General features: G+C 54.6%; 5 protein-coding genes across 7 annotated transcripts; 2 read left to right on the top strand and 3 right to left on the bottom strand.

Moving 5' to 3' along the window:
* Window positions 1–10,394: 10,394 nt before the first annotated feature.
* On the top strand, window positions 10,395–31,692 carry BIK (BCL2 interacting killer). The gene is made up of 6 exons (XM_058567986.1): window positions 10,395–10,499; window positions 13,633–13,802; window positions 27,790–27,915; window positions 29,439–29,546; window positions 30,363–30,480; window positions 31,162–31,692. Exons 1-6 carry the CDS (start codon window positions 10,395–10,397, stop codon window positions 31,255–31,257), a joined length of 723 nt encoding a protein of 240 aa, XP_058423969.1. The 3' UTR covers window positions 31,258–31,692.
* A 1,892-nt stretch (window positions 31,693–33,584) lies between these two features.
* MCAT (malonyl-CoA-acyl carrier protein transacylase) lies at window positions 33,585–42,916 on the bottom strand. The gene is made up of 4 exons (XM_058568205.1): window positions 42,497–42,916; window positions 41,291–41,378; window positions 38,020–38,237; window positions 33,585–34,892 (listed from the first exon to the last, which is right to left on the bottom strand). Exons 1-4 carry the CDS (start codon window positions 42,914–42,916, stop codon window positions 34,464–34,466), a joined length of 1,155 nt encoding a protein of 384 aa, XP_058424188.1. The 3' UTR covers window positions 33,585–34,463.
* Window positions 42,917–48,935: 6,019 nt separating this feature from the next.
* On the top strand, window positions 48,936–59,620 carry TSPO (translocator protein). The gene is given in 6 exon segments (XM_058568206.1): window positions 48,936–49,014; window positions 56,699–56,830; window positions 56,833–56,868; window positions 56,871–56,907; window positions 58,543–58,681; window positions 59,189–59,620. Coding segments are annotated over 5 exon segments (504 nt in total). The 5' UTR covers window positions 48,936–49,014; window positions 56,699–56,727; the 3' UTR covers window positions 59,378–59,620.
* A 3,948-nt stretch (window positions 59,621–63,568) lies between these two features.
* On the bottom strand, window positions 63,569–82,792 carry TTLL12 (tubulin tyrosine ligase like 12). Of its 2 annotated transcripts, none has more exons than XM_058568191.1 (14): window positions 82,563–82,792; window positions 78,610–78,785; window positions 76,212–76,410; window positions 75,169–75,328; window positions 74,948–75,081; window positions 72,205–72,281; window positions 70,483–70,599; window positions 70,203–70,397; window positions 69,695–69,806; window positions 68,708–68,859; window positions 68,220–68,301; window positions 66,331–66,399; window positions 65,602–65,740; window positions 63,569–65,047 (listed from the first exon to the last, which is right to left on the bottom strand). In XM_058568191.1, exons 1-14 carry the CDS (start codon window positions 82,773–82,775, stop codon window positions 64,896–64,898), a joined length of 1,977 nt encoding a protein of 658 aa, XP_058424174.1. In that variant the 5' UTR covers window positions 82,776–82,792; the 3' UTR covers window positions 63,569–64,895. The 2 variants fall into 2 exon arrangements, with proteins under 2 accessions (XP_058424174.1, XP_058424175.1); XM_058568192.1 differs by lacking the exon at window positions 82,563–82,792 and adding an exon at window positions 80,584–81,329.
* A 10,316-nt stretch (window positions 82,793–93,108) lies between these two features.
* Window positions 93,109–233,942, bottom strand: SCUBE1 (signal peptide, CUB domain and EGF like domain containing 1). 2 transcript variants are annotated; one of them, XM_058568188.1, is made up of 23 exons: window positions 233,855–233,942; window positions 230,060–230,191; window positions 212,611–212,739; window positions 186,180–186,314; window positions 158,849–158,974; window positions 154,425–154,541; window positions 151,789–151,878; window positions 133,999–134,115; window positions 127,236–127,358; window positions 124,573–124,689; window positions 122,918–123,040; window positions 114,009–114,128; window positions 113,566–113,670; window positions 112,414–112,530; window positions 111,451–111,588; window positions 110,001–110,204; window positions 107,803–107,964; window positions 106,217–106,384; window positions 104,074–104,235; window positions 102,104–102,301; window positions 100,325–100,477; window positions 99,884–99,963; window positions 93,109–97,646 (listed from the first exon to the last, which is right to left on the bottom strand). In XM_058568188.1, exons 1-23 carry the CDS (start codon window positions 233,940–233,942, stop codon window positions 97,494–97,496), a joined length of 3,057 nt encoding a protein of 1,018 aa, XP_058424171.1. In that variant the 3' UTR covers window positions 93,109–97,493. The 2 variants fall into 2 exon arrangements, with proteins under 2 accessions (XP_058424171.1, XP_058424172.1); XM_058568189.1 differs by lacking the exon at window positions 151,789–151,878.
* Window positions 233,943–273,536: the final 39,594 nt, after the last annotated feature.

Raw genomic sequence — 273,536 nt, 5'->3', positions numbered from 1 at the left:
TTCGTCTTTTTGTGACTGGTTTATTTCACTTAGCACAATGTCCTCAGGTTCATCCATGTTGTAGCATGTGTCAGAACAGTCTTCCTTGTTAAGGCTGACTAATATTCCATTTATGGAGGTGTCATTTTGTTTATCCCTTCATCAGACAATGGACATTTGGGCTGTTCCCACCTTTTGGCTATTGTGAATAATGCTCCTATGAACATGGGTGTTCAAATATCTGTTCAAGACCTTGCTTTCAACTCTTTCAGATATATATCCAGAAGTGGGACTGCTGAATTGTATGATAATTCTGTGTTTAATTTCTTGTGGAAATGCCATACTGTTTTCCATACTGGCTGCACCATTTTACATTCCCACCCACAGGGCACAAGGGTTCCGATCTCTCCACATCCTCACCAATACTTATTTTCTGTTTTGGGGTTGTTGTTTTTTTTTTTTGATAGCAGCCATCCTAATGGGTATGATATCCCCACTTTTTAAATGTGGAAACTGGGCAGTAAATAACTTGCCCAAGGCCGCCGAGCCCATTAATATCATCAGTTCAGCTGTGATGTGGCGCTGAATGGCCCACCTGCCTCAGGCTACCGCCCAGGAGGCCTGCCTGCCATCATGAAGGTGCCAGCAAACCACACTCCAGGATTTGACAGAGCCCCAGCCTGTGCTCCCTGAGGCCGTCACGACCCCGCATGGCGCCCCATGCTACTAGGGAACCCATCACTCAGCCCAGCCCCGGCCCAGGCTCTTGCCAACCAGCAGGCCCTGCCCTGCAGCGTCCACCGACCCTGTGCTCCACCCAGACACTGTCCCATCCTCAAGAGCCTCTGGTAGCCTCAGGGCCACCCCCAGCCCTGACATACCAGGGTCTCTGCACCCCACACCGACCCCTTGCTGCATGGAGGCCAGAAGGCTGGGTCTGATGGTGAGAAAACCAGCGTCTACTCAGGATTGGGAAGGGGCCGGACACTGGGACCCAGCTCTGGCTTTGTGACACCCGTTTCTGGCCCAGGGGTGGGGGGGCTGAGGCCTAGAAGACAGGCTGCCTGGCCTAGGGCCAAAGGAATGGAGGCCCTGTGGGTTCAGAAATGGGTAAGAATGGAGGGTGGGGAGGGAACTGAAAGCTAGACCCCGCGGGGAGAGCCCCCTCAGCGGTAGCATCTTTCCTAACCTTGTGTTTACCCAAGAGAGGGAGACAACCCTTTGGTGGCTTGTGGGCTCTCTTTAGAGGGTCATGACCAGCATTTAAAAGCGAAAAATTCGTTCACAAATAATCACAGGGTGCTATCCTTGCTTGGCTCCAGTGGGAACAACCCACAGTCCTCAGGGGAAAGAGACAATAAGGAGTAATTGAACAGATACATAGGTACCAAGTCGTGTGTGACAATACACGCAGGCCCCGTGGGACCAGCTGTGTCTGACCTCCCTGACCCCGTTACTGGCTTCCTTCATTTCACTCCTTTCTCGGAAAGTTTCTTTGTCACGTCCTCTTTCCTTCCTCCCTTTTCTTCAGAATCATTGTGTGTCCTCTCTGGCCGAGCCCCTTGCAGACGTGTCCTTTCCCCGCTGTCCCCTCCGCCACGCCGCTCCCCAGACCTTCTCCACCTCCTCCCTGAGCCCTCCCCACCTTCAGCGCGGTGAGCAGAAAAAGGCACTGGGTTAGGAGTCCCACGGGCCTCCAAATCAGGTTCAAACCCCAGTCCTGCCGCTTGCTTGCTGCCTGTGTGACCCTGGGCAGAAGACACGACCCCTGAGTGCCCTGTTTTCCCATCTCATGAGCTGGCACACAGGAGGGAACCTGGCCCAGGTGTAGCCGAGGGGCCTAGAGGGCCGTGTGGTCCTGGCCAGGAACCTGGGCTGCTGGGAGCCGGCCGGCCTCCTCCTCCTGTCCCCAAGTCAGGGCTGGCACAGGGTGGCTGAATGAGGAATAAACGTGAAAGCATGGTTTGGGGGTCATGTTGCCACTTCAGCCGCGTCCCAGCTACGTGCCCGGGAGGCTCATGGACCCAGCAGAGGGTGGAGATACATAATCCACCAGGGATGTGAGGCTGAGAGGGCATTTCAGACGTGAAAACGCCTGTGACCACACAGAGCTGTGCCCGTGTACAACTTCTGTGTGACTGGAAAGCATCTTCGAGGCCCAGAGCTGGTGGGAGGCACCTGCTGTTCCTCAAAGAACAGCCAGCTGGGTGGGCAGTTTCCGTGGGGGCCCTGCTTTCAATGCCCCCTCCCCCTCACTTCTCATCCATTTCTGCGCCCACGGGGACACCACCCCTTTGCCCTCATGCTGGGCTCGCTCCCCACTGTCCCCCAGCCCTGGGGGTCCCAGGTGTTCAGACCTCCACCAGGTAGAGCTGAGTAGGTGTTCAGTCAGTGGGGTGGAAAGACAATAACAAAAGGATCCATTTATACCCTGCAGCCGCCCACAAGCTGTGGCTTTGAATACTTAACCTCTCTGTGGCCCGCTCCTCCTCTTTAACATGGAGTTAATAATAGCAGCAGCTTCAGGGGGTGTGAGCACCACACGCAGCCATGCAGGGGAACAGAGTCCAGCAAGGAGGCGGGCACAGAGGGCGGTTTCTATTATTATTGTTGTTTGTTATTATTCTTGTTAATGAAAGAGAAGCACGCAGATGAGGACCACACGCCAAGAGAGTGTGTGTGTGTGTGTGTGTGTGTGTGTGTGTGTGTGTGTGTGAGAGAGGTTTGGTGGGGGTGGGAGGAGGGGTGGCAAGATCAGGCTCTAGAGTCCAGAGCTGTATCAGACAGATCTCAGATTCATGGGAAATCTGCCCTCCCCTCCCTCCCCCGGCGAAAGGCCCCCAGCACAGACACAGAAGCCAGCGAGGGAGACGGGGCTGATCTTCCTGAGAGTAGGGGTCCTGCACGCCCCCCCAGTGCCCAGTGGGGCTCAGGAATGGAGCCCTATGAACCAACTGCATACACTCTTGTCTCAGCCTCCTCAATACTGCCCAGGCTAGGACCACTGCAGGCCGGAGGGTGCTGGCGGGGAGCTGGGCCCAGGCAGGTGCTGCTGAATGAGCTGCACTGGGTTTCGTGTCTTCCCCCAGAACCTCCAATGCCCCCGCAAAGGGGACCGGGATATCAGAGAAGGCCTCAGGCATCTATGCCGTTTGCTGGATACATTTTTCCCATTTCCAACCACCCCTCTGGACACCTCGGCCCCCAGAGCGGGGGCTGTAGACACCAGTGTTGTTTTCAGAGTCACACTCTCCAGGGAGATGCCTCGGGGAGGTTCAGGAATGAACAGATGAGTGACCTTGACATTGAGAGTCCGACACAGCTGAGTTCAAATTGGGATTTCACAATGTGACTTTGAGCCTGTTGCTGAACCTCTCTGAAGTCAGCTTCCTCCTCTGTGAAATGGGCTCATAACATGTGCTTCCCCCTATTACAGAGAAGGAGAAATAAAACAGAAACCGCAAGTGCTTCGCAGGCTGTGGGCACCAGCACAGGCAGGCCACTGAGCATCCGCTTCCAACCTCCACCCGGTTCCACACCCAGGCCTCCTCTCTGGAATTCTCCTTCCCCGGCAGCTGGCGCGGCTCACTGAGCGCTCAGCCCCATCTTTGGTGGGGACAGGCGTGGCCAGCTGCTCCCTTCTTTCCGAGGCCAAGAGCCAGACAGCTTTTTCTGCCAAACACCCCCACCTCGACTTTCCATCGCCCACCCCTTTGCCTGCACTATTCCTTCCACCAGCATGTCCCGAAGTGAAATATCTGGTCCAAGAACATGCACATTTGGGATGTTTTGAGATATTCACCAGGCTGCCCTCCTACAAGGCTGCATCTGTATAGATTCCCAGCACAGGTCAGAAGACGGGGTTCCCCAGGACTTCCCCAGCCCCGTGTGTCATCAAAGGCTTCATTGTTTGCCAGCATCACTGTTGCTTTTATTTGCACTTCTGTCATTATTTATGAGGACCTAGTAACATATAAACTTTGTTGGAAAAAAGGACACGACTGCACAACTTTAAATAAAAAGAAATTATTTCCTATGAGACAATAAAATCCAAAAATGCTATGGTGTCCTGGGGTCCTCCTCATTCCCTGAGGCAGGGGAAGGGGAGTTTGAGACAGTTGTGATTTGGGGTCATGGATCAGGGAAACCCAAGGGCTGAGAAACCCGGTCCTGCCTCGGGTGCCCCACTTCGCCTGCCTGGCCTCAGTTTCCTCCCCTGCAAAGTGGGAACCACAATACTTGTCTCATAAGGGATGGTGAAGGTGAAATTCACTCATCTGTGCAACATATCTATTGAGGGTCCACCGTGTGGGGCGCAGGGGAGTGAAAGGTTATGCGGGCCTTACCCTCCTGGGGCTTATTGACTAGGGGAAGCCAGGCCAGGAGAGGTCCTTCCCAGGGTGCCCCCTCCCCAAGAGCAGAGGTGTGGACAGCAGCGGCTGCGGACACCACGACCTGCCCATTCTTGCTGAGTGTGGGCTGCATAAGCTCTTAGTACTGCTGTTATTATTTTTAAAAAATCTGCTATCACACTGATAAACTCAGCCTTCAGAAGGGATGTTATTTCTGGGTGAAAGGAGATTCTGCAGGACTGGGGCTCCTTCCTGCCCGCACCCACGTGGGCCTGGTCCCTCCCGCCCAGACCTGACTTGAGCGATAACCTGGGGCCTTGAACCTTCTCCTGGCAGGGGACAGCAGTGGCCATTGCTGCAGGATGTCCGCGGCCTGCTGCCCAAGGCCTCCACAATGCTCCAGGAGGAGATATCACCTCCTCTCTGACCCCAGATTCCTGGAATTGTCTGATCGAGTGGTGGCCTGTTCTCCGTCCCCCTGACAGGTTACATGAGATTAGGTTATTTCAGTCACACAGGCCGTTTGGGTTTTTGGCCCGAACGTGTGTCTATTAAATTGTTGTGGCACTGAGCTGAGTGGCCTGGCTGGTTAAGCCTCTGTAATCTGCTCTGAAATGCACTGGTGCTGTTTTCAATTCTGATATTGTCCTTGTCACCAGCAAAGCTGGCTTCTCCGGTTCCACTATGGGCTAGGCCTGCCAAGTACCCCTGGCAGCCATAAATCTGGGTCTTAATTAAAAGCCTCGCTCTTGGCTGTTTCGAGTCTGACCCACGTGCTTTGTTTTGTTTAATTGTATTTATAGTATGGAGTTTTAATTTACATACCAAAAAGTGCACAAGCATTCAGCTCAGTGCATGTTTACATATGTACATACCCCTGTGACCACCATCCATAGCACCCCAGAAGGTTCCCTGATGCCCCCTTCCCAGCCAGTTCCCACCCCCACCTCGAGAGGCAGCCACTAGTCTCACACCCATCACCATAGATTATTTTGCCTGTTCTTGAACTTCATATAAAGGGACTCACACAGCATGTTCTTTCTTGTGTCTGGCTTCTTTCACTCACCATAAAGTCTACAAAACGTTACTGTTTTATGACAACAAGCATAATACATGTTCATGCAAAAATTGAAAATAATGTACAAGAGAAAGAAAAGACCACTTAATAATATCCACATCTGTTACCCACTCTTGACCTTCTGGTGCGTCCCTTACAGACCTTTCAAGGCAAATGAAAGATATTTTTCAACTTAAATCAACGCATATTATGCTTCTTATTCTACAACCGTTTTTCTCATTTAACGTGCCCGGGTACAGGTGTCTTTCTGCGTCAGCACGTGTAGGTCTAGCTCAGACGTCCAACGGCTGCGTGGTACGGCATTGTTTGTCCCCTGCTGAAGTCAGGTTGTTTCCATGTTCAATCTTCTCTTGTTTCTTTCACTCCCTACACAATGTGCTTCATAAGAGCAGATGCCGCGTCTGTCCGCCCACTGCTGTCTCCCCAGCACTTAGCAGGTGCTTGGCGGAATGCGTGGACATGTTGCAATGGACACTCTTGTCCACACATCTAGTTTAATCATATTTGCGAGAAAATTCCCCAAACTGGGATTGTTGGTCCCAAAGGAATGCACATTCTCGTTTTTTTTGTTATAAATTGCCGAATCACCTTCCAGAAAGACATTCATTCATGTGTTCATGCTACCAATTTTTATTGAACACCTACTTCGTGCCAGGCACTGTCCCAGGTGCTGGGGATACAGCAGCGAATGGATGGTCCATGTCCTCTGGCGCCCAGCGTACACGCCCATGCAGGTCCACGACCAAGGCCACTTCCCCACTGCCCACCCTTCCTCAGTTACCGGGAGCTTTTGAAACGTTCCCCACTGGGTGAAAAGGGACGTCTCATCGATGTTTTCAATTACTTTTCTGTCATTACCCCTGAAAGGGAAGATCACTTTATCCATTTTCCAGCCCTTGGTATTTTATTTGCTTTCTTCAACATATATGTGTTTAATGCCTTCTACACTTCAAGCATTATTCTAGGCTCTGGAGACACCAGAGGGAAAAATGGTGGACAAAGATCCCCGCCCTTGTGGACCTTATGTGCCAGCTGGGGGAGACAGACAATGAACAAAGTTAGGAAGCAAACTATGACACATGAGAGGCAGCAAATGCAGGACAGGGTAATAAAGAACTGCAGGGAGCCAAGAAGTGCAGTGTTCAATGGGATTATCAGCAAGGCCTCACTGGGAAGGTGACGGTGGAGCCAAGACTTAAGGAGATAGGAGGGCAAACTTGCAGATACCTGATGGAAGAGCCATCCAGGTAAAGGAAACAGCAGGTGCAAAGGCCCTGCGGCAGCCACCAACCTGTGCTTGAGGAATAGCAAGGTGGCCAGTGTGGCTGGCATGGAATGAGCAACGAGGAGAGTAGTAGAAAATGCTGCCAAAAAGGTAAAATTGGGCTGGATTAGGTAGCGCCTTGAGGACTTTGGCTTTATTCTGTGTAAGATAGAGAGCCCTGGAGGAACAGGATCTGAGCGTCATTTTAACCCCATCACTCAGGCTGCCGTGTTGAGTATAGACTGTTGAAGGGCAGGAATGGAAGCAGGAAGACCCGGGAGGAGACTTGCAATGATCCACGTGAGAGATGACCTAGAAGTGGTCAGATTCTGGACATATTTTAAAGACAAGGCCAACAGGATTTGCTGGCATATCAGACATGGGGTATATTAGTTTCCCATCAGCGCATAGCAAATTATGCCCCCACCTCCGACTTCCCCTCCATCTCCACCGCCCTCTGCTGAAGACCCGCCAGACTCCAGGCTCTGGCCATTGGCCTTGATCTCAGTCAGCCCCGCTGCTCCCTGGGAGTTCTCAGAGAGGCCCAATGCTCTCAGCTGTCACACAGCCTGGACTCCAGGCCCTGTGCCCTGGGACCCCTGTGGCCACGTGGGTCACACAGCCCTGCCATGACCTGTGTGGAGTCGGCCTCCACCTGCCGGCAGCAATTCCAGGCAGGGCTGGCCTGATCCGGGTCTCTGAACCCAGTGCCCAGCGGAAACTCCACAGCGCACGAAGGTTCAGTCCCCCCATCCCAGACCACCATGTCACCAGACTCCAAGGGGGACCAACCCCACAGTTTTCTTGTGAATACCCCGCCTCCCCTGCAGCTCCACAGACAAGGGTGTGAATATGCACACCCGCCCCCCAGGTTGTACGGGGACCAGCGGCCCCTGCCTCCCGCTGCTCCTCACTTACAGAAGAAAAGGAAGCTGTAAGTGTCACGGAAGCTATTTCAAAGGTCATTCAGAGGGGAGAACTGTCTGGGTGTTGGAGAAACAAGGAGGGACAGAGCGAGGAAATCGACTAAAACAGAGGAGCCCACCCTCACGCGCTGACTTGCTCAGCAGGTGGGGACGGAGCACTGACTATTGAGCAGTGAACAAGCCCAGTCTGGCTTCGCCTCAGTAGGGGGCGGGAGTCAGACAATAGAAAATAAACAGGTGAATAAACATGCAAGAGCAGAGCGGCCCTGGAGGGAGATACAGCTGAGAGGGGAGAAGGGAAGCAGAAGCCCCACCCGCTGCTGAGAGACCTCGGGCAGTAATGACAGACAGTAGTGACCACTGGCTCGCGCTGTCTGCCGGCCTCACAACATCCCTATGACTTGGCGTCACCATCCCCATTTCCCAGAAAGCGAGGGAAACTGAGGCTCGGATGCGTTAGGCGGTGCTGGGGCTCACACAGCTGGGAAGGGAAGCCCCCACTCCTCAGCCCCCAACATCCATGCCTCTCTACCCTGCAGCTCAGCTGGCCTCTCTGAGCCTCAGTCTGCCCGCCTGTGAAATGGGAATGTGATAAGGTTCCCGGAGGCTTCGCAATAGTTCTGTCCACAGACGGCCTTGCTACCCGCGGAGTCAGTACAGTACGGGCCAGATGCGCACATAGTGAAGGAGGGGCTGCAGGCCAGCTGCAGGGACAGGGCAGCCTGGGTGCGTCCACCAGTGGGATGAAGCTTGGATGCTTCAGGAGCCTGGGCACTCTCAGAGATTCTGGGTGTCATTTCCCCTCCAATATCCTCCACGTGGCTGCCAGATTCCAATTCCCGAAGATCGAGTCCCTCTCCTGCTCACAGCCCTTCCATGGCTCCCCGGCACCCACAGGAAAATAGGGCCAAACCCGCCTTTCTGTTCAGGTAGAAAGCCAGCCCTTTCTCCAAGCCCTCGAATACCCCCTCCTCCAGGAAGCCTTTCCTGATATGTTTGCTGCCTCTCTAGGAGCCTGGCTCTTACCTGTCCCTCTCTTTCCCTCTCCTGAGGCCCAGATCTTTCTGTCTGAGACCCATTATGTACTCCGTCCTGATTTTGTCTCCCACGTGGGGCTAGGCATTTGCCATTGTCTCTGGCTCAGCTCTGGTCTGGGACAATGTAAAGGCATCATGGGTGGACGGCCCGAGAACCAGGGCGCACCGGATGGAACCGGAGCTCCGGGATCAAGTCAGAGGGGTCTTGGACATTCTCCTTGCCCTTTTTGATTCAGAGAGACCTGACTTTGTGGACATTATATTGCTTGCTTTGCTAGAGCGCATATTAGAGCAAAGAAGACTTAACACCTAAGTGCGTGTGCTCCGCTGCTGGCGGCCCAGGTTCGGATCCCGGGCGCGCACCGACACACCGCTTCTCCGGCCATGCTGAGGCCGCGTCCCACATACAGCAACTAGAAGGCTGTGCAACTATGACATACAACTATCTACTGGGGCTTTGGGGGGAAAATAAATAAATAAATAAAATCTTAAAAAAAAAAAAGAAGACAACACCTAGCTGACCACAGAGGAAGATTTCACACTGCTGCTTGGACCCCTCCCCTACTCCTTCCTCCCCCTCCCTCCCCGAAAGCTTCTGTACTCAATAAATTCCAGAGCACACCAAGGCTGGGGAGGCAGACTCCCGGAGTCGACCTTGAGTGATGCAACTGCTCCTCGGTCCTCCAGCTCTCCCTCCCCCTGCCGAGGCCGCTGACTGCATTGCACCACACTACCTGAGTCCGGACTCTCATTTCAAACTCTTTTTGAATCTCCACTGGTAAGTTCCTCCTAGCTTGGTAGGTAGATCCCCTCGTGGCCCACGAGGCACCGATTGAGTCCCTGCCTCTGCCCCTGGTTCCCGAGGTGGCCCGGGGTTTCCAGAGGAGGGAACCTATTAGGACAAGACCAAACATAGTTTTCTTCCTCTTCTTTAAAAAAAAAAGTGATGTTTTTCTGATTACCAAGTTAATACATTTATATAGAAAATCTGGAAAATACAGAAAAACACAAGGCAGAAAACTAAACCACCTTATGCCCAGAGATGACCACTATCCCCATTTTTCAGTGCTATATTTCCTTCCAGAGTGTTCCATATGGATTTTTTAAAAATATGAAATTGTACTGGACACTGATTTGTAAAGTGTATTTCGTTTAATAGAGGACGCATCTCCAAGATACGGTTTCTTTTGTGAAAATGTTAAACTCTTTACCAATTCTTAACCAACTCCTTCAATAAGAGCCTCTGGGTTTATTGACCACCTACTGTGCGCCAGGCAACACGCTGAGGATTTCACGTGCTTTCATCCTTATAACAGCCCTGGGAGGTGGGGAATTTCACAGAGGATGGGACAGAGCCTCAGAGAGGCCCAAGCACTTGCCCAAGGCCACACAAGTCATGGTGGCAGAGTCAGGATTCAAACTCAGGGCTGAGTGAGCCCCAGAGTCCCAGTCCTGACCCACCAGGCTGCAGGTTCCCTCCCCAGAAAAGGCTTATACCCCAACCACAACTTTGTTTCACTTTAGGGGGTTCACAGACTTCCTGAAGCCTAGCTACAGAAGCCCAAGTCAGATGGGACAGGGAGACCTGGGTTCAAGCCCCAGCTCTCCAATCTCTTTGGCTGTGTGGCCTCGGACCCCCTAGGACCCCTCTCTGAGGCTCAGTTTCCTCATCTGTGTGATGGGGACATCTACCCTGCAGGGGGCCATAAGGGGTACACGAAATCACCCAGGCAACTCACCCAGCCCAGGGGGCTCTTGATGGCCTTTGCCCTGCAAAGGTACCCCCAGGAGGCGTCCACCATGCGACTACAGGTGAAATGCCCCTGTGAGGAGCTGGCCTCCAGCTCCCGGCCAGGAGCTCAGGTGCAATTCAGGAGAGCAGCAAAGCCCTTTGATGGGTCCCTCCTGATATTACAAAGCCTCTCTCAAAGCCGGAGGATTTTCCAGATAAAGTGTCCCAAGGCTGGGGACAAAAGTCTGGGATGGCAAGTGGAAAGATAGGGCTATTTAAAGCCTGCACTGGCACCCGGCTCCCCCAGGTGGGTCCTGGATGCTGAGGCTAGCACCTGGCCAGCCCTCCTGCCCTGCTGCCCCCACCTCTCCCCCCTCTCCTCCCCGCCCTTGGGTGTGGGAGTATTCTCGCATCTGGAAGACCCGTGTCCTCACTTCTCTCAAGTCTTTGCACGAAGGTCACATCCTCACTGAGGCTTCCCTTGACCACCCTGGCTGAAAGACCCAGCCCTCCCCACTCTCCCTCAAACTGGCTTTACTCTCCCTCCTTGAGCACCTGCTGTATACCAAGCTGCCCGGGGCTCTATTTTCCTGTCAGCTGGTTTCTCCTCCACTGTCTCCCCTACCTGGATGTGGGCCCCCTACTAGAATGTGTCACATGTAGATCCCCATCATCTACTACCCTGCCTGGCATAGGTGTCAATCAATATTCGTTAAATGAATGATCAAAAAAAGTCATATCAAGGACAAAATTCAACCCTAAGTTGGCGCAGGAGGGTCTGTGGGGCAGTGGATCCCTAAACCACAGAGAGGAGTGGTCGTGGCCTCAGCTGGAGGGGCTTGGCTGGGGCCGGGAGGATCCAGAGGCCCCGGAGGCAGCTCTTGGGGATGGAGGCCCCCGGGGAAGGAAAGGGCTGCCCCACTGGGTCATGGCATTCTCTTAGAGACCCCGATCCACAGCCCAGTGGCCCTAGGACAGGCCAGCAAATCCCGATGAAGAAGGGAAACTGAGGCCCAGGAGGCTTGGGGACCAGCTGTGGAGGAATGGAGAGGGCATTGCAGGAGGAGTGGGGCCACCTGGGCTTGAATCTGCCTCTGCTGTCCACGGGCTGGGTGGTCTCCGGCAAGTGGCCTCCTTTTTCTGAGCCTCAGTTTCCTGATCTGTAAAGTGGGGCTATAGTTTGTCTCTTGCCTGTGCGCAGACCCTTTGTGGGTGTTCGGTGTCTGTAACACAGGGATGGCCGTTCCTGCCCTACAGGGCAGTTGTAGGATTACAGGAGATAATAGAAAGTGCCTAGCCTGGTTTTGGGGGACCTGAACAGATGGCGGCAGCTGCCATTAGTATTGTTATTGCTATTATCATTTGTCACCTGACCCAAGGCCTTTTTTAGACTAATAGGAAGCCAAGGGCTTCTACAGGCCCAATTCTTATTCCAAAGGTTTTTGCATCCTCAGGTCCATTTGATTAGCATATTATCTTGGGACCTTGCAAGGCAAACATTCTCCACTCCTCTCCCTTTGGCACTTCCATCCTCCCTCTCCCCCATCTGTCCCCAAACCGTCCTCCTTCCTCCATCTAGTCTGTGTTTGTTGAACACCTACTGTGTGTCTGGCACTGTGCCCTCAGCCCCAAGACCCTTCTGGAAGCATTCTCACACACGTTGGATCTTTTTGATCCATGAGACCCGGTGTCCCCCCCCCCCAGTCTGTTTTTGCATCTGCAGAGTGTATTTGGAGAGAGGCCCCTACTTTGCAGGGCTCCTCACTCCAGCCTGTAAGGCACCCTGCAGCTATCAGCAATGGTCAGGGCCATTCACGCTATGTGGGGCTTGGAGCTGATGTGATTTGGGGGGCCCTCAAAGAAAGGATTACAGAATCACAAGAGGCCAGAAGAGCCCAGAGAGAGGGAGGGAGGGGCCTTGAAGCTTAAGCTCTGCCAGAGCTGACTAAACATTCCATGATTAGCTCCTCTGATCCTCCCACAGCCCTGGGGGGGTGTCTGCACTGTTCTCCCATTTCACAGATGGGAACACTGAAGGAAAAGTGGGTCTCACTGTTGTCACTCCAGAGGTGGGAAGAAGGGGTGATGAGGCCCCAACAGGTAGCAAATGGCAGAACTAGGAGGAGGGGAGCCCCCCTGGACTCTGCTGCTCCTCTGCCTGCAGGGCCGGCAGGACTGAAGTAAACAAGCCTGTTGTGTTCCTGGGACAATGGTTACTTTGTAATCCCACCTCCCGGCTCTGCCCTCCTCCAGCCTCAACACACCAGGAGCTCTGGAGACCCTACCCCTCTGTAACCCACTGCAAGGGGGGAAACTTCTGATTTCTTCTGCTTCCCGCGGGGGCCTTGGGGGCCTGGCTCTGCCCCTGTTTCCCCCCAGGCCCAGGAGCCCCAAGAGCCCCAGGGCAGGGAGAGCTGTGCCCACTTCTGGAGGCAGGGGAATGGGGGTGCAGTGGGTGGTGCTGCTGGAAGGATCCGGTGGGGGGGAGGAGTGGGGCAGGAAGACCCCAGACTTAGGATGCTGTTGATTCTGTTTCTACCAAAGTGTTAGCTCTACTTTTCACATTTGTGAAATGGGCTTAAAAATATCTAACTCCCGCTGTTGCCAGGGCCTGGGGGGAGGGGGAAATGGGGAGTTATTGCTTAATAAGTATAGAGTTTGTTTTACAAGATGGAAAGTTATGGAGATGGGTGGTGGTGATGGTTGCACATTCTGAATGTATTTAATACCACTGAACAGTACACTTACAAATGTTAAGATGGTAAATTTTATGTTACGTGTATTTTACCCCAGTTTAAAAAAATGAAAAAAACCAAAACAAAGCATAAGCCCAAAGCTGCCAGCACAAAGAGCAGGAATATTTGAGCGTGAATTCACGCTACTTAGCAAGTCATTTGGTCCTCTAGAACCTCGGTTTCCTCATCGGTAAAATGGGCATAAAAAAAGCACCGAGCCCTTAGGACTGCTCTGAGGACGAAGTGAGGCAATCCAGGTAAATATTCTGGATTATAGACCCAAATTCAGCCAGCGGCTTCATCCACAGACATTCCTGGGAGCCTCCTGTGTGCACGCCCGTGCTGGGAAACAGCGCACGCGACTGAACAAGCCTGCAGAGAGCAGGAGGCAGAGACAGTAAACAAGTCAACAGATCACATTAGTAGCGTTTCTGTGGCCGTTCGGACCTGGGTCCCGGACTCGGCGCGATGGGCGGGAGAGGCGGCCCCCGGGGGCGGGGCGGGCCGGGGCGGGGCCGGCGGTTTATAGGGTCGCGCGCGGCGCCCGCCGCAGACAATACGCCTGCCGGCTGGAGCGCCCCGCACGCTGCCGCGATCGCCCCCGCCGCCACCGACGCGAGGTGAGTCCGAGCCCTCCCGCCGCTGCCGTGACCCCAGCCCCGCTGCCCAGCGCCCCTCCGCCCAGCCCGAGCCCGGCAGGTGAGTGCGCAGCAGGCTGCCCTGGGTGCCGAGCGGCTGGAAGGTTGGGGACCCATGCCCGGGTTTGTCCGTCCTGGGCAGCTGTCGGGTGTGTCATTTGCGGGCGACATCTCGGGACTCCGGCTCTGAAACGGCCCCTCTCTGGCGGGGTCTCCAGGTCCCCACCCGCGATGGCGCCAGCCGCGGCCCCTGCGGGCCTCAGTCTCCGCGTCTGTGCAGTGGGGCGGCCCCTCTGCGCCCCATCCGAGGGCCCGGCCGCCCCATCGCCCCGCACCGCCCCCCTGCGCGGCCTCCGGGGGCCGGGCTCCCGCGTCCTTGGGGCCCGTGCGCGCCGGGCCGGAGCGCGGGACCGCCGCCCGGGGCCGCGACGGCGCACCCCCGTGTCCACTGGAAAGGGAAGATGGCGTCGGGCCCTGGGCCCCGCGGGGGCCGGAGGCGCCGCGAGTGGCCGCGCACCTGCGAGGGCCGGAGAAAGGCTTTATTATGGGACGCGGGGGAAGTGGGAACAGAAACTGGCGCGCCGAGCGGGGCGCGGCCGCCGCCCGCCACCTGCCCCCGCCTGGCCAGGTGCGCCCGGGGGCGGCGCTGGGCCGGGCCCCCCCGGCCGGGGCGCGGAAGCCGGGCCGGCCGCGCGCTCGGCGCTGGAATGGCCGCGGGGCGCGTGCCAGCCGGTGACCGGGAGGCTCCCGCCGCCCCCCCCGCGGCCACAACAAGCCCAGGGGGCTCGCGCCTCCTTACGCTCTGTCCTCGTGAGTGCGAACCGCTTCGTAAACCGCTAATTGTTACTCTAATTTTCGTTAGAATGAGCCACCCCGGGGGGCGGGACGTTGTTGTTGCTGCTGCTGCTGTTGTAACATTTTTGGAGCACCTGCTGTGTGGGTCCCTTGATCCAGGGTTTCTCCGTAAGCTTCGCTCCGGCTCCCCAGGAAGGGAGGGTTATCAGTTTGTCCTTTCCACCTTAGAAGGGGGACAGACGATTGAGCTCTGTGCTGGCCGCCTCATTTTACAGGTGGAGAAACTGAGGCCTAAGTTCCAGGAGGCAACGTAAGCGCTGTCGAGCTAAAAGCCCAGAGCCAGAGCTCTCCACGCAGCCCCTTTCCAGCTGTGTTGTTTTAGACGGGCTACTCCGCCTCCCGCCTCAGTTTGCTCATTCTGGAAAATGGGTCTGTGAGGTTTCCCCCCAGGTGTGGACACCACCACCCAAGTGTTGGTGGCTGTTACTGCCTTCCCTGGACTTAAGACTTATCCTTATTTCTACTTATTTTGGGCATGTCTCTGGAAGAAGTTATTAGGAGCAGGACATTTTGGGTGTGTTTTGGTACTGTTTTGCACTTGTTCCTTAAAGGGGCTGTCTGAGGAGTCACTGGGCCTGGATGCTGGTGTTAGCACCTGGCTGTTCTTCCCACTGTGTCATCCCTTCTCCACTCCGCCCCTCCTTCTCACTCTGGGATTTGGGGATTTCCCACCATCTTCTGAACCTCAAGGTCACAGGGCTGTCACCGGTTGATTTAGCTGTGGCTTCTCCAGTTTTACCACCTTAGGTTGTACAAGTTTATTTTTGCTTGTTTTTGGTTTAAAATATCTAACAGGTCTGGGGAGACCGGCTTCCAGGGTGTGGGGCTCTCAGCCGTGCCTCAGGATGTCCTCAGGGCCAGGAGCATAGTTAATCAACCTAAGATGGCTGCCAGGTGATGTTTTTTTGGTGGTACTATCTCAGCAGGGATATTTCTCCAGGCACTGGGGATACTGTGAGGCCTAAAACAAACGGAGCCATACCCTTACACAGTCCCTGTGGGTGTCACCCTCATCATCCTTCTTTGCTGTCTCAGCTCTATTGACGCCTCCTCTGAGAAGTCTTCCCTGACCACTCCATCTAAAGCTGCAGCCCTCCCTCTCCCACCAGTTCCTCTGTCCTAGGACCTTATTTTACTGTTTTCGGGACACTGAAGACAGTGTGAAAGTATCCATTTGTGTTCACTTGGTGGGACTTACACTAGCCTGCAGCTGCAGGTGAACAGGAGGACCAAATGTTACATTCATTGGAGTATCCCCAGTGCCTGTCACAGCCTGGCTATGCTGGGAAGAAGCTGGATAGAGGATTGAAAGCATGTTAATTACTGTAAGTTTCAGGTGGTCGGTAGGTATAGAAGCCCTTGGACTCACTGAGCTGCAGAGAAACCCCAGAGCAATGTCGGCCCATTTTTTTCTCTCCTGAACGTCTCTCGAATAAATGGAAGGGGGGTAACTGGGGAAGGGCTCTGTCCACCAGAGAGTCTTGATGCCGACCTCGGAGGTGTTTTCCCCTCTCCCTGGAAAGCATCCTGTTTTTAGTGAACCTATTAAGTTCGTAGACAATTAATGGTTTCTTGCTTCCTCTGCTGGGGACGTAGTGGATCCCACGAGAGTCCGGCTGTTTTTCTCTCTGCCCAGAACAATTCTGAGAGGTTTCAAGGAAGTTCCTGGCACGCTCGGGTTTTGTTGTTGGCGGCCACCAGGAAGCCTGCAGTGGGTCTGGGGTGGACATGAGCGGCAGCTCTCTCGTCTCTTTGTCCTCCACTGGTTGGTTGGGGCCGGGCCCTGGGAGAAGTACAGAATGTAAGCAAATGAGTCCTGGGCCGGAGTTCCTCGTTGGCCTCGAGGCAGGCAGGAGAGAGGCCAGGCTGGGTGGTCAGGGCACAGGCGGTGGCTCAAGGAGGGCAGCTGGTTTTCCTAGTGTCAATATTAGGATGTGACAACACAAACCACTCGCTGGGCCTCTGCGGGCACTGCGTGGTAAACCTGTTTTTCTGGAGGTGGGAGAAGACATCAGTCCTCCACACTCGGAGGAAGTGCTAGCTTTAGAGTAAAGAGAGAAGCCCATCTGGCTATTTGCGGAGAGTCACTGTGATAAAGATATTTGAGATGGAGAGTTCTTGATTTTCTTTTTTTTCCTGAGAGATGACAGTTGTGTGTCTGGGTTGGAGCTCAGAAGAGGCTCTATCAAGGCGAGGTCAGAGAGACCTGCCGGATTTCCCATGCGCGATGACGCATCAGGAAAATCCCAGCTCTGACGTGAGGTGGTCAGTGTGGGTGTGCACCGCTCCTGAGCGCCAGCCTCACTGAATGATGGCTTCCCGTTAGTAAGCACTTACTGTATACCATGCATGCAGCATCTGCTCTTTCTCACGACTGCCCTTCCTACTGGGCTCTCAAAAGGTGAGGGTGTGTCCAGTCCAGGGTCCCCCAGCCAGGAATTGCCAGTCCCTGTGAGCCCAGCCCCCTCCTTCTGTTTACAGTGTAATGTCTGGTTCCCCCTGGGCTGTCCCCATTCACTGGGTTGCAGCTCTGAGCTGGGGCAGACAGACAGGTAAACATTTAATGAGACCATAATGGGCTCAGTGCCCAGTCCAGGTCTGTTTACCCAAGGTACGGGGACAATGCAGATGAGGAGCCATTGATTCTGTCCCGGTGAGGTGGGAAGGAGGTGGGTTCTGGGCCAGCCTGAAGGGAGAAGCAGGTCCCCGCCCCAGCCTGGGGGAGACAGAGGGCAGGTGTAAAGAAAGTCGGGGTGAGAGGGGGCTCAGTGGGGGACTGAGGACTTCGTCCCGTGGAGGAAATGGGACACACCAGAGGGGGTGTCAAGATCCAGTGAGTGATTGAGACCCCTCAGACAGCACAGAAGGGAGACCCAAAACTGTCTGGAAGGAAGGAGACCTGAGGGCTGCGTCTGTCTCTCTGGGCCCAGCAGGTCACAGTCCTTTACTTATTTTAAATACTTTTTAAGAACTTCTTTCTTTCTTTTTTATTTGGTGAGGAAGATTGGCCCTGAGCTAACGTCTGTGCCCATCTTCCTCTGCTTTGGTTGTGGGACGCCACCACAGCACGGCTTGAGGAGCTGTGTGTAGGTCTGCGTCCAGGATCCAAACCCACGAACCCGGGCAGCCAAAGCAGATCGGCAAACTTAACCACTGCGCCACCAGGCTGGCCCGTGAACTTATTTTAAATACATACTTTTTAGGGCTGACCCCCTTGGCTTAGTGGTTAAGTGCACGCGCTTCGCTACCGGCGGCCTGAGTTCGGATCCCGGCCGCGCACCGCTGCACCGCTTCTCCGGCCATGCTGAGGCCGCGTCCCACATACAGTAACTAGAAGGATGTGCAACTACGACATACAACTATCTACTGGGGCTTTGGGGAAAAAAAGGAGGAGGATTGGCAGAAGATGTTAGCTCAGAGCTGGTCTTCCTCAGCAAAAAGAGGAGGATTAGCACGGATGTTAGCTCAGGGCTGATCTTCCTCACACACAAAAAAATAAATAAATGAATAAGTAAATAGATACATACATACTTTTTAAACTTAAAAACTGTCGACCGAGATGGTGTCTTGGCACCCTGTCCTTTCTAAAGATAATGGGAAAGCACAGGGGCCCTCTGGGTCCTCTTTTGGGTGTCGGCGAGGACTTTGGTGACGGATCCCTTATGATTCTCAGGATGTACCCTTCTGGGTTTTCCTTGTCTTGTGTCCCTACCTGTTTTCTGTTCGTGTCCTTGAACTGTGTAGTAGAACAGAGTGCCATAGACTGGGCGGCTCAAAGCCTCAGAAATTTATTGCTCACAGTTCTGCGTGCCGGAAGTCCAATTTCAGGGTGCCACAGGCTTCCTGCATCCTCATATGGAGGACGGGGCGTGGAGGACTGGGCAGGGAGGACGGGGCATGGAGGACGATGGAGTGTGGAGGACGGGGCACACTCCTGGGCCTCTGTTAGAAAAGCACTAATCCTGTTAGCGGAGCCTGAGGATCTAACTGCCTCCCACAGGCCCCACCGCCTGACACCCTCACCTCAGACGATAGGTTTTCAACATATGAATTTAGGGGGACACAGACATTCAGACCGCAGCAAACTGGTTTAAAGCCAATTTCAAAGTCAGTCGTCAAGAGAATTCTTCATCTATTACACTCCCTTTACAGTCTGGAGTATTTTTGTAGATACTTGAGCAAGAAAGGACATAAAAGAAAATCTTCCCAATGCTGGTTTTACAAATGGGGAATTAGGGGTCCAGAGGGGCTGAGGAATTGGTCAAAAGTCACACTGCCAAGCTGGACCGGAACCCAGGCGTGCCACTGGCGGAATGCCTGGCACAGCGCTTCCATTCATACGTAATGTCTATAGCCATTGAGACGGAAATATTTGCATAAATGACGTCACAGGGGCTCCTCATCTGGCTCCTGTCTGCCACTCCACTGCTGACCATGACTTCTTTCCGTGTCCCTACACAGAGACCCACCCTCTTCCATTTTTGTGGGGGCCAGCCTGCGGGAGTGTGGATTTGGGCAGGGAGAGGGTGCACTGGTTTTGCATTGTTCTTTCTGACCACGTTTCCGGGCGTCCTGAGGCAGGCCAGGGGGAGGCCTCCGGACCTGGAGCTGAATCAGGCCTGAGCAGTTCCTGCCAAACTGTGACCTAAACGGTGGTGGCCAAGAAAGTGTGTCCCTGGAGTGGGAGGCCCAAATGACTGTAGCTCCTCCCCTCTGGTGTGTGACAAGCCCCTCACTGTTCTAAACCTCAGGTTTCTCATCTGTAAATAGGGGAGAGTGTTCCTCCCTCCCGTAGGGTACTCCAGTGACATGCCTGATGCATACACGCACATCCGTATTTTACATGCGTTTGCATGCCAGCCTCTCCACTCCTGTGCTCAGAGGGCGTGATGTGTACACGGATCATGACGGATCATCGAGCCCTTAACGTGTCCTACACGCAGGGCCCCAGCATGGTCCATCCACTGTTGAATTCAGTGAAACTATTTGGCATTTCCAGTCTCAGAACAAGACTTTTTTGTAATTGTCAAGGCTGCCTTCCTGATTTTTTTCCACGTCTGTCAACCTGTATCACTAGGTGGGTGTGTTTTTAGAGTCTGGAGGTGGCTAGCGTGATGGTATGGTGAAGAGGCTCTGAATTTCCATTCTCAACCCTCCCAGGTCCCCCATCTGTGAAGTGGGGCAAACAGCCCCCTCCTTCTGAGGGAGGGAGGGACTCAGTGGATGCAAATAGAAAGGATGTGGGGTCACCAAGAGCATTAAGCAGTGGGTGGAGAGGGCGGCCCTTGCCTGAGGCCACAGCCGCTGGAAGCCCAGCCAAGACTGGACTTCTTGCCCCGGCCCACCCCATGCCAGTGGCTGGCCCTGCTGGCACCTGGGTTGGCAGTGGGTCAGGCCGGCACCTGCGCCGGGGTTCCAGGTGGAGGGCCACAGTGCAGGTGCAGTCACAGGGTGAGTGGCCCTGACTCCAGGGGTCCATTCCAAGCTGCCGCTTCCAGAATTACTGAACAACTCCCGCCCTCTCCCACGGGTGAATTTCAAACTTTCTTTTTGCTCGAAATACCTTTCTCCTCACTTTTCTCTCCCTCTCCCTCCTTCTCTCCTTCCCTGTCTATTTCCCCCCTCCCCCCGGTTATTTCTCCATCACTTAAGGGTAGTGAACCATGCCCACCCCCAGCAAGGTGTTTCCAGCAAGCTGTTCTGGGCATCTGCAGGTCCATAGTGGCAGAGGCTGGAGTCTGGACTTCCCCACCTGGTGGGGAGGGAGTGGGAGGAGGTGGTGGTGGGGGCTTGGGGCTGGGAGGGGCTGGGGCTTGATTCCTGAAATAGACCTTTAAGATGAACATCTCCTTTTCCGACACATTCAAGCTAGTAACCTGAAACAATTATTTTTTGTATCAGTGATGCCAGCACATGCGTGGTAATAAAAGTTCAAGAGCACAAAAGCGTGTATAGTAAAACTTTAAGTGTCCCTCCCACCTCCGTCCCGGAGACACCCCCTTCCCCTCTTGCTCCTTCAGGAGACCATCTCTGCAGATAGAAGTGTTTGTCTGTGTATGCCCTTTATTTTCCCACGTGTGGCAGCACAGTTACAGACTGTTCCTCCCTCTGTGTTCATGTAGCCATGTGCCTTCAAGATCTGGAAACAGCTACAGATCGGCTGCTTATCTTTTTCAGGGCTGCCAGGTACACGCAGGGGTGTATGTAGGATACGTTCTAGAAGTCAAAGGTTATGTGCGTTGGTGATTGGTAGATACTGATCGTCAAACTGATGCCCAGAAAAGCAGGGACTAGGTGGTTCGCGGCGAGGGTGAGTGGACGCGGCTACTGCCCGGCATCCAGCTGTCTCCCACTCCTCTGGTCTGTTGATTGGTGAACCAGCTGTGGAGCCCCTGCTAGGTGGCAGCAAAAGGGCAACAGTTGTATCTTTTAATCTTAGCAGCCCTGGAGGTTGGGCTGTTTCCATGTAGGAGAGCCCTCTCTGAGCTAGGCTAAGAGGTTAGGTGCCTGGTCCTGGTCACACAGCAGTGGCAGAGCTGGGACCGGAACCTAGGTCTGTCCTGCAGGGTTAGAGCTTGTGTGTGCGCCCGATGCTTTGAGCACTGGGTGCTCTATAAACCAGGGCATCACCCCTCTTATGGGCGGGGGCAGGGCTGGTGACCAGGAGGGATATGGGTGGGAAGCCCCAGAAAAGACTGGGGACCAGGGTTTCTCAGCTGGGTCTGCCCTGCAGCCACTGGCCTGGCCCCCAGGACTCCAGTGACCAGCTGGCTTTGATGGGGTCCCAAAGGTGTCATAACCTATTCCTGCTTTGCTGCAAGGCATGCAGGGGCATGTGGCAAGGCTGGGAGCAGGGAGGGGAGCAGGCAGGGGTGGGCCTGCGGAGACTGGGGGTCCAGCCTCCAAGAAGGGGGCTAGCTGTTCCCATGCATTGTGTGTGGGAGAGGCACATCCTACGAACCTGGCCCGTTGGAAGGAGCATCGTCTTTCTCAACGGAGCAGGCAGCCTGTCTGGTCCCTCCATCCTCTGCACCTTGGTTTGCCCATCTGTGAAATAAAAACTGTCTGAGTCCTGCCTTGGTCTGAGGGTCCCCCACCAGGAGGTTGACCCCCCTCCCCATGTTCCTACAGCCTTGGCCGTGCTGTCTTGCACCTATGATGTGCTGCCCTGGACAGATCTCTCTTCCTTCAGGCTGTCGATGCAGCCGTGAGAGGGAGGTGATGTTTCGCCATTTCCGAGATGAGGAAGCGGAGCGAGGCTCAGCCAGGAGCTGAGTGGTGACACGGCTGAGGGCAGAGCTGTTCCCCAAAAGCAGGCTGGCGAGGCCAGAGCCCGCCCTCCCTCTCTTCCAAGCCCTGCAGGTGTCCTCAGGGCAGCGGGGGCGGCGCTGTCTTCTGCACAGAGGTGAGATTTGCATCAGGGCCTCCGTGGGTGACACAGGGCTCCTGCCTAGTTTTTCCACCGAGTGTGTGGGAGGGTAAGTGTGTGGGCTGCAGGCCGGGTGGGGACACGTTGCTAGGTGTGCCTTCCTTTCGCCAGAGAAGGGTTTTAAGCTACTGGTTTGCAAATCTGCTGGAAAAAATAGATGTTAAAACCAGTGTGGGCTCCTGGATCTGTAGCTGCAGCGACCTTAGAACTTGGCTTCTGCTCTGCGCTGTGTGCCGGGATCCAGAGATGGCGCCTTCTGTTCTGTCGCCCGCTTACATTAACACAGATCCTGTCACTTTGTCCTCACAACAGCCCTGTGAACTAGGTGTTGGCAGTATCCTCGTTTAGAGGTGAGGAAACTTGAGGAGCCGAGGGGTTAACTTACTGGAGGACACCCCGCAGCCTGGCTCCAGAGCCCCTGCTCTAAGCCACAGACGGAGAAACAGCATCTGCCGGTGTGGTTGGAGAGAGAAGGAAGCAGAGACTGGCTGCAGGGGCCCCCAGCCTGACCCTGAGGATCTGGGGAGGTGACACTCGAGTTCTTCAGGGACAAAGGAGACAGGATGGCCAGCTAGCAGGCACTGCCCATGCAAAGGCTTGGAGGCTTGACATTTCGGGGCACCGTCACAGAAGTGCATGTTCTTTAGTGTGGCAGGAACAGATCCAAGATTAGGGTGGCAAGGCTGAGGCCGGTGAGGCGGCCAGAGGGAGAAGAGGACCCTGATAGCCATGTAGCACGACTCCCGAGGGACAGGGTCAGATCTGAGGCTGCTGCCTGGAGATCAGATTGGAGAGAGCCCGGCTGAGGACTGGAGACAGCAGGGCAGCTGGAGCGGGGCCAGGCAGGAGGTGACCAGCACGGGGCCTGCACGGGGTGGTGGTGCTGCTGGGAGGGACCGGCGCCGGGAGGCTGCTGCAGGGACACCGCCCCCAGCTCCCTGGCCACGCTGAGTTCTCCCACGCAGATCTAGAGCCAAGGCCAGCCAGGCCTGGCTGGTGAGCGTTGAATGAGAACCCACATTCAGGGCTTGAATCAGTGTCTGACCATATTAGATGCTCAACCAGCAGGCAGGATTATAACAGGCAGTTAATGCTGGTTCTTGCCCGGAAACGGAACCCGTGAGTGTGGGAGCGTTATCCCCATGTAACATAAGGCAATAGTGCCTCGACCAAGAGCGCGCTGCAGGTGAGTGGTTGGATTGGGGTGTTAACCCAAGATTCCCCCACTCATCTGGCATGTCGGTGCTATAAACCCGGCTCAGATGAGCAACCACGAACCTGGAGTCGGAGGAGAGTCTGGTGTCTGTCCTGGGCTGGGCGGCTCAGACAGGGAGGTCCAGTGGGGGCTGGGGACCCACAGGAAGTCGCAGACGTGGGCCTTGCCCCCAAATGCTTGAATCTTTTGGGGGAGGCACCACGCTACTGCCCACCTACCCCTGAAGCTGGTCAGACTCACGCCTCAACGCCAGACCTGTCCTTGGTCAGGCACCTGCCCCTGTAGGACTCAGGGGCCCCTCGTCCCATTTGGTGCCCAAGGATTCTGGGAATGTCTACTGGGGGCCGAGGGATGTTGGGGCAGTGGTGATGCTTAAAGGCTGCCTGCCCGTGAAAGTTCTCTTGTGGCCCCCTGCCTGCAGAGGGGAGCAGGGGTTTCCACGGGAGCACACAGCAGCCTCTGGGAAGAGAACGGCCCTCTGCGGAGGGAGTTGGGGGGTGAAGGGGAAGGGGGAACAGTGAGGCAGATGCAAATGATGGCTGGGGCTGCTTTCCCTGGGAAATGGCCATTTGCATAGACGCCGAGCCCCTGGGCCCTGGAGCCTGGGGCAGCCCGAGCTCCTGGGCACAGTTCCTTAACCGCCACCCCGACACGAGCTCAGGTGTGCATGCGCACACACTTGCACTGCTTACAACCTATGCAGTGTTGAAGCATCGCACCCATGCAAGTTGTCTTCATGTATCTGGGTCTTTTATGTCCTTTAATAGAATTTTAAATTTTTCTCCATAAAGATTTTAAGCGTCCTTTATTAGATTCATTCCTAACCAAAAACCTTATATTTCTGTGAAGACGTATTTGTTTTCTACTATATTTTATGGTTGCCTTGTAGGAACGCTGTTGATTTTTGTATATTGACCGCGTATCTGGCAGCCTTGAAATGCCTGGTAGTTCTTTTTTTTCTGTTTTTGTTTATTTTTTTTTTTTTCCCCCAGAGCCCCAGTAGATAGTCATATGTAGATAGCTATGTATGTCACAGCTGCACATCCTTCTAGTTGCTGTATGTGGGACGCGGCCTCAGCATGGCCGGAGAAGCGGTGCATCGGTGGGCGCCCGGGATCCAAACCCGGGCTGCCAGCAGCGGAGCGCGCGCACTTCACCACCAAGCCACGGGGCCGGCCCATGCCTGGTAGTTCTAAGAGGCGATTCTCTTGGCTTTCTATGTCGATGTTGACATCTGCTGAAATCTTCCCTCTCCTGTCTTTTATTGAAATGATCAGGTTTTTCCCTGCTGGCTTGAGTGTTATCCATCTCTTATTCATTCAGAAGCTTCCTCTGACTTGCTAAGACTTGTTTACATATTTCTCCATTTGAGTTTAACTCGAGTCAGTTGACATTGTCTTCCCTTTTGTGCTAGTCCGGGCACCCCCATCTCCCCCTGATGTTCTCCTTTCTCTGTTAAAACAAGCAAAATTGAGAAATTCAGACTCTGCTGCTGGAACGTGGTGTCAGTGCCGAAAGGGGTTGCACGGCTCCGGGTCAGGGCCCCGGGAACGGGGTTTGCCTCTTTCAACAAACCCCGGTAAAAAGGCCAATGGGTGAAAGTCAACTCTGGCTGCAAAAGTGGCTTCAAACCACACTAGTTTCGTCATTTACTTTTTTCTAAAGTCTTGTTGAACAGCTTTGCGTCGCAGATGGATCTAGATTCATTGCATAGCTTTTAACTGCTCCCATCCCCTGGAACACATGCGTGACGGTGTGTGCACCCGGACGGTTCCTTTGCTGGGTATTTAGGTTGCTAACAGCATTTTAGGGCTCTGAGCAATGCCACTGTGACCCCCTGTGTACGTGTACCGGCCTTGTGGTTTGGGCGAGTCGCTGGGTCTCTGTCCTTTGTGCTTTTAACACTTTGCCTGCAGGTGCCCTCAGCAGGAGGCAGCACCCCCCTTGGGGGCCAGTGGCCACCCTCCCCTCCCCCTCCACCCGCCAGGTCTGACCTGACAGCTCCTGTCAGCCCGCGGGGGAGGTGCTGTCCTGACGGGTGCAGGTGGCATGTGTCAGCCGCGGGCCCTCGGTGGCTGTTGTGGCTGTGTTTACACGGCCGTTCCTCTGGCCCTGGCTCTGCTGGAGCTGCTGTCCACGCCGGGCTTCCCTCTGGAACAGACGTAAAACGCCCTGTTTCTCTCTTAGGAAACCGAAACAGCCATCTCTCTCTGAGACAAATTCTGGGCATTTATTCTCTAGAACAATGCTGTCCTTATGTGGTTTCCTTTCTCAGAGGCCAGCGTGCCCCAGACCCTCACACACCTGTCTGCGCCCTCGATGATGTCACGGCGCGTCCATCTCTCTGCATTGTTGAGGATAACTGGTCCAGACTTGCCCCAAGGCACCTGGAGGATGCAGAATTTACCTCTGTGTCCCCATGAGCCCCTGCCCTGTCCTCGCGTTGCCCACTGTCACCCTTTAATGCTGAAAGCAAGTGGTGAGCGCGCTCTTGTCTAGCCCGTGTGCGTCCTGCCTGCAGTGGGTCCTCTTCATGGATGAACGTCGGTCCACCCTGGCCTGGGGAGAGGGGAGACTAGGGGCTCTGTCACTTCTTGGTTCAGTGCAGGCAAATGTGGGGAATTAGAATTTTTTTTTTTTTTGGTGAGGAAGGTTAGCCCTGGGCTAACGTCTGTGCCCATCTTCCTCTACTTTATATGTGGGATGCCGCCACAACATGGCTTGATAAGTGGTGTGTAAGGTCCACGCCCAGGATCCAAACCTGTGAACCCTGGGCTGCTGAAGTGGAGCGCTATGCCACTGGGCCGGCCCCGGAATTAGAAATTTTTAAAAACCCAGGACATCATGGTAAGAAAATAATGGGTTGAAGTGCAAAGGTCATAAGGGTCGGTGTCCGCTCCTCAGAGTTCCAGGCTCTGCTCAGAGTACTTGAAGGAAATTCCTTTACTTCATCCTCAACAGCCAAGTGGGGGCTACTGACACCTGACAGATGAGGAGATTGCGGCATCACACAGCTGCTAAGCTGCAGAGCTGGGGTTCGAACTCAGGCCCTTTGGTTCCAGAGCCACGTTCTTCATCATTGTATTCTGGACCTCAGGCTGTTTGGTACAGTGTGGGGCGAATTATGGTGAACAAGGTCATAGAATCCCACCCAGCTATCACAAGTGATGATGTAAACATTTATTGATGTGAAAATTCGCAATTGTAATCATTAGGAAGACCTGGATGGTGATTTTTTTTTTTTTTTTTGTGAAGAGATCAGCCCTGAGCTAACATCCGCCAATCCTCCTCTTTTTTTGCTGAGGAAGACGGCCCTGGGCTAACATCTGTGCCTATCTTCCTCCACTTTATATGGGACGCCGCCACAGCATGGCCTACCAAGCAGTGCGTCGGTGCGCGCCCGGGATCCGAACCAGCGAACCCCGGGCCGCCGCAGCGGAGCGCGCGCACTTAACCGCTTGCGCCACGGGGTCGGCCCCTGGATGGTGATTTTAATAAATTGAGTCTTATTTTTCTTACACAGTTAGGCAGGTAGTGGCTTGTATTTTCTTCAGTTGTTTGACAATGCCATCAGAGAGCCAAGCTCGCCACTTCTCTGCTCTATAGTCTTAGCATGTTGGTTATCCTTGTGCTAAACACCTCGGTGTCATAAAATGGCTGCTGCAGCTCCAGCCTTCACTCCTGTGTTGAAAGCAGTAAGAAGGGAGAAGAGCTGCCCAGGCTGTATCTGCTCCCTTTCAACCCCCACATCAGACTTCTGAGACTTCATTGACCAGGGCTGGGTTACATGCCCACCACTAGCTGCAAGGCATGCTGGGAAAGTAGGGAACAGGAGGGTCATGATTGGCATAGATGAACAAGGATTCAGGGCCACCCCAAAGAAAATTAGTTCTATTAGCAAGGAGCCCCAGGGGGAGTGGAGAGGTAAATAACAGCCTTGCCAAGACCGTCAAGTGAAGAAAAGAAATTATAAAACACTTGTGTAAGGAGTGATCTGATTTTTAAAAACGCGTGTGTGATGTGCACATGTGTTTAGGAAAAAGGACTGGAAGATTAGCAGTGGTTCCTCTGGGAATTGGGATTGTGGATGACTTTTCCTCATTTGGCTTATTTGCTTTTTCTGCTCAAGGGCGAAAGCAGACATCGAAAAGAGGTGTCTTCTGCTAGGCAATACTAAGGAATTTGCTCTCCTGGTGGAGCCCAGCCTTAGTCTATTTTGACACCAGACACCTGGGCTTTTAGTTTGGCTACTGGCCTCTTAAGGGTCAGTATTAGAGCCTTTCTTATATTTATGCCCTAGGCAAGGGCCCTTCTGAATCATCTCTAAATCCCGGACATAGAGATGTATGACAGAGAACAGAGAGGCACGGTGACTTGCCCAGAGGCGCACAGCCAGCATGGGGCAGGATTCATGCCTGGGGGACCTGGGATGGGGAGGCTGATGATGGCGTTGGCAGAGAAAGAGTGGGCCGGGGTAGAGGTGAGGTGACGAGCAGGTAAAATTGCATAGTTCTGGGGATCTAGTCGGTCTGTGTCTCTTTCCCCCAGAGAAGAAATGTCTCAAGCAGGACCCTTCTCCAGGGACCTCTTTCTGGACACCTTCCTGCATGAGCATGGCCCGGAGGCGCCGGAGGTTCCCGGCATGACCGATCTCACGGAGTCTTCCCCTCACAGGTAGGTCCCAACAGCCCTCGAGGGCCCTGCCACCCCCATTCCTGGTCCGTGGCCTTTGCGAGGTTGTTAGGAGAGCAGGCCTTCTGGGTCCCCAGGCAGGGCTCTGGAGCAGAAGTTCCCCAGGTGTGGTCTTGGGGGCAGGTGCCCTGGGCAGGGCAGCTCTGCTGTGACACCAGCTCACAGAGGGACCCCTCGGAGCATCCAGCATATTCACAGTCCAAGACGGACCCTGGGCACTGGCCGTCAAAATGGCTCAAGCTTGTGGCCTTAGGACAGGGTGCCTCCTGGCCCTTGTGACCACGGTCACCTCGTCAAGGCTTCTGTAGATGGAGCCAATTTTAGAAAACCAGAAGTAGCCTGAGGAGGCCACTAGAGATGCAGCTCCTGGCCCTGGCTGTCAGGGCACTGAGGAGGGGTCTCCCCGGGATCAGCTCCAGGGTTCTGGATGCTTCCCTCCTGCTTTAGGCCTCAGGATTGTTTTAGTCATTAGGTCTCGGACTTGGGGTTTGGGGTTGGTTGAGATTTTAGGGCTGAAGGGACCCCAAGATCTGCCTCCTCCCCCATGCCTGCTCCATTTGTAGCTGACAACAGGGGATGTTCATCGTGGGGCAGTGTTTTCCTGAGGTCCCACAGGTTATCAGGATAGAGATGGGACCCCAGCCCACCACCCTGATTGCCAGCCAGCCTGTCCCAGCCCCGCAGTGCCCCTGGAGTAGAGAGAGCACAGGCCCTGGGGAGACTGGGCAGGTGGCCGAGGCCAGGCTGGGAGGGGCTCAGAGTCCTTGGCCCCTGGGAGGCCTGTCTGCCTGGGAATTTCCAGCCGAGCTGCCAAGTCACCGAGATGGAATGTGTGGGCAAACCCCTGCCAGCAGGCAGGGCTGAAGCTGGCCCAGATGCCCGGAGGGGAGGGAGAGTGTTAGACTGAGGCTGGGGGACAGTGTGTGAGCCTCCATGTCCACCCAGGATTCCATTCAGTGCAAGTGGGGGGCCCAGACCCAGGCTGGTTAGCCCCTCCTTTCTGAAAGGGGTGATGACAACAGAGGTGGTTTCAGGATCGGGGACCACCCTTGCCAGCAAGCCCACCAAGCCGCCCAGGTGGTGTGTGGCCTCTCCGAGGATTCTCCAGGACTATCAGTTACCCTTGGAGGGGGTGGGGCTGCAGAGGGAGGCTTGGAGGACGTGCTGTGCACACAGGCGCTAAATGTCTGCCTGCCCTCCACCCCGGTGGGGGCTCAGACCAAACACAGAAGCCCCCTGCTTCCCTCAAGAGGGACTGGCACAGGCTCCAGCTGGGCAGCCTCCTCCCTGGCATCTGGGGCCCGCCCTTCAGGGAGTCCGCCTGCGGACAGGACCTCGCTGGCTTTTTCTGAAGCAGGGTGGGAGCCAGTGGAGGGGCGTGCAGAGGCTCCCTGCCCCTCGCCTCACTCCTCACTGGCTGTCGCCCCCATGAACCTGTGGTCCGATGGGCTGGGTGCATCTGGGTGTGTAGGGTCACACCCTCGTTCCCTGTGCCCTTTCCGCAGTGACAACCCCGACTACGTGGCCATGCGGCTGGCCTTCATCGGGGACGAGATGGAAGTGAGATGGACGCTGCCCCACATCGCCGAGCTGCCCGGGGTGGCCGTGTACAGGTGACCAGCCCTCGCCCAGCCCAGGGCTTCCACAGCACAGGCTGGCCCCAGGAGGCCCTGGGAGGAAACAGCTTCCCTCCGAGGCAGCCCTGAAACCCTTAGCTCCCCCCCAGGAGTCCCCAGCTCCTGGAGCTGGCCTGCTGCCACCCCGTTCTTTCTGGCCTGGGTGACAGACACGGAGAACCCAAGCCCTTTTCTCTCCTTCGCTCAGCAAGCCAAGACAGTACCCTTCCAGAAGGGTCTTGACCCTAAATGACGGGAGTTGCTGAGTGAGCCCAGAGGGAGCTGTGTGTCCTCGGCAGAGCCCCCTGCACAGAGGCCTCTCTCCCGATGACACGCAGCTTCCACGATCTGCCAGCATCCTTGCAGGTTCTCAGAACCTCGCAGAATTGCTCAAGGTGGGGACATAGAAACCTCACTCTTCAAGGCCAGGACGAAGGTTGACAGGGTCTCTTGGTCCCCAGGGAGGCAGCCTTCCTTTGGGGAGCCTGGCCGCTGCTCTGGGGTGAGGACCTGCCTCTTTGGGCCTATGGGCAGTGGGGCGTTTTCCACACGGCCAGCTCTAGGACACAAGGCCACACCCCCAGTGGGCTGGCAGGCAGGTGGGGAAGGAAACAGGAAATCAGATGAATTTGGGACCAGAAATGGCCGTGGAGAGAGGCGCTTATGAGTGGAGCCACCCAGGGAGGGGGGATAGGGTGACGGTGGGTGGGAGGGGCCAGGCCCTCTTCCGGCACAGCTGTCACCTAAATAAAGGCCATCTCTGCCCCTGTTCCTGCAGTAATGGCCCTGTTCCCCCTCCCATTTGTCTTACAGCCTGGCTTTCACCTACAACCAGACAGGCCTGAGGGGCGTTCTTAGAAGTTTTATGGATGGTCTCACTAACCTCAGGGAGAACATAAGGTTCTGGAGCTTACTGACCCGCAGGGACAGGGTAAGCCTGAGATTTCATGACGTTGACTTCCCTTCCTGCTTGTGGTGACAGTCTGGAGCTGTGGAGCAACTGCTTCATAGGGCACAGCCTCTCTGGTTGCCGCAGTCCCCACCACTCCCTGTTGTCTTCTTTTGCCTGTTTCACCCATTCCTACTTCTGCCTGGTCCCCAGGCCTTTGGGTTTGAGACTCCTGGCTTACTGAGATTGGATGCACAAATCCTCGAGTGCGTTTGCTTCCACACCTGTGCCACGCTTCTGCCTCTACCAGGAATGCCCTCACCTGGCGGACACGGATGGTTATCTGCCCAGGGCAGACGGCTCTTCTCCTGAGGAGCTTTGCTGAGCACTCCCGATCTTCTCCATCAGCACAGCTGATGGTCCCTCACACCTCTCCGTCCTGTCATAGCAGCTCCCAGCGGATGGGCCGGCCTCCCCTCCTCTGCGTGTCCCCAAGGCCACTTTGCTCTCCTGCCCCTCCTGCGCTCACCTTTCCGGGCACCTTGTCACAGACGCCTCCAGTTCTGCATCCCCTTCCTCACCAGACTCCTCTTCGCTGCTCCCCTCGCCCACTTGTGGCTCCTCTCTGTGTCCATGGAGCAGTGGGCCCAGGAGGTGAGCTGTGGGATCAGCGAGCCTCTTCCAGGCTGGCGGTCCTCACTCCTCCCCGCCTTCCTCCCACAGGTGTCCCCCGGCCGGCGACGCGGGCTGGCGCTGCCCATGCTGCTGCTGCTGCTGCTGCTGCTGCTGCTGGGCTGGGGGCGCCACCTCCTCCAGTGACGCCGCTGCCGGCCAGCGTGGGGCGGGGCCGGTCCCCTCCCCTCGACCACCACCCTGGAGGTGGCCTTGTTGGTTTTGTTGTCTTTTTAACTGTTTTCTGATGATCCTTTTTTTATATTTAAACTCTGAGTGCTGGGACACTTACCGAGGTTTCATACTAGTTTTTTCTCGTTTTTTGTAAGAGAAATGAATTCACTGTACCTCTGGGGTGGTTACTGGTTAACTGCCCGGCCGAGGCCTGGCTGGGCCTGCTCTCCTGGCCCCAGCCCACCCTGCAGCGGCCTGTCCGAGGAGCTTCCTCTCTTGGTGGGTCGTGTGCAGGGCCAGGGGTAGTGCTGGCCACACCCCGATGTCGGTGACGCCCATGGCAAAGAGGAAATCTGCTGGAATAGATTTCTGAGGGGTGGGGAGAGCTCAATAAAATGTTGGTTTCCAGCCCGTCTCTGGTCCTCTCTGGGGGTTTGCATCGTGGGCTCCATCTTGCCCCCTGGAGGGGGATCATGGCAGAGGGGGAGGGAAGGGGCGGGGCCTGCTCCTAGCCACCGTGTGGCTGCATGTATCACACAGCCTCCAGGCCCCTCCCTGCACCTGCAAATGCTGTCATGCGGTTTGGCCCAACACAAGCCAGTTCACTCCCTCTCTGTCATGCCTTGGTGCCTAAAACTTAACATTAGGGATTATTTCCTTTGGGTTGTTAGTGCCTGTTATAATTGGGCTACCTGCCCTCCCCATGTTTGCTTTCCCAGCACTGCCTGCTGGAGCAGTGCGGCCTGTGGGGCTACTCACTTAGGTGTGGTGGGGACAAGGAGCTAGGAAGGGACAGCAGGGGCAGGAGGGCCAGGCCTCCCACTGTGCCTGCCCCAGATCTAGGCCCAGTGCTATTTCTAGACCCTGCCAAGCCCTCCTCCCAGAACTTGTGCTCCGTGGCTCCCCTACCCCAGGCCCCTACCTCAAATACCAACCCTGGGCTGCAGTGAGCCAGCTTCCCCGAGCCCTGCATCCTGCCCACTCCCAGTCACAGCCTCCAACCCTCATGACTGAAGGGACCCCACACGCACACACTAGGCCTCCTTATGTCTCAGCTCCCCAGGTTTGGCCCTTCACAGCTGTGGGGCCTGACATCATCTGCAGGAGCAGGGCAGGGCCCATCCACCCCCGCCTCCGCTGCTGCGGTGGAGGCGGAACCCTGTTGCCCGCACCTTTGGGTTCCCTCCTACTGGGCAGCCCCTGCATTGGAGGCAGAGGTGTTGCCAGCTTTCCGAGGTCTTCCTTCAGGTGGCACTACCTGCCCTCTGCTTGCTGCTCCTTCCCCCTCCTCCCTCGGCTTGGAGCGTGATGGACGGCTTGGAGTGTGATGGACGAGAGCGCCACCCCAGACCTCGAGGACAAGGGCTACGCCCAGAGGAGCAGTGAGGCCTGCCACCCGGGCCACCCTCCACTGCTGCTCCAGCGCCCTTAGTGGGCCCATGCTCCTCAGAGGCATGTAACTTTCATACCACCCTGCCTGCAGCGCAGCCAGAGAAGTAAAGCCTGGACCGAGGAGAGCCTGGTCCCCTAAGCCTGCCCGCTGCTCAAAGCAGTCAGTGAAGGGGGATCAAAACAGACTCAGCAGTTATTTAAAAATAATAACAGAGTTCTTTGTGAATGTCTGAAAACTCATAAAACCAAACCTTAAGAGAGAGTTCTTCATTGTGCTCCAAAGAACATTGAGACTCAAGCCATGGGGAAAATCGGGCTCTCACCCTGGGCTGTGGAAACATGTGGGCGTGCTGGGGGTCACAATGCCTAGCAGTGCTACTGGCGTGTAGTGGCCAGGAGCCAGACAGCTGCCCACAGGCGCAGGATAGTCCCACACAACAACGCCCAGCTCTGCCCAAGGCCGGAGGGCCCCTGCTGAGCCACACCGTAGAATTAAAAATGAGAAACCCTACCCAGGACTGGATAGGTGTCTACACAGCAACATTCAAGGACAAACTCAGAGCTTGCCTTCCCAATAAGGTTTTCCCACTATCACTGAATAACGGAAAAACCACCCAAGAGGCTTAGAATTCCTCATATTTAATATTAACGCAAGGAGCTGCATTTGCAGAGCCCGCGTGGGCCCCTGGTGAGGGGCAGGCCTGGGCCAGACCAGGTCACAGGCACTCAGCAGTTGCTGTCTCAAGAGGTGACTTGGGGATGCGCGAGGAAGCAGGGCCCTCAGCCGCCCTCCTCACAGCCCTCCCACTTTTTTTTTTTTTAAGGTTTTATTTATCTATCTATTTATTTTTTTGTGAGGAAGATCAGCCCTGAGCTAACATCCATGCTAATCCTCCTCTCTCTGGTGAGGAAGACCGGCTCTGAGCTAACGTCTATTGCCACTCCTCCTCCTTTTATTTTTTTTCCCCAAAGCCCCAGTAGATAGCTGTATGTCATAGTTGCACATCCTTCTAGTTGCTGTATGTGAGATGCGGCCTCAGCATGGCCGAAGAAGTGGTGCGTCGGTGCGCGCCCAGGATCCAAACCCGGGCTGCCAGTAGCGGAGTGCTTGCACTTAACCGCTAAGCCATGGGGCCGGCCCCACAGCCCTCCCATCTTGCTAAAGGACACTCTTCCCCACCAGGGCAGAGGTCACTCAGTCCCTGGCACACAGCACGCACTCAACACTGTCTGTTGGCTAAGTACACAAGTGTGGGGCTGGGTCTCCCAACAGCTGAGTGATGGGGGACCGAGTGGCTGCCAAGGCCACTTGGGTCCCAAGCCCTAAGATCGCGATTCCCGTGGCCCCAGGCCGCCGGGGCAGCAGCGGAGGCCAGTACGCCCACAGCACCCCAACAAAAGGGCGTGATGGCCAACAGGCCCAGCACCCCACGTCCTCGGAACACACAAGCCAACTGGGTTGTTTCAGCCCACTTTACAGAAGAGACACCTGGGCCCGGGAGGTGACGTGCTGCGCCCACGAGGCACAGCAAGAACTCAGTCTCTTCACGTAACCGGCACTGCTGCATCTTTCTCCCCTGAATTAAAACCTGTTTCACGGGGGGAGAAATGGCTTGTGTCATGTGAAGAAATACTCATTTTTAGTGCTTTTTATGTGGCATTCAAAGCACTTTGCAGACAGTCCCTCCCAATCACTCGGAGGAGGAAGCCCAACAGGGAGGCAGGGCAGGCCCGCGCACAGCCTCCTCTCAGAGCCGCCCCACCCCGTGGTCACCGGGAGACTCCCCCTACGGGTCCTCCTCCAAGTCCTCGTCAGCCCCTAGCACCTCCACGTGGCTGTAGGACCTCCAGGCCTGCAGGTTACAGTTCTTCAGGATGGTTCCCAGCTGCCTCCCGGGTCCCACTTCAAAAGTCCTGGGGAACTCGGTGCCTTTCCCCCGCTCGTACATGGCGTGCATCGTCTGCTCCCACTTCACCGGGGAGACCACCTGCTGGATGAGCAGCTTCCGGATGTGTTTCGGATGCATGTATCTGTTCCCGTCGACGTTTGAGTGCACGGCAACCAGCGGCTTCTTGACATCGATTGCCTTTAGAACTTGCGCCAGGGGCTCCAAGGCTGGCTCCATGAGGCGGGTATGGAACCCTCCACTAACCGGCAACATCTTGGTGCGTCTGAAGTGATACTTAGAGGAATTCTTCTGGAGAAACTGCAGTGCCTGGAAGAAAAAGCAAGGAGGTTTAAGCCAAGCAAATCTTAGAGGAAGAAACACTGAGAGGCCGTCGCCATCGGCATCATCACAGTCCTGTGTACAGAAGGTGCTTCTCTCTCCACATCCGCACACGTCTCTCAGCCTGCACACGACCCAGAGTGCCAGCCTCAATCCAGCTCTCTGTCCCCGTTACTGTCAGTCATACATTCAGTGTCCAGAAGTCCTCCTCCGGGGATCCTACCGTTGGCAAGCCCCAGCGGGGCGGGGCAGGTGACCAGTGTGGCTGAAAGCCGAGGCGGGGAAACATGTCCTGTCCCGGCACCAGTCATTCTCTAGCTCAGTGGCCCCAGGCAAATCAGTCAACCTCTGAATTTTTTTTATCCATAAAATGAGCACAATTTCATCTACTTCGCAAGGGCACTGGGACGTGATCAGGTAGGAGGCATGAAAGTGTCTGATAAACGAAAAGCACTAATAAGTGTTCATTTTTTGATTATAATTCTGCTACCCTTCATAATTTTTAATAAGCCTGTTTTCTTATTACTCCATAATTTTCAAGATAAAAATTCAGAAGGAGACTCCAAGCCTCATTTCATAATGTGAGGTCTTTCCCATCAGAACCCCTCATCTGGGGTTTCTCTAGAGAAGAAAAGAGCTCTCTCTCCCTGAAACCACAAGCCTTCCCCTGAGGGGCGCCTCAGCTCAGAAGGGGCCTTTGGGGCTAATGGGCCCAAATTTGGAACTGTTTGCAAACATAATTTGCAAATATCTTTAAAATGGTATATTCTTAAGAGAACCTGTGCCCTCAGGGCACAGCCCAGGGCCTGCCACCCTGATGGCCCTCCATTGGGATCTGAAGGGCTTCCTGTGCACTAAACCATTTTCCATGTCCCCCCAGCCTGACACCATCCACGGCCTGTGGAGAGGCCAGGCCAGCTGCTCCCTGAAGACGTAAGGTAAGCCTTAAAATGGTCACAGCAGCTGCACGGCCTCGGGCAATTTTACTTTACCTCTCTGTGCCTCAGTTTCCTCGTCTATAGAATGGGGAAGAACAATAGTTATCTCACGGGGGCATGGAACGAACTCCACTTAGACACGAGCGCTATAAAAGGGTTAGCAATTGTTATCATCTTGTAAACCAAGCCCGTCCATGTCTACTGGAAAAAAATATAACAGGGTAGCTCTTTGTGCCCCCAGAGGGTAGGAGGGATTAGTACTTTTGGTTGGATGGCGCTCGTCCATCCTGCCCGCCCAGGCACCGCCAGTGCAGCCTGAGGCCCATCCCGTCCCACCCTCCTCTGCCGGGGGTCTGTCTGCTCCACACAGAGGCCGCTCCAGCAGCCTGAGCCTCAGGGCGAAAGGGAAGTGGAGCGGAGCCCAGCACAGCGCACCGTGCCACGCGAGCCACGCCCGTGGGAACCGCTGAGAGGTCTGGGCTGTCTGTCAGTGCAGCAGAGTCCAGCCTGTGCCGACTGACCTGGAGCTTCACGTCCATTACCACCCTCAGTCCATGCCCATTGCACTGAGGGATACACCCCAGGAGCCTCTCTGAACACAGGCCTCTTAGACCCCACAGCCCAAGCCCTCCCACCACGCCTGGGCCACTCTGATCACGGGCAGCTGTGTGGATGGCTCCTCAGCAGCACTTGGGTGTCATTTCAGCTGTCTCCAAGTGCCTTCCCTCTGAGGTCTCTGGGCTCACCCAACTCAAGACCACAGGAGTCAAGGGCCCAGCCTCGGGGTCCAGAGGCTCCTCTGGGGCTGCCCTTCAGCCCGGGCACTGGTCTAGCAGAGGCCCAGTTTTCTTCACATCAGTTGTTGGATTTGGGCTCCCCCGCTCAGGAGGACCCGTCCTCCGCTCAGCTCTGTGCGGTGGCACTTCCACCAGCACCAAAAGGCCCAACCTGGGAATCCCAGGAGTTGTCATCCGGACCGGATGCCCACCTGTCTGGGAGCCTGTGAGGGAGATTCCTGCCCTGGCTGGGAGGCCCTGCCTGACTCACTTCTGGGCTACTTTCCAAGGCTGTTAATGGGAATGAGCAGCCAGCTCCATGATTTCACTTGGGGCCACTGTACCTGATCCTCCCATCATCTCAGAACTGTCACAAGAGGGACCACTCACTGATTCAGAGGAGACACACAAGGCCACCCAGCACACCGGCAAGGCCTTGCAGGGGAAGATGAACTGAGCAGTCCAGGGGAGGCAACACAGATGCCAGAGTGAGAGAGACGAGTTCCCACTGTGCCTCTGCCATCTCTAAGCGGCCCTCTCCCTCTGCCTCAGCTGCCTCCTGTGTAAGATGTGACTGAGACTCCCTTCCGCAGAGCGCAGGACCGGCTCTGGGGACCAGAGCAGATGGGTAAGCACCGGCCCCGTGCCCGCAGCCCCCACGCGGGTTCCCGTCTGCACTTCCCCGGCACCCCCCGAGCCAGGCCCTCAGTACAGAACTGCCCTTTCCATCAGGCGCCGCTGCTTCTCTGCTTGGGATGCCCTCCTCTTGGCAAACTCATCCTGCAGGCACCGCCTCCCGGTGCCACCTCCTCAGGCCCCTGGTCGTCAGCCTGACCCTGAAACCAGAGTCATCCGTTCACAGCTGGCCTTCCTCGGATGGCAGGAACTTTGGTTTATCAGTCTGTGTGTCCTTAGTGCTTGTTACATAGGAGCTGCCTGAGAAATCGTGTCTGGGCAAGAGTGAAGGGAAGGAAGAACAGAGGAAAGGAAATCAACTCGGTGCCCAAACAGACACCAAAGAAAGAGCAGGGCAGAGCAACCCTGTAGGAAACAGCTTCTCCTCTTTCTAAGGGAGCATCCGAGTCAGCGGCTGTGAGAAGCCCAGAATACACTACAAGAAGGCCCAGGAGACCATGCGGTCCAGCCCCTTCCACATTCCTCGTGGGCTGGGCGATTCGCCCAAGGTCCTCGTCTGTACGAGGTGGAGTGGGGACCGTATCCCAGCCTCCTGCCTCCCTCTGCAGTGCTCGCTCATCACACATTCCCCAGCCCTCAAATACTTCCCAAAGACCTCGGCTCAGCAGAGAGCCCAGTACACTACTGGGGGCTCAAAGGCACGCAACAATTCCAACCTTCTCTACTGGACGGGGGTCTGTGAAGGCTGCTCCCGCCAGCACCAACCTCCAGGTGTCCGGAAATCACCCTGCAGCCAGGAAAGAGGTAGTTGGACACCTCGCACACGGGGTTCTCTATGCCCAAAGTCTTGCAGTGCTCCCGGGCTTCCAAACAGGCGAAGGTGAACTTGGTCTGAGGCTGACCGAGGACAGACAACATCCCACTGGGGATGGCTTCCGAGGCTTCCTGCATGGCCTCAGCGCGGATTTTCACTGCATACAGACCTGTCCAGAGAGAAGCGCATTTGGGAAAATCAGGGCACGTAATGGAGGGAAGCCCAGACCTGACAAAGCATGAGTGCCACACTGCATGCTGGAGACACTGACACTGGGATTATCACAGTCCATGGGCCACAGCTGCACATATCTGTGTCGACTACATAGACAAAGGTGGTACCACTGTCATCAAAAGCAGGGTGCTGTCCTTGGCACAATACAAACTAACCACAGAGCTTCCTGCCTTACAGCCGGCCCAGTGTAGGACTCTGGTTCTCAACCAGGGGTCATTTTGCCCCCAGGGCAGTGTCTGGACACATTTTTTGATTGTTGCAATGGGGAAGGGGGTCTGCGCTACTGGCATCTGGTGGGTAGAAGCCAGGGATGCTGCTCAACATCCTACAGTGCACAGCCCCCCAAAAACAATGAATTATCTGGTCCAAAATGTCCACAGTGCCGCTTCTGAGAAATCCTGGTGTAGGGTGAAAAGGAACAGACTTTGAGCTGCACTGCTTTGGGCAAGTCATGACCTCCTTCCAGGTCAAAGTTTTAGATAGTAAAATGAGGATAATTTCTAATCTGCCCGGATTGTTGCAAAAAGTGGGTTTTATTATTAGTTTATTATTTAAGAGAAATCGTGTTGGAGAGGAAAAACAATTAAGAGCCATCAGATACCTGGAATGATGTACAAATTCACAAACTGGTACCTGAATTTCAGTAACACATAATTATCATAAATCAAGCACCACTGCCCTCAATTAGAGCTGGAGAACCTGATACTGCCAAGGCAGACCAACTCCTGTGGGCTCCTGTGTCCGTGTGGCTCAGGTGCAAGGTGAGAGGACAGGGCTGTGCCCAGGCAGGCAGCTCCAATGATCGTGACGTAAGAATGGCCTGTAACTACTGGACACCCATCATCCTGGTCCTGGGTCTGCTCCCTGGGGGGAGGGAGATGACCAGACCAAGGAGAGGTTAAGGGACCAGTCCAGGGTTTGATGGGACAACAGAGAGGGTCTGAGGAGCAAATCCTGCACCCTGTCTCTCTAACACATCTCCATTCACTCGGCACTCACATACATTTGTACTGGACGCTTAGCCTCCTTACACAAGTGGAACTGTGGAGCAAATACACTAAGAGCCTGTGGTAGGAAGTAAGAGAACACATAGGAACGTGGAGAAAGCAAGTGGAAATCCTCCCATGCAGGCATTAAATAACTATGCAAAATGCCAAGTGAGAAAAGTGAACATAGAACCAGCCCTGGTGGTCTAGTGGTTAAGATTTGCCGCTCACCCCTGTGGTCTGGGTTCGTTTCCTGGTCGTGGAACCATACCACCAGTCTGTCAGTTGTCATATTGTGGTGGTGGCTCACATAGAGAACTAAAAAAACCTAACAACTAGAATACACAACCATGCACTGAAGCTTAGAAAAAAACAAAACTGAAGAAAGAATGTATATATGCTATAATTCTATGAATTATGTACACATAAAACTATGTATAAAATAGTTTTATTAGGATGTGGAAATATGAAACTTTTTTTCATTTCCTTAATTGTGCTATTATGTTTTAAAAAACATTGAGGTGAAATATAAATATAAAAATACATAAAATATAACCAGTTTCAAGTGTATAATTCAGTGGTTATCTGTTGTACTCATAAGTTGTGCAACCACTAGCTCTGTCTAGTTTCCAAACTTTCCATCACCCCATACAACACCCTGTACCCTCTAAGTAATCACTCCTCATTTCTCCCTCCCTCCACCCCTGGTAACCTTTAATCTGTTGTCTCCATGGATTTGTGTATTCCGGACATTTCATATAAAAGAGATTACACACCACGTGACCTTTTGTGTCTGGCTCCTTTCCTTAGCATGTTTTTGAGGTTCATCCACATTGTAGCATGTATCAGTACTTTGCTTCTTTTTATGGCTGAATAATATTCCACTGTATGGATATACCACCATTTGTTTATCCATTCATCTCATGATGGATATGTGGATTGTTGCCACCTTTGGGTATTATGAATAATGCTGTTATAAACATTTATGTACAAGTTTTCTGTGTGGACATATGTTTTCATTTCTTAGGTATATACCTACAGGTAGAACTATTGGGTCATATGGTAATTTATGTTTAAATTTTTGAGGAACCACCAAACTGTTTTTCACAATGGCTACACCATTTTACAGTCTCACCAGCAATGTGTGAGGTTCCTATTTATCCACATCCTCACCAACACTTATTATTTTCTGTTTTTTGCTCTGTTTTTTTAAATTAAAGCCATCCTAGTGAGTATGAAGTGGTATCTCACTGTGTTTTTTTTTTTTTTAAACATTTTATTTATTTATTTTTTCCCCCCAAAGCCCCAGTAGATAATTGTATGTCACAGCTGCACATCGTTCTAGTTGCTGTATGTGGGATGCGGCCTCAGCATGGCTGGAGAAGCAGTGCGTCGGTGCACGCCCGGGACCGAACCTGGGCCACCAGCAGCGGAGCGCGCGCACTTAACCACTAAGCCACGCGGCCAGCTCACTCACTGTGGTTTTGATTTGCATTTCCCTAATGGTCAGTGATGTGGCATAACTTTTCATGTATTTATTGTCCATTTGTATATGTTCTTTACAGAAATGTCTATTCAGGTCCTTTGCCCATATTAAACTATAAGCAAAAATGTTTTAACTGTTTTAACTATACACAAAAACCTTAAGAAGTGAAACTGATATGGCTCAAGATCAAATTCATTTACTCTTTTTCATTTAATGATTATCTGCTGAGCTTCTACCATGTGACAGGCACTGGAAGGCTGTGAACAGACTAAGAACGCATGGGACAGTGGGAGAGACAGCCAAGCAAGCAGATTTCATGAGATTACAAAAAGAAAGGAAATCCCAGATGACCCTTCAGGCTTAAAAGGGAATCAAGGTGAAGTCTGGCCCTTGGGTTCCAGTGTCATCCCCATTCATGTGCTCCCTTCTCCAGAACCATTTTTGGCAATGTCCCTTGTCCCCAGTGAGCCCAGCAAGACAACACCCCTGCACAAAACCAAACCCCTTTCTGTGTACCTTCAGAAAATTCCATGGCTCCAGCAAACACCAGGGCTGCAAATTCTCCCACACTGAATCCAGCAGCAGCAACACAGTTCTCAATCACCTGCAGTGACAGATGCAGAACGTGAGGCCAAGATCTCAGGAGAGCTCAGTCAGGGGCTCTGCACTTGAGAGCTCGCAAGGGGTTCAGCGGCTCAGTGAGCCAGGCTCCACCGGCCCAGGACTCCAGCTGGAAGACCACACAGGAAAGAGGCCTTGGCATCACTGATCCAGCCCCTTTACCGATGAGGGACCTCCCCGGCAAGGCCAGTTAAAGCCCGCTGGCTGACTCGTGGTGGAGCTGGGACTCCAACCCAGGGCTCTGGATTCTATGGTCTCTGCCCTGGGGCCACCTCTCAGGCCCCATGGTGCCAGAGGAAGCTAAGCATAGAAGTTAAGAGTGTGACTTTCAGAGTCACAGAGAGTGGGACTGATTCCTAACTTGAGAGAGTTCCCTAACCAATCTGAGCCTCAGCTGTCCCACCTGTGAAATGGGGGAAAGAGCAGGACCTACCTCACCGGGCTGCTGAAAGAATTACATGAAGATAATGTCTCTAACGTGCTTAGCACAGACCTGGCCCAGGGTAAGCACTCAATGTTATTCATGACTCAACAGGCCCACAGAACCAACCCTTTAACATCACTGAGTCTCCTTTCCCCATCCACAAAATAACAGGACCGACCTCACAAGGTTGTTATAGGGTGAAATGGCATAATGGATTTAAAGTACTAGCTTAACGTTTACTCTTTTGATATTATTATATATTAATAGCAATCAATTCACACCTTCAAGTGAAGTGACCATCTCAGATATCATCTTCTCAGTGATCATTTAAGGATGACGTTTAATCCCTCTAAAATCATTTCGTAATTAGATGATTAAGGATCATTTAAAATCGCAGCCCAGCCCCGGACTCCCCAGCCTCTTTCTCTGCTCTATTTTCCTATCACTTTTCACCTTTAACATGCTTTGTAATTCACATCGTATATTTGTTTATTATCTGTCTCCTTCTCCTAAGACGCAAGCTCCCCGAGGAAGGGGATCCTCGTGTTGCGCACGCCCGTATCCCCAGGGCCTGGCAGAGTGGGAACTCGGGGAGAGTCTGCCGGGAGCCGTGGGAGCACGCCGGCCTGGCGGCGAGAGCGCGGGCAGGGCCCGTCTGCCCGGGCGCCGGGCCTCACCGCGGGCTGCAGGTGGTGCAGCTTCTCGACGGCGGCCAGCGAGGCCACGAAGACGGCGGGCTGGCAGTGCGCGGTGCGGTCCAGGGCCTCCTGCGGCCCGCGCAGGCTCAGCTCCAGCAGGTCGTAGCCCAGCACGCGGCGCGCGGCGGCGTAGAGCTCGCGCACGCGCGGGTAGCGCAGCAGCCCGCGGCCCATGCCCACCGTCTGGCTGCCCTGGCCCGGGAAGAGCAGCACGGAGCACCCGCCCGGCAGCCGCCGCGCCGCCGCCTCCGGGGGCCCCCCCTCCGCCGCGCTCGCCCCCCGCAGCAGCTCCGCCACGTCCACCGCGCCCGGCGGGGGCGGCGGCAAGCGGGAGGCGCCGCGGCGGCAGCCCGCGCCCCAGCACCGGGCCCACGCGGCCCGCGCCACCCGGACGTCCATGGCGAGGACACGCGCGTTACCCTGGCGACCGAAGCCAGAGTGCGGCGGCGCGGCGCGGTCCCTGACGCATTTCCTGCCGGGCGAGCCGGGGCACCCGGGGGCGGAAAGAAAGGTTCCGCAGTTAGCGGTTCCGCCCCGGCTCCGAGGCCCTTCACCGCGGCGTGCAGGAGGTCGAGAGGGACCCGTGCGCTTACTTACCCCCCCGGAAAGAATAAGACACGACACCGCCACGATGAGCCCTTAAAATACTCACTGAATAAACAACGCCACGCAGTGTAGGATTCGCTCTTTCCGCCTGGCGTGTGCGTCCAGGTTCTTGCTCGTGTTTGATGCTCCAGCGACCCCGCACTGAGCGGGATGCCGTTCCCTTACCAGGCTGCCTGCAAACCGGGCGCGGCGCCGCGCAGTGACCGCGCAGTAAACGCTCGTTCCCCTGAACAGAGCCCGGGCTGTTGCTCAGACATGAGCTCACTGGAGTCCTCACGGCAGCGCTGTGATGCAAGGTGCTGTATCCTCAATGTGCAGGTGAGCAGACAGGCTCGCAGACTGAGTGACAGGTGGTTAGCGACAGAAGGGGGGTTGGAAACGGGGGCGATGCGGCTTCGGAGCGATGGTGTGAGGCTGGTCAGAGAGAGAGACACACACACACACCCCCCTCATAATGAGAACGATCCAGGCAGAATCACATCAGCAAACCTCCCTCAGTGAGTTTGTCTTAAGACAAGAACCAAATGAACAGAGACCTAACTCTCAGGGCACCCACGCAGCCTGGCTTTTGACAAGGAAAAGTGGAAATAAGCTGCTGAGGAGGAGGAGATGAGTTCAGTAAATGATGGCAAATCTATTCAATGCCGAGGTCACAAAAGATATGGAGGAGATTTTCAGGTTAAGACATGAAGAGAGTACACGCTGCCTCCAGAAGCCCATAAATCCACAGGAAAGGAGTCTTTTCAAGAGAAATCCACAAAGACAGGGAGTACAGGAAAGGGGGGCCTAGCAATAGACTCTCTGGAAGCTGGGAAGCAGGAAGACCCGTATTACCTGACTTAGCTCCAGATAGCCACATTCCTCCTGACACTGGGGAAAGCTGAGAACCAACCCTTATTCAGACAATAGAATCCTCAAAAGCTTGGGAAATGGTGGCACTGGCTGCTGCTAGATCTAAGGGTGAAAGAAGGCTGGAATAAAGAGGACTGTTTGAAGGTGTCTTTGAAGAACAGTTAGATCTTTAGGTCCCCTCCCTTTCTCTAGCCCCTGGGTGATGCCCTTCCCTCATTCGGACAAATATCTGGGGTTCAGCTCTGGAGAGCGCTGGGCGTGCCAGGGACAGCGGTGAATGTCGGTACTCGGCTGAAACAGGTGGAGACTGAGTGCTGAATGCAGAGAGCTCCCCCAGTGCTCCCCCCAGCTGAGCTCCCAGAAACCGGGAGCCAGACTGCTACCCTCCAGGAAGGAACTGGAGGACCCTGGGGAGTCTGAACCAGTCCAAGAAGAAAATCCTAAAGATACTGACAGTCCAAGAAGTTCTCAGCATTATTCACAATGGTCAACACTTGGAAGCAACCTAGGTGCCCATCAAGGGACAAATGGATAAAGATGTGGTATATATACACAATGGACTACTACTCAGCCATAAGAAATGAGGAAATCCAGCCATTTGTGACAACACGGATGGACACTGAGGGTATTATGCAAAGTGAAATGTCAGAGGGAGAAGGTCAAATATTGTATGATCTCACTCATTAAGTGGTAGATAATAACAACAACAAACACATAGAGACAGAGATTGGATTGATGGTTACCAGAGGGGAGGAGCGGAGGGAGGAGGGCAAAAGGGATGATTAGGCATATGTGTGTGGTGATGGATTGTAATTAGTATTTGGGTGGTGAACATGAGAACATGATGTAATCTATGCAGAAATAGAAGTATAATGATGTACACCTGAAATTTATACAATGTTATAAACCAATGTTACTGCAATAAAAAAAATTATCATTGAAATTGAGAGGTAGGAGAAGACAGTGCATTCTTGAAAGATGAACAGGAAGTTACAAAACTAGAACATTCAGAAAACAAAAAATAATCCCTTGGAAATTAAAAATAGGATCGCAGAATCGAAAAGCTCAGTAGAAGGCCAGGAAGAGAAAGTGGAGGAAACTGCACAAAAGGTAAAGCAAGAAAGCAGAATGTGAGAAAGTAGGGGGGAAAAGGAAGTTAGAAGAGCAGCCCAGGAAGGATTCTGAGTAACGGGTTCCAGAAAGAGAAGTGAGAAAACAGAGGTAAGGAAATTATCCAAAAAATAGTTCAATTTCTGAAAAATAAAGTCTATGAGTTTCCAGTATGAAAGGGCCCCCTGAGCGCTGGCACAATGGATAAAATTAGACCCTTGTAGAGGAATATTAGTGTGAAATTTCAGAACTCTGGGGACAAAAATCTTAAAATCTTCCAGGTAGAACAAAATAGGTTACGTACAAAGGCTCAAAACACAGCCTGGGTCCATCCCGCTCATCAGCACTGTGTGGCTGGGCGACTGCGTGTTTTCATGATGCTCAAGGCAAGGATCTCCAACTCTGAATTCTTAGCCAAGCATCAGTCAACCTTGGATAGAATGCAAGATTTCAAAAATGATACCTCCAATGCAGTCTTTCTCAGGAACTCCTGGAGGATGGGCTCATCACAAACACGGGGGAACCAAGAAAGGCGAAGGTGTGCCATCCAGGACATGAGGAGCGGGTCAGCAGAGGGGTCAAGGGCACCCCCGGGGGGCGATAAAGAGAGACCCCAGGATGACATGTGCACCAGGCCTGAAAGCAGCCAGTCCGGCTGGGAGCAGTGTGACTCCAGGGATGTACGGAGGGCTGTCGTCACCAAGATGCCAGCTGCCACTGTACTGCCTGTTTAAGAACAGAATCCCCAGTGAGTGGGGCCCAGAATCTTGGCCGCATTTGGCTGCTCTTGCTTACAGGCTCCTGCCACCCTGTTCTGTCCTCCATGCCCTGCTGCCTGGCTTAGCTGAGGACACTTGGTCTACCTCACAGAAGTGTCCACCCCTCTTCTGGAGATCTGAACACAGGTGCGGTGAGCTCAGAAGCAAGAAGACAGAACAGCCCACGCCTCTGATCACTGCCTGCTGAATGCCCACGCCACAGCCCTGCCAGCTGTGCCGACGGGGGAGCCTCACCCCCACCTTGCCTTCCCACTGCCCCAGAAGGGGCTCTCGTCAGTGCTCGGGGAGGCGGAGACCAGTCTGTGCCCCACAGGCTCGGCTCAGTTTACCCTCCTGGGGTCCTCCTCTGGTCTGGCCATCATGCCCACTCTCTCCAGCCAGGCGTGTGCTGCCCCTCAGCTGTTCAAAGCTAATCAATATAGTGCTCAGGGAAACATACCTAGGTGGTATTAATAAAACCCCAAAGGAAAGACAGGTCATGTTCAACCCAAAAGTCAAGAGGAGGTGACCCTGGGGTGGTGGGGAGGGATCACCGAAGTGGGTACCAGGAGGCCCCTAGGGCCCTGGGCATCTTCTCTTCATTAACCTGGGGGGCAGACACACGGGCGTGTTTTTATTGTTATTTTAAAGGGCACACAGGTGTTTGATACACATTTCCATTTGTATGGAACATTTCGCAATTAAGAAAAACAACGTAGACAAATGTTTGTTAATGTAGAAAGAGGTTTCCGATTTGTCGTAAGACCATTTACAAATTGCAGAACCATTTACAGCGTGAAGTCATTCTTGTAAAGGAACGTGTGCATATGCTTAGAAAAAGGCATGGAAAAGCTCACAAAAGTGTTGACAGTGCTTTGCTCTGGGGGATGGGAGAGTGGGTGACTTTGTTTTTTCTTTTTTGTCTGTATTTTCCAATCCCTTTACAATAAATATGAATTACTCATGTAATAAAGTAAACACATAAATAAAATATAAGGAAATACTGTACTCAAATCACATGGGAATTGGGAGCCGAACGACGCAATGGTTAGGAGCGCAGGCGCCGGACTGCCTCCGTGTGAATCCTGACTCCGTCCCTGACGAGCTGTGTGACTTGGGGATGTCCCTTCACCTCTCTGAGCAGGTGAGGTGGGCTCAATCCTCTGGGGATGGGGGTTGTTTTCCATGCCTCCTCCCCGGATGGCCTGAGGCCAGAGGCTGGGTTTGCTTGTGCTGTATCCTTTGGGGTTCAGCCCGGAGCTGGGCACCCTGAGGTGCTCAGTATATCTGTCCCTTGAGGTTGGCACATGCCAAACGCCTGAGAGAGACTCCTGTGCTCAGTGCTGTGGAGTTCACAGGTCACTGCCTGCTTAGACGGGGGTGGCACAGAGTTGGGGTCCTGGAAGAGGTTCCTGGGGTGAGGCTGGAGAGCAGTCAGACTTGGATATGTGGAGAGAACCAGGTTGGGGGTGAAGGGTGCTCCGGCAGGGGGACAGTGTGTGCAAAGGCACAGGGGTGGGAAAGGGTGGGATAGTCGGCCTGATCCCAGCTAGGTAAAAGGCTTGGACTGGATCCTAAGGCAGTGGGAACCAAGAGGGAGCATGGAAGGGACGAGGGGAGCTGGGGGCCAGCTAGGGGCTGTGGCTGCTGCCCAGAAGAGGGACAATGATTGCTGCCCGGGCTCAGGTGGGGTCGGGGGAGTTGCAGAGGAGGGAGGCAGAAATAATGGGAGGCTTCCAGGCACGACAGGATGGGGCGTCCACATCTGCGTCCAGACCTGCAGTGTGGACCCCTCGGGCAGTGACTGGCCCCTCTGAGCTGCAGGGTCTCATCTGCGGAAAGGGTGTGAACTTCATGAGGGCAGGGCCTTGTGTGTTTGTTCTCAGCCCCTCCTTTTGGCCCAGGCATGCAGCAAATATTTGGGGACAGACATCTCTGCCTCCCTGAGGGCCTAGAGCCCTGCATGCAGCGGGTGAGGCCAGAGGGAAGCCGAATTGCCTCCTCCCCACGGGTCTTCCCGGCGAGGCGAGTCTGCCACTCGGCCAAGCCATGGGCACCTCCTTACAGGAAGACTGTGACAACTGGCAGCTCCCCGGGGGGGCGTGGCCAGAGCAACTCCACTAGAACAGCAGCCACAGGGCCTGGGGCCACGTTACTCTGAGGGATCCAGGAAAATGTCTGAATTACTTTTAAAATCAGAAGAAAAAGATGAATAGAATCCAGCCTGGATTATACTTGTCTTTATACCACTGCAGTCAAAGGAGGAAGGGGCCCACGAAGCAAAAATGCCAGGGACTAGGAAAGTCAGACTGCGGCCCCGGAGGCTCCAGGGCACTGCGCCCGGGGAGAAGTAGCCGCAGTTCATCCTGGCCCCTGGAGGACCCCTGTGGGCTGAGGGGCCCTGCAAGGCCAAGGCAACCCAAGGTGGCCGGGATGGGCCCTGGGCTGCAGAAATAAAGCTGCACGTGCAGATGAGGAGGTGAGGTGCCCACAGCCTGGAGCTGGACATGTGGGTCCCATCGGGGTGACCCTGGCACACTGGAGGCTACCTCTGGGCTGTGATGATTGCAGCCTCTACTCACCGAGTGGCAAGGGTCTGCTGGCGCCCTGCCTGCATTATCCTGTGGCGTCCTCATTAGTCCCATGGCGCTGTGCCCATTTTACAGATGAGATGGAGAAGGAGAGAACCAGCCACAAAGTGGCTGAGCCAGGACTAAGAGTGCAGCGCCGCCTCCGGTCCTGGGCAGCAGCTGAAGGAACTAGGGCGCTCCTCCGGAGATGGGGGGCCAGGGCCACTGTTAGGAAGATGCTCAGGGCTTTGCCATCAGATGTAATTCCTCTCCCTGAGATGGGTCTCTGGTGCCCATTTTACAGACGGGAAAAGTGAGGCTCAGAAGAGAAGCGACGTGCCTGCGGACAGTGCGCCCCGCGCGCGGCGGTCACCGTGGAAGGAGCGCGGCCCGGGAGGCAGAGGCGGGACTAGCTGGCGGGGCGGCCGCGAGGAGCTACCTCCGGTCCCGCGGCCCCGGGCTCCCAGCCAAGCGGGGCGGGGCCGGCGGCCGGGGCGGGGCCGGGGGTGGGGCCTGGGAGGGGCGGGGCAGGGCGGGCTTGGGACAGCGGCCACCACCTCCGGCCGCGCAGTGCCCTTCCCGGAGCGGGTCCTGGTCACTGGTGAGTAGGCACGGGGTGCCGAGGGGGCAGCGGGCAAGGGGGCCCCGCGCAGTTGCCACCCCCGACAGCGCCCGCCCGCTGGCGCGGGGGTCGAGGGGAAACTGAGGCAGGAAGTGGCATGCCAGAGTCGCGAGGCGGGGACCCCAGGGGGCGACTGGGGGCAGCCCCTGGGGCTCGGCTACCGGGTCAGCCGGCGGGGCGGCGGGCGGCCCGGGCCCTGGCGTCCGCGGTCGAGGTCCTGCGCCGCCCGATTCCGGCGGAGAGAGGGAGACGCGAGGGGAAATTGGCCACCCCGCCCACCCAGCCCCACCCCTGCCCCGCCCTGCCCCGCCCTGCCCGTCCCGCCCGGTCGCTCCTGTCCCGCGGGATGCGGAGCCGCAGGGAGGGGCCAGACACCCCCCTCTCCCGCCCATTCCGCAGATGAGCAAGCCGAGCCCTGGGGAGGGCGGGTGAGACCTCGGGCTCCTGATCCACTTGAGACCCCCCCATTTCTACGGGAGGAAACCCAGGCCTAATTGGGGAAGTTATTTGCCCAAAGCGGGTTAAGGCCCTGCCAGTTCTCAGAACCAGGTTCCTAGATGCCCAGTCCAGTGCTCAGGGGCGCTGTAGCCTGGACGGGAGCGTGGTGTGAACAGAGCATCCTCTGGGACCTGCCTGTCCCTTGCCCCTCCTGCAGCAGAGCTCGGAGCACAGGTGGGAGGGGCGGTGGGGCTTCTACCTGTGAACACACTGCTGAGTGCTGGGGTCAGCCTCGCAGGTGCCCATGGCCTGGCCTGGGTGCCTCTCCGGCTTGCCTGCTAGGGCACAGTGGTACCTGGTACCAGCCAGGTGCTCTTGGACTGACAGCCAGAGGGGCAGAACTTGAGCCTCCCCTAGGGACAAGTGACTGAGTCTCTTGGGTCACGGGCAAGGAGAGGATGGCAGAGGAGACTGTGTCCAAGAAGCACCCGCCCAGGGCGCCTGGCACACAACAGGCCCTTGACCAAAATGCTGAGCCCCCAGGATGTGGGCCGAGGGCCCCGGGTGCCTCTGTGTGCTGGAGCGGGGCCCCCCTACAGGGCAGCAGGAAGCAGGTGTCCACTCCTGGGGAGCAACAGTGCTGGTCCGCTGGCCATGGAAGGAGCTGAGGAGCAAGGGAGGGGAGGCGGGTGCCTCTTTCTCAGTCTCCAGATGGCTGCTCAGCACTCCAGACGGAGGCCCAGAGGGAATCCTGGGCCCCCAAGAGAGCCCTTTGAACTGGGGGAAACTGAGGCTAACCCAGGGAGCTTTGTCTAGGATCACAGAGCCACAGCGGTAGAGAGGGGGTTTGAACAAGTGTGGTCTGTTTCAAAAGCGTTGCTTCCTCCACCGTGGCCCAGAGGCCGCTTCCTCTGCCCGGTGTGTGTGTGCATGTGTGTGAGTGTGTGTGTGCGTGTGTACACATTTGTGCCCAGCCATGACTGAACGACATCCGGCTGATCTGCCAGGACTGTTGACCGTGGGTCGCTCAGGGGTGGGTGAGGAGCTTGGGCTCACATGGAGGGAGCCTACTTTTTACCATATCCACTTCTGCTTTTTCATTATTTTACTTTTGAATCTGTCTTTCATTTGTATTTTCTTTTACTTATTTTTGATTGTGCAAGCGGTGCCTGAATATGCTCTCTGTGTTTAAAAAAGTAGTCGTTCTCCATAAAGGAAATTGCCCCTTGTCACCCCCAGCCCCGCCCCATCCCTGGTTACCAGCTGGATGTGGATCCTTCCAGACCTGTTGTCTGTTCCATTGGATGCTTTCATAATGAAAAAAATTTGCAAAGGGTTTAATGAGGAAGATTAGCTGTGAGTCATTAAAAAAAAAAAGGAGCCTTAAAACAAGTTCCTGGGACAGTGGTGGCTTGAGGGAGAGCCTTCTGGCCAGGAGGGCTGGGACAGCCGGAGAGGGAGGGGGTCAGAGAAACGGCAAAGCTCCTTGTTCTGTTTCTGGGCAGCAGTTTCTGTCACCTTCTACAGGGAGGCCTCAGAGAACAGGATCCCCCAGAGACCCACTGGCTCAGCCCCACTACACAGATGGGACGCAAGGCAGGGGAGGTGAGACCCTAGGGCCAGGAGTGAGGCATCTCAAGGATGGGAGATCCTGGGTCCCATCCCGGGGGCGAGGAGGGTTCAGATCCTCTAACTGCCGCCAGTGGGCTGAGCTGGGACCTGATGCCCGGTGGGGGCTGGGACATTGGCCCTGGGGCTGGAGAGAGTGAGGATCTTGGCCCTGACGGAATCTTCTGGCACTGGAACTCTGAGGTGGGGTGGGAGCGACCTGTGGGCCAGAGCCCGCCCTGGCCCTGCAGGCCTCTAGGGCAGGTCTTAAGTGCCATGCTGGGATGAGGAAGGAGGCTGAGAGGGGAGGCCATCTTGAGTGGCTGTGTGCCCCAGAGCTAAGGTCTGCAGGCTCCCAGCTCGGGGGTGGGGATGTCATGGGTCTGAGAGTCACACAGACCTGGGAAGTTCTGTGACTCTTTGTGCCTCAGTTTCCTCATCTGGACAGTGGGAATAGTAATGAGTCCAGTGTGGAGGCTGAGAGAGCCGTGTGGCTCAGGGCCCCGAGAAGGGCAGCATCTGGTCTCCCCACTGCAGCCGCTGTGGAGGAGAAGTGAAGTAATGACCATCAGGATGAGCCCACCCTGGTCCCCAGCACATGCTCCACCAGGCACCACCCTGCTGCTCATTCCGCAGGAGACTAGAACCTTTTCCTGACCCCAGGTCCTGAGCCTCTGCTTTGCCCCCTTCTTGGCCTCTGTTTCGGAGGCACTGCCCCGTGGGAGGCCCAGGCCGTGCAGGCAGGGCCTTCTGGGAAGCCTTTTCATCTGCTAGTGTCCAGTGGCCGACTGGCTGACGTTTCCTCAGCCTTGTGTCTGCACCATGAGCCCGTTCTTCCCTCGGAGAAAAGGGGGTGAGTGGCCCCCAGCACTGATACTCATGGCCCCTCACTCGTCTGGTCCTCACTGAGTCTCCCCACGACCCCTAGAAGTAGGCAGGGCAGGTTACACCCACCTGACGTAAGGGAAACTGAGGCCCAGGGAGGCACTTTGGCCTGGGGTCCCCAAGCAAATTGGAGGCCAGCCCAGGTTTGGGTTCTTAGTCCCTTTCTGAGGGAGAGAGATAGAAAGGGCAGGTGGGTGGCCTTGCCCCTCTGCCTGGGTCCCGAGCCCCTTGCTGGCCCTGGGTGCTCCCTGGCCCTCCTCGGCCCTCCCTGGTGCCCCATCTTGGAGCGGATCTCTCTCAGGCCTGCCTGGGCCAGCCGCCTAGCCCAGCCCAGCCCAGCGTGACTCAGCTTGGTGGGTCCCCCAGTCAGATGACTCAGGAGCGGGGCAGTCCCCCAGAGGCCCCCTGCCGGGCGCTCTCCACGTGGGCATCTGGCTTCCGTGTCTTCTGACCTTCCGGCTGCGCGGACCCCCACTCCCTAGCCCCAGTGGAGCATAAACACAGTCAGGCCCATGGGGACAGCCCGGGGTGGGGGCAGGAGCACGGGGCTCAGACCCTACTCTGTCACTGACGCTTTGGGGGAGCCACCACCTCCTTGGGGCCGTCCGTTTGTTCTGCACAGTGAGGGGACTTGGATGGTGGACTCCAGGGCCCAGTCGGCTGGCACAGTGGGCCGAGTGCTGTGTGGGGACTTCCCAGCCACCGGCTGGTGCTGTGGCAGCATGACAGGAGCCCCCTGCCCACAGACCTTGGGGAGAAGCATGGAGACGCTTCAGTGTGGGCAAACCTCGAAAACATGTTGCTCAGAGGGAGAAGCCAGACCAGAAAGCCACATATTATATGATTCCATTTACTTGAAATGTCCAGAAAAGGTAAATCCATAGAGACAGACAGCAGACTGGCGGTACCAGGGGCTGGGGAGGGAGGCGTGAGCGGTGACCGCTGATGGGTACAGGGGTGCTTTTGGGGATGGAAACGTTTTGGCACTTGATATGGATGGTGGTTGCCCTGGGAGTGGAACTGAACACCCCTGAACTGTAAACCTTAAATGGTTAATTTTACATTGTGCGAATTTCACTTCAATTTGAAAAAATAGAAAAAAAACTGGACCGGAGCCACTGAGGGTCTGGGGTGGGAGTGATGGGGTGGAGGTGGAGGCCCCGAGGGGCCTTGGCGGCAGGCGGAGCGGGTGTGGGGCCGGCGGCAGGAACTGATGTGGTAACAAATATTGCACCTAAGTAGGGACTGTGCAAGTCACTGTCCAAATCAGGGTACTTCTTCTTTAATGTTCTATTTTGAACTCATTTGGACTTACAGAAAAGTTACGACAGTAGTAGAATTTCCACATTCCCCTCACCCAGCCTCCCTAATAACCCTGTGCCAGTGACCACAGACCTGGCTTGAGTCCCACCAGTCTTCCTGGTGATGTGTTCAGTCTGCCTCCAACCCCATCTGGGTCCCTCACTGCGTTTGGTTGTTACTTCTCCTAGTCTCCTGCAGTCGGTGACGTTTCCCTCCGTCTTTCCTGCCCTTGACACTTGTGAAGAGTGTTAGGGTACCGTCAGTTATTTTGTGGAACGTTCCTCCATCGGGGACTGTCTGAGGTTTTCTCATAACTAGACTGGGGTTTCACCTTTAGGGCCGCAGCAGCCTGTCCCTCTCTGGGAATCGTGTCCGGGCTTCATGATGCCCATGTGTCTTACGCTGGTGGCATTAACCTTGATGTCCTGTAAAAGGGACACCTCTGAGAGTGAGGGGGGCTGTTCATTTGGGACAAAGTGGGCATAAACTGGGACTGTCCTGGGAAAAGGCACATATGGTCACCCTAGGGAGACCTAAGGTCTACTCAGTTCAGTGCCTGACCCCTGTTCCCCGGGCCTCAGTTTCCCTATCTGTATGTGAGGGTCAGTACGGTGTGAAGGCCCTCACCTGCCCAGCCCAGTGCACTGAGCATAGCTCACTATGGTTATCTAAATACTGTCCTCTTGCTGTGGATTCAACACATTTATTTAGCAGGCTGAGCAGGGGTTATGTTCCCGTTGTGTAGCTGAGAAAGTGGGCTGAGGTGGCTGGGGCTCATTTGAGGTGACACAGCGATGAGCCGGCTGGGTGGCCGGGTCCCGAGGCTCCGGGTCCAGAGCTCCACACCCCCCTGACAGCAGCGCGGGCCCAGTGCAGTCCCGGCCCCGGGGGAGGTGGCCCTTCATACTGGGGGGAATCAGACCCTCACCTCCACCCCAGGAACAGTGCTGTGCACCCTGAGGTCACAGGGCCGGGCAGGAGGGAGGAGGAGGGACAGACACAGGAGCATTTACTGCCCGGGCCCCTGTGTCACAGGCCCAGCCCTCGGCAGGGTTCATCATCGCAGTTCATCTGTGCAGAGACCGCGGGGGCTGGGGTAACCGTCCCCCCTTCAACAGGCGAGGAAAGGGAGCGAGGAATCAACAGTCACTAGGTGGCAGAGCTGGAATCTACCGGATGCCGACACTCGCTGATCGTTCCGTTTACAATTATGCTCATTATGGACAGTTTGGAAAACAAGAACGATGTAACGAACAGAGCATCATAAATCCCACTGCTGCGGGCGGGCCGTGGAATCCCGAGCTACCTGCTTGCGGGGGTGCCCTGGGCACTCGCCTCCCCGGCTCTGTGCCTCCGCTCCTCATCAGCGGGTGGGATGAGACTGTGGAGCTCCCTCGCAGGGCAGGATGCAGGACCACATTCAGGTTCGGGCTCTGCCTGGGCCGGGCATACAGCTGTTCCCCAGGAAATGTTAGCTTTACGATTATGACGGCTGCTAACATCGTCATGGATTTGTTAGACTTTTTAAAATGCATATCTGTGTTATCTATTTTTTCTTAAAGTCAATTTTATATTCTGCTTTCTTCACTTAATGTTATGTTGAGAACAATTTTCACATTACTAGAGTCCTCAAAGCTGGATTTGGGGGTGACTAGCCATTAATAGTCCCCGGCTGTTGGGCACTGAGGTTGCTTCTGCATTTCATGGGGCTTCATGGAGCCCCAGGCCCGCAGCTGCCCTTTACCCCCAGGGATGGCCTTCACCCTTTGCTCTGAAGCCCTGGTGGCTCCTGCTGCCCCCAGATGGAGCACAGGCTCTTTCTTGCGTCTGCTCCTCGGTCCAACTCCCCTCCAGCCTACAGCCACACTCACCGGCCTGTTACCCCGACTGCTTTCCCCATGTCCCTGTGTCCTTCCAGCACTGGCTTCTCCCTGATCCCGGTCAGGGGGGCCCTTTCTGAGGTGCGTGCCCCTCTCAGGGCCTCTCCCGCTCTGCCCACCCTGGGTCCCCTGCCCCCACCCAGCAGGCTGTTGCTGCAGGTTTGCTGAACCGAATGGGGTTGTGTGGTTTCTTATCTCACGCAAACGGACACCCCCAGATTCTCCAGCTAGGATCAGAGTGTGTCAGTGGGAGCTCAGCCCCTCATTTTATGATGGGGAAACTGAGGCCCAGTCGGGGGTACTGACAGGCTTGGGGGTCCTCCTTGCTGTCTGTCTGGACTCTGAGCTGCAATGAGCAACTCAGCTTTCTGGGAGCCTCGTATGCTGCTCAGCGCCTAGTGGGTCCTCGGTGCAGACCTTGGGGCTGTGTGGCTGACGAGCCTGATGGGGAACCTGGTGACTGGGTCCCCAGCCCTGGGGTGGCAGCATCCCGGCCTGAGACTGGGGCCTTCCTTGCCTGGAGCCCTGCCAGCCTCTCAGCGCTGCTGAGGGCCCTCACTAGCCTTGAACTCTTGCTAACTCCTGTCCCTTCCCACCCACCACCTCAGTAGCCCTGAATGTTAGGGTAGGAGCAGCTTTTTGACCTGGGCAGAGTCTGGCCCCAGAGTACTGTGTGACCCCAGGCAGGCTGCTTTCCCTATCTGGCCACAGAGATTTTTAGGGTGGGCCTGCCGGGTGGTGGTGAAACACCTGTGTACAGAGACACTCCCCCACTGGGCTGGGCCCAGGCGGGCAATGTTGATATCCCATTCTACAGAGGGGGAAACTAAGGCAGGCCCAGAGAGTTGAAGTGGTTTGCCTGAGGTCACAGTGAGTTAGTGGGGAGCCGGGATTTGAGCCGAGCTCTGTCTGATACCAGTTGTTGAATGAATGAATGATGAATGAGTGAATGAGAAGTACTAGAACATAAAGCGCAGGGTGTGGATGGGCGCAGGCCTTGCAGAGCCCCCGGCTGGCCCTCGGCCTGGGAGGAAGGGCTGGGAAGGCTTCTTGGTGGAGGGGACCCAAATTGGCCTTGAAGGAGGTGGCAGAGAAGAGGGGTCACTTGCCAGGAGACCCAAGGTCGAGGGTGAGGGTGAGAGGGCACAGGACCCCGGCAACTGGGGCTGGAGCTGAGGGGAGCTGACTGTGGGGACGGGGGCACCTGAGAGGCTCCTGCCAGTCAGGGCAGCCTCCTGTGGGGGCCAGAATTTGGATGGAATTGTGTCCACTGGACCCTCCAGCTGGGATGGCAGGGGCCGCCGGTGTGGACCAGCCCCTCCCTGCCTCGCACGTCTTTTCTGCACCTCCCAACGTTCTGTCAATCGATGGATCAATGAGTGACGAGGGGCTGGTAACAGACCCACCTCAGGACTTGCGGTGACACTGAAGGAGAGGATAAGCCTGACCCTGGGCCTGCACACAGTAGGTCCTCAAGAAATGCTTGAAGGGGCCTCGCTCCAGCTCTGGAGCACCCCCACCTCTCACTCCAGCCCTGTCTTCTCTTTCAGAACCTTCCAGAACAGCAACTGCAGCAGCGATGGCCCTGCCCTGGGTGCGCGCCATGGCCTTCACGCTGGCGCCCAGCCTGGGGGGCTTCCTGAGCTCCCGCTCTGCCCTGGGAGAGGGCCTCCGCTGGTATGCCGCCTGCAGAAGCCCTGGTGGCACCCGCCCCACTGGACGCTGGCCCCATCTGGGGCACGCTCTACTCGGCCATGGGGTACGTGGGCTCAGGCAGCTGCGCCTGTCCCCCCGCCAGCGCAGGCGGGGCCGGGCCACGCTCCCCTTTACAGGGAGGCCAGGCCTCCAGAGTTTTAACTCCTTGGGCAGCGGGCACCGTTTCCCCCGTTTGGCAAGTGAGGTGGGGAAAGCTGGAGACCTGCTGCCTGCACAGCTGGACTCCTCCCTCGGGGCCTCCTGGGAGGGGCGGCCGGATGGCTTAAACCCCGCGCTGGCATCCTGGCTGTTTTCACAACTCCGGGGTGAGGCCGGCTCTGTGCAAAGTTCAGACGTGGGCAGCGTGGATGCTTCCGAGCTCAGTAGCAGTGACGACAACAATAATAATAGTAGCTGCCATTTGTTGAAGACCTGCCCCGTGCCAGGCTTTGTCTCAGTTAATTTTCACGATCCCCTGTTTGACAAGGGCCCTCCCATGGACGCAGGGCTGGCCAGTAGGGACTCTGCCAGAGTCCCTGCGCCAGAGCCTGGGAATTACCATGAAGGAAAGGCAGTATTGCATGGGGGAGGGCGCCCCCGGTGGCTCCAGTCGGAACAGCACCCACCCTCCTGGAATGTTCCCTGCATGCTGGTTCTGCGCCAGCCCAGTGCAGGGTGGGACTGCAGGCGCCAGGCACCCAGCGGGCAGGTAACAGAGGCCAGGCCGGGTGCCCCAGCGTCCTGATGGGAATAAGACAGTCCTCCAAACCTGAGTGTCCCCCGGGTCAGGCCCCCAGCAATTCCTATGTCCTGCTTTCTCCTCCCCCATCTGAGATCCTGATAAAGCACAAATGTGGCCGTGGCCTTTCTTTTTGTGGAAGCCTGAGGAAGCTCCCTGCGGCCCTGAGAACGTCAACCCCTCACAGAGTAAGGAGCCTGGGCTCTGGCCCTGGCCACCTGGCTTCAAATCCTGACTTCACCTACTGACTGCTGGCGAGGAGATCTTAGACAGTCACTTTACCTCTCTGTGCCTCCGTTTCTCACCTGTAAAATGGGGTGATCATGCTGCCCACCTCACAGCATTACTGTGAGGATGAAACCAGTTAATGCTTGGAAAGAGCTAGAGCAGGGCCTGGTGTGCGTCAGTGCTGGAGGGCATTAGCTATTATCATTGGTGGTGTTATTATGGCCCTGAGAGCCCCCGTGACCAGGCCCTCACCTGCCTCTCCAGCCTCACCTCCCTGCAGTCACACAGGCTGACTCAGGGTCCCACACCTGCCTCTAAGCTTTCGCATATCCTTGTTTCCACTCCCTAGCAAAATCCTACTCATCCTCTAAGGCCCAGCCCAAATGTCCCGTCCTCTGTGCAGTGCCCCAGGTAGGTTAGGAGCCTCCTCTTTCCTTGCTTCCCCTCTTTATGACACTGATGATGATAATAATGGCAAATATTTATTGTGTCCCATGTGCCAGGCACCACCTTAAGCACTATCCATGTGATAGCTCGAATCCCCACAGCGACCTTGTGAGAAACGAAGGCCCAGAGAAGTCAAGCAACTTCCCCGAGGTCACACAGCAGTCCGTGGCAGGGCGTGCCTGAGCCATCACTGTGTTGTCCCAGAAGTGAGCGTGGCTCCCTGCCCTGCAGGGAAGCTCTTGGCCTCTTCCCCATCGATGCCCTGACTGGTGGCCTCTGTTTCAGGTATGGCTCCTACATGGTCTGGAAGGAGCTGGGGGGCTTCTCGGAGGAGGCCGTGGTTCCCCTGGGCCTCTACGCTGGGCAGCTGGCCCTGAACTGGGCATGGCCGCACATCTTCTTTGGCGCCCGACAAATGGGTTGGGTAAGTGTGGCCTTGGCCTGTCTCCCTGGTCCCTGGAGACAGCCCATGGAGGGGTGGCCCTCCCATGGGGCATCACATCCTACATGGGGTCAGTGTCTAAGGGTGGGGGTGAGGGATGCACATGGCTCATGTCAGTGTGTCTTCAGGAGCTCTTAGGGGACGAGTGCCCCCGGGTCCCCCCTCAGTGGCTTTTCCTCCAGTGAAGGAAGCATTGCGAGCTCTGACTGAAGCCGGGTGGGGTTGCCAGCTGGGGTTTGGGGGCCCCTGTATAGGCAGACCCACATTACACCTGGTGTGCGCACCCACATGGCATGGGTCAGGCAGGGGTGATGTTCCCTTTTTACAGATGAGAAAATCAAAGGAGAGAACAGGGGAGGGGCACGGCTGAGTCACTTAGGGCGGATGGAGTCTTCCCTCGAGTGTGGCTGGTGCATGGGTGGCTGGGACACACCCCGTGGGTGCACTGAGCCTCAGGCCTCCCTCCCCGCTCCCCCCGTGTCTCCGCAGGCCCTGGTGGACCTCCTGCTGACAGGTGGGATGGCGGCAGCCACGGCCATGGCCTGGCAGCAGGTGAGCCTGCCGGCCGCCCGCCTGCTGTACCCGTACCTGGTCTGGCTGGCCTTCGCAGCTGTGCTCAACTACCGCGTATGGCGGGACAACCAGGGCCCGCGCAGTGGCCGACGGCTCGCAGAGTGAGGGTGTCCACCCTCCGAGGCCTGCGGCCGCTGCCAGTCAGGCATTGTTGGCGGTGGTGGCCCTCATGCTTTCACGACCACCAGGCCTGCTGCTCTGTCGGGTCTCAGCCCAGGGGGCCACCAGGGGCTTCAGAGGGGGTCCGGGCTGAGCCCAACCAGGAACAGTGTCCTGTGCTTTCTGTACTGCTCCGAGCGCGCTCTCCGAATGTGTGATTTTATAAGCTAAATAAAGTTTCTAACCTGCTGGCAGAGGCCTTTTTACATGGGTGGGACTTCTGGCTGTGGGGAGAGTGAAGGTCTCATCCTACTGCTGGATCTGTCTGGGCTGCGTCATCCAGATGAGACTGCACCCGCCAGGGCTTCTCCACATTTCTTGGGACTTTCCCAAGACCACTCAAGAGGTGAGGTGGCGGGCCCAGGGTGGAGCAGTGGGAAACGCACAGAGCGAGGAGCAGCCAGGCTTGAGCTGGAGCCCACACCGCTGTGCTGCTGCCTGGCCGGCACAGACCAGGCCCAGGCCCTGGGCTTCAGCTGAGGGAGGAGGGCCTGCCCACTTCCCACGCCTCCGGGAAGCTCAGCCCAGCCTCCTGAAGGGCACGGGCCCACAGTCTGACTGGGCCAATGCCTGGCTCTGCCTGGGCCCCAAGCAGAGCCCTCAGCTGGCCTCAGCCGGGGGGCTGGGCCCAGAGCTGGGGACACCACCTGACCTGCCTCTTGCGTGCCAGGACTCACAGCAGCCTCACCCCGCCAGGGGCAGCCCCACAAACACCCCGTCAGTGGGAGGGGATGTCAGCAGCAGTGAGGGCTGTGCCCCCATCCAGGAGACAGCAGCTTCTCGCTGGCCTGGGCCTGCCCAGGTTTGGAGGTGTCACCCCCAGCTTCTAGTTGGGTGACACACAACCTCTCCAAACCGTGGTTGGGAGGAAGTGAGGCTGGCAGAGGCCTTGCACACAGGATCCTGCTGGAGTGATGACCTCCTCTCTGGCCATTAGTCCCATGTCCTGTGCCACACTCTGCAGTGCAGCCTCCTCAGACCAGGGCTTGTCCAACCTGCTGGGTTTTTTGTTGCTTGTTTCTTTTGTTTTTGGTTGTTGAGTAAGTTAATTGGAATTGGCAAAATTTTCACATTGAGAGATCTCACAGTCCTTTTGGCAGGCCGTGAATTTGCTGCCTTTCCCCACTCCTGAACACAAACACACCTTCGTTTTCCTGCCATACAGGACGGCTGAAAACTGACACACCAGGCTTGTGGCAAGGAAAGAGGTTTATTATTGAAAGGCAGCCAAACGAGGAGATGGGAGTTAAAACTCACATCTACCTCCCCAAAGGGAAAAAGGTATGGGTTTTTATCTGGGGTTTTAGGTAGGGGAGGGAGAGCACGTGGCCGTGCTGGTTGGCACCTTTCCACCAGCCTGCATTTGGCCTTGAAGACTGAATTTCTTTTCCCTTGACTATCTGGACTTTTCTGGTTAGTTTTCATCTTCAGCCTGCGTTTGGCCTCGTGAGGCTGAATCTTGACGTCTGGACCTTGACTTCCTGGGAAAAACGGCTCACTCGTATACCAAGGAGGGACAGACAGACCTGCTTAGTTTTGAACAACAGTTGATTATGCTGAGTATGCACAGCTGCAGTTAGCAAAGCTTATCTCCGAGTTTTTGCTCTGGGGAAGATTTTTTAACTCCTTAGTTCTCTGTTTCATCACCTCTCAGTTTGCCTCCTTTGTCCTCCTCTCCTCACATTGAGACGTGACCCAACATTACGAAGAGCTCAGGGAGAAGATGAGCAGAGATGGCTGACTGCGATCTTCTGAAAGAGGGGGTGGCTCCTAGGGGCTGTAACCTCCCCTGCCTGCACTCAATTTGGTGGAATTTGTTATGCTCTGCAGGAATCCAGCAGCTTTGCAGCCGTGAGCACCTCGCTGAGCCCTCGGCCAGCACCCGTAGTTGTTCTGAGGCTCATCAGAGTGGAGGAGTCAGACGGGGGACTCTGCGCATCCTATTAATTTATTTCTAAAGTTCTCCAAGACGGTGGGGGTGCCCCTCAACGTGACACAGGCAGACACCGTACATAGCACTTAGGTGTACTCAAGACTTCTGGAATCTTTTCAGAGGTGCCTATGCAGACTATGGTTTGTCCATCCCATACACTGTGGGTTTGTCCACGTCCAGGCACCTTCCACGTACACTCTCAACACGCATGGCCACAAAAACACCTGGACAAACGGGCAAGAGGATGCACTTTGCCATTTTTTTTTGCTGGCTTTCTCATGATGCCTTCCTTGTTCTTCATTACTAGACAGCCTTCTCTCCTTTTCTAAGCTGTCGCCATCCACGAGGGACTTTAGGGTTCTGACAGTTTCCGTGTTGGTTCAATAGGAAATCCATACCTCACAGATTTATCGAGTCCTCCTGTCTGCACTGTCTCCTGGGGTTACTTCACGCTGTTGAGGTCGTCTTAAATCCGTGCATTTGCCTCTTTCTCCAGCCATCTGGCCATAAAGGATGCAAGACAAGGCCGTTCACACAGCCCCGGAGGGCTGGGCCGGTGGCTCATCAGCGTGGAAGCAACAGTGACTCTAGGAGTTTGCGGCGCACTTTTATGTCGTGGGCAGGGACTCTGGACTCGCGAGGGGACACCCTGCCCCTCCTGGACTGAGATTGTACCACATGGTGCCTCGCCACGGAAGAGCGTCCGTGTGGGCGTCTTGTGTGGTCGCGGATCATCCCTGAGGGCGTTTTCTCAATCTCACCGGCAGCATCTTGAACTTTACTCTTGGATTTCGTCTGTGTCGCCCTGCAGAACTTGGGTACAATTAATACCGCTACTGGGACCCTCCAGTCAACTCCAATGTCTGACACTTACAAATTCTGGCTTTTGATGCATTCTTAACACAGAGAAAGTGACTGGGTGAAGATGAGCCCCAGGAAGAAGTATTTGGAGGGATAAGAACCGTCTCCATTGCGATGAGCAGTCTGGTCCTCTGGGACGGGGGAGGAGGCCCTGCTGGGTGGCCGTCCTTGGGGGGTTGTCTGATTTTCGCTGACCAGAGGTGCAAGGACATCTAGAATTGGGGAAAAGCCGTTTATAATTAAGGAAAGCCTGGATCATGTGGTCCTCTGATCCTGGTGGCTGTGCTGTGCCCACTCAGAGGATCCTGGTCATTCAGGTTTTAAGGGGACTGGGCATGAGCAGGAGCACTGTCCCTGTTGGTGTCTGGATGGACAACTGGTGTGAGTGCCATCTTGAAGGGCACAGGAAGGCCCCTTGAAGGGCAGCTCCTGGGAGAAGCTGCCTGTGGTCTGGACGTTCTGCCCCGACTTGGGCCTGGAGGTGCCTCTGCCTTCCTGTTTTAACCTCTAAGACCACCAGGGGGCGTCACTGTGCTGGCCAACAGCACCCACATACTTCTCACGCATCAGCTGGCTGAACCCTCCAGCTGCCCCGTGAGCGGTAAGGGTCGCCTATCGTCCCCATCCCAGGATAAGGAAGCACGCCTGGAGAGAATCCATTCCCCGAGGCCCCCAGATGTCAGGGCCGCAGCCAGGACTCAGGGCTCAGATGAGGACTGAAGCTCCTGGGTGTTGGTTTTGACGACAGGATGGCCTCAGCTCCACGTCTGTCCCCACTGCGTCCTGCTCTGAAGTGGGACCAATGCTGAGAAATCAAACTCTGGTTTGGGAACTGCTGTGGTCTGTGTGGCCCCCCAAGTTCATATGCTGACATCCTCACCCCCAGTGTGATGGTCTCAGGAGGTGGGGCCTGTGGGAGGTGATTAGATCACGAGGGTGGAGCCCTCGTGAATGGGATTGGTCCCTTATAAAAGAGACTCCAGAGAGCTCCCTCACCCTTTCCACCCTGTGAGGACACAGCGAGAAGACGGCCACCTATGAACCAGGAAAAGGACCCTCGTCAGACACCAAATCTGCCGGCCCCTTGACCTTGGGACACCCCAGCCTCCAGACCGTGAGAAAGAAATTTCTGTTGTGTAAGCCACCCAGTTTATGGTGTTTTGTTACAGCAGACCAAATGGACTAGGATGGAGACCCGGAGGCCTAAACACCATCTTACTCTCCCGTTTCTCAAAGCACACATTGTGGTCTTTTGTTTTTCTTTGACAACCAGCAAGGAAAACAGCTGGCACGCCATGCCAGGCCTGCGGCTCCAGGGCCCCCAGAGGGAGAGGAAGGCCAAGTACAGAAGGCAGACTTTATTGTGGCACAAATCGAGAGGAGGGGACACTGCCAGCAGCTCTCGGGGGGAGAAAACCAGAGACGAGGTGTCTGCCCTGCACACCTCTGCTTGGCTGAGGTTCTGGTTAACAGAGCAGACGGACAGACACACCCAAACAGACACAGAGACGGGAGGCATGGTCACGTCCAGTTTTGTTACCAGGATCACTCGTAGCTTAAAAATGAAACAAGCACCACCCCGCCAACACACACACACACACAGGAAGCTCTGCAGGCAGCGCCCCTACCGGGAATCAGACTCCCTGCCTTCCCGTTAGCCGGCCCAGGCACATCACAGCTACACCAAACGTGCCGGCATCCGACTCCAAACTTCAGAAAAAATTAAGAACGAGAATTTTATATTTTCTTCCCACAAATGAAAAAGTAACAAAATCAACATTTTGACTCTAGACTCTGGTGGAAGATGGTGTCTGGCTCTCACATACAGCTCTCCCTGGAATCATCGTCTCTTGCAGCCATCCACTGCCGGGTGCTCTGAGGCCCACACTTGTCCCTCACCCACCTTGTGAGAGCGTCCCAGCCAACCTCTGACGAGGGCGGGGACCACCGCAGTGCCCGTGAGCGGGGAGGCCGCTGGGACCACAGGGACCAAGAGGACAGCGCAGCCTCGCCAAAGGGAAAGGAACAGAAGGCGGCGGCCTTCCCACCCTGGAACTCCACGGGAGGCCTGCTGGTGGACGTTCTGGCAGAGCTGGGGGTGGGGCGGGAAGGCTGGGTCTGAGAAGCAGGTTCCCCAGGGTGTTCTGGGGACACCTGTCACACAGGGGGTTGCCCGGGGTGGAGTGTGGGACCCCGACACCCACTCCGGGGGAGCCACAGTGCACAAGCAGACACTCTGGAGAAGCAGCTGGCCTGGCCCTGTCAACGTTTGGGCTCCCACCGGCGTTCCTGGGGAACCTTGTTTCTGAGGCTACCTCGTCATGCTCCCCAGAACCCCTCTTTCACGGACACTCTGGGAAACACAGCAGCCCAGGAACCACACTCTCTGGAATGAAGCCCTTGGCTCAGCTGAGACCAGTCACCGCATAGACAGTGGTGAGGGGAGTGTGGACAGGGCCTGGCACTCAGCCCCGGGGACACTGCGACTGGCCCTGCTCCTGACCTAGAAGGGAGGAGGACCCTGAGCCCCCAGTGTGTGAAGCTGGGAGACGGCTCAGGAGGGCGACGCTGCACCTAGCGGGAGGGGGAGGAGGAGGACTGTGCAGAAGCAGCTCAGAGAGCTAAGGCTGGGATCCGCCCCTGAGCACAAGCAGAAGGGCCTGCGAGCGCCTAGACGAGGCGGGTGACGTGGCAGTTGCTGGGCTCGTCCAGGTACAAGGTGCTGAAAACGTCGTTGAAGAAGGTCGGGTGGTACCTGCAGGCTCGCTCACAGTCTGGGTTGAAGTTCACCTCCAGGATCTGTGGCTGCATCACTCGCTTGCCTGATGGCACAAAAGCACAGGGCATCTCACTCCTGGGAGGGTGGGTTGCTGGACCCCGTGAGGGCCAGGGAGGGCCTACAGCTCGCGTTTCCTGGCTTCTCAGGGGGCCGGGCCTGAAGCCTGCTCCTCGAGGGGAAAGGCTGGAGCTGCCTCCACCCTCAGGAGTAACGTGAGCCACCACATCCAGCTCAGATGTCCAGTTTAGTCGAAAAGAGAAGGCAGAGATATAGGCTCGGCACTCTGGAAGCGAGGGTGGCCTGCCAGGGCTGCCCACTCCCTCCGCCTTTTACACCGGGCTCCTTTCCTTGTGAGTTCTCTCCCAACGCCACTGAGCCCACCCACCCTTCCTGCCTGCACTCTGCCCTGCAGGCCGTTGCCCCTTAACGGTAGGCCTCCCCAGACCCAGATCTCCCTAGGCAGTGCTGACCGGGGCAAGGAGGCAGTGATGCCTCCCTCTGTCCCCTGTGGGGGGCTGGTGTGGGGAGGGCTGGCTGGCTGGCTTTCGGTAAGTGGGGGGGGCAGTTTGGATTATGGGGTGGGGGGGGCCCCCTCACCATCTGGACGGTTGTCCCACTTCAGCATGAGGTCGATGGCATACACGGCCCTAGACGAGGGATAGTCACAGAGGCCCAGGGGCGGTGGCTTGGCACATGCCACTTGGAACAGCTCCGTGAAGGCCTGGAAGATTTCAGCCTGGGGACGGGGGAGGCAGGGTCAGGAGGGTCTGCCCGGCTCTGATGCTGGGACCAGCCCCCCAGAGCAGCTTCTCAATACAGGATGCACTGCCCCTTCCTGAACCCCAGCCCCCCTCCTCCGACATCCTTCGTGTCTCCTGACCTGGCTACAACCACCTCTGCCCGATGCCTGCCCCCTCTCACTTCTGTGTCCTCCTACTGCACACTGGCCTGTGTCTCCCGCCTGGAAGCCCCCATGGGCCCCTGTGCACCAAGGTGTGCAGAGCAGCCCTGGAGATGCTCTCTCCAGGACGTGGAGGCCAGCCTGCGTCTCCAGCCGTGTCCCTGCCGTCCCCTCAGGTTTGCAATTCCTGAGCTGTCCCACGGGCGCTCTGAATGCCCTTCCAGGTCACCTCCTGAGGGGCCCTCCCACAACACCCCACACGGGAGTGGGAGCCAGAGTGGGAGAAGGGGGTCTCAGTCCACACCGTCCCCTTCGCCAGCCTCAGCGGGAGGAGCAAGACCACTCAGAGGAGACCAATACCCCTATCCCCCTGACGCCAGCCCACGGGGGAAGGCCCGGCCCTGCCAGCTCTGCTCAGGACTCACCTGGACGCTCTTCCAGGGGAATTCTGGGTACTGCTTCTCAAACTCAGGGATGAACTCGTCATAGTGCACCTGTGACAGACACCGGGCCCGTCACACTCTGCCTGGGGCCTCCGCTGGGCAGGGAGGGGGACGCCTGCCCCGCTTGATGCGGAGCCTCTGACACTTGCTGGGGCCACAGGTTGGCGCCCACAGCCTATCCAGCCCCTCCTCGGGGCACAAACGGGGGGCAGGAGACTGAGTCTGAGCTCTGGGTCTCAGTGCGTGACTCTGGACAAGCAGATTCACTTCTCAGAGCCTTGGTGTCTCCATCTGTAAAATGGGACAAGGTCCTCTGCCCAGCAAACCTACTTTGCAGGCTGCTGTGACCCTCAAGCGAGACCCCGAACGCTGAGGGCTCGGTGGGCTGTGAGGCCCAGCTGACGTGTCACCACGCCTGTCTCAGAACGTGCACTGGAGATGGGGCTCAGAGCCGCGTCTGCGGGCCCCAGGCCCCAGCTCACAGCTCAGCACCAGCTCAAAGTGTCTGAGGACAGCAGGAACCTCTCAGGCCAAGACTTTACCCGAATCACACCTGAGCACGCGGGCGTCAGCTCAGGTTTCTCCCAGAAAGGACCGGATGGGCCCCCTATGGAAGCCCGACGTTCACGCCCTGCTGGATGTGTCCCCCGACACAGGGGCTTTGGAGGAAATGTGGCTCCCACACTTGTTTTATAGGGTGAAGGCACTTGGTTCCCCCAGAGAAACCTTCCAACAACGTCCTCAGCTTGGGGTTCTAGGGACCGGCCTTCAACACAGCCCAGGATAGGAATAGTGACAAGAAGCGACCGCCCCTGCCGGGGTGTGCAGAGGAGCACGGGCACTCTGGTGCAGCTCTGCTCCTAGGCACCCGCCCGAGAGGACGTCTCAGACACGGCCCGGCGAGGCGTCCCCGAGAGCGTCCGGTGCAGCATGCTTATTAACAATGAAAACCCAGAAATGACCTAAGTGTCCATTCACGAGTGAGCGACAAGAATGACCCGCAGCTAAACTTGGCAACAATGACGAATCTAAAAACGTGATGCACAGCAAATAAAGCCACAGAAGGATCTGTTCAATAGGAGACTGTTATACAAAACCTTAATTATGCAAAACATTCATCTGAATCATTTAGGGACGTACTCACGCTGAAAAGAATCAAGACATGCCCGGGAAAGACAATCACAACGTTCAGGGAGCGGCAACCTCTTGAGAAGGAGGGAAGAGAAGGCCGCCTGCAGGCCAGAGTCCAGCAGGGTGGGAGAAGGGGTGCGCCCTACTTCCTGGCTGCCTGAAACAGCCAGTAACCAACCAGCAGGGCAGGGGACTTTTGGGACAACGCATCAGGCGGCTGTTTCTCCGTTCCTCCTTCCTCCACCCAGAGCCGGCCTCTCCCTCTGCCCAGGCTGTGCCAACCTGTCCCAGGGGCACCGGGCCAGCTGGGGTTTGACACCTTCACCTGGAAAGCAGTTCTGTCTTGATGCCCCTTTGCTCGAGGCCCCCAGATGGCGTGGGGAAGACAGAGGATCCAGGATCCAGGCAGGGTCACAAGACAGCAGCAGCAGCCCGCCCTGGGGCCACATGACATGCACCTCTGTACCTCCCCTCCCCGACCTGTGCTCATGCTCAGCCGGAGCTGACCGGAAGGCAGTCTGCGCTTCCTGACTGAGGGACTCTGCTCTGCTCTGACTTGCCGCGGGCCCTGGGAAAGCCTCGGGTCCCCCCTGGTTATCTCAGAAAGTGTGCTCCTCACAGCTGCAGGGGGGCTGTTGGAGATAACATGGGCACCAGCAGGCAGCTCCTCTGACTGTCTACACAGCCTGCCCAGGAGACAAGCTGGTGGGTGTGGGGTCTAGGCCCCGCCAGGCCCCTACCTGCTTCAGCACCACACCCGGATCATAGTTCATGACAGTGAAATGTTTCTCGTAGTCATCCAGGTCGTTGAGCGCGAAGGGCCTGCAAGACAAGCAGACAGACACCCGAGTGGGTCCTGGGCACAGCCACGTCTGAGCAGGAGTGGTGCTGGGAGCCCCTGGCCGGGCGCCGACTCCCCCACTGGTGCGAGTGGGGTGGTCCCATGGCCCTCCAGGGTTTGGGTCGGGGTGAGTGATGCTCACTGTGAGGACTCTCCGTAGGTCCACACATGTCATCTCAATGCGCAGGTGTTGCTGCCTATTCTACAAGGACCACTCACGCCCCTTATGGTGGGAGACGGGGGCAGGGCAAGAATCACCACCATCTACCGAACCGGCTCGGTGGGGCACTGCTGGGTGCAGGAAGGAGCTCCAGGGCAGGCTTTCCCATCCCGAGTAGAAGAGGGGTCCCCTTGCTCCCCTCAAGCCCAGCCAGACCCCCTGGTTACCGGTTGGAGAAGCGCAGCCAGAACACGTCATAGACGAACAACCGCAAGGGCTTCACCGACCGCAGAAGCACGATGTAGCGGACGTCAAACTTGACCCTCCCCACGTCTTCTCGCAGGAACAAGACAGGACTTTCAATGTACTTGGACACAACCTGAGGACACAGACGCAGGCTCAGGGCGGCTCTCGCCTCCCCGGGCCAGGACAGAGCCCCCAGAGGCACCCGACCTCGCTGTCCTCACCGGCTGCGGGCTCACACCTGTGGGCCGTCCAGATGCCGTCACCGCATCCAGGGGAACCAGGCCGCTCCTGCAGCCCACTCTCCCACCCCAGTCCCAAGAAGGGCCTCTTCCCACCTTGGTGTCCATAGAGGAACCCTCACCCTGAGCTTTGCTCTTCCCCTGCCTTCTCAAACCCTTGTCTAGGTTGTGACAGGGTCTTTATCTTCAGAACTTCACTTTAATTGAAGGAAAGGAGCCCACCAGTTCCTAGGTCTTGGAAACTGAATACAAATTCTCAGCCACAAATCCACGAACTGCCCGTCCCACTGCTGGAAATCTCCCCAGTGGTCATCCCTGGGCACGTTTCCCTCAGGCCTCTGCCGAGGTGCACGATCTCATGTCCTGCAACTCCCCCAATGCTGCCTCTGACGGGCCCCGTGTCACTACGGCACCTCCGTCCAGGCCCCGAGGCCTCTCTGTCCTGGCCTGCCGGACACCCACGTGAGGTGCAATGTGTGTGGGGCCTCTGGGGTCAGACAGACCTAGAATGGCTCTGATCAAGGGCTCCCCCCCTCACCAGGACTGTCACACAGCCCTCCCTGCCGGCAAGGGCAGAGGAAGGAGTGGGGGTGGGGGCTTCAGACTCCTGTGAGCTGAGCGACCCCGAGTCACTGCCGTCCCTTGACCCACCCGCACAGGTCCTTGACACCAGAGGCCCCTCACTCCGCCTCTTGGTGGCTGGCCCATGCACTGAGCTGTGGGGCCTACCTTGGGGGAGCTCTCTCGGTGCCGGATGACACTGTGGAGGCTCTTGGTGATGTGGGTGTCCAGGCTGCGGGCGAGGTTCCAGGGCTTGCAGATCCAGTGGTTGTCCTCGCCCCTGGGAACAGAGGGGACAGCTAGGCTGTGCCCAGGCCACCCTCTCAGGCAATGTCTCCCCAGGACAGTGGCAGCAGAGGGGCACCCATCCTCCCCTAGGGAGCTGAGGGAGGTAACAGAGATGTCAGAGGCGGGGCCGGAGGGAATAGGAGGAGTTTGCTGGAGCCAGGGAGCCGTGCCCCAGGTGGAGGGACCGGCCGAGCCGCGGCGGGACAACCACCATGGCTGGCTGTAGGCTCAGTACCCGTGGCTCCCAGCACTGCGGCCTGCACACAGCAGGTGCTCAGCTAAGGAGCAGGCTGGATGTATGAGGATGGGTGGGGGTCACAGAAGCGTGATGGATGTAGGAGCCTCGGCCTGCATGGCTCCACAGGGGGCCAGGGTGGGGGCTGCTCACCGCCTCTCCCGCTGCTGGAAGTAGCTGACAAACTGGGGCAGCTCGGTGCGCAGGTTAAAGGTGCGGGGCAGCCAGGCTGGGCCCTCGGGGCCCCCCGCCCGGCGCGCGACGGAGGCCAGACAGTCCTTCACCGTCAGCAGGTTCTCGCAGGGGAACTGGTTCAGTAGCACGCCGGGCCTCTCCTGGCTGAGCCTCCTGCGGGGCCAAGCAGGCAGGCGGGTCAGAGGCGGCGAGGGGCTCCGGGGGGGCCGGGTCGAGCCCAGGGCTGGGAGGGCCTCACCTGTAGTCTTTGAAGTGCGAGAAGCTGTAGAGGATGTCGGCGTCCGCCTCGCTCGGGGTGAAGGCGAAGCGCGGGTGGGTCAGGTGGCTGAGCACCTGCTGGATGTCCGTACAGACCCTGCGGGGGAGGCTGGCTGGAGTCAGACACCAGGAGCAGACCCCAGGCCTCTGCTGTCTGCGCGTGAGGGGGCACTTGGCCCTATGACCCCAGGAGCTCCCCTACAAGGTGGGACCACTGGGCCCACCTCAAACTCGTCGTTAGGATGAAATGGGATAACCTCGAGTGTTTAACCAGTGCAGCCTCTTTCCTCGCACACGGAAACAGAGGACAGGTTGACACTACCATCTCCCACGGACACACTAAGAACTCCGCCCTCAGAGAAGGGAGCTGGAGCCCCAAGGACCTGCAGGTGAGCGTGTGCCCAAGACAAGCGCCCCGGACGAAGCCTCGCTCCACCTGCTGCTCACTGGTGCCTGCCCTGCCTGGCCCGTGCTGGCCCTGGGCAGAGGTGAGGACAGGGCCTGGGAGCCCGTCTGCTGGGGTGGCAGAGACGGCCATGCTATTTTTTTTTTTTTTATGAGGGAGATCAGCCCTGAGCTAACATCCATGCCAATCCTCCTCTTTTTGCCGAGGAAGATTGGCCCTGGGCTAACATCGTGCCCATCTTCCTCCACTTTATGTGGGACGCCGCCACAGCATGGCCTGACAAGCGGTGCCTCGGTGCACCCCCAGGGATCCCAACCCGGGCCGCCAGCAGCGGAGTGTGTGCACTCAATTGCTATGCCACGGGGCCAGCCCTGAGATGGCCACCCTTTTAAAGCGATGGGGCTGAGTGTGAGGGCAGGAGGGTGGCCCAGCCCAGGACAGCGTTCCAGGGGAGGGAGAATGGTGAGGGCCAGATTGCTCTGGGGGGGCGAGCATGAGGTGTTTAGTATGTTGCTGGAGCATGCAACAGGATCTTGAGCAGTAGGCAAAGACAAGTGGGCCTCGGTGAGGCCTCTGACCCCGAGGAGGTGGAGGGACGCAGGGCATGGGTCTCAGGAAGAGCCCCTGGGCTGGGGCAGTAGCCTCAGGGAAGACGTGGAGGGCCAGGCAGAGGGCCAGCGGGGAGGAAACCCCCAGGACCTGGCGGAAGGGGCAGAGTTGAGCATGTTGCCCATCTCTGGCTGGACAAGGTTTAGGCAGCTAGAGGGAAGGGCTCCCACTGGAGGCCGAGGCCAGTCTGCCCCTGGTGGGGCTGGGACCCGCCCGTGAGCCTGCTCTACATCCGGTGGGCGGAGCACTGCACCTCCACTTCCTCACCTGTAAAATGGAACGTCTGCTTCCACGTGGGGTCCAGCCTGGGCTTGCCTGCCCGGCCTTATGCAACTCGGCAGCCCACGCCTGCAGACCCCTGGGAACGGCCCCTCCTGGCAGCCCAGGTGCCCATCCTAGGTGGCCAGCACGGTCACTGGCAGCACAGGCTCCCTGCTTTCGGGAGGGGCCACTGTGTGCAGGCCTGGCTGTGTTTTCTCTCCAGGACCAGATGAACAGACACCCCCACCTGTCACAAGATTCTCTCTGTGATTGTGAGATTCTCCCCGGGCATTTCTGTCGCTCCAGACCGCCGGAAGACAGCGGACTTACTGAGCACCTCCCCAAGCCAGGCGCTGCTGGAGGAGCCGTGGGAACTGGGGGAGTGTGAGGAAAGTCTCATCACGGGCTGGGAAGGGGGCTACGCACTTGAAGATGTGGTCCTGGGAATGCGTCACCGGACTGATGGCAAGTGGCAGCTTCTCCTTGTTTTCCTCCAAAATGGCCTGGAAGGAGAACACTGGAGGTAGAAACAGACCTTCAAGAAAGGGAGCAAGTGAACACACACCACCCATCCTGGCACATCAGGGTTTTATGATCTCAGGAGCGTCCCCAGGGCTCAGGGAGAGGCTTTCGCAGGTTCCGCAGGACCCAGAGCCCTCTGACCACCCCCACCCCGGGATTCTGGGGCTCAAGGCCCCTCAGGTGCTGAACAGCCCACTTTGTGTCAAAAGAACGTAAACATTGTTCTAAATCTTCTCAACGCTACCTCCAAATACAGGCGGCTGAGAAGGTGCCCAGTCTGTCCTGGGAGGGGGCTGCTTGGTTCTAGTGGAGCCCCAGGGTCTGTTCTGAGTTCAAGCAATGTGGGGGTTTAAACCACGTCCAGACTGACACTCCCTTCAAAAGGCAGAGTTAATTTATCTCCCCTCAGTGTGGGCCGGACCGAATGAGTTGTTTCTAACAAACGGAAGAAGTGGAACGACAGTGTGCTCCTTCCCGAAAGGCCCAGCGGCTCCCTCCTTGCTCTCTCTTGGCCACTCGCTCTAAGAGAAGTCAGCCACCACGTTCTGCGGACACCCCGCAGCCCGTGGGGAGGCTGTGTGGGGAGGAACCGAGGCCTCCCGCCAACAGCCAGCACCACCTTGCCAGGCGTGGGAGTGTGCCACGTGGAAGCAGGTCCTCAGCCACCTTGCAACTCCCATGACGCGGCCCTGGTGGACAGCCTGAGTGACCCTCATGGGGGGGCTCCTAGCCAGAAGTACCTCTCGACTGAGCCCCTCTCGACTGCTGTTCCACAGAAAGTGTGTGAGATAATACACGTTTGCTGTCCTAAGCTATGATGTTTTGGAATAATTTGTTACCTGGTGATAGCTGACTAATACAGGCAACCTCAGGGCCCAGGGCCCAGGCCTGACGCTGATGGGTCAAATGGGGAAAAACCACCCGGCCGTTTCAGATGAGCAGTGTTTGGTCTCTTAGCTCCTCTTCCTGGCCAGTAGATGGCGTCCCAAGAAAAAAGACTAATTTTAATTCCTGTTCCTTTAACCACCTTCAGATCAGGAAGTCTTTGTCCCTAAGCCATTTTTTTTTTTTTTTTTTTTTTATAATTTTATTTATTTATTTATTTTTCCACCAAAGCCCCAGTAGATAGTTGTATGTCATAGCTGCACGTCCTTCTAGTTGCTGCATGTGGGACGCGGCCTCAGCATGGCCGGAGAAGCGGCGCGTCGGTGCGCGCCCAGGACCCAAACCCGGGCCACCAGCAGCAGAGCGTGCACACTTAACCGCTAAGCCACGGGGCCGGCCCATCCCCTAAGCCATTCTTAAGCCTCGCCCTCTTGTATTTGCTCACTCGTTCAAACATCTACTAGGCGCAGGCGCTCCCTGAGGCTCTGGAACACACCTCTGAATCAAGAAGGGTGACCACCAAGTCTTCGGCGTGGTTGGTTCAATCACTACCGGCTTAGATAGAATTCACGGGGAAAAGTGCCAACAGGACCATGGCTACAGCCCAGCCTCTCCCCATCAGCAGCACTCACAGAACAGCTAACACTACACGGTGCTTCCCGCTCTAACTCCAGTTAACTTGTCTGCTCCTTTCCACAGCCCTCGGAGGCATTCAGTGAGCGTCTGATGTGCCAGTGGGGGCAGGGCAGCTTCAACACGGCGGGGCAAGGTGTGCGGCCTCTGCCCACAAGCTATCAGGTCCCCCTGGCTTTGAACTCCAGCTTTCCCACCAGCTGTGTGATCTTTGGCAAATTACTTAACCTCTCTGCATCTCAGTGTCCTCATTCTCACTAAAATGAAGAAAAAATAGGACCGTTAAGTTCTACTGTTACAAGGATTGCAGTAGAGTGTGTCCATAAAGTGCTAAGTACAGGCTCTCTCGTTGCCTGGTTTCCAACTGGTACCAGCCAACATGAAGCAGTGGCAGATCAGAAGGCAGGGAGGGAGGAGAGAGTGGTAGTGTTAACCCCTGCCCAGCCCTGTGTACAGGATCCATTTCCCCCGACCCGAGGCCTCACTAACCCTGACTCTCTAACCCCCACCCCATGTCCTGGGCTCTGCGTTAACTCTCACCACCAGCCGGGCACCTGTGGGTGGGCCAGCCGGGGTCTGTGAGGCTGATGGAGAGGCTGCCCACCAACTGAAAGCACCTTTGTTGTCTGTAACAATGTAACACTAATGACAACCACTTGTTGAGGGCCTACTATGTGCCGGAAAACATACCACACAGTGTTGGAACACAGTGTCTTAATGTCCCTGGTGAGGGAGGTGTCAGGAGATAAGGAAACAGTACTGAGCCGGGATTCACAGCCAAGCTGCACGGTCTACACTGTCCCCCCAAGTCCTGGCAAGGAGTCCCTGAAAATGAGGAAGAGCAGCACTGGCCACCAGCACTGCCGGCTCCACCTGAACCTCTGGAAGTATGGTTCCCAGCATCAGGCACCCTGAGGCCTGGGCTCGGGCTGGCGCCCAAGCTGTGTGGCCACAGGCAACTCACATTCACTCCCTGAGCTCTGAGCCCCTTGTCTCTCACATGCTCTCAAACTCTTCTCTCCCTCCCACAGTAACTGGCTGGTGTTCAATAACATTTGGCGACTGGGTGGAGAACGTTCCAGAAGCCACTAGGCAAACAGACCCAGGGGCCGGAGGTAGAGGGTCACACCTGGTAGTGCTCATCGGGTGGCTCAGGCGTGGAGGAGCTGAGGTCCAGCATGTCGGCGGGGGCCCAGGGCAGCAGCATGCACTTCCGGATCAGAGGATCTGCCTCTCCATAGGCAAAGTCCCGGGTCACCTCCTCTGCACCAAGACACGCGTGCCCATCAGGGGGCGGCAGGAAACCGGGGCCCAGGCCCATCCTCCGGGGCGGGTGGGTGTCTGACTTACCACCCGTGTCCAGGTCCCTCAGGGGCCACAGCAGCGTGTAGGCCACCTGCTGGGGCATGTAGAAGAAGGGTGCGGTGGCAAAGCTGGGCACGTCCGCGTGCTGGATGCGCGAGCCGAACTCGTCCATGACGTACCACACTGGCACCTTCTCCTCGGCCGTCTGGGCAGAGCGCACAGCCACCCTTGACCATCGGTCCTCCTCCCTGTCCCTTCCGTCCATGCATTGTCCACGCACCCAAACACCAAGCAGCCACCCATCTACGGCCAACTCTTCAAGCCTGGGGCATCTCTCATGTGCACCCTCAGTCCCTTTAACCCGGGGCCCCAGGGACAGCGGCCCTGCCCTGGCAGATCAGGACACAGGCTGGCGGACTGCAGTGTGACCGCTTGTGTGGGACAGGAGCATGGAAACAAGGCACGTGGCCCAGAGGCTACACAGATGTGTTCGGTTTTGTGTGTATAGCAGGGGGAGAAGGGGGAGACTTCGAGTTCAGGGAGGGCTCCCTGGGGGAGGCAACATCTAAGCTGAGATCATGAGAAACTTTTGTCTTTTCCCAAACTAAAAGTGGTAAGGGGCTTGAGCATAAGGGCGAGTCTGGGGAGGCGGGAGGTGACAAAAGCCCGGGACACGTGCTAAAGGGATATGACTCTCCAGAAGCAGCGAGGAACCACTGAGGGCTTTCAAGAGGGTGACAGAACCAGAAGGCACCAGGAAAGAGGCAGCCGAGTCACTGAGCCCAAGTCTAGGGGTCTGAGAGAGGGCTGTATCCTGTGAGCTCAAAGGCCACGCAGATACACGGGTCCCCGGCACTGGCTGGCTCAAGGCAAAGAGTAACAGGCCCACAATGATGCCACACAGAACACGGGGGGTTTCCATGGGCCCCGGGAGAAGACGAATTTGCTTACTTGTGGGGTAAAGCCCCCCAAGCTGGGTTGAGGCCTCTCCTGGACCACCCCCCTTGCTAGCCCTGACAGCATGGGCCAGTGAAGGCCTATGTCTGTGTCTGTCCTCCGCCTCCCCTGGGGCCCGGCTGCCCACTCACCCCGTGGGCCAGCTGGTAGGTCTGGTTGAACTTCCACATCTCCTCCAGCACCAGGTCCACGGCCTCAGGGCTGGGCAGCTCGCCATGGAACTCGACGCCCATCAGGTTGGCCATGCGGTGCAGCAGGCCGGGCACCTGCCGCAGCTGTTGGCGGGCGTGCTCCACGCGGCAGGTCCAGGCGTGGTCGATGAGGAAGATGCTGTAGGCAGAGACCATGGGAGGTGTGAGGCTGCCGTGCGGGCACGGCAAGAAGGGAAGAGTAGGGAGAGGGCAGCAGGGAGAATCCAGCTGAGAATTCCAATGGGCCTGGGTGGGGATCCTGGGTCTGCCGACCACTCACCGTGTGGCCCTGGGCAAGTTCCTCTCCCTCTTCTAGTTTCTAAAATGGCAACGGGGTCTCTACCTCCTATCCCCGGGCTGACACGAGCAGCCAGTGAGACAAAACACACAAATACTTGTGTACTCAGCGATTATTACAGCAATCACTGTGACAGTGAGTGCCCTCAACTGGACTTTTAACCCCTGGAGGACAGGCCCAGCTTCCTCACCTGGCTGCACGGCAGTGGCTCAGCAAAAGCAAAGGCCACGCGCACGGGGAGGCCAGCAGCAGGCAGACGCGCAAAGGAGCTGCCATGTGGAATGCATGCATGCACGCACGCCGGGACCTCTGGGCACTTGCTGGCAAGCATCAACACCTTTCGGCGAGAGAGGCTTCCAGTCGTCACACGGACGGACACCTGCAGCCCAGAGGCTCCGATTTCTCAGAGGAGCCCAGGGGGCCAGCTGCCCGGCTCGCGCACAACCGCGTGGGGGCTGCAGTGGAGGACGAGGAGGTCCAGCGCAGCCCAAGGCTCGGCCTGCCCCCTCCCACAGGTCAGGGCTGCCCAGACACTGTCCAGAGCCCGGGTGGACTAGGAGGCCCCAAAAGCACAGGTGTGAGTGCCTGATGGGCAGAGCGGCCCCGGCCTCTGTTCCCCAACAAAATGAAAGAACAGCAAACGCTCCAGTCCTCACGCCAGGTGGCAAGTTCAGCAGCATTTACTTTACTGTGTTTATGTTACTTCTTGTTTGTACATCCTAAAACTGACGAAGATTTATTCCTGCCTCATGCTTAAGTTTATGACCGCGTGCTGCAGTGCACAGAGCCAGGCCTTCAAGGTGGAACACCTAGGAATGACCCTGGGCAAGTGCACATGAAGGGTGCTGTACTCGGTGGGTGTGGGAGGGGGGTGGAGGCTGGGGCCTGCCATCAGGGGGACTCACAGAGGCCTGGAGGAGAAAGGCCGGGGAGCAGGGGGTGCTGTGGAGCTGAAACTAACCCCGGGCTCCAGGCCCAAGACTCCCTCCCAGGCCCCTCCCAACACCGACTGGGGCGGTGTGTGTGGTGAAGGTGCAGAGGCCTGAGCTCCTGGATGTGGCTGTGGTGGCTACGGTGCCTGCGCCCCAGAGACGGCACAGGCAGGAACACCGCAGGTGTGCACAAAGGTGGGCTACCCTGAACTTCACGAGAAGGGGAGCCTGAAGTTCCTGAGGCAGAGAGCATGGGGTGGAGGCACTTGACTGCTGTAATTACCTGTGTGGCCACTCCCGCCCCCTCCCAGGCTGGGGAAGGAGGCTGGGAAAGCTCTGCAGAAGAGGACACCAGACCCTTCCCTGAAGAGCTATGGACACAGGGCCCAGTGACCTTCAAAGGCTGGCAATTTTCTTCCTCAAGGTTCCAGTAAAGTCAGGCAGAGGGGCCTGCAGGCCTGTCCTGGCCAAGGACAGCCCCTTTTGGCCTGGGGTCCAGTCTTAGCTCTGGCCCGTCTACCCTGTGGCTATGGGCCTCGGCGTCCTTACCTGAGGACTCAACCAGGCCACATTCCTCCCATTCCCGGGCATAAAACCCTGGAGAACTTGTTACATGCGCTTTCCCAGGCTCCACCCCGAGAGTCACTCAGATTCAGGAGGACCAGGGAGAGGCCCAGGAGGCCTTGTGAAAGCCCGGGCTCGCGAGTAAGACTGCCCTGGGTTCAGTACTCACACCCCTAACCAGCGGTGTGACCTCAGGCAAGTCCTTCCCCTCTGTTTCCTCATCAGCAAAATCGGAACTCAGCACACCCCCGTTGTGGTTAAGTGAGACATGGGGAGGCTGCTTGCAGGACAGCATGAAACACGACTAACACGGGAGGTCGTCACCGGTGGGGCTGACTCGACCCTGAAGCCCAGGTGGAAACACGGGTGGTCAGCAGTGCATGTCACCAGGCTGGCTAAGTGACCAGAGCTTGGCACACAGGAAGCATGAGTGTTTGCAATTATTGCTCTTCCCCAGCGGGCACAGTCCTGGTGAAATCCCTCTAGAGGCAGCCCGGCCCTGAGAGCGGCGGTGTGGGTGGCGGACACAGGCCTGCACCCCTACCTGTTGGGGTCGGCTGCCCGGAGCCCGTTCTCGTGGGTGACGATGACCTTGTAGCAGAGCTCGCCGCCAGGGTTGGGCTTCTTCCTCCGCACTTCCCGCGCTGCCTCGTCCCCACTCCCGTCATCCTCCACTTCTTCCACTTGCATGATCCCAAACATCTCCCCGGCGTCGAAAACCTGGGGGTCACAGCAGGGGGAGTTGGCAGGACACCCCCCAACCCGCTCCCCACAGCCTGGACTCCTGCTCCGGGAGAAGCTGCAGAGGGCGCCACACCCTGGCCTCAAGGACAAACTAAACCCCTTAGAAGCAGGACCTAGTTATTGCCCAACTACCCATTTTACAGGTGGGGAAACTGAGGCTCCTGAAGAAATCAGTCAGAACTGGGACCTAACCTACCCCAGTACAGGCACCATCGTCCAGGGCCCCTCGCCCACAGGACCCATGCTCAGAAGTGGGATTGCGTGTGTGTTCCAACTACATCTAGTCTGGTCCTTCCCTCTACAGGGAAGATGAGCCTCCAAAGGCAGAGGGGTAGGTCTGGCCACTCTGCAAGCGAATGGAAGAGTCGGGATCTTGGTGGCCAGAGACCTCATCCCAAGGCCACTCTCACTGGAAGAACCAATCCAAGCCCAGGGCAGCCGAGGCACCCCAGAGGGGACAGGCGCCCAAGAGGCCCGGCAGCCGCCACGCCAGCCCAGCCGAGAAGCGGCCCCGGCCTGCACGAAGCACGGCCCGGGGGCTCATCTCCTGAGGTCCCGGGCCAGCAGACAAGGGCCTCGATCCTTGAGTTTCCCTGGCAAAGGCCAAGCGCCAGCCACGTACAGCTGGTGAAGCAGTCGGCCTCCTCTATGTGCTCTGGAGCCAGGCTGGGCCCCACTCAGCCACACTCACGGACGGTGTGTCTGCCTAAGGTCGGCAACGGGCCTTAGGGAAGATTCTGGAGCTAGGCCACGTGACCTTAGTCACTGAACCACTCTGTGCCTCAGTTTCCCCATCCATACAATGGGAATATTACAACGTACCCCTAGAAGGCTGTTAGGAGGGTTAAATGATTCACACACATATAGAGCCTAGAAGACCCTAAACTCAGCATACACTCCGTCAGTGCCACCAGCACTACACTTCTGAGATTAGTCTCTCACCTGGGAAGCGGTGTCACCCACCTTCCAGGAGCTACAGGTGTTAAATCAATAAAACAGTGCACACGCCAGGGACTCAGCAAAGGCAAGCTCCCCCCTAAAACCTACTTGTCACAGCTCAGTTAAAAAACAGAAGAAAAATTCATCCCAGCAGTTGGAAACCAGCTGTCTATGCAGGCACAAGCAGCTGTGTGTGCCAGGCAGGCAGGCAGGCACCTTGGGGTGAGAGGATGGACCACTCATGATCTTGCCCAGGGAGTGGAGAGCCGTGTGGCAGAGACAGGTAGGGTTGGGCCACCGAGAGGACCAGGTAAATGGTGCCGGGGCCTGGAGGGCCCGGAGAAGACTTTATGGAGGAGCCATAATCAGAGATGAGTGATGAAGGGGAGATTGAAACACGTGGCTGTGGGGTGCTGTGAAAGGGCACCAGGCAGGGGGGCTGCGGAGCAGGTAGAGCAGACCAGGTTCTCCGAAGACAAGAGGAGCTCGGGCTCTCTGGGATGGAGCCTCAAGCTGGGTTCCCCTGTAACCCCCAAAGAACCCGAGGAGGCTACTACCTTCCTCACAGTTGAGATCAAGAGAGAGCAGCTCAGAGGGCTGGAATTCACCTTAGACTTCAACCCAGGACCCCAAATCCCCAGCCCTCCATCCCCAAACCTGACGGAGGGAGAGGGCACAGAGGGGGGAGTGTAGGGCCTGGCTTCTCCCCAGCTGTGAAATGGGAGTGACCACAATCCCATCATGGTGGGACTGGAGAAGCCCCTAACGAGGTAACAAAGGGGAGTGGTTTTGCAACTGGGAAGTCTGTGCAGACAGGAAAAGAGTTGACACTTACTTTAAAACACTCCCCATCCTTTCCAAGGGAACTGATTTCGAGGCAAGGTACCAGGGGGCACTGGCCTTGCGGGGTGGTGGGGTTGAAGGGGCCCATTCCTCTGCTGCCAGGTGCCTGCTCGGCGGGCGTGCACCTTCCCTCACACCTGGCCCACAGCAGCAGCGGCAGGTTTCACTCAGAACAATGGCTGCAGGTTTGGGTCTGGCAAAGTGATGACTCACAGCTCTGCCGGTAACCAGTAACGGCAAGGGAGGGTCATGGAAAAACACTGGCTGCCCCTCGCAGAGCCACAGCGGCCACGGCAGAAGAGATGCTACACTCTGGTGACTGCCTGCCGCATGCTGGGCACTGGCTGAAGCTTACCTCATGCCACCCCACCCAATCCCCACAGGGGCCCTGTTTCACCTCCTGCTTTCCAGGTGGGCACTCGGGCTCAGACAGGAGAGTGACTTGGGTTTACTGCCCATGGAAGCTGGCAGGGCTGGAGCCATCATGCTCGTTTCACCCAGCACACAAGGACAAACTGCTGGGGTCCCCTCCCACCCCAGCACAGGCCTGGGACCAGGGCACGTGGTCAGGAAATGCTGGCGGAACTGAGGGCAGGTCACACCAAGAAAGGAAATTCACTGTGTTACAAAAGGGAGGTGTGCATCGAGTGCCTCTGACACTGTATCTTTTTTATAGCAACTGTGTGTGTTTTGGGCAGGAAGGTACCTGGTCCAAATCGATTTTACAGATAGAGAAACTGGCAGTTACAGATAGAGAAACCGGCAGAGACGGTGGGATTTGTCCAGCAGCCAGGGTCAGGGCACACCCTCTCCTTGCCTCTGGACTTCCTCCTCATCACCTGCACCCCGCCGTCTGTCTCCGCCCCAGGAGGCGGCCCCCCAGAAATGAGCCTGGTTCCAGCTAAGAAGACCCCACTATCTGGTCCATGAATGTGCTCCAGCTTCATCACCTGGGCAAACTACCAAAAACCAGTGCCCACCCCTCAGCCAGGACCCGCAGGAGACCCTCTGGAGGCCCAGGCGGGTGAGCAGAATGGAGGTGTCCCCACAAAAAGACGGAGAACCTAGAAGCACTGAAGTCCTTTTCATTTTTCTTTAGATTCCCTCTCTATGTCTCACAGCCTGTTGTCTTTAATCTGCAAAATGGGGGTGATCTGGGGTTCAAATCAAACGAAGAAACATGACAGAATTCTATAACCCCATCAGTGAAAGCACACAAATTCATGGGGCATCTCTTCCCCCTGAGGGAGGCAGGGGCGGAAAGAGAGCTTCTAGTTCTGAAGGCTGACAGACCTTGGGAGAGACCCTTCCTCTTCCTGACCTCAGTTTTCTCGACTGTCTAATGGGACTGCTGTGAGGCTCAGGTGTGTGGAGAACGCAGCACAGGGCCTGCCTGGCACACAACAGGAGCCAAAGTTCATTTTGGTTCCAGTTCCCACCGCAGCCCTGGCCCAGCCCCAGTGCTGGTAGGATCAGGGCCACTACCGGGCTCCGGCGGCCACTCTTAGGTCCCAAACCTAGACGGCACCTTAACTGCCAAGGAGACAAAGTCTAAGTCGGTGATCACGGCATTCGTGGCCCTTCGTCATTAAAACTCTACCCGCTTCTCCAGCCTCGTCCATCCACGCCATCCCTCAACTCCCAGAGGGACACATACTCCTGCCCTGGAACGCGCTTTCTTTACTTCTCCACGTCGCGAACCCCCCAGACACCCTCCCGACCTTATCCGCACGTGACCCCAGGAGGCCTCCCTGCCGCCCCACCTCAGCGGCTCTCGACTAAGGGCCCGTCCAGAGACCACACCCTTCCCGGCAGGAGGGTCCAGAGCCGTCCGCCCCCGGCGCCCAGGGCCCGCGGGAACCGGGGACGGGGGCGCGCGCCCAAGGACCCGCACGCCAGCTGCCCCCGCGCCTCTCAGGGCGCCCCGGCCCCGCCGCCCGGCGCCCGCCCTCCCCGGCGCCCCGCCCGCACCTCGTGCTCCAGCTTGTGCAGGAGGCGGCCCCAGTACCGCTCGGGGACCCCTGACGCGCGCAGCGCCGGGCCGTGCAGCGCCGCGAACTCGGCCCAGGCCCGCGCGCCCTCCTCCGGGTGCGGGCCCTGCGCCGAGCTCGGTGCCGCCTCCGGCGTCAGGCCCGGGCTGCCGCGCTCCGCAGGCCGGCGCTCCGACCCCGCGTCGGCCTCCATGGCGCCTCCACCCGCCCAGCGCCGCGTCCCGCGCCGCCGCCGCCCGCGGGCCCGGCCCTCCCGACCCCGCCCGCCCGCCAGCGCCGCCGCCCGCCCCGCCCTCCGCCGGAGCTCCCGCGCCCCCGCCCGCACGCCGGGCCGCCTCGCCGCAGGCCGCCGCGGCGCGAGGCTCCCAGCGGGCCCCGGGGAGCCCGGAATCCGGGCCGCCCGAGCGGGTGCGTGCGCGAGTGCGCTTGCGTGAGCGCGCGGGCCTGCGCGCGCGTTTGGCGCTGTTTGGCGCTGTTGTGGGTTGGCGCTGCCGGCGTGTGCGCACGCGCGCCCCGTGCGTGGCGGGGCGGGGGCGGTCCTCTCTCACCCCGAGGCTGCCGCGGGGGATGCCGGGAGCGAGGTCTTAACAGCGTTCACGTGGTCGGAGTCGGGAGATTCCAGAGCCTGTCCGGGAGGGGAAACTGAGGCCCAGACACACGGGTGTGGCGGAGCTGTTGTCCTGGCACCTACCGCACTTCGACGACTTGCAGACCCCCGGGGGTGGGAGGGGATCTCTGATTTTTTTGAGTGCTTCACCAAATTGCATGTTGCGGAGTAGTGGCCTTTCTCCGTTTCCTTACTTTGGATTCAGTTTATTCAGTTAAAACTGGGAGGTTTTTCTTACAAGTCGAGGTATTGCAAAGATATTTCAAAGTGCAGTTACAGAATTTCAAAAATCATTCTTTGAACGTTCTGATGTTTCAAGTTTTCCTATTGCTTCCATACGGATGAGATTCATTGTCTTCCCGTTTGCAACTTTGCAATAATCGTAATTCGCCAAAAAGCTCAAAGGCTGAAGTTTTTTTGGTGCTTCAGCTGCTGAATATTTGTGTCTAAAAGCAGCTGTGTCACAAACGTTTTGTAGTTCAGTTACTCTGATTATGAAAAAATATTTGTAAATTTTCGACAACTATGATTTCTAATTCAATTGGTATAATTTTACAGCTTGTTTGGATAAAATTATTAACCACATCCAATTCCAAGTCCATCTCTGCTCCATGGGCTTCTTAATTTAGTGAGAATGTTAATCCCTCTGTGCTGTACCCATCGAACTTTATATCGCATTATCATCGCAAAAACATGCCTTCAGTGTTCAGCTTTTTAACTGAATTTAGCTGAGTAGCATTCACAATAATGTTAGTTTTTCACTCTGGACAGAATGAACTTCCAAAAGCTGAATGAACTTCCAAAAGCTTAATTTTGATTCCATGAATTGGATGAAAAAAAATGGAAATGTCCGATGAGTTTGACACAAATTGGCATCAACTGTGGAATAATTCCTCAGTCAGTGGAGCCAACGCATTAACAGTGATGGCTTTGCTTTTCAGATGAGCACAAGAAAACTTGGAATTAGAAAAATGAGTGAAACTAATGTAGAAAAAGTCATTTGATCTAAATGAAGTCATGATTTACAGAGCGATCTGTCAGCCCACTTCTGCAATGCACATGTGAATTCATCTCCGGACACAGTTTCTTAAAATAATCACTAACTTCTGAAGTGGATGTGATGCTTCTGCATCAGAATTGTGTCCCTGGCTTGGTTTGTGGTTATCAATATCTCTTTGGCCCCCAGGGTGGAAGGTAAAAGTCGACATTTTGTGGAAGTTTCAGTTTCATAATCAGCTTTGAGAAATGGAAATTCAGAACTTAATTTTAAATTAAATGTGGACTTTTTTTTTAAGTTTATTGCTCCTGAGAAGGTTTATTGCACAATAAGAAAAACTACTTCTAAACAAAATATAAATACAAAGCTGTGGTTTTATACTGTACAAGAGGGGACAAAACCACTGCTGCAAGTGTCCAGGCTTCTGTATATGCTCTACAGCAGGACCACTCAGCCTCCATTTCCCACACGCGTCTCACACGCGCCTACCCCGTAACTTCCTCCAGGCTCCATGCGATTTGTAGGCCACAGAACAGTGCATCTCAGGTGGCAGGTAGGTGGGGCAGCAGCACCTCACTGTGAATATTCGGTACATAATGATATTAAGTTGTGATTAGGTAAGAATTATTATCTACTTCACAGACTTGATCACCACTAATAATAACTGTTATATTATTTATCATGCCTTATAGTCTTATGCCTATATAGATAGTAGATAGCATATGATAATAATTATTATGTTATGAGCCACCATATGTTGTACTGGCTGAATAGTGTCATCTTTGACACCTCCATCTCCCTCCCCCTATGTATCAGTCTGGAGTTTGTCCACTCCAGGGGACAGTAAATCCAACCCAAACTGGTTTAAGGCTGTTATGGCTCACAGTGCTATGGACTGAATGTTTTTTGTGTGTCGTTCCCCGCCCCCCGCGCCCCCCCCCCCCCCCGCCATTCGTATGTTGAAACCCTAACCCCCAGTGTAACTGTATTTGGAGACAGGGCCTGTGAGGAGGTGATAAAAGTTAGATGAGGTCATAAGGGTGGGGTCCTAATCCGTTAGGGATGATGCCCTGACACGAAGAAGAATAGATACCAGTGTACTCTCTTTCCAGGGAATTAGGACACAGTGAGAAGGTGGCTGTCTGCAAGTCAGGAAGAGAACCCTCCAGGAACTAAATGGGTTGGCACCTTGATTTTGGACATCCCAGCCTCCAGAAAGTAAATTTCTGTTGTTTAAGCTACCCAGTCTGAGGTATTTTGTTATGGCAGCCGGAACTACCATGTAACAAATAACAAAGGAGTTTGTGTGGGCTTCAAGTCCAGCTTGATCTAGGGGCACAAACAACATCACCAGGGTTCAGTTTTTCTGTCTTATCTCTCAGCTCTGCTCTTCTGCGCGTTGACTTTGCTCTCCGATAGGCTATTCCCTTGTAGTAAAATAGCTCCAACAGCTCCAGCCTACATGCTCCCAGGGATCCAGTCCCACTGGGGAAGGGAGCCTGAGTCTCAATGGTCTCTCAGGCACTGGTCCAGTCATGTGAACATACATCCCTCTGACGGGGCAGGCCTGTTTAGCACTCTCCTCCCCAAATGCAGACCCAATCGTATCAGAGTCCCTACTTAAAGTCTTTTGAGGTTACCCAGTGCCCAGGCATAAAAACCCAGTCTTCCTGTGACCTCCAAGGCCCCGTGTGGTCCAGCCTGCTGACCTCTCCAGGCTGCTTTCACCACACTCTTGCCCTCATTCTCTGAGTTGCGCCTCGCTGGCCTTCTTCAGCTCTTGGAGCGCATTCCATCACGTCTGTCTTGGGAGTCTTGCACAAGCTCTTCCTTCTGCCTGAGAGCCCTAGCCCTCCTCCCACCTTGTTAATTCCAGCTCATCCTTCAGGTGAAATGTTACCTCCTTAAGGAGCCACCTAATGTGCAACCTAATCAACATAAAATTATGTCTCTGCTCCCCTCACCCCAGGGAAAAGAAGAGAGAGAAAGAGAGAAGGGGAAAAAGAAGAATTAAAAAAGGACCTTCCATCCCCCAAATTGGAAATCGCAAGCCCAGGGTGACCTTTGGTTCCTGAAAGCCTCTCCTGTCAGGAGCTGTGCTGAGGGTGCTTGCAGAAAATGTGTTTTTCATACTCCACGGAGCCTAAACCCAAGACACCACCTTCACCTGTTCCTCAACCAGAGACAGCGAACTGCTTCCACGCCGGGGGAGCACGCTGGCTGGTTGTACTGACTGAGAGATTGTAGGCTGGGCTCCAATATGGCGTCTTCCTAAGGAAATGTGTTAAAACCACGCTTCTCCCTTTGTTTTCCTTTAAAATATTTAATACATCCAAAATGATAGGTGAAAGCCGGTGTAAGTAATTGAGCAACAGCAGTGCGGTACTTTCCTCCATTTTATCTTCCAGCTCCTGTGCTTCCTTCTCAGCGCTGTCCTGGATTGGATGTTCATTATTTCCATGCTTTAAGAAAGTCTTTCAACACATATGAACATAGCAATAGATTGTTTCGTTTTGCCTGTTTTTGAGATTAAAGATATGGTGTGATGATGGTATGGGACTCTTTTCTTCACTCCACATGATGGTGTTTTTGCTTTGTTTTGTTTAGATCTGAACTGTTTTTACTCATATTTTTGATACCAAATGTGTGGGTTTTTTCCCAACACCAACCAACCCTCCAACTCTCTGTAATTCAATTCAGTCCTGACTCTATCTACCTGGAGGTAGTGCAGACCACACAGGTTAAGGGCTCAGTCCCCAAGATTGCCCTCATTGCACATGCCAGTCACATGTCCCAGGCTGTCACCTGTGCTTCTGACCAACCTGCTATAAATTCAGGGGGTTCCCATGACCTCCTCCTTGGGTTTGAGATCTGCTAGAACAGCTCACAGAACTCAGGAAAGTGCTTTACTTACTATTGCTGGTTATTATAAAGGATGCAACTCAGGAACAGCCAGATGGAAGAGAGGCGTAGGGCAGGGTACAGGGGAAGGGGTGGAGCGCCCATGCCTTCTTTGGGTGCAACACCCTCCCAGCACCTCCATGTGTTCACCAACCCGGAAGCTCTCTGGACCTCCTTGTTTAGGGGTTTTTATGGAGATTTCATTACTTAGGTGCAATTGATTAAGTCACTGGCCATAGGGCAGGGGGTGGAGCTGAAAGTTCCAACCCTCTAAGCAAGCCTCGGTCTTTCTGGTGACCAGCCCCCATCCTGAAGCTCTCTAGGGCCGCCAGCCACCAGCCATTCAGTAGCATACAAAGACACATCACTCTGGAGACTCCGAGAGTTTCAGAAGCTGTGTGCCAGGAACTGGGACAAAAATACATATTTCTTATTGTAGCACAGAGAATAACTCATATATCGTTACATTCACCCTTTTAAATTATACAATCCAGGGGTTTTTAATATAGTCACAAAGGTTGCATGGTGTGCAAACATCACCATGATCTAATTCCAGAACATTTCCATCACACCAAAAGGAAGCCCTATACTGAATAGCAGTCACTCCCCATTTCCTCCCCTCAACCCCAGCCCTTGGCAACCACTAATTTACTTCCTGTTCCTATGGATTTGCCTGTTCTGGATGTTCATAAAAATGGAACATGCAATATATGGCTTTTGTGACTGGCTTCTTTCACTTAGCATGTTTTCAAGGGTCATTCAAGGGGCATTTATATTTAGCAAGTATCAGTACTTGATTCATTTATATGGCTGAATAATATTCCATTGTGTGGGTAGACCATATTTTATTTGTCCACTGTTAAGTTGACAGACATTTGGGCTGTTGCCACTTTTTGGCTTTCATGAATAAAGCCGCTATGAATATTCATGGACAGATTTTTGTGTGAACATATGTTTTCAATTTTCTTGGGTACATACCTAGGGTTGGAATTGCTGGGTCATACATATCTGTTGTGCCAGCAAAGCAATCTTGTGACTATTGTAAAAGGGACATTCCTGTCTAAGTGATGTATGCTTTTTGTTCCAAGACGGTATATAACCACTCTGTACACCCCACTTCTTTGGTGCCCTTCCTTCCTTGGGGAAAGAAGGCCCGGGGCTATAGTCCTGAGACCTGGCTCATAATAAACTCACCCCAATTCTGATTTATAAATTGATTGTAAATTATTTGCATTGACACCTGGTACATATGTGTAAGAGCTTCTCCATTTATACCTAGTAGAATTGATCCATATCCTCTCTGACTCTTATTAGATCAGACAATTTTTGCCAACCTAATGCGAGAGTTGTATCTCTTTGCTGTCTTCATTTTTATTTTTATTAATTTTTTTGGTGAAGAAGATTGGCCCTGGGCTAATGTCTGTTGCCAATCCTCCTCTTTTTCCAGAGGGGGATTGGCCCTGATCTAACGTCCGTGCCCATCCTCCTCTATTTTATATGTGGGATGCCTGCCACAGCATGGCTTGATAAGAGGTGTGTAGATCCATGCCTGGGATTCGAACATGCAAACCCCAGGCCACCGAAGCAGAGCACATTAATTTAACCACTACACCACTGGGCTGGCCCCTATTTTTATTTTTATTAATAGGGTTGAGCATCTTTTCAAATGTTAATTGGCCACCCTGTTTCTTCTTTTGTGAAATGCCTGTATATGTCTTTGGCTCTTTTTTTTTTTTAATTGAGGTGTTTGCCTTTTTTCTTATTGTTTGTAGGAGTTCTTTATATATTCTGGATACCAATCCTTTGTCAGCTATACATGTTGCAAATGTCTTCTCCCAGTTTGGCCTCATCTTTTCTCTGTACAGTATCTTTTCACGAATAGAACTTTTAAATTTTAATGTAGTAAAGTTTATTTATCTTTTCTTTCATTGTTGGTACTTTTTATGTCTGGTTTAAGAAATCTTTCCTACCTTAAAGTCAGAAATATGTTTTCCTAGATCATCTTCTACCAGTTTTTAAGTTTTCTTTTCATATTTAATTCTTAATGCATCAGAAATTGATTTTTTGTGTAAGGTATGGGATAGGAACCCAGTTTCATTTTTCTGACGTATGGATAAGCAATTTTCCCATCACTATTTATTGAAAAGTTAATTCTTCCCCACTGATGTGTAGTGCCACTTCTGTCATTCCAAATACTTGCAGATCTCTCTCCAGGCTCAGTTGTGTTTAGTTGCTCTGTTTGCTCATCTCGGCACAAATTCCATCCAGGATTCATTTCTCTAGATTTTAGTAGCACTAGATATCTGCTTGGGTTAGTTCTTTCAAATTATCCTTCTTCTGCAAAAGGGTCTTGGCCATTTTTAACCATTTGCTTTTCCATATACACTTACGGGAAAGTTTCAAATTACAGATTCAATCACTAGTCACAAGATTATTCTAATTTTCTATTTCTTCTGTGTCATTTGGCAAGTTAGGGTTTTTCAAGAACTTGTGCATGGCATCTAAAATTTCAATCTATTGGCAAAATATTATTCATACTCACCCTTCCAGAAGCTTGCTTGTTAAGAACTGCTTTAAAATGTGAATTTCATTTGTGCAAATATATATTTAATCTCCTTTTTTTTTTTTTTTGCTGTGGAAGATATGCTCTGAGCTAACATTTGTTTTCAATCTCTCTTTTTTTTGCTTGAGGAAGATTAGCCCTGAGCTACTATCTTGTGTCAATCTTCCTTTACTTTGCATGTGGGTCACTGCCACAGCATGGCAGATGAGTGGTGTATGTCGGCGCCAGGATCCAAACCCGTGAACCCAGACCGCCGAAGTGGAGCACACCGAACTTCACCATCACGCCACCACGACGGCCCCTGTATTTAATCTGTTAATCCTAAAATGGAAACAAAAAGCAACAGATGGCATCCCCACTTTATAAGCTAAGATGCCTGAATTTGATTACTGAGCTCTCTCAGAGTTTAGAGAAAGTCCAGGAATACTGGACATGGAACAGGTCAGTCTCAGATAGAACTGGAGGTGAAGTGTCCTCTTGAATCTCCCCCGTTCACAGAATGAGGCCAGAACAAGCTAGAACGTGGGCCTTCTGCTCTCTGAGGAATTTGGAATTCATCTTGGACCTTGGAATCTGGGCAATAAGTAAGTCCACACTCGCCTCCACATTTCCCTCCCATTGTGAGCTGGGCTACACTGCTTCTCAGCTCATTTTCCAGTCCAAAGAGGCCAACTCTTGTGATCCTGTCTTTCTGGGAGCTTTGGGAGAAATTTGGTAGAAATATCCAGTGTGTTGTGTGCTCAGAGGGTATCATTACTGTTTCCTTCTTAGACCTTTTAAAAATTGTGGTAAAATATGCATAACATCCTATTTACTATTTTAACCATTTAAAAAAAATACAGTTAAATGGCATTAAGTTACATTCACATTGTTGCACAACCATCATCACCATCCATCTCCAGAACTTTTTCATCTTCCCCAACTGAAACTCTGGGCCCACTAAACAACTCCCCATCCCTCCCCACCCCAGCCCCTGGCAACCACCATCCTACTTTGTCTCTATGAATTTGATTATTCCAGGTGCCTCGTATAAGTGGAATCATATAATATTGGTCCTTTTGTGACTGGCTTATTTCACTTCCCATCATGTCTGTAAGGTTCACTCATGCTGTGGCACATGTCAGAACTTCATTCCTTTTTAAGGCTGAATTATATTCCATTGCATGGATAGACTATGTTTTGTTTATCCAATCATTCGCTGATGGACACTTGGGTTGCTTCCACCTTTTGGCTATTAAGAATGCTGATGTTATGAACATGGGTGTACAAATAACCCTTCAAGGCTCTGTTTCCAATTCTTTTGAGTGTATTCCCAGAAGTTTCCTTAGACTTTTGGAGTATTAATATCATTTATAAAATTTTTTCTCCTGTTGAGAGCATGATGCCAGAGGGTTCTCCACATGATTGAGGAGAGTGGTGGTTATTAGCCTTTGTGGGGTCCTAGATTTCTCTAAGAATCTAATGAAAGCCATGGGCCATGTTCCCAGAGAAATATCTGCATGTGTGTGCACACACACACGCACACAGCACTGAGTGTGCATCTAGTTTCCAGGGGCCCCAGATCCCTGGGGCTCACGGACTGTGACTTCCCGATTGAAGTCCAGGTATAGAGGAATGTCTCCCGTTTCATAATGCCTGTCACAAGATGTGGGATTTGAAACACAGAAGTTTTACTTCTGGCAGCTCACTGAAGAACATGTCTGTTCCCTGACTTCGGGTGTCCTCCACATGCAGATCTCACGGTCACTGCTCTGCTTTCCAGAAGCTACTGTAGCTCCTTTCCTTTCAGCCCTCAGTACAGCCAAGGAATTTCTGAAAAAAAATTTTTTTTTTTCTGGTTCCAGGTACCTTTTTTCCCCTCGATCATGACCTCTGATGAATGAAAGAACAATATTTAAGTTCATTTCTTGTTTATTATTAAAGTGATTTTCACAAATGTTTAATTGCATGCATATGTATGAACATGATGCAGAAAACAAAACTTTGAATACTAAAAGAAAAACGTGGTTAGTTGACATCTGTCACTCTGGCGGGCAGTGATTGCCAACGCGCCTGGACAGTATGGCGCCTGCCCAGACGCCCAGAGTGAAGGCAGCGGGCACGAGGGCTCAGCTCTCTGGCCCCGAACTCTTCGTCCCCCTGCCCCCCGCCCCACTGGTGTGCAGGTCCTGTTCCAAGAGCAGTATGGACTGGGTCTGCTCAGGCTGTTTAAGGTTACGACCTCAGTGGAATACGAAGTTTCCCTGCAGATCTAGGTGGCTTCTGGGCTGAAAACATACTTGGCATCCGTCAGCTTTCTCTTTTTTCCCCTACTTTCCACCACACTGAGCGCTGAGGGATACCCGCACCTCTGACGCGCGTGTGCTGGAGCCTGAAATAGCGGCAATAGGGGACGGGCCCCGCATCTATCCAGGCTGCGCAAGGCCTCTGCAGAAGGCGGCGGGAACCACTCGGCAGGAGCGCCGAGCTGGCTTAGCCTGCCGTGTGAGCTCAGGTCTGAACGGAAGAGACCTGTCACCCCGGGAGAAGGCAGAAGCCTTTTCTCTGAATGAGTTTTCAGTGCTCGTCCCAGAGGGGAGGGAACATCACTGAGCCCCCTCCACCCCCAAAACCCTCCTCATCCTCTCCTCTCTCTACCCTTCATATCCATCCCCGCCCCTGGACGCCCCTCCGCCTCTGCTGATCTAGCTGAGTTTCCCAATCTGTACAATTCGGTTATTAACTTTTCAGAGACATTTCCTGCTTCCGGATTAGATGGGTTTGGGTTTGATTCTCAATTCCATTAATTACTATTTGCCTTGGGCGTGTCACTTGGCCTCCCAGAGCCGCAATCTCCACATCTGAAGAACAAATTTAGCCCCACCCTCCTCACAGGGCGGGGAAGATGGTTTGTGCATATGTTAAAAGTTGAGCCCAGAGCTCAGTAGTGGGGGTGGGGGACTACCCCACTGACGACGACTGATGGGCTCTGGCCCTTCATTGCTTCCTGTTGAGACTTGGAATTCCAGAGGGTCAATTTTAGAGGATCCATCCGGGGGCTGGGGAGGCCTTACGGAACAAAGGGTCCTTCCTGTTCTTTGGGCGCCATCTGTCAGGTGCTGGGAGGGAGCCTGTGGCCACGCCTGTGTTGTCTGGGCCCAGGATGACTCACCCCCTCCTGGAGCCCACTCCAAGAAGCAAGGCAGGCTGGATACGGCAGACTCCAGCTCCGTGCCCGCCCTGTGTCTGGCACACAGTAGGTGCTCAGGGCTTACTCCTGGAGGGGCTGGCGATCTGCAGGTGCTGCAGGGGCAGAGGCAGCCGAGGAAGAATAGGAGCTCTTTGCTCCATCTCCACACGTCGGACAGGCAGTGCACCTCAACCATCAAGTTCTTCCGCCTTTGGCCTTAATGATGTCGCCCTGGCTGGAAGGGCTGAGCTGCCACCATGGGTATCTTTGGTGAAGAAAAGGGGCCTTGATATAAGATGCAGTTTACCAGGCTGACTAAACTTCCAAGCGTGGAGTAGAGGAGGTAAAAACAGCTGGGGTCCCAGGGCGACAAGGAAGGTACCTCCCGTCTGGAGCACCGACTGTGCCAGGCGTGGGCAGTGGGTGATGCGTGGGGCGGAGACGGCCGTCCTGGGCGTGTAGAATCCGCAGTCTTGGCCTGTGTGCATTTCTCTCTGCTGGTGGAGAAGGGCAGCCACGTCACGACGCTGGGCTGGCTGTAGCTTCTCCTTCTGGACATCCCTGAAATGTAGACCAGCTCTGCTCTGCACCTGGGGTCCTGGGAGGCGCTGGAGGGAGGGACGGCCTTCTCCTGAGGAGAGTGCTGGGCTCTGCTCACCCCGGGGTTAGCCTCAACCATCTTTCTTTCCGTGACCAGAGGGGCTTTCCAGGGGATCCCATCAGCCCCCTGGCTGTGGTTTCTCTGCCTTTCTAGGAGTCTAGCACACAGTAGGTGCTCAGCAGATGTTTGCTAAATGACCTAACTTAGTTCAGTATCTTACTTTTCCGCTGGCACTGGCAGTGGTGGAGGTGCTGGAATAATCATTCAGCCCCCGGGATGCCATGTAGGCACCCACTACAGCTCCGGCAGGCCAGGGGCCTCTTGTGGTAGAAAATGGGTGATCTTGGCCATGTTTCTGGGAGAACGAGGGTTCAAGCAGGAAAGGGGTTTGTGGGGGCGGGGGGGAGAGGCTCTTTCTTCAGGATTTCGAAGATGGCCTCTCGGGCCATTGCTGTCTGGGCACTTTTTGTCCCAGGTTTCAGTTCTACTTTATCTGTGTCTCCCAAACATGTCCCAAACCAATGGATGGCAGGAGAGAAAGCTGCCTGAGGCCGCCACCTTGGGCCCCACGGCCTCCTCGAGTCTGTGACCACAGAGGTGGCGGGAGCTGGGAAAGACTGGCCCCTGGGGAGCCAGATCTGGGAAGAAGGAGGTCACTACCACTGGCAGATGCGAGCTCCTGGGGTAGGGTGCAGAGGCTGATGCTGCTGCTGGAGAGATGAGATGGAGACCCTGGGGGACGAGAGAGGACAGTACAAGGCTACAGCTGCAAGGCTCTGGCTCAGACAAGGGAGGAAATGGGGGAAAACAAGCCTAATTCGGGGAAGTAGATGAGGCCACCTCAACACTCACTCACTGAAGGCTTGGTTGGCCACTAAACCTCGAGGCAGAGTCTTTCCCTTTCCTTGGCATGTTTCCACGGAAGCAGAGAGTGTCAGGAGATGCCAGGGATGCGGGGTAGAGGGGCTTCTTCCAGGTCTGCTACTCCTGGTACCCCGGGGATCAGTGCGGAGACACTGTGGTCCTCCATCGCCATCTTCAGAGCTTCTCCAGTTGCCCAGGCCATGGTCCACTAGGAGCAGAACCGAGCTCATCAGACCCTCCAGGCCTTCGCACCTGCTTTCAGTCCTGGCCAACGGGGCAGGCTTCTGCTTCCAGAAGCTTGTTCCTTAGCTCCTTTCCTTATCAACTGGCCAACCACTGAGGGTCCATGCAGGCCAAGGCCAAGGTGGGTCTGTGGCTGCTCACAGCCAACGTCCGGTCCAGGCGTGTGATGTGCTCCTCTGGCTCAGGCCCTCCCCGTCAGCACAGGACTCCCGCACCCCCGCCCTCGGCTTCCATCCTCTGCGGGACTTGCCTCGGGGATCCGCCCTATCTGGGCCCAGTCCTTGTCGGCCTTCCCTTTTCTCTCTGCCTCCACCTCGGACCAGGCGGAGAGGCCACCTCGTGTCAGCCAATCTACCATTGGTTTCCACAACATGGAAACGTGGAGAAACGTGCTTTGTTGCCAGCGAGATCTCCCGGGCCCACCAGGCCCCGAGGAACAGGAGCAGCTCTGGGATTAACAGGTGGGACCTCCAAGCTCCCCACTGTGGGGCTGAGGGCTGACATGGAAATTGGGGACAGACCGCACTCCTGGAGTCCCCCTGATGGTGCGGGAGGTGGTTTTACTGGGGAGCAAGGGCTGGATGGTGACTGTGTGGGCAGCTGGTGAATTTGGGTTGCTGGCTACCTGGTACTCTTGAACAGTGAGGGGCCCCACATCTGAGTCTGCCCCTGTCCTGCTCTGCGTGGGGGACACTGGGCAGGGTCTGACCACAGCGGTGGTGACAGCCATGGAAGGTGGGTTGACTCCCACCGAAAGGGCGGATTAATGTGCATGTGAGTGGCAACTGCCAGAAACTACCCAAAGGAGCAGCCAGAAGAGTTCAGGAGAGGTGAGAGCTCTTTCTGGTCCTCTGCGGGGTTTGTTGAGAAGATTAGAAAGCCCTCCCAGTACCCTCCCCTGGGTAGCTGTTGCTGGGGCTCATCCTGGAGGACGCTCATCTAATTCCTGGGGACGACCAATGGCTTGACAAGGGAAGACAGGCCCCCTTCTGGAAACTAAGCTCGCCTTCAAGGACTGTGACCAGGGGAGGATAGTGTGGCCCCAACAGGGCTCATCAGCTGACACCGACCCACCCACCAAGTGCAGCCCCCTCCCAGTGAGTTGGCTTTCGGTGGAGAAGGTTGATGGCAGCATTAGCCAATATGGGGACCTCCTAGTGCTGACACGGGTAATGGCTGTGAATAATTCCTGAGTTCCAAGCCCTTTTTTGGATTGTAAAATTTGTTATGACCTGCCTTGTCACCAAGCCCTGCATCTCATCTGTCCTCAATCTTCACCATCCTCAATGTGCCACAGACGGTTCTCAAACTGTGCTCGTCTCTAACTGGTCAGCCTGGGCTTGGAGTGAGGAGAGGAAACTGCTTGGAGGCAGCCACCTGGAATGGGGGAATGGAGTGCATTTGAAGATTCTCCCATGTTCCTTGGAGTGTTGAATATTTGTTGACCCTAAAAACACAGACCACTTCCTCTGCATGTCCTGCAGTGGCGGCCAGCGGTCTGGCGGCAGGCAAGCCCTCTGCACGTTGGAGGTCTTCGCCAGCTCTAGCCCAGGTGCTAGCTTCCTGGCTGAGTGGGACGCCACGCAACCTGGTCAAACTCCAGACTTTTCTTTTTTAAAGAGAGACTCTGAGAGGGAGGCAGCACTGCGCAGCAGGAGGAAGAGTGCACTGGGAGCCAGGCCTCCCGACAACCAGTCGCCTCTGCCTGGGGGCCCACCTGGGCCGTTTCCTCCCTGGTAAATTAAATGAGTGGCTGATGCTCTCTGAGGCCCCTTGTGGTCACACATCTGTGCTCACGTGGGACAGGCCTAGCCTCCCGGTAGCATGCGGGCACAGCATGGATTCCAAGGTCACGGCCTCAGGGTCAGACATAGGCACCTTCCGAGATTTACCGCTGGGCCCCCACACCCCCAGGAAGGGGTCCAAGGGGAAACTGCCTTCCACCAAGTCCATCCGAGGGCAACACTCCAGCAAAGCATCGGAGCCCACTTCCCAGAGATTTTATATTCCAAACTGTGTCCAGGGCCAGCCTGCCTTCTCCCCAGGCCTGTGGGCTGCCAGCCTCATGTAAACAGAGGTGGCAAGTGTCTGGAGAGCAGTTTAATCAGTCAGGGAGGCGGCAACAGCAGGGCTCGCACCAGCTCGTGGGAGAAGAGGTGAGGTTGTGATGAATATTTACAGTTACTAAAGAGAATTTCCCTACAGTACCCACAAATAGAAGTATATATATATTTATCTTTATCTTTATATATATATATAGTACTTAATTAGATGCTCTATCAAGGGAAAGCATGAATCTACAGGTTCCTCCCCTAGCAGCTCTCTTCTCTTCTGTCCCATCACAGAATCCTTAGAGCCCAACCACACAGTGCCCGCGTCCTGGGCCCAGGGCCAGAGGCATTGGTGGGTGTGGACACCCCGCAGCCATTGACACCGGCTTATCAAGCCCACCAGACAATCCTTCACACCCCTCGTTCCTTGGCCTGGCTTCCTGTCTCGGATTCTGCCTCCGAGAACCTCCCTGGAGACAGTGACGTGGCAGCCACACTCCTCTCTCTCCTGAAGCGTTGGGCAGAGGGTACATGCAGTCTCCCAATGCCGCTCTGCCAGGGACCCGCCCTCGGGTGACACAGAGCGTCCTGGCCCAGGCGGCATGGCAAGTGCTGGCCCAGGACAGGGCACCTGCTGTCCTGGAAATGAAGAGGCACAGGGAGCGGGAGGCAGAAAGGCTGCCTTAAGCAGTGTTTTCCCAGGGGGCGGATATGGGAGGTGTGCGGCCCAGCTGGGGTCTCTGCCCCGGCAGGTCTCTCCCTCCACGGGCGGTCAGGGGTTCCTGATGGGCAGATGCCGTGGTGATTTCCCAAGGCGACGTGGAGGCCCGTGGAGCCGCCTTTCAGCTTCTCCTGTGGAGGGAAGGCACTCGCCCCCTCGGGCCCCCGGCGCCCCAGCAGGGCAGCGCCCCAGGGTTATTTGTAGGGCCGCAGGAATCGGGACACTTTGGAACGCAGCAGCTTGATGAAGGAGCGCGGGAACATCTCCTTGGACTCCTGGGCTGTGTACTTGAAGTAGTTCTGGGGGTGCGCCAACACGTCAAAGAGGGCCTTGATCAACTTCTTGTCCTGCAAGACACGGCGAGGCCCGGGTGAGACCAAGGGTGGGGCTGGGGGCGGGGCCAGCGGGGAGGAGGCCTGGGGCCAGGCTGGAGGGCCCTGGCTACTGGCCTCCTCAATGCCCGGAGGGCCCTGAAGGCACCTGTGGGGTCTCTGCAAGGATGGGAGCAGGGGAAGAGGCTGCCTGGCTGGTGGGCTTCAGGACTCCACAGACTCTTTGCTGTGAACAGTTTTCTGGTTTTAATAGTCTAATTGCTTTTTTAATAATCTATTGGTTTTAACTCTTGGGGTTCCAATATTTTATTTAAAAAGGGTTATATTGCAAAAACAAAACAAAACGAAACAACTTGTTGAAAACCAGAGAACTCGGAGCAGGGAGCACAGGCTTCAGAGGCAGCAGCCCCAGCTTTGAAACAGTAGCTCCCCCACCTACTCCTTGACCTGGGAAAAGGGCTCCGCTGCTCTAAATTTCAGATTTTCACTTGTGTGATAGGGTAACGATCCCTCCTCTTAGGGCTGCGGGAATGAGTGTGGAGAGCCTGGCCCGCAGCGGGGCTCGGTCCACGTGTGCGGGGAGGGTCTAGGCAGCCCACCCGGGCCAGAGGCTGTCCTCACTGAGAGGCCTCTGGAGGGGTGGGCGCCGTCCACACTCTGCCGCCGTCGGTTACCAGCTGGGCCTCCTCTCTGAGCCCAGGGTCATCATCTGTAAAGAGGGCGATGCCCCGCTGGAGGAGAACCCGAGGAGCAGGTGTGAGACCTGGCTGAGGCCTCCCTGGGGGCTCTGGCAGAGCCGTGCTCATTGTGGCATACACTCACCATCTCACAGGGACTCTGGTCGCATTTTCTGTCACACACTCAGACTCTCTCTCTCACACACGCATCCACGCATCCACATCCTAGAGAAACACTCGTGGAGCTCCTCCTATGTGGTAGGCGCAGTGCAGACAGTGGGGGTGGAATGCTGAGTGGGGACCCCTGCAGCTCCTCCCCCACGAGGGGGTGGGGACCAAATAACCAGAGAAGAAACCTAAACTGCACAGCTGACAGGTGCCAAGGGGGAGGGCCAGTGGGACTCTAAGGGTCTGTGACCCGGCCAGGAAGGTCCGGGCAGGCTGCCCAGAGGCTGGGACGCCTGAGAGCAGAGCAGAAGGATGGTGAGCATTCACTGAGCAAAGAGATGGGGGAAGCACGCTCCTGAGAGGCCTCGGCGAGTGACTGCAGGGAGTGTGAAGGCCCGGGAGCCATGGCAGAAGCAGGCGGTCGCCACGCCCGGCTGGGCCTTGCTGGCCAAGGTTTGCGTCCTAAGAGATGGGAACACCCTAGCTCTGAAGAGATGCTCCCAGCTGTAGGGTGGCACTGAGGGCAGGGGAGGGGCGAGGAGGAGCAAGTCGTGTACCAGCTACAGGACGGACTGACGGAGAGACCAGGATGACTCCCCGGTTCCTGCTAAATAGATGGGCACCTGAAGAGGGAGGTGAGAAGCTTCTCGCCCTGAGACCTCCAGGTCATCCTGAGTGCAGCAGGAGTGCACGAGGCCTGGGGCAGGAAGAACCCAACTCCGCTAGCCATCTCCATTTCTCAGACACTGCGGCGGGGCTCAGAGGGCTGGCCTGGGGCCATGGGGCTGCAGCAGGAGTCAGCCAGGCGGACTGGCCCGGCCCTGCTCTTGCCCTCTACACCATCTGCTGGCTCCCAGGCTGGGGTGCTATCTGCCCAGAGCCTGAGCTGGGGCCAGACCCCTGGGCCCTAGCAGATCTCCAGGTCTGGCCTCTCGTGGTGAGAACCCAGGGCCCTAACCTGGCCAGTGTCCCCCGTGTGACAGCCCCAGGCCCCCTTGATGACAAGATGGCTCTGCTTCTCAGGGCCAGCAGCAGGATGCGGAGGGAGTCAGTCCCAAAGGCAGCGGTGGAGCCCGCTGATTGTATGATACCACCCTGTCAAACTACCCCCATTTCACAGACGAGGAGAGAGGCGAGAGCTGGTAAGGAACCTGCCCAAGGACACGACCCAGGTCTGGGCTAGACCCCACCGGAGGGCTTGTCTCAGACCTCCTGGTCTGGGAGGACAGGTGCGCCGGACTCAGTCCCCACCCCCAGGGCACCCCTGACCCCCTGTCACCTTCTCCTTTCCTGTCACCACCCTCCTCCCCTCATGTCTTTAGGGGTCTGGGGGTCGGGGTTGGGGCGAGGATGGCCCTGGATCATCACAGGCTCCATGGATCCCTTCCCACGAAGCAGCTCACTCACTTTCAAAATTTCCTGGTGATTCTCCGAGGCGTAGAGCCGTCCGTCGCGCACGATATCTTCTATTAATTGCTGGTAGTCCTCTGTGAATCCCCCAGCAGGGGCGGGAGGAAGGTGAAGGGCTCTAGACCCGCCTGCTTCCCTCTCACCTTCCGCCTCCTTCCACTCCTGCTCCAGCCGCCGCGCCTTTGTACCCTCCACCCAAATTGTTCTCCTTGAGGTTTGGCTAGCTAGAAAACCCCTACTTAACCCTCAAAACCCTGCTTGGGCAGCACCTCCTGCTGAAGCCCGCAGACACCACTAACTGATCCCTCATCTGCACCACCCGCGCTCCTGTCCTCATCTGCGCCACCCCCCACAGGGCTGGAGCTGCCTGAGGCCGGGATGTGTGATTCATCTGTGTCCCCAGGGCCTGGGCTGGGTGCACAGTGTGGCCACACTCACCGTCATAGGTGACATAGGGCACTTGGAAGCCTTTGCCGCTGTTGCCTTCGTTGGATTTGAACTGGATCCAGAGCTTCCGCGAGCGGGAGGTGAAGGCGATGGGCCTCTCGTAGGTCTGGCAGGTCTCATAGGTGGTGATAGAGGTGGGCGAGGCTGGGGGTGGGCCCAGGCAGCCATTGCTGAGCAGCCCGCAGAGCCGCAGCTCCTCATCTGGCCCCTGCCTCAGGCGGCTCCCTCCCCACCCAGTCAGCCACCCAGCACCCACAACGCCCCGTCCCCTAAACACTCCAGCTCTCCAGTCTCTGTACTTGTTTCCTCTGCCTCAAATGCCCTTCCCCACCTCAACCCTGATTCCTACTCATCCTTCTGAGACCAGTTTCCATGCGCCCTTCTCCAGGAAGCCTCCCTGACTGCTCCGTCCCCACCCTACTATGTTCCTGCTGTACTCTGGTGAACCCTTTATTACAGCCCCTCTCTATAGGGTTGTCACTGTGTCCCTCCAGCCGACTGCTCCTCAAGGACAGGGCTCATGCCTGCGTTCAAGACAGAGCCAGGGCTGGGGCGGAGGATTAGATTTGGGAAGTCCCCTCTCCTTGTGAGCAGATAAACAAAGGTGAGCCTGCTGACCCCTGGGGCTTGCCAAAGGGTACTCCATCTTCTCACTGCCCTCCGGGGGGGGGGGCCTTCCTGAGGTGCCCTCGAGGCGGGGGAGGCTGGACCCTTAGAGCTCAGCCCTGTGGGCAGACAGCGAAGGGGAGGATGCTGGGGACTAGGGAGGCTGGTGACGGAATGGTCCAGGGATGGTCCCTGGCTGGGCCCTGACTGGCTGTGGGACCCCGGGCAGGTGCCTTTCCCTTTCTGGCCTCAGTCCTCCCATTTGCACACGGGGGCTTTCTGGCTCTTCCGCGACGCTGAGTGGGCAATGCCCGCACATGGTAACGAAGCCCAAGCAGAACAAAGGGGCACAGGGTGGACAGAACGCCCCTCAACCTCCCGCTCCTCTGGCCGGTCTCTGTATCAGAGACCTTCTAGGCCCAGGCGGGCAGGCGCGTTCTTGTGTCTGCCTGTGTCCTCCTCCTTCTTCCCAAAACATCCTGACCTGGAGCTTGCTCCTTGTGCGCACCGTGGCCCTTCAACAGCAGTGAGGTGCCCTGGCCTAGGCACACACTGTAAGGGATTTAACCCGGTCTCAGGGAGGGACTCAGGGCTTTCCCTGCCTTTCTTGCTGCCATGACCATCTGGGCACACTTGTCCGCACGTGCTGCTGAGGGGCCAGCTGCTGCCCCTCGCCTGGTCTCACCACGAGCCTGACAGGGGCAACGAGCCAGGAGGCTGGGGCTCACAGTGGAAGGGATGGCCCTTCTCACCCGTAGGGCATCTTGTGTGCTGCACAGGCTGGCCCTTAGCCCCCCAAACCTCAGAGGGAGGAGGAGGCCCTGCAGACAGGCGGTCACTCCCGGGGTCTCACGCTGGGTTGTGTGACAGGACACAATGGGACAACTGGGGTGAGAGACTGGCTTGTTGTCAGTGTCGAGATCAGACGCCACCAGGTCCTGATCCCATGCTTAGGGTGCATGCTAAGCTCTCTGGACCTTTCCAAGGAGCTCTGTAAAGCTCAGCTCTTGGAGTCAGACAGAAGTAGATCTAAACCCTGCCACACAGATAAATCCTGGGCAACCTCCTTCCCGCCCTGTGGAGCTGTGCTGAGGGAGCGAGGGGTGTGGGGACGTGGCTGAGGCTGTCTCTGGTCCCACTGCCCCCACCTCGACTGGCACGTACCGCTCTTCCTCATGACCAGGACATCGCCACACTCATCCTCAATGGGCAGGAAGATCTCGGGGACCACGATGAGGATCCTGCGCTTGGGGGGCGGCGAGATGTGCCACACGCACTCGGCATTGGCCGGGTAGTCACCAGGGTAGTTGGGGGACTCGATGTAGCCCGTATAGTCGCCAAGCTCGCCACCGCAGTGCTGGTCTGTGGGCACCGTGGCCCGTGGGCCTGCTCAGGCCTGGCTGGACGGGTGCCCTGGCCGGCTGGGCCCTCAACAGCCTTGGAGGCCCAGGGCAGGACTGGCAGGTGCTCTGTCCCCACCTCGGCTCACCTCCACCCGGCCCTCCCCGCCAGGCCCTGAGCCGATCTTCTCTTGGGGACCCTGCCGAGGCTGCCCCTCAGTGGGAGCGCAGGTCCCCGGTCCCATACTGGTTCTCTGAGGCCCAGCCCAAGCGTCTCTTTCCTGGACACCCTTGGCTGCCCCGCCTGACTCTCTGGCCTGGGCTTTGTCCTAGCCTCTGCTTGGAGCCGCATGCCCCTCTGGCAGGCCCGCTGAGTGCCCCTGCAGGTGTCAGCTCCCCGGCCGGCCCCTGCTGTCCTCCTCGTGTCTCAGCCAAGCTGCAGAGTGAAATCCCAGGGAACCCCAACTTCCTCTTTCTCTCCACTCACTTTCTGTCCATTCCTTCACCCCACATTCCCTGGGCACCCGCCAGGCGCCAAGTGTGGTCGCCCTCCCCACGGAGCAGGAAGGCTCCGGGACAAGCAGGTGACACACTGAGGAAACAGATACGTCTCCCTTTCTTCGTTTCTTAGCCAAGCTGTGTGTCCTGAAGAGGCCAAACATGACATTTTTATTAGCTAAACGGTTTCTGGCCGTAACCTGAGTTCTGCAAAGAAAACTGAAGGTAAATATTAAACCTACTTAATTTTCTCATACATTTCATTTAAAAATCTTCTCCTCGTGTAAAAATTTCTGGGAAACATTTCATTTTCACCTTATTATTCCAGAGGCTTCCCTCCCGTTTGGTTTCCCCACTTTTACTCATTAGGACATTTAAAACCCTGTCTCTGCTGAGTTCCCCCATTGCACATGCTCTTCCGCCCCTGGAGGCCACAAGCTCAGGTGGGGGACAGCCCTGGGCAGAGCGGACTGCGTCTACTTCATGATTAAATCCCCTTTGTGGGCCTCTAGGCTGTTCCAGACATGACCAGCAGCCCAGGAAAGGGATAACTGGCTGGACACTGATTAGGAAAACGGTAAAATACCAGAAAATATGCCCCAAAGGACACTGAAAAATGAATTAAAAATACCTGAAATAAAGACAGCATCCTCTTTTTTATCCCCAAATGACTTGCTAAGTAAGGAGCTTGGATATTATTTATTTCCCAAATTGTCTTACGCTGCCCACCTTTCTTTTGACTAAACTGAGCTTCTTGTACACGAGAAGCCTGTCTGACTCTCTTCTCGCACTTCCGCACCTTGTACACACTTAGCATCCTGCTTCCCATGGCTCAGGGTGTCAGTTTGCACCCACTTGGCAGTCCAGACAGAGCATGCCTTCAGAGCTGCAGGGCCTGGCCCTTGGAAGCTGCCCCACAAGACTTCTGCTCCCTCCCTGGCACAGGGCCTGGCTTTTCCCTCTACAGACCCAGAGCGCGAGCAGGCCCTGGCCTGGCACAGAGGCACAGGCCACCCTGGTGAGTGACAGGAACTGATGAAGGATGGGTGCAATCACATCGCCCTGCAGAGGGGGCCAGGCCAGGCTGCACCCCCAATGCCATGGGGTTCTAGGTGGATGCAGGGCTCCCGCGGGCATCCCACTGAGGGATGTGCAGATGTGAGGGAGCAGAGGGGAGTCACCAGTCTCCCTCGGACCCCAGGTGAGGTCAGGGCTCACTCTGCCCCCCATAACCTGTCCCCCGCCCCTGCCCCCATCAGGTTCCCAGTCCCCGGCCGTGGGAGGAGCAGCACCTACTTTTGCAGTGCGTGACGTTGGTGGAGCCATCGAAGTCGGTGCTGGTGTTGCCTGGACAGGTGATACAGTGGTTCTGGCCGAACTCGGGCTGGTAGGTGCCGACGGGGCAGCGGATGCAGCGGTGGGTGGTGGTGTTGTAGTGGTGGCCTGGGGAGCAGTGCACTGCGGGGGCGGGGGTGGTATTGGTGGGAAAGGTCAAGGGGCATTCTCCACCCTCTCCCTCCCTCGAGGTCTGTCTCAGCAGAGTTCAAGCCCTTCCCCACCGCCCAGTGACCTCCCACTACCTGCACCCAGCCCCCGAACAGGCCGACCCTTCCGTTCCCTATTCCTGTCCACAAGTGCGCACAGTGCGCTGTGGACCACCGGGGACGGAGCCGTGCGCGAAGCAGCGGAGGCCCTACCCCTGAGGCTCACACCCTACTCATACTATGCAGCATGTAGCTTAGTTCATATGTTCCGTGGGAATACATGTTGTCAGGCCAGGTGTGGAGCTCTCAAGAGGGAGGCTGGGGAAGGCAGAGTGAGGGGATTCTGAGTGGAGACTGAGGAGTGTGGAGCTGGCTTGAGGCCGCCTCGGGGAGGGGGTAGTAAAGCGCAGGCCCTGAGCCAGATGTGTGTTTGTGCCAGGTGCAGTTGGAGTGGAGGGCCGGAGGCAGTGCTGGCTGGAGGGGAGGTCAGGGGCCATGTGAGCCAGCTCCTGGCGTCCCAGGGGCCATGGTGAGGACTAGGCCTCCCTCTGAGCTAGGAGGGCCACCTGGAGCCTTTGTATCTTCCCGGCTGCTGCACTCGGAGCCAGCTCTGGGGGTGATGGTGGGGGCGGAGGCCCAGGCAGGACAGGTCAGGGCCACCCGGGGAGTGGTGGTGGTGGCCTGGATCAGACTGGCAGCAGTGGGGCGGCAAGAAGTCCCTGAAGTCTGGGTCTGCTTAGAAGATGGAGCCGGCAGGGGCTGCAGACAGAGTGGATGTGAGGGAAGAGGGAAGGAGGACTTAGGTGAGCGCCTGGCAGGATGGGGCTGCCGTGAACGAACGAACAGAGGGGGAAGACTGCGGGGAGAGGACGAGGTGGCTCTGGACGTGTGGAGCTGGAGGTGCTTGTGAGACAGAGCGTGGAGTTGTCCCCTGGTGGGAGAGCAGAGTGGAGTTCAGGGGAGAGGCTGGACTAGAGACAGAAACTGGGGTCACCTGTGCAAAGACGCTATAGAAAGCCAGCAGAGGAGACGACTTTATTCCGACTCAGGTGTGAGTGCATCGGGCCCGGGACGTCCCAGATCTACCAGGGTGAGGGGGGAGGCTGAGCCGGGGCACAGGCCCAGGAAAGGTGCTCCGAGGGACCCGGTCATGGGAGACTGAGAAGTGACTCGGGCTCCAGCAACGCAGGGATTCTGTAGGCTGCCTTGATGGGAGCAATTATGGGGAGCAGTGGGGGTGACAGTCTGACTGGCTGGTGGGGTGCAGGAAAGAACGGGAAGAGAGGAAGTGGAGCCCAGACACTCTTTCTACAAGGTTAACAGGAAAGGGAGCTGGAGGGGACGTGGGGCTCGAGAGTTGGGGTTTTCTTTTTCAGATCGGGAGGATTCAGAGCAGTCTGCGTGTTCAGCAGGTGGGGAGAGCTGCCCCAAGGCTGACGCCTGAGAGGGAGCTAGCGGAAGGGGTAGCAGGGTCATCAGCGGAGAGCGGGGTGGGGGTGGAGTGGATCAGTGTCCGGACTGCAGGCCCCGGGAGGCCCTGAAGGGAGAGTCTCAGTTAAGGTGAGACCTCTACCTCACCCTCACTGCCCTGCTGCCTCCAGACTTCTTCACCTTCCTCCCCTCCCAGCCTTCCTTCTAGGGGAGCTCTAAGCCCTCCCCAGTGCCTCAAGGAGCTGGCGGCTCCCCTTTATTGCTCCCAGGGCTCAAAGCTCCAGACTGCAACTACTGCGCCTGCCTGGCCCTCTCATCTGAGACCCTGGGGCAGGCTTGTGTTGGACCCCTCTGTCCCCATCCTAGTATGCGCCGCAGTGCTGGTCACCAATGTCCGCCACCTGAAGCCTCCGGGCTCCTCCCCTGACCTTGGAGGTCTGCCAGGGCAGGAAATGAGAGGGTTGAGGGAAAAGGTCCCTGAGAAGCCCAGCTCGGCCCCACGGGGTGGGTGGAGGGGTCCTCACCTTTGGCCTCACAGTCTTCGAAGGAGGCGGTGCCCTCGTGCTTGGTGAGCAGCCCCCCTCCGCAGAGGAAGCAGCCGGTGCGCCCGGGCTCGGGCTGGTACGTGCCCACAGGGCAGGCCTGGCAGGGCCTGAAGCCGTCAGCAGAGAAGAAGCCCGCAGAGCACTGGCCTGGAAATCAGAGGTCATGGCTCAAGCTGGCCCGAGGGGTTGCCTCAGTCCATGCCCTGCTCTCAGCCTTCACCTGCCCCTGGGCAGCAAGGCTGGGGGTGCAGGGAGGAACCTGGAGGAGGAAGCCTGGGCTGCGCAAGGCCTGGCCCCTAGTCCAGATGCTGCCAGAGGCTCACGTGCCATGTGGCCTTGGCCGGGCCTGGCCTTACTTCTCCCACCAGCAAGAAGGGCTGCAGGTTGAAGAGCAAGTGGCCTTGCTGCTGAGCTGGGAAGTTTGGACCCCACACGTGGAGGCCGGAGGCCGTGGGAGGTCATTTATTTCAGAGTGGCTCTCCAAGGGGGGCAGGTGCACTGTATGTGCACATGGGAACTGGGGCTGTGGAGCTCCAGGCTGATGCTGCCTTGTCCATCTGCAGGGCTGGGCCAGAGCAGAGGGAGGGGGGTCTGTGAGGTCCCCGAGGGCACAGCTGGGACAAAGGGAGGGGACAACACATTCTAGCAAAAAGTCAGGATGCAGAGGGTGTTCCGGCATTGAGGGAGTAGGGGGTTCAGTGCCCTCTCAGCCCAGATCTTGGAATTCTGTGCTCCCACCAGCGTCCACTCTGGGCTCTCTAACAGTCACCACCACCCCTGGGGGGAGAGACCACACTCCTGGAGGGTGCAGTGGGCCAGAGAGCAGCCGGCCAGCCTGCGGAGATCTGGGGCTGGGCTCTGATATCTCTATCCCCCAGAGAAGGCTGGAGGTCTCCACCACCCTAAGGATCCCATGCACCCACCTCGCTGGCACACTTTTCCCCACCCATTCTCTTGGTGATCCCCACAGTGGGGATCCCTCCCACAGGAAAGGGAGGTTGATGGGGGGTGTGGGGCTTGAGCCCATTTCACAGAGGATTTTTAAGTGGGACAGTAACTGGAAAAGCTCTTTGCAAACCAAACTGTGCTTGGTAAATTGAACAAGGGTTTTCCAAACCCTGTATAAGGCGACTGTAAAGTTCTTTGTGTAGAGCGCGGTCTTGCCCAAGTATACGGCACACTCCGTAAAGCATTCTGATGATGATGGAGTGCTCCACGAAGTGTAACACAGAGCACCGTGTACCTCCATTATAAACCATAAGCTGACCTGTAAACAATCAAGTGTTTGCAAACTGTAAAGTCCTTTCCAAACTGCATGATGCAATTTTAAAGTACCGAGTGCGGCCCAGCACTTGCTAACTGCTGTGCCCTCTGACACGTGGGCGCTGTGGGTCTCAATGGACTTTGTAAGTGCAGCTGCATGGAAGTCATGGCAGGCTCTGGGAATGGCAAAGAGTTTTAAAAGTATCACAAGGCACCCAGGCCTTCATTTTGGGAGCCTCAGTGAGACAGGAGGCACCCCATCCTCGCCCCAGCCTCTCCTTCTAGGGTGGGCCAGCACTCGCCTCCACACTCGGATACGTTGCGGGCACCAGCCAGGCTGAGTCCATCGCTGCTGGGGCACGGTGTGCAGCTGAGCTGGCCGTCTCCGTCCTGGTAGGTCCCTGGTGTGCACGGCACACACTGGCCGGGCTCTCCGCTGAAGTAGGTGCCAGGCCCGCAGGCCACTGCAGAGGCAAAGTGGAGAGATTGCTGGTGGCAGAGGTCGGGAGCAGTGGCCGGGCAGTCTGTCTCCTGCTGCCTCAAGCCCAGGCTCTGTCCTACCAGATGGGGCACAGCCCTCGTCCCTGTGGCTGAAAGCGTACAGACGGGCCCAGATTCATCCCAGAAGAGCCAGGAGTAGGAGCCAGGCGGCGGCCATCTGTGAGGACCCTGGAGGCCTGACCTGGTCTCGAGCACCCTCCTGGGTGCTCCTGCTCAGGGTCCTCTGCAGACCCCTCCCCCTCAGCCCTCTGGTAGATGCCTGTGTCCCAGGGCTCTGCTGTTGGGACCTTTGTTCCCTCTCTGCTCCACGTCCTGCCCTCCAGCCCTGACCCCCAGCCTGTGTACTAACTGCCTCCGGACGTCCCACAGTCATTTCGTCCAGACCAAGCTCCCCTGCCCTGCTCCTTCCTTCCTTGCGTGGTCGAGTTGGCACCTGAGGACCTGGGGCTGTGCAGGGGAGTTGGGGGAATGAAAGAAGCATGGGCAGGCAGGCCTGGTGGCTGGGGACAGTGGGAGATGCGGGGCTGAAGAGCGAGCCAGTGTGGCCGGCTGCACAGAGCAAAGCAGCAAGCTGATGAGTAAACAAGGCCACTGTTCTCCTTAACGCACTGAGAAAGTGCGTTAAGGAGAAAGGGAGCCAAATGTCTCAATGGGGAAGATATTTAGAGACACGGACAGAGGGAAGGTTAGAAAGAACCCTGAGGCACTGAATTGGAGATATTGGTATGAACTTGTGGTTTTCTAACACACACACACACACCCCGCTGTAGAAACAGTGCAGGTATGTATGTGGGTATGTGCATGCATACCTATACTGGCTAGTTCTGTCCAACGAGAGGGCCCAGCAGCAATGACCCTCCAGCAGCCATGAGCACCCCAGCTTTTGGCTTCTACATGTCATCCTCCTCTAAAAGGAACCAGCGGTCCTTGGGGATTTGGGTGATTCCAGGGGCTGGGGTAGGGAAAGTACAAGTTGAATCTGAGACGTCTTTAGTGCCAGACAGTAAGAGAAAGCTCAACAACTGAGGGGGACATGTCAAAGGAGACAGGAGCAGCCTGACGGGGTGCCTACTGCCTAAGTGGGGACAATCTGAGCACTGAATTAAATAACGTCAGGAATGGATCACAACTTAGTGAGTGAAAGAGAAATCTATGAGTCCATACTGATAGAAATACGTAAATATACAGATACACACACACGTACATACATACATACATAAGTCGGGGAGAAGGGAGAGCTCTTTCTTACAGTAGAATGTTAACTAATAAACGTAGAAGGGATGATAGAAACAGAGAATATCCGCTTGGCAACCATTGTAGAGGTGGCTGCTCTGGTGGGGGTTGTCAGCGAGTGCAATGGCTGGTGGGTGAAGTTTGATGAGAAGCAGGATGTTGGTATAAACTCAGAATACACCCCCAGAAAATCCTAATCAACGCAGAGGGAAAATGGTGAATTAAAGTGGAGCAACTGTGGTGGGCTGGGTTAATATCCTCTGCCCCCTGATGGGGGCGCTGAAGAGCAGGCATCGACCAGCCTCCTTCACCCGGACTCTGCCTGGCCACCCTGCCTGAGCCCCTGCTGTGGGCCTGGCCTCACCTGCTTCTTTGCAGCACGTGCTGCACCCCTGGGTGGCCCTCAGCCTCACGTGCATCTTCGCTTTGCTCCTCCTCTGGGAAGCCTTCTCTAACCACACAGACTGGTCCCTATGCCCCTCACGCCCCTCCACTGTGGCCCTGCTGGCCTGTGCTCTCCCTGTCCCATCCCTCCTCAGGATTGGGGAGTACAGATGCTGACCAAGTGAGAGCCCTGCCCAGGGCCCGGCACCAGGGGAGTGCTCTTTAAACGACAGCCATTATGATGAGTAGACGGGGCCTCTCTCTGACAGGCCTCTGCGCCTCTCTATCTCCCCCGTGTGCTGTTTACCCGGGTCGCACGTGGAAGGAAGGACAGAGGAAGTTTGCCCAGTTGACATGTGAGTGGCTGTGGGCAGGGACTCACCACATTTGCCGTCCTGTAGCACCTGGCCTGTGATGCACGCCCCCTGGCCCTCCAGGGCCTTGTTCGGCCGCTGGGCCACTTCGTACTCAGTGCCTGCAACCTGGACGGAGAACTGCTGCCGGCTGATGGACTTCCGCAGAGTCTTGATGGCAGCCTGCAAGCTCTGCTCTGCTCGCTTCCGCAGGCAGTCCGCTGCGCAGGTCTCTGCATGGGCGGGAGAGACAGTGACCTGCAACCCCCTGGGAGCTGCCTCTTCATGGAGGCTTCCCCTCTGCCAGGCACTGCGCTGCGCCCGGCCTCTGCTTGGAGCCCATTCTCACAGCAGCCCTGAGGTAAGGCACCATGGCTGCGTCCATCTAACAGAAGAGGAGACTGAGGCTCCGAGAGGTAGGACCTGCTCAAGGCCACGCAGCAGATCTGAATAGAAACCAGGCCTCTGTGACTGCAACACATCACCTCCCCAGGACACAACTCCTCCATGCCACTCAGACACCCTGGAGGCTGCCACGGTCCCCAGGAAATTGTCCAGCTCTCTGGCCTTTAATCCAAGGCCCCTCGTGGTCTGGCCCCTGCCTGCCTTTCCAGCCCTAACCCCCAGCACTCTGACTCTCACTGTGAACTCCACTTTCTAGCCACCCTGCCCTACTCACTGCTTCCTGAACACATCCTGCTCTCTCTGACGTCGGTGCTTTTGTCTGTTCTATTCCCTCTGCCTGAATGCCATGCCCTGCCATCTCCTCCACTGGGTGAACTTTGATTTCACGTCCTGATTCAAATGGTGCCTCTTTTGGGAAGACTTCCGGGGCCCCTCTCTTGGGGAGAGGCCTCAGCTCCGTGCCCTGTTTGTTCTCATGCTCCCACCATCTAGAGTTCCCCTTGGCACTGGGTAGTTTGTGTGAGTGTCTGCCCCTCCATGGCTGGGAGTGTCACCAGTGTGGGGACCACGGTGTGGTCCTCTCTTTCCACAGCGCCCAGGGCTGGGCACACACAGCACACGTTTGCTGACAGATCTCAACTCCTGCCACAACTCAATGCTCACTTACAGCCAAGAGGAAAGCACTGGTATGAAACACAAGCCAGCATTACAAGCCCCCTCGGGAAGCCGGGAAGACAGGTCTCTGGCTTGACTGCTCTGGGGAGCTGCAGGCATCAGCCTTCCCAGGCCCTGGCGAGGGGTGGGGGCGGGGCGAGGCTGTGCGGCTGTCACTGTGGGCCCTGAGCCCTGCTCCCCTCAGTTCCCTGGGCCTCCTCTCCATCCTGGGCTACAGGCAGCTGTGCTAAGGACCCGCACTGACTCTTGACACTTGTCCTGCTTGCCTGGCCAGCCTCCACCTCCAGGAGCCATGGCTTGGTGGGAGCCCAGCTTCCTGCCCGGCAGACCTCGCCAGCCCTCCCAGTCCACTCTCCTCCCTGAGGCCCTCAGCAGCCCACAAGGGAACCCCTCACCCACCTGAGGCCTCTTCCATCTTTGTCTCAACCTCGAACTCTGCTGTGATGTGGGTCACCTCCTTGGATGGGGACTTTCGGCCACGGCGCCTCTTCTTGGAGGAGTCACACTTGAGGGTCACAAAGGTCACGTGGCAGTTTTCTGGACAAGGAAGGGACCACTGTGGCAAAGGTGGCACGGGGCAGGGAGCAGGGTCCTACTTAGCCTGGCACATAGATTGCCATTGGTAAGGGTCCCACCTTGCCTAACAGTCCATGGTGCAGACAGGGAAACTGAGGCTGGAGAAGGCCAGGACTGGCTTGAGGTCTCGTGAGGGGCTGGCAGTTGAGCCAGGCCCTGCACCCAGCCCTCTGAGTCCACTGCACTGCTGCATATGGAGGCCCCTCGTGCATAGTCCTTAATGCAGCTATGCAGCCCCAGCCCACGGTGACTCGGCCCCCGTTAGGCCTGCTGAGTGCTGAGGTTTGTCAGGTTTGAGGAGGAACCCTAAGGTGCTCAGGAATCCTCATGGAAACAGAGCTGGGATGCCTTCCTCCTGGGCCCTTCTCACCATGCTTTCGCGGTGCTGTGCCCCGAGCCCGGAACATCCTTTTTGGCCACCGTCATTCAAGAAAGAGCTGCTGAGTGAGCCCTGTGTTCCCTCCATTTGGACACAACCAGGCTACGCAGAAAGCCCTTGCTCTAGGGGAGCTCACTTAACCCCCAGCAAGGCAGGGACGAGGGACCTCAGGAATGCTAAAGGACCCAAACTTTCCATTCTATGGCTAGCCTTCTTCCCAAGGGATAACACCGCTGTCTACAGTGCACCGGGCATGGCTCCTGTGGCTAAGGAATCGTGGTAGTGAGGACAAAGAAAGGCCCCACCCTTGGAAACTCAGCCCCACTCAACCCTGGACTCCCAGCTCCCAGGCATGGGGACCCCCCCCGCCCACCCTGTGTGGGTTGGCACCAGGGCAGCCCACTCACCCAGCAGCAGCTGCCTCAGGGCCTCCTTTGCTGGCTCCCGGGTGCGGGGCTGGAGGAGGCACTTGGCATCTCGGATCTTGAAGCGGGCCTTCTGCCTGATGGAGGTGTCGGGGGCACCTGGGGAAAGCCAAAATCCCCCCAAGTGGTGGCTTCTCCTGTGGGCAGGGAGGTAGTGGGGGGCCAGGGGCTGCAGAGGGAGTGCCTGAGTGTAAGGCGGCTGCTGCGGGGACAAATCCACCGGGAGCTGGGGGTGGGTGAACCTGCACTGCCTCATTTCTCTCCTTGCAAGCCCTGGAAAAGGTGAAAGTGTGTAGGGCCAGGGGCCAGCCAACCCGGGGTCTACTGCGGAGCAGGAAACGAAGGCCTCCACCTCCTCCCCATCACCAAAGCCAGTTCGTGGGGCTCGTGCTTTCAGGAAATGGGGCAGGACAGAAGAGAGAGGGGGAAGCAAGGAAGGAAAGGGGCTTCGAAATAATACAGATGTCCAGAACCACTGAGTCCTTTGAAAGCAAACCACAGCCCCTTGAACTAAAGAATCCTACAATCACAGATGCTCAGAACCACAACATGCATGCTGATCACGCATACACACATACACATGATACATAGAGGCACCCCCATCACCCAATCCAGCATCCTGAATAGGAAAAGCCGCTGAAGACACAGCCTCCTGCTCCTGCTGGCTGCGGAGTTGGCTGCTCTGTGCTGACCGGGACCTGACCGGTTGGTCTGAAAGGGATCATGCTCTGGTACTTCTGGGGCAGGGTCTTCCAGGATGGCTCTGACTCTGGGAGCTTTTAGGACCTCATGGCCACAGCAGATGTAACTCACTTCACTGAAACTGAGTCTGAGACCCATAGACTCACGGCACCTTAGGGTCACTGAATCACTCTGGAATCATGTCCCAGAGCCTCAGAGCTGGAAGGGCCCTTCCATGGTCCACTGTCCCTGGGCTGGGACTCAGCCTGCAACCCACTTGCTTCTAGGTCCCGGCCCTACTCTTCTCTCCCCAGCACCCTGGGCCATGCTGGGCAGGCCCCAGTCCAGGAAACTCTTCCCTGGGCCGCACCCTGCCTCTCCCCACAGCATGGTGCTGGATGCAAAATCAAGGTGTCACCCAGGTGCATGCGGCATGGACAGGCCAGGGCCTACCTGAGCAGCTGGGCCCAGTGCTGGAGCTGGTGCTGTTGCGTTTCTGTAGCGTCTTGCCCTGGAGACTTGGGACACCGCAGCTCAGACTGTAGCTGTTTTCCGAGTCTGCAGAGAGGCCAGTGATGAGGCAGGCCTGGGTGCCCCTCCATTCCAGCACCCCCAGGTCCTGGGGGCCTCAGAGGGGTCGACGAATAAGATGAAGGTCAGGACTGACTCTTATGTCAGTTCATTTCTGCTACACGGCTACGGGGCTGGAGGGAGCCCACTGCACTGCTGAGAGGGACACTGCACCCCAGGACACTGACAACCAGACGGCTGCCCAGGATCACTCAGTGATTACTCCTAGGGCAGGCTCTTTCCTGAAGAACAGCAGGGAGCAGGGACTGGACCCCAGGGAAGGAAGCCCCACCCCCACCGTGCCATCCAGGACAGTTTCGGGTTACCTGGCATGAAGAGTGTGTGGGCCGGGCAGGAAAGGAAGCAGCTCTCCACACCGCCCACCTTGCTGCAGGACAGCTGGGCCCGGGGGTAGGCCTTGGCCCGAGAAACGCACTTGCCCATCTCTGAGGAGAAGAAAAACACGACAGGGCTTGAGGGGGCCAGGGCAGAGGCCTTTTGGAGCCAGCAGGGCCCCTGAGCATGGACCAACAGGGACTCCCACCACACCTCTGTCCTGGGGCCAGACCGTCTTGGTGGGAAGGGGCTGGGGGATGGCAGGGTCCACATCCATTTGGACATGTGGGGATGCTGGGCCCAGAGAGCTGGCTTGCTCCCTCCTTCCCTGACATCAGTCCGGGCTGTCTGTGAGAAGGTTCACGCCCTATGCCCAGACCCGAGGGCAGGGCCGGGTTCTCCAGAGCAGGTGTCCATGCCCATCTGGGAAAGGAACGGCTGAAAAGGGACACGGGCTTCCTGGCAGTGACTGACCTCTAAGTGTGGCAGGGTCACTAGGAAGCCCTCTCTGGGGCGGCTCCTGGACACATCCACCAGGTGTCTGGAGATGTCCCAAACTGAGCTCTTCAGAGTTTCTCATGTGTGTATTTATCTTCTGAGGATTAAAAAATTCCCCAGACTCCTAGGAAAAGACTGACAGTTCTACAACGCTGGTAAACCTCAGAGCTGATTTTATAGATGTCTGATTGGTCAATGACAACTGGCTTAAAGGAACACGCCTATCACACTCTGAGGCCGTCATCAATGGTGGAGTCACTCCAGTGAACGGGCTGAAACAGGGGACTTAGTTGGAAAAATAAATTGGAGTGGGAAATTGCCAATTTGGATGATCTTCAACATGTGGCTGAACATTTTCAAGAAGTCTTTAAAAAGTAAATAGTCTAGAAATAAAAACAAACTTATTGCTCTTCAGATAAAACATCTGGCCCCCCAAATAAATACAAGACCAAAAGTCCTCTGTTGCCAAGGAAACAAGAAACTACAAATAAAACACTTGCAGAAGATGCAAGCCAAAAGGGCCACTGGAGGAGCCAGTGTTCATATGGTTAAGAAATAGAAGGACAACCATTGGGCTGGCCCCGTGGCTTAGCGGTTAGTGCGCGCGCTCCGCTACTGGCGGCCTGGGTTCGGATCCCGGGCGCGCACCGACGTACCGCTTCTCTGGCCATGCCGAGGCTGCGTCCCACATACAGCAACTAGGAGGATGTGCAACTATGACATACAACTATCTACTTGGGCTTTGGGGGAAAAATAAATAAAATTATAAAAAAAAAAAAAAAAAAAAAGGACAACCATCCACCAACTTCTGAGGGAGACAGCAGCCCCCAACAGTTCCCTGAATTTCTCTCAATTCCTAAAAGGAATTGTCATTAACTAAGATGGACAACAACACAGCTGTCTTGTTCGCACGGGGGCCTCTAGTTGAAGAGGCAAACCACCGGGCCCTGTGCGTCCTCGCATGTTCTTGCAAAGCACTGATGGCTCTTTCCCCGGGCCATCTCTCAGGGCTGCGTTTGCAGCGAGAGACTTCTAGGGATGAGGTAACATCTCCCTCCAGACAAAGAGCAGGTGGGCTTCTATTCACCCTCAAAGCGGTGAGTTTGCCCAGCTGGGTGCTCCTCAGCTATGATGCAAATTCCCTGCCTGCACGGCACCCGCCTGGGTGGACGGTCCCTGGGGCAGGTGAGGAGAACCAGCACAAACATGCTGCTCACGCCGCTCGCTGTGCTGTGAGCACTGAGGTCCGGGGTCTCTGACCCAGGCGTCCAGTGACTTCTGCTGGCCCCCGTGAAGCAGCAGCGGGCGAGCTTACTCAGCTTGTACGGAGGGCGAAATCTCTGACCCCACCACACATACCATTAATTCCACCACCGCAGACCATCAAAGCCCTCAGAGAAAAGTTTCAAGTCGCCTAAAAAGCAAGAGGGAAGGCAAATTGACTGGCAGTAAGTAAAAAAAAGGAAAAAAATATGTTTGCCTTAAAGCAAGAATGTCTGGTTGTGGGAGAATACAAATAAAGATAGTAAGAGGCAAATCTGAAAATGCACAGGAAGTGGTAGAAGGCTCGAGGGGACATGAACTTGATCTACTTTGGTTTACTAAACCACTCAAGTGGTGGGACTTTCTAACAAGCCTCAGTTCTTTCCCGAGTTCCAACCTGTAACTGCTCCTTTGGGACTGTTATCAGAGACAACCGTTCCTTCTCTGGGTCAGAGCCCTACACCTGTGGTGTGGAAGGGTCTACTCTGCAAATGGAACAGCTAACATATACCTAAGAGGTTATTTTTAGAAGTCCCAGAAAATTCTCCTACATAGATTCAATTATAGCTGAGGAGCCTTAACATACCTATATTACGTATGATTCACAATCAGAATCCCTGGGCCGAAGCTTCCACATCAGCAGAACAGCTGCAACAGAGCCAGGAAGAGTCCAGGTTGAGTCTTCCCAGGTTGCCATGAACTTTTTTTTTTTTTGGCATAAACACACAAAGGTTAGGCCATGCTCTCAGGGTACAAAATCAACCACATGGCAAGCACCAGGACCAAGGCTTGTCTTCCCTGCCTCAGAGCAACTGCAGCCCTGGATAAAGTAGTTGAAGCATCTTTAGATCTTGTACCAAAATCACCTTTAACTCTGAGGGCACCACATGTAGTATGATCCCTACTGTGAACTGAAAACACCTAGTATTTTTTCTGCTTGTCAATGACCTAATTATGGTGTCTGGTTCCTTTCTCCTTCTCATATTACCAGTGAGTAACTCTCCTACCCCTTCCTGAGGGAGAAACTCGTCTTTGTGTGTCTGTATTTCAGAAGTGTTCATATCCAAAATAGATCTTTTGGACACTCTATACCAAATTCCAACTTAATATTGTTTGTTGACGGGACTTATCTTAAAAATAAAGAGATCTTAAAATTCATACGGACATTCAAGGGACGTTCAAGAATAGCCAGATAAATCTTGAACATGAAAAACAAAGTTGGAGGACTCACACTTCACGATTTAAAAACTCACTATAAAGCTACAGTAATCAAGACAGTGAGGTATGGGCATAAGGACAGACAAATACATCAATAGAATAGAATTAAGAGTCCAGAAATAAACCCACACATTTATAGCCAATTGATTTCAAGAGGATACCAAGATAATTCAATGGGGAAAAAGAATAGCCTTTTCAACAAATGATGCTATGACAAGTGGATTGCCATATGCAAAAGAATGAAGTTGCACCCCATCTCACACCATATAAAAAATCAATTCAAAATGGATCAAAGACCTAAATGTAAGAGCTAAAACTTTATTATAAAGCTCTTAGAAGAAAACAGGTATAAATCTTTGGGAACTTGAATTAGGCAATGGTTTCTTAGAAATGACATCAAAAACACAAGCAACCAAAGAAAAAAAACAGACAAATTGGACTTTATAAAAATTAAAAACTTTTGTGCTTCAGAACACACCACGGGGGCCGGCCCCGTGGCTTAGCGGTAAAGTGCTGGTGCTCCGCTACTGGCGGCCTGGGTTCGGACCCCGGGCGTGCACCGACGCACCGCTTGTCCAGCCATGCTGAGGCCGCATCCCACACACAGCAACTAGAAGGATGTGCAGCTATGACATACAACTATCTACTGGGGCTTTGGGGAGAAAAAGGGAAAAAAAAAAAAAGGAGGAGGATTGGCAATTGATGTTAGCTCAGGGCTGGTCTTCCTCAGCAAAGAGAGGAAGATTGGCATGGATGTTAGCTCAGGGCTGATCTTCCTCACCAAAAAAAAAAAAAAAATTTCTCCAAAACACACCACGAAGAAAGTGAAAAGGCAACTCACAGAATGGGAGAAAATCTTTGCAAATCCTATATCTAACAAGTGTCTAGAATATATAAAGAACTCTTACAATTGAATAATAAAGACAAATAACTCAATTAAAAAATGGGCAAAGGATCTGAATGTTCTTCAAAGAAGATTTACAAATGGACAATAAGCACATGAAAAGATGCTCCACATCATTAGCCATCAGGGAAATGCAAACCAAAAGCACAATGAGATACCATCTCACACCCACTAAGACAGCTACAATCAAAAAGTCAGATAATAACAAGTGTTGGCAAGGAAGTGGAGAAATTGGAACCCTCATACACAGCGACTTTGGAGAATAGTCTGGCAGTTCCTCAAACGTTAAACATAGAGTTACCACATGACCCAGCAATTCCACCCCTAGGTGTCTACGCAGAAAGACTGAAAACATATGTTCACACGGAAAATTTTGCGTGAATGTTCACAGCAGCATTATTCATAACAGCCCCAAACTGGAAACAATCCAAATGTCCATCAACTGACAAACGGATAAACACAATGGGGTATAACCACACAGTGGAATATAATTCAGCAACAAGAAGGAATGAGGCACTTACACACGCTGCGACATGGGTGAACCTTGAGAACATCACCCTAAATGAAATAAGCCAATCACAAAAAGCCACAGATTGTATGATTCCACTTACATGAAATGTCCAGGATAGGTGAATCCATAGAGACAAAAGCAAATTATGGTTGCTGAGGGCTGGGGGGCTTGAGAGGGAATGGGGAGTGATGCTATGGGCACGGGGTTTCTTCTTGGAGTCATGAAAATGCTTTAAAATTGATTTTGGCTGCACAACTCTGTGATTATACTAAAAACCGCTGAATTGTACACTAAATGGGTAAATTGTATGGCATGTGAATTATATCTCAATAAAGAAGTTAATAAAAGCAAAAAAAAACCCAAAAGGAAGACAGACAATACCAGGCTGGATACGCAAGAATTATCCAGGCTGGAATCAAGCCCCAAGGGACTCAGATTGACTCTAGCGGCCAAACTAGTGGCCCTCTGTAGGGCACATTAAATTGCTAAAGATAGAAAGGTAAGTACGTACATGGAGAGCTGTAGCACTGGACTCTGGAATGCTTTGAAAGCAAAGAGGTTTACCGTCCATAACTGAAACCCAGAGGCCCAAGTAGAAGAGATGGAAGTTAGAGGAAACGCTTCCCGGATCACCATGTTAAACAGGCTGCTCTGATTAAAGCCCTTCGGCGAGGACTTCCTATAGCAGAGAGAGACAAATCCAGGGAGAGGCTCAAGGAGTCCATCACACACACACCACGTTTGGCTTCCTATTTTGCAAAGGAGCCAGGGGAACAGTCAAGTTGTAAGATCCATGAGGATGATCTCTGGTGAAGCCTGGACGGCCACCTGGAACCACCAGACTACCTCACGTGGATGTTGTTAACATCTTCCCCAAGAAACTCATCCCACGAGGGACAAATTGGCTGTGATGTTGGACATTGGGGAGAAACTTTTCCAAGGTAGCCGAGGAAATGACCAGTGCATGGCGCGTCCATAACTAACAGAATCCTGGGTAAAGTGTAAAGAGCAGAGTCAAACCCCAAGGGACCCCGTGAGCACCTCCAAATGGATCTTATGGGTTATAAATATGCACTAGGAATAGTATGTTTACTTTTGGGGTGAACTGAAGCAGTCTCTTGTTGAAGAAAATAACAGCACTCACAGGAGCTAAAATATTATTAGATTTTGTGTTCCTTATTTGGGATATTCCAACTTATTTATTTAGTAATACGCAGACACATTTTACTGTGAGAGTCATTCAGAAATTACTCAGAAATTTCACTGTCTTTAATACCCCTAATCTTTTGGAAAAATAGAAATGAGCTTTTCAGAACTTACTGTGAACTCTCCATTTAGAGGTCTTAAACCAAGGTTCTTCAGAGACTCCAGAAGCACACAGTTCGCAGAAATCGACTGTTACCCAAGATTCTGAGAACAGGCAGAGGACTACACAAAGTAGACAGCTTTTTCCCGAGACCATTGGAATAAATTCTCCTAGCTGTGTGCAACCCCTGATTTCCACATGCTCCTTTGCATATGTTTGTTCTTTGTTCTTTTGGTCACGTTTTCCCACCTTACGCATGTAAGGTTATATACACGTCTCCTTTATCCTATCACTCTTTCCTTACAAATAACAACTCACCTAGATCTAGGCCTTACTAGGGACAGCCACCATCTTTATTCTTCAAATTGGTTCTCCCAAGCTGTTCCTAGGGAAGCCAATACTGAAAAATGGTATAAAGTATGTTACATGAACCTTATTAATTAGGAGACCCTGTACACAATACATAAAAAAGAAGGAAAATGCCCTCGTGCTGAGAGAGGCGGCTTCAGCTGTCTCACATTGTATCTGACTGTTTATCACAGTAACACGCACAGACAATATCCCTATAGCTCCAAGGAGGTTGATCCCTTCTCTGATATGGAAACCTGGCTCATCAATGCCACCCCAGGACCACAGCTAAGTGTTCTGTGGGGCTAACAGACCGTTCCGAGTGAAAGACCCCTAATACCCTCAGTGAGCGACACTCTCTTGCAAAGCATCTCAAGTATAATACCCTTCCGAGTGACATAAATAGTACCTGTGAAGCAGACTGTGGCAGCTCTTGGTCCCATCCAGAGGAACTGGAGAGCTCCAAGTGCTCATCAAAACTCTGCCCCTCACTTTGGGTGCTATAGTAAATACTGCAGCCTACGGCACGGTGTTGAGGGGCAGGACAAACCAGTCCGACTTCCTAGTGCAGGTGGTCATGGATGATAGTATGGCCTTGGACTTTCTTTCAGCCAACCAGGGGGCTCTGTGCCACAGCCAGCACTTCATTTTGAACCTGGATTCACAGCGGGGGTGAGGTAGAACAACCTACCTCGAGGCCATAAGAGAAAGCAACCTGAATACTTAAGGCAGACTGAGGGAGTTGGTGGGACTGGTTTTCTTGGTCAGCCCTGGGAACCCATAGATCATGGTTCTAGAGGGCCTTCCAGTACCTTCTAATAACACCTTCAGTTATACTTGTTTGTCTCAGTGATTCCATGTCTACCGTCTGGAATATTAACTGCTTTTATATAGTCACAGTCCCAGCAGATAACTTAGAGACAAAAGTGGGATCCAGTCACGCTGACAGTGACCTGTCCATCAGACCTCCATCAGTGACTCTTCCTTGAGGGTCAGTGGCAGTGGAGAAGATCTGGACAAGCCCTGGAGGCCTCTCCTGCAGCTTTGACTGAGGGAGGGACGACCAAAAGGGGGACTGAGAATAAGAAAAAACACTTCCCCATAGCCCTAGAGAAAGCCTGTTGGCCCCATAGCGCTGGCAACAAGTAAATGCCAGACGTAGCATGAGCCTAAGGAATCAGTGGACACGCCTATGAAGGCCAATCAATCGATGACAGCCCCAGGCTTGGGAGTCAGCCAACCCATGGCAGATTCACTCAGTGATTGGGCCTCTAAGGCTGGTGTCGACCCACTCCTCCTCGTACCCAACACAAGCCGTGCTCCTAAAAATGACAACATCCAATCTTTCCTCTAACCAACACAACCCCAAACAAGCTCCTCCCCAAGAAACTCCCGGCAAGACCAGCGGATTGCTTTGCTCAACAAGACTTTGCCTGAACAGCACAGCAATTCTCACTTAAGGAAGCAATCAGTTCAGCTCTTTGATTTCAGATATTAAGTGATGGTATCCACTCTTCGATAGTTTCATTCATTTATTCAACAAATATTTACTGAGCGTCTACGATTGCCAGGCTCTGTTCTAGATGCTGGGGATACAGCAGTGAATAAAACAGGCAAGAAACACCTGCTCAATTGTGGAGAGCGTGTATTCTAGCGACGACAGACAGACAACACCCGACAGGAGTAACAGGAGTATGTATAGATATATATCGTGTCTGGTGGTGCGAGGTGCAATGGGAGGATAGGACAGCGGGAGCGCAGCGGGGGCGGACGGAGGGCAGCAGGGGCGGGTTGTTGCTCTGGGTTGGTGGGCAGGGAAGGCCTCACAGGGCAGAGGCCTCAGGGAGTGAGAAGCCCTCCAGGCCAAGAGAGGAGCACGCACACGGCTGTGTTGAGGTGGGGGGACTACACCCGCGAGGTCAGTAAGGCTGGCCTGGGGCGAATGAGGGGGAGGGCGGATCAGGCCAGAGTGTAGTAGCCTTTGGGTTCTGAGGACTCTTGGCTTTGCTTCTGCATGAAGAGGAGTCACTGGAGGGTTCTGAGCAGAGAGGGACGGTTTCTGACTTAGATTTAAAGGGGTCCCTCTGGCTGCCCTGGGGATGGTAGAGCATGGTGGGGCAAGGCCCTGAGCCTTTTCAGGGACAGAGCCTAGCACCCAGAGCTGACTAGTGAGTAGTCAGTACGTGTCTGTGGAATCAGTGAAGATGGGGGAACTCAGCCTAGAGGGGCCCTGAGGACCCAGGGCACACCAGCAGAGGGCGCATGAACCTTGTGCTCTCCAGGACCCCTGTCCCCGTGGACATTGTGGGGCTGGTGGCTGGGGCAGAGGGTGGGTTTGCAAAGACTCAGGTGCCCCTGGTCCAGGCTCTGATGCTGCTCCACCCCGCGGAAGCACCCCCTCCACTCCCCCCATCTTTCTCGGCAGGACAAGGGGGAGCTGGGGAGCTGAGGCCTCCACACTCCACTCCCTCTAGGCTTCCAGCTCCTCCTGAGCCCACAGCTCCGGGTGCACACACCGCCCCTCGTCTCCACCCACCTCTGCGCCCCCCTGCCTCCCAAGGTCCGTTTCTGTGCCTCTGGAGGACACCAAGTGTGCCCTTCCACCTGTGTCCCCTCTTCTGTAAGCCCTCATTCCCATGAGCCATATCCCAGCAGCAGAAACCTGCGGAGTAACCCCACAGGAAGAGGGCGCCCTGCCTCGAGTAACCCCACAGGAAGAGGGCGGCCCTGCCTCGCTCGCCCACCCAGAGAAGTCTCCGCCCTCCCCATGCAGGCACCAGGCGGGAGGGGGGAGCCAGCGCCCAGGCCCTTCTTCCTGGGGTCCCAGTGATGGCCACGCCCGGGCACTCACCCACACAGTCCTTCTGGTTCCAGTGGAGCCGCCTCCCTGGCGGGCAGACGCACTCGTAGCTGCCCTTGGTGTTGACACAGCCCTGCTCGCAGCTCCCGTTGTTCATGCTGCACTCGTCCACATCTGGAAGCACAGGTGGGAGTAAGGGCAGGAGGGGGGCTGGACCGGCCAGCCCAGGCCACACCTGTGGGTCTGGCAGGACAAGGCCCACCCAGGACAAGAGGGCCGAGAACTCCTGACCCAATCCCAGCCTGACACTGTCACTGGAGGCAGACACACAGCCACACAAGTCACATACACGAGCACACACACACACGCATGCGTGACACAGAGGGCTCCTACAGACACCAGCACACATCCCTCCCCCAGGAACCTCGGCAGTTTGCTGAACTTGAGCAGCTGCGCCCCGACTGCTGGCAGGGCAGAGAAGCGGCACAAGATTAAAGTTCCAGTCAGGTCTTGGGGGTGGGGAGCAAGCACTGCCCAGGAATCATGGGGCCTTATCTCACTGTGGGACTTTGGACAAGCCCCTTCCCAGCCTGTGTCCCCTCATGCAGGGCTGTGTTCATGCTGGAGCACAGGCCTGTGAGCGCCCGGGCTGCCTGCATGCGGTGAGCGGCAGGCCCAGGGAAGCCGGCACCCACGGTTTTGGGGGTCCCTCCAGAAGAATCTGCAGCCCACCCCAGGAGCCCCCCACCCAGCGCCAGTGAGCCTGATCACTTCACTGACTGACCCCATCCAACCTTCACAGCAGCCGAGCAGAAGGAGTATGGCTGCCCCCAGGTCACAGGAAAGGAAGAGACACCCAGGACCTCGGGGCCATTCTTGGCTCCCCCACCTTTGCCTGCCATGCCCTACATCTCCAAGTCCCACTGTCTGTGGCTCCTAAATACATCTAGAACCTTCTCCCTTCTCTACCTCCCTCCCCACCCTGCCTGAGCTCCCCTAGCTCTCGCCCCCACGCCTGGGGCTGTCTCCCCACTGGTGCCCTGGGTTCTCCTAAACAGGTGGCAGCCAGAGTGATCTTGTTACATGAACTCGACCACATCACACCCATGCTTAAACCCTCCAGTGGCTTCTCACTGCACTGGGAATAAATCCCGAGTCCCCTCCGGGGCTCATGAAGCCCTGAGTCCTCCCTGTCTGCATCTCCCTCCATGCTCCCCTTCCCTAGCGGCTCTCGCCACACCACCGCCTCTGGGTCCCTCTGTGCTCCCTCTGCCTCAGTGCCTTTGCACACACTGATCCCCCTGACATCTTGACCCAAACATTCCCCCTTTAGAATCCTCCCACTGTCTCCATACTCTGCCCTTCTCTGTTGTCATCCTCTCCCACTGGAATGAATGGTCTGTGGGATTCTCTGCATAGTGGCCATCCCCCGTTCTGGACGGGTTCCCCCATAACTACTGTTTCCAGGCCTATGTCCACAACCTCACTGAGGCCTGGTGCCCAGTGGATACTTGCTGCCCCCTCCTCCCGTCCTCCTGCCTTGCTCTCTGCTGAGCCCTTCTGCCCACCAGCCCCCAGCCTTGCTTAGGTCCTTCCCAGGCCCACTAGAGTCAAGGTCAGGGTTGGGGTGTGAGGTGCAGTGTGGTGGCCTTGCGGCCAGGCGCGTGCCTCGGGGGGGAGGTGGCCCTGGTGGGCGGGCTGCAGACCTCCGCAGTGGGTTGTCCCATAGAGTATGTAGCCGCGGTGACACAGGCACTGGAAGCTGCCCGGGGAGTTGATGCAGACGTGGTCGCAGGTCCGTTCGAAGGAGCACTCGTCGATGTCTGCGTGGCCGCAGGGAGACAAAGTTTGGAGAGGAGTTTCAGGGTGGGGTGGATGGGCACGGCCTGTCACTCCTCAGTCACTCAATGTACATCTGTGCACGACAGTCCCCAGGCCCCGAGGATTTGTGCACAGGAGATTCAGAGTACATCAAACATCTCGTTGTGGCCCGATTTTCCATTTTGTCTCCATTGACCTTATGTTTTTGGGTTAGAAGTCACCTCACATCTTTTCTGAAGGCGGGCAGGGTAGAAATATTTTGAATAGAAGGCATTACTCTGAATCTCTGCCACTTTAACGTCTCACATCTGGCTGTGATTAGGATGGGTATTGAATTCACACCTGCAGGAAACTAACAGGGCCTGCCTGGGGAAGGAGCTGAACTGGGACATGACACCAGGCCTCTAGGATGCTGACCAAAATGTGTCTTTCTATCACCCCAAGATGTCTCTTGAGAAAATAAGGAAAACAGCACAAACAGAGAGAGGGGAAGGAGGGAGTATGCAACCCATAGGGATAACAAAGTAGCCTTGATAGTATGTGAAATTTGATTCTGAGCTTCTGGGCAGCCGGGGTAAAAAGGGAAAGGGGGAAGGTCACAGAGCGCTTGTTACCAGAAAGGAGGAAATGAACCACACGCTCACAGGAGACAAGTCTGTCCTGGCCATGAGTTCTGAGGAAAACAGCTCCCATGGGACAGCTGATGGGGGCTCCTGAGGGCAAAGCAGACACTGGCCTGCCTCTCCACGGGCACTGTAGTTGGAGTTCACTATTTGAATACATTAGCTCATGTCACTACACGCCTACTCATAACACATGTGTGTTTGTAATAACACGAGCACAAGGAAGGAATTGTGCTGCGGATGCTCAAAGGAGGATGTGATCCCTCCCAGGGGGGATCTGGGAAGATCTCTGGATGCTTGTGGCACCTGGGCCAGACCTTGAAGGATGAGGCTAGCTTGGAATGAAGGAATAAGAATTGGGGAAGAGCACTCTAGGCAAAGCTGGGAAGTGGCAGCACGGGGCACCCAGGGGGTTGTGTGGCGCTCAGGGGGCTGGGGAGGTGTCTGGGGTCCCCATCCCAAGGGCCCTGAGTGCCACCAAAGGAGCATAGACCCCTCCCTGCTGGAGCTGGGGAGCCCAGGGCGGTGCTGGAGCAAGGGCAGGGCATGGCCAGAGCCCCAGGCCTCAGAGAGAGGAGCCCAGCAGCAGAAACGTCATCCTCTCCCTGGAGCCCCCACCCCTGCCTCGGCAGCTGCCCATGCCCACCTCTCCCATAGGACAGCTGGGGATGCAAAGTCAAGGGCCCTCCCTCGGCTTCCACAGAGCATGGCAAGGCCCACAGAGAAACAAAGTCCAGGTGTAGAGGAGCCTTGATCGGGGCCTGGACAGATGCCGTGCTCCCAAAGGGCACTTGAGCCCCAAGAGGAGGTCAGGGCTGGGACGCCCATCCAGGGATGAAGAGGTCGAGCCCAGGAGGGAAGTGACTGGCCCTGGACCCTCCCTCACCAGCCTCCTGCTCGCCTTTCTTGGGGCCCTTGGGGGAGCACATCCCTCGCCCCTCAGGGCTGCGTGCTACCCCAGGGCCGACCTCTGAGCTGCACTAACCCGCAGAAGCTGCAAGTCCCATAGCCAGACTCTACCTTGTGCAGCCTGTAACTACTGGAACTCCACGGAAACAAAAGGACTAGACCGCAACAGAGTAATCAGTGATGAAACTGAGCCACTCTCCCGCCACACAGGACATCCTGGCCCCTTCCTCTGCACTCTCTCCCAAAGCTGGCTCCACATGGCACCCCTGTCTCCTTCTCAATGGCCTCATCCAGCCCCACAGGGCTCCTTGTGGTCCCCCAAACTCCCTCAGCCTAACACTTTCTGGGTACGGGTTTGCCTCCCTGGCTCCTCCTGGAAAATGCCTATTCATCCTTCAAGCATTTCACCAATGTCCTCTCCCCCAGGACGCCTCCCCTGACAACTCTCTCCACTGCCCATCCTCTGGGCTCTTGCTGCATCCTGACCATCTCTGGACTTGTCCTGGGCTGTGATTCTTGGCTTCTGCCCAGACCTCTCCTCCCATTACCCCGACTACTCCTAGCAGGCACCCAGGGACCCTAAGACGGGACTGTTGGAGAGCGCCTGCGGCGTGCCATGCCTTCCACCAGGTGGCAACACGCAACCTCTGAAGCTACTGACGGAGGCCTGGGGGCCACCAGGAGGGAAGGAGCAGGACAGAGCTGACGAGCTCTGCCACCTGGGACCTGTGCCAATCCCTCCCTGGGCCTCCGTTTCTCATCTATAAAAGAGACAGGTTGGACTGGATGGCTTCTGAGGGCTCCCAGAGCCACAAAGGACAGGGAAGACAGGGAGGGCAGGAGCTAAGGACTGAAAACCGGCCCCCATACCCTCAGGCCCAGCCCTGCAGGTGGACAAAGCCCACCCCCACACTCACCTCCTCTACTAGGAGCTGCGCAAGCCCGGGAGGGGAAGGGCCCTGATGAGGATGGGGATGTCCCGGCCGAGGGCTGACCGGGGCACGCAGGAGGCTCACCTTGGCACGTCCGCTCGTCGGTCAGCAGCTTGTAGCCCTTCCGGCAGCCACACTCGAAGCTGCCCACGGTGTTGCGACAAAAGTGGTCGCAGCCTCCGTTGTTGACCATGCACTCGTTGATGTCTGCGGGAGCCAAGGGGGCGGGGCGAGGCGAGGAGAATGGGCTCGGGCCACAAGGCAGGGACCATGGCCCAGCACCCGCCCTGCCCTGACTTGCCTGCTGCCCATTGCCCAGGGCTGGCCTCAGGTCTCCCAACTGGGCACAGGGGTGGGGGCCCTGGATCACAGTGGTGGAGGTCAGGAGGATGGGTTACCCTGCTTCCCCCTCAGACTTGGCAATCCTGGCATTCATGGCATAGAAGGGAGGGGAACTGATGTTTGCTGTGTCAGGGAAGACAACAGGGACGAGGACGTCCACCACGTCCTTTCATCCTCACAAGCTACTGGACCCCTGGAGCCTTGGCTCCCAGCTGTAAGACCAGGATCAGCAGTGCACCTACTTGGAAGAACGCCACGGGGACTAATAACATTCCCAAGGAGCCGGTGCTTAGTCAGTGCTCAGTCAACTCTTTTTGAAAAGTAGGTTATTGTCCCGGTTTTACTAATGGGCAGACTGAGGCTTAGAAAAATCAAGTAAGAGATGTTAGAGATGCTGCAGCTGGCCGTGGGAAGCTGGGGTATTCCTGGGCCCGACCGGCTTCCAGTCTGGTTCTTCCTGCGGCCCCTCAATTTCCACCTGTTGGTTTGGGTCATTTCTTCACCCAGCATTTAAGGAGTTGTGGCTACACTCCGATGGTCACCTGGCCCAACCCCATGCAATAATGACCCCTTCCGAGCACCCCTGCCAGGCGGCCTCTGCTTGCACACCTCTAGTGATGGGAGGCCTTCTCCCTCAGAGCACGGCCTGTTGGCTGACGTACCACAAACTTCTCCCTGTCCCTGTGAGCGCCCCTCCACTGCCCTGCTCATCTGGCCTTTGCTCTCGGGGCCCCACGCCAGCCCGCTGGACTGTGTCGTCGGAGACCCTGTCCCTGAGGTGCCTCTTCTTATCCCCAAGTTCCTCTTAGGCCCCGACCCCAGGCCCCCATGCTGGTCACCCTCCTCCAGACACCACCCAGCAACTAGTAAGAGAAGTAAGAAACGGCTTTCAGGATGGTGTTCTCACCCTATTTGGAGGGAGCAAAAAGGAAGCATTGAAAGAGACCCTCCCAGCAGGCAAAACAGAAAGGACTTCTCCGTGTTGGCCAGCGGCCACATCTCAGCAGAGCTGCCGACTGGGATGCCAGCATCCCCTGAGCCGGCCCTGAGCCCGTCCTGAGCATCCAGCCCCTGTAACTGGCAGTGCCCTGTGAGCAAGGTCACTCTGCCTCACTTTACTGAGCGGCCCCCCGGGGGGGGAATGTGGTCCTAACCCAGCGACTCTGACCGCGGGCCAAGCTTCTCACCACCTGCTCTCACTTCTTTTTCCTCAAACCAAACAGGCTGGACTTGACGCCTGCTGAAAAGTCCTCGAGCAGTGCTCTCCCAGAATGATCCCCAACAATGAGACAGAAACCAGGTCTGCGGTCAAATACATCAGAAGAAGGGGGGCTTTAAAGAGAGGGAGGCTGAGAGCCCCCCACCCCCGGCAATTCTCGGAGCCTTTGGGAGGGGAAGGGGGCACGGGGAGTCTGGCAGGGGCGGACCCCAGAGCTGCTCTCCTGTGGAGGCCCCAGAGGACTGGGATCTGGGTGTGTCCCTGCATCTCTTGCCCTTGGCGGGCCTCCCCAAGTCATCTCCACCCCAAAGACCCAGTCTGTTTGCATATTCTTGCGACTCTGGCACCAGGACAGTGGGAAGGGAGGGAACCTGAGGTGACCCCACTAAAGGAGGCAGCAGGGGTGTGTGCGGTTCCCTAGACCTGGCTGTGACCCCCAGCTCTGCCACTCGTTGGCCGGGGGACTTCTCTCTGCACACAGGAGGGCTCTATGGGCGCACACTGAAATGATCACTGAAAATACAACTTCTCAGCACTGGGAACCCTGCACGCCTTCTGAAGCCCGTGTTTCAGGAACAAAGCTACCGTAGGGTGATCCCATGCCTCAGAGGGAGTAGGAGGACCCTCTGGTGGTAACTGCACCTACTGGGCACCACCTCGTGCTGGCGACCATGCCAAGCACTTTCTGGCAAGGTCTGATGTGATCTTCAAAACAACTAGGGGAGCAGATCCCACACTGTACAGGGGAGTCACAGCCGTGTGCAGGAGCCGGGTTGGAGGCCAGTTCCAGCTGTCTCCAGAGACAGGCCTTCTCTGGTGCACCGCGCTGGCCCTGCGGCCTCTGAGGAAGCAGACGTCAAGTCTGGTGAGGGCCTGTCCAGGGCAGAGGCTTGGGCATCTCCACCATCCCTCCCCGGGGATTACAGGAAGACGGGGGAATTTCTAGCTGGAAGCCTCCGGCAGGAGATCCGAGGCCCATCTCAGCTCTGCCCCAGACAGCTGTGTGATCCTGGGCACGGAAAGGCGCCTCTCTGGGCCTCAGGTTCCCCATCTGCAAACGGGGCTGCTGACAGGTGCCTCTCACAGCATCACTGGTGAGACTGAAGGCGCAGAAGGGGCTGGCCTCCTCGGGAACGCTGCAGGCCTTCTGGAGCCCCTAGTCCCATCCCCTTCCCCATCTGGGCCCGTCAGCTGAGGGGCTGTCATAGCAACCAGACAAGCGGCGGGAGGCATGTTTGCTTGAGGCCCCGGCTGGTGGAGGCCACTGCCTGGGGGTCAGAGGCGGGGAGGCACCCGCAGCTCCAGCCCAGGATCTAGTGAGGGGGCGCTGGGCTCACACAGCCCCTCAACCTTCATTCTGATGAGCTTCAGGGGTGCAGCCTCTGCCCCCTCCACTTCCTGCCCCTCTAAGACCTCCCTCCTTTCCCACTGCATGGGCCCCCAGGCAGCCAGCAGCCCCCTACCCGTTTAAAAGGTTTCTGTGGCCTCCTGGGGTCCCAGGATAGAGGTCTAGCCCCTTTTGCAGAGGCTGGTGGCCCTTCCCTTCACAGCCTGGCCTGGCTGCCTTGCTCTCCTCTTTCCATAAGCTTGGCTTCTGCATTGGCAGCCCTGACTCTAGCCCCCAACCTGGTGCAGCCCCCACCACACCCTGCCCCTGGGAGTAACTGCCCCACAGGGAAGCCTTCTCGGACATCTCTCCAAGTGTTAGCTGCTTCCTTGTCATGGGACCTGCCCTTAGGGAATAAGAGGGTCTCCAAGACAGAGACTGGGAATCTGGCTCCTGCCTGGAGCCCCAGGGCCCAGCATGAGGCCTGCACAGAGTGACTGCCCAGGAGCACTCACTGAATGCATGGATGAACGAATGAGTGAACGAATGAGTTGGGGTGGCTGAGAGAAGGGTGGGGTCTTGGGCCATGAGTGGAACATTCAGAGGCATCAGCCAGTGTTCAGCACCAGTGCGTGTGTGAGGGAAGGGCGAGGGGTGGGCTACAGCAACGCAGAGAAGGACAATTGTTCCTGCTCCCACCCAAAAAGGGAGAGATGGGGGAGTGGGCTGGCATCGTCCTGGAGCAGCCTAGTGGGGAGGCAAGCTGCTGGGCTGGGCTGGCCGGACAGAGGGCAGGCGAGGGAGGAGAGGAAACAGGCAGTGGGTGGGGGTTCTCCCAGACTGTTCTGGAAGGTGTTGGGAGGAGGGGCTGGTGTCTCTGAGGAAATCCAGGCTCCAGCTCAGGGAGTTGAGGCCCCAGACCTCTCCTCTCAGAAGGGCCAATTAGCAAGGTGCCCACTCCCCAATATCAGGTGGGTGCAGCACCAAACAGGGAGCCTCGAGACTGGACCCTGCACTATTCACACGTGAAACAAAGCGAGGGCTTGGGACAAATCCTCCAGACCCCCCCAACAGCCCAGGTGTTTTAGGCAACACACCCCCACTTTCCCATGTCTGCCCCGGGTTTTCAGCTCTGGATTTTCTGAGACCTCTGTTACTTCTTCCCTCCAGCCATTGGTCTTGCTTGACATCGACATTTTGGCTTCCAGAAAACAGTGAATCTTTGAAATCACTCCTTTGATATCCTCCTCTGGGCCCTTGCCAAGACCAGGGTGTGCACGCTGACTGAGGAGCTGAACCGCCAGGGCCAACGCCTCGAGTTCAACGGGAATCCCGGCAGGGCTGGCCTTGACCTGCATCTCTCCAGCTGGGGAACTCAGGCTATGAGCCCAAGGCTCTAAGACACCAACCATGGGGTCTGGAGGTCACCGTTTGGTTTGCAGGGTGTCCTGATTTGAAGATGTTACGATGTTCGTATTATGCAGTTCTAGACTAGTCCTGTGATCCTTAAATTCTAGTATCTATGACAATATCCAGACTGCTTTTCTCCACCTCCACTGCAACCGCCTGGCCCAAGCCACTGTCATCGGGAGCCTGGGTGACGGCAGTAGCCACCTCACTGCTCTTCCAGACCCTGCCCAGAGACCCCTGTCCAAGCAGTAGCCAGGGATCTTCTCAAAATGAAAACCTGGTCCTGTGCTGCCCCTGCCCAATAGCATTTGGGGCCTCACCCAGGCGTGAAGGATGAAGGGCCACCCCCTCCCTAGGCCCACAGACCCTGCCTGCACCTTCTGGCCTGGCTCCCCTGCATCTCCCCAGACCCAGGCACACTGCCTGCCTTTGGGTCCTTGAACCCCAGGCCTCTGCACAGCAGCCACGTGCTGCTGGAAATGCTGCCCTGATTAAGGCCCCTCCCTCTGCCCTCTGACCTCCCACCCCTAGCCCATGCCCTGGCCTCGCTCTCCCGCCGCACTGTACTTCCAGCCAGCACCAAGCAGTCTGTAATACACGTTTCTCTCGGTGACTCTGAAAAACGAATATCTGTCTTCTGCACTCGATGGACGATCCCCAGGGACAGAGAATGTGTTTCATTCACCTGTCTCCCCAGCACCTGCACACAGGTGGAGCCCAGCAAACCCATCTAGCACGTGAGTGAATGAGACGCCGTCCTGACTCCCGGGCAGAGGGAGTGAGGAGATCTGGCCAAAGGCAAAGGGCCAAGCAGGGGCATCCCGGAGTAAAGGGCCTGACTGTTTCAAGAGAAACACGGTGGGGGACTTGGACTGGTGGGCCTGGGGCCGTGTGGACAGCTCCCCTCAGCACCTCCCTTTCCCCAGACACAAGCTAGGGATGAGGTGGGGACAGATGCCCCTTGGGCCACCAAGGGATGGGCAGTAGACAGCAGTCAGAGCCCCCTCAGGGGCTCCTCCTGGGCCATGTGACTGCTGAGGCCTCTTTCCGGCCCGGACAGCTCGGCTCCCAGCGGCAAGCTCCTGGCCTCACTTTGGGAATGGAGCCACGCCTGCCCCTGGTCCTGGGGCAGCGCTGAGCCTCGGAGGGAGGCAGAGTGGCCTGATTCTACCCTCTTCTGTCCCGGCTCCATGGGCAGGTGGCCAGGCCTGCTGTGACACTGCTGGGGCTGCGGGGAGCCTTGGCTGGCCCTCCTGGCACCGAGTCCACATGGCGAGGCCTCAGATACCACCCACCGGCCTGGGACGCACCTTGGCTCTGAATAGGCCGAGAGGGGGCTACAGAAGGCTTTTATTTTCAAATAAACAAGCGGAAGAGCTGTTACTTCTGTCAATAATCTCTAGGTTCTTCCCAGCAAAGTGGCCAGGAAGAAGAAGTCATATGCTGTCTATTTTTACAGGCTTAAAAAAAGCCCACCGCGGACTATTTAAAATCATCCTAAGCCTCTGTGTCAATATTTTCACCCACTGGACTTGGAAAGTCCAAGCTCTTCTCCCCTTCCACGCCCCTTCCAGCCCTGCCCCGCTGCCCAGCAGGTGGGTGGGAGGAGGGGCTGCCCCTCACTCCTTCGCAGGGGGCTCTGGGGTTTGGGCCTGACCCCCTGCCCAAGGGCCATGGCTGCTGAGGGTTCCGGAACACGTGCAGGCCTCTCCTGGATGGGTCCCCCCATGCTGTAGGGCTGGCCCCTTTAGTCTCTAGAGCTCACAACCCCAGCCCCCCTCGCTTCGTGTTTCCTGAGGGATCCCAAAGCCGCTGAGCACCCCCAGAGCACTGGGGAACTCTGTGGGGCGAGTCAGGGAACAAGTGGGAGGAGAAAGCTCCACCTTCCGTCACCTCCGGCAGCTGGCAGACCACCGTTCCCGCGCTTCCCTCAAGTGCAAGGACCCTCAGGTCCTCCCGGTCCCTATCTTCTAACTGCAAACAGAGGTTCCTCTGCCTCCTAATCCTTCAGTTGAGATCCCCACCACTTCACTCCTCCAGTGACAAGTGACAAGAACACACTGTCCTTATTTTTCTAATGGTGACAAGAAGACAGTCCCATCCCGATAGGAGTAGACCTGCACTCCCAAGCTTCCCTGAGCCATGCTGTCACCCCAGCTGGTGTGATGTGACAAGTAGGGTGAGGGTGAGGAAATGGGCCGCCCCTCTCTTGGGGAGTCCCAGTGACTCACTGAGGCCTAGGCAGTCCTCCACCTGTTCAACCCAGTGTGCAGCCAAATCCTTTGATATCAGAACCCCGTTTTTTTGCCCAGGAACCCATCCATATACACTGGAACCGGCGTTCTCTTGAAGCCGGCTGAGGGGCACTGGTGCTGACCCTCCCTCTTCTGGGCCTCCCAACAGAAATGCCAGTGACTGCTGACCACCCTGGCCCCTGTGCTCACACGTGGGCCCACACGCAGCCCAACCACGCAGCCCCCGCTCCTGTCCGCGCCACCGTGGGCTGGGCCAGTGGAGGTGGGCACGTGCTGACGAGGCTCCGCCCTGACCTTTGCATGTCTTCCCATCGGGCTGCAGCGTGAATCCAACCGGGCAGCTGCATCGAACGCCGGTGGCCGTGTCCTTGCACGTCCGGTCACAGCCTCCGTTATTTACTGCACACGTCTCTGAGGAGGGAAAGAGACAGAAACGCTCAGTGTCCTCTGACAGAAGCCACCACCTTTCCCCATCCATGGGGGCATCTCTTGAGACAGGGGGCCTGAGTTCGAGTTCTAGCTCTGATACCCTCTAGCTGTGGGGCTTCTCTGAGCCTCAGGCTCCCCATCTGTAAAATGGGAGAAAGACGACATGCCTGTGCCGTTGCTGGTGAGGATACACTGTGATGATGATGGATGGGGAAAACTGCAAACTACACAGGGCTGTGCTTGCGTGAAGGTTACTGCCAATGGGGTCAACAGCACTGTTTGGGGCTAGTGCTGAGATTGGCCTGGCTGGTGTTTAACTGCCCAGGGAGATTCCTAAACTCGTGCCCTGCCTGGACTCCGACTCCAAACCCAGATTTGCGGTTACTGGGGGTCTCAAACTCGTCTCAGCACAGAATGGCTGGTGGCCTTGACCATGGAGTCGCGAGGGGAGGCTCCCAGGCCGGCACACCATCCATCACCTTGATGAGGCTCTCAGCCCGACATCTGTTCTCACTGAATGAGAAGCCAAAGGCGTCTGGCTTTTGTCCACTTGAAGCTTGTCTGGTGCTTTTTTTCTCTTTTGCAAATTCAAAGGGGCTGGAATGGCTGGACCTAACCCAGGTCGCTGACCCCGTCGTGTGGTGAGAGTGATCCTCCCCAGGCCTGGAGAAGGGGCTGGCAGAGCCAGGTCACCAGGGCGCAGGTGGCCCGCACACGGAGGAGCCAGTTCCTGGGCCCTGAGCCTCTCACCCTGGGTTTCTTCCTGAGCATCTGGCCTGCTTTGATCTTGTGGGAATAGTGCCTGAGCAGGCTTCCCTCTTCTCTTTGCTGCTAAGAAGCTGAGAGCCAAGGGCCCCATCTTTTATAACCTGAAAGCCCTGCCTGCCAGCCTGGCTTCCCATGGTGCCTGGCCCCGTGGGCTTTTTCCCTGAAGGTTCCTCCTAACAGGCTTATTCTGTCTGTCTGTCCTGCTGTGGTGTCTGCCTTGGGTTCTCTCTGGGAGGATCTAGGGATGAAGGCAGGATGACTAAATGCACACATACTCCCAGCTGCCAGGAGTCCCTGCTGCTAACTAGACCAAAGTCGTGATGCCTTTCCTTTGAACCTCAACTTGTGGGGGTGAGTGGGAGAAACCCAGTTTTCCCTTCTGTGTGTGTGAGTGCGTGTCTCTGTGCCTCTGCGGGGCGGCTGTAGCGGGTGTCCTGAAGGTGGGGCTGCCTGCTGCAGAGGGCCACCAGCCCTTCTCCTCAAGGCTAACGTCTTCACCATGATGGAGGGAGCCGTAACTACTGCTGAGAGGCAAGCCTCCTCGCCCCTGACTCCTTGTCTCTCAGTGTGTCTCCACAAATCCTAGCCCCCAGCTGGGCGTGGGCAGCTTCTGTGAGGCTCCCCACCCTTGTGTGTGCTGGTCCAGCAGCCGGGAGGCCTCCTGCCTGCTCATGGTTCAAGGCCCAGTTCAGAGACCACCTCCACGAGGGGCCTCCCAAGCCCCAGACGCAGAGGGAAGGCCCCTGCCCTGCCCTGTACTCACGCAGGTGGGCCTCCATGTTAGCGTGGGCCATGCTCTGACTGGCACACGGCCTGCTCATGCCTGCCTGTCTCCCCACCGGACCATCTACTGGGGCAATGGAGGCAGGCAGGCCCACGTGTGAATCCTGGCTGTCACTCATGAGTAACCCAGGCAGGCCACCCCTCGGGGCTGGACCATAGCACCCACACCCAGCGGATGAGGACAACAAGCCTTCCCTCCTGGGGCTGAGGGAGATCAAACAGATGCCTCAACTAATGGCGCCTGGCCTGGGGCCCAGCATGCAGTAGTCACTCAGCCAGTGTTCGTTTCCTCTCCTGAGGTTATGACCAGAGAGGGAAATCCCGCCCCCAACCCCCAAATCAAAGAGCCAATGTACACTTCCAAGTGCCTCTGCAGCCTTTCATGTGGGAGAACCCCTCTCTGGAGACGGGCAGAGAGCGCACCTGTTTCCCAGGTGCAGGTAATTAGGCTCCGGCCTTGGAGAAGCGGGAGGGGGGACACTTGGGAGGAGGGGGCAGCAGCAGGCGCCCAGAGCTCAGCCGAGGCATAGCTGGGTGGCCTTGCTTGGTGACAGCAGGATGACAGTGGGCCTTTTTGTGGTGGGGATGGGGCTCAGGCCCTGGGGGCTGGGTCCCTGAGAAATGGTCCTGGCCAGACAGGCTCCAAGGGTCTTGTAGACCCTTCCTGTCTCTGGAGGTCTTGATGGGGCCTCGGGCACCTGCTGGCCCCACCTGCCCATTGGGGTCAAGCCTGGATGGCCACTCGCTCTCTGGACTGCCAGCGCAGTCTGCTCCCCGCACCATGCACACTTTCAGTGCCCCGTGTTGCGCCAGGCAGTGTTCTGTGTCTAAACTTCAGGTTTTCAGTGAGGGTCCCGTGGGCTGTTCTTGGGTGCTGACCACTACAGCTCCTCGTTATGATGGGTCACCTGTGTCAGGCCCCACTCAGCCTTCCAAGCCTCACGCCCCCCGCGCTCACAGCAGCTCTGAGATGGCTCCCGCAGCTGCCAGCTCCCTGGGAGGAACTGACGCAAGCACCCGGAATCTGCCCAGGGCTGTGTGGCTGGTGAGTGGCAGAGCTGGTGGCACCCGCCTCAAATCTCCATCTCCAGCCAGCCCCAGCCGCAGGGCCCTTACAGCCAAGCATGCCCTTGACTCTCCATCTCCTCCCCGTGGCTCCTCTTCCACTATTCCCTGGTGCCATGAACGCCACCCCCATCTGCTCCAAGGCAGCCTCCCAGGAGGCCCCCTCCCCAACTCACTCGGCCTGGTCCTGTGACCTCCTTAACATCTAATTCTGCTCCCGCTCTTACTGCTGCCCTTCCGGGCCAGGCCTCCAGTGTTCTACGTGCCTTCACAGCCTGCCAAACGTCCTCTCCTCCAGACCACCGCCTCACTCTGGGTAGCCAGTGCCTTCAGGCTCACGTGATAACGCTGAGAGCCAATGCTCACTGAGGGCCTTGTCTGCCAGGCCCTGGGCTGGGTGAGGGCGAGGGTGAGCACAGTGAGCGACCAGCCATCAGCCTGTCCTCAGTGCTGCCCTCGCTGGGGGCCTTGCACCTGCCTGGCCCCCAGCACCCCACTACAGCACAGGTTGGTCGTTCCTGCCGTGCCCACCTTGGGTGCATGGTTCTGACATTAGTAGATGGACACAGTATAGTGCGATACATACGGGAAGGGAGACAATGAAGTCTACCCAGTCCTCTGGGCTACGTGGGTGTTGGGGACTGAAGTCCACGATTACAGGACAGGCTGCTGGGTGGAACTGGGAGCTTGTCCCTGGGAGTTTCCAAGCAGAGGCTACTGGAAGCTGCTGAGGGGGCTCTGTGCCCTGGGGCAATCAACCTGGGTCACTCCCCCTCGCCCCCGTCTCTGAGTGCTTCAGAGCAGCCTCACCTCTCTGTTCCCCAAGACCAGAGGCCACCCAGGCCTGGTATTAGGCCACCACTGACTCAGATTCTGAAACCAGACAGCCCTGTCCTCCCTTTGACTATGCCCCTGTGAAGCTGGCTCTATGTCCTCGGTCACGCAGCTATTGGGAGGAGCCAATATTTGAACCCAAGGCTATGGGACTCCAGGCTGATGAGTGAGCCAGACCAGGCCAGAGAGCCAGGCCTTCCATGGGCTCCTCAGGGGCGGTTTGCAGTGGGGCGGCAGAGCTGGTGGCCTGAGGAAGCAAAGATGGGCGCCCATGGTGCCCGGCCTCCTCACCCAGTGAGTGGGGAGAACTCCTACCCCATAGGGCTGGGCTGGCAAAGGCCAGGCATGGGGCTGGGGGGTCTAAAGTGGAAGGGGCCCGGGAGCGAACCCATTTTCAGCAGGTGAGAAAGCCCCAGATGTGCTAAAAGGCCAGTCTTCGGTCTTTCCCTAGGGGATTTCTGCTTTGGGCCAGGCCCTGCGAGAGGCACTGGACACACAGAGGTGGAGCAGAAGCTGAGCAGGAAAGGCCAGCCACTCCACTGGACCTCTGTGCAGCCCGGCCAGGGCTCGGACAGAGGGACGGGGCTCAGATGGCAGGATGCCCTTTGACTTGGCGTTGCCTGCCTGCACCACCCTAGAGCTGGGGCAAAGTCCGGCAAGGCCCGTGAAGGACAGGCTCAGTCACAGTGCTGGACACAGCACGAGCTACGGAGTCAGAAAACAGTTCCATCCGCTGGCCCCGGAGCTCGGGCAAGTCCCTTCACTTCTCGGAGTCTGAGTTTCCTGACATTCGATGTGGACATGGTAATATTTGCCACGTAGCTCTTGCAAGGCCCAGACAAAACGTGGACGTGATGGTGCTTTGTAAACTGTCACAATTGTGACCACACGCTCACTCTTTGTGCCATTTCTTAGAACCTCTGCATGTGGAGTCTTAACACCCAAAGTCAGTTGCTGATTCATTTGACAATTATTTTCTGAGCTCCTCCTCTGCGCTGGGCAGACCTGCCTCGGACGGTCTCTGCTCTTGTGGAGGCCTCAGCCTAGCGGGGCCACAGATAGGTTCACTCCTCTGTCCAACCAACAATTTGGGAACGACTCCTCGGTGCTGAGTGGCCACGAGAGAGGAGGTACAGATGAATCTGACGCTGAGCCAGGCCTCAGGGGTTAATGGTTTATCAGGGAGACAGAATAGGGCCTGGACGTTGCCTCTCTCCCAGGAGTCTAGGCCTGCCTCCCACCCCTTGCCCCATCACACCCAAGCACGGGGTCCACGGGGTCCACAGGATGGCTCCCTGGCCCAGCTTCATGCATTCCTCATGACTCAGGAGGCCCCTCGAGAGCTCTCCTGAGCCCTGCAGCCTCTCCCAGGCCCTGGGCTTTCATTTGTCTGGTGGTCTTTCCCAACGACCACTTACTTTCCAGGCAGGGTCAGAGTGACCCTGGGTCCCTGGTGTCAGGGGTCCAGTGCCCAGCACAGGACTGGCACAGCGGAGGGGCTCAATTTCTGCTGAATGACCAGATGAAAGAACAAGACTCTGGAGGCCCATGAGGAATGAGATAAAACGAAGTGACCGAGCCCCTGTCCCATGCCAGGCCTGGCGGAGGGGTGCCTGAAACGAACCTGACAGCACAGGGGACCTCTGAATCTACCAGTAGCAGCCAGAGTCACGAGCGCTGGAAAGGCGAGGTGGAAGCTGAGGTGGGTGGACTGAAGGGCGAGGGGGTTCACCTGGCTGAGAAGGCAGGAGGGCATCTGGGGCTGGGAAGAGCATCAGTGAGCAGCACTGCACGCTGCAGCCCAGTGGGGCCCTGGGGGAGTGCCCATGATGAGAACTGCATGTGGGTCCGGAGGCCTGAGTGCCACACACAGCTCCGAATGTGCTGTGGGACTTTGGGCAAAGGATCTTCCCCTCTCTGGGCTGTGGTTTTTCCACCTGTGCTGTGCCTGGGAATCACCGAGGCTTGTTGACAGTACAGCTGTCTGGTCCCACACCCAGAGGCCCAGTGACCCACAGAGACCCTGCCAGCCCAGATATCTGCCCTGTCCCTCAAAGACCTCACCCTAGTGGTGGCAGCAGCCCCAAGCCCTTTCGGCCACCTGTCTAGGCCTCAGTCAGGGCTGGTCAGCCTGCCCATCTGCCACTAGGATCAACTGAAGCCAGCTGTGAACAGTGGTTAGCCACCGGTTCTCCTGGCCTAGCCGTGGATCCTCTGACCTCTGACCCTCTTCCCTCAGCTGATTCCTGAGCCTTCCATGGCTCCCATCACTTTGGGATAAAAGCCATGCTCCCTGGTGAGGCCCTTACACAGTGGCCCTATCTCCCTCACTGCCCCTTCTCTATGTGCTGGCCCCACTGACCTCTGGGTCGCCCTGTGGCCCGTCGTGAGCACTGTCCGTGGGCCTGTGTCCCTCACCGTGCCAGCACGGTGAGGTGGGTCTTCTTCAGGAAGTCCCTTTGACAAGTAAGGAGAGTCAGGCTGACATAAGAGGAGTGGCTTCCCCAGCCACTCAGCAGGGAGTGGGGAGCGGGGGCTCAGCCTCGCTCGCCGAATGCGCACCTTGCTCCCAACCACACTGCCTCTGAGCCCCTGCTTCTTCTCCTCTGCCCAGAACCCCCTGCTCTGCCTTGGCTGGGCAGACGCCCACTCCCGAGAGTGGTCTGCAGAGGGTAGCTCTTACCCACACGTGGAGACGCGCCACTAGGCTGGGGCGCTGGATGAACGTGCCCCAGAGGTGTCTGGCCCTCTGAGTGGAGCTGGGCCCTGTGGGACATGTTGGTGGCTGATGTGATGGGACAGTGGGTGTGGAGGGACTGTGGGGGAAGGGAGGCAGGGAGCTGGGGGCGGGGTGGTTGTGGAGTTCAGGACTGCGTCCCCAAGCCCGGGTCTGAGGGGAAGTAGGAAAGGAGGCCTTGGAAGGCCCCGCTTGGCACCCAGTACTGCATTCTGTCACGTCTGAGGCCAAGGGACCCCTTCGGCCCACGTTCCTCAAAGGGCCGGCGCGGCCTTGAGGCAGCCTCGGTGGGTCCCGGCCTCTGCCTCTGTAGCACACAGCCGGGCCACTGTGGGCCCACTTGGGCCCTCTGCCGACTTTGGCCCAGCTGCGCAGAAGCTACAGGCCTGTGGGCCCAGACTGTGCTGCGGGCTCCCTCTACGCGGGAACTCGGCCCCACTCAGGGAGTCTGCTGTGAGGTAAGGCTTCGTCAGTGGAACTGTCTTCCAGAGGCACCAGGTCGGTTTACGATTGCAGGGCAACACACTCTCATGGGCCTGCCTGGTGGGCAGGATCTTCATCCTGGTGCTCAGAACAGAACCCTTCCGGACCTAAGGGCAGGTGACCTGCAGTTTGCAGCAACGGGGGTGGGGGGCCGGGGGCAGAGAAGAGGCCCACCAGGAGTGAGAGGAGCAGACCTTGGGGAGGGTTCTTTGTTTGGTTTGAGGAATCTTGAATGGCCTGTCTGCCCAGAAGGATGACTGATGTTTTACATTAAAGCAGGTGGCAGAAGCAGGGCCACGGTGGCCTCTGACTCCTGCCTTTACTCTGCCTATTAAGTGGAGGGGCTGAGGGCAGACAAAGGGGAGCTCGTTTGAGGCAATCCTCAGGAGGGAGGGGGGTGGGATCATTATGCCTGTTCTACAGAAGGCTCAGGAGGCTCGCTCGGCAGGCTGGTGACCCTTCCTCGGCACTGTGCTGCCCCTCCAGCCATGTGTGATCAGGGAGGTCTGGGGGTCAGACCCTTCTCCCCAGAATGCCCACCAACAGCAGCTAACGCTCTCCGGGCACTCACACACCAGGACCATCACCTGCCCACCTTCCCCTGGAGGGAGCGTGGCGTGGTGTAGCGGGAAGAGCAGGACGTGTGACGCTGGGCCAGCCACTCACCTCTCTGAGCCTCAGTTTCCTCATCTGTAACACTGAACAGCATCCTTGCAGGTTGCTGGCAACATTAAATATGTCTAGGAACACAAAGACTTAGCCCAGAGGCTGCTCAACGGAGGGGAAGCCTTGTTCCAGACTCCTGATGGGTGCCCTGGGGACTCAGCGAAGGACAGGTTAGATGACAGCCTGGGGCTGAGGGAGGGCTCAGTGCCAGTGCACAGACCTCTTCGCTTCCAGGGATGCCTTCAGCACTGGTGCATCCCCCGCTGCCCTCCTACTCTGTCACTTCCTGGAGCTGGGGCCTGGGGCGAGCCGGGCGAGGCTGGCATTTGGAGCCTGCGTCTGCCCTGTTTCCCTCCGGCCTGTGAGCTGGGCGGCCCTCCTGGAGGGGTCCCGATTGCAGGCACCTGGGTAGCCTCTGAAAGGTGCTTGTTCACCCTGCTGGTTCTCCAGGTCCCCGTTCTTACAGCATCAGCCCACCTATGCCCCGACCAAGGTCAGGAAGGCCCGGGCTTCTTTCCTCACTGCCTGGGACCTGCCATCAAGGCGGTATTCCTCACTGGCATTCTGAGTGCCCTGGGAAAATGCTAGCAGCCAGGGGAAGGAGAAGAAGGAAAGGACGGAATGTGACAGAGCACCCGCCTCACGTGTACACATGGCCGGGGCCGCACGGCAAGCATCATCTAAACTGCTTCAGAGGAGAGACTACAACCCCCTTTTTGCAAAAGAGAAAACTGAGGCTCAGAGAGGTGAGGTGACTTGGGCATGGTGACGTAGGAACAGACCCCATGCCTGGCTCCAGAGCCTGGGCCGGGACAACAAACTGGAAAGAGATGTCACTGTTGGCAAAACTCCACTCAAGTGTCCCAGCTGTAAGAACAAAGGCACAGTGCTTAAAACCAGGACCTAGCCTGGCTGAGCAACCTGAAACCACCCAGCTTCCTTGGGACAGACCAGGAAATCTCGCCGCAGGAAGCCCTGGGCTCTGGCTCCTCCTCAGTCAACAGCCAGCTGCCGGCACCAGGTCTGCAGCCACCACCTGGCCTGCCCTCGGTTGGAGTCTGCTAGAGAGAAGCCCTGAGGGAGGTGAGGGTGGGCTTGAGGGGCAAGCAGCAAGGAGGAGCTGGCCATTGCCTCCCGGTGGGTGGGGAGAGAGGGAACCAGTGGGCAGGATGACCCAGGCACTGGTTCAGTTTCATCTGTTTCTCTACACCAGGGCTCCTCCAAAGAGCAGCTGAACAAAAGATGGTACTGGTGAAAAAAAAAATACCCTGGGCTCTTTGGGGTGCCTTCCCTTCTTGTCTACAGTGGATAGTGTAACCACTCCAGCGCCAGCCTGAGTGTGGCAGGGCAAGGGGACCACAACCAGCAAAAACATCAGGAAGTGGGCATGGGGGAGGGGTGATTAGGAGGCAGGGGTCACTGAGGTCACATCCTGAAGGGTTTTGAGACCCAGTGGGACCAAATCGTGAGGGGCCAAGGAACCTAGGAAAAGGTCAAGGCAGGACAGGGAGGGGCTGGAGGCAGGGAGGGGCTGGGGACCATGGTCTCTTAGACGAGGGTAGAGGCCCAGAAGGAGCACGTGGGGTCAAGTGTGCACACCCCCAAGGGGGCTGGGGCAGAGTGTGAAGAGCAGTGGGGCAGGGCCACCGTCTGCGGGGCTCACCTCCACTCTCGGTTACCCTGAGTGGGCGGCTGGGCAGCAGCCACGCCCTGTTGCTGGGAAAGCTGCTGTGGCACCGGGCAGGCGGACCTTCTGCTTGGGTGCAGGCAGGGGCTGACCGCGTGGGAGCTGCTCGGGCCCTGAAGCCTGGTGCTGGCTCGGGGACGTGAGTCACGGGGAGGCTTGCGACGGCCCCCCCACAGAGCAGGGGGCATTTTACCCAAAGCCTGAGATCTGTGCAAACCCGAGAATCACCCTTTGATGCTTCTATAGGCCGCTCTGATCGCTGAAGTGCTTGCCTGGGTGTCACTGTCCCAGCGGGTCCCTGTCACAGCTCCCAGAGGCCGATGGACTAGGCACTGCTTTTCTACTGTACAGCCCTGAGAGGGGAAGGGATTTACCGAGGCCATCGAGGGGCACATGGCAGGGGAGGCCAGGTGTCCCAATGCCCACTGACCCCTACACCCAGCCCCTTGGTCCAAGTGTGGATTCCCCAAGGAAGCCACAAACACCTGCCTCTGAAGAGCCGTGGAACTCTGGCTAAACCCCTCACCTCCCTGGCCGGGCCAAGTCTGCCAGGAGATGGAGACAGCACTATCTCCCTCCAGGTCCTCAGGGGTCATCCCCATGCGCCCCTCTGGCCACATGACCTCTCTGTCACACCATTCCATGGTCCCCCCCACCCTCTGGCCTCCAGCTGCACTGTCACCAACCTATCTGTGCCACGCTGGCTTCAGCCCTCAGGGTTCTGCTGGACACCACCCTCCTAAACCCTGGTCCCCTGCAAGTTCTCTAAACCCAACAACTGGGCTTCAGCCGCACTTCCTGGTAGGTTCTCCCTGACGCCACGGCTTGTACAGCAGCAGAGGCCTCCTCCCCATCTGTAGTCCTACCACACAGAACCACCCCAGGGCCTGGGGAGGGCATGCCCACCCTGACCCGTCTGTAAGGGGCAGGCCACGTCCCTAGTTCCCAGTACCCTGCCTTTGCCCCTACCCTCAATTCTGGGGCCGAGAAAGTGGCATTCAGAAGCACGCCCTATGTTAGCTGTGCCCACGGAGGTGAAGTCTCCCTTGGCTTTTACACTTTATGGGATAGGCCTACAGACTGGCTGGAGTCAGACTTAAATTTCACCCGAGGCCCAAAGAGAGGGGAAAGCTACAGGCCTCAGGCTCCAAAAGAAGCCAAGAGACTTAAGGTGAGTGCTCTGGGCCTCTCAGGGCAGGGGCTGGACCACTGCCTCCAGCCAGGCTTGGTCCTCAAAAGTGCCAGGGCCCAGGCGCCAGGAGCTCTGGTTCTGCCCAACTCATAGGGTGGCTGTGGGCGGGTCACAGCCTCTCTAAGCCTCAGTTTCCCCATCTGGGGCCAGCCAATGTCCTGCCCCTCTTCTTCTCTAATAAGGCCTGCCTGGCACCCTGCCTCCATCCACACTCTACCCCACAACATAGCCGTGTCACCATGACCCCCCTCCTTCCACCAGCCTGCAGTGTGCGTGTGTTGTGTGTGTGTGCGTGAGAGGGAGAGGGAGAGGGGCAGGGGGAGGGAGAGGGAGAGAGTATGTGTGTGACTGACTGAGGGCAGGAGCTCAGGGCCTTAGCCAGGGGCCCCAGCTGACCAGAGACCCGCCACGGCTGGGACCAGTTCAGCGACAGGGGTGAAACCTAACTACCCTGGTTCTTCCTGAACGAGCGCCAGTGCCTGGAGCTCAGCCCTGTGGGCAGCAAGGGCTGTGTCTGCCCAGGCCCCAAGGTCCGTCCATTCTTTCCCTCCGGCCGGGCCTCCTGCTGAGCGCCTGGCCTGGGGAACTGCCCCGTGTCACACCTCCCTTGTCTTAGACTTCTCTGAGCCCCCCTCCCACTGCCAGGCTCATCCAGGCTCTGGGGCCTGCCCTTTCGCTCCCAGCTGGACACCTGGACACCTGCACACCTGCGTGTGCGAAGAGCGAGTAGTGAGACCCCACCCATCCCTAGGCACCTCCTCCAGGAAGCCTTCATCCATGCTCTGAGCCAACCAGCCTTCCCTGTTCTCCTGCCCTGGGCAAGGCCCTGTGCTGTGCCTCGAGGGGCCATGAGAGCTGGCACAGCCTTGGCTTCTGCTCCCAGTCAGGGGGTTCCAGGTTTGTGACAAAACAGTGTGCTGATAGAGAAGGGGTGAGTGGTGGGGATGGGAGGGGCAGGGAAGGTCCAGTTAGGTCTGGATAGGCCTTTGCCAGGTATAACTGTCCAAGATGGCACCTGGGTAGAGTGGTGGGTGGCATGACCCACTGAGGCAGGATGCCTGGGAGAGGCCGTGTGTGCAGGGCCCAAGGGACAGGTGAAGGGTGCCTTCCAGGAGGTGACTGTATGTGTGGGTCTGGAACTAGGGGGGTGGGAAGGTGGCCTGGGACACAGGTTGGTGAAACCCTGGAGACGGTGGCTACAGAAAAGAGGTGGCAGGTGGGCGGCCCCTGGGTGGCCCGAGGAGCCAGGAGCTGAGGGAGAAGGGGTGTGTGTGTGAGGGGAGAAATGACAATGGTCGGGCCTCTCAGTGTGGCCTTGTGGTCAAATGAGGCAGGGGCAGCGTGGGTCTCAGTCTGCGCCACCAAATGGGGCATTACTACCATTACTACCGTAATCGCCCCGTTCTCCCTGTTCTTCCTTGCCCTCCAGGTCCCAGCCCCTCTACCACTTTCCGGAACTCTCTCAACGGCTTCCCCTTCCTGAGCCCTGTCCTGTGTGCCAGGCCCGGGCACGTGTGTCACGGCACGTTCTCCTTTCCCTCACATCCCCTTCCTCTGAGCCCAGCCAGTGAACGGGTCACACCCGTTCTCGAGAAGGGAAACCTGGGCTCAGAGGACGAGTGGTGCAGGGAGATGGCAGGTGCCAGCTGTGGGAGTGCAGGGAGAGGAATTCCTAGCTATCTTTCTGTGCCTGTTTCCTCTTCTGTAAAATGGGAATGACTTCAGCACCACTCTCAGGGTGGCTGTGATGTGAGTGCAGGCTGGGAACAGTGCCAAGCCCAGAGGAAGCTGGGGCTACTGGTTAACTGTGGTCCCTGGGCCTGGAGCCCTGCTCTGTCAGATGCAGGGGGACCCTTGGAATGGGCTGTCTGCTGTCTAGTACCTCCAGGAGGGAAGAGGCCACCCGGAATGGCTGCTGAGCCTTCATATCTGAGCCCTACGCTGACCTCAGGGCCGCCCTACTCCTGACTCAGGGCCCTGGACTGGGAGGTCGCAGGCCTCGGCCGTAGCCTGGCCGTGGCTCACTGACCACACGGCCTGGGGTGCGTCTCTGCCCTTTTCAGGGCCTCACTTCTTCCTCTGTAAGTGGGGACGGCTGCCTGACAGGGCTGTGGAAAGACTCATTTTGCAGAGGGCTGACTGGAAAGCACTTGCAAACTGTCAAGTGGTGTCACCACATCGCTGAGGAGGAAGAGTCCACCAGAGGGAGTGGGCTGCAGTTCACTGAGACCCTGAGGAAGCTGGGGTGCTCACGGCTGGGGGACAGCAGGGGCTGGAAGCCCCAGTGAAGGGGGTGGGGGCGGGGCTTCCTACACTGTCCAGTCCAGCGTCAAGTGCGTCCCACACTTCCAGCCCCTGTCCTGTGCTAGGACATCGTTGGTCCTGGGGATAAGCTAGCGAAGAGGGCAGAGGTGGGCTCTGCCTCAGTGGAGCTCACACAAGCCGGGTGACCTGGCAGGTTCCTCCAGCCCAAGTTTGAACCATCTGTGGTCGGCAGAATAGCAGCCCCTAAAATGTCCAGGTCTTAATCCCCTGTGACCCTGTGTGGCAAAAGGAACTTCGCAGATTGGATAAATTAAGAACTGTGAGATGGGAGATTATCCTGGATTATCTGAGTGGGCCGAACGTGGTCACAAGGGTCCTTAAAAGTGGAAGAAGGGGGTCAGAGAAAGAGACGTGGTGATGGAAGCAGGGTCAGAGAGACGCACGCTGCTGGCTTTGAAGACGGAAAAAGGGCCACGAGCCAAGGAACGTGGGTGCCTCTAGAAGCTGGAAAAGGCAAGGAAATGGATTCACCCATGGAGCCTTCAGAAAGAACGCAGCCCTTGCTGACACCTTTAGTCCAGTGAGCCCCAAGGCAAACTTCTGACCCACAGAACATAATACCTTTGTGTTGCTTTAAGGCACTAATATTGTGGTAACTTGTTAATAGCAGCAACAGGAAAGAATACAGCATCTACCCTCAGTATACTTGTGGGAAAGGAACTGACTTCAGACCTGGAGTTGACAAGTGTGCCTCATGGTGTCTCTTCAGCCTTGCTCTTCTACCCCAGGGGGCCTGGGGTAAACTGAGCTGGGTACTCAGATGTTTCAGATACGTACATCAGCCAGATAACTGAAATAGATCACTCCAACCCTCAAATCTAAACATTTTAACTGATTTTAATGGGGATCTAAAATCGATGACATATTTTGAGGCCTCTTTAAAGTAAGCAAAACTGCCTGTTCTTAGCCTGTGCTCAGTGATGGGCGGTGACTATAAACAGCAATTACTGGCTGCTGCTGAGACCCCAAGGGTGCGGCGGGGCCATTCCACCCCAAACGGCCCCAGGCCGAGGTGCTGCAGAGCACCCCCCAGCTCTCTGGAGGTTTCTATTCTGCCTACACTCTAGACTGACAACTACTGTCTTACCGCCTGCAGCTCCCGACCTCTGCGGCCCCCTCCCCTTCCCTTCCCCTTCTCCTTCCCCTTCGAGCCAGAATCCCCACTGCAGCCTCCGGACCGGCGCAGGGCTCGAGTGCTTGAGTGATCACCTCACCCCTCAGAGCCCGGGGTCCTCCCTGTGGTTTCTAACAGAGACAGCCTTTTCTACTTCCCCATGCCACCCGGGATGGAGCCTCCGGGCGCCAGAGGAAAGCAGCCAGGGCCATAATTAGCGGAGGTGACACTGCAGGATTTCAGTCAGCACTTGTGGTCATGTTTCCAAACTCGGGGACCTTGTAACCAAATGCAAGCTCTTGGGTAAACCAAGAATGGGCAGGTTCCAGGAAAGGAGCTGAGAGGCTCAAATGAGGGTCAAGGGCCCAGATTTTAGCTCACACATCTTGTGTCCTGTTTTTTGCTTATGTCCTGGCTCCTGGCCGTGTTAAGAGTGAGGCTGCTTGCAGACATCTAAGGGACCTGTGACCTTTACAGTCTGGGCACAAAGTATTTCTGAAATAATGCTTAGTCAAACTGCCTATAAGAGCATAGAAAACCTAACTTCCCCATCTCCATGTGGGGGAAGGTAAATTGAAGCACGAATCCTGTGGCGAGGAGGCCCCCTACCCTCTCTGAGACACAGAGAAGGGGTCTCACCCTGAGCCCGCAGGACCAGCCTGCTGCTGAGGTGTGGTCACCATGGAGAGTGGCAATGGGCATGGCTCACGGGGCCTTGGGGCTGGCAAGAGCTGCCTGGGCCCACTCCCCTCTGGAGAGCAAAGGCAGTCCTCTCAGCCCTTTCCTGCCCACCCTGAAAACAAGCCCGTTGACACAGGGGACAATGGGCATCTCAGGACTGGAAGACACCAGCCAGGCCACCTCAGCCACCAGGTGACTGCAGCACACACGCCCTTCTCTGGCAGACCCCTGTCCATGTCTACACGGGTACTGTTCACATTAGACCATTCTGGGCATTCCGGCCGCCCAGCCTCCTCTCACAATAGTCACTTATCTCCGGCCTCTCACGGGGAGCTGGCCAGCGCAGTGCCAAGGGCACAGACTCTGGAGCAGGGCGGCCCAGGGTCTGACTTTGCTGTGGAACTCCAGTGTCTCACCTTCCTCTTCTGCTCTGGGGCCGAGGAACAAGGCCCTTCCTCCTCTGCCTGATCTACCCCTGGCCCCTCCCAGGACCCAAAACAGGGCTCAAGAGGCCCACCAGTCCCAGGATCCACTGGGATAAACTGCCTGTGCTCCCTTCCACAGGCCAATGATGTTGACCCAACTGATACCCCTCACCATCTAGGCCGCTCTCTCTGTGCGGGGGGGTGGGGTGGGGGGTGAGGGGGGTGGGGGGGGCTCTGAATGTGGTGCCCCAGGTGTGCTCTGACCAGCACAGGGCAGAATGGGGACGGTCACCTCCTTCATTCTCCATTCCTTGCCTCTATTAATATAGCTTGGGAGAAGCCATGCCTCACTGGAGGCTACTGGTTAGGGCTTGAAGTCCAGTAGGATCCTAAGTCTGTACCACATGGGCTGCTCTCAGAGGAGACAAGTATTAAGAATGATGAGCTCCTGAGGAAGGGCTCCCTGTGCTCTAGATAGTGCCTTTCACGGAAGCCTCTGAGGATGGTTACCAAGTTCTGGGCGTGGGGCCTTGGCTGTTGGCCCTTGTCTGCTTGTTGTAAGCACTGTAGGGCGACCAGAGGAGGAGAGGTCTCCTCTGTCTGTGGGGCAGGACAGGCTCTAAGGGGGTGGGGTGGGGGATTTCTATAATCAGAAAGGTGGGAGTGCAGGGGGCCACACATCACCCTCATCCTTGGCCCTCCCGATGCCTGGCACAGAGTCTCCACATCCAGCCCCCCAACTTGCCCTCCCAAACCTGGGGTGAGGGTACCTGTATTCTCGGATCCTCCCTCCTCACCTCCCAGCCCCACGCCAGGATCTGGCTCTGGGCCATTACCCACCAACTGGAATGAGGAAAAGCAAGTGCAGCGGCCCTTCTCTCCACCTACGCACCCCTCTGCCACCCACCTGCCTGATGCCAACTCAGTTCAGCCCTCTTCGGCCACCATCCAGTTCTTGGTCCTGCCCTGCTCTGGAGCTCTGGCCTCGGGCAGCAGCGCCTACCTCTCCTAGTAAGCGAGGCCGAGGGGCCTGGGCCCTCTTGGGCCTCACTGTGGCCTCCGAGCACCGGTAACTCTTAGGTTCCCACTCCCCACCTCCAGCCACCTTTCCAGAAAGTGCACAGTGCTGACTCACACTTTCCTAGAGGGGAGTGGACATGCCTGCTTGCTGGGGCTTCCAGGCTCACCCCTCAGCCATTTCTAGCCCTTCCCAGGCCAACCCAGACAGCCGAAGTCAATGAGACAGCCTTGTCCAGAGAACTTGGGAGAGCGGCCTTCCAGCCTGAGCTCGTCCTGTCTGCCTGTGTGACCAGAGTGAATCCTCTTGCCTCTCTGGCCCTTAGTGTTCTCATCTGAGAAACAGGGCTACGTCTGTCTGGTCCAGCGTGGACTAGAGGGTTCATAGAGCACCGTCAGCCAGCCCGTGACTCCTTTGCTCTTCACAATCCCACTGGGAAGGGCGGGCCTCAACCCTACTCCCCAGCACGCAAGGCCACATCCCTCTCAAGGCCCCACTTAGCCCTCCCTCCTCTAGATGCTGGGGCCCCTTTGAGGTCCACGTGAGGACCACGAAACTAGGTGACCTCTCTGGGACCTTCAGGCTCTGACCTCCATGGTCCTGTGACCCCAACACTTAAGATGGCACACATGACCACGACCTCTGGGCTAAGCTCAGCTATGCAGGGTATTGTGTCACCTCAGGCAAGCCAGGGCACGCCAATGAGCCCCACTTTCCTCCTCTGAGATGCGGGAGACTCACTGTCTGGCCCCTCAGCTCCCAAGGCTGGTGTGAGCTATCAGAGTGCCACAAAGAAGGTCGTGACCTTCCCAGGCGACCCTACAGCTGTGCTCCAGAGGCCCGGGCAGCTGGTGCCACCCAGGGGCCGGCAACCCCAGAACTATGGACCTGACTGAGGGACAGAAGAATAAATGAGAGAGGAGGCACACCTGCTTTTCTGAGCCTGAGTGCAGGTGCAGAACAGACACTTTCTCCTCCTTCCTTTCCCCCCACACTGCCCAGGATCAGCCACACCAGCAGGCCTCCCGAGCCCCCTGAACAGCACCAGGTGTTTCCGGGCGAGCCTCCCTAGAGTCTGGATCCAGCCCGGGAGCAGTGCTCAGAGCACAGCCAACCTCACACGGACCCCTCAAGGCAAGCAGGTGCCTGAGGGGGAACCATGGAAAAGTGGGCCAAAGCTCCCAGCCCAGTGAGCTCAGGCCGAGGTCATTCACGGAGTTGGGGAGCCTTGGGGCCAGAAGGGGCTGAGTGAGTCCTGCTTTTCCCTGGGCACGCTAGATGACCTTAACCAGTCTCTGCCTCTCTGGGTAGCAGATTTCAACTTAGAGTGAGCAGAGGGAATGGACGCCCCTGAGATCTCCCAGCCCTGGAGCTATATGTGCCTCTTTTCCCTGGATGTGGCTTCTCTCCTAGGCGAGCAGACGGGTAAGGACTGTGCTGCCTGCATTCCTGGCCTATGCTAAAGCCCTTCTTTGCTTCTGTGTCTCAGTGTGGCTTTGCTGATCCCGGGGCCCTGATTGCCAGTGTGGGCGTTACTGCAAGCGGAGGAGGCTTACAGCAACACGCAGAGGCCACCTGACACGGCTCTGGTTCTCTGCTACAAACACACAAACAAAGAAACACACGTGTTTGATGAAGGGTAAAAACTTTAAAAAGGAAAAGGTGAGTTCACATCTGGACACTCACACATGGCACCCGTGACTGCACACACGTGGGCACGCGCACAGACATACAGACACACCCCACAGGCCAGCACACACTCACAGCCTGATACACCAGCACGCACACACTCAGACGCCCCACAACCAGCACATACCGCACACACACACATGAACAAAGGTGCAAGTACAACAAAGGAAGTGGAAGAAAAGTGTTACCCATGAGTAGCCGCCGTTTCACCCGCTTGTCCACATCAGCTACTGACGTGGCATTGAACTGAGAGCGCTCAATTGCAGCCTCATCCTTCTCTAAAACACAAGTAAGGGACAAACACGGAGCCGGTGGTTAATGAGAGCCCACTTCCCGCGGCCCAAGACAGTCAGCCTCTCGGCGTGGCGCACACAAAGCCAACACAGCATGCTGGGCCAGCGCGGTGTCCTCGCCAAGGGGCTAATCCCAGGAACCTCCAAGGTGGGCATGTTCAGGGCAGAGCAAAGAGGCAGCAGGGCGGGAGGGGGTGCAGAAAAGGGGATGACCACAAAAGGACACAGATGGGACACAGGGTCCATCTGCAAGCAAACAGAGGAGGAGGCTGGGGTCAGAGTGGACCCATCTGCCGAGGGCCGTAGAAGCAGACAGCCCCACCTTGGTGCTCAGGAAGACACAAGTGATTACAGATACCCCCGGCTCAGGCTGGAGAGGCAGGCACAGGACAAGGCACAGGACAAGGGGACAGGGCTGCGAGGTCCGGTGATGGATGCGCTTGGACAGCAGACGCCCTGTCTCAACAGCGTGACAGTGTGTCAAACACTCATGCAAAATTGAGAACAAAACACACGAAGGAACAAAAGCACACACACAACAGTGGATCCAATTGAACAGACACAGAAAAACCACGGGATCGATTTGGGCAGCGCTGGTTGCCTGCTTGTCTATAGAGAACTAGAGCTAGACATTCAAGTGCTCAACAAGGGGTTGCAAAGAGGGGTCAGTCTTTTCGGGAGCGTGCGGAGAGAGACGGCCAGGCGGGCCAGGGGACATTCTGGGCACTCGGCACGAAGCTACGCCAAGATGCTTCCCGTGGAGGAGCACGTTAGGTTAGCCGGTTTGCGTATCTTTGCTCAGTGGGCGATGTGTGGAGCCTGAGGAGCAGTGAGCAAAGTCAGATGAAAGGCTCTCCTGGCCAGCAGGGAGCCACAGCCCAGGAGCTGGGTCTGGAAAAGGATTTCTAAGGGGAGGGGAGGGAAGGGGGGAGGAAAGTTACATTAGAAAGTAGATCCAAGCAGGGACCTTCACATGCAGCAGACACTAAAAGATAAAAAAATAAGGAAGGATGAGTCGGGTCGACAAAGACAAGATGTGTTAGACGAGGCTGGGTGTGTGTCTGGCCCAGCAGCTGTTTGCGCTGGTCCGCAGCCGGCGGATGTGGCCCCACTGCAGACGCAAACACTGAGGCGGACCCCAGCAGACGAGACAGGAGGGGGCCGGGGGGCCCGGGAGAGCCCCCCGCAGGACAGCGGAGACAGGGAGAGAGGCGGGACAGGAGGTTCTAGATGGGATCAGGCTGCAATAGAGACACTGGTCTGAGACCGGGTTTTGCTTTGAATTTTTTTTTTTTTTGGTTGTTTGGTTTGCCTTTTGGCTCTGAAAATAATTAATGAACGTCAGTTATCAGACAAGACAGGCAATCAGGGACCATCACCAGAAAAGCAGGAGGAATGAGGTAAAATGAAACCAAAAACGGCTGTCTGAGAGGAGAGACCACACAGAGGAAGGGAGAACCAGGCAGGCAGCAGCTGGGATGACAGCCTGGGACCAGGAGGGCACCGCTGGGGCCCCGCCCGGCGCCTCTGCCCGACTCCCGGGTGCGAGGGAGCAGAGTCACAGGGGACAGAATGCGACAGCAAACTCTGGGCTTCACAGCTTTGCTCGCTTGCTTGAAAATCCCTCAAGAAATATCTTCCGAGTTGATAAGAAGAAATGGGGCCTTTTTTAAAAATAAACATGATCACTGACCTGTGGGTTTCTAAAGTTCGCCAGCGCTGAAGAGAAAGAAGAGGATGAACTCTGGGCACCAACTGCAAACTTCCTCTTTTTCTCAGTTAAAAAATTTGCAGTGATATTTGAGTGGGGAAAGAACCTCCTTGTGCTTATACATGAGGTAATCACAAACAGTCCAGCCTCCCCTTGGAAACAAGGACCAGGAGGAAGGCGATGACCGAGGCTCAAATGGAGACTCCACGTAACAGGTGAGGCGACGGGAGGGGCATCGCTGAGCAGAAGGGACTCCAGGCAGGAGAGGAAATCTGCTGAGGGTCCCAGGAGCTCGGGAAGGGAAAGCAGTAAACACCCAGACCCACCCAGGATCCACAGCATCCCATCTCCCCCAGTGTTCTAGACAACGGAGACTTAAAGCCTCCTGGTTTTCCAGACTGCTGTGGGCAGCGCAGGTCACGAGGCTGGGTAGGGTAAAGGAATCTGACTGTGTCTCCACATTAGGGGAGGAAATACCTGTGCTTCAGGAACAGAGGCTGCCCTCCTTAGGCACACATAACTCCCTCCCCGCCACCGCCTACACCGCCGAGGACGAGGACCCGCAGAAAACCCGCAGTGACACAACGCAGGGGCGCTTGGTCCTGGTGGCTGAACGACCCCAAGTAAGTCTCCAGAGAAAGCTTCCCCGGGGACGCCCTCCAGCCCCATCAGTACCATGGGGCGTTCCCATTCTGTTTCCCTGAAGCTTCCTTCTTGGAAACCGGGACACGGAGGGGTGTGGCTGGCGTCAAGGCCACATGGTGCACCCGACGGGCAGGTGGCGCGAGGGTGCTAGTGCGCGGCAAGGGCACCGACTTACCAATGCAGGTCCGACCGTCCGAGTGGAGGGCGTACTTCTGGTGGCAGCCACACGTGGGGCCCGTGTCCGTGTCCTCACAGCTGTGCTGGCAGCCTCCGTTTCCATAGTTACAGGTTACTAGTTAGGCCCAAAGTGTACGTACGTGTGTATAAACAGAATGACAACAAAAATGATTAGTTTATCAGTGTTGGCTGTTTCTTGTAAGGGACGGGGGAGGGAAGTGAGGGCACAAGATAGTTAGTGACTAGACACACATTTCCCGGGACTTCAGCCCCTCGAGGTCTTGGATGGAACTGCTCACTCCCTAGAGGTGACCTGGGGTGGGACAGAGAGTAGACTTTGGGTCATCTGGGCTTCGAACACAGCTGGCACACAGCTGACGCACTCGGACGGTGTTAGCTGGAGAAAGGGATACGCTAGACAATTTTATCCTTCCTAGATTGCAAAAGACACTTTAAAATAGCCTGTCTCGATGGGCAAATGTCTGTTAACACCCGGTATACTCAGCAAGTGGTGGTGGGGGAGCCCGTGGTGAGAGAGGACCCTTAATTCCTTAGTTGTTGCAGAGCTTTCTTTCCTCTGCCGATGTCTTGTGGTGTAAGGAAGGATGTCCCTACAGATGTCCATTCTCTCCAAGCCCCAGCTGCCATCTCAAACTCTATGCCCTCAAAGCCCTAATCTTCCCAAGGTGATGTCCAAACAGACAGAACTTATGCAAATTAATGTCATCTGAGGAGCAGTTTTGAAAATGACCTTTTATTTCAACATGTTACAAAGTTGGCGATGCCTACGGCCTGGACGAGCTGGCGCCTGTCAGCCCAGAACCTTAAGATGTTTCACAGCATCAGCAACCTGGGTGGGCTGAATTAGGGCTGAACAAAAAGGAGCCAGTCTGAAGTAGAAAAAATGATAAGTTCAAGTTTATTTAAAAGAAAAGACACCGTCATCACTTTCCAGGGTGAGGGATGTCACTAAGGGAGATCCAAGATCTCTGTGGGAGGGGATCCTGCAGCCCTGCTCTAAGAGAGCCTGTCATCTGTACGCAAGTGGTGCACCACGGCCTCACAGACAGGAGGTCCTCTTGGATAACTTAGCCTTTGTCCGGGATTCTATCTACTCTCTTAATTTGCTTGGCAAAACTCTAATGATGATCAAATATGTAAAAATAAATCTCAGAGCAACCACGGTCAGAGGGGCTGAGAATTCCGAACTGGCAGAGTCTGAATAATGACGCTCCAGCAGCTGACCCACGAGCAGGGCTTCTACCAGAGGGAAGTCACTCAGTGGCAACTCCCTAGTGAAGGGCTCTGAGCATTTCAGAACTGAGCCTGCAGCTGCATTTCCCAGGTACTTCTCCTTTCCCCTCCAGGGGCACTGCCCGGAGTGACGGTGGCCCCATCAGCCCGGACACATGCAGTCTCCCCGCCAGCTGAGGAGGAAGGACACAAAGAGAATGGTCCTGCTCAGTGTCCCAGACGCCGTCCTCAGCAACCACAGGCTCTAACCGGTGGCCTCTTCTGCAGGAGCTAACGACCATCCGAAGGAGGGACTGAACATCCAGGGTGAAATTTCAAGGACCTGCAGAACTCCTTCAAGAAACGCAACTGGGGCTTCGGGCACAAAGCCCTCGGCCCCTTCTCCACAGAAGCATCTCTTAGCATTCTTGGGAGCCCGGCAGACTGGAGACACATTCTCATCTCTGAAATGGAAGGGCCCCAGGGAAGCCAAGAGTCCCAGGGGAATGCTGCTTCACATGGATCTCAGGTGAGGGGAGAGACCCAGGCAGAGCCCCACTGTGGGCTGGACATCACGTGCCTTTCCAGACTGAGAAAAGCCCCATTTCAGAGGGGCAGGGGTGGAGCTGGTGAGCAGGCAGTGAGGATACCGCAGATAGTTCTTCCAAGCTCTGGGCTCCAGGACTGGGCTGTGCCTTGCAAGTGACTCTGAGGACAAAGGCCTGTCTGGGGCAACTCGAGGGAGGGCCATGCTAAGGGTCCTTTAGTCCCTCCACAGAGGTGTTTGTGCATCCCACAGTCCCCCAAAGGCCAAGTATGTGAGCTCCTGGAGAGCCTACAGGTTGTACACAGAAATAAATACCTGAGCCCTGAGCTCTCGGAAGACCAGGAGAAGGATGGAGAAAACCTCCTCTGACCCTGGGCTAGGTCCTGGGCTCTGGGGGGGATCAGAGAGTTTGGTGCAGAGCTCCTGTGGCCCCGCTGGTCCAGGAAGGCTGGCGAGGCCAGGCCTTAGCTCCCAACCCAACTCCAGATCCAGAATTTCCTGGACCTCCAGTGCTCTCAAGGGCTAGAGTGAAAGTCTCAGAGCTAATGTTATACTCACCCCCTGCCCACTGACCATACAGAAGGAACCAGAGCTGACTGGCCAGACAGCTATCTGTGCAGCCCCTTCACAGGAGCGCTGCAGGGCAGTCACTCACTCCTTGGCCCAAGATTGGTACCAGACTCTCCACACACCTGGGCACTGCCCAGCCACCTAGCGAGGAGAGTGGGGCTGCTGTTTCTTATACCAGCAAACGTCCCGGCTTAGCTCTTCTCTGTCGGGGTGGGGGAGGGGGAGTCGGCCGCTCACGGAGCGCTGCCTGCTCCTGACCTCTCAGACCACGTCGGCCCCTCAGGAGATGCTCTCTGAGCAAACTGTCCCCTTGTAGCACTTGTCCAAGATGGCATTAAGGAATCAGGTAGCGAGTCAGTCAGTCCAGCCTCTTCCCACGGCTTGCAGCTCTCCCCCAGCACCTAGCTCAGGGCTTGGCCAGAGCGGGCGTCAGCCGGTCTGACTGAAGGGGTGCGCCTTCCTGCCGGCCGAGCCTGTCAACAAGCCTGCCCACTCCACACATGCTTGCCCTTGGCCTTTGTCCTGAGGAAGCTCCCCAACAGGGAGGACTGGGAAAGCTGGGGTTATTCACCTTCCGTTCTGAAAGCTGCCAGGTGGCAGAAGGTTTCTCTGCAGCTCAAGGCATCGTCTGGTGTAGAGGAGAAGAGGGCCTGGCTGGAGTCCTGGGGCTGGAGCTGGGCATTTCCCAGTCAACTGTCCCTGTTTGGTCCTGCCTTTGGTGACAGCATACATGTTTACCTTTGCTGTCCCAGAGGAAAGACCAGGAACAAAGAGGAAGGCTGGTTTCCATCCTGGACCACATCTGGGCAGAAGGAAGCGTCTTCACTTTGGGGAACGGACAGATCACGAGTGGGGTTGCAGCATGGGCTCCTTGGAGACAGGGACTGTGTCTGATGCATGTGGGCCCCCAAGGCCTTGGAGACAGTCTGAGGGGAGCATGAGCTGGGAAAGGTGTGGCAAGGTGCCCAAGGGGAGCTGAGCACAACTGAACCACAATGACTACGGGAGATAGACCAACAACAGCCAGCTTTCTCCGGTGAATGAAGGATGGGAAGGAAGGCAGTTTTCCTTATGAGAGCTGGTCAGCCTCAGTCTCCCATCTCAATAGCTGGGCTGGGACCGCTTTCTCTATTGAGAGTTGGAATCGGACTCCTCCAAACCATTTTTCTGCATCAGAAAGTGGGCCTGCTATGAAGCACTTGTCTCTGACAGTGATAGGCAGTACTCACACCAGCCTCCCTCAGCTCTTTGCAGACACAGGGCAAGCATTACATCGATCTGGGTGTCCCAGCTGCACTGGGTAGAGGCCACATCCCTCCATCTCCCTACACAGCTGTTGGGAGGCTGCACTGGGTCTGAAGCTTTGGAGGACTAGCTGAGTGTGTTCAGCCCTGTCCTACTTGGTTTGCTGGTTCCCACTCCTCCTGGCGAGCTGGGTGACCACGTTAAGAGGTGCATTACACTTGAGCCCTGCAGGCTGACCTCCAAGCGGGTCCTAAGGTGGTATCTTTGGCCAGAGGCCTCATTCAACCCAGATCTTCCAGGATATCACCATTTACGGTGAGCCTTGTAGGGGCAGACTGAGAGTTCTCATCTTTGATCCTGGAAATAAAGTCAGCACAGCCCAGGCTGGGGTGCCCCAGAACCAAGCTCCTTTTCTTCTTTATACCATCCTGTTACCAAGGGCTGCCCTGGCCCATCGAGAAACCCATAGTCCCTGCATTCCCACTAGAGAGCTTGAGCTCAGGGCCAATGCGTCTCTGGGGTCGGGGGAAGGAAGGGGTTACAATAAGCACTGGCGGGGCTATCATACGGGGCCCTACAGAAGATACAGCCGCTCTGGGGCTGTGTCCATCAGTGGTGTTATGCTAGGTGAGGGAACCCCCAAGTCTGGGTTTGACAGCCCCTGTTCCTCGTGCCTCTCCAGGCTCCCTCAGGGGCCCTGCCCTTCTCTCCACCCCGAGAGGCTGAGAGCCCTCCCCGGCCAACGTCCAGTAGACTGGACAGCCCCCCACAAAGCAATGGCAGGAGACGCGTGGGGGTGTCGGACCCCTTTGCCTCCATCTACCTACGTGTGCAGTCCTTCTGGTTTTGGGCAAGGTCAAAGCCGGGCCTGCAGTCACAGGCCACCCCACCTTTGGGCGTCTCCCGGCAGATGTGGGCACAGCCATGGTCTTTGTTCATGCAGTTCATACCCTCTGGGAAGAGAGACAGACAAGAGAGAGGTTGGGAACCGGGGAGAGACGGAGAGAGAAAATTTCAGGCTGAAAAGAGATGGCTAATGAAACATCACCCTCCAATGGTGTGTTCTTGGGCTGCTGTTGGCACAGGTACTGCACACATGCACGGGTGTGCACCTTCCGTCCAGATGGAGTTCCCCCAGGGAGAGCCCAAGGACACAGCGCCCAGGGCTAGAGCTGGGCTTCGCTCTGAGAGCCACGCTGTAAATGACCCTGCGGGACCCACGGAGGAAACGCTCCTGTCCTGTCAGATTATGGAGTCTGGTCTATGGAAACGCTTTTAGACCAGAGCTCTAGACAGTTTCCCCACTAAAGCAGGCCTGGGTGGCACTGAAAACGATTTTCAGTTCGCATAGGGATGCCCCGTGCCCTGTGAGGCAGGCAGAGACTTTCGTTGCTGGCTGGGCCCAGAGAGGAGTGCTGATGGGCCAGAGTGCTGGGTGGGTGGGCTGCAGCCCTGAGCTCACATGCCCTGGCCCGCCTCCAGTCGTCACAGCCGGGGCACTGTCAGTCCCACCTAACCACCTCTGTCACAGTGTTTCTGCACAAGCCAGAGGCTGCCACGCTGGTCCACTGGACCTCAAGGCAGCAGAGGCTCCTCGCCAGCCCCACGGCCAGGCCCTAAACTGCACACCACCTCCTGCCGCCAGGGAGGTCTCAGCATGTACACGGTCATTGCAGTGCTCCCCAGGACTCCCAGAATCCTCGTCCCCACACGCAGAGCCCTGCAGGACCTGGCGCTGGCCTCCAGCTCCACCCATGCACCCCAGCACAGGCGCCCCACGGCGCTCACGGAGCACACACGTCACTGTGTTCCTGGTCTTAGCCTGAGATTCCTGCTGGTTGGCAGGTGCTACTTTTTAAAGCAAAAGTGTTTGCAAACCTGCACCTTTTTCTCCGAGGCCTCATCTTAAAAGGGCAGTCAGCGACTGGCCTCACTGCTGGTTGGGAGACTTTAGAAAGAGGATATGGCCACAGGGTGCCAGGGCTGGGCCACCCCACTGCCTGCTACAGTGCCCCCACCCTCTAGCTGCAGCGAGGCTTTTTCATCTGGAGCCTCGCCCATGTTGGACCTGCCCGGCAGGCCCTTCCAGCTTGTCCTCCTGGCCAGGATCAGAAGCCCTGTCCCTCTCAAGGCCAGTCGGATGCCCTGTCTCCTCTCCTCCCAGGTTCCCAGAGTCTCCGTTGCGGCTCCCAACCCCGGGCAGTCACAACACTCTGTGCATGTTCTGGGGTCCTTCGTTCCCTGTGAAGGCAAGCACCCCCTTCAGAGACACCTGCTCAAGGGCCCATGGTGCACTGAGAGGCACCACGAGGACTTGAACCAGAGCCGTGGACTACAAACCCCTGCCCCCTCCCCCACCCAAGGCCTCGCTGAGTGCAGAGCTGAGCTGCCCATGGGTTTCAAGGGCAGGGACTATGGACCATTAGCCTGGAGTCCCTAGAGGCCTGGCCTCCACACCCCGCCCAGTCAGTGAGCACCAAGAATTATGCTGAAACACATCTGAGGGCGTGGTGTGATCGGGGAGAACAAGGGTCCCCTGGGTGGGCCACTCAGCCCCTCTCCTCAGTCAGCACAGTTTCCGGGACATCCCTCTCTCCCCCTGAAGGCTTGACCTCCCCTCTCTGACTGCCTGGAATGGCTGGGACCCCCTTCAGTTGACCCCAGCCGATGTTTATCTTCCTGGTGATTTGTGAGGAGTTTCCAGAATTTATGAGGTCAGGGGTCAAGTGAGAGGTTGTAGGTCACAAGTCCATCAAGAGGCTAAAGGCAGATGAAAGGAAGAGCTGCTGTCTGCCGGCATCGGCCCCGAGACCTGACTTCCATGTCCCACTGCGAGGAGCAGGCCTTGGACAGAGAGAAGGAACCCCACAGACGGGGACACACAGGCAGCCTCCTTCCCCAGGTCGCTCACTGGCCTCCTGTTCAAGGCGAGGACTAGCTCAATCTTGACCCCGTCCCCTTTAAGCATGGGCATGGGGCAACTGAGAACTGACATATTTAAAAACACAAACACCCTGGCAGCTTCAATAAAGAAAAAAAAAAGTCTGAAGTTAAAGAAAAACAAATGGAAATGAATGAAGACTGCACTTTCCTCAGCAGCCTGACCCTCGGTTTCACTTGGTTTTACTACTCTTATTCCTCCTTCACCTTGATTTTCTCACTTATTCCACCCAAATTGCTAGAGTGACGTGGCATACGACCAACTAACCGACAGCTGAAGCAGCGAAGAGCTCAATGCCATGGCTCCTCACAGGAAGCTGCAAGTTCTCATGGGAAGGCCAACTCTTTCCTCTCACTAAATTCCAAGACACTACGCACGCGTGACTGGCAGAGCGGCGTGGGAGAAAGACACGGCATGCTGAGAGATGTTCAACAAATGGCGCGGGTGGGGGGATGGCGTTGGAGGGAGGCTGATTTGCAGCATTTCCCAATTTCTGTGGTGTAAATGCTCCAACCATGGCTGATTTCAAGCGACCAGGGAGACGTCACTGAAGATGGAGCTGGAAGAATGTGTAATGTGTACAACTGGCTGCCGTGAGCCCGTACGAGCCAGCCCTGGCCTGGGCATAAGTCTGGCCTCCTTACTAGCTGCGTGTCTTGGAGAAAACTGCTTTACTTCATGAGCCTCATCTATAGAATGGGAATGATAATCTCTGCCTTCCGGACAGGAAAGTGCCAGATATGGTAGCTATTTAATAACTGAGACCAAATCTTTCTATGGGGGCACTGACTTCTGAAGGCCGGTGCCTTCTCTTGCAGATCTGGAGAAAGTGTGGTTCCTCACAGGGCCCTGGCTAGGCCGGGCAGCCCTGCTTTCAGTAGAGGGACTCCCTCGGGCCACTGACATATTGGATCTCTCAGCAGGTCTGAGAGACTCCTGCCCTGGCGAGGGTTTGGCCAGTGAGCAGCGGCCACCAAGCAGCCTCTCTGACCTCATCAATGGCTATTGTCAATGATGGGCTGAGTCCAGGGTCACCCCTCACTGCTCATATGGTTCTCGTGGCTCCCTGCTGCCCACAAACAGCCAAGGAGTTGGTGTTCCAGCTTCTTCCCAGCTTCATCTCCCACCACCTCCTACACGTAGTCCGTGGGCCCGCAATCCCACACTGCCCGCCGAGCATCCCCCTAGAAGTGCCCCTTGCTTCTCCTGTCTTCCATAAACAAAATCCTGGGCCTCTCCCAAACTCCACCACTTCCACAAAGCTTCCTGACTCTTGGGTTATACTCCCCGTGTCTCCCCCACGCCACCACCCCATGTTAATTTCCCAGGGCTGTTCCACGGCTGGTTCAGGAAATTGATGCTGATCAAGGAGATCTGTGCTTTCTTCCTAAGCTGGGAAGAGCCCAAGGCCTCCTATTAAAGCTCAGGCTTATATGTGCTGAAGAAAGGGAGATTGAATTTCCATTCCCAGCCAGAGAATCACAACTTACGAGAAGCCCTGCTAATCATCACCAACCATAAATTGTCACCGGGGAGCCGATGCAGCCCTGAACCTCGGACACTAGACAGAGTATTAAGCTTTAGAAATCAGTTTTCTCCCATATGATGGACTTGCCATCAGGTGATCTTTCTTTTTGAGAATCTAGACTTTAATAACGAGCCAAGTTGTCCTTGTTGTTTTGCTCGCAAAGGATAATTTGGGGGAGTAATCTAGTTGAATGGCACTAAGCAGTGAAGCCCTGGAGCTGGGAAGGCGGCCCCGAGCCCCCACCTGTGATCAGCCAGTCTCAAAGGTCTCTACTTTAGTCCCCTGAACAACCGTGGGAGAGGAAGGCGAGGCCTCCGTCTTCCCCCTCAAGACCTGAGCCGTGGGCATGTGATTTGTCCTCCTCGCTCAAGATCCACACGGGCTCCGAAGCACTTGGTTTCTGGCCCAGTTGCCCCCAGAGCGCCTCCTTCTCTCCGGCGGAGGGAAGGGGTGGCCGGGGTCATTGGCAGGTGGGCTGCAGAGCCTCTTTACATTCCTAACGATCACAGAGGAGCCCAAAGAGCCTCTGTATGTGCTCATGTGCTACAGCTATTAATATTTACAAACAGGGAAATTTATATTAATTAATTTAAAAATAGAAATTAAAACCTTATCACATGTCAACATTAATATATTTTTTATTAAAAACTACATTTTCCAAAACAAGGGGTGAGTCAGCTGAGAGGAGAGTCCTTGCAGAGGAAAATGGGGAGGTGGATACAGATTTTTGTCTATACTGTTTGAACCCCTGGGGGTGCAGGTGGGTCTGAAGCCACGACCCCCGACTCTCCAGGCACTCGTCACCTCTTGCCTCCACTAGGATGAGGGGGTGTCTCTGTCGGCTGCGCCTGCTGCAGACTGGATGCTGCAGGGGGCAGGGGACTGGTGGTGATGCTCCAGAGGGTCTGCCTTGCTCTGTATGGCTGAATGCCACTGTGTGCCTCCTCCAGGAAGCCTTCCTTGATAACCCAGCCCCAAGGGCCTCTGGATGCTCATGTTCCCCTTGCCCCCAGCACTGATGGGGTGGCTATGTTGCTCCTCTATGCTCTCTGTGTGACTCAGGCTGAGCTCTTAGCCTTCTCAGTGGCCTCACTGTCCAATACAGATTCCTGACTGGGAGGGGACACTTCGTGCCTCTGTAGTGGAGGGAGGGGAAGTGGAATGAAACCTTGGCCCTCCTCCCATGAAGGTCTGGAGCAGAGGTCTGGGGTCTCATACCTGAGCAGCCACTGTCCTGGGGGATAGGCTGATGTGGAATGGGCAGCTGGGAACAGCAGCCACCAACAGGGAGACTCACATGCTCACCCCTGTGTGGAAGGCCAGAGTGAGACTAGAGTTGCTCAGCCTGAGCGCTTCTGGAGGCACTGTCACCCTAAGATGGTTGGTCATTAGGGCATTGCCATCACATTTTAAAATGACCCTGGCAACCACTCCAAAGATGGCTACAACTGCCCAGGCTGCAGTTGTAGGGAGGGCTGGGGGAATGCAGTTTCCTCTGTGCTGATAATTCAGCTCCTCGCCAGCTGCAGACACGCGGACTGCAATACCTTCCCCCGCACCCGGGGCGGCACTGGCTTCTGCAGGCTTTGTGGCTGGCAGAACCACAGACGGTCAGGGCAGGACGAATCCTTGCAGTCCATCTTGTCCATCCATCTTACAGGCGGGGAAAAGGAGGCCCCCATCATACGGCAGGACTGGTACCCGGGCTGTGGGCTCCCAGCCGTGGCTCTCCTACCCTGGGAACACTGTGCTACACTTGTGGGACCCAGATGGCTGATTGTCAGCAAGCATCTCCTGAGGTGAACAGAACTAGGAACTCGGCACAGAGTTAGTGTAACAAATGGTGCCTTTACTATTGATGGTCCTCAGAACGAAAAGCCTATTAAAATTCAAGGCTAACTCCGATGCCACCTCCTCTGTGAAGCCCTAGGGGTAGCCCATCAATAAAGCACACAGTCCTGCCTCCTCTCTAACCTTCCCCCAGCTGTCACTGGAAGGCCATGAGTGTGAGGGCGGAGCCTCAGCTCACCTGCAGAACCATCGAGCTTGCACACGGCCTCGACTCGGACTGCATGCGCCACCCCTCTAGCCTTTCCAAACAGCGAGAGGTCCCCAAGCTGCTGTGTCTTACAACTGCCTGGGTCTCCGACCCTATCACCTGCAGCCACTGCTGGCCCTCCCGCCAGGCTGGAGGCACCAGAGAGGCCCAGGGCCATGGCAGCTGCTCTGCGAAAGGCAGCAGCCCTCAGCTGAGCAAGGTCGCTCTGGCGGCCTCTCAAGCAAGGGGAGAGGGAAAGGATCAGCCTATGAGACCAGCCTCAGGACAGTGCCGAGTGGAGCCTCCTCTACAAACTCACTTTCTCTGGGCTCAGCCTGAAAGGTGCCCCTCCTCTGGCCGACTGATGCCTTCATCCTTCCTGTGCAGCTCAAGCTCTGACCCTCAGACCAAGCCTCCTGGCTCTCTGTGCTCTTCCCTCCAGCTGACAAAGTGCTGCTGTGGTGGGGGGCGGGGGCTCTGTATGTCCTCCCGTGTGTGTCTCCCTGCGCTAGTCGCTTGAGGCAGGGAACGTGTCTTGTTCACTGCTGTGTCCCGGCGCCTGGAACTCTGGCCGCACACAGCAGATGCTCAGGACATCTTGCTGAGGGAGTGAATGTAAAGCCACCAGAGGGAGAGCCCAGCTCCCAGGCCCATAAGATGGCCCAGCCACCTGCTCACCACCACCTAGGCACCCTGAGGAAGACTGCCACTCACAAAGGGGGTGGGGGGGGGTCTGGAACCTTCCCTCATTATACCTGAGCCTCTGGTTGAACGCCGCCTTCTCTGTGTCTGTTTTCTCAGCTGGGAAATGGGGTCTCATGATCTTCACCTCCAAGGTTTGCTATATGCGATAACTATGTCATGTGTGTGACACAGAGTAGATTCCTAAGACAGCATTGTTATCAAAGCATTTCTCCTCTGCTCCTGCTTTATTCTGCCTTGTGTTAAATGCGGATAGCTGCTAAGCCTGTCTCCCCTGCCAACCACGGGTAACTTGAAGGGAGACCTGAGCTGTATTCTTTTCTGTATCATAAGTACCCAGCAGAGGGCCTGCCACAGGGTTGGGAATCAGCAAACAGGCTGAAAGAAAGAAAGAAAGAGAAGAACAAGAGTGAGGGAGAGAGGGACGGGTGGAAGAAGAAAGAGGGAGGGAGGAGGAAGAGAAGAGAGAAAGGAAGGCTCTCCTAGCTCAGGACAGATTAACCCCATGGGGGGCAAGGCGAGAGGGAGGGAGAATTTTGAAAGCACTGCTGTGGCATTCCCTGTTGTGTGTTCTATGAAACACAGAGCCTCAGGGATCCTGATGCAGGGACTTCACAACACACTTTAAAGGCTCTGAGAAGTCCTGCAGTCACTCTTGCGATAGTTCTCTGCCCCTCACTTAACACAAAGGAGAGCTTTGCTCCACCCCCTCTGGCAGGCTCCCGGTTATGAGCTTCAGGATGGCCTACTCCAACTCCTCACCTTACGGATGAGGTCATGGTGGCTCAGGGACTGGGGTGGTGCAGGTCCGGGCAAGTGACAGGGTACCTGCCCCACCACCTGGAGCTTGGCGTCGCTTCCTCTGTGCCTCAGAGCCTCAAGGGTAGAGGGGATGTCATGCCCTCTCTGCCCTCTCCCAGGAGGGCCGTCCTGAGGGCAGTGAGCTACTGCCAAGGGCCGCAGGGCCGAGGGAAGGTTTCAAGGTGGAAGGGTGAATCCTGGGGTATGTGGGGTGCTCAGTGTGCACTTCTGCTCCAGGATAACGGTCCTGGGCTCCACACTGGAAAGGACGTTAGGGTCTGCTCCTCCACCCCCTCTGCTGAGGCCCAGGAAGCACCCCTGGCCCCATCCCAGATCCTCTGAGGCAGCCAGGCCCACTCTGGTCAGCTCCGCTGGCAGACCATCTCCACTGCTGCAGGCCCACAGGCTCCTCCAGAGCAGGGCTGAGCCCAGGGCCGGGCACAGAGCAGGCTTCTGCGAGCTGGTGGAACTGAAGGGCCCTGCCTCCAACTCTGTCCTCCTGTGGCCTCCTGCCCTGTACCACATCTGCTCTTGGGGGCCATACAACAAGAGAGCTGCCCCCGGGCCAGGCGCTGCCTCTCCTTCAGCCCAGCTCCCTGTCTCCATACCGGGGAGCAACCACAGCTCAGAGTTCAGCAGAAAGCCCTGTTTATCTCCCCTCCTTGAGGGGAAGTGAGATATAATTTCAGAGTTGTTCCCAGAAATCCTGGTCTTTAGGGGCCCAGTGCCAGTGAGGCCAGGCTGCCTGCCAGGTTGAATCTAATTTGATCCAACCCATCCAAATCCAATTACAATCTACAAACTCTGACCGAGTGTCTCCTTGGTGCCCAGCATGGGGCGGGGAGCAATGAGGAGACAGACGCTTTGCTGCCACATTGCCAGGTCCAAATTTGGACTCTGCCACTTGTTGCGTGACCTTGGGCAATCGCTTCACCTCTCTCAGCCTTGGGTCCCACCTATGTAAAAGTGGGTAGTCGCAGGACCTGCCTCCCAGGTGCTCCCTCAACGTGCACTCCCTTCCTCAGGCCAGGGAGCTGCTACGGGTGCAGGCGAGGACTCGAAGGACCTCATCCTGGGCAGGGGAGCCACAGAAAGGCTGTAAATCAGGCAGTGACGCACTTATATGGATGCTGCGTGGAAGGCGGCCTGCAGGGGCAAGATTGCAGGCCAGAAGTGGGAGGCTGTTGCTATCACCCTGAAAGGGGGGAAGGAGCCTAGATTTGGGACACATTTAACAGCCCCTTTCTCTGAGTTTTCCAGAAGACATAATGTAGGCGCTTGGGCTCTGACTACCCTCTCATCTACTTTAACCTTCACCATAAGCCTGAGAAGTGGCTGTTGCCATGTCCATTTCACAATCGAGCACACGGAGGCTAGACCAGGGTGGGAGAGGGGAGACCTGCCAGGGCCACACTGTGCTCACGCACGGCCAGGCCCTGGGCCACACCTTCCTCTCCCAGGTGCCCAGCACTTCCTCCCGATGGGCCCCCTCCCCAGATTCTTGCCTTCTGTGACAGGCCCCAGCAGTCCTTCCCCCCCAGGGTCTATATTTCCCAAGGCCTTCTATCATTTTTGGATACTCCACTAGATCGTGCAGAGGTAAACGACGGCAGAATCTGCCTGCCCCAAACCAGTGTGCACATGGTGTCTTCAGCAAAGCAAAGTTCACCGATGCACCTAAAGCAGGGCAGCAGGAGGTGGGCTCAATCTGTTCGTACTCAGGAGCCGGGCCTTTCTTGTTGCCCCAGCCCAGGATAACAAAGCCGGAATGTGTGCCTCCCAAGGGTCGTTGCTATGGCGACTACATCAATAACATCATTTTCAAATCCATGTCTCTTAAATACATGGAAGGGAAGGCAAGCTGGGAACTGCAGAGCAGGGAGAAAAGAACAATTACCTTGCTCCGCCTCCCCGCACTGGGGAGGAAGGGCTTCCCTCCCCTTCCACCTCATCAATAGAAACTGCGGAGCCCAGAACAAGGCTGGAGCCCAGGTGGTGGTGGGACAAGGCTGCTGCCTTCCCCAACCTAGACTCCAGGCAGGGAAAGACAAACATGGGCTCCTGATGCTTGGACAGGGGCTGCAGAAACATCAGGAAGGTCCTGACTCAGGGGAAGGCACAGGAACAGTGGCAGGAGGGGCCTGTGGGAGAGGCGACGATGACAACAGCCATGCATATCTTCCTAGAACAGTTGTGTCAAGCTGTTCCACGTGCTTTAGATATGTTATCACACTAATTCTCCTCAGGAACCCAGCAGGGCTGTTATGGCTGGTATTTTCCCCACTAACAGATGAGAACACTGAGGCCTGCAGGGCCCTAGGTAACAGGGACTCTCTGCTGTCACCTGCACAGCCTTGTCCTTTCTCACCTTGGTGTCTTTGGGAATGTAGTTCCTTCTGCCAGGGACGCACTCCCTCCCTCCTGTGAATGGCAACTTCTGACTAGTTATTTGAGACTCTGTTTGGGTGTCACCTCTTCTAGGAAGCCCTCCTTGTTTCCACCCTCCCCCTAAGTCCCTAGGCTGCATTAGGGGCCTGGCCTGGGCCTCCACAGCCCCCTGCACTCCCCCCTCTCATAGCACCACCATACTAACTGTAACTGCTGGGTCTGCATTGTCTCTCCCACCAGACTGGGGGCTCCTCGAGGGGGCAGGGCCCACCCTTGAGTCACTTCTTTGCCCGCACCCCCATGCCCTGCACAGCGCCTAGCCCTGAGTGAAGGCCGAAGACATGTTCGCTGAACCCAACCATGCTGATGAGGGGCCTGGGCTCAGCTGCTCTGGGCTTTGGACTCTGCATCAGACCAGGGGCCAACACTCAGGCAACTGGAGTGCGTCTGGCTGCAGGCCCAGGCCTGGCTGCCACCTGCCCGCCCGTCTGGCTCCACCTCGATCCCCTAATTACACTCTAACAGCACCTGTGCCTGGATGGTGCTCCGAGGGCCTCTCATTATGAGCCTTGGGCTTTAGCAGACATACAGGGCTCTGCCTCCCATCCTGCACCCCCGAAATTACATCCTCCTGGGCAATTCCAGGCCTGGCCAGAGCACCAGCAGCCTGCTGCCCCAGATTAGACCCCCAGCTGACCATGAGCCCAGCCCACCCCTGGCTGTATCACTAGAGGCAGCCCCCCCTGGGAAATGGGAGTGATTAAGACTGTGGGCTTCCACTTACCCAGAGCGCCTCAGTGCCAGGCCCCATGCCAGGCTCTTAGCAAGCACCCCTAATGGAACATTTCCACGACTCTGAGTGCCGGGTAGCATTAGCAGGCCCACCTGACAGGTGACGATGCTGAGGCTCAGAGAGTGGTCTCCCGACTTCTAAGGAGGAGCAGGGACCCAAACTCCAAGTGGCCACTCCAACAGCAGGCCCAAAGGGGTCCCAGCCCCTTGGCCAAATGCTCACCTCACACCCCACCAGCCCCGGTGCCCACTCAGTGGCCTCGGTGGCCCTCAAGGGGACTCTGCTCCACTCCCTGTCCTTGCCAGTGTCTTACAGCCCTGTCAGCCTGAACTTCTCCTCACTGTCCCCCACCCCCAACTCCTAGGCCCTCTACCCACCCCCACCCCATCCTTTCCGCTCAGCGGCCCCCTGCCAGGGCCCAGGAGGACTGGCCCTGCTGAGTGTGACCTTCACCATCTCTCAGCACTCGCCGCCCAGCTGGTCCAGCCACCAAAGTCTGAACCTCGTGTGATTTGACTCCCAGTGCCTTCCATATTCATCTGCTCACCTGCCTACTTGCTGATTCTTTCCACGAATATTTAGGTAGGTCTCCCATACAGTGGGCCTTTCCACAGGACTAGCCGCTCCTCGCTGTGCCTTTGATCCTGCTCTGCTCTCACAGTGGCCAGACCACGGTCCAGCCCTGTGGGGCGGCTGGTCAACAGCACACTGGTTATGGACATGGGGCAGGGCTCTGAGAGAAGCCATCCTGCTTTGAGTTGACATGCAAGCCAACAGCCAGAATGGACTGGTTTTCTGGAAAGCTAGAATTGGAAAGGACCTTGGAGAGCATCTAGATGAGCCTCTCCTTTTCCACTGAGGAGGCTGAAGCCCACAGGACAGTGACCACCCTGACTCATGTGGAGTCAGCACAGGTCACACATAACCTTCTGACTCCCAATGCCCTGGCTCTCAAGCTCAGCATTCTTCCTGTCACATCAGGAGATGGTACATGAGGCACTGCTGCCCTCATTCGGGGGCTGTCAACTGGCATTGAAGCTCACCCATTCATTCACTCACTCATTCTATAAAGCTTTGCTAAGCACCACCTGTGCAGGCCCTGCGCTGAGGCTGCGAGCAGAGCCACCCGGGGCGCCCACCCCCTCACAGGTGGATTTTCAGCTGAGACCAAGTCCATTGCCACGGCTGCTCACTGGGTAGGCAGGCATGGTGTAGACAGACAGACGGATGGATGGATGAGAGCTGAGGCTGGCTGGCTCCTGGCCTCCCAGGTAAGAGCAGAGGGGCTGGGCTGGGCATGCCTTCTCAGAAAGCAGGGATGGACACCAGCCTCCTTCAGCCTCTTACCCCCGGTGCCTTGACCAGTCCTGGCCCTGAGAGCCCTGGAAAGCTGCCTCCTTGAGATGGGAGGGAGCCTGTCTGACAGCTGTGAGGACCATGCAGTGGTCTGTGCAGACACACGTGGATAAACGTTTGCAGAGCTGCCGAGTGCCGCAGGAGGGTCAGCATCACTGAGTGGGGCGGACCTGGTTTCACCAGCTCTGCTTCGCACCCCCAATCCTGCCAGTTCTAAGGTGCGGCCTCAGGACTTGCTCAGTTTCCTCCTCTGTGAAGTGGGAGACTAAAACCCTCTTTTGCAAGTTCATTAAAGGGCAGTGAAGAGGTGATGGCTCCAGCTCAGGCTCAAGACTCAGGTGGTGCTCAGCACAGGCTGGCCTGCGACACCCCCACCGCCCTCACTGGCTGACTCTCCAGTACCCGTCCCTTCAGAGCCGCTCCTCGCCTGGCCCTGCCTCCTCCGCCCCTCCCAGGGCTAACCCTCCTTCCTCTCCCTGCCTCCTGAAGTTCCCCAGCTGATCACTAGGCGTCACCACGAGCACGTCAAGCATCCCCGAGGCTCCAGCTGCCAGGACCAGAGGACTGGGGAGTCCTGAGCGTCAACTCCGCTCAGGCCTGGGAGGCTGGAGCGGACCTTCCCTCCCCAGGGCTGCCATATTTAGCAAATAAAACACAGGATGCCCAGTTAAATGTGGATTTCAGACAAACAACAAGTATTTCCTGAGTATAAGTATGTCCCAAAAGTTGCACGGGTCATACTTATATTTAAAGAAGATTCATTGTTTATCTGAAATCCAAATTTAAACGAGTTTCCTGTATTTTATCTGGCAACCCTATCCCTCCCTCCACAGGGACCCTAAAGGAAGCCACAGCGGGAGAGACAACTCACACAGGCTCTGGGCCACGGCCTGGCCGTGACCAGGGAACAAGTCTGTTTCTCCCTCCTGACAGGTGACTGGACAGAAGGAGCCCAGGGGCAGGAGGGGCTGACGTGGCCACCCTGTGAGTGTTCGCATAGCAGCCCTTGGGGACCCTGGAGGAGAAGCCAACAAGAACTGAGGACACAAGCAGCTCCCCACCACCACACCGGTGCCTCTCCCCTCCGTCCACCAGGCACCGTGGGAAAGAGCAGGGGCTCCCCAGCAGCAAACCCCTGGGCTCGGACCCGGCCTCAGCCCAAACCAGCTGTGCTGCTGCCCTCCCCGCCCCTCCATTCTCTCCTTTGCACAATGGGGTGGCAGCTGTTACTATCCAGGGTCCTTTGATGATTAAAGGGTACCAAGGGCTTGGTACACAGTAGGAACTCAATAAATGCTGAGTACCTTTCCCTTTCCCAAGAGGTCGTGTCAGGGGCAGGTACAACCACCTTTGGGAACTTACGCCGATCCCTACTGTTTATTGTAACTCGAACAGGTTGCTGAGTTGTCACTTCACTCGGTAAACAAATGGGAGGGCACACACTGGGTCAGCCACTGTGACGGGCCCTGGGGAACATGGGGTCAGGGTTCAGGGCAGCAGGGAATAAAGGTATTCCAGAAGAGGAATCGGCTCACACAGAGGCACGGAGGCAGGAGCCAGAGGTTTCGGAACTTCTGACAAGCTTGGGCTATCCTGCCGGAGAGGCCACAGCCGCCCTGCAGCTGAATGCAGCCGCGGGAGCAGCCCAGGCGTGACCAGCAGCAGTGGCACCAGCCAAACCACAGTGCCCCGGGCCGGCCTCCCGGTGCTGCGCATGCTGCTTGGCACAGGGATGGATTTCTCCACACACAATCCAGGCATTCTCTCCCTCAGGGGAGGAAGCCAACCCCCTTTCACATCCACTCGGCGCGTCTCCTCTGTCCCCGGCCTCGCGTTAGATCCATGCCCTTCTCAGGAGCTTGCACACCCAGCCCTAAGAGAGAGCTGAGCCACCAGGAACAACGTGGTGCACGGTGGCGAGGAAGATGCGCCTGCCTAAGAGTCAGAGAAGGCTTCACAGATGAAGGGAAAGTGAGCTGGGTTTTGAAGGATGATGAAGAGTTCTCCAGGAAGTGAGGGGAATGGGGAATGGCATTCGAGGCGGGGAAAACAGCACACGCCAAGGCCCATAATGGGTAAAGGGCACATGTCACAGGGCTCCTCGGTCACAGGGAGAACAGAAGGCAGGTGGGGAGGGACTGGGGAAGAGCTGCACTGCGGAAGGCCTTGGAAGGCAGTGAAGGCAGAGGTTCTGGTGCGGGAGAGACAAGAGTTTGCTGTGGTTGCTTCATGACGTGCACAGACAGCACGGAGAGGAGCCCGGGGAAGGTCCCGAGTGGGGAAGGACAGGCGAGAGCACTGGGTAGAACAGTGGTTCTGGCTGCCGTGAGAAGGCCGGACGGGACAGGGAGACCTGGGAGGCAGCTGCTGCACTAACTCAGTGAAAGGGTGGCAGCCCGGCCCCAGGAGGAGGGTGGAGAGGCAGGGCCCTGGTGCCACAAGGGGCTCAGGCTGCACTGCAACCCCTGCTCCTGCCTCCTCCATCCGTTTGTTCATTCAGTATCTTTGGTCCTAGGAGTCGGTCAGACCTGGGTTCAAATCTTGACTGTGCTACTTACTCACTATGGACACATCTCTTTGCTTCTCAGCCTCCATTTTCTCACTTGCAAAGTGGGGACAACAGCAGCTACATGACAGATTGTTCTCAGGATCCTTACCCGTGTCAACATCTGGGCACAGTGCTTGGCACATGCTGATGCCCAGCGACAGCTGAGAGTTTTACTGATTCCAAGACCAGGCCCTCCACTAGGGGACATGGAGTGTATATATTATCTCATTCTAATCCTCACGGACAATCCTATAATGAAGGATACTAGCGTCTGCCCCATTTTACAGGTAAGAAACCCCAGGACTTGTGGCCGAGAAGGGAGCCAGCTACCTCTTGGTCTGGTGCTCACCGTCTGCCCTGCAGTGTCTACTCTGGGAGGCCCGAGGGTTCTGTGGCATGGGGGAAATCCGTGCAGTAAGGACCAGGGGTCCCGGGTAGGGCTGCTGGGCTGGCTGGAGGCCAGGCCAGGAGAAGGGCGTGAAGCTGGGCTCACCAGCCAAAGGAGTTGTTTATGGGGTGAGAGGCTCATAAAAAATAATGGGCTGGATTTATTGTCCCCGCCTCAGGGCCGTTCCGGACTGCACAGGGCCGGGATAGGACTTCTCCAGCAGCACCATAAATCTTCCCGCTAGATGCCAGAGCTATGTATTCTCCTGCCCACCGGGTGTGCAGCAAGCGGGCAGTGCCGGGAGGAGAACCTGCACACCACGAGTCCCGCCCCTGCGCTCTAGCCTGGTTGCTCTGCCCCAGGGAGCAGCCGAAAGAACACAGAGGGCAGCCCTGAGGGTGGGGCGGGATGCTCCAGTGTGGCCACACCATCTCGCCTCATTTAAAACAGAAAGTTCCCAGCCACACACACCCAAAGGGCCCCAACACCCAGCCAATGACGGAAAGCCCTGGAGTAGGGCAGCGGATGTCCCTGGCCCTGCAAGAGCCATGCTGGGGCCCCTCAGGTCACGTCCGGGCCCAGATCCCATGATGTGGGAATCAAGGCCCAGAAGCCATCGGGAGGCTGCCAGCCAGGCACACTGATAGGATCCTAAGCCTTCTGTGGCTGCTCGGGGGGATTGTGGCTCTCTGTCCACAGGCTTGGTTATCTGAGTCTGGAGGAGGGGTGGAACTGGCTTTGGCATCAGAAATCCACCTCCCAGTGCTGAGTACTGCCTCCCGGTGTGGCCCGGCTCGGTGGGCTTTCCCTTCTGCGATGGGGACGGCAGTGCTCACCCGCGGTACTTCCAGGGTAGTCGAGAGCGTCAAAGTGATCCTGAATGGGGACAGGCCTAGTGAGGACACCTGCTGGCTAAGTTGAGGGTGAGGAGGACGGTGTCCAGTCTGCTTGCAGGCCAAGGGCAAGTGAGAGCAGGAGCAGCAGGATGGAAGACAAAGTCCAGAGGAGGTCAAGGACCCGCCTGAGGGAGCGTGGGGGAAGGGCCCAGGACAAGGGCTGGCATGGGGCAGAGAGGGCAGCTGCCTTGGAGACTGCTCCTGCGGTGACAACCTCTGGCCCTCTGCCCTGACCCAACCCCAGGGATCTGCACCTGAAACCTCCTCAGTGACCTTCGCCAAAGAGCCCCCCAGCCAGCCCCGAGGTGGTGTGGCTCGGAGCAGGGGGCTCAGGTTCCAAGGGCAAGGCGTGCTTGGCCCCCTTCAAGGCTTCTTGCGTAGCTCACTGGAATGCATGTGACCTGCAGGGCCTCTATTCCACCCACTCAGGAGTCTGGGTGCTGGCTGGAAGGAACGCTGTACTTTGAAGTCCACCACTCAGCAAGCACGCAATCTTCTTTGCTGAGTGAGTGAGGGAGCGAGTGAGCTAGCGAGCACTCTCCCACCTCCCGTAGCCCCAGGACCCCTGTGCTGGAGCCCTCCACACACTGTCCAGTCAGCGCCTGTCTGCCTGACTTCCTGCCTCCCTCCCCTGCAGTCTGTGGGTTCTGGGAGGACCTGCCCTGGCACAAAGGTGGGCTTCTGAGCACTGCCCACTGAGTGGGATGGAGGAGCCCAGCCTCATCACATGGTCACTGAGTGCAGTACCGATGGCAGAGCGCTGCTGCGCCCAAGCCCCCAGAACATGTGCAGGGAGACCAGAAACTCCACTCTAGTGTCCCAAGCCCCTGACCCCTGATGAAACCCCAGACTTCTGAGTCTTCCTCATACCAGTCAATTCCTGGTGATTTACTCAGGCCCCAGGCAGGATTCAGGCCTGGACCAGCTGACCAGGCGAAAGAGTGTGGGCACCTGCACTTTTCACAAGCTGTTCCTGGACACCTGTGAGTCAGGACACTGAGCGAGGGTGCTGAGCAAGGCCCATATTTTCAGCCTCATGAAAAGTAGAGATTGACTGGTCCTGCTTTGAGCTTCTAGGCTCCCCTCCAGGGTTCTTTATTCTAAAAAGAACAAGGCCCCGCCTTGTCCAGAGCCAACCGCCACCGAAACATTCCACACACATGTGATGCAGATAACAGGCCCCTCTGAAGTGTAAACCTGAGGCAGACAGGGCTCTGCAGAAAGTCCTCCCTGCCCTGCCTCTCACCTTCCCCCTAGCCATCCTCCTGTCACCTTCCCCCAGCCATCCTCCTGTCACCTTCCCTTCATCTTCCTGTCACCTTCCCCCAGCCATCCTGTCATCTTCTTCTCAGCCATTCTCCTGTCACCTTCCCCTCAGCCATCCCCTGTCACCTTCCTGTCACCTTCCCATCAGCCATCCTCCTGTCACCTTCCTGTCACCTTCCCATCAGCCATCCTCCTGTCACCTTCCTGTCACCTTCCCATCAGCCATCCCCTGTTACCTTCCTGTCACCTTCCCATCAGCCATCCTCCTGTCACCTTCCCCTCAGCCATCCTCCTGTCACCTTCCTGTCACCTTCCCCTCAGCCATCCCCTGTCACCTTCCTGTCACCTTCCCCTCAGCCATCCCCTGTCACCTTCCTGTCACCTTCCCATCAGCCATCCTCCTGTCACCTTCCCCCAGCCATCCTCCTGTCACCTTCCCCTCATCTTCCTGTCACCTTCCCCTCAGCCATCCTCCTGTCATCTTCCTCTCAGCCATTCTCCTGTCACCTTCCCCTCAGCCATCCCCTGTCACCTTCTTGTCACCTGCCCATCAGCCATCCTCCTGACACCTTCTTGTCACCTTCCCCTCAGCCATCCCCTGTCACCTTCCTGTCACCTTCCCATCAGCCATCCTCCTGTCACCTTCCCCCAGCCATCCTCCTGTCACCTTCCCCTCATCTTCCTGTCACCTTCCCCTCAGCCATGCTCCTGTCATCTTCCTCTGAGCCATTCTCCTGTCACCTTCCCCTCAGCAATCCTCCTGTCACCTTCCCTTCATCCTCTTGTCACCTTTTCCCTCAGCCATCCTCCTGTCACCTTCCCCTCAGCCATCCCCTGTCACCTTCCTGTCACCTTCCCATCAGCCATCCTCCTGTCACCTTCCCCCAGCCATCCTCCTGTCACCTTCCCCTCATCTTCCTGTCACCTTCCCCTCAGCCATGCTCCTGTCATCTTCCTCTGAGCCATTTCCTGTCACCTTCCCCTCAGCAATCCTCCTGTCACCTTCCCTTCATCCTCTTGTCACCTTTTCCCTCAGCCATCCTCCTGTCACCTTCCCCTCATCTTCCTGTCACCCTCCCCATCACCCATCCTCCTGTCACCTTCCCCTCAGCCACCTTCTGTCACCTTTCCCCTCAGCCATCCTCTTGACACCTTCCCATCAGCCATCCTCCTGTCACCTTCTCCTCAGCCATCTCTGGTCACCTTCCCCTCATCCTCCTGTCATCTCCCCCTCAGCCATTTCCTGTCACCTTTTCCTTCAGCCATCCTCCTGTCACCTTCTCAGCGAGCATCCTGTCATCTTCCCCTCAGCCATTTCCTGTCACCTTCTCCTCAGCCATCCTCCCTCCTCAGCCATCCTTCTCTCCACCTACTCTGCCCCCTTGTGAGTTCCAGACCCTGATGGCCATCAGTGCCACCTCCCAGCAAATTGCTTCATCACCCTGTCCAAGCCAAGGTAGGTGGAGATCTTCCAAAAATGTGGATCATACCCCCACCCTCAGGACTGATAGGGTGCCCTGTCACTTTCACAGCAAGGTCCAAACTCCTGCTAACCACAGTTTCCTGACCCCCTCACTTCCACCAGCTTTGGGTCTGGCTTCAGGCTCCAGGACCTACTCTCTCCAACAGACAATGGCTGTTGGGACATTGACTCCTCTGGGCAACCAGAACAAAGCTGAAACCTTAGATGTCAGAGAACCACTGGCCAGAGGTGAGAGGCCAGGCTGGCCTGAATTAAGGGCTCAGGCAGTGAAGAGCAGCTGGATGACCTACAGGGTAAAAAGAAGAAAAGAGAGCTGGGGCGGGAGTGGCAGAGGGCCCAGGGTCTAGGCTAGCTTGGAAACAAAATCAAAAGCAACCACATAAGAAAAGTATCAGGCATAGGGGAGGGGAGAGTGGATAGAAATGACCTGATGTCAGGGCAAACACTGGCACCCAACCCGCCCGGCTCTGCGGCCCTGGGGCAGCCACGGAATCGCCCCCTCAGTCAGACGGCGCTGGAAGGTGGTGGTGTCTGAGGACCCCCCCTATTCCAGACACCATCCCAGAACTCAGGCCCAGAAAGGGCTCCGTGTTTGTGTCACTGCACCTGTGTCTAGAGTTTCTGCCTCTCTGTCTTCAGAGATCGACTTCAAGTTGTTTTTCAAGGTCTGCTGCCTCCAATCCATTACTTTCAACCAAGGTCTGAACACAGATGACCCTGCCAGCCTCTTGCCCTCTCCTTCCCACCACAAGCCCTGACGCCACCCAACCTTCTCCCCAATCCCCCAAAAGCCCCAGGCCATGCTGGCCCCTCTGCCCACTGATCGCCCATCGACTCTCCTCTCAGCGGCCACTTCAGAGGCACCTGCTCTCGGGGGCTGCTTCGACCCCTCTCCACTCAGCCAGGCTCCTAGCCCCCGGGCACAGGTAAGTTCCCTCTGACCTGAACAGGCCACTGGCCGAGCCCCTCAGCACTGCTGCTCAGGGGCCACGCTGACCACCTAGCATGCCACACCATGCCAGGCCACGCCCAGGGCGCAGATTTGGGCATCACAACCCCAATCCCGGCTGACCAGCACATGGGCGAGGAAGTCTTCCCTCTCTCTAGGGCTCAGTTTCCATGCCTGACCAGAGAAGGGGTGAACCACAGGATAGCTGTGGTTCCTTTAAACGCTGAGAGGCAGCCACAGGAGGTGGTCATGATTTGAACCCAGACCAAATGGGCCCCGCCCCAGCACTACCCCCACGAGCCATGTGACCCTGGGCACATTATTTGCCTCTGTTATTTGCCATCTGCATACGGGAGTAACTAGTACCTACCTCGTAGGGGTCAAGGGATTTAATGCGGTCATGTCAGGGTGACCATATGTCTCAGTTTGCCTGGGATGGTCCCAGTTTATACCTGCTGCCCTGGCACAGTCAGCGGCGCCTCCTTTCACTCTCAAAAATGTACTGGTTTGGACATTAACTTATACAGTCCCCCTAGTTAAGACAGGTAAAGTGCTCATAATGTGCCCAGCAGAGTATTTAGTGATTCCATCATTATTAATTCTTGACTACAGAGGTGGTTCCGTGATTCTACATGTAATAAAAAGGCACAGAACCATACACATACACCACACCAATGTCAGTTTCCTGTGTGGCTACTGTTCTCCAGTGATGTAAGGTGTTACTGCTGGGGGAGACTGGGTGAAGGGTACACAGGACCTGTCTTTACTATTTTTGCATTTTCTTATAAATCTATAAATCTTTCAAAATAAAAGTTTTAAAAATCCTATTGTTTTGTCTCGAGTTACACTTGAGTATTTACCCTTACAAACTTACAGATAAAATGAAGAGATCCTAAAAATACTTCATGCAGGGTTCATGCAATAAACAAAATAATTAATTCTAATTTACCCAGAGGTCATCTTTGCACAACCCAATCAAGCAGAGTGTACCTATGAACTCGGAAATAAGTGAAAACAGCTCCCAGAAGGGAAACAGCTGTTGCAAAGCCCAAGCACTGTCCCACCCGGCCAGGAGGCCTCAGTCCCAACCTGCGTGTGCATGTGGAACCCTGGGTGGGAGATGGTGGTACAGAACAGCTGACAGCAGCAAGAGCAAAAGAGAGGAGTCACTTTTGGCCCAGAGGTCTAGGGACATTCAGAACGGGACAAACATTACCAAGCATTCTCTAGCCCTAAGAGGAGTGGCTGTCTTGGTAACTAAGTTTGTACCAAAAATTAGGAATCGTAGGGAAGAGGCCACGCCGACGCAGGCTGTTCCCCTGAAGAGAGAAGGGAAGCGGGTGAGATATTTCAGAAAATTCCCACCACCAAGTGTCTTTTAACCTCCTGGTGCTTAAAGAGGCACACTGGTATCTGGAACGCTCACACTGGGGAATTGCAGGTGGTGCCAGCCGAGGAGGCATCTCTGCTGTCCCTTGGGGCCTCTCCCAGGTCTCACCCCACCTGGGCCGGCTACACGGGGGGTTCAAGCCTTGTCTGAACCCTCCACGTAGTCTGCCCAGGCCCCAGGGCCAGACCACCAGAGCACGGGTCTCTCTGTACCACTGGCTGAGCAACTTTGGGTAAGTTCCCTAACCTCTGTGTCTTGGTTTCTAAGTCTGTAAAATGGGATCACTGTAAGGATGCCATGTGGTAATGCACGAAAAGTGCTCAGTAACAGTGCCTGGCACGTAGTAAGCACACAATAAATGTAGCTCTCGCTATCATTATCATTACTATTTAATGCAAAGGAAGCCAAGCTTTCCTATTCCTGGCCCCCATCTCTAATTTTGGCTGGAGCCAGTGTCACCCTTGACGCCAAGCCTTGAGCTTTGTGAACGCGGCTCCGATTTTGCCACAGGGAAGGCAGTGGTGGGAGGGCAATGTGGTTTCCTAGCCGTGTTTACAAGTGCATTTAAACAGGCTCAGAAGGACATTAAATGGAATGTTAAATGCACTCAGGTAAACCCACGATGCCTCTGTGGGAGAGTGCTAGCCTGGCATCTGCCCTGCACGGGCCTCAGCCTTGCAGGGCACAGACGCTCAGCTGCCCTGTAGGCCTGTTCCAGAGCATCAAACACGGGCAAGGAGGCAGCACAGCAGGGCTTCAGTGTGCTGTCAACTGTGCTGCGCCTGGTCTCTCCCAGGCGGTGGCCCACAGACCCTCTGGGTCCCCGCCACTCGGCCCAGATCACACTGCCCTCTAGCATGTGCTGACCAGGAATCTGCCTGTACAACCCAAGGATGCGGGGCGCCCAGGCCCAGGGAGCCACTGAGAGCTGAGCAGCACTCTCCTTCCTCCCTCGGTTCTTTCCAAAGGACCTCATCCATGTGCCAGGACGCACAGACAGTGAAGCAGTCCCTGCTCGCAGGGAGCTCCCAAGCTGCAAGGACACAGGCACCAAGAGAAAAACTGCTTTCCGGAGCAACAGCCAGCAACAGCAGGGGGTGGGGGACAGAGGTGGCCACCGTGGCAGAGAACGGGCAGAGCCTGACAAGTCTCGCTGGGGCTGTTCAGGACAGGCTGTGCAGCGATGGGCACTCTCACTGAGGGCTGGGTGGGGGCCTCTGTCAGTAGACGGAGTGGTGTGGGCACCCCAGGGCTGGGGAGCAGTGTGAGCAGCCAGAGGCTTGGCTCACGGCTCCACTCTCTACAGGGAGGACGGGGCTGGGCTCTCCTGGAGGGCAGGGCCCTATATGACCTCTGCAGCCCGGGCGGGACAGGTGGCGAGCGCTGATGAGCTTGTGCTAGAGGAGCGAGTAAGGCCGGTCATCTTGAGGAGCCCCAGGCATCGGCATGTGCCACTCTGCGCACGAACAAACCCAGGTGCAAAGGCCACCAGCTCACCCCTTGCAAGTGAGTTCCTTGGGGACGAGGCCTGACTCCTGAGCTCCTGTCTACCCTCAGCTGAAGCTCGGGTTTCAGCCAGCACCCAGCACGCATCAGCAGAGCCTCGCTCAGTGTGCACCCAGGCCCCGTCTCTGCTGCTGGCTTGCTGTGGGGCCCTGGGTGAGGCCCTGCCCTCTCTGGGGCCTGTTTCCTCATCTGTGATAAATAACTATAAGAGCCTACCTTTACTGAATGATCTTTCAACACTCTGAAGTAGATGCTATGACTACAGCCACCAGGCACAGAGAGGTTAAGTGACTTGCTCAAGGTCACACAGATAATGAGGATGGAGCTGAATTCCAGCCGAGACAGCCAGGCCCCAGAAGCTGTGCTCTTGATCATGGTGTAACACAGAGACGACAGGGAAACAAGAGGTGCCAAAGGCCCTCGGGGCTTGGCTTTGACACGTGCAGTCCCTAGAGCCCCCTTGCAAGCCTGTGGGGACAACGTGACGTTTCTTCTCACTCTGGTGCCTTTCCACCACTGCCACAGGTTGGACCAGAGTGGGCGTTTGGTGAGGCTTCAGAGCACAGCTATGCAGGACAGCTGCCTGAGTGAGGGGCACAGACACCTCGAACCCACTGCCAGGGGCAGCAGAGTGGCCCAGGACCAGTGCCCTCAAGAGCAGTGATCCTTTGTCAGGCTGACGAGATCATTCTCATCACCGTCTCTGCTGTTCAGACGAGAGCACTAGAGCCCCTGGAAGCCCCGGATCCCTCCCTCCAGAGGGTTTTTCCTCAGCTCGTTATTATTTGGTAACTCTTAAGACCTTTATTGATCATTTGATCCCCTTCCTAGACTGAAAGCCTCACAGGGGACCACGCCTGCTTTTGCTCCCAGGGACTAGCCGGGCACCCGGCACATGGATGAATGCCATAGTGACCTACAATCACACAGCTGGTGAGGCCTAGCCTTTCAGAGCGCCGTCTCCTCCCTAAGCCCATTCTGCTCTGACTGAAAGAACTCTTCATTGGGAGGAAAGGGAGAAGGTCATCCAGGAGGCCACATCTTCTTGGAGCAGATAGGACACAAGGTAAAGAAAACAGAGCAAGCACAGGAGAGGGAGAGAGTGTGATGGTGCTGGTTCCTCAGTGGCCCATGCACTCTGGGACTGGAGAGGCCCCCCCGGGTACGTGACTATGACGCGGGGCAGTGGAGGCTGGGACTGTTCTGGACTGGCTGTCCTGGGGCCATGGGGCAGAGGAGAAACGGTTATTGCTTGCTGGGCCAGAGGCTGAGAGGGAGGTGAGTGTGGGCTGTCATGGTGATAGAACCAGCGCCCGGAAATGCTGAACAGAGGGAGACAGGCCACAGATTCCAGCAACTCTGGGTCCTTTCCCACCCAGCGCTGGGACAGGGGAACAGCCTGTGTCCCCAAATCAAGCCTGAGTTCTGAAGACCTGAAGAAGCTGCCTACATGAGTCGCCGCCCTAGGGTAGGTGATGCACCTGACTGCTTCAAAGCATTCCCCTAATGGATCCCGCACTCGCCTGGGAGGAATTACTGGTCCCAAGTGACAGACAAAGAGACCCAGAGAGGCAGAAGTGACCTGCAGAGGCCATGTGGCCAGTGGAGATGGAGAATGGCCGAGAACCTAAAACTCCCAACCCCAGCCTAGCCAGAGCCACGTGCCTTGGGCTAGGGTTTGCACTGGCACCTGGGAAGCGGGGCCACTCAGCAAATCTGAGCCCTGTGGCCTTGTTTTGCGGCTAGGAGCCTGGACTGACCTGGGTTGACCTTGCTCATGCATCTAGCCCCCTCTAATCAAAACCAGCCTGTGTGCTTTTCTCCTGCTCAGGGGAGGCGCCAAAGAGCTGACAGACGTTAGGAAGAGTCAGGTGACACGAGGAATCTGATTTGCCAAATGGCTCTGGCCCCCTCGGCCCTTCCAGGAGCCATGGGGATCAGAAGCTACTCAGGTGCAAAATAAACTGGATTTTGGCCCCCCAGACACACTTTCATTTTGAGCTGTAACAATCATTACTGTGGCTGTCACACAATCGTGGTGGGCAACTGTCACAACAATGAATGAGGCTCAGGGAGGGAGGCCACTTGTCCTGTCACCCAGGCCCCATCTCCACCCACGGGCATCCACGAGCAGTCGGCCCACAGCCCGGCCAGTGGGCCTGTCCTCTTCAGACCTTCCACACAGCCTTCAGAAACCCGGGAAATGCTGCCACTTGTCCTTCGGAAGCTGTCCAAGAAGTTATCTGCTGCTTTTCAGAGTGATGCATTGCCCAGATTTAAAAATCCTAACGAGAGACGGACTTCTTTAACCACTGCTCTAGTTAACATAGATTGGGGTTGAGGCCCCCAAATCTGTATTCTGGTTAAATCTGGATTCCTGGCTTCACTTAAAAATCAGGATCTGGCCACCTAGAGCCTTTGGGTGGGGTGAGGCTCATGAGTTCAAGGCTCCACTGCACAATTAATTTGAGGCCCAGTGCCTGAAGTATCTGAGTTCCCCTAGAAGTCCTCCATTCTCCCCTCCAGCATCATTTTCAACCTGTGCTTAACCAGCTTCCCATAGCTGCCCTCCGCACAAAATCCAAACTCCTGCCCACAGTTCACCAGCCTCACAGGGTCTTGCCCTTGCTAACCTCCCCTCATCCTGGGCTCCTTGTCCCCTTGGCTCACCGTGCTCCACCATCCCACCCTTCGTTCTGCTTTTCACAAGAGCTTGGTCCACTCCCACCTCAGGGCCTTTGCACACACCCTGTGTGGCACACTGCCCCCAACTCCTCCCATGGCCACTCTTGTCTGTCGTTCAGTTTCAGCTCATGTGTGGCTTCCTCAAAGAGGCCTTCAGCTCTAGCCTATTCCTGTCTATTCCACCATTCTATCTCTTTCCTTACCAGCCGCCTCATCACGTCACAGCTAGTGACGTGGGCTGGTATCCTGACTCTGCCACTTCCCCACAGTGTGACCTTCGGCAGGTCCCCTAACTTGACTGGGCTTCAGCTTCCTCACCAATCCCCAGGGGTCATGATACCCCACCTCACCAGGCTGCCGTGAAGGCCCGTGTCTGCTCAGAGAAAGTGCATGACCCCACGCAGCCACTGTCGCTGCTTCCCACGTCATCATCTCCCCGACCCCACTCCACTGGCTGATGCGGAGGTCTGCTTTGTAACATCCTTACAATCCTTTGTAACAATCCTTAGTACAGCAAATGCTTCCAGGCCAAACCAGGAGCCTGTTACAAACTGGACACGGCTGCCGTCCTGCATTGTGTTGGTTTCCCCTTCCTGCGCACCCTCCGTTCAACCAGGGGCCTCACAACTCCACCTGGAGCCCTGCCCGCGGCAAGGCCGTTTGTCAAAGGAACAGAGCACACCCAGCCTGGCTGGAAAAGAGGCTTAGGCCACCCTGGCCTCGGGACTTGACAGCTTACTCAGGGCAGTCGCTCTGTAAAACCCCCTCTCCTTGATGCAAGCAGGACTCCCCCGTCCACCACAAACACTCACTCTCCTCCCCATAAATCTGCTTCTTATAAAACTTGATTTGGGCCCAGGTCCTCATTTTGGGCAGTCGACCCCACAGCCCCACAGCTGGGAGGTCTCATAAGGTGCAAGCTGAGCTGCCTGTGTGGGCTGCCGTGGAAGTCTGGACAGTGCGACCCGAGCCAGCCCCCAGGAACCTCACAGCATGGCCTTCATGTCCTTGGGGGACACGGCAGTGCTGGGTCATCAGGCCCGCTTGTCTTGGAGGAAACCGCCTAAACGAACACCAACGATTCTAAGGAGTCCATTAAAGTCATTCTGCCTAATTATCCTGGGTTTTGTACTTGTTAAGTGTTTTTCTCTTTTCTTTCTCGGGAACTGTTTTCAAATAAAAATCAGGCCCAGGGCCCCTGAGTCTCCCCCACAGCCTTTGTTAGCTTTAGCACATGCTGGGCACTCTATACCCAGGATCTCATTCCATCCTCCAGAGACCCTGCCAGGTCAACACCACGGCCCCATTTGCTGGACGAGGCAGCTGAGGCTCAGCACATCGGAGCTGCCCGAGGAAGGGCTGCCAGCCAGGGGGCGGCAGAACTGGACTCACACTTGGTCCAGAGCCCAGGTGCCCTTTTCGTTCCCCACCTTTCAGTGTGAGCCACTCTCCGGCCTCCTGCTGGTGCCCCAGACTGGAGGTATGGCCCTTACAGGAGGCCCCTCCATGCCCCCCAACACTTCCTCCTTGTCAAGGTCAGCGATGGGGGAGGGGCTTAGGCCGGGGCAAGGCCATGCAGCTATCTTGTCCTCCTTCCATTTCTATTCCCTTGACTGCACAGAACCCCCAGGCCCCAGGAGCACCCACCCTCGCCTCTGCCCTCAGCCTGCTCTGCTGCAGCACACAGCCTGCCTCGAGATTCCGGACCTTGCGATCACCTTAAGCAATATAGCCTCTCATACCTTCACAAATGCTGTTCCCTCTGCCTGGAAGACCCTCTCCTCTAAGCACATGAGTCCTGGCTTCTGGCCAGCTATTCCACCTCACAGCCCTGCTACCTTGGGCCCAAACTCTGACCACCACTGCCCTGACACCAAAAACCCTCACCTGCTGGGCTTGGCTGGAGGCCAGTCTCTGTCCCAGTCTGGGCTGGCCCCAGCTGCCCCAGCACTTGGGCTGGCCAGGAGTGTTCCTGGGTCCCTCTGTACTGCCCCAGCTGGCCCGCCCTCCCACCAGGCCTCCAGAGGGCAGCAGGGTCCTGACCACAAGGACCCTCCACTGGCTGGTGACCCAGCAAACACGCAGCAGATGGTTGTTGGTGCACCAGCCTCGTGGAGACTGAGAAACTGGCACTCAGCCTGGGCAGGCCTTGAGCCCCTCTTGGGGAAGGGGACCATGGAGAACGGGCTACACCCAGCCCCCAGCCCAGAAAGGAACACAGCTTTTCTGGTCACATCCGCCTATTTGTGGCCCCACCTCACCTCCACATAAAAACGCCAGGAACCCCCACAGCCGTGGTAGAGAGGGTAGAGGGAGGGGCCTGGAGGAGCTTCCTGCAGAACCAGCACCAGAAGCACAAAACAGCCCTTCGGGGCCACCACCAAAACTCCCTGCCTTGACACGGCGGCCCCCTGAACTAGGACATGGGAAAGGGGTGTCCAGGGGCTGCCTGTTCCTGTGGGGGTGGGGGCGCTGCCTGGCCGGCACAGGCAGTACTCACCGTTGGAGCGGTGGATGCAGGTGTGCTGGTTGTCACTGAGGAAAAAGCCACTGTGGCACTGACACTCGTAGCTGCCCATGGCATTGACACAGATCTGCTGGCAGCCACCGTTGTTGTCCTGACACTCGTCCACGTCTGTGAGAAGAGGAAGAAAAGAGAAGAGAAATCACATCTGCAGCTGGAAGAGAGGGGTGACCGGCTGGTGGGACATGGATGCAATCAGTTTCCCTACACTGCATGGAAGTGGCTCCATGGAGGTACTCCACGGAGCTATACTACTACAGTGACACTCTGCAGAGGTACTCCCCGGTGGTACTCCATGGTGCTACACCACAGTGATACTCTACAGAGGTACTCCACGGTGCTACACCACAGTGATACTCTACAGAGGTACTCCCTGGTGGTACTCCACGGTGCTACACCACAGTGATACTCTACAGAGGTACTCCCTGGTGTACTCCATGGTGCCACACCACAGTGATATTCTACAGAGGTACTCCCTGGTGGTACTCCATGGTGCTACACCACAGTGATACTCTACAGAGGTACTCCCCAGTGGTACTCCATGGTGGTTCTCCACAGTAGTACTCCACAACAGAATCCCACAGAGTTACTCCACAGAGGTAGATAGTCACAATGGCTGTAATGCTAACTGACCCTGATTCTCCTGTGTGCCTAGCACTGTTCTAAGCATCTTACCTGTATTAACCTCTGTAATCCTCACAGCAATCCTTTAAGTCAGATCCAGGTATTAGCCCAGTTTATAGATGGGAAAACTGAGGTACACAGAGGCAAACTCACCTGTGCAAGGTCCCACAGAGGCAGGATTCAAACCTGGTGGTCTGACTTCCAAACCTGGGCTCTCACTCATGTTGCCAGACTCTCCCTCTCTAGGAAGATTTTGCAACCTGCACCATCTACCCTCAACACACAGAGCCCTGCCAACCAAATTCCACTGTCCCCTCTTTTTCAATCACACCTCAGATTCACAACTGCAGCACTAGACCTTGTAGCTTGGGAGAGGCTGGAGGACAAGGCAGCCTGTTAAAATGCCCCCCTCGCTAGAGGCTTTCTGCCTTGAAAATTGATTTTAAAAGCCCAGAGAATGAGGAGGTTTTTAAAAGGTCCTGACCTCTGGCTGCCGAGACTGCCGCGGAGGGCTGCCAAGCGGTCTTTCCCTCTTTCTGGGAGAGACAGACCTCAGGGCCAACACTCATTTTTGGCCAGAGGCTGCTGGCACAAAGGGTGCTGTTGGCTGAAAAGAGTCTTTATGGAGTTCTGGTCTTGAACAGAACAGCATGTTTCAATTACCAAAGTCATAACCCCCTACACTGTCAGTTTGTTTAATGAAAGAAGGGCTTCTTAAACCTTAATGTGCCATGTCTGTATTGTCATTTTAATAGGCAAATATATGAAACCACAAAGGCAACGTGAGCTACTGGCTGCCTCTAGCCAACCCTCAACCCTCAACCCCCAACCCCCAACACACACACACACACACACACACACACATTCACTTTGGCCTTGAGCTTTTTATACGGTTCTTTTTAACACAGCCATCTTTTACTACCGGGACCAGAAGGATGTGAATAGGTAAGCAATCAGTCAGAGCGACCTCACTGAGCCAGGAGAGGACTCAGCTCTGGCGCTATTTCAGTGGGGTCCTACTTAGGCTCAGGGACTACAGACCACTTCACCACCCAGGAGACTGTGTGGCTGCCTTTGAGGCCGACGGTGAGGCAGGTCATTATTCTCCAGCAAGCTCAAATGTCAGCTGTGTGGCAGCCAGGAGGGAGGCAGAGCTCTGAACTCTAAAAGCCACCAACAGTTACAGCTAAAATAGTAAAGGTGGCTCTTTCTGAGAGGAGACCAAGAGTGGGATCCTGGGGTAAGCTGGGAAGGACTGAGAGGGATTATTCTGAAAACCTTCAACAAAGTCCTACTGATGGCTCCCTAAAGGCCCAGTGGCAGTGTCACCTTTGCTGGGGCACCTCCCCTCCACACTGCCTCTGGGCAAGGTTGTCCCCTGCCTGCACTAGACTATGAACAGCTCTAAGCCAGGCACCGTGTCCTGTTCATCCTATTAATAACAACACAAAGCTAACACTCCTTGAGTGAACTTTTATGTCAAGCATGGGGCTTCACGAATATCAACTCACTCGATCCTTGCAGCAACCCTGGGCGATAGGTTGTGTTACTGACCCCACTTGACAGATGAGGACACTGAGGCATAGAGAGTTGAAGTAACTTGAGCAAAGTCACACAAATTCTGAGTGAAGGCAGAACTCAAACCCGCTGTCCAGCTCCTGAGCACGTACCTTTAGCCCCTGCTAAGCTGGCCACACTGTCAAGTGCATTCAGATGAATGCTATGAAGAACTGGCTACTCTTAACACTTGCTCACGCTGGGTGTTACCTTGAACATACACTCAGGAACCCCAGATGCAAAGGCAAAGGCAAAGCCAGAGCCAGCCTGCCACCAGTGACATAAGGACTGTCCCAGCACACCTGGGCTCAGTCTGTCTCTAGCCCAATAAGACCCCAGAGAGGCGCTGATGCCTGCGTGCTGGCACACATGTAACAGTGAGATTTGCACAGGGGTAGCTGGTCCTGGGACTCAGTCCAGACCCCCTTCAAGTCACATTCTTTGCTGTTCTTCCTCCAGTTCTCAGATTCTTTGCTCTGTACTTTGGCTTCCCCAGCCCAGTAAAGATTCAATTGGTAAACCAAACAAAACAGACATAGGCCCTCAAACGCTGAATTCATGGTGGGGAAACACTACTTCGACCCCACCATGAACAAGCCCCCTGGTGCCACCCATCTGGCCCGACCCACTCTTCACCTCACTGGAAGCCAGGAACCAAACAGTGGTTGACGTAACACATCTACAAACTCTCAATGAGCTGGCAGAGTGGCTGGGCCTTGGGACATGGCTGTTTACACTAGCAGGGAACAATGACCCGCCAACACTGATGAATAATTTGAAACAAATGCAAGGCCATGTAAACATTTCTTTTCCCCACTCCCAAATGATAAAGCCCCAAGATTAAGCAGGAGGGAAGAGGGGGCTGCCCCCTCTGTACCCTTTTTCCACTGTGGTCCATACACAGGCCTCCCCGCCCCCAAGTTGGGCAGGAAATCATGGTTGCAGAATCCCTTTGGGTAGCCTGTGGCAGTTATCTAGGAGCTGGATTAATGGCCTGAGGCCCCACCTCACACCCTCACACTCCCATGTCCCGAGCCCTTCAAACGGGACCCACAGTGAGGTGTGAAGAGTGACCAACTGGAGCATCGGGTCCGTGAGACGGCTGTTCACCGGCCTAGGACAGACTGGGTTCCCCTGGGGGCCCTCACCAGGCCCAGCAGAGCCCCTTGGCTCTCCTGAAGGGGGCAAGCCCAGGACACACTGCTCCTTGGTCCCCCAGGCCTTGGCACATTCTGTTATGAGAGGTGCCCCATGGCCAGGAGGGAGCCTACACCTGGGAGTCAGACAACCTGAGTTCTGCCCCTGACCTGTGGCCTGTGGGAGGTTCCTAGGCCTCATCCCCAGGAGGGACTGCAGACTGTGTCCTCCAGGAAGCCCTCCTGGGGTGCTGAGGCACACACAGCCCTCTTCCTTCTCTCCCAGGGAACTGACTGTTCCATGTACTGATGGGCCACTGTGTGGGAATCCCACCCCACCACCCACGTCCCCCCAGAGATGAGCACCCAGGTTGGCAGGGAGGGGCTGGCAGCCTTATTATCATAAATAACAGCACTTTCTGCTGGCTGGGCCCTGGTTTGGCACTCTCAGGCACTATCTTAACAAATCTGCACAACAGCTCCACACAGGGGGCATTATCCTTATCATCCTGATTCTCAGATGAGAAAACTGAGGACCAGAGAGGGAAGAGACTTGCCCAAGGCTATAAAACAGGCGGAAGGGGGATTTGAAGCCCAATGAGTCTGTGTCCAAAGCCCTTACTCTGCTCTTCCGTGATTCAGCTTCTCGGAACGAGGACGCTTCAGGCCCGATCGTGGCAGTGAGAGTAAATTCCTTGGATATTTATGCTTACAAACCTCCCCAGAACCCACACGCTCATGTCTCCAAACCCTGGCGCAGAAGCTCCCTCCGCTCCAAAGTCCTCCTGGTGCCCAGCAGAATTTGCTTGCCCCTGGCTCCCAGACCAGGTGTACCTTTGCTCACGACTTCCTTCCCCTGCCCTGGACCTTGGGCTTGGTCATGCTGTCTCTGCTCTGAGCTGAGGACAGACCTGAGTCTCTTCTATATCCTTGTAGAGGGTCAGGCTGAGTGTGTGCTCAGGTGTCAGCAAGATAAACTGAATAGCACACATGTGCTTGCACATGCCAGACACAGGGAGCTCACTACCATACAAGGCCAGTCCACTGGAGCAGAGCACTGTCCTGGTTCCTACTGGGAACGCAGAGAGGGCTCATTCAAGGTTCCCCATAGCCTGCCCACCTTCCAGTAGCCTCCCCTATTTCTGCTGTTCTCTGAACACACCCTCTCATACACACTTGACTTCATACACACACATGCATCTCCTCTTGGGACACCCTCTGCCTCCTTGTCCAGGCAGAAGATCTTCTTGCCTTTGAAATCCACCAGAAACCTTTCTGTTCATTCATTCCCTCCACAAACACTGGGCAACTACCATGTGCCACACTCTCTGGGAGTTGCCAGGGGCACTGAAGTGAACACCACTAGTTAAGTCCCTGCTCACTGGGCTGCTGGTGTATCGGACCCGAGCACTGGGAGGCTTTGTGGAGGAGGCGATGTGGGAGCCGGGGCGAGGAGAGTGGGGAGATTGGTGACCTGAGGCTGGAGGATGAGGAGGAGGTGTTCTGGAAGCAAATTCTTGTGGAAGGGGCAGGGCGAGGTATAGATGGGGAAGGGCCTGTGACCACTTGGGCAGGAGAGGAGTTCTGGAAGCTTTGTGGCCTGTACATCCCCCCTCAAGAAGATCCCATCAGGGCTCTCACAAACCGTGGCCCCCATTGCCACCAGTCCTGCTGGCAGACGGGACAGTCCTTGGGGAAGATGTCTGTGCAGCCAGACAAGCCAGAGTTCATCAACCACCGACGCCTTGTGGAGGCTGAGCTTGTGTGCAGTGAGGGCCCTGAGTAAGCCTGTTTCCAATCCGTGGTCCCTGATCCCTGAACAGGCTCCGGGTGGGATGCAGGCGTGCTCTGCCTCCGAGTCCTGCTGGCAGCTCGTGGTCCTTCATCTTTATTTATGGCCACAGCTGAATGTTCCCAGAAGGCAGGGAGCTCCTCAGCACAGGGACTTAGCTACAAAGCAGAGAAGAGGCCCGTGGGTTCTGAGGCAGACTCTAGAGGGCTCCTCTTGGGAAACCCTTCTAATTGGCAACAGAATTGAAGGACGTGGCATGGAGACAGAACCCCAAAGGCCCCCTGTCTGTGAGGGTCGGCCAAGAGCCTTCATCATGGGCTGCCTGGACTAGCCAGGTCACCCTCTGGAAGGCACCAGCCTGCAGCCTCCCTGGGTGAATGTGCTCCCTCCATTAACACACAAATGCATCTTTGACTGCAGGGGCTGATGGAGTTAGGAGCCCCTAACTCTTCTGGGCCAGTGGTGGGACTGGTAGGCAAGGGAGCTAGGAAGGGAGAGGAAGCTGAACGGTGGCTGGTCCCTGCTCGGGGGGCCCTCAGCTGGTAAGGCTGGGAGACACCCTCTGAAAGAGATCATTCTAGTGAGGTCTGAGATAAAAGACATATGGCCTACGCTCCTTGAAGGCTGCTCCCCAGCCTGAGGCCCCGCGCCTGGTACGCAGTGAGCACTCATTCATTCAGCCAACAGCCAAGGGAGGATGGAAGACGGGAGGGAGGGAGGTAGACAAGGGTGCCAAGGAGGGCAAAAGAAGGTCCTCACTCCAGCTCTGCCGTGCCGCCACCTAGCCACCCTGCCTGAGAACTGGCTTGGTTGAGAAGCCCCGCCCCCTTTCCCTCCCACACCCAAGCAGTCACCAAGGCTGCTGACTCCTCACCACCTTGCCCATCTGTCTCATCTCCACTCCCATGGCCCAGCCCTGGCTTGGGCCTCAGCCTCTCCCCACGGGCGTAGTCTCCATGCTCCTTCTGGATCTCCCGGCCTCCAGCCTCTCCCTACCAGTCCCACTGGCCACTGTGACGACTCTAGTCAGAACAGGACACAGCACCTCGGCACCAAAGATCAAGTCCAAATAGCATCTCTGGGGTCAGGTGTCTCCACCTCACTCTGCAGCACCCTGCACAAGCACAGGTCTGGATGCTGGGGTGAGGGAGACAGCCCTCAGGTGTGACTCTGCCCAGCTCTGCTCGGTGTGCTCACCACTCACAGGCAGAGGCCACCCCCACCCTTACCAGCCACTGAAGAGTCTGGGATGGGCCTATGCACTGTGATGGATATGGTTGTTTTCCAGCAAGAAGGGTTTCCAGAGCCGACACCAATGGGCTGTAGTTTGATCTCTTTCCGAAAGGCCTCTGTAGGCAGGACTGTGGTTTGCCCATGAGGTTTGCTTTTTGGCCCAAAGTGCTGGTGTTTGTTTTTATTAATAGCTGGCTGTTTGTCCCACTTTGGACCAGGAATCCAGGTTTGCAGTTATTTATAACTAAAAATTACTTCTGGATCCAGCTTTGGTTGCCTTGTGTTTCCCATGAACGTTTCACGATTTGTAACAGAGCCTCTGTGTTCTGCCTGGACCCCGCCCATGTTTTCCTGGCTGCCAAGAGCCTACTGTGTGTCAGGCCATCCATGCCTGGCTCTGGCATTCTGGCTCCCACTGAGGGTCCGGGAACAGAGGCAGAGGCACCAACCCATCTCAGGAACCAAACTCGACCTCCAACCCTGAGAGCTCCCTCCTGGTCCCCGAGGGCTGAGGCCCCAGCCCTCCCTGGCTCCTTTCAGAAGGGAGGCTTAGGCAGAAAAGCTGTTTGGCTATTGAGCGGCTCTTGCAAAATTGCATTTGATGAGTTAAGTGTAAATAAAGGAGAACCAGATGGATTAGATTTCTGGTAAAATACACATGGGTCTTAGAGCTTTGGGGCCCAAGTTCTGCCAGATCTGGGACACTCCTGGAGCTGTTAGAGGTGCTGGCACAGGAAGCCAGGGGGTATGACTGGTCTGGGCATCAGCTGGGGCCTTCTCAGGGGCTCCTGACTCCCCAGCAGGTCAGCTGTGTGTGGAAGACACAGGGTCTCCCACTGCAGCCCTGCTCTGACACTGAGCCTCTTAGGCTGGGCCCAAGTCCTCCATGAGTGGTGGGTCGGCTTTCCAGACAGGCAAGCCCACGGCACACACCCAGACCCGAGGAGCGAGGCCAGGGCAGGCCAGAGCACTGTTGAAGCTACTGGCCTTCAGGGTCTGGTCACCGCATCCCTCATCTGGGCCCCAGCTCAATCCCAGCTGCTGCCTTGTGGTCCCCCAGCGATGGCTGAGCAGCGACGAACATCTCTAAGGACCGGGATTTTGCTGCCTAGCTGCGACTGCCAACCGCTTTGCCTTATAATAATCTGCATGCTGCCTCCCGGTGATCACCACCTACGGGTCTTGGTTCTTGCCCTGCGAGTCACACCAGTTGGAGCACAGGATTCAACGAGTAACTTGCTGTGTAACTGTGGGCAGGTCGCTTAACCATCTTGGGCCTTGTTATCCTTCTCTATAAAACAGGGACAATAGCACCTGAATTGTTCTGGGAATTAAAGAACACGATGGAGGTGAAGCACTTGGTACGGTGCCCGGCACAGATGCTAGCCAGGGCTGAACATAGCCACCGCAAAGGCTTCGGGGCTTTGGGGGACGGTAAAGTCCCTTCCAAAGCGGAAAAGTGACAGCAAATTGCATCTGAAGGGAGCGCTCAGCCCTGCCTTGGCCTTCCGTCTTCAAGCAGAGCAGCTTCAGCTCCTGGAACTGCTCCCTCCTGATGGAGGTTCTGGCCTGCTCGCCACCTGAGTCACCCTTCTTGGGGGGCCCCAGCCTATCACGTGCTTAACGTTGGCCCAGAACTGGACACAGGGCCATGCATGTGGCCTGCTCTGGGTGTGAGACAAGCCCTACCCTCTCATGCTCTGCCCAAGCTACCTCTTTCATTTCTCAAATCACTTATTCTTATTGAGATATAATTCACATTACATAAAATTCACCATCTTAAAGGGCATACTTCAATGATTTTTTGTATATTCACAAGGTTGTGCAAACATCACCACGATCTAGTTCCAGAACATTTCCATCACCCCAAAAAGCAGCCCAGGACCCATTATCAGTCCCAATTCTCCCCTCCTCCAGCCCCTGGCAATCACTAGTAGTCTAGTTTTTGTCTTTACAGATTTGCCTATTCTGGATATTTCATTGAAATGGCATCATACTATAGGTGGCCTTTTGTGTCTGGTTTCTTTCACGGAGCTTAATGTTTTCAAGGTTCATCCACAATGTAGCACGTGTCAGTACTTCATTCCTTTCTATGCCTGAATAATACTCCATTGTATGGATAGACCACATTGTGTTTATCCATTCACCAGGTGATGGACATTTGGGTTGTTTCCACTCTTTAGCTATTATGAATAATGCTGCTACGAACATTCATGTACAAGTTTTGTGTGAATGTGTTTCAGTTCTCTTGGGTATATACCCAGGAGTGGCATTGTTGGGTCATATGGTAACTCTATGTTTAACTTTTTGAGGAAATGTCACTGTTTTCCACAGTGACTACACACCATTTTACATTCCCACCAGCAAAATATAAGGTTTCCAACTTCTCCACAGCCTCATCAATACTTGTTATTTTCCGTTGTTTGTTTTTAAAAAATTAGAACCATCCTAGTGGGTGTGAAGTGGTATCTCATTATGGTTTGATTTGCATTTCTCTATCTAATGATGTTGAGCATCTTTTCACGGCTGATTGTCCATCTGTATATATCTTCTTTGGAGAAGTGTCTGTTCAAATCCTTTGTCCATTTTTAAATTGGGTTATTTGTCTTTTCACTGTTGAGTTGTAAGAGTTATTTATATATCCTAGAGACTAGACCCTTATCAGATATACGGTTGACAAGCACTTTCTCCCATTCTGTGGACACCGCCTCCTTTAGAGCGGCCTCAGGCAGCACTAGACCCGGGAGCTCAGTGCACCCATAAGGCCAGGTCAGTGAGGCCTGGGCTCCTCTGGGCACTGTTCCTGGAGATGGCACCCTGTCCCATGGCTTTACCAGCCACCTATTTGCCAATGCTGCCCAAACCTCTGGGCCTGCCTGCTCCTCTGCTCCCCAGACTAGACCTCAGTGGCTGACCCGGCACCTGCACCTAGAAGCCCAACAGGCAGGACAAACCTAACAGGGCCCACACTGAACCCCTAACTCTACCTCCCACAAACACAGAAGAGAACAAAGCCAAGCCCGGTCCTGCCCTCAGCCTTCCCCATCTTAGCCAATGGCAGCACAACTCACAGTCGCTTCAGCCACAACCCCTGGCCGTCATCCTCGACACCTCCCTACCCCACTCCCCACATCTAATCCCTTAGCAGGTCCGGTACCGTCAGCTCCACCTGCAAATGAAGCCCAAATACCACGACATCTCCTCACCTCCATCCCTGGAATTGCTGGGCCCACGCCCCTCATCTCTGGCCTGCGTTCTTGTGTTGGCCTCCCCACTGGCCTCCCTGCTTCCACCCTTGCCCTGCCGCCCCACGCAGTGACCTCTAAGTGTCAACCAGCTGGGCTAGGCCCCTGCTTGAAAGCCTCCAAAGGCTTCCTCGCTCGCTTTGAATAAAACACGAACTCTCTTTCCTGGCTGACCAGGCCCAAGTGAACTGCTTTGCCCACACCTCCTAGCAGCCTCCTCCTTGCTCATCCGACTGCAGCACGCTGTGCCCTGGCTGTCCCTTGACCACAGCTACTTGTTCCCATCTCGAGGCCTTCGTACCTGCTGTTCCCCTGCCTGGAACGTTCTTCCCTGACCTTGGCATGGCTGGTTCCTCCTCATTCAGACCTCAGCTCACATGTCACCTCTACAGAGATGTTCTCCCTGACCACCAAGCTAAAGCAGCAGTCACCCATACTGCCTGCTGTCTACTCGGTACTTCCATCTACCCTGTCCTTCCTTCTACCCAGTACTTCCATCCACTCGGTACTTCCATCTACCTGGTATCTTCTGCGTGTCTGTCTCTCTGTCTCCCCAGAGAATACAGAGTCCTTGAGAACTAAGGTCATGTCTGTCTTCAGCATCGCTATATCCCAGGGTTTTAAACAGTGCATGGGACACATAATCCCCATCTGCGGACCGAGTAACTGACTGAGAACTACAAAACGTGGTTGGGCAGGCAGCTCTGGCCTGGGGGCCCTGGCTCTAGGCCTGTCCCATCAGGGATGAGCGGTGTGGCCCCAGAGGGTCTGCCCAGGGAGGTCCCGGAGCTCCAGGACCCAGTCAAGGAAGGCAGTCCTAGATGAGTGATGGGAGTGAGTGCTGGCCAGCAGGTCTTTGGGGGACAGAGGCCATCGGCTCATCAGGAGGGTGAGCGAGGGCTGGTCAGAGAAGAGCTGTGCCCATTTGCCTGTGTCAGCTTTGCCTGGGAGTGGCCCCATCCTGGGGTCAGCACAGCCCTGCCTGTGGGGAGCCTGTGGAGAGGATGGAGGAGGAGGAGACTCCCTCAGACACGCCAGCATGTGAGCACTGGTGCTCAATGAATGAACGGACCACACAGGGGCTCCTGTAAGTGAGCACAGCCCCATGTCCTCCTGCTTTGTCGGTGCCTTCAGTGGGATGAGGACCACAGTCCAGCTAAAGAAGAGCCGTTCTAACTGGGCACTGCTTCAGGAAGCAGGTAGAGAGGGTGGGGGTCTGGAGACAGTGGGTGCCCTCCTGAATGACACCTTGTTGACCTCTGTCTATGCCACTTACAGCAAGACCAGCTCTTCCTCTGATCTCTCAAGCACAGCAGGACGGGAGGGAAGCCCCACTCCCTGAGCCCCTGCTCTGTGCCAGGCACTCTTGCTCCAGGGTCACACCTAGTCTCAGCCCAGGGCAGCAGCAGTGTTATAACCAGGAGCTCTGAGTGGCGAGCAGCCTGCCCTCGGCCACCAGCACGTGGGTGACAGGGTCAGGATGGGAACTGGACGCTTTTGCCAACCCCCCGCAACCCCCCGCCCAGGCCTCTGACAGCGCAGCTGCGAACACGATCCTGGCTGGACATCTGTGGGAGCCACTGGAGTTTTTAAAAATTTCTTTTGATGGAGATAGGAGTGGAGAAGTGGAAAGAGGGAAGGAGAGGAAAACCAAACAAACAAATTATGGACCCAAAGCGAGGAGCTCTAAGAAAGGAGAGGGGAAATGCTCTGACAGGATCCTGAATGAACATCCTCTGAAATAAAAGAGGCCCGCAGAGTGCGACTACCTGTGCACGGGGCGGGCGGGGGAGTCTCGCTGCCTCAGGAAAAACGTCCCTGAACCAAGCAGGGCCCAGGAGCCTCCCACGTTGCCCCGGCTAACACAGGTCCTCTGGCCAGTCACCATGCCCGACTCCAGTCGGCTCCAAGGACTTACTTCCAGCATCAACTTCCCACTCTCAGTACTGCCTGGAATTCTGAACATCGGGGCAGCAATTCTTCCCGACTGAACTCGGCATTTTCTTCCACCTTCCAAAGCTGTTGTGTAAAATCCAGGCCTTTCCACTTGTCAGGCTATTGTGTGTGCTTCATGGTGGCCAGTTCTCTTTCTCCTTCCCGCCAGCGCCCTCCACGTGCACACCAGTCGCCACCTGGGAGTTCTCCCTGAGTGTGAGGCTCCCAGCAAACCCCAGGCCCGAGGCTCCTGCCTCGGTCCTGCGATGGCTCCTTCACTGGCTCACTGTGAGCGGGCTTGTCCCTTCCTGCTCTCAGCAGTCCCTCGTGGCCAGGCCCTGGGGGGTCATGTGGCCACAAGACTGAGAAATGACTTTGTGCTGACAGAGTGGACACACTTCAGAAAGCGGCAGACTGAGGGGCTGCAGGAAGGCAGAGGTGGAGGCTGACATGGCCCCAGGGAGCTTCGTGGAAAAGGGGGCACTAAGCTTGGCTGAAGCAGTGGAAAGATCACCATGCCTCCCCATGGCCAGCCCCACCCCTTCCAGCCCCAGTTTTCGGCCACTTCCTTTCCATGGCATTCCTCCTCTCAAGAACCTAGCATGGCTCCCCAACACCTGTCCAATAAAACTGTTCTATTATTTAAAAATTTGAATTTACAAGGAATTTTGAAAAACAGCACACACACACAAAAAGGATCAACAAACCTACACTCCAGCTACAACCATAATCGTGAGCATCTATTTTGTTTGCCTTTTTTCATGCACTGATTTTCACCTAGTGGTAATGAGTCACTCTGTACACGACCTTTCCCCTTCCTCACAGAGAGTTGAGTTGGAGCGTTTTCCATGGGACTCAGTCCTGACTGCCCTTCTTGCCTGCTGCTTGTCCAGGAGGCAAGGGACCCCCACCATGCCCTCGGTGCGCTCGTCTCCATGCCACCCCATTGATAAACTCCCCTGTGAGAGACACGTCTGGGCAGCTACCCCCCTTTCCATTTTAGGGATTATTTCCTTCAGATGGATTCCCAGAAGTGGGGTTCCTGGGTCAAAGACTGTGGCCTTTTTCTTACCACCGGACCCCTTGAGTCTGCACACGATTTGCTAATTTCCCCTGAGTGCGTGTGCTTGAGCAGGTGCTTCATCTGAAGTCACCTTTCTGATGCCCACATCTCCCCCAGAGAACTGGCTGTGATGAACCACCTGTGTTTGTTCTTTCAGTCATTCACTCAACAAGTGCCCAAGGCCCTGCCCTGGGGCAGGGAGTAAACAGTGAGCATGAGGTCAAGGCCTGCCCTCAGGGAGCAGCCCGTCCAGGGTGGAGAGGTGGGTGAGACCAACAGAGATCAACTGCTGATGGGGTCAGAGCTGTGCAGGGAGGAAGAAGGTGCTGTGGAGAGGGACCAGAGGCCTAACCGAGAGGCAGGGGAGCCCCTCTCTAAGCCACGTGAGGACCAGCCAGGGAAAAGTGCGCTTGGTGGTAGGATGGGGGGTGCACGCATGTGTGTGCAAATACATGTGCACACGTGGACGTGCGTGTATGTGCGTGTGTGTGGTGAGCCTGAAGCAGCAGCTGAGGCCCTGGCGGCTGTTGAAGGAGGGGCTGGAGCCAGGCTTGAGCCCGTGACGTGCCCAGTGTGCAGCCAGAGGTGATCCCCCGACATTCCTCCATTTGCCAGCCTCAGGTCTCCGGGACTCAGACCCCAAGAGCATTTACACTCCTGGCTCTGCCCACAGAGACCACCTTTTTACAGATCGTCGTCTACTCCGGAACCTTCTCTCCTACCTGGCCAAGCCTGTCCCACCTCTAGGCTTTACACATGCCGCTCCCTCCTCCCCTCATCCCCTCTCCACCTCAACCTGGCAATCTTTCACTCACTCCCAGCAGGGTGAGATCCCCGCCCCACCTGCCAGTACTTGGTGTAGCATCGATTACACTAAGGATGCCATGGTGGGAGTATTTCTGCATACAGCCAAGAGCTCCTGGAAGGTGAGACTCCCGTCTGAGGGATCTCAGGACCCCCGACCTGGGACATGTGGCACTCGCGGCACTTGCTGACCCAGAGGTTACAAACCGTTTCTCCCAGGCACATCTGCTGTGCCAACCAGACAGCCACAGCAGCAGCTCTCAGTGCCCACAGGCTTCCAGGCCCCCCCCAGCCTGGGCTCTGACTCCTGTCCCACATCTTGGCTATGCAATTACACACCAACAGCAGGAGAAGTTCGCATGGAATACTGGGGGGACGCAGCACACAAACATCCACGCATGATCATAACCATATAAAGTCAGGTCACACACAGGCGATACTGGACAGGAACATTAGGACGTGAAAACCGCTGACCTGTTGGGGTGGGGGAATTATTTTCTGTCTTTTCTATTGATTTCTCTGAGTGTTTCTGCATAATTACTACATGTGTGGAAGATGGGTAAGTAAACAGACCTTTTCAACTCCGTGTGATGAGCACTGCGACTCTGGTCAGTCCCCGCAGGGTGGGGAGCAAGTCCTCGTGCTGGGAGGGTCAAGGAGGAGGTGCAGAAGGATGAACAGGAGCACTCGGGACAGGCAAGGGGAGACTGATGGTTCTTCAGGCAGGAGGGAGCCTGGAGGGCATAAGGTGCCTGGGGACAGTCTTAATACTCATACTAAGAGAAGGCAAGGGTGGAGTGGCAGGCAGAGCCCAGATCATGAGGGGCCAGCTGCCAGGCTGAGGATGCCAGACTCCCCCAGTGGCAACAGGGGCCCCAGGAAGATCCCACTCAGAGGGCTCCATCAAGGCTCGTCCCAAATGGCCCCAATGCTGTCTGACCCCTTGGCAGCCAGCAGATGAGCCAGGGGAGGGCAAGTTGGCCTGAGGGATCCTCTCCCACCATTAAGGTAGCACCTGGGAGGTTACTAAAGACCCCAGACCAAGCAGCTAGGCGGCTGCCATGGCTACCCACTTCCCACAAACAAGGAGTGCCAGCCAGCCGCAAGGCGTCTCTGCCAGCCGGTCTATTTCCAGCTGCATGTGGTTGGGACAAGGTGGGTGACAGGGAGGGGTGCTGGGGCAGGCGATGCATGGGGCTGGCTAATGGCCACAGTAAACAGCCAGGGCCTGTCCTGCTGGTGCTGGGGCAGGAGGGTCACTGCGGCATCTGTCCAGACACAGCCAGGCCCAGCGAACGTCCAGGGTGACCCCAAACACCGCCCAGGGCCCGGGCTGCTCCAAAATAAGCAAGACTGTTGGCAGAGGAAGTGCTGTACTGTAGCTCTGGGACACGCTTCTTTGTTGATAATGCCCCTTTTTAGGCACACGGCTCAGTTCTGGTTTGGGGCATGTGTTTTGGTGGTAGGGTATTTTCAAAGAGCCTTGACAAGACACTTATTTTTTGTTTATTTCTCAGAGTTCTGACCAAGCCCTTGGCACATGGACTGCAAACAAGAAAGATGAAGGAAAGTGTCTGCTTGCCTGTCCTGTCCTCTGCAGCTGGGTGTTTTTCTTTGCTGTTTATGGCCTTGGCATTCTTCACCCTGGACAAAGCAGGACTTCTTCCCCAAGCCACCAAATCGAGACCTATTCAAAGGTGAGGCTGGCACAGGGCAAGTGAGACAACAGATTTCAGCCCAGTCCCACCAATGGGAAGGGAGGCCTCATATGGTGACGTGGCCCCTGACTGACCTACAACCCAAGGAGAGTGGGAAGGAGGAAGGAAGGGAACACTCCTGATGCCCACCGTGTGCCCCCATGCTTTCACACAGACCACCTCCCCATATTCCTAGAGCCCCCTCACAGGAACATCATCACGCCTCCTTTCCTGGGACAAAAAGTGAGAGCAGAGAGCTGGCCCCAAACCACCAGCTAGGAAGGGAGCTGGGAGCCGAGGCTGGATGTGTCTGATTCCCAAGGCCTGCTTTCCCCTCGTCTAGAACAGAGGCCAGAAGGCGCTGGGCATGGAGGGAGGATGGGGCAGTCTTGAGCCTGGGCAGCCGCAGGGGTGTAGTCACAGGCTGTGGGAGACTTCCCCAGCACATCTCCACAGTTTCTAGAGCGCTGATGCTCAACCCCAGTGGCAGGCTTGTGCACTCCCCACCATCAAGTGGTGCTCCTCTGGAGCAAACCTCTGCCCCCTGCCCCAGCCATCCACCTGTCCCTTCATCACGTAAATGAGCCTGTGCTGGGCCCAGGGACAAACAGCTAAGTCACCCCGGGGCTCAGCCCTCCAGGAGCTCCTGAGGCAGTAGGGGAGGCTCACCCCCAGAGGTCCAGCGACAAACCTGGGAGCTCAGTGCTGAGTCTGAGGGAAGCCCGGGGGCCGTGGGCACCCAGGAAAGGCTTTCTGGAGGGGCTGATGTCTAAGCCAAGTGCTGAGGGACAAGTAGGGCTCAGCCAAACAAAGTGTTAATGAAGAGCATGGGGAACGGCGACTTGGGCAGAAGGAACAGCAGGCAGAAGGACACTCCAGAGCAGGAAAGGGTGGCACGTTTAGGGAAATGAAAGCTCTTCCATGCGCCAGAGACCACAGTTCTGAGAAACAAGGAGGGAGAGGGAGACAGGGACTGCCTCTGGCAGGGGCCAGGAGGACACGGCAAAGAGCCCGGCCACTGCCCCTGTGGTCGTGCCATGCCGCCAGGTCACCAAATCACAAGATGCTGGAGGGAGAAGGGCTCTGACACAGCAGCCACGCCAGGGGGTTCCACATAGTACTCCCGGCCCCCCAGGGACCTTGCAGGGGTGGAGGTAGGCTCCATGGAGAGCAGGCTCTCTGGCTAGGTTTGCCTCCCATTTCAGCCAGAGCAGCATGACCACTGCATGATTCTGCTTGAAATAAAGGCTTCTGCTGCTACAAACAAAACCCTACAAAATCTGAAGACCACTGGTCAAATCCCATCCCTTTATTTCATATGTGATGGGGAAACTGAGGCACAGAGAGGCAAAGAGTTGCCTAAGGTCCCCCAGCAAGTCCAAGGCCCAAAAACCTGACTCTGGCTCTTGGTCCACTGTCGTTTCACCCCAGCACCTGCCTGGCCCCTTCTGTAAGAAGCATCTGTAAGATGCACCCCGTGGCTCTGTGCCCCCCAGCCCCTACTTTGACCCTGAGCTGGCCTGAGCTGGCCGTGGGCATGAGGCTGTAGAAGGCCACTCCATCCCCGAAGTACAGCTAGCTCTCAATTAACCCACCTCCTCACACCCCGCTCCAGGATCTCCCTGGTTCTGCAGCGATTTGGGGAAAGAAGGAAGCCCGTTTACAAAGACACACAAGGCATCCAGTGTGTTTCTTTTTCTCAGGCCAAAGAATTTCCATCAGATTAACAGTTGTAAAAAGCCGGGAGGAGAAGCGTGTCTGAATCCAACTGATCCTTTGACAGCAAATGCCTCCAACCAAGTGTGTTTAGACCACCTGAGTATGGGCCAAGACTGGGGACCCTAGGGGTGGGGTGCATAAATAAAGAGAACAGGAAAAAACCTCTCGAGTTTACCTTAAAAAACATTGGTGTTTATGGAGTAAGCATATGACTGTCCGAAGCTGTTTAGTTTTACATTAAAATGGTCAGCATTTTTTCCTAGCAAGAAATGCATCTGAGCTGTTGAAGCATAAAGACAAATAAACAGAGGCAACTCAAGCCTTCATTAGGGTTCAAGGGAGCAACACGTTGTCCCCAGCCGTCCTCCAGGAGGAGAGGGGCGCCTTCAAAAGGGCCGAGGCCGCGTGGCCCTTTCATCCTGCCGGGACCAGCCCAGCCCGGCGCAGGGGGAGCTGCGACCACACCGACTGAGCAGCTGGGCATCCACGGTGACTTCCTCCCACATGTGCAGCTGGGCTCCTGGGCCCTGTCAGGCTCCCCAGCTCCTTTCCTTCTCTTCTCCCTCCCCTTGGCAGCCTCCGGCGTCACCTGCACATCCACCTCATCTGATCCTAACTGTCAGGGATCATGCCCATTTTGTAGAGAACAAAACTGGGGCTGAGAAATGAGGTGACCTGTGTCCAAGGTCACAAAAGGAGCATGTGGCAGAGCTGGGACTGGAAGCCCTGATGCCACGGGACCCCATGTCAATGGAGCGCAGAAACCAATGCAAGAGGATGGGAGAGGTTTCTGACCCCGGAGGGTGGTGGGTAGTGGCTCATTTGCCAGGAATACCATGTAGAACGTGAGGAGCAGTCCCCAGCCAAAGGGCTTCACATGCAGCCCAGGGCCCAGGCTCATCTCCAGCATCTTTGCCAGCTCAGAAAATACATCCATTTTCTTCTAAAACTCTTCTGACTTTGCACATTAGGGATAAGGGATAATCAGGTAATTCACATCTGTTGAGCCCTTATCATGTGCCAGGCACTGTGGTACATGCTCGACAAAGCTCATCTCATTTGGTCCCTGCATCATCCCTGTCAAATAAGCGCTGCTATTAGCCCCACCCTATAGATGAGGCTACAGAGGCCCAGAGAAGTGAAGTTACTTGCTCAAGGTAAGTAAGTAAGTGATGAATCTAGGATGCAAAACTAGGCAGGTCGATTCCCTAAGTTTCTGGAGGGCTGGGAACAGGTCATCCATCTCCTCACTGCAGGCTTCTAGCCCAGGAAGGTGCTGGAAGGCACAGGGCGGGTGCTCATGAAATCTTTATGAAATGAATGAATGTTAAGAGCTCTGGCTTTCAACGCCATCTAGAAGCTCCAGACTCTCACATTCCCCCCGAACCCCAGATCTGAACACCCCACAGACTTCTGAACTTGTACACCATTTCTACTTGGATGGCTGTTGATTACCTCAAACCGAACTTGGTCAAACAGACTCTTGAGTCCACCCCTCTCCCCACTCCAAAATTTGTCCTCCCTCATCTTCCCCATCTCAGCCCCAGAAGAACAGCCACACAGAGACTCCAGGCAACAGCCCAGCAGTCAGCCTTTATCTCTCTTTCCCTTACCTCCTACATCTCATCCACCAGCAATTCCTGTTGGCTCTGTTTTCAAAATACATTCTGAATTCAGCCACTTCCCAACACCTCCACCAGTGTTACCCTGGACTGAGCCACCAACATTTCTGGCAGACCACCACAGTAGTCTCTGCCTCTTATTCCCTGTAACACATTCTCTACTTAGCAGCCAGGAAGCAGATCCCTTTTAATTAAAATGTCAAGCAGACTATTTCAATCTCGGGTTAAAATGTCCCATGGCTTCCCAGCTAATTTAGAATAAAATCCCAACTCCCTTCTAGGGCCTATAAGGCCCCACGTGACCTGGCTCTACCTACCTCCTGTCTTATCTCCTGTTCCCAAACTCACCTAGCTTGTCCCCATCTCAGGCCACTGTACTTGTCCTCCCTCTTCTGTCTGGAGGGAAGATCTTCCCTAGATCCTCAGATGGCAGCTTCCTCCTCCTGGTGCCCCCTTCCCTCGAATACGGGCAGACCTCTGTAACTGCCTTGTCAGGTAGAGTTTGGGAGAAGTGACTTCTGAGATGAGACTATAAAACTTCTGTGCACTTGTGTCATCTTCTCTTGGGACCCAGGCGCCATGCTGTGAGGAAGCCCACACCGGCCCAGTGGAAAGACCACACGGAGAGGCTGCCCATGAGCGTTCTGGCCGACAGCCAACATCAACAACTAGACATCAGCGAAGAAGCCTGCAGATGATTTCAGCCCCTGCCATCAAGTCATCCCCAGCCTTCGTGTCTTCCCAGCTGAGGCCTCGGACACTGTGGAGCAGAGACGAGCTGTCCCTGCCGTGCCCTGTCTGAATTTCTGACCCACAGAATCCGCAAGCAGGACAGAATGGTGTTTGATGTCACTAAGTGTGGGGTGGGGGGTTTTTATGCAGCAATTGTAACTGGAACACCACCTCACCCAACGCTGCCACTCTTCCCCCATCACTTTCCATCACATTATTTTATTTTTTTCACTGGGGTTGACCTGACTGAACTTACCTTACTGAGTTACATGTTTACTGGGGTCTTGTCCTTCCCCCCTTGCTAGGTAAGTTCAAAGTGTGGGGATTCTGTTGCTGTTGTTCACCACTTACTGCATCTTCAGCACTTAAAACCAAGTCTGGCACACGGCAGGTGCTCAGAACAATTTTATGGAATAAACAAATGGATGACTACTAGGTGGAAGGTTTTAGCGTCACTGCTAATATAGCACATTCTACCTGTCATTCAGGCGTGAACATTTCTGGGGGTCCTGTGACAGGCACCCCATCTAATTCATCTTGGTCTCTGCCAGGTGCCCAGCACAGAGGTCTGCTGAGCTTGAGGGCTTACAAGGCACTTCTACAAATTCGTTTATTCATTCATTCTACAAATATTTATTATACGCCGATGATATGCCAGACACTGCACTAGATTCCAAGGAGGAAGATGGAGAGATAAACAAGACAACTTCTGCTCTCAGGGGAAGAAGAGAGGAGCCCAGCAGAGAGCCACAGTGGCAGTGTGCGTGACGTGGTCACAGAAGGCTTTGGAGCAAAGGGAGATGCAGGGTGGGTCTCGGATGACAAGCAGGACCGCACCAGGTCCATGCTGGGGGAGGGGTCACAAGGGAGGAGCTATGAACAGCACGGATGTGTAGAAGGACTCTACGGGTTTAAGGAAGGCTGGGCCAGAGGGCACAGGTGGGCAAGGGTGAGTAGGGGGAGAGGAGGCTGGCAGGGCCCTGGCCTGAGGGGCCTCATGAGCCAGTGGGCAGATGAACTGGGTGCTACTGTGAAAGCAATGAGAGCCTCGAGAAAGGGTTCTGGAAGAACAGGGCTCTGTGTGGTCACAAGGGGTAGGACAATGTCCCAAAGAAGCTCAAGGGCTTCCACACAGCTCCTACACGAGCGGCAATCTCCTGCCTTGGCCTTGGAAGGCAGTACAGGCTTTGGGGAGGAGGCCCCCATGAGGTGAACTCTCTGGAGAAAGGGATGCCCTCTCGCCCTTTAGCATGCCACCCACCAGCCTGCCTTGGCAGATGCCAGCCTTTCTCAGTGACTCCCAGACTCGCAGGGGGTACATACTAACACCCCATGGAAGGAAGCCCTTCCTTGAGCCTGGCCAGCCTCCCAGAGCTGGCACTGTTCCGGGCAGCGTGGGGCAGGGGTGGGCAGGGGCTTTCAGGCTTGAACTGGCAAACGCACAGACCTGGGGTCTGGTCCCAGCTCTACCACTTACTCGCTGTGTGACCTTACGCAGGTCACTTTCGCTCTCTGAGCCTCGGTTTCCTCATTTGTAAAGGGGGGACACTAATGGCTCCTGCCCATGGACACTGTTAGGACTAAACGAGAGACTGTGAGCACAACATCCTGGACGACTCTGGGCACACAGCCGAGACTCGACCTAAGTTCATCACCTCACCTGCGTAGAACTGTCTACCTCGCACAGGCCAGGCATATGGTAGGTACCCAATAAGTGTTAATGGGGATGTAGTGATCTGGTTAATAAATCAACTTTTCTGCCGGACCTAGCTACAGACCACTTCTCTTCATCAGGGGAAAAAAGTGATGAGAAGCAAGTCCAAAATTCAAACTGTGAGTAACTTCAGAAACATTTTTCAGTAAGTCAAGATAAAGATTGGGGTCGAAGAAAACATCTGGGTAAGTGAACTAATGGCTTTAGAGAAAAAGGAGCCTTGCTTTGTGGAGACAGGAAAAAGTTATCCACTGCTGGTTTTAATTTAAGATGAAAAAAGTCTTATTCTATTAGCCTAAATATTGCTCTTATGTCCAATTGCATGGAGTTTGAAATAATATTTTTCAAACAGAACTACTGCTATTTCAAGCAATTATGATGCTAAAAGCAGTCATTTGGGGCTGAGCAAGGATCTCATCACGGTTTCAATTTCCTCTGGTGTCATTTTCTGTTATATTTGAGAAATTCCTCAATAAAGATGTCAAATAGAGAGAGGGTTTTGCTCCTGGAGGACAGATTTGGCCACCCTCCAGGACACAGTCCCAGGCAAGCCATCTCCACAAGAAAATAACCTCATTTGCTCAAAAGAAAAGAAAAGGTTAAACTGTGAAAACTCAGGCAAGAAAATAACTCTTAAGCCATCAGCCTCATTTCTCCTAATTAAGTCAGAACGCTTTTCAAACTGTGCTGATCAGGATTTATTCCAGCCATCATCCCTGAGGAATTCAGCGGTGGCTGAGAGAGGAATGTAACAACCGGACAAGACTCTTGACCCGACTTCTGGAGACCAAACAAGAAGAGACGCAAATGGGCCTAGCTTTCCCCGACGGGTGATGGGTTGTGGGGTGGGGCTCAGACTGACTGCATAAGGCAGAGAGAACAACAACTCAGTCAGCTTCCCACAGCCACCAAATACCCACTGGGAGCAGGCCCTGTGCTAGAAGCTTCAGCAGCAGCATGAGACCAAGCAGGTAGTTAAATGACCAAAGCCAACTGGCTGAGAGCAATGGGGAGTGGTGGGGATTGTGGCAAACAGGAGAGCACACACTCCCTCCAAAGGGGGCAGCTGTAGCACAGCTCCTGCCAGTTGCTGCCAGTACCACACTGAGACGAGAGCAAGGGATGCTCCTGCTCTCGGCCCCATGCTTTGAGGGTCCCTGCTCTGTTCCACCCATGGCTGCAGCCCTCTTCATGGAGTAAGGAGTCCAGAGGGGTCATATGCACCTAGAACACATACTCCTCCCCCTTCTAGACCACATTCTGGGTATTTGAGACCCTAAAATTCCCTGTCCAAAAGGCCCCAAGCCTGTCTGTTCTCAGAGGGACAGATGACAGCACCAAGCAGTAGCAAAAGGGAAGGTGGTTTGGCGGCAAATGGCCAGAGCTTGAACACTCAGGTTAGGGTGTCCTCAGGCTCCCTGCGGTGTAGGATGGAGCTGGGTGAGAAGACAGGGGTGGGGAACAGACACTGCTCATTCTACCACTTTCTGGCACAAACTCCACAGAGTCCTAGAATTCTACACTCCAGTCCAGCCTTCCAGGTCAGTAGGAATGAATATTTGTCAAAGTAGAATAGATTGAATATGTTTTAGTTTTGAAGCTTCGTAACGGCTTTTCCATATTTAGCCATGTGGGATATGAGCCTCCATTTGCACTCCTGCCTGAGTCCCACAAATGTCAGGGGCCGGGTAACTACAGTCAAGTAGCAACAATGCTGGAAATATTGATTTTTATGTGACATCCCTTGATCTTTAAATGTTGACAAATAATTCAGTTATCATCATCATCAACACTGTGGGGATAAATCCAGCAGGCTGGATGAGGATTGTGGGCTGCCAGCTTGAAGCCTCTGCAACAATATGATGACAATATCCAGCACCTGTGCAGAATTTTACATCAGCATGTACAGCCCACCATATCCACTTTCACCTTTAATCGTCACAGTGACCCTCTGAGACAGTGATCCATTCTCTAGTTAGGGGAACTGAAGCTTAGAGAGTCTGATAACTGGTTCCAAACCATAAAACTCATGAGTGGTGGTGACAGAATTTCAGGCTACATCTTCAAACTCCAAGCCCAGCCTCCTCTTCAGGGTTACCTATTTCAGCCAATATTCATCAAGCCCCCGTGATCCTGACACTGTGCTGAGCACTTCAACTCTTACAGCTTCATGGATGAGGAGTGGTGGCTCAGAGAGGTTACGTGCTCAGTCTAGGTTGGAGCCGGCTGGAAGCAAGGTCTGACTTCTCTAGAGCCGGAGTTTTGTCTCGAGAAGGAGAAAACCCAAACAAAAAGAAGTCTGTTGGGAAGAGTCTGCCCTCCGCTAAAAGCAGAGGAGCGACAGAGAGAGCCTTTTCTCGGTGACCATATGTGCGCGTTAGAGCCGTATGAAGCTGCAATCTGTGCTCGGAGGTGAGGGTGGCGGGACTCTTACCCAGTTCCTTAAATTAATCAGCTTAAAAGGAATCCATTGTGAAAATAATGTTGTTGAGACAAAGACCTGCACAGACGCCACCATCGGTCTGGAGGCACTGGCTGTACCTGCCGCAGCCAAGAACGAGGCTGTTGACAAATAGTTGGTTCTGCACAGGTGGGAGTGCTATGACTAGAAGGGGAGCCTGTGTGTCAGACATGGCCCAGGGAGCGTGGGCGACAGGCTCTGGCCCCCACGAGGTCTCAGAGGCGTCACAGCAGCACCTCAATACATCTCGCCTGAGAGCCGATAACCAGATCGATGCCCATTACATTCTGACTGCTCAGGCCAGGCACTCTGCCAGACGCCACTTCCACGATCTTGTTCAAGCCTCATAAGAACCCTACAAGACAGGGACTACAAGTTCTGTTTCACAGATGAGGAAACCGAGGCACGGAGGTGAAGTAGCCAAAGGTCACACAGCTGATAACTGGCGGAGCCAGGATTTGAGCCCAGACGGGCAGGTCCCAAGGTCTGGCCTCTTGACCACTGGGTGATACTGCCCGCTGTCCCACAGGCACTGTCAGCTTTGCCTTCAGGGACTAATCAGTTGCTGAAATGTATTCTCTCTATCATCTGAAAAACGGGTAAACAACTGGCAGACGCTGACGCTGCTGGGAGGATTAGATGAGATAACACTTGAAGGAGACTTCACTTGGTGTCTGGCACAGTGTGCAGCCCCAGGTGTTCACAATCTAATCAAAGGCCCTGCCCACCTCCGCAGCCCACCGCCCGCCATTCCTACCCCCATACCCCTAGCCCGGCCTCAAGGAGCTCTCCACACAAGCTGTGCCCTCACCCCAGTCAACTGCTTCCCAACCTTTGAAGATGCTGCTCCATGCAACCTCCTCAGCCCACGCAGGGGTGGCTCTTCACAGACCCCTCTGCGCCTCAACAGCCTGCTGTCCAGACCTCTGTTTCAGCACTGATTTCCGGCGTAATCACACGTTCACAGATCTGTTTCCTATAACAAACTTGTCTGAGGTCCAATATGCACTAAACAAAAACAGGCAAGGAACTCTAAGGCTAACACACTACAAAGAGGAAAGGTCTCGTGTACTTGGGACGTCAAGTGTCCCGTGCCATGCACCAACACACTGGCTGGCACGGTGGAAGGTTTGCCGAGTCCTTTCAGCAAGCACTGCATCGAAAGCCATAAAAAAATCCCAATGACCCTCTGACCCAGTAGTTCCACTTCTGGGAAGAACTGCAAAGAAGACAATTGACAAAACAAGAAAAAAAAGTTTTATGCCCAGAATCACCTCTGGATTCTGACGTAAAAACAAACAAGATAAGCGAACAATCTAAATGTCCAAGCACGAAGGGTGGCCAAGTCACCTAGAGCAATACTAATGCCTGTTTGTTGACTATTTACAACTACTAAGTGCCCGTCACTTCACTGTGTCATTCCATCCTCACACACAACCTGGTGGAGCGGGCGGCACAACTATCCCGTGTTATAGGGGGAAGACTGAGCGCAGAGGTCACGATGATATAATAGCTACTAGTACTGAGAGCCCCGTGCCAGGCACACTTCTCGGCCGTTGGGACATTATCTCAGTTACTGCTCACAACACAGCCAGGGAGGAAGCTGCTCTTCACATCCTCCCTTTACCAACGCGTGACCGAGGCCCAGAGACGTTAATAACGTATCCACGGCCACGCTCCTCCAAGTCCATGGTCTTAGCCTCTAGATGCCAGCCGGCGTGCCCCAGGTCACTCAGCAGTCAGCAGCAGAAGAGGGCCTGGGGGCTGGGCACAGCTGCTGTGAGACCCTGTGCTTTCTACCGTGAGGTCTTCCTCCCGCCACAGACTGCAAACCACCTCTGTTTTGGGTTGAATTGTGTCCCCTACGAGGTGCTGAATTCCTAACCCCCAGCACCTGTGCAAGTGACCATTTTGGAGACAGGGTCTCCAAATGATCAAGTTAAGATGAGGTCAGTAGGGTAAGCATTAATCCAACATGACTGTGTCCTTATAAAAATGGGGAATTTGGACACAGAGACAGCCATGCACAGAGCAAAGACAATGTGGAACCACACAGAGAACATGATCTACAAGCAGAGGAATGCCTGAAGTGGGGACACATTCTCCCTCGAAGCCCTCAGGAGGAACCAACCCTACCAACATCTTGATTTCAGACTTCTCGTCTCCAGACTGTGAGAGAATAATTTCTACTGTTTAAGGCCCCCAGTCTGTTACTCTGTTCCAGCAGCCCTGGGTCATTAGTCACTTATCAGACCACGAGGCAACTAGGAAAATGGCAATAACAGGGCCCAGGTAAAAGTACCTGAGATGCACGTGGTGGTAAAGGGAAAATCAAGGGACAAACCATGCTAACCCCCTGACCCCTACAGTGAAATCACACCTGGGTACAGAGAGAAGCCTGAAAGGACATACACCAGCATAACTAAGATGCTCTCCAACTGGTCCTCCCTGTTCTTCCACATTTTATCCAGCAAGCTTGCATTACTTTAAAAATTTTATACAGCTGGCTTAAAAACATATCTTTGAACCACGAGAATCTGGAGTTATATAAGAATCCTTGTTACGGGCTGAACTGTGTTCCCCCAGATTCATGTGTTGAAGCCCTAACCCCTAGTACCTCAGAATGTGACTGTATTTAAGAAACGGCCTTCCAAGAGGTAGTGAAATAAAAAATGGGTTGTTAGGGTAGGCTCTACTCCAATATGACTGATGTCCTTATAAGAAGAGGAGATTAGGACACAGAGAAAAAGAGATACCAGATACGTACACATACAGAGAGATGATCATGTGAACACACTCAAGGAGGTGGCCATCTTTAAGTCAAGGAGAGAGGCCTCAGAAAAAACCAAACCCACCAACACCTTGACCTCAGACTTCTAGCCTCCAGAACTGTGAGCAAATAAATTCCTGTTGTTTAAGCCCCCAATCTGTGCTACTTTCTTATGGCAGCCCTGGCAAACTAACACAAGGAACCAAAGGAGGGCAAGCCTTCCCACAGCCACCAACACTGCAAGTGGGAGCTGAGAAACAGGCGGGGCGTGCCCAGCAGGCAGAGCACGGCTGCTTCACTCACCGAGGCAGTTGTGTCCATCGTGTGCCAGCATGAAGCCATCAAAGCAGGTACACCTGTAGTTCCCCGGGATATTGATGCACTCATGGACACAGCCCCCGTTGTAGTAGTCATTCTCACACTCGTCGATGTCTGCAAAACGAGAGGCATGAGAGGCATCAGAGGAAGAGCCTGGGGGTCCCCTCTCCCCCAACCTGCCGAAGCCACCAGGACATGTGTGGTTAGGGGATGACTCAACAGGTATTCATTGAAGTCCTTGCTGGGGGCTGGGGACCCAAAGATGACAAAGATGAAGATCCTAGCTCTGCAACAAGGCTGGCCACCACCTGGCAGAGCAGGGCCGTGTGCCAGGCACATGCAGGGTACCTTCCAGCTCTCACCACAGTGAAGCAGGCAGGATTCACATCCAGCTCCGCCTCCCTCGAGAGCATCTCAACAACAGCAGCATGTGGGGACCCTGTCTAACAGCCCCCAAAACTGGCTCTCTTCAGCCTATCGGAGAGCCTCCCGGAGACGGAGGGCTCATTACCAGTGAAGCAGGGGGGATCACATACAATGAACTTTGCATACACCAAAAAGTGTAACCTCTGGATTGAGAGAAAAGTCCATATACTCCCCCCAGACAGTTTCCCTCCGCCTCAGCGTCTGAAGCCTGAATTTCTACTCCTCCAGTGTCCTTGTTATAACAAAGGCTTCTGTCTCACAAACAACAGCCAATCGCCTTTGTAAAGGTCACCCTTTTTGCTATTTTAAGTCTTTTTCAACACTTCCCATCAGGGGTCAAAGGGCTATCAGTGCTGGAGTTCCAGAGAGATTTGAGGGACCTCGGAGAATAACAGGAACAGCTTAGTGAACACTCAGAGAGCTGCTTCTGTACCCACGGCCCGCTGGCAGCACCATATGTCATTATCTCTTCCAACCCCACACAAGCCCAACGACGAAGGCACCGTCACCGTTATCCCAATTTTACAAGGGCACTGAAGAAACCGAGGCGCACGGAGGCCAAGACTCTGCCAGAGGTCACACGCCTAGGCAGCGGTCCAAGCGGGCTTCGAACCAGCGCAGCCTGGCTGGGGAGCCCGAGGAGGCCTAACCGCGTCCGTCTCCGGGAGTGGCGAGCAGGGCCGACACCAGGGCACGGGAGAACCGTGGGCATAGCCTGGGGGCTCCCCGCAACCCCCAAAGCGCCCTGGGCTCGCCCTCTCAACCCACACCCACGGCAACCTCCACATCCTCCGCAGTGAAGCAGGAAACGGGAGCCGGGGGCGCCCCACAGCAAAACCGGAAGTGCCGTGCTCAGTGGAACCGGAAGAGCCCCAGTTAAGCAGAACCGGAAGTGCCTCGCAAGAGGGTACCGCGGGAAGCAGCAGTCCGTCCTCTACCGGGTTGAAGAGAGATTTTCTAGGCCAGGTTCCAGCTATGAAAGCTGGGATGGGGTCAGCCTGCAGAAGAGAGGGGATCGAAGGCAAGCCTGGCTGCTCCCTGAAGTGCCTGAAGAGCTGGCAAGGGGAGACACCCAGCTCCATGCTCTCTCCATGCTGGTCCGGAGGGCAGAGCTACACACAGAAGTGGAAAGCCCTGGGGGCCAGTTAACGTTCGCAGATGGGAATATCCATCTGGAAGACAGAGCCTGTCTCAAGAGGTAGTGAGCTCCCTGATACTGGAGGTGACCAAGCAGTGTCTGGACCCCTGCCTGCCAGGGACGCTGCCAGCAGAGGGGATAATGTCAGTGAAAACAGCAGCACGAAAGCGCCAGGATACAGAGGCTGGCTTGTGCAGCCTACTCCTGGTGCCCACCCACCCAGCCACGATGAGGGAAAAACAAAGTAGGCCAGATGTCCAAAGGTGCAAGAGACAGAAGCTTCTGCCTAAGCTGCCTGCAGTGGCCATCAGCATCAGCTGGGAAGCAGACTCAATTCTGCAAGTCATTTGAGTGGTGTTTAATCATTATATTTAATGCACTTAGAAATTTTAAATAACATTAGAAGAGGATATAAGATTTTATGTTGGGAAGGGCGCGTGGTTTATAAAGACTGAGATATTGATTACCTCCCAATCTCTGCAGCCCTAACCTTTTGCCAGAGTCCCAGATACACTGATCCAACTACCTCTCCCCCTGGATCTTCCACAGATACTGCAGGCAACATGGCCCAACTTGAACTCATCAACCTGCACTTCCCTGGGGTTCCCCATCCCAGTGAATGTTGTTATCCTTCCACCTCTCCACTGACATCGAATCAGCTACAAAAGCATGGTTTTTCTACACCCTTCCTATGGTTACAGTCTGCCCGCTGGTCACCTATTTCCACTACCTGTCAGCATGAGCGTCGTTTCTCATCTGATCTGAACCAGCAGCTCCCAAACTGTTCCTTCCCTCCTGTCCTTCATTCAAGCAGGTGACTCAGGAGAACATCCTAGGGTGGACATGTGACTTAGGTTGGATCAGTCAGACTGAGGAGAAGGACTTTTATTCCATGCTTGGGTAAAAGAATTCTCTCTCTCTCTCTCAACTTGTACCTCAGAAGGAAGTATGCAGGTATTTTCTCCTGAAACATACACCAGCCCATTTAATTTTCACAGCAACTCTCTGGAGTAGGTATTTTAACTCCATTTTGTGGTTGAGCAAACTAAAGTGCACAGAGGTGAGGTAATTGCTCAAAGTCACATAGTAAGTGGTAGGGCAAGGATCAGAACAAAGGTCTTCCAGTCTACAAAGCCCATGTCTTTTCTAATAAGTTACGATGTCCGTGACATGCCAGGCATTGGCAAAGTACTTTATATATGTTATTTCACCCTTGGCCCTTGGCACATTTATGCTGTGTACTGACAAAGTGTTATCCAGTCATCCAAACACCCATTCACACATTCATCCTTCCACTTGATGTACATCCATCCACACACACACAGACACACACACACACACACACACGCCTATCCATCTGGCAAATAGCCAGCCAGCCATGCATCCATTCATCCAAACACTCATCCACCCACTCCTTATCCATCCATCTAGTCACTTCATAAGCTTTCCATTCAAATACCCACCCAACCATCCTTCCATTTGTCTATTCATGCTAAAATCTATCCATCTAAATATCCAGTCAGCTGACCATCCTTCCATTCATCCAATCACCTATTGACCCATCCATTCATCCAGCCAAACATCCACCCATACATCCAGACATGCATGCATCCATCTAAATATTCAGCCAGACATCCATCCTTCCATTCATCTAAACATCTACTCATCTAAATATTCATCCTTCCAAACATCCATTCACTCATTCACCCATCCAGATGCCAAAACACCCATCCATCTATTCATTGATCCAAGCACCCATCCATCTATCCAAACACACACACACACATATCCAACATCTACTCAGTCATCCATCTATCCAGCCAAACATTCATCCATCCATCCATCCATCCATCCATCCAAACATCTATTCATCCACCCATCAATTTCCTCAAACATCATCCAACCAAACAGCTTACAAAATACATATAATAAGATTTTCAAAAAGAATAAGATGTTAGGGTGAAGAAAAAAGAAATGAGGGTCGAAGAAGAAGAGAAAGCTGGTGAACGTTGCAGAAATACATTCAGTAATTCCAGCACAATTACAAACGGTAAGCCGTACATATGGCTCTGAGCTTCCTAGATGTCAAAGCAATGAAGGAAACACAATCACAGAGTCACCACATCCATAGCATTTAATTAAACCAGCTATTTTAATGGTGGTAAAGTCTGAGAAAAGTATCACTTCCCCTGAATAGGATAATCATGTGCTCCAGTTTGCCTGGCATAGTTCCAGTTTGTGCCTGTTGTCTGGGTGTAATTATGAACAGCAACCTTTTTATATCAAAATGGCAAACTATTTGTTCACTATACTCATAAGCCATTATAAAGAGATCACCGAATAGTCAATAAAACAACTCTAGCCTTTTCCTTCCTTTGACTCCCCACAGTGTAGGTCACAGCAGGTGCCAGTGGGCTGAAGAGTGCAGGATTGTTTGCTGTTTGCATCTCTTCCCTTAATCCATCCCCAAAGATTTCCCCCAGATCCGAGCATCACTTAGAATGGCCAGGTCCTCTCCAATCTCTAGGCCTGAAGTGCTCTCACAGGCTTTGGAGGCCAACCTGCTTTACCAGCATCCTGGATGGAGAATGTCTGCTCACAAACCAAATCTCCCTGGATTTTCTGGGTCTGTGCCTTGAATTTTTGTTTTTTAAAATCATGTGAACCTCCTCCTTTAATATATGAGATAAACACACGAATAAATCTACTAAAAAATTCTCTGCCAAAGCAAGTATATTTAAAATTATTGTAAAAAACATATCCAAGAGCCACCAGCCCTGGAGGAGGTGCCACAGGCCTCCAAGACATCCATCAGGCTCAGATCACTTTTTAAGGACCATTAAAGGCAGAGAATGAGGAACAGGCCAACGACATGGGGAGAGAGGAAGGGATAGAGGGAGGCAGAGCCAAGATCTCTGGATGTTTATTCTTAAAAAACTGTTGTGTGGGGCTGGCCCCGTGGCGTAGTGGTTAAGTTCTTGTGCTCTGCTTCAGCAGCCCGGGGTTCACAGGTTCAGATCCCGGGCGTGTACCGATGCACCGCTCATCAAGCCATGCTGTGGCAGCGTCCCATATAAAATAGAGGAAGATGGGCACGGATGTTAGCCCAAGGCCAATCTTCCTCAGCAAAAAAGAGGAGGATTGGCAACAGATGTTAGCTCAGGGCTAATCTTCCTCACAAACAAAACAAAACAAAACAAAAAACTGTTGTGGGTTGAATTGTGTCCCCCCAAAAGATGTATTGATGTCCTAAACCTTGGTACCTGTGAATGTGACCTGATTTGGAAATAGGATCTTTGCAGATGTAATCAAGTTTTAGATGAGGTCATAGTGGATTAGGGTTGGCTCTAATCCAATGACTGGTGTTCCTAAAAGAAGAAGGAAATTGGGATACAGAAACTCAGAAGATGTCAGGACAGAGTGGTGAAGACACATAGACACACAGAGGGAAGGCGCCATGTGAGCAGAGAGGCAGAGACTGAGTGGTGAAGCTGGATGTGAACCAGGGGTGACCACTGCTCCCATTTTACTGACTCAGAGGCTGAGGCACGGCATGGCTGAGGAGCTTATCTCCAGGCCCCCAGCCTGGGGCTGTGCTCAAAGGCAGGCTCTAGTCCTGTTAGGGCCACATCCTTGGGGTGCGTGAGATGAATACTTTTTAAAAGTGCTTCATGCTCCATAAAGTCATTAAGGACAAAGGAGGGGAGGAGACGTCACGTGCATCATTTTTATTTCCAAGGTCTGTGCCTACCCTTGAAGTTGAGGGGTGGTGACAGGGATGGTTCATACGAGCAGAGAAAGTGGGCAGGACAAAAGATCTGACCGGCGTGCTGAGGATGAGAAGTTCAACAGCTCATCCTAGCCATCCCTGCTCCTTCTCTAGCTTGGATTTTTCGTTTTTAATAAAAACTCAATTCCCAACAGAAAACAGCTCCCAGCATCCATTAGAGCAGAGAAAAACAGCACAGGGAGCCGCTCATTATGAGATTTTTAAAAGGTCACCCAGTTCCACTTTTCCTATATTAAAATGTCGGCATGCACACACGATCCCACAGCTGTGGTTCTGCGCCAGCAACACTGGCTTGGAACTCGAGTGGGATGAGTTTGGGCTTTTTCACTTAATTCAAAATTGATTCTTGCTGCCCCATAAAATATATATTTATTCTGCGGTGCCTGGGTTCTACGAGATTCTATGGCAGTGAGTCAGAGCTTCTTCTCATTTTATTTCAATACTATTTTAGGGCATTTTCCTAAAAATTAGGACTGACTTTAAAGGTTCTTAAAATGAGGATTTTTAAAGCATCCCACTCTCTGCTTTCAGAGATCATTACTGAAAATATTTTCTGGTTTCCCCTTGAAATTGGCATTTTTTCTTGACATTCCTTGCAGACAGTGGAGACCAAATGCTCTAACAAAGACCGCTTCCCTGGCTGGGTGTGAGCCCGTCCTCCCCTTTGTCTGGGGGCTTTAGCAAAAGCCATGCACTCCTTAGATCAGGCAACCGTTCTGGGAGAGATGTATGGCTTAGGAAGTTGAGTCCTTATTGGTGAATAAATCTTAATGCGGTTTGTTGGCTAATTACATTTGCGGGAAGGTAGTTTCTCGGGGCCGCCTAGCAGGAAGGATTAAGTCCCCTGTCTCCGGTGGCAGAGGGTTAAGCTCTGGGTTTGTAATGACTGAGTAATGAGACCCGCTCTCTGCGGACCCCTGGCATCCATCGATCAGGTTTCCCCGCTGCCGAGACAATGCCAGAAGTGGGCCCAGCAGTTAATTATGGGAAAGGTCAAAGGTCACGCAAAACCAACACAAATCTATATACTTTTTCATTCCCAACTGCACACAATGACCATGGCTCAACCAGAGGGTGGGAAGGTCCTCCCCCCACCCAACCCATGATCCGAGATAACCATAGAGTTGAGTCAGTGCTTGCTGACCTCTCCCAGTGGCCCTCCAGGCTTCAGGCCTCCACACTTCTGTTCATGCTATTCCCTCCGCCTGGAGCTCCTCCCCCTTCACAGACACCATGCACTTCTGCAGGCTGAGCCCCAGCATCCCCTCCTCCCTGAAGCTTTTGCTGATGCCCTGGCAGACGTGATTCCTCCCCACCCTCTGGGCCCCACGGCATCCTGAACAGACTCTGTCATTACTCTCACTTGCTATGTAAGCCCTTTGAGGCTGTAAGTTCCATGGGGCAAGAACTGTGTTCTGTTCAGCTTAAGCCTCAGAAGTAGCAGAGTATGTTCAACAAAAGTCTGCTCAACATTGAACAAATGAATAATTATCTCGACCGTAGCCTCTGTTGACTGACCCTATGACGTGTAAGGCAGCATGCAGGTCCTTCACGTATGAAGACCCTGAGAAGTGGGTACCAACATCTTTATGTTACAGCAAGGGAAACTAAGGCTCAGAGATGTTACCTGCCCTGCCCAAGAGCACACAGCTAACACAAGTGGAGCCAGGAAGTGAGCCAGGCCACCTGACTTCAGAGTCAGTGCTGTCTCAGTCACAAAGGACCACACATTGTAGGACTGCATTTATATGAAGTCTCCAGAAAAGTCAAATCTATTGAGACAGAAAGTAGATTCGTGGTTTTCCGGGGCTGACAGGCTAGAGAGTGATGGCTAAGGGGTGCAGGGTTTCTTTTTGGGGTAATGAAAAGGTTCTAAAATTGATCGTGGTGATGGAGGCACAACTCTGCAAATACGCTAAAAGGCACTGAATTGTATATTTTAAGTGGGTGAATTGTACAGTATGTGAATTATATCTCACTAAAGCTGTTTAAAAGTTTTAAAGTTACTGCTGTCGGCGCTCTCATCCACTGTGCTGACTGGGGCTCTGGGCTCTGCCTGGCTGCAGGGAAACCACGAGGATGCTCACTCTGAACCGGCCTCCAACGCCACCTGCCCAGTGCGGGCTCACGGGGGGCTTTGTGGCTCCAGGCACCAGGCAGGGCTTGCCTTCCAAATCCAAAGGGCCAGTTTTCTGTTTTTCTCCCTCAAAAACACCCTAAACGCTTTGTTGGGGGCTGTTCTCAGGCTGCGACATCAGGCCTACTGGACACCGAAGCAACCTGGCCAGGAGAAAGCTGACCTGTTGGAGCGCTTGAGAAGGAAGGGAGGAGGTGCCCCAGGGGGCCTGCCAGCCCAGAGTCGAGGTCCCTGCCGCCTCCCACCAATTACAGGCATGGCTCTGCTCCCGTCCTCTTAGTGAAAGGCAGGGGAGAAGCCCCAGACCCCCAAATGGCAGGCTCTGAGGGGCTGCTCTACAGGCCCGGTCACTTGTGAACTCAACAGGAGGATAACTAGAAACATCTAGTTGCCTGAAAGCCTGAGCTGCCATGTGGAGTGGGAAGGGGGGATCCTAGGGCTCCTCCGAGGCACCCCTTGGGTTGTATAAAGGGGTAACTGAGCCCAAAGAGAGGAACTGAGGAGCTAATCTTAGCAAGTCAGGGGCTGACAGCAACTTGAGCCCAGGATCCCGGCTCAGGCTTCTTCCCCCACCTCACAGGCCACTCAGTGGGCTCCGACAGCGGTAGGGCCTGAGCTGGCCTGGAGCAGTTTGATTTCATTCTGTTTCTCTCCACATCCCCAGTGGAGCTTCTCTCCAACAGTAACAACAATGGCAGCAGCGGCAGCTCTATACCAGGTTCCGTCTAATGGCAGGTGGCTTAACCCTCCCCATAGGTGAGGTAGGAAGGGCTTAACTTCCCTCATCATAGAGAAACTGATGCTCGGAGAGCTTAAGCGACTTGCCTGAATCACCCAGCTAGTACATGGCAAAGCCAAAACTGGAACCCAGGCAGGCTGGTTCCAGACTCCACCGTCCTAACCTTGACACCAGCATCTGGAGAATTCCCCGCATCTCAGTGAATGAGGGAGCCAGGGCCCGTGGTCCTTGCTGAGGATCATGCTGCCTCCCTGGCTTCTTCCCTCCTGTCAACACCAACGCCAACCTGGGCCTGGCCCCTCGCCCTCAGCCCAGACCCTGGCCACACAGAGCTGCCAGCCTGGAGGGTGAGAATGATCCAGACACAGATGAACACACCTCATGTGAGGACAGCCTTGCCCACCAAAGCACCGCCCAGGCCCAGGTCTGCCTGCGAGGCTGTGGGTGGGAAGGAATAGGTGGCTAACAGCCCCACTGGAGCCCACCTGCCTCCCCCAGAGACTGAGCCAGCACTGGGCGCCACCGTGGCAAGAAGCATCCCAAGGAAGGGGCTCCACTGCAGGAGTCCAAGGGGGCCTGGGATCTCCTGGCCCCAGCCCTGAACTTTGCAGTCAGCACACTAAGGCCCAAGAGGTCCAGAGACCTGCCCAACATCACACAGGGCTGGCACCCAGGTCTCCACAGACCTACCCCCAGCTCTACTCTCCTTGGCACAAGGGGCAGAGGGCCCAGACAGAAGGCCTGGTGGCTCGTGGAGAGGGGAGAGCATCCTGGAGACTGCGAGGGAGTGGGGCGTGAGCAACTCCAGCAGCCATCGTCCACCGGGCCAGAAGTCCAAGCCAGCCGGCTGGGGTTTTAGATTGTCTCCTCCCAGGGGCTGCAGCCATGGCCCATCTGGAGGACCCCTCAGAGCACCCTCCGAGACCCCTGACCTTGCCCGCACACACCAGCCCTCCGTCCCTCTTTGTCTCGAGGCCTTGGGGAAGGCCGTCATCCATTTCAGTAGCATTCAAAGGCCAACAGGCCAGCAGTTTATTTTCTTAGAAATAATGGTTTTTTCTCGTTAGCATTCCTCCGATGGAAAAACAAATACAGCCACTGTAATAAGAAGCGGCCAAGAGGAGGCGAGAGAGCCCAGAGGAAGGGGCAGAGAGGGGCCTGCTGCCTGGGGAGCTTGGAGATACGGGGGTTGGGAGTGGGAGCAGAGACTCGCCGACCCTAGGATAAATGGGGATTTAGAGAAACAAGAAAGCTCACCGTGCAGGCACTGGGGCTGCCTCAGCACACGGATGTACAGCCGACGGCCTTCCCTTCTCCAGCCTCTACTCGAGGGCATGTTCTGGAGGCACACGCCGTGCCCCCCTTTGGTGGATAAGGAACCAGGCCCTGGGAAGCTGAAGTCACTGGCTGGACTTACCGAGTTGGCAAAGACCTAAACACGCCTCTGCATCCTTGCTAAGGCCCTTCCATGGACCGCAGAGCTGCGAAGAACGTCAGAGACCCACTGCTGCTCTGCTTTCCTGACTTAGCCCAGACCACGCTTCTCCACGGAGCCCTCTCTACTTTCTTCCCTCCTCGGGCAGACACACCCCCTCTTTCTCACTCCCGCCGAGTCTGGTCTGGATTTCCATTGCTGCACTTTGCGCACCCTGTTACGGGCACGTCTTTCCCAGTCTGTCTCTCCCCTAACCAGTGAGATCCGGAAAACAAGTCTCGGCCCCAGCACCAAGCTTGGCACAGAGTTATGTGCTCAGTGAACAGTCTCGATACTAAACTGGATCTAGTCCCGCTGACACATTTTACAGAGGGACAAACTGAGGCTCAGAGAGGTGAACTTGCCTCCAACACTTAAAGGCCCATGGTATGAGCTTTTCATCTTTCCCTCTAAAAACGGACATGGGCTCCAAGAAGCCTAAACTGCAGCAGAGCTGGGACCAGTTGCAAGCCTCGCTGCCTAATTGCTGGCTGACAGCAACTTGGAATTGTAAGTCACATCCAATTTCTTCCTGCCCGCTGGTCTGCTGGACTTGATGGCTTTCATCGTCGGCAGGGCACACGTTAGCGTGCATAATTGCATGTTTTAAGACTTGAAGAAGAATTTCCTCTCCTCTCCCCATCCCAGCCCACCTCCTACTGCCTCTCCTGGCCCCCCAAAAGCAGAATTTTATTTGGAGTTTCAATAAAGTGTGCAATAATCATGATGAAAATGATTTAATAAGGTCCTAGACATTATTCCCTAAAAAGGACCATTGGTTTTAAGATTTTTTTTTCTGATGTTAAACTCAGTGGATCACTAAGTGTGTTATTAGGAGTTTTGCTAAAACGCTTAATAGCATGCCCTGTAATCTACCCAACTTCAGTGACTGACAAGTAGACCCCAGGGATATAAAATCCAGGAAGTGACTATTTACATTCATTACATACATGCTAATTTTGTGATCTCTGATGCCCATAAGGTTGTCATTTTTTTCCTTTTCACAGAAAAAGGGAAAATAGTAATATATTTGATATACTGTGGCCAAAACAAAAAGTTATTTCCCCCAAGAGTTTTAATTATAGCATTTTGGAAAAGGCCCGAGTTGGAACTTGCAACTGGAATAAACCACTTGAATAAATGGTCTAAAAAATTAAGTACACAGAGAAGGGGTGATGTGCGCTGCTGGTTCAGACTAAACAGTGATTATCAAGAGGGTCTTAGTTATTTAAACAAGCCATTTGAGGGTGGTTTGCTCCTTGTTTGGGGCCTGGTCCTGATTATAAACAAGAGCTTTTAATTAAGATTAGTAAGACCCAATTCAAGCTATAATTTGGTCCTTTTCCTTAGCAAATGTCTATGAAAACAAAGTAATTAAGGTTAAATGAGTTGAAGCATTTAAAGGGGATGAAATGCCCCCTCCTCACTCCCGGCCTGCCCCCACTGCAGAACGAGCACAAACAGACCTGACTAATTCAGACCAGAAGGCCAGCGCAGGGCTGGCCCTGTCAGTTCCCCGAAGGCCCATGCACAAGGGGTCTGGTGAGCTGGGGATACAGAGGCTCAGCTAAATGAAGAAGGATGGAGAAACAGAATGTGCAAAGGTACTGGGGCAGGAAGGAGCTGGTAAGTTTGAGGAACTAAAGACAGTGACGCTGGGGTGTGGTTAGGGAGGGAAGGACAGAGAATGACAGCAGCTCACAGTGGTCAGCGGAGAGGTATCTCCCAGTTATGTGAATGCGCAATGTGTTTCGAGCCACTCGCATTCACAGGGCCTGGCTCAGACAAGCTAGTGGCAGCAAGGGAGAGGGCGTACAAAGGAAAGGGTCTCCGCAGCTCCCTCTAACACTCCACAGCTAAGGAACTCCCCCCACTGCACTCAGATGGGCGGCTGGGGGCCTGGCCACTGCTGGGACCTCGTGGCTGACCGGGCTTGGAATCCAGTCTCTACCGCTTCTCAGCTGGGTGATCAGGCTGGAGACTGACCTCCCTGGGCCCAGTTTCCTCAGCCTAACTCGGCCACTGTCCGCATCAGGTATCCTTAGACTAGGCCCTTCCTCTCGCAGGCCTCTGCTTCCTCATCTATAGAACCTTCAGAGTCTGGGAGGCCTTTCCTGATATCCCCGAGATGGATAATGGTCACTCACTGTCCACCGACACCAGCTCTGGGCCCAGCCCTGAGTGAAGTCACACAGGTCATCACAACCCAATGTCACAGGAGCTCTGATGGAGGGATGGTCAGAGGTGACAGCTCACCTGTCTGGGGTGGCAGGGAAGGCTTCCCGGAGGAGGTGACTGCTGGGACCCATCCACTCACCCTTTCACCCAACAGATGCCTCCTAAGCCCCATGCCAGGTGTGGCACTGGGTTCCAGGCGTTGGAACTGAACAGGTCACAGACCCTGCCCTTGAGGAGCCCATTTCAGGAGGAGACACAGAAACATAAATGCAGTGTGACATGGGCCAAAATGGAGGTGTGTATGCGTCATCTGTAAACACGGAGTAGCCCTGACACCTTTAAAGTTCCCCCAAAGTCTGCACATCCACAAGTTCACCTCGAGTCACTTCAGATTCTGTCAAGGTAGGAATCATCAAGAAAACACCGATGCCTCCTCAGCCTTGCTCAGAGCCTCTCCCCACCCGTCTGAGACACCTCAGCCTGGCTACGGCAAGCCCCCTGCCAGCGTTAAACCTGACCACACGGGGCCCTAGGCTGCTCCCTGGACACAGACGGGCCGCACATGTGGAGGGCCAGTCATTATCACACGTGCACTGGCCACACGGCAGGCAAGGTGGCCTCGAAGGTGTGGTAAGAAACTGTCCCCGGAATGGGGGGCAGGTTGCTTCAGGTGCTGGGTTTGCTAAAGGGGGTTTCCAGCAGGAGTTTCAAGGTGACATGGTTAAGAGTGTAAGTGGCTCAGTCGGCTCCACAGAGGGCTTCCCACAACCTGGGTCTCTTTCCCGTGATGAACTAGGGAGACAGTGGAAGCCGCGTTCTCTGGGCATGCTTTACTGAGGATCTGTCTCTGTGCTTACCACGGTAAACAGCAAAGTCTATCAGATCCCTAGGACGGGGTACTCATCTCCCCGCAAACCCCAACCCCAGCCTCTGCACAGCCCCACACCAGCTCAGGACCTGCAGATAAAGGGGCGCAGGTTTCATCTACAGTGGAAATGGCTGTCTAGAGGGTGTGGTGATTGATTACTGATGTCTGCTATGGGAGAAGGGGGTAGCACACTTGCCATCCCTGGAACAAAGGAAACCCTTCTGTCACTTGTGTTTTTTATTGCACATTCTTGGTAAATGGTCATTTGTGAATGGCACACATGTCTGTATGTCTCTATGTCATATGCATATGGTTTATCTGAGTAGTCAATGAACCAGAACACCCCATTTCCCAGCCATTTTGGATCCTGGGAATTGTTGGAAAAAGACAAAGCTTCTCCCCTTTTGAGATATTGAACAACATTATGATCGTCAACATTATCACGATCATCAACATCATTGACATCAACATGATGATGATGATCATCAACATCATTGACATCAACATGATGATGATGATCATCAACATCCTCATCTTTATCATCAATATCACTATCATCATCAACATCATCATTATTAAACTCACCACCGCCATCAGTACCATCATCACCATCGCCATCACCATCAGTACCATCATCACCATCGCCATCACCATCAGTACGATCATCATCCTCACCATCACCATCAGTACCATCATCACCATCGCCATCAGTACCATCATCACCCTCACCATCGCCATCAGTACCATCATCACCATCGCCATCAGTACTATCATCACCATCGCCATCACCATCAGTACCATCATCACCATCGCCATCACCATCACTACCATCATCACCCTCGCCATCACCATCAGTACCATCATCACCCTCGCCATCACCATCAGTACCATCATCACCATCGCCATCAGTACCATCATCACCCTCACCATCGCCATCAGTACCATCATCACCCTCACCATCGCCATCAGTAACATCATCACCATTGCCATCACCATCAGTACCATCATCACCACCATCATCATCACAGTAACAGCAGCTAATGCTTATATAGTGTGTCCTACGTGCCAAGCTATGTTCAATGGTTTATAGATATTAATTCATTTAATTCTCATACTGTCTCTGTGAAGTAGGTATTATGATTATTATTTCTATTCTACAGATAAACAAAAGGAGGTCAAGTAACTTGTCCAGGCTACACAGGCAGGATCTCAACCCAAGCAGTCTGGCTTGAAAGTCCCTGCTTTAACCACTGTGCTCAACAGAACATGGACTGTTCATTCCCTCTTCTCAGAACACAGAGCCACAGAGAGCAATAACCACTTGCAGAAATGCATCCTGGAGAAATGGGCCCACCAACCTGGGCTCTAGTCCCAACTCAGACGAGACCCTTGCCTTCTCAGGCCTCTATTTCCCCATCTGTGCACCAAGAAGTGAGCAACTGGACGATCTCTGAGCTCCCTCAGGCCACCACTGCACACGGCCTGCCAGCCTCTCTAGATTTCAAGTCTCCAGACGTCTCTGCATGGTCCTCCTGGGGCAGCCAGTGGGAGCTCTGATGGCCCTTGGTGAACACGCCAGCAGGCTCCATCGATTCTGATTGATGACTGCAGGTTGGTACCCAGGGATGAGAAAACCTCCGTGCAAGGGGGACAGTGTCCACTCAGGTCCCCAGAACCCCCGCCAGCACTCCCTCAGAGAGGATTTGGGGAGTGAGCAGCCAAACAGGCACCCTGCCCCCAGTTCCTGACAGTTATTCTCCATACTGTTAATACAGCAACCCGACAGGTCCTGATTTACCAACTGAATGATCCTCACTTGTTCATTAAGAATTTCCACCAATAGATCATTTCAGCTCATGCAGTCCAGCTGGGCTATAAGCCCCTTGAGGGGAGGGACCAGGTTGTACTATAACTACCAGCTCTGAGGTATGTGGCACTGTGATTTTTGAAGGCCTTCACCATTTATGATGTCATTTGAGCCTGAAACCCCTGTGGGAACAGATGCTGATGACGATGACAGTGATGCCATCACCTGTACATGGAGCACATCCTGTATATTGAGTGCCTCCTGTGAGCCAGGCACTGAGGTTGGCAGGCCCTGGGTACGCTACACTGCATTTCACTCAATCTTCAGGACGGCCTGTGGTGGGGGGTATTTTGGGCCCATGTAACAAAAGGTGACACTAGGGCTCAGGAGGACAAATGAGCACCCGAAGTTTCACGTTGAGGTGGGCTGCAACCCAGACTTCCCAAGCAGAGGCCAGGCCCGTCCCTGCTTTCCTCTCTCATTAGACAGGGTCAAAACGACACCATGGCAAGAACAAGCCCCCATGGACCCAGCACCCCACACTTCCCACGCCACCCTCCCCTCCCCTCTGGGGGTCTCTTATATGTTGCTCATCTAATGTGAACTCCAGTCTGGGAAAAAGAGAGCCAGCTCAGACTAAACATCTTCCCCACACCATGCTAGTGCCAGGCCCTGCCCCAGGAGCTGAGGACACGGAACAAGCATGAAAAGGCTCTCTGCAGTCAAGGAGTTCCCTGTGAGGTCCCTGGAGGCAGAGCCCGAGGTTGACAGCTTCAGTGTGGTGGCCCCATGGCAGACCCTGGGTAAAGGAGCTCACAGTCCAGTGGGGGAGCAAGACACATAATGATAATCCAGGGTCAGAAGTGCTATGACGGAGGGAAGCCCGGGGGCTTCTGGGAGCAGAATAGGTACTTAATGCAGCTGTGTGTGTGTGTGTGTGCGTGTGTGTGTGTGTGTGTGTGTGTCTGTAATTGTGTGGAAGTGGAGCTATCATGGAAGGCTTCCTGGAGGAGGCAAATCAAAAGCATGGTTAGGAATTAGCCAGGACACAAAGTGAGAGAAAGGAGCTCCAGGCAGGGGGATAATCTGGGCTGGGTCTCAGAAACAGGGAATGGCCTGTAGTGTGTGTGTGTGTGTGTGTATGTGTGTGTGTGTGTGTGTGGCCAGGACACAGGTGCTTCAGTATTTCAGGAGGTGAGGGGCAGAAGCTGGAGCCAGGTGGGAGAGCCGTTCCTGAAGCACTTTCATAAGCCGCCTCCTCTCTCATCCTCACACTGAGGCTGTCAGGCCCACCGAGACAGCGAGTGTGACTCCCACCCCGGGCCCAGGCAGACTCTGAAGGACTTCAGGGAAACAGGCAAGAGACAAAGCGTGGGCCTCCTGGGCAGGGACAGCAGGAGGGGACCGAAGGAGCTGGGCTGGAGGAAGAACAGGCCGGTCAGTGGCTTAAACCAGCAGATATGCGCGGTCACCCTCGGCCCTCCATTGCCAGTGCCCTGGGCCTGGAGCGGGGAGCAGAGAGTCAGAAAAGGTTCGCAGAGCCTCACATGTGTCACTTGGAAGCACCAAGCTGACCTTCAGGCCCCATCAGCAGCCAGGCCAGCCCGTGCCATCAGACTGCTTGCTCACGACCCGCTCTATCTGCTGCCTCCTTCCAGAGGTCTGTGGGTAGGTGCCAGCTCCCTCCTCAGGATTCTGGGCCCCAAGCAAGGCCAGGGATGTGGCCAAACCAGGCATGGTCCAGGACAATGGCATCTGCCCGGCACTCAGCCTTAAGTAGGCGCCCAACAAATGAGATGGACAAACAATGTCAGCATCCAAGGAGGCATAGCTGCATCTCCCACAAAACTCCAGCTCCTGGCAATCCTTACACAGGAGGAACGGGCACCATGCTGTTCCCATGTGTTGCTTTCCTAACACAAATCTCACACTTTGAAAAAGTAAGCTGGCAGGGTTCAGGGAGACGACAAGGAGATACTCGAGAGCCATGGAGTGGGAAGGAAGAGACCTGGGTCTGAGTAGTGGCCACGCCACCCTGGGGACCTGGCAGAAGATGCTTCTCCTCTCTGAGCCACAGTTTTCCTCATCTATTAACGGAGAGCAGACGGGGAAGATCTGGATCAGTGATTCTCACCCAGGGATGCACATCAGCCATGGAGAGAGCTGTTTCCAGCCCCGATGCTGGGCCCTGCCCCAGGACCCTGGAGTCAGAGCCTCCCAAAGGTTCCCTATGGCTGGGAGAGACCTAGCTCCAAAGATAGCTGAGGTCGCTCTTCCCTCTCTGACTTTCAGCCTGCCAGGGAGGCGGTTTCTAGTGCCAGACAGTCAAACCAGCACCCCAGGTACAGGGGAATAAGGCTGGACAGGCGTGCAGAGAGCACAAATCCACCAGTCTCTGCCCAGGCTCTCCTACTCAAGACAGGGCCCTGAGCCAGCCCCACAGACGCTGTGGCCGGCTACTGAGTGGCTCCTTTGGGGGAAGCTGCAGGTCAGAGAGGCTAGTCTCGGATTTGAAGTTAGGGACCTTGGGGAGGATGTCACCCAAGGCCTTTACCCCACACACATCCAGTCAGGGACAGATAGACAAATATATAATTCAATGCTTCATTTCAATATCTTAAAAAAAAAAAAAAGGGTTTCAAACCCGGGGAGAGTTAGGTACCCCATGACTCCAAATTCCACCTTCTCCGGAAAGAGCCTGGGTTCCCAGGAAGCCGACAGCCTCCCTCCCAAGGCTGAGAGAGGCTTGTGCTGTTGGCAGTCATGGGGGCGAGTCCTGGAGACTCAGCCACCGTTGTCATCACACAGGGCAGGCAGCGGCCACTGACAGCGGCCGTGGCAGCGCAGGGTCTGGCCAGGAGGGCTAGCCGGGCTCACCTTCGCACTGCCTGCCTTCCCCCTTGTAGCCTGGCTTGCAGAGGCATTTGTAGGACTTGGGCGTGTTCTGGCAGATGGCATCGATGTGGCAGTCATCCGTGCCCTCCGAGCACTCATCCACGTCGACTGCTCCTGTGTGGTGAGGGACAACTGGTGAGGTGTGGCCCAGGAAGCAGGGAGCTCCTTCTGCCTCCTGCCTTTCTGTTGATCATTAGGGTAATTAACAGTAACAGCCGTCACACGACAATCTGCTGTGACAAGCAGCGACTGGTAGCATCTTGGGGGCAGCTACTCTGTGCCAGGCACAAAGCTACCGAGATGCTGGGGGTCCTTTATTTTCACAACAATCCCATTAAGCGGAGCTATTAGTCCCACTGAAAAGATAAGAAAACTGAGGCTCAGGAACACAGCAAGGAAAGGCCTCTCCCTGTGTGTCTTGCTCTCCCCACAAGCATCTCTCTAACCCTCCTCCACCCTCCTTATTCTAGAATTTAGAGCCAGAAGGGTCCTTGGAGGAATTTAAATCCATCCCCTTTGGGTTTCAGATGGGGACAGAGAGGCTAGCACGGAACAGAAAGCAGAGGCTAAGCCGGCAGGTCCACGCAGGTGATCTGAACATGGGACCCTGCCCAGCTTCCGGGCTGTAGAGACACAGAGTTCTTCATCTAGCTTCCACCTCCCCAGAGTGGAGTGTCCAAGCGGTGGAACCAGATCCTCAGTTGGGCTAACCTGGCTCATGGACGGTTCTGATCTCCCGTCCTCTCTGCCCCCCACCTCGGAAATCTCAGTGCGAACCTGGGTCTCATTTCCCAACTTCCAAACTCAAGTTCAGTTTAGGTTGTGAGGTCTCCTGGTGCTCCTCACCTCCTGCCCCAACACACACATCCACCTTCAGTCTGGGACAGCTTTCGGGCAAATAACACAAAACAGACTCTGTGTATCTGTGTGTACACCCTAACACTCTCTCTCTCTCTCTCTCTCTCTCTCTCTCTCTCTCTCTCACACGCACACACACACAGCTCAGACAGGGAGGGGGCCCTCAGGGCACAGGATAGCACAGCCAGAAGATCCTTAGCTGTAATTCAGGTTAATTCCCCAGGTTACAGATGAGGAAACGGAGGCCCAGAGAGGTTTGGTGAAGCTCAGGCGCTCGTTAGGGGCAGAGACTGGACTCGGACACAAGAGAAGCGGGTCCAGGGCATTTGTATATGTCAGGTTACTTCCAGCCAGCTATGTATAATATACAGATGGAGGACAGACAGAAGGACCCAGAAGGGCAGCATAAGGAACTCTCAGCAGCCACCCTGAGGGCAGTCACCCAGGGGCCAGCCTGGGGAAGTCCTGGAATGTCCTCTTGTCTTCAAGCCTCCGGCCTCACACCAGACTATCTGGTCCTCAAGAATGTCCACTTTGAATTACTCCCTGGCTGGCATCTGGGTTCTAAATCAGCATGAGGTGGTGCTCTCTAAGAGAATCACCCTCCCCCAGGACTCCTTCTCCTTTGCCCTAGTCCCCAAGGCTCCAGCCTGCCCCTAAAGGAAGAGAAGCATCAAAAAGAAACACAACAGAGTCACCTCCCTGCACACACACGCACACGTGCACACACAGCAGGCAGCATCACTTCTCAGGGTGGTTGTATCTGCTCAGGTCAGCAGCCCGTCTACAGCCCTCTACAGCTGCCCAAAGGAAGGTGGAATGGGGGCCAGGAGGCAGTCAGTGTAGGAGATCAGAGCCAGCCATCAGGTGGCCAGGGGCCAGCAGAACATCCCCTTCTGAGGGGGTGACAACAGAGGGTCCCCCGTGTAGGGTTGGCAGAGCCTCAACGGCAGAAGTCAGGGGCCAGAGAGGGCCAATCTGTATTCTTCCATGGGGGAGGACGGAGGCCACTTCTGAGACAGGACCAGCAGGGGCAACAGGCCACAGATGCAGCTCTGCCCACTTCCCAAGGATCAGTGCACAGGAATGAGGGGAGGGAAACTGCCTAGGGCTCTGGAGCCCCTTGCGCCCCCTAACCCCAATCTCCCACCAAGGTAGGTGTCCTTGTGGTGTGGAAATGGGTGGATGTTAGCCAAGGGGCGGTGGGGGCACCTCCCAACACATTTTAAGCATGTCTTTAGGCGGGGCTGGGGAGAGAGCAGGCGAGATGGAGGAGAGAGGGAGAGGAGCCACAGGCCATTCGTTCCCATGGCTCCCTGGCCTGGGCTGGGACCCCTCCGCAGGGCAGCCCGGCCCTCCCATCACAGGCTGCTTGCTTTGACTTTGGTTTGTTTCACAGCACAAGGCTTCTGTGGGGTGGGGGTGAGGCATGGAGACAAACACAGACCGACACAGAGGAGAGACAGAGAGGTGGAGAAAGGCACATACAGGAACAAACAGAGGTGAAGGACCCTAAACCCGGGAGAGGCACCCACAGACACGTGGGGGTGTGGGCAGCAGAGTCCAGCTTCCCCGGGGGGCCACATGAAAACCAGCTCAGCTCCAACTGCGGAACACTTTAAATGACCTTGCATCCTCACTCAGGGGGCAACTCCCAGGAATAGGCTCTCCTGCCACCAAACACAGACTTCAGGAGCCCAGCACAGCAGCCAGGGGTGCCCAGAGAAAGCCAAGGAGGGGGAGCAGGGGCAGGCAGGACCTCCTCCCACTTCCCCCTCCAAGGAAAGAGAGGGAGGAAGCTCCTCTGAGGGACGAGGGACCTGGGAAGAGAGAATGGGACTTCTGCTTTGTGGGAGAGCCCCTTCTAGATAACCAAGAGAGCAGGAGGGGAAGGGACGGGAGTGCCAGGGGTCCTGTGAAATCCATGGGGCGTCCCCCCCTTGCTTCTACTGCCTGCCCCAACCCATTGATGCCGGATGCCCATTCCCTCCTCGGTGTCTCCTGCCTCCCTGTCCTGGACCTCCTCACTGATATCCCATGTCTGGTCTCCAATCCGTCTGGTTCCTATCCATTGCTTTCCATCTGTGTCTGTCCATCTGTCCTCCCCCTCCTGTCTGACTGTTGATCTGTCCACTGCTTTCCAGCCCTCTCCATCCTGTCTTTCCCTCTGTCTGTCTCCTCCCTCCCCGCCCCCATCCCCAGTCCTCCTGTCTCTTTCTCTGGTGTCCAACTGCCTCCACCGCTCCTCTCTCTCTTCCTTCCCATCCCTTAGTCGTGCCTCAAGTCTCCCTCTTTTCTTCTTCTTCCTTGCTGCGGCCTATTTGCCTCCTTCTCTCTCCCTTGGGTTTCCTCCTTTCCCCCTCGGTCTTTCTGGTCTCTTCGCTACTCTCCCATGTCTGTCTTTCTCTGGGTTTCTTCCTGCGTCCTTTTGTGTGTTCCCTCTGTGTCTCCTTTTCTGTCCGGACGTCTGTCCCTCCATCTACTACCTTCCTCCGCTTTCTCTCTGTCGGTCCTTTTCCCCTGCTCACCTCCTCCCGGTCTCCCCTCTGGGCCTCCTTCCACCCGTGCTCCCCTCTCCCCTGGGGGAGCGCCCGTCGGGTTCCGGGGTCCCCACTCCCTCCGGTCCTTGGTCGGAGCGCCAGGGCCCCCTCGGCTGGCCGTCGCGCTTTCTTTCTTCCTCCCGCCCTTACTCCCCCTCCCCGGGGCGTCAGCCCACCCCTGCTGCGGGGAGGGGAGCCCCGGGCCGCCCGGGCTGCGGAGAGGGGGCGCCCCGCGCCGGCCCCAGAAGTTACTTTGCAAAGAGGCGGGGCGGGGCGCGGGGCGCGCGGGCTGCAGCCCTCCCGACGGCACCGGGCGGGGGGCCTGCCTGGCACCCCGGCGCCGCCGCCCGCGCCCGCCGCCCCCCGGGTCGGGGCTTACCTGGGAGCCCGCTGCCCGCCGCCAGCCGCCCGCGCGCGCCCAGGGCGAGCAGCATGCACAAGTGCCAGCGCACGGCCGCCGCGCCCATGCTCGCTGCGGGCCGCGCCAGGCCGGGCCGGGCGTGCGGGCGTGCGGGGCGCGGGGACCCCACCGACCGACCCCTCGGCGAGCGCTCCTCGCTGCTGGCTCCGCGGCCACCGCTCGGGCTCCCAGCCACCGAGCCGGCGGGGCTGACGAGCTGACAGCCGCGCGCTCATTGGCCCGCGGCCGCCGGGGGCAGGGCGCCGAGTGCGGCCGGCCAATGGGCGCCGGCCGCCAGCCCGCGGGAGGAGGGGCGGGCGCGGCGTCCGGGGGCGCCCCTTCCCCTCGGGCCGCGGCAGGTGGGGGGTGGGGGCCCGGCCGGCTCGCGCGGCCGCGGGGTGCACGGTCTCGGCCAGGCTGGGGCTTGCTCGGGGGCTGCTCCCTCCCCTGGCCCCGTCGTGGCGGGTGGCCGCCCTCTGGGGGCAGCTCCCACCCCCCACATTCACACACTCCGGGGAGGGTAGGGGGCCGCCACCCGGCCCTGGAGGTGGGGAAAGGCCGGCGGCATCCATTTGTAGTGGAAGAAACGCAAACGCGCAAAGCAGATTGTACCTTCATCCCTTCGGGGACCGTTTATTGAGCACCTACTGCGTGCCAAGCGCTGGCGATGCGGCGGCGAACTAGCCAGAAAGAAAAAAATCGTAAAGATCGGTTTAAAATTGACGTTCAAAACAAATGAACTTTTTACCACTCCTCAAAGGACACTGGCCCCCTACGACAAGTGCGCTTGTCGTAGGACAGCCGCAGAATCCGCGTCTGGAGGGGGAGCCGGGAAAGCTGCGGGTCGGACAGTCCCACTTTGCGGTCAGTCCTGCCAGTGCGGCCGGTCCTCCGGGCTGACCTCTCAGCCAGGGAAGTTTGATGCCCCCCGAAGGAGGAGCCTGGGGCCTCTCCAGAGACAGCCCGGGCGGGGCGTGTGCTGGGGGGCAGAGGAGCAACGCGGTTATTCGCCCCAGGCACTGGCTTGGGGTCTACACCTGACGCCTTGAGGGCCTCGTCCGAAGACCCCCGCCTGGGAGGCCGGGCAGGAAATAAATGGCCCCTCTCAGCCCCAGGCAGGACGCTTTAAGGGAAGAAAGTTCAGCAAACCCCAAGGCCCATCTCCTTGACAACCACCAATAAGAGCTCCTTTTTTCTTCCCCTGCTCTCCAGACCCGACTCAAAGACAAGGCTTTCCTCTTTTTGTCCACTCTGCCTGCACCAGTCTGCGCCCAACTTTCCTCTCCGCACCAGCTCCCCTTCCTGCCCCCAACACACACACACACACTTAAACACACATACACCTTCCAACACACACCCTCAGACGTACAGACACATGCTTTCACACACGCTCATACTCATACACATCCTTACAGACTCACACCCTCACACTCATTCACACACTTCATATGTGCAGTCTCTCTCACAGACACACACACATTCTCACACACACACACTCACAATCTTCTGTAGATGATCTCCCCAGCCCTGGAAAGTTCAATCTGTGCAGTCATCCTTGCTGCGAATCTGACTTCATATCACAAACAGCCTGTGACACTGGCCTGGTGGCTGAGGCAAGGGGTCCCCCACATGGGGGGACCTGAAGGGGCCAGCCATGGCTGTCCAGGAATTAGAAGGGAAGGAGGTGCCGCCTTTTGCCTCCACTAAGCTGCTCCCCCCATCAGTCGAGACATTTCCTCCTGCACAGTTGCTCCTGGCTGGTGGCTTAATTTGGGAGACTCCGTTATCAGGCTTTATTTTGTCCTCTTCGTAATTGTGTGGCTTTGGGTTTCTGGAGGAGAAAGCTCCTTCAGAACCACACATGTCTTGTGCATTAGGTACCAAGGCAAGACATGTGAGTCTGGGGGGAGGTCCTTGCAGAGGGCTCTAACTGACTAGAAACAATGTCCTTTGATGTGTCTGTTCATCAGGGACCCCCACCCTTGGCCGGGTGCCCCCCAAGCTTGATGGCAGCAGGGAAATCTCCCCCAAATCAAGGAGGGAGTGGAGGCAGGGCAATGCCTGTTAGACTGTGGAGCCCCGCAGCCCGGGGGTGGCTCTCACTCATCCCGAGTTCTAGTCCCCTGTCCCCCTCTAAAGTGTGCAGACAGAGAAAAAGTGGCCTTCCAGAAGAAGGTCATGGTCTGTACAGAGTTTGCTGGGGAGCGGGGAAGGAGGGAGTTGGAGAGGACACTCTTGTAAGCCCCCCACGAATGCACTAAAGGAGGTGACTTACAGGGCAGAGAAAGAGGTGGTCACTTCTGCCCCCAGGGCAGTCGGGGAGGCCCCCCAGGGCACAGGACCCTAGAGCTGGGCACCAAGTGTGAGCAGGAGATTTTCCTGCTGGACAAGGGAATGTGCCAAGGTCCACGGGAGAAGGCGGGGACCGAGAAGTGAATGTTCTCGAAGCACCTTGCAAACTGTAAAGCACTGCATGTGTGTGACGGTGACACGGTGGAGGGCTGCTCACAGAGACTGTGGCCTGTGCTGGTGGGACGGGCTGGCGGGGTGAGAACCCGTAAGCCAGGACTCCAGCAAGTGCTGTCTTGCAGCCTCTGGAGACTGAGCTGGGAGAATGGAGGCCCAGGGATGAATTGGACAGTCACTTTGGGAAGGAACACTCCATGGCTCCCCATCACCTTCTGAACAACCTGTGAGCACTGTGTGTGGCTAACAAGGTGCCCTGCGTCCTCCTCAGCACTCCCAGCTCAAGAAACCACTGGCGATGAGGGCCCACACACATCCTGCTCTTCACACCTCTGAAATTTGCCTGTATGTCTCCCTCTCAGGAGCATCCTTTGTTCCCTTATTCCTAAGGCTCACCCCTCCTCTTCTGCCCACACCCCAACTCCTGCCCCCAAGGAGGATGTAGGACCTCCTCTTGGCTTCCCCATCAGAGTCCAGCTCACCTTGAGTTTCACATCTGTCTCCTCCCAGACTGGGGGTTCCCAAAGGTGGGACTCATAGCTGATCCACATCTGGGGCCACAGCTCCTATCTGGGGCCTAAGAAATGATAGTTGAATGAATGAATGAATGAATGGACAAAGAAACAGGACAGACAGCACTTAACTGAGAATTCATATTATTCCAGGGAGTGGATAAAGATCCCTTGGCTATTTGATGGGGCCTTGGGGAGTGCATTCAGCTGCCCACCCTCTCTGGCCACCTCCATCCTTTGTGCCTCCTGGGGAAGCTGAGCCAGCCTGGAGGACCGCTGTCCCTCAGGGCCCTTTGGCTCCCTCTGGCGACGCCTTGCAGAGGTCTGAGGAGGAGTGGAGGGGAGAGGAGGAGAGCTTCCTTCTTCCAGGCGCACGCGCGCGTGCGCACACACACACACACACACACACACACTCTCTCTCTCTCTCTCTCACACACACACACACACACACACACACACACACACACACACACGGCCTCGACGACCCCGATTCCAGTCTCCTGACCCCAGTCCTCAGCGTAAGCATACCTTACTTTTTTTTTTTATTTTCTTAGGAAGAATTCTCTTGATTAATAACAGTTGTGACAGTTCTTTCAGAAAATACAGTTCTCTGCAAGCATAAAATGTCATTACAGGGATGTTAAGCCTCAGTCTTGACGACTTTACAGACTTCTGTCATTCTTTCTTATTAAAAATGAACTTTCATAATAATACCACTTCATCGCTGCACACTTCTTTAGACCTTCGAGGGAAATCTTTTTTGCATCGCTTGGTGACCCTGGGTCCCACAGGCCAGGTTTCTTAGCTTGGCACCCCACCTATCAAGTGAAGGTCTCTGTCCCCAGGACCCTGGGCATCTCCAGCTACCATTCCAGACTCCTCTGAAATGCCCCAGCTGAATTTCGACACTCAGTGTATTCTGACCTCCCCGCCGCCTCCTCCCCCAGGTGTAACAATAGCCACCCTGTGCTGAGTGTCCCTGTGTGCCTGGCACTGTGTTCAGGTATCCGGTGCATGGCATCATTTAATCTTGAGAGGTAGAAACCACCACCATCCCCACTTTCCACCTGAGAAAACAGAGACTCAGGCCACTTGCCGGGATCACAGAGCTAGCAAATGGCAGAGGTGGGATTCGAACCCTGGTCTGTGTGACCCCTGAAGACGCACTCTTGACCATTACCCTTTAATAAAACCCATTCAAAGTCTCACAGGGCCTTGGGGCGTTCCTCATGTAATGCGCAAAATTTCACTTTCTTGGTTTCCATATTGAGGAAGGTGGTTTTTACATGGTGGCCAGAAATGTAACACCTTACAATTCACCTGGTTGATTTTAGGTACTATCCAGTGTTATGTTTTCTCACCTTTCTAACAGGTCCAAAAAGCTTTTTTTCCCCATCTGGAATGGCGATACTTCACTTTAGGATATTGGGAGGGATTGTGTAGAAGTGGAGAGTGGGGGCGACGTGACACACACACACACACCCCTGCTCCGTGGGGAGGAGGCACGTGAGATGGGCGACACCAAGAAGGACCTTTCAGAGTCCGAGCTCAAGCACTGGGGGCTTTTCCTTTTGACCACGTTTGTGCCAAGCTTTGCAGTTCCCCAGGCGCCACCCACCGCCTCAGGGAGGACTTAGGGATTGACTTGTGCTGCAAGTCTGTAGACACATCAACAGGAAAAGCTGCAAATTTATCCTAGAGATGGTCCAGCCCATGCTCCTCATTTTGCAGATGGGGAAACCAAGGCCCAGCCTCACAGATCTGCTGCCCCTTGGACACTTCCACCTGGAGCCCCCTCAGCTCCTCTCAGGGCTCCCTGCCTCGGGGTGCCCTCTCCTCACCCCTCACCGAGCCCTGTCAACCCTGCATCCGTGACCTCTCCTCTCAGTCCCCTGGGCCCCTGGCTTTGTGGAGATGACACCAGCTCTCACCCAAATGACTCCACAGAGGCTCAAACTCATCCCCACCAGGTAGCTGGAGTCAGCTCTCCAAATGCTGACCTGACCTCTCCACTCCTTGCCGCCTACAGAGCAGAGTCCACTCAAGACCCTGGGAGACGGGGCTCTGGGGACCTCTCCACCCTCCACCTTCTGCCCGGTAAACTCCCAGGCTTCCCCTCCACTCCATGCTGCCTCATACCTTTGAGCCACTGCCCACTCCATTCTCTCCTCTCGAAATGCCCTTCCCCATCCTGTGTGCCTGGCAGACCCAGACTCAAGGCTCAGCTCAGATGTCCTGTCCTCACAGCCCATCTCTGCTCAGGGCCTTGGGGAGTGAATGCAGCTGCCCGCTTTCTCTCGGCCACCTCCATCCTCTGTGCCCCATGGGGATGCTGGGCCAGCCAGCAGGACCGCCATCCTCGGGTGCACAGAGTGGGTGATCTGGGGTCCTTTGGCCCTGCATGGTGCCCCACCATGGAAACTGGTTCAGCTTCAAAACCTGGAACTTATTGGTTAGTAGATCTGTCTTCTGCTTAGGTCAAGATCTTGGGATATACAGGTTAGTTAAACTTCCTGGTCACCTATTATCACTTCCAGACCTCAACCCAAGGCCTCAGTGGTGAACAGCTGGCTCTGGCTGGGCCATTCATTGTATCCTGTGTCCCGACCATATAATTGGTCCAGGCAAGGACCTATGACTAAGCCAAGCCAATCAGTTGCCTTCCCTGGGATTCTCTAAGCCAGGCTGGTGGGGTGTGTCTACTTTCCCTCGTGGGCATGGAGCAGTAAGGATGACAGAAGCAGGAAGCAGGAAGTAAGTAAGCAGGACAGAGCTGCCTGTCACTGTGGTTCTGCCTTGGCGTGGACGGCCGGCCTGAGAGAATGGGTGCACCAGTCAGAGAGAAGCAGAGGGAGAGATGGGAAAGGAAAGAGAAGAGAGAGGGTAGAGAAGGAAAGGGCAGGGGAAAGGAGGAAGCTGACAGTGTCTAAGGCCCTGGTTGAGTCATCCCTTCTGCTCTTAAGACAGCTATGTTGGTTTCTGTCTCTTGCAGTCAAAAATAGTCCCATTTATTCAATGGGCGGGGTTGGGCGGGTGTCTCCATGAAATGACACCATTGACAACACATGCCAGGCTTTGTTCTAAACACTTTACATATGTTAATTCATGTAATCCCACAACCAACTCATGAAATAGGTGCGGTTATCCTCATTTACAGGTGTGGAATGCAGCACAGAGAGGTTAAGAGACCTGCCCAGGGTCACACAGCAGAGCCAGGAATGAATGAAAGAATGAATGAATGAATGGGAAGTGTTGCTCTTGGTCACTAGCCAATCAGAGTCAGGATGAGAAGGAGCTGTGGGCTCCTGATTCCTTGTCCAGGGTTCCTTGACTGCCCCTCTGTCCTGCACTCTTAGATGTTCAAAGGTGGGGTGGAGGGAAAAAGCAGGGGCTTGGCAGATCAGGACTTCAATCCATGCTCTGCCACTTGCTTGCTCTGTGGCCTTGGGCAAGCCTCTGCTCCTCTCTGGGACTCAGTATGTTTACCCATAAAACTGAGCTACGAATGCCTACCTCACAGAATGGGTGTGAGAATCTCATAAGATCACACTTGTAAAGTGCCGGGCACAGGGTTGGCAGCCAGGCGGTCCATTCATTCAAAGGATGCTGGCTGAACACCTGCTTTGCGCCACACTCTGTTTTAGGTGTTGGGGATGCAGCAGTGAGCAGGCCAGACATTCCTGCCCTCATGGAGCTCATAAGCCATGGGGGCTGGGGGGGAGCAGACAACAAGAAACAGGAAAAGTCTAAGGTGGAGATAATGGTTGTGCAGAGAACTCAAATAGGGTGGGGAACACAGATGACAGTGGGCGGGGCCATTGGTCTGCGAAGGTCTCTCCCAGGAGCCCTCCCAAGGTGGGATGGGGGTGTCCGGTGGGAGAGCGGTTGGAAGTCTGTCTCAGAGAGTCAAGGAGAGGACTTGCTCTCCAAATTCTCTTAGTATCTTTTTTTTTTTAGCTACAATGCAGCCTGTCCCCAGTCCCCTGCGCCAGGATGACCTGTGCTGTGGGGGTGTGGAGTGTGGGAATGTAGGGGTGTGAGTGTGTGCTCACCACATGCCCTGCAAATGCCAATTGGGGCTAGAACACCGTTTACACAAAAATTAACATTTTTTTTCCCAATAAAAAGTCATATCTGCTCAATATAGAAAAGACCCAGAGAGGATGACAATTAACTTCCTGCTATATTTCCTTCCAGTCTATGAGCATATACATTAAAAAAATAAAATCAGATCATGTTACACACACAGCATATTTTCTGACCTCTATGTTTGTTTTTAAATTTTATTTGAATTATCTTCATAGAAGCATACTTTACATACAATGCACCATTTTAAGTGCATAGTTCGTTGAGTTTAAAAAAATTTTGTTTGCGGTAAAATATACCTAACATAAAATTTACCAATTTAACCATTTTTAAGCATACAGTTCAGTGGCATTAAGTACATTCACATTGTTGGGCAGCCATACCACCATCCATCTCTAGAAATTTCATCTTCCCAAAGTGAAACTCTGTCCCCATTAAACACTAATCCCCCACTTCCCTGCCCCAGCCCCTGGCACCCACCATTCTACTTTCTGTCTCTGGGAATTTGGTACCTCATATAAGTGGAATTATACAATATTGGTCCTTTTCTGTCTGGCTTCTTTCACTTAGCGTAATTTTTTCAAGGTTCATCCATGTTGTAGGCATGTATCAGAATTTTATCCTTTTTAAGGCTGACTGATATTTCTGTTCTACGTATATAGCACATTTCGTTTATCTGTGGATAGATTTTTGACTATTGTGAACAGTGCTGCTATGCACACAGGTGTACAATATTGGTTCAAGTCCCTACTTTCAGTTCTTTTGGCTGTATACCTAGAAGGGGACTTGCTGAATCGTATGGTCATTCCACGCTTAGTTTTTGAGAAACTGCCCTTCTGTTTCCCAAGGTTGCTACACCATTCAGTGCGTTTGACAAATGCACACACCTGTGTAATTTCCGCCACAATCAAGGTGGAGAACGTCTATATCACTCCCCAAATTCCCACTTGCTCTTCCTATCAGGTGCCCCAGCCCCCTAACTCAGGAAATCACTGGCCTGATGTCTTGCCTGTTCTAGAACTTTACACGAATGGAATCAAGCATAACGATGTACCCTTTTGTCTGACTTCTTTTGCTTAGCACGCTTTTCAAGTTTTATTCAACACATAAAGCTTTGCAACATGTTTTCTCTCATTTCATTCAAGTTAATAAGTATTAAATCTTCTTTCAAAATGTGGGATTTTTTTAATTAGCTATGTAGTATTCCATTGCAGGGATTCACTACAAGTTATTTAACCAGTCTAAGCTGATTCTGATTTTTTTTTTTTTTTTTTGGTGAGGAGATCAGCCCTGTGCTAACATCTGCCAATCGTCCTCTTTTTTTTGCTGAGGAAGACTGGCCCTGAACTAACATCCATGCCCATCTTCCTCCACTTTATATGGGATGCCACCACAGCATGGCTTGACAAGCGGTGCATGGGTGCACGCCCAGGATCCCAACCGGCGAACCCCGGGCCGCCGCAGCAGAGCACGTGCACTTAACCGCTTGCGCCACCGGGCCGGCCCCTGATTCTGATTTTTTGCTGTTATAAACAACACCGAATGGAACATCCTTGGAGCTGAATCTTTGCCCGCATCTCTGATCACTGCTTGAAATAAACCTGTGGAGGTGGAATAACTGGGTGGAAGGGAATCAACGGTTTTCATGGCCTTGTACCCTATTGCCAAATTGCTCCTTAGTAAGGTGTTACCACGTCTTGTCAATTTCACCTCCTAAGTATCTCTGGAACCCGTGGCCCGCTCTCCGTCTCCTCGGTTTCCTCTGTCCTCTGGAGTCACTACCTGGCACTCTTCCCAGAGCTGCTGCCCAAGGATGCCCTGCCTGAGCTGCAAGCAACTCTCAAAACCCAAGACCAACACAGTCCTCCGAGGAGCAGAACCATCAGGAAGCCAGGCGAGGGCTTCACGGCTGCAGACAGGGCAGGAGCCTTGATACTAGGTACAAAGTGGGGACCCCAAGAATGAATTAGGGGGTCACTAGTCCCCTCCCCTCCCTTCTGCCACCAGTGCCCAGCAAGCAGTCAGGCAGAGTGGGCACTGAGAGTAGGCATGGCAGGGGAGACATTTGCCTGGAATCCCCTCAACATTTTCTCCCAGGTAGTTGGTAGCAGCAATGATACGCAATCAGGAGGCGATGCTGCTGGTCAGCAACATCCCGGGGTGAGCCTCCCGGGATCCAGAAAGAAGTGAAGGGCTCTCAGCCCGAGACCCACAGCTTTCCCATCCTCTGGGGCCATGCCTGGGTTTGCCATCTGAATGGAAGATGTCAGCCCTTCACCCAAGCCCGGTCTAGTTCAACTCTAAGAATGTCCCCACACAAAGGAGGAGGGGCTTGTGTGACCATGGAAAAGGTCTTCCCGCAGCCGCCCACGCCAGGCTGCCGACGGATGCAGCTTCCCGTGCACAATGAGCCATTATGGCATTCTTGCTTGACATCCCTATCTCCCAGGAATGTCGGGGGAGTGGAGGATACTGGCCCGAGAAAGCTTCACGGGGGGCTTGGGCTCTCTGGCTCTGCCCCCAAGGTCAGCTATGCTCTTTGATAATCAGCCTCGTGGGGCAGGTCATGGTGACAGTGACAATGCGCATTTGTGCAGGACTTTACAGTTTACAAGACTCATTCACACCCATCATCTTGTAGATTCTCAAAGTCAAAGGCTGAGATCAGGCGTCTCATATCCTCCATTTTGCAGATGGAGAAACTGAGTCCAAGAAAGGTTAAGTATGCCTCTCCCTGGGCCGTGCTAGTCCCAGCTAAGTTGTTAGAGAAAGAAAAAGAGCTGTCCAGTCGTTGGGCTAGTGCCCAAGAGAGGCAGAGGAGGATTCATTTCATTTAGCAAGAAATTTACTAAGCAATGACTCCAGGCCAGGCCCTATGCTGGACGCTGGGACATAGGAAGAGACCTGGCCCCTGCTCATGACAAGCTCAGGCTGGAGAGGGAGACGCTGGCACATGAATTCTACAGGAAGCAGCTAAGATCCAGCCAGAGGGGAGTGCCTCTCAAATCCTCCCTTGGTCCCCTTTGCTGTACTGCAAGTCTCCTGTAATGGACCACATAAAGTGGTTTTAGACCTGAGTGGACGCAACTATGTAACCAGCTGTGTGTCCTGAGGGAAGTGTCTTAGCCTCTCTGAGTTCAGCTTCCCCATATGTAAAGTGAGAATAAAAGCTCTCATTACGGGGGCTCAGAGAGGGAGAGAGGAGATGACATATGCAAAATTCCTGGCATGGTTGTTGGGATACAGCTGGCACTCAATAAATACTGATATAAATTTTAGACAGGATAGAGTAAGTGCCAAGAAACACATGTAGAGAAAAGTGTAGGGAGTGCCATCCTGGGTGGGATGAGGAGCCTGGCTTAGAGGGGCTTGGTTGCAAGCGACAGAATAACTAGATAACTTAAACCACACAAGAGCTATTGGAAGGAGGCAGGTACCTTTCTGAAGGAAAAAAAAGGGCAACCTAAGACGTAGGCCTCAGAAGGGACAGGACCAAGGCAGCTTAGGATGCAGGCAGCAGGAACTAGGGCCACGCTCTCCAGGGCCAGGATGAACCAGCTCTAATGCGTCTCTGTCCTTGAGTCAAATTCAAGTCAAGGAGCAAGTCTAGGGGGTCAAGCTAGGGTCGTGTGCCCACCTTGGCCAGGCTGGTTTGGATGCCTTGTCTGATGAGCCCACCAGCCTATAGGCTATAGGAGGTTGGGGAGTTTCCAAAGGAGGTGCCATAGCCAGAAGGGGCACTGGAGGCCAGGTGCAGGCACAGCAGATTTCCGCTCTAGGAGAGCAGGAAGAAGAAAGGAAACCTCTGCTGAGAACCTGCTGTGTGCCTCCACGAGGGCTTCTTGGAGGAGGTGGCATCGACACTCGGCCTTGAAGAGCAGGGAGAATGCCACACTCCAAGGGTGTGGGGCATAGGAAAAGGGATGCTGTCCTCTGCCACCATTACATTCCCAGGATGCCACCTCACTTGAGCCTAAGGGACAGTGGCATTTTTGGCAGTGCCTTCTCTGCCAAACCAATGACTGGGCTTTAACTTCCTCTTTGGGTTTCTGGTCCTGAATAATCGAACTCAGTGAGAAGAAAGTCACATAACTACCATCAAAGCACTGTGCTTTTGTTCGAGTGACATTCTGTTAGAGCAACACACACTCAGTCATTCAACAAACGTTTGCCAAGCACCCACTATATGCCGAGCACTGTCTGGGCACAGCTTCTGCCCTGCAGGAGCTTATAGTCTAGTTGGGGATAGAAATGAGTAGATAGTTACCTCTCAGAGAGATATCTGAGGCTTGTACAAGGTGCAGTTTTAAGATAAAAGAGAGAGGCACCAACTCAGGCCTGGTGGGGTGGGGAGGAGGGCGTGTGTGAGGGTAAAATTTTACAGAAGAGGTATGTCAGGTTTTGTAGAATGAAAAGGAGTTCAACACGTGGCTGAGGGATGAAGAGCATTCCAAGTGGAGCAACGGGTGCAAAACACCCTGCGAAGCAGAGGAAACTGCAAACGGTTTGGCGGCCCAGGAGGGAAAGGCGTGGAGCAGGAGGAGGCCGGTCTGGTTGCCCAGGCGCTCTGACTTTATCCTGGTGGTGGCAGGGGCTGCAGGAGGTCTCCGGGCGAGGGAATGACATGGCAGATTTGTGTTCTAGAAAGATCCCTCTGGCCCGGGAAGGGCGCTGTGAACAGGGTTAAGGCATTTGTTTAACCCGACCCGAGTCTTCTCTGCAGGCAGCTTTCTCTGAAATAGTCCAGGGTCAAATCCACTTGGGAACCATCTCACGCTACGTGACCCCCCCCCCCCCCACTGGGGGACTCGTCCCAGCTGGCAGCATATTAAGGGCTCTGGGAGATGCTGCAGCAGAGGCATCCTATGTCTTCGCCTGGCCCAGGGTGCTCCACATCCATCTGACCACACTTCCCCACCTCCTTTGTTTCAGCCATTCAGTACCTGTTCAGATGCTTCGGAACACACTTCGAGAAACAGCCTAGACCCTTTTTGATCACGAGGCTTTGAAAAAACTGGTTTCAAGTAAACTTTGGGGGCCTTACCACTGTGGACCCTGGCGCCTTTAAATCCTCAGTCCTTCCTTGCCTTTTGGCAACAGGAATCCAGTTCTGGGGGCTCCATTTTGGGACCAGAGAAAGGCCTGGAAGAACCCCGCAAAGACTGGGGCTGGCCACCCTTGCTGCGGGTACGTTCACTAAGTTCTTTATACCGGCCAGTCATTCACAACCTCACTTCATTCCCCTAACACCCTTGCTGTGAAGGTGTGACTATCCCCATTTTACAGCTGGAGAAACTGAGGCTCAGAGAGGTGGAGTGACATGTCCCAGGTGTTTCAGGGTAAAAACACCAGCAAACAAAGGAGGACATTTAAATTCTTCTTTAACTAACAAGGTGAAGAGTTTGGAAGTGTGAAGCAGAGTATGGGGAGGGGAAGGGGCTCAGACCAATCCCCTGCTCCCCAGGGTTGCCAAGAGAATTAATTCTTAAGGGACTAGAGTAAATGGGTAAAGGATGTGAACTGGCAATTTACTGAGGAGAGATTCCAAAAGGGTAGAGTATTGCTGGGAAAAAACGTCTAGCTTCACTCCCATCAAAAGCGTCAACTAGGTCAACAGGATTGGCAAAAAAGACCCAGATCAGTAACACCCAGTGTTGGAGAGGTTGATGGGAGACGGACAGTCTTGGCCACTGTTGTGGGAGGTAAACTGGAGTAGCCTTTACGGAGGGTTTATTTGTCAAAATTTGAAATGCTCCTTCCTTACCTCTAGGGTGGAGGATTGCCCAGGAGGGCACACATGGGAGCCTTCTGGGGGTTCTGGAAACGTTCTTTATCTTGGTCTGGGTGGGATTACACAGATATACACCTGTGTAAAATGCATTGAGCTGAATAGTTAGATCAGTGCATTTTACGCACCTTCCTCCACGTATTGTGTAAAAAGGAAAAATAAAATAAAATAAAATAAAATGCAACTACCTTTGAGTCAACAATTGCCCGTCCAGGAATCTGCAGAAATTCTTGCCCATGGACAGAGATACCTCTCTGAGGATGTTCAGGACATGATTATTAGTCACGAGGAAAACTTGAAACAACCTGAATATCTTTCAGTGGGAGAATGGCAGAGTAAATTACGGTGAAATACAATGGAATATTACTATGCAGCCATTAAGGAGCATCTTGAAAAAATGTTCCTGCTACATTGTGACAAAAGTAAGTTTTAAAACAGAATCTGCCTGTGATCCTGTGTTTGCAAAAAGACAACAAACTAATAAAACCTCTCAGCTTGCCTGTGTGTATTCATAAAGGCTCAAATGTCGACACATGGACACATGGAATGTGCACAGCAGTTCCCTCCACGGAGTGGGAAGAGGAGGACCCCAGCGGGAACTTTGACTTTTTACTGTGTACCCATGGTGTGTCACGGAATTGTTTTGCAATCGGCATTCACTGCTTTTGCAATTAAAAAAAAAAATCCATAAAAATAAACGAATCAGCAGCGGCACCTGGCACACAGTAGGTGCTCACTGAATGCTGACGGCAGGGACTCCACGGTGCGTGGGCTCCGGTGCCTCCTCCCTCAGACTGCGCGCTCCCACCGCGCCGCCGGCCACGTGATCCTGCCTGGTCCCCATGCCTCCCCGGGGCCTGGGGATGCCGCTGGAATGGATGCTAATGGAAACTTGAAGTTGGCGCACACATCTCCCTGGGGGATGCTCCAAGGCCAGAGCTCTGTTTGGTTGACCCCCATTTTTATTTGTGGGGAGATTAAGAAAAAATAAAATAAAACATTTAGAGCAACCAGCCCTCCTTTCCGTCGGGGCGGCTGAGTGGTGGGGCTTCAGGCGGGCGGCCTCGGCGCCTGCAGAGTCGCCGGCCACAAAACAAACACTCGGATCGGGGACAGAAACAGACTTTATGCGCGGCCCCTCCTCCCGCTGGCCCTCCCCGCCCGGCCCGGCGGCCCGGGACCCTCCCCCCTCCCCCCAGCCCCGCCGAGGACTTTTTGAAGTTGATCAATGAAACATGTTTTATTTACGGGCCCATTCCTGAGCAGGGCCGCCGCGAGGCCTTCATTAGTTCCACATAATGAAAGAATGGGCCGATTCAAGGGGGCTGGGGACAGAAAAGGGGGAAAATTAGAGTTCGGTCTGCTCACTTAAAAAAAAAAAAAAAAAAAAGAGGAGGGGGTGGGGTAGCAATTGTGGATTTGCTGAATAAAGCCCCGGGCTGCACTCAGAGCCCGCGGAGAGGTCCCCGCGCAATCCTCTCAGTCCAGACAATGTGGCCGGAGACTGGCCGGCCGGCGGCCCGCATTCCAGCCCGGGCTGGGAGGGCAAGGGGCTGTTTAAATTGCTACTTAGCTTTCCAGCTGTTTTACCAGTGATTTGCCCAACTTAATAGCTCTTTAAGGCTTTAAACAAGAAAATAGCTCTTCTCACGACTCAAAGAGGAGGCCCTGGTTAGTTGAGACGGCGCCCATTGTCCAGGGCTTAAACCCTTCTCTGCGCCGAGTCCCCTCCCCCGCGCCGTCCCAGAATTTGTCCGGCTCTTTATTTATCCTTTTAACATTCTGGTTTTCTGGGCCTCCGTCCAGAGGACTTCTAAATAAGTACTTGTTTGAGGGGACTGCCTGTCTGCTGCCTTTGAGCATCTTCCAACAGATTAGTAACAAATAGTAATAATAATGATGATGATGATGATAGCGCCTATGTATGGCGCACCTACTCTGTGCCAGGCGTTGGGTTCAGTACTTTTCTGCACTCATCCCATTTCAGTCTCATACTTGTCTACAAAGGTGGTGGGTCTACTATGATGGCCATTTTACAGATGGGGAAACTGAGGAACGGGGAAAGGGGTCACTTGGCCAGGTTCACACAGGGGCAAACAGCAGGGTCAGGGCTGGTCTGATTTCCAAGGTCCAGGACTGTTAACCACCACCCTGCTTCCAGGTAGCAGTGGAAGCTTGGACAGGTCGGGGGAGAAGACTCCTGGAATGTGGGGTTCTAGCTTTGTGCCGCTGGCGGTGGGCTCTTGGAAGCAGCTGTTGGGACCAGTTTGCAGGGAGGCTGCAGGGGTTGGGGGTGGTGAACAGAAGAGGAGGGGAACATCGGGAAGGTAGGGGGTCTGACCTCATCCATCTGAGTCCAGAACTTGCCTTTAATTGCATGAAAATAATTCTCCATGCATCACAATTTAACTCGAATGCTCTAAAAACAGCAGTTGTTTTCCCGATTATAAAAGTCATGCGTAAATTGTAAATGTGAGCTGTCATCATCACCATCCATGTTATCACTATGAAGGCACTCGAAGATAAGAGCATTTTGGTATTCTGTATTTCCTTCCGATCTTTTTTCCACACATATATACATACCCAACCTTGATCGGAATCATACTATGCCCTATTTGGAATATTCATGCTTTTTTTCTCTAAGGTTTGCCAAGCCAGAAAGCTTTGACGGAGGCTTGTCAATTTTTCCTACCCACCCTATGCCCTTTGATTCTTACACCAGATTACACACCGCAGATTACGTGCAAGGGCACAGACGGTTGTGTCAGAGGAAGTCGTTAACAGGAGAACCTCGCAGGTGAACAACCACGGGAGAAGGGAAAGTCCCAGATAAGGTGTGTGTTCAAGGCTTGGTTTGTGGGAACTGGAGACCGTGTGTCTGGCCAGACCACAGAGGGAGGTGGGGCCGGAACCTGGAGCCTCAAGGCCAGAATCAATCAAAGGGTTTAGCTTTCCTCCTGCAATCAGTGGGGAGCCACTGATGGTTTTTGAGCAAGAACTGTGACCAGATCAGTGCTGGATGGCCCACACCTGAGACACCAGGAAAGGCAGCCCTGGGGTCCAGCCTTCCTCCTGGCAGAAAAACAATAAACTTTCTAACAGAGTAGAAATTGGCTTCCTGACCTTCCTCATCCACAGATGGGAAATGAGACCCCAGCTCTGTCTGCCTGGCTGGACCGTGCTGGAGGCCCTGAAGTGGCTGTGTCTCTGGTGTGTGGGACGGAGGAGTGGGCAGGGATCACCTCTCACCTGCCCTGCCACCCTGGACACTCACAGGGAAGACTGAGTCCCTCCTCTTTGTTATAGGATGAGTAGGTGTGAGAAGCGTCAATCTATTTCACACCTCTTGTTTTACTGATAGGGACGCTGAGGCCCAGAGAAGGGAAGGATGTCCCAAGTATCTCATGGCAGGTAAGTGGCAAAGGCAGAACTAAAAAAAATTTCTTACATTTGTACCACAATTTGTAATTCTAATCCATTCCTACCCTGTTCTTCGTCTTTTTTTTTTAAACAGACTTAACAAAACAATCTTAATATTATAATTCTTGGTGCTGGAGGAGGTACAGAGGCACAAGTGTTCTCACACACAATTGGTCAGAGTGTAAATTGCTGTCACCTTGTGGAAAGGCAGTTTGGCAATATCCATCAAAACTTTTAATGCAAAAGTCCATTCACTGAGCAATTCCATTGCCAAGAATTGTTCCTACAAATATATTCACATATGTATGCAAAGATGTATGTCCAAGGATGATTGTCACAGTACTGCTTTTTATACCTAAAAATGGAGGAAAAAAAAACCCCACCCCAGCAGCCCTAAATGTCTGTAAATGGGGACTGATTAAATAAAATTTGCTGCATCCACACAGGGAGTGTTATACGGCCGTGAAAAGGAATGGAGTACACCATTTTATACTCCATCTAACAGTGTTTAAGAATGGCTATTTCTCCATAAACTTGGGTATTTTCAAACTTTAAAATCTTGGCCAATTTGAAAGGTAAAAAAGTGCATCTTATTGTTTTTACTCACATTTCTTAATGATGAGTGAGGTTGATCATTTTTCATATAGTCATTGTTCATTTTAAATTCTTCTGGGAATTTCCTTTTCATGTACAGCTTTTGCCCATTTTTCTGTTAGATTTTCAGTCTTTTTCTCACTTACTTGTAGGAGAGGTTTCTAAATGAAAGTGATCCATCCTATGAAATGTCCGTCCCTGTTTAGCTTTTGTCATGACTTTGTTTATACTTTTCTTCACCCAGAAATTTTAAAAGTTTATGTAAGTCGCATTTTTTTAACTTTGATTTGTTGGTACAGAAGATATTTTTTTACATAGTTAAATCAGTTCTCCTTCCCCTTTTTGATTTCCTCAATCATTTTAAAGCCTGGAAAAGTCTCATCCCTCCAGAGAGCTGGTTGATATTCACTTATATTTTTGGCCAGTGTTTCTAGGATTTGATTTGCTTTATAAATGATTTATTCTTCAGTACATGTGAAAATGGATTTAAATTTATGTTTTTCCCAACACAGTCTCCCAACTGCATTCATTCAGCATTCCTCCCATGTTCATTAGCTAGAGAGGAAGACACTGTTATCATGGTTTGAGTTATTTTATGTAGGAAAGACTGTTTCTCTGCTCTCCATTAATCGTGTATGTTAATATCAGAATGGGCTTATTCCTCATTTTTTTGAAAATAGTCTTTGGATTTCTCACTTATTTATTTCCTCAAGTGAATTTTATTATGGCTTCTGGGTATCCTGTTTAGGAATATCTTTCCTTTCCAAGATTATAAATAACCTCACCTATATTTTCTTTTAGAATTTTTACGGTTCATTTTTTTGGTTGTTTGTTTAAATCTTGGATCCATTTGGAATTTATTTGCGTATAAGGGGTGAGGTAGGGATTCAACTTTATTTTTCCCAGATGGCTGACTACCCAGTAATCTCAATGCCATGCTTTGACTGATGCATCCTTCCCTCTAATATGAAATGCCTTCTTTTTTTTCACGTGCTGAGTTCCTGCATATGTTTCCATAGATTTCTGTACTCTGGGCTGGATTGAGCATCCAGTTCTTTTCCAGCACTAAACTTGAAAAATTATTGTACTTTCATAATACATTTTAACATCTGGTAAACCCAGTCCTCCTTCATTACTTTTGTTTTTTCTTAGAATTTCCCTGGCTAGTCTCACATGTTTATTTTTCCAGATGAAATTTGGCAACATTTTGTCAAGTTCCAAAAAATAAAGGAAAATAAAAACCCTGTTGGTTTAAGGATTTTCTTACCAACGAGTGTAGTTTTTTCATAGATTATTCTCATTAAACTTTGGTCATTGGTTGGTTGTCAGCCCGTTTTTCTCCCTGCTAAATTTTTCTGTGGTACAGAAGATTTTTTGTTATTATATAGTCAAATATGTTCTCTTTTCCCTTTAAAAAAATCTCCTCAATGATTTTAAAACTTGGAAATGTCCCATTCCTTCAGAGATCTGGTCAATATTCACTTATATTTTTGGCCAGTCTTCCTAAGATTTTATTTGCTTTGTAAACCATTTCTATTTTCAGTATATGTGAAAGACGGGAAGAATGCATCTAAATGGACTTTTTATGTGCTACTCCTTCCACTGTTCCTTGTCTACTGAGGACAACTTTATCATATATTAAATTCTTTTACACAAGAAGGCTTCTCTGCTCCATTCTGCTCCCTCCATGCCTGCTCTGCTGTTTAATCTGGGGCTTATTCATCTATTTTAACATCCGAGAGGGCTAATTGCTTGTGTTTCTCAAAATATTCTTTGGATTTCTCACCCTTCTATTTCCCAAAATACCCCAGCCTGAATGATTCATGTGGCCCTCACAAGAACCCTGTGAAACTCACAAGAAGCGTTAATTCCACTAGCTGAGTGTCCACTTGGGCTGTGAGGGGCTAAGGGACAGACTAGATGACACACAGTTGTCATAGCTCTGAGGGAACAAAAGTGTTCCCTTAGGATCTGAAATGCGCCTTAGGAAGGGAATTGTCCGGTCAGCAGCAACTTTGGTTGTTGGGTTTGACACGAAGAGGGAGAGGGGGGATATGTATGCAGCAAGCGCCCAGTACTCAGTCTCAGATGATCAGGGGGCCTGGGAATCTTCTGTAAATCTGCCACTCACAACTGTGAGTCAACGTGGGGGCATCAGGAGAAAAGGGCAGGGAGTCACATCTGGGCTGGGGTGGGGGTGTGAGATGGGATGAGGTCCCTCGAGTGCCTGAGGCGCCCCCTTCACTTTGTCTCTGTGACCTCAGGTGCTAGGAGTGTCTCTTGAGGGCCCTACGTGTCAGCCTGTGTCTGTGTCATTAGCGTGTGTGATGACAGCCCTTGGCAGCCTGGCTTCTTTTAGGGAGTGTGGTTCTGAGATGAGAGGCCCAGCAGAGCATCCCTGGGAGGGTCCTCATTTGCAGTTGACGTCGATATGTCAGTACCAGTGGCCCCTGATTGAGCTGGAAGGTTGATGCAGATGGGGTCTCGGCAGGTGATTCCCTGCTGGGAGATCAGCCATAACTCACAGGGGGAAATGGTCCTGATGCTGCTGTAGGGCCAGAGGGAGGGGCGCCCACCAGGTCAAAGGCAGAGTCACGGGAAATAGGGAATAAAGGGGCAACTCCCTACCCCAGGCCCCGCCCCGGCAGCCGTGGCTTGCAGGCTCGGTCTAGGATCAAGGAGATGTTGTTTATTTCTTTTCTTTATTTTTAGCTTTTATTTTGAGCAAACTTATACAGGCAAATAGTTCTACAAGGTTTGTTAAGAAAAACAGCAGTTTCCTGCCACTTCCCGCCCAACTCGCTCCCGTATGCTCTTCCCAGAGGCAGCTATTTCACCTCCTTTAACTAATTATTTTGGTTTTTACCTTCGTGCCTCTGGGACAGCATCTTGATTTTTGTATGGATGGTCCCCAACTTGTGATGGTTTGACTTACGATTTTTTTGATTTTGTGATAGTGTGCAAGTGGTATGCATCCAGCAGAAACTGTACTTGGGATTTTGAGTTTTGATCTTTTCCCGGGCTAGTGATATGTGGTGCCAGACTCTTTTGATGCTGGGCAGCAGCGAGACACAGCTCCCAGTCAGCCCCTCGATCACAAGGGTGAACAACCACTACACTTAATAACCATTCTGTACCCAGACAGCCATTCTGTTGTCCACTTTCAGTACAGTATTCAATACATTGCATGAGATAGGCAACACTTCATTATAAAATGGGCTTTGTGTGAGATGATTTTGCCCAACTGCAGGCTAACATAAGTGTCTGAGCACATTGAAGGTAGGCTAGGCTAAGCTAGGATGTTTAGTAGGCTAGGTGTATTAAATGCATTTTTGACTTACGGTGTTTTCAATTTACAATTTATCCAGATGTAACCCCATCATGAGTCAAGGAAGATCTGTAGTTGTCAGCCTTGTGGGTTGACTTCTTATTCTGGAAGGCGAGGATTTTGCTGTTTCCTGCCTTGCCCTCCCCACACACACCTTCCCGCGTCCTCAGACCTTTCCATACAGTCTGAGAATGGTGGTCATTTCCGTTTTCGGAACACGTGAGTCTGAACCACCTGCCCGGGTTCCAGTTCTCCTTCTGCCCCCTACCTGCTACGTGATCCTGGACAAGTTGCTCAACCTCTTGTTTGATAGCCATCCACCCTGCCTTCCTGGGCTAAAGCTTTAAATGAGTCAAGTCACATACAAATGCTTCAAACAAGGCCTAATAGAGAAAGTGCTCTACAGGTGTTAAGATAGAGAAAAGGCCATACCTATGAGAACGTTCCCTGCACAGTGGTACCCACACCCCAGCTGATAATTGTTTCTCCTTTGCTTAGTTTTCTATGCAATTGTCAATAAGTCAGTCCTGAACTTTCCTCATAGGACTTCCCATGCACCAGGCCTTCTCCACTCCTGGAGGAGCCCTTGCCTGGTGGACTGGTCCCTCCCCAGGCCTGGGACCCTGCTACTGTCCTGAGGTCTCCCTCCCCTAGCAGCCTGGGGGTTCCCCTACCTGTCCCTTGTTTCCTGTATCCTATATTTTCCTCTTTCTTGACTTACTCCCTTATCTAACACACCTATTTTCTGCATAAAGCACGTCACAGCCTTCTTGCACTTGGGAACCCTAGGCAGCCCTTCAGCACTATGCTTGAGACCAATTTAAACAGCGAAATCACCAACAAAAAGCACAAAAATGAGAAAAACGTAGCACTAATTAGACCGTGAAAGGGACACTTGTTTACAGCATGAGAGCTGAAACAGGAAGGCAGAGTGTCGCCTGAGGTGACTCAAATTTTTTGCCCTCTGTGCCATGTCTGTGAATGACCACAAAAGCACCATGAGTATTGATTTAGAGGTTACACATAAATTTTAGTGAGTAGATGAATTCACAAATAAGGAATCCTTGCATAATGAGGATCAACTGTAAATGCTTCAAGACCTGGCATGTCTACAAAGATCTGCGCTCTGTCCCCACATTGGATTGGCTTGGCTGGGAAGAGAAATCTAGCTTGGAAATACTTCTCCTTCAGCATTTCGCAGACATTGCTCCTGGGCCTGCCAGCCGCCAGTGTTGTGGAGAAGTCCAGAGCTCTTCCTGACCTTCATGTGGGACCTTTTCCTCTCCCGGAAGCTTGTGGGATCTTCTCTTCGTCCCAGTGTCTCAGGTTTCACAATGATGTGCCCTGGTATGGGTCTCTCTTTATGCATTGCCCAGAGGGGTACTTGGTGGGTCCTTGCAATCCACAAAATTTAGGTCCTTTTGTTTAGAAAAATTTCTGGAATTGTTGATGAATTCTTTCCCTTCATTTTCTCTGGTCTGTCTTTCTGGAACTTCTATTAATTGGATATTACACCTCTTGGACTGCTCCATGTTTTTCCTCTTGTATTTGTCAGGGCTGTCCAGAGAAACAGAACCAATGGGATCTATATCTATATCTGTACCTGTACCTGTATCTGTGTCTGTATCTACGTCTATCTCTATATCCTATTGATTCTATATCTCTGTCTATCTATCTATCTATCTATCTATCTATCTATCTATCTATCTATCAATCATCTATTCATCTATCCATCTATCCTTCCCTCCCCTCCTCCCTCCCTTCATCCGTCCATCCATCCCTCCATACAGCCATCCATCCATCCCTCCCTCCCTCCCTCTATCCATCCATCCATCCATCCATCCATCCATCCATCCATCCATCCATCCATCTATCCTCATACAATCCTGGAGACAGAGAAGTCTCATGATCTGAAGCCTGCAAGCTGGAGACCCAGGAAAGCTGGTGATGTAGTTCCAATCCAAGGGCAGGAGAAGATTGATGTCCCTCAGTAGTCAGGCAGAGAGAGCAAATTCTCCCTTCCTCTGCGTTTTTGTTCTCTTCAAGCCCTCAATGGATTGGATGAGGTCCACCCACACTGTGGAGGGCAATCTGCTTTTCTCAGTTTACTAATTCAAATGCTAATGTCATCCAGAAATGTCCTCTCAGACACATCCAGAAATAATGTTTAGCTAAATATCTGGGCACCCTGTGATCCAGTCAAGTTGATACATAAAACTAACCATCACACTTCCTATTTTCCATCTCTGTCTCTTTGCTCTACTTTCTAGAATATTTCTTCAGATTTAACATCCAACTCTTCTACTGAGTGTTTAAATCTCTGCTATTTTTTAATTTCCTAGAGTTCTTTTTAAATTCTCTGAATGTTCATTTTTTGTAGTGTCCTGTTCTTGTTTAATGAATCCAATATTTTTCTCTAAGAATGTTACTGGTAGCTTTTTTTTTTTTTTTTTTAAGTTTTCTCCCCACCAAATAGTCTCTATTTCCTCCAAGTTGCTTTTCTCTGGCTGTTGCTTATTTGGTCTTCACTGTTTGGGAGCCTTACTTTCCTCCCATGTCTGATACTGTTTGGTTGTCTGCTCACAGGGATTGAGAGCCGATTGGTCTTCCTGAGTGTGTGGGGCCTGATAGTGTGAGCTTCTGTGAGTCCTTTGGCTAGGATATTTAGTTTGGGAAACATTAATATCTGTATCTAAAGATCTTTCCCCTTGGGCTGGTCAAATTCCCCAGAGAAAGCTCTTCCAATCTCTTTCTTGGAGGGTGAAGGCTGCTCGTGTTCTAGGAAATCCTAGGATCCTTAATATCCCATCCATACCTGTCCAGAGGGCCTCTGTCTCACAGTCCCCAGAGTATAACCCCCCAGGCTTCTGCCAGGGAGGGGTCGTGGAGGCTTGTTGCTTGGTTGCCTGGAACTGGGGAGAAGACTCTGAGTTTTTAACTCTTCCTTGAACAGAGGGTTGACCAGTGCTCCTCTTCATTTTAACCAAGTCCCATTCCCTTCACGGGAGAACACATCCCCCAGGCCTTTTGGGGACTCGTAGATAAGTCCAGTTAGTCTTACCTGCCTCACCATCCACTTAGGATTCAGAATCCTCACTGCAAAGTCAGTCTGTCTTCTCTTCAGCTTCCTCAGTCTGGTTACTGCTATCTCCTCTCCCATCCTCTCCAGTTTTCCGAGTCTCTGGCTTTAAAAGAAGTCCTTTTACTGTCCTTTTAATAGGGTTTGGGGAGGGAAAAAAGTAGATGCCAGTGTTAGATCTGTCATCTCCGTCAGAAGCCTCTGTTTATTTCTTTAAATGTCTATCTGGCCCGTTAGCCTGTGAGCTCCTCAGGATAAGGAGTGGGTCCAGTTCATTTCTATGTCCCCTGAGTGAGCACAGAACCTGGCCTCAGTAAATATTAGTTTGATGTTTTAGTAGAGAAAAGCAGGGCTGACCTTCCCAAAAGGGAGGCAGATCTCAAGCCAGGAGATCTGAGTACAAATCCCAGTTCTGACTTGCTGGAATTGGACAAGTCATTTTATTTCTCTGTGCATAACTTTCTTCATCAGCAAAATGGGTATACCAAGATTACATCAGAAAGTTGATATAAAACAGAAGCAAGAAGATGTGTGTGGGAGCACTGAGTGAGCAGTAAACCACCTTAGAGATTTAGTTAATGGTTATACTAAAAGTATGACTACAGTATTAGAAATTTGGCAATGGTGGAAAAAATATAGAATAGGAAGTCAGGAGAGCTGGGCTGTAATCCTGCTTCTGCCAGGAAGCAGCTGATGGCCTTTTATTTTATTTTATTTTTTTTGTGAGGAAGATCAGCCCTGAGCTAACATCCATGCCAATCCTCCTCTTTTTGCTGAGGAAGACTGGCCCTGGGCTAACATCCGTGCCCATTTTCCTCTACTTTATATGGGACACTGCCACAGCATGGCCTGACGAGCGGTACATTGGTGCGTGCCCGGGATCCGAACCCAGGTTGCCAGCAGCAGAGCGTGCGCACTTAGCCGCTACGCCACGGAGCCGGCCCCATGAAAATGATTTTAATCACATCTCTTTCTCTCCCAGGTTCAATTTCTTCTCCTCCGTCATCATCATCATCTCATAAGTGTGACTACAACAGGAAAAATGCAGCATCTGTGTACAGTGGGCACTCAGGATGTGCTAGGCGTTCACTAAACAGTGATTCTATACAATTACACATATCATTTTATTTGATGTTCTGACTACCTTATGAGGTAGGTTTATTAACATTGCCTCTGTCTCATCTTCGGAAATGGAGACTCAGGGTAAGTGACGTGCCCAGGGTCACGTAGCTGAGAAGTGAGGAAGACCTCACCCACTTTTGTCACAAACTCCCCTCACTCTGATCTGCGCCCTCTGGGCCTGCCTCGCTCCAGTGTTTTTTGATTCTTCGTGAGCTCTGAGGCCACATGTTCAGGGGCTGAGAGGCTGCGTCACGTTATAACTGGTGAGAGTTTCCTTTCTGACCCTGATTTTCACTGGTTTTACATCGCCAGTGTTTTAAAGTATTTTTTTGTAAAGTGAAAATACACTTTTGCAAGGTTGGCGGATCTGATGTAGACTTTTAGACACTGTTTGGCTTGGCACAGCTTCCAAATGTCTCCCAGCCACTGTTGCTCTATATTTCTTTTTGCCAGGACCAGGATCAGAAATAACTCAGCTGTGAAAAAAATCTGTCAGCTCGCCGGCAACCCTTGAAAAAGATGAATTGCTGGTGGGTTATTTTTCCCCCTTGAGTGAGAAGTGTGAAGGTAGGTGGGAGAAGGAGCAAGGTTTTGAAAGACCCGTGTATATTTAGGTACCAGGATTCATTCCATTTCAAGCAAGATGAGGGTTGAGGCATCTGCACTCCATTAGACAGTCCATCTTATTCTCTGTCAGGCTCTGACACCTGTCGGTCGGGTCTTCTGGTTAGGGCTGCTAAAATCCACAGGCCCCAACTTTGGTTGGTGTGATTCCAAATGGCAAGAAATATTTTCATTTTGTAGCATTAAAATTTATTTTTTACTGGCCAGTTTTGAAACTCTCTGTGACCGTTATCCTGGTTGAGACATGGTCCTCAGTACCAAGGTGAAGCTGTGATTAACAGTGAATCACATGCAAATGTCCTGCACATGTACCATCCTCTCTCCCAGCATTCCAGGAGAGCCCACAAGACAGGCCTAGGGCACTGGTTGTACTTGAAATCCAGAGCGTGCTGATGAAGCAGGTTAGATGTTATAATGAGGATTCATTCATTTGTTCAACTTTCTGCACACATTTCTCAGGTGCCTTCATTGTCTCATGCCCACATCAGGCTTGAGAACACTGAACTTCTCTTTCTCCTGGCCCTTGAGGCACCCATGGTCTTGAGGGCATCACAACAACAACAACAACAAACCCAAGGATAATTACAATATACTGTAGTGTGTGTTAATGCAGAACAGGCTAAAAGCCAAAGCAAGTTCTGGAAAGTTCTCTGAGAGAACTGTTTCTGGCACTCTGCCCAATTAGATACCTTTAACACCTCCCCTGATTATAATTAACATCCTGGATAAAATATTTTTGTAAAAAACTTTTTTAAACACATGATCGAGTTGGCGTGACAGTAGGGAAATGACGGATCTCTAAAATGAAGTGAAGGTGGGAGCCTTTGACCTTCTGCTTCTGTCGCTGTGTGAGATGCAGGGAACAGGAGATGTATGCTGGGCACCACTCCAGAAGGATCTGCTAGGAGACCCCATCAGAGTTAAAGTCCAAAGGGCTGTGTCCAGAGTGTAGGAAAGAATGAAGAGTAAATCTCACCCTGCAGAAGAGAACGGGAAAGGAAGCCTGCATATTCTGACCTTGACACTGGGTTGAGAGAAAAAATATCTCCCTTGAGAATTTGTAATCACAAGCTGGCCCTCACGTGATTGTCGGTTTGAATTCCCTCTACTTGTGTGGTTCAAACAAACTCAAGTGGAGAATTTAAAGGGCCGCTGCTAGCTAGTAGCCCAGTCAAGTGTCAGAGGCAAGCCCTAAACCTCCCTTGAGGAGTTCACCTACAAGTCAGCCTTATAGAATGTCCATGAATAAATTTCCAAAGAAAAGGAGCAGCTCACAGTGAAAAATAACTTCACAAGGAGAAAAAGAGAACCAGCAGAAACAAGAGACAATAGAAATAGATCCTCAAAGCCTTTAGATTTGAAATGATCATATAGAGACTACAAACAAATTTAAAATAACTATTTTGTGTTTTTAAGGAAATAAGAGAGAAATTTGAAAACATGCGCAGGGCATAAGAGACTGTAATGAACAGCCAGATTTGAAAATGAACCAAAGAAAACTGACAGAAGTGAGAAATATAATACTTGTAATTTGACACTGAGTGAACAGATTGGACAGCAGATTAGATACAGCCAAAGAGAGGATTTGTAAACTGTGGAGCCAAAGGAACGATCCAGAAGAATAGAGTGAGAGGCCCTAATATACATCTATTCAGAGTTTTAGAAGATCATGGAATATGGGAACAGGCAATGTATGAAAAGATCATGACTTATAATTTGGTAGAATTATTGTAGATATCACACCTGAGATCCAGGAAGCCCAGCAAATGCCAAGCAAGGTAAATAAAAAAGAAATTCACATCTAGACACACACTAGTAAAATTGCAGAACATCACAGAAAAAGAGATGTTAAAAGCATCAGAGAAAAAAAGATGATCTCCAAAGGATCAACAGTTAGATTGACAGCTGACTGCTCACTGTCATCAATGGAAGCCAGAAGACAGTGGAATTATGTCTTCAATGCGCTGAGAAAAAATAACTGTCAACATAGAACTCTACACTATCCTTCAAGAATGAGGGTGAAATACAGACATACGCAGACAAATAAAAACTGAGATTTTACCATCAAAGATCCTTGTTAAAGAAAATTCTGAATGTAATGTACTTCAGGCAGAATAAAAAATTATTCCAAAGAAAAAGTCAGATACATAAGGAAAAATGGGCAAAGACATTGGCAAATATTTGGAGAGAAACTAAAAAAACATGGGCTGTATGACTCCACAATAATAATGTCTAATTTATGGCAGGGAAAAAACAGCCTAATACTAAAACACTGGACAACACCATATAATTTTGGAAGGGATTGTCAAAATTAAAGTTTTCAAATACCTTCCATTACTTGGGAGGAGGGCAAATGTATTGATTAAGTTTAGACTTGTTAGTTAAGCGCTCAGTGTTAAAATAGCTAAGATAAGCATGAAGAAATGGTCATAGAATGTGTAACTTCTAAACAATTAGAAAGAAAAATCAGGATCAGAAAAAGAAGATAAAAACCTCAAATGACTGGGGCCGGCCCTGTGGTGTAGCAGTAAAGTGTGTGTGCTCCGCTGCTGGCAGCCTGTGTTCAGATCCTGGGCGTGCACTGACGCACTGCTTGTCAGGCCATGCTGTGGCGGCATCCCACATAAAGTGGAGGAAGATGGGCACGGATGTTAGCTCAGAGCCGGTCTTCCTCAGCAAAAAGAGGAGGATTGGCATGGATGTTAGCTCAGGCTGATCTTCCTCACACACACACACAAAAAACCCTCAAATGACTGAAAGAAGGTAAGGAAGGGGCCTGGGGGCAGGAAAAGTTAAAATGAACAGAAAATACCTTATAAGACTATATAAATCGATCTAGATATATAAGCTATCAGAAATACATGTAAGAGGACTAAACTCTTCAGTTAAAAGACAATTATGAGACTGGATTTTTAAAACACCTAGATTATATTCTGTTTACAAGAGACATACCTCAAACATAAGGTCCCAGAACTGATGAAAGTCCAAATATAGAAAAAATATACTAGGCAAAGAGCAACTCAAAGAAAGCTGCTGTGGCTGCATTCATAAAAGATAAAGATAGATTTTAAGAGAGAAAAACGTTATTAGAGATAGGATGGTCACTAGATAATGATGTAGGTTGAAATCAACCTGGAAGCTATAATAGTTCCGACTTATATATAACTAATATCATAGCTGCGAAAAATATAAATAAAAATGGAAAGAACAAGAATAGACAGATCTACCTTCATGATGGGATATTTTTAGGCCATCTCGGTGAAGATACAAAAAATTTGAGGAACACAATTACAAGTTTAATGTAATCAACATATGTAGACTATGGAATCCCAAACACATTCTTTTCAAGCATGCATAGAACATTTAGAAAATATGATAGACCATAAAGCTAACATCAGCAAATTTCAAAGATTAGGGTTGCGGATTGGATCTCCTGGGAACTGGACTCTGAGATGGAAATCAGGGTGCAGGGAGTTTATTGGGGAACACTCTTGGGATCGGCACCAGTGGAAGGGAGGGGAAGAAGCAGATTTGCATAGCAGGAGATGTTGAGCTGCAAGGCAGTACCAGTGGAAGCCTTAGCCAACTCCACAGAGAGCTCTGGAGCTGGGATGGTCCTTCAGAATTGTCTTGGGTTGGGGTAAGGGCACAGACCTTTATACTCCCGCACTGATTGGATGCAGGCTGCCCATTGAAAGAGCATGACCTTGGTTGGACAAGGTGATTTCTTCAGCCCAGGCAACCCAAGAGGCTGACAGCTGAGGCCACTTTCCAGCAGCTGGCCCCGCAGCTGGGGGAATAAGTCCTTCAGTCCTGCAGGGGGGCCTGGGCAGTAATCACAGCATCCAGCATAATTTGCATACAGATTATATTCTCTCCTCACAATCCAAATAAGTTAGAGGGTGATAACCAAAACGATAACTAAAAAAAGCTCATCCTTTTGGAAACTTGAAAACAGACACCCAAATGACTCATAGGCCAAAAAGGAAATCATAAACAAAGTTAGAAAATACTTAGTATTGACCAATAACAAAAATATTGTATCAAGACTCATGAGATGCAGCGAGAGCAGTATTTAGAGGAGAGCTTATAACCTGAGATGCTTATATTAGCAAACAAGAAAAGCTCAAAATTAGTAAGCTTTTAGCTAAGCATCCAACTTAAAAAGTTAAAGACAGCAGAATAAACCCAAAAGTGGTAGAAGGAATCAAATGATTAAGATAAGAATAGAAATTAATGAAATAGAAAACAAACACAGAGAGGAGGAAGACTGAAAACAAAATGATTCTTTGAAAAGACTAAAAATATTAGACAGATTGCTTAAAAGTTTAATTAAGATAAAAGAGAGAGCAAAAATAAACAATATTAGGAATATAAGAAGGGACATAATTATAGGTGCAGCATACATTAAATGGATAATATAAGAATATTATAAATGACCTTTATGCCATAAATTTGAAGTCTTAAATGAAATTGTCAAATGCCTAAGAAAAATGCAACTTATCAAAATTGACTCAAGAAGTAACAGAAAACCTGAATGGTCCTATAATTATTAGATAAATTAAATTAGTAGGTTAAAATCTTCCTATAAAGAAAACATCAGTTCCAGATGCTTTATAGGTGAATTCTCCTAAGAATTCAAAGCAAAGATCATTTCCAGCTTACCCAAATTTCTACTCCAGAGTGGAAAGACATAGTCAACACTATTCTATTTACTTTATCAGGTTAGCATAAGCTTGGTAATCAGTTAAAGACTGTATACTAAAGAAAAATTTCAAGTTAATTTCACTCGTGAACATAGATCCAAAAATTCTTTAAAAATATTAGTACAGTGAATCAGTAATAATAATTGAAAAATATAGTACATTATGGTTGTGTTTATCCTATGAATGCAAGGTTCGCTTATTATTAGGAAATTATTTAACATAATTCATCACATTAACAGTTTTAAGGAAAAAACATTTAATCATTTCATTAGATGAAAAAAATTCAACATTCATTCATTATAGAAATTCTTTACAAACCAGGAATTGAAAGGAATATCCTTAAATTGATAAAAGGAAATATAGATATAGATATAGATGACATCATACATAATAATGAAATAACAAAAGTATTACCTTTAAGATCAGAAACAAATCAATGATGCCAATTCTTTTCAACATTGTGGTTAGGTTCTAGCCAGGGTTGTAATACAAGAAAAATAAATAAACAAAACAGCATAAAGATTGAAAGGAAGAAGTAAAACTAATACTATAAACAGATGATGTGATCATCTACACAGAAAATCCTAAAGAATCTACAAATAAATTATTAGAATTAAGTGTCTAGCAAAAGTCAATTGTATTTTTATACACCATCAACAATCAGTTAGAAAATGTGATTTTAAAATGATACCGTTTAGCAATAGTAACAAAAATATAAAGTACCTAGGAATGAATCTAGCAAAGGCTGTGGTAACCCCTTATAGAGAAAATTAAAACTGTATGGTAAGATTTTTAAATAAAATAAAAATATACCATGTTCTTGGATAAGAAGGCTAAATATTTTAAAGACTCAATTCTCCCCAAATTAGTATATTCAGGTTCAATGTAATTTCAATCAAAATCCCAAGAGAATTTTTCATAGTATTGAAAAGCTGATTTTAAAATGTATGTCAAAGCGAGAAGGTCTACGGATAGCCAAGACTTTCCTGAAGATAAAGGACAAGAGAAAGACTTGCTCTACCAGATATCATAATATGAAGTTATAAAAATTAAGAGTTAAGGTGTTGTCACACAGACAAATAGACCAACATAACTGAATACAGAGCCCAGAAACAAAGCCACACATATGTGGAAACTCGATTTATGACAGAGCTGGGATTTCAGGTCATTGAAATGGTGCTGGGACCATTGGGTGTCCATGTGGAAACAAAAATGAAATTGGATCTCTACCTCACACCACACAGGTCTGATGTGTTATACTAACATGCAACATGCAACTCATGTAAGAAGACAATAAAGGAGACTATCTTTACAACTTTGAGCAGAAAGGTAAAGGAAAAGTTGATAAATTTGACTACATTAAAATTAAGATTTTTTTAAATTAAAAGACCATAAATAGATGGAAAAGACAAGCCATGGAATAGAAGATGCTTGCAACATATAAAACGAACAAAGGGGTATTATCCAGAATATATCAAGAATTCTTTTTTTGTGTGTGTGAGGAAGATTAGCCCTGAGCTAACATCTGATGCCAATCCTCCTCTTTTTGCCGAGGAAGACTGGCCCTGGGCTAATATCCGTGCCCATCTTCCTCTACTTTATATGGGACGCCGCCACAGCATGGCTTGACAAGCGGTGCGTTGGTACGCACCTGGGATCCAAACCTGCGAACCCCGGGCTGCCACAGCAGAGCGCACACTTAACCACTACGCGACAGGGCCGGTCCCTATATCAGGAATTCTTCAGAACCGATTAGAAAAAGTAAACAACTCAATAGAAAAACAGGCCCATGGTGAAGGGTGGAGCAAGCATCACTGGGCTAGGAACCAGGCCCACCCAAGTTTTCGCCCAGGCACCAACATTTTCTTTACTGTGTGTCCTTGGCCACATCACTTGGCTTCTCTGAGCCTCAGTGTTCTCATCTGCAGCCTGTGGCTCACTGCTTTAGGGCAAGTGGATCCCCGCTCCTAGCCCTGGGCCATGGGGCAGCATGTGGTCTGACCATCCATCCAACACCTTATATAACACCAGACGTGGTCAGGGCCAGGTCTTGGACTTTCTGGCTGGGCCTTGACCATGATCGCCAGGCAAGTGACCTTGAGTTTCCCCAATCCTCAGCCAGAGAAGGGACCTCCTGGGACTCCTCATCTTTTCCCTCCCTTTTACTGGGGTCTGTGGTGTCTGGTGGCTGGAAGACCCTGGCTGGACTCCTGAAGGCCAGCCTTAGGCCCCAGGGGCTAGGATTTGGGGGCTTGTTGGTGGCAGTGCTACAGAGCCCAGCCCCTCCCCTCTGCAGAGTTTCCTTGGGTACTAGGGCCCAAGGAAAGGGCTAGGGCCATGGGAGGCCAGCTCCTCCATCAGACTTCTGGTGTTCCCTTAGGGGAGGACAGGCCCCAGACTGGCCTGGAGCTCATGGTGCATGAGGAGTTTGGGGCAGGGGTCAGTCCTGCAGTGAGCTGGAGGCAGGGCAGCTCCTGCAGTGTTGATGGTGGGGATGTTGTGTGACTGGCAGGAGAAGGTTCTGGGTCAGGGAGGCTGCCCCCTCCTCCCTTGGAGGACCTCCAGAGTGACCAGCCCACGGGTGTCCCTAGCAACACTGAACTGTGGGCACCTCCCCTACCACTGCTGTCCTGTGCTCTAAGCTGGCCCCTCTGCCTGTATCACCAAACAATGGTCCCCGGCCCCCTTGCCTGGGTCTGGGTTGGGCTCAGTGACCCCACCCAATGCTGTGTGTCCTTCTATCCCAGTATTAGCCACATTCTGTTGCAACCCCTGTGTGCATGTCTCTCCCCACCCCACCCTTCCAGACGCCAGAGTTAGGAGGATGGAGGGGCACTGGTCCAGCTCTGTCCCTGGGATGGCCCTGTGTTGGGATTGCTCATTGACTGTGTGTGTGGAGGTAACCCACGCCTTTTCCCGTTTTTAAAGGCTTGCAGCAGTGTCCCCAGGGACATTGGCAATCTCTGGAGACGGTTTTGGCTGTCATAACTTGGGGGAGCCGCTGGCATCCTTCAGTGTGCGGGGCAGCCCCCAGACAACACAGAATTATCTGGTGCGGAATGTCAGTAGTGCTCAGGTTGAGAGACGCTGCCTCACAGGGCAGCACTGCCGAGGAGCCCCGGTGGTCTCAGAAACAAATGCCCCCTGAAGCCCGAGGGCCACATGAATGAGTGCGTGTGGGGAGGGGACAGTGGTGCAGACGGGGATGAAGCTGTCCAGCCCAGCTCCACTGCTTCTGGGCAGTTAGAGTGGGCACCCAGTGTTGACAAATTTTCTGGTTTTTCAAGAAAGCCTAGAAATTTGGATTTGGGTATGAAATCTGATTTTTAAATGCTGGCAACCAATTATAATTTTTGAAAAACTCTGTGTAGATTGAACAAAACTGTAGACTTCTGCCTCCGTGCCTGGCCCTGCCACCGTCTGGGTCTCCCTTCCCGCGGGGCCGCCTTGTCCCAGCCGGAGCGGAGGTGGGAGAGCCGCTGCACGGCGATGGCCGGGACACTGCTGCCCCCCTGTGGCTGCGGTGGGGACGTGCAGGCTGTGACATGGATAAGGGGGTCTGTGATTTTCCACAAGGACGTGGGTCCACAGGGTCAGGCTACTCCCCTGATGAGTTGACGCTGACATTCCCCGGGGACCAGGGTTTGATTCCAGAGCTGCCCAGTTTGAATCCAGCGCTGCCCCAGCACAGTGTGACGCTGGGAATGTCCCTCTCCCTCTCTGCGCCTCAGTTTCCCCAACTGGAAAACGGGGATGGAAGCGGGCTTTGTGAGGGTTGGGTGAGATGATGGATGTAAAAGCGCCAATTATTGTGCAAAGTGGTCGTGCAAGGTGTGCGCAGTCAACGTTTGCCCATCCGGTCCTCCTTCCACATTTGGAGGGGCCGACGCGGGCCGGCCTGCGCAACACCCACCATCACGCTAACTCTTCGTGAGCGCTAACGACGCCTGGGCGCCCCGCCCGCCGTGTAGCGGGTCATCTCATCCGATCCCTCCGCCCTCCAGGAGGCAGGCGCTGCCATCGTCCTCATGTGACCAATGCTGAGACGGGACACCAGTGGACATTTTAGGGAATCCGCCCGAGGGCTCCCGGCTATAACAACAGCGGCGCCGAGACTGGGAGCTGGGCTGCATCCTGCCCCCTCTTCCGCCGCGTTTACAGAGAACTGCATGGCTTACCCACAAGGGGGCTTCGGATACCAGCTCAAGGAGCGGCTGCAGCTATTGTGAGGGGCCAAAATTCGGAGAGGGAGGGGACCTGCCCCGGAGTCTGGTCTGCTGAGCCCTCCCGGCAGCTGGTGAGTTGCATCACTGACCCAAAGGGAGCAGGGCTGTCCTAGCCGCTGCATCCCTGAGCCGCCACGAGGCCAGGGAGTCCGGTTTGCCTTCACAGTCTCCAAAGCATTTTGGCTTTGGTCTCCCAAAGATGGGCCACCTTGGGGAAACTGAGGACGCCCAGAGCACTGAGGGGTCTGTGCGTCTCTGCACTCGCTGACGCAGGGAGGCGGGAGGCGGGCGAAGAGAATTTTAACACTTCAGATCAGCTGAGGTCTTTAGAGTGTCCAGTCTGCCCTCTCAGTAGACAGGAGGGGAAACTGAGGCTGGGAAAGAGATGGCAATTCCCAGGTGGCCCAAGGACTGCCACATGCTACTGCAGGGCTCTCTTCTCTGCTGAAGGATGGTGGGCTCATTCGATGAAAAGGGGTGGGGTGGCAGAGGGGAAGGTAGGCTCTGGCTGACAGCGTTGGAGGACCGTGTTCTGTCTACTCGTCCCTTTAGGAGGGAGAAGAGCGCAGCTCTTGCAGGGGGTCTGGTCTAACTCCTAGCGATGGTGGAAGCCCGCTGAAACCAGCCTTGGGAGAAACAGCTGCTTCCTGGGGTCTTGTTAGGATGGCAGGTGGGGGCTATTTCTGTAGCCTGGCAGTGGGTCTGCCGGGGACCCTGCACCCTCCCGCCTCCTGGGGCCTGGCAGACCTGGGTCCCTATCTGAGCCCCACGGGCTCCTGCTGTGTGAGCCACTCCGCCTCTCTGAGCCTCATCTGTAAAGCAGCAGTCACATCTTTCCTCCCTTGCAGAACTGGCGGGAGGGCAGCTGAAGCAACGTTGCGCTCTCTCTTCCCCATTAAGCACGATTACGTGCTTTCTGGGTAACGAGTTGTTTAATCTTGGCCTTCTGCCCTCAGAGCCCGCAAGGACCGTGACTCTATGGTTGGTCACACGTCACCAGTGCCTAGCATAGGGCCCTCGGTACACGTTTGGGGAGTTAATGAAGATTTACAGTGTCTGACACACCTCTAACGTGTAAAATCATCACGTCTATGAAAAGCACGTGAAGCAGCTGTTTGGAGAAACTTGTGGGGAGGAGGCCGCTGGGCCCCCTGGCGGGAGCCCAGGACACACCTGCTCAGGGCCACAGAGTCCTGAGCACAGCCTCCTCTGGAAGGACCAAGGCCAAGTGGGCACCAGATTCACTTCTCACCTGTGCCCAGCAGGTGGCGCCTACGCCAGCCCTCAGGCCAGTGGGCGCCCCGCTGCTTGTGTGGATTGTAGGGGCGCCCCATCCCAGTGTATCCGTTTTTTGGGCTGTGTCTGTTCATAGCTCCCTGCGGGGAGCTGCCCAGCTCAGAGGCAGCTCCAGGTGGAAGCGACCCTTCCTCTGTGCCCAAACTGGGTCTGTGTGGGGAAGGTGCGCAGACGTGACCTGAAGGACGGGATGAGGCAGATCAGAAAGGAGGGCTCTAGTCGGGGAAGGAGGGAGGAGCCCTGGGTCACAGGTTTCATTTGTTACAAATAAATAGATGTATAAATGTATAAAATCACGTTTTTGAGTATAAAATGGGCGGACATAAAAGGAAGGAAGGAAGGGAGGGAGGGAGGAAGGAAGGAAGGAAAAAGGGAAAGAGCAAAGAAATCCAAGCAGTACAAAAGGGCATAAAGTAAAAACTAAGTCTCTCTGTCCCCACCACCCAGCTCCCCACCCAGAGCGCCCCTGTGGTCCTGGCTTCTTGAACTTTCTTCTAGAGACATCTACCCAGAGCTGCGTGTGTGTATACAAACGTGTGTGCACAGAGGAGGGGGTGATGCTCAGAGCCACAGCTCTGTGGGAAGACATTGTCTTATCTTGAAAAACCCCTTAGCCATAAAGATTTGGGTCCAACTAGAGAAAGAGCTCTTGGCAGTTTGTGGGGGTGGGGAGAGGGTGGAGATCAGAGCCCCAGTGGGTGCTTCGGCGCCTGACTCCCAGTGCTAGCACCCTCCCTGGGGACAGTGCTTTGTAGCTGGCAAAGCCCCCCCTTTCATCTTACACTTGATATTGGGTTTGGGGCTCCCAACAGCTCAGGTTGGAGAGTACTGCGGTTTCCCCGTTGTGCAGACGGGGACCAGGTCCCGACAGGTAAAGGGACACTCCCTGCCACACAGCTGGTGACAGAGAAGCTGAGTGCAGAGCTGGGTGTCCTGACTACCTGTGTTAGAACAGTCATTTTCCAGCTTCCAGATGGTTAGAGAAAGGGCAGAGGACTTGGAGGTTCTGGCCTGCGTGACAGTCAGCGGCCCCGTGATGGGCAGGTGGACACCAAATCAGCTGACCAGGCTCTTCCAATGTAGTGGTTCCTAAAGCCACTGAGAGACCAGCCTTCAAAATATTTTCCTCTTCTCCCTCCTCCTCCAGCTCCCTCTTCTCTCTTCTCCCCTTGTCAGGAATCTGTAGGAAGAGTGGAGAGTGGATTATAATTGCCCCCCGCGGAACTCACCTGCCATGAAAGGGTGTTAAATAACACGCAATTTACATGTCTTCCCTGTAGGAAATTATAGAATCAGAGCTTTCAAATTAGCAATAGATTTTTCTAATTGAATCTATTTCCCGTATGGCAGGTGAAGTGAGAAATGATCAGGTAGTTCAGTTTCCCCTGCAAATGGACCACCAGACAATTGAAGGAATTAAATGCTTATTAAAAGTGCAGGTAAAATTGATATTATGTTTCTGGGAAATATGTCTGCCGAATGATATTGCAGGTGCATTTGTGTCCATACGATCACTTTCGGGACAAGATAAAAGGTGTCTGCAGCCAAAGAGGAAAGAGGATGGATCCGAGAGGAGAAAGGGAAGTGGGTGGTTGTCCCTGGGCTGCCTCCCTTTTGTCCAGCCAGTTCTTAGCATACAGCCAGGCTCGGGATGTCTCGGTTGTGTTAACCTTTCCGAGCCTGTTTTTTCTTCTGTAAATGGTAACCATAAGTGGTTACGGTGAGTGTGAGCAATAAATAAGACAATGCATGTGAAGCATTTAAAATGGTGCCTGGCACACAGTAGGTGCTCAATAATTTCAATATATCTTACTACTATGACGTTATTATTATTATGATGTTTGTCTGGTGTATTGATTGTCTATTGCTGCATGATAAATCACCACAATACTTACTGGCTTAAAACAACACCTTTATTATCTCATAGTATCTGCGGGTCAGAAGTCTAGGTCTGGCTTAGCTGGGTCCTCGCAGCTCCAGGGGCTCTCACAGGCCACAATCAAGGTGTGGGTCCAGTGGCTGAAGTCTCACCTGAAGGCTCAACCAGGGAAGGAGTTACTCCCAAGCACACGTGGTTGTTGGTGGATTCACTTCCTTGCTGGCTGTTGGCTGTTGGCCCTCTGCTCCTGGCTGTGTGGGCCTCTCCAAGATGGCAGCTCACAACATGGCGGCAGGCTTCATCATAGCCAGCTGGGGAGGGAGTCTGCTGGCACCAAAGGAAACCCACAGGGGCAGAAGCTGTGATGGGCAAAACGTGATGTGGCTGAAAACCCGTTCAGAAGATGAAATTGTCAGTGGAAATGTCCTATGGGAAAATAGTGATCCCAACGAAAATAAGTTCAGTAAAGGAAAATGAAAATAAAAATGATAGACTAGAAACGAGTTAACCACACTTGATAGAAGACAGGCCAAGAAACTAAATTAATGCAAAGAGCTTCAATCTGGAAAATCTTGCTCTTAGAAATTATACAATTTTGATAAAATTCTGAGGAAAATGTTTGTTACTCATAAACAAGGGGTCAGAAGGCAGGGCCAGGCATCCTGTTGACTCTCATGCCCCACACTCTGCCCCCACCAAGCCCCACGCTGTCCCCCCAGCACGTGGGCTCATGGATCTGCACAAGCTGTTCCCTCCCTCCCGCAGCGGTGCTGAGCCAGGCACTGTCCCCGTTCCCAGAGAAAGGGACTTCACGGCAAAGAGAGGTGGTCCCCTCCTGGGGGCCCTCAGGTGGGGGGACGGGGGTGTGGTGCTCAGGGCTGGAGTGATAACCAGGGGCCTAAGGCAGAGGTTCAGGGGAAGAGACTAGGCGGACCTGCCCCGGGCTTGCGCGTGAGCACAAAGTCCTCCTGGGCCCAGCTGGTCCTGAGCTCGGGAGGCCAGAGCGGGAGGCCTGCTGGTGACCCTGGAGGAGGGGCCCTGCCAGACTCTGGGTTCCTGGGGTCAGCACTGGGGGCAGCTTTGGGGGTGGCCAGCTGAGTCCAGGAGATGGGAGGGTGAGGAATGGGGAAAGTCTAGGAAAGAGGGTGGGGAGATGGGTATTTATTGAGCACTTACTGCATGCTCAGCGCCCAACCTCTGTTATCTACCTGTGACCATCCCATGTGGACGGGACTATTATCATTTGTCCATTTTACATACAAGGACACAGGCTCAGGGAGAGGAAGTCACTGGTCCAAGGCGGCACAATGGGCAGGTTTCAGGCCCAGGTGCATCTGTCTGTCTGTCTGTGTCTCCAAAGTCCCCCTCAGGCACGTGGCCTCCCATCCCGGTCCTCCCTCGGGATCCTTTCTTATGGATTAATCTCCCCCAATTATTCCCACCAATGAAAAGCACCCTTGTTTTATCCCGGAAACCCTCTCTTTCCCTCTCTCTCTCTCAGGGCTTCAGCCCCCTCCGGCCCTTTGTCCCAGGCCACAGCCCCCAGGCTTTTTCCAACCTGGGCCTGGCCTTCCCCAACCCCCTTCCCTTCCTGGGCCCCATCTCAGGGGCCCCGGTGAGGTCATCGCTGTGTCACAGGAGCTGCACAATGGGGCCAGGCCTCTCTTTCTGCTGAAGAGGGAGATTCGGGGTGGGAGAGCAGGAGACTGCAATTACAGGTCCCACAATGGGGCGCTGTCAGGGGGACCTCGCCAATTAGAGCAGCTGCTCAGGGAGTCGGGGGAGGGGGAAGGGGCAGTGGGCCAGGCAGGGCCCGGAGAATCAGGCCAGGTAGGTTCCGACATTCGCTGTCTGTTCATTCATTCATTCATTCATTCATTTATTCATGCTGTTAATATTGTCTGCGCATCTACCATGTGCCAGGCACTGTGCTATAAACGTCAGGGACACAGCAGTGACCAAGCCAAAGACGCCCGGCTCCGATGGAGCAAACACTGTGATAGGCAAGACAGACAATAAACAGACAAATACACATGACAGAGAAATGTGTGTCACACGAGTAGAGTCGAGTGCCATGATGGAAATAAGACATAAATCATGGAGAGTGGCAGGAGTGTGTGGGTCAAGGAGGGGGGCAATGTTACCAAGGTGGTCAGGGCAGGCTTCTTAGAAGAGGCGACATTTGAGCTGAGACCTGGAAGGTGAGACATGGTCAGCCATGCCACAACCAGAGGAGGAGCATTCCAGGCAGAGGACACAGTCAGTGCAAAGGCCCTGAGGCAGGAATGTGGTGTGTGTGGGGACCAGAAACATGGCCGGTGTGGCAGGAGAGGGATGGGTGAGGAGAGAAGAAAGGGAGGCTGTGGGGAGCTGTGGTGTCGTGGAGTTGGTTCTCAGCTCCCGAGAGCCATCCGTACACAGCTGTTCTCAACTCAGCATGTAGGTTGGTAGCTGGAAATGGACCACGGTGGGAGTATATACACCATGGAAATTGGCAAACGCCGCAGATCAGGGGTTTCCCCCTAGAGAACCCCT

This window comes from Diceros bicornis, chromosome 25 (assembly GCF_020826845.1).
Source record: "Diceros bicornis minor isolate mBicDic1 chromosome 25, mDicBic1.mat.cur, whole genome shotgun sequence".
Lineage (NCBI taxonomy): Eukaryota > Metazoa > Chordata > Mammalia > Perissodactyla > Rhinocerotidae > Diceros > Diceros bicornis.
The sequence above is the reverse complement of the archived record's forward strand: the minus strand, read 5'-3'. Positions and strand labels throughout refer to the sequence as shown.

Excerpts from the sequence above, each read along its gene's own strand:
- MCAT (XM_058568205.1), bottom strand. The coding sequence starts at position 42,916 with ATGGACGTCCGGGTGGCGCGGGCCGCGTGGGCCCGGTGCTGGGGCGCG. Across the intron at positions 41,379-42,496 it reads TGCACCACCTGCAGCCCGCG|GTGATTGAGAACTGTGTTGC; the intron begins GTGAGGCCCGGC and ends CTGTCACTGCAG. Across the intron at positions 38,238-41,290 it reads AGCCATGGAATTTTCTGAAG|GTCTGTATGCAGTGAAAATC; the intron begins GTACACAGAAAG and ends CTCTCTGGACAG.
- TTLL12 (XM_058568191.1), bottom strand. The coding sequence starts at position 82,775 with ATGGAGGCCGACGCGGGGTCGGAGCGCCGGCCTGCGGAGCGCGGCAGC. Across the intron at positions 78,786-82,562 it reads TGCACAAGCTGGAGCACGAG|GTTTTCGACGCCGGGGAGAT; the intron begins GTGCGGGCGGGG and ends TGTGACCCCCAG. Across the intron at positions 65,741-66,330 it reads TCCCCTGGAAGAGCGTCCAG|GCTGAAATCTTCCAGGCCTT; the intron begins GTGAGTCCTGAG and ends CCCCGTCCCCAG.
- BIK (XM_058567986.1), top strand. The coding sequence starts at position 10,395 with ATGGCCTTTGCCCTGCAAAGGTACCCCCAGGAGGCGTCCACCATGCGA. Across the intron at positions 13,803-27,789 it reads GCCCAGCCCGAGCCCGGCAG|AGAAGAAATGTCTCAAGCAG; the intron begins GTGAGTGCGCAG and ends TCTTTCCCCCAG. Across the intron at positions 29,547-30,362 it reads CCCGGGGTGGCCGTGTACAG|CCTGGCTTTCACCTACAACC; the intron begins GTGACCAGCCCT and ends TTTGTCTTACAG.
- SCUBE1 (XM_058568188.1), bottom strand. The coding sequence starts at position 233,942 with ATGGGCGCGGCGGCCGTGCGCTGGCACTTGTGCATGCTGCTCGCCCTG. Across the intron at positions 212,740-230,059 it reads GGAAGGCAGGCAGTGCGAAG|ACATCGACGAGTGTGAGAAT; the intron begins GTGAGCCCGGCT and ends CTCGTTTTGCAG. Across the intron at positions 134,116-151,788 it reads GAAACGGCGGCTACTCATGG|AGACGTGTGCAGTAAATAAC; the intron begins GTAACACTTTTC and ends TTCCCTCCTCAG.